Source organism: Pan paniscus, chromosome 20, assembly GCF_029289425.2.
Source record: "Pan paniscus chromosome 20, NHGRI_mPanPan1-v2.0_pri, whole genome shotgun sequence".
Lineage (NCBI taxonomy): Eukaryota > Metazoa > Chordata > Mammalia > Primates > Hominidae > Pan > Pan paniscus.
The window spans coordinates 4,420,516-4,708,873 of NC_073269.2; the positions used below are offsets into that span (position 1 = coordinate 4,420,516).

General features: G+C 46.9%; 5 protein-coding genes, 3 long non-coding RNA genes and 1 pseudogene across 22 annotated transcripts; 3 read left to right on the forward strand and 6 right to left on the reverse strand.

The window, feature by feature from the left end:
• Window positions 1-94,443: 94,443 nt before the first annotated feature.
• LOC129394755 (protein capicua homolog) lies at window positions 94,444-96,971 on the forward strand (annotated as a pseudogene).
• Window positions 96,972-98,921: 1,950 nt separating this feature from the next.
• LOC134729657 (uncharacterized) lies at window positions 98,922-100,745 on the reverse strand. The gene is made up of 2 exons (XM_063600728.1): window positions 100,420-100,745; window positions 98,922-100,139 (listed from the first exon to the last, which is right to left on the reverse strand). The coding sequence occupies exons 1-2, from the start codon at window positions 100,743-100,745 to the stop codon at window positions 99,671-99,673; spliced, it is 795 nt and encodes a 264-aa protein (XP_063456798.1). The 3' UTR covers window positions 98,922-99,670.
• Window positions 100,746-101,414: 669 nt separating this feature from the next.
• LOC117977638 (putative uncharacterized protein FLJ44672) lies at window positions 101,415-130,713 on the reverse strand. The gene is made up of 8 exons (XM_055102844.2): window positions 130,582-130,713; window positions 115,064-115,186; window positions 113,087-113,203; window positions 112,553-112,749; window positions 111,644-111,708; window positions 104,946-105,136; window positions 102,824-102,881; window positions 101,415-102,730 (listed from the first exon to the last, which is right to left on the reverse strand). Exons 7-8 carry the CDS (start codon window positions 102,824-102,826, stop codon window positions 101,945-101,947), a joined length of 789 nt encoding a protein of 262 aa, XP_054958819.2. The 5' UTR covers window positions 102,827-102,881; window positions 104,946-105,136; window positions 111,644-111,708; window positions 112,553-112,749; window positions 113,087-113,203; window positions 115,064-115,186; window positions 130,582-130,713; the 3' UTR covers window positions 101,415-101,944.
• A 760-nt stretch (window positions 130,714-131,473) lies between these two features.
• Window positions 131,474-143,165, forward strand: LOC129394646 (uncharacterized). 2 transcript variants are annotated; one of them, XR_010110954.1, is made up of 4 exons: window positions 131,474-131,647; window positions 132,871-132,974; window positions 133,468-133,569; window positions 134,335-143,165. It is a non-coding gene; the product is annotated as an uncharacterized LOC129394646 (long non-coding RNA). The 2 variants fall into 2 exon arrangements; XR_010110955.1 differs by having other exon boundaries at window positions 132,890-132,974.
• Window positions 132,757-151,021, reverse strand: LOC129394645 (uncharacterized). 2 transcript variants are annotated; one of them, XR_010110957.1, is made up of 3 exons: window positions 147,296-150,949; window positions 145,133-145,307; window positions 132,757-135,899 (listed from the first exon to the last, which is right to left on the reverse strand). It is a non-coding gene; the product is annotated as an uncharacterized LOC129394645 (long non-coding RNA). The 2 variants fall into 2 exon arrangements; XR_010110956.1 differs by having other exon boundaries at window positions 145,133-151,021.
• Window positions 151,022-159,088: 8,067 nt separating this feature from the next.
• PLPP2 (phospholipid phosphatase 2) lies at window positions 159,089-169,765 on the reverse strand. Of its 2 annotated transcripts, none has more exons than XM_055103180.2 (6): window positions 169,628-169,765; window positions 166,308-166,459; window positions 165,762-166,039; window positions 161,021-161,078; window positions 160,259-160,435; window positions 159,089-159,586 (listed from the first exon to the last, which is right to left on the reverse strand). In XM_055103180.2, exons 1-6 carry the CDS (start codon window positions 169,677-169,679, stop codon window positions 159,437-159,439), a joined length of 867 nt encoding a protein of 288 aa, XP_054959155.1. In that variant the 5' UTR covers window positions 169,680-169,765; the 3' UTR covers window positions 159,089-159,436. The 2 variants fall into 2 exon arrangements, with proteins under 2 accessions (XP_054959155.1, XP_054959156.1); XM_055103181.2 differs by having other exon boundaries at window positions 169,669-169,731.
• A 13,853-nt stretch (window positions 169,766-183,618) lies between these two features.
• On the reverse strand, window positions 183,619-224,283 carry MIER2 (MIER family member 2). 8 transcript variants are annotated; one of them, XM_055102924.2, is made up of 14 exons: window positions 224,209-224,283; window positions 215,497-215,587; window positions 213,811-213,953; window positions 207,821-207,946; window positions 207,087-207,210; window positions 206,465-206,556; window positions 205,521-205,590; window positions 192,788-192,939; window positions 192,247-192,328; window positions 191,759-191,853; window positions 187,103-187,227; window positions 186,879-186,967; window positions 185,168-185,585; window positions 183,619-184,759 (listed from the first exon to the last, which is right to left on the reverse strand). In XM_055102924.2, the coding sequence occupies exons 1-14, from the start codon at window positions 224,215-224,217 to the stop codon at window positions 184,738-184,740; spliced, it is 1,638 nt and encodes a 545-aa protein (XP_054958899.1). In that variant the 5' UTR covers window positions 224,218-224,283; the 3' UTR covers window positions 183,619-184,737. The 8 variants fall into 8 exon arrangements, with proteins under 8 accessions (XP_054958899.1, XP_054958900.1, XP_057156506.1 ...); XM_055102925.2 differs by having other exon boundaries at window positions 187,124-187,227; window positions 224,209-224,270; XM_057300523.2 differs by lacking the exon at window positions 224,209-224,283 and adding an exon at window positions 222,723-223,858.
• Window positions 224,284-242,291: 18,008 nt separating this feature from the next.
• SPMAP2 (sperm microtubule associated protein 2) lies at window positions 242,292-259,414 on the reverse strand. 5 transcript variants are annotated; one of them, XM_055103232.2, is made up of 9 exons: window positions 259,048-259,399; window positions 257,673-257,795; window positions 257,314-257,385; window positions 256,844-256,905; window positions 256,005-256,074; window positions 254,614-254,731; window positions 249,188-249,347; window positions 242,670-242,814; window positions 242,292-242,635 (listed from the first exon to the last, which is right to left on the reverse strand). In XM_055103232.2, the coding sequence occupies exons 1-9, from the start codon at window positions 259,353-259,355 to the stop codon at window positions 242,554-242,556; spliced, it is 1,140 nt and encodes a 379-aa protein (XP_054959207.1). In that variant the 5' UTR covers window positions 259,356-259,399; the 3' UTR covers window positions 242,292-242,553. The 5 variants fall into 5 exon arrangements, with proteins under 5 accessions (XP_054959207.1, XP_054959204.1, XP_054959209.1 ...); XM_055103229.2 differs by having other exon boundaries at window positions 242,292-242,814; window positions 259,048-259,405; XM_055103234.2 differs by lacking the exon at window positions 257,314-257,385.
• An 8,590-nt stretch (window positions 259,415-268,004) lies between these two features.
• On the forward strand, window positions 268,005-271,841 carry LOC129394698 (uncharacterized). Its single transcript, XR_008622042.2, has 3 exons — window positions 268,005-268,503; window positions 269,402-269,493; window positions 270,861-271,841. It is a non-coding gene; the product is annotated as an uncharacterized LOC129394698 (long non-coding RNA).
• Window positions 271,842-288,358: the final 16,517 nt, after the last annotated feature.

Sequence of the window (288,358 nt, forward strand, 5' to 3'; positions counted from 1 at the left end):
CCATCTGTATAAACATGGAAACATCTACACCGCCATCTGTGTGAATAAGGAAATATCTACAATGCCATCTGTATAAAGATATAAATATCTGCACCCCGAGCTGTATAACCATGGAAATATCTACATCGTTATCTGTATAAACGTGGAAATACCAACACCGCTATCGGTATAAACATGGAAATATCTACAACGCCATCTATATAAACATGGAAATATCTACACCGCTATGTCTATGAACATGGAAATACCTACACCGCTATCTCTATAAACATGGAAATATCTACACCGTGATCTGTATAAACATGGAAATATTTACACCGCTATCTGTATAAACATGGAAATTTCTACACCGTTATCTGTATAAATATGGAAATATCTACAACGCTATCTCTATAAACATGGAAATATCTACACCGCCATCTGTATAAACATGGAAATATCTACACCATCATCTGTATAAACATCAAAATATATACTCTGCTATCTGTTTAAACATGGAAATATCTGCACCGCTATCTCTATAAACATGGAAATATCTACACCGCCATCTGTATAAACATGGAAATACCTGCACAGTCATGTGTAGGAACATTTAAATATCTACACTGCCATCTGTATAAACATAGAAATATCTACACAGCCCTCTGTATAAATATGGAAATACCTGCATAGGCATCTGTGAAAACATGGAAATATCTGCACTGCTATCTGTATAAACATGGAAAAACCTACAACACTGTCTCTATAAACTTGGAAATATGTACACCGCTATGTTTATAAACATGGAAATATCTCCACTGCTCTCTGTATAAACATGGAAATATCTCCACCGTTATCTGTATAAACATGGAAATATCTACAGCGCCATCTCTATAAACATTTAAATATCTACACTGCCATCTGTAAAAACATGGAAGTATCTACACAGTCATCTGAATAAACATCGAAATACCTACAATACCATCTGTATACACATGGAAATATCTACACAGACATCTGTATAAATATGGAAATATCTACACGGCCATCTGTATAAACATGGAAATATCTACACTGCCATCTGTAGAAAGATGGAAATAAGTACACCGCTATCTCTATAAATATGGAAATATCTACACTGCCATCTCTATAAACATGAAAATATCTACACTGCCATCTCCATAAAGATGGAACTAACTACTCCGCCATCTGTATAAACATGGAAACATCTACACCGCCATCTTTGTGAATAAGGAAATATCTACAATGCCATCTGTATAAAGATATAAATATCTGCACCGCGAGCTGTATAACCGTGGAAATATCTACATCGCTATCACTATAAACGTGGAAATAGCAACACCGCTATCGGTATAAACATGGAAATATGTACAATGCCATCTACATAAACATGGAAATATCTACACCGCTATGTCTATAAACATGGAAATACCTACACCGCTATCTCTATAAACATGGAAATATCTACACCGCTATCTCTATAAACATGGAAAAATCAACATCGCTATCTCTATAAACATGGAAATATCTACACCGCGATCTGTATAAACATGGAAATATCTACACCGCGATCTGTATAAACATGGAAGTATCTACACCGCTATCTGTATAAACATGGAAATATCTACACAGCTATTTATAAACATGGAAATATCTACACCGCCATCTGTATAAACATGGAAATAACTACAAAGTCATCTGTATAAACATGGACACATCTACACAGCCATCTGTATAAACATGGAAATATCTACGCAGCCATCTGTATACAGATGGAAATATCTACACCGCCATTTGTACAAACATGGAAATGTCTGCACCGCTATCTGTATAATCATGGAAATATCTACACCGCGGTCTGTATAAACATGGAAATATCTACACCGCTATCTCTATAAACATGGAAATATCTACACCGTGATCTGTATAAACATGGAAATATTTACACTGCTATCTGTATAAACATGGAAATTTCTATACCGTTATCTGTATAAATATGGAAATATCTACAACGCTATCTCTATAAACATGGAAATATCTACACCGCCATCTGTATAAACATGGAAATATCTACACCATGATCTGTATAAACATGGAAATATATACACCGCTATCTGTATAAACATGGAAATATCTGCACCGCTATCTCTATAAACATGGAAATATCTACAAAGACATCTGTATAAACATGGAAATACCTACACAGTCATGTGTAGGAACATTTAAATATCTACACTGCCATCTGTATAAACATAGAAATATCTACACAGCCCTCTGTATAAATATGGAAATACCTGCATAGGCATCTGTGTAAACATGGAAATATCTGCACTGCTATCTGTATAAACATGGAAAAACCTACAACGCTGTCTCTATAAACATGGAAATATGCACACCGCTATGTGTATAAACATGGAAATATATCCACTGCTCTCTGTATAAACATGGAAATATCTCCACCGTTATCTGTATAAACATGGAAATATCTACAGCGCCATCTCTATAAACATTGAAATATCTACACTGCCATCTGTAAAAACATGGAAATACCTACACAGTCATCTGAATAAACATCGAAATACCTACAATACCATCTGTATACACATGGAAATATCTACACAGACATCTGTATGAATATGGAAATATCTACACGGCCATCAGTATAAACATGGAAATATCTACACTGCCATCTGTAGAAAGATGGAAATATGTACACCGCTATCTCTATAAATATGGAAATATCTACACCGCCATCTCTATAAACATGAAAATATCTACACTGCCATCTCCATAAAGATGGAACTAACTACTCCGCCATCTGTATAAACATGGAAACATCTACACTGCCATCTGTGTGAATAAGGAAATATCTACAATGCCATCTGTATAAAGATATAAATATCTGCACCCCGAGCTGTATAACCATGGAAATATCTACATCGTTATCTGTATAAACGTGGAAATACCAACACCGCTATCGGTATAAACATGGAAATATCTACAACGCCATCTATATAAACATGGAAATATCTACACCGCTATGTCTATAAACATGGAAATATCTACACCGCGTTCTGTATAAACATGGAAATATCTACATCGCTATCTCTATAAACATGGAAATATCTACACCGCGATCTGTATAAACATGGAAATCTCTACACCGTGATCTGTATAAACATGGAAATACCAACACCGTTATCTGTATAAACATGGAAATATCTACACCGCTATCACTATAAACATGAAAATATTTACACCACCATCTCTATAAACATGGATATATTTACACCGCTATCTCTATAAACATAGAAATAACTTCCCCGCCATCTCTATAAACATGGAAATATCTACACCGCCATCTGAATAAACATGGAAATATCTACACAGACATCTGTGTGAACATGGAAATATCTACACCACGATCTGTATAAACATGGTAATATCTACACCGCGATCTGTATAAACAAGGAAATATCTACACCGCTATCTGTATGAACATGGAAATATCTACACCGCGATCTGTATAAACATGGAAATATCTACACCGCTATCTGTATAAACATGGAAATATCTACACAGCTGTTTATAAACATGGAAATATCTACTCCGCCATCTGTATAAACATGGAAATACCTACAAAGTCATCTGTATAAACATGGAAACATCTACACAGCCATCTGTATAAACAAGGAAATATCTACACAGCCATCTGTCTATACATGGAAATATCTACACCGCCATTTGTACAAACATGGAAATGTCTGCACCGCTATCTGTATAAACATGGAATTATCTACACCGCGGTCTGTATAAACATGGAAATATCTACACTGCTATCTGTATAAACATGGAGATATCTACACCGCTATCTCTATAAACATGGAAATATCTACACCGTGATCTGTATAAACATGGAAATATTTACACCGCTATCTGTATAAACATGCAAATTTCTATACCGTTATCTGTATAAATATGGAAATATCTACAACGCTATCTCTATAAACATGGAAATATCTACACCGCCATCTGAATAAACATGGAAATATCTACACAGACATCTGTGTGAACATGGAAATATCTACACCACGATCTATATAAACATGGTAATATCTACACCGCGATCTGTATAAACATGAAAATATCTACACCGCTATCTGTATAAACATGGAAATATCTATATCGCTATCTCTATAAAGATGGAAATATCTACAAAGACATCTGTATAAACATGGAAATACCTACACAGTCATGTGTAGGAACATTTAAATATCTACACTGCCATCTGTATAAACATAGAAATATCTTCACAGCCCTCTGTATAAATATGGAATTACCTGCATAGGCATCTGTGTAAACATGGAAATATCTGCACTGCTATCTGTATAAACATGGAAAAACCTACAACGCTGTCTCTATAAACATGGAAATATGCACACCGCTATGTGTATAAACATGGAAATATCTCCACTGCTCTCTGTATAAACATGGAAATATCTCCACCGTTATCTGTATAAACATGGAAATATCTACAGCGCCATCTCTATAAACATTGAAATATCTACACTGCCATCTGTAAAAACATGGAAATATCTACACAGTCATCTGAATAAACATCGAAATACCTACAATACCATCTGTATACACATGGAAATATCTACACAGACATCTGTATAAATATGGAAATATCTACACGGCCATCTGTATAAACATGGAAATATCTACACTGCCATCTGTAGAAAGATGGAAATATGTACACCGCTATCTCTATAAATATGGAAATATCTACACCGCCATCTCTATAAACATGAAAATAACTACACTGCCATCTCCATAAAGATGGAACTAACTACTCCGCCATCTGTATAAACATGGAAACATCTACACCGCCATCTGTGTGAATAAGGAAATATCTACAATGCCATCTGTATAAAGATATAAATATCTGCACCCCGAGCTGTATAACCATGGAAATATCTACATCGCTATCTGTATAAACGTGGAAATACCAACACCGCAATCGGTATAAACATGGAAATATCTACAACGCCATCTATATAAACATGGAAATATCTACACCGCTATGTCTATAAACATGGAAATACCTACACCGCTATCTCTATAAACATGGAAATATCTACACCGCGATCTGTATAAACATGGAAATAACTACATCGCTATCTCTATAAACATGGAAATATCTACACCGCGATCTGTATAAACATGGAAATCTCTACACCGCGATCTGTATAAACATGGAAATACCAACACCGTTATCTGTATAAACATGGAAATATCTACACCGCTATCACTATAAACATGAAAATATTTACACCACCATCTCTATAAACATGGAGATATTTACACCGCTATCTCTATAAACATAGAAATAACTACCCCGCCATCTCTATAAACATGGAAATATCTACACCGCCATCTGAATAAACATGGAAATATCTACACAGACATCTGTGTGAACATGGAAATATCTACACCACGATCTGTATAAACATGGAAATATCTACACCGCGATCTGTGTAAACATGGAAATATCTACACCGCTATCTGTATAAACATGGAAATATCTACACAGCTATTTATAAACATGGAAATATCCACACCGCCATCTGTATAAACATGGAAATACCTACAAAGTCATCTGTATAAACATGGAAACATCTACAGAGCCATCTGTATAAACATGGAAATATCTACACAGCCATGTGTATATACATGGAAATATCTACACCGCCATTTGCACAATGATGGAAATGTCTGCACCGCTATCTGTATAAACATAGAAATATCTACACCGCGATCTGTATAAACATGGAAATATCTACATCGCTATCTCTATAAACATGGAAATATCTACACCGCTATCTGTATAAACATGGAAATATCTACATCGCTATCTCTATAAACATGGAAATATCTACACCGCGATCTGTATAAACATGGAAATATCTACACCGCGATCTGTATAAACATGGAAATACCAACACCGTTATCTGTATAAACATGGAAATATCTACACCGCTATCTCTATACACATAGAAATAACTACACCGCTATCTCTATAAACATGGAAATATCTACAACGCCATCTGAATAAACATGGAAATATCTACACAGACATCTGTGTGAACATGGAAATATCGACACCACGATCTGTATAAACATGGAATATCTACACCGTGATCTGTATCAGCATGGAAATATCTACACCGCTATCTGTATAAACATGGAAAAATCTACACCGCTATCTGTATAAACATGGAAATATCTACACCGCTGTCTGAATAAACATGGAAATATCTACACAGCTATTTATAAACATGGAAATATCTACACCGCTATCTCTATAAACATGGAAATATCTACACCGTGATCTGTATAAACATGGAAATATATACAGCACTATCTGTATAAACATGGAAATATCTGCACCGCTATCTCTATAAACATGGAAATATCTACAAAGACATCTGTATAAACATGGAAATACCTACACAGTCATGTGTAGGAACATTTAAATATCTACACTGCCATCTGTATAAACATAGAAATATCTACACAGCCCTCTGTATAAATATGGAAATACCTGCATAGGCATCTGTGTAAACATGGAAATATCTGCAATGCTATCTGTATAAACATGGAAAAACCTACAACGCTGTCTCTATAAACATGGAAATATGTACACCGCTATGTGTATAAACATGGAAATATCTCCACTGCTCTCTGAATAAACATGGAAATATCTCCAACGTTATCTGTATAAACTTGGAAATATCTACAGCGCCATCTCTATAAACATTGAAATAACTACACTGCCATCTGTAAAAACATGGAAATATCTACACAGTCATCTGAATAAACATCGAAATACCTACAATACCATCTGTATACACATGGAAATATCTACACAGACATCTGTATAAATATGGAAATATCTACACGGCCATCTGTATAAACATGGAAATATCTACACTGCTATCTGTAGAAAGATGGAAATATGTACAGCGCTATCTCTATAAATATGGAAATATCTACACCGCCATCTCTATAAACATGAAAATATCTACACTGCCATCTCCATAAAGATGGAACTAACTACTCCGCCATCTGTATAAACATGGAAACATCTACACCGCCATCTGTGTGAATAAGGAAATATCTACAATGCCATCTGTATAAAGATATAAATATCTGCACCGCGAGCTGTATAACCATGGAAATATCTACATCGCTATCTGTATAAACGTGGAAACACCAACACCGCTATCGGTATAAACATGGAAATATCTACAACGCCATCTATATAAACATGGAAATATCTACACCGCTATGTCTATAAACATGGAAATACCTACACTGCTATCTCTATAAACATGGAAATATCTACACCGCTATCTGTATAAACATGGAAATATCTACATCGCTATCTCTATAAACATGGAAATATCTACACCGCGATCTGTATAAACATGGAAATATCTACACCGCGATCTGTATAAACATGGAAATACCAACACCGTTATCTGTATAAACATGGAAATATCTACACCGCTATCTCTATAAACATGAAAATACTTACACCACCATCTCTATAAACATGGAGATATTTACACTGCTATCTCTATAAACATAGAAATAACTACCCCGCCATCTCTATAAACATGGAAATATCTACACCGCCATCTGAATAAACATGGAAATATCTACACAGACATCTGTGTGAACATGGAAATATCTACACCATGATCTCTATAAACATGGTAATATCTACACCGCGATCTGTATAAACATGGAAATATCTACACCGCTATCTGTATAAACATGGAAATATCTACACCACGATCTGTATAAACATGGAAATATCTACACCGCTATCTGTATAAACATGGAAATATCTACACAGCTATTTATAAACATGGAAATATATACACTGCCATCTGTTTAAACATGGAAATACCTACAAAGTCATCTGTAAAAACATGGAAACATCTACACAGCCATCTGTATAAACATGGAAATATCTACACAGCCATCTATATATACATGGAAATATCTACACCGCCATTTGTACAAAGATGGAAATGTCTGCACCGCTATCTGTATAAACATGGAAATATCTACACCGCGGTCTGTATAAACATGGAAATATCTACACCGCGGTCTGTATAAACATGGAAATATCTACACCGCTATCTCTATAAACATGGAAATAGCTACACCGCTATCTGTATAAACATGGAAATATCTACACCGTGATCTGTATAAACGTGGAAATATTTACACCGCTATCTGTATAAACATGGAAATTTCTATACCGTTATCTGTATAAAAATGGACATATCTACAACGCTATCTCTATAAACATGGAAATATCTACACCGCCATCTGTATAAACATGGAAATATCTACACCATGATCTGTATAAACATGGAAATATATACACCACTATCTGTATAAACATGGAAATATCTGCACCGCTATCTCTATAAACATGGAAATATCTACAAAGACATCTGTATAAACATGGAAATACCTACACAGTCATGTGTAGGAACATTTAAATATCTACACAGCCATCTGTATAAACATAGAAATATCTACACAGCCCTCTGTATAAATATGGATATACCTGCATAGGCATCTGTGTAAACATGGAAATATCTGCACTGCTATCTGTATAAACTTGGAAAAACCTACAGCGCTGTCTCTATAAACATGGAAATATGTACACCGCTATGTGTATAAACATGGAAATATATCCACTGCCCTCTGTATAAACATGGAAATATCTCCACCGTTATCTGTATAAACATGGAAATATCTACAGCGCCATCTATATAAACATTGAAATATCTACACTGCCATCTGTAAAAACATGGAAATATCTACACAGTCATCTGAATAAACATCGAAATACCTACAATACCATCTGTGTACACATGGAAATATCTACACAGACATCTGTATAAATATGGAAATATCTACACGGCCATCTGTATAAACATGGAAATATCTACACTGCCATCTGTAGAAAGATGGAAATATGTACACCGCTATCTCTATAAATATGGAAATATCTACACCGCCATCTCTATAAACATGAAAATATCTACACTGCCATCTCCATAAAGATGGAACTAACTACTCCGCCATCTGTATAAACATGGAAACATCTACACCGCCATCTGTGTGAATAAGGAAATATCTACAATGCCATCTGTATAAAGATACAAATATCTGCACCGCGAGCTGTATAACCATGGAAATATCTACATCGCTATCTGTATAAACGTGGAAATACCAACACCGCTATCGGTATAAACATGGAAATATCTACAACGCCATCTATATAAACATGGAAATATCTACACCGCTATGTCTATAAACATGGAAATACCTACACCGCTATCTCTACAAACAAAGAAATAACTACCCCGCCATCTCCATAAACATGGAAATACCTACACAGACATCTGTGTGAACATGGAAATATCTACACCACGATCTGTATAAACATGGAAATATCTACACCGCGATCTGTGTAAACATGGAAATATCTACACTGCTATCTGTATAAACATGGAAATATCTACACAGCTATTTATAAACATGGAAATATCTACACCGCCATCTGTATAAACATGGAAATACCTACAAAGTCATCTGTATAAACATAGAAACATCTACAGAGCCATCTGTATAAACATGGAAATATCTACACAGCCATCTGTATATACATGGAAATATCTACACCGCCATTTGTACAATGATGGAAATGTCTGCACCGCTATCTGTATAAACATGGAAATATCTACACCGCGGTCTGTATAAACATGGAAATATCTACACCGCTATCTCTATAAACATGGAAATATCTACACCGCTATCTGTATAAACATGGAAATATCTACATCGCTATCTCTATAAACATGGAAATATCTACACCGCGATCTGTATAAACATGGAAATATCTACACCGCGATCTGTATAAACATGGAAATACCAACACCGTTATCTGTATAAACAAGGAAATATCTACACCGCTATCTCTATACACATAGAAATAACTACACCGCTATCTCTATAAACATGGAAATATCTACAACGCCATCTGAATAAACATGGAAATATCTACACAGACATCTGTGTAAACATGGAAATATCTACACCACGATCTGTATAAACATGGAAATATCTACACCGCGATCTGTATCAGCATGGAAATATCTACACCGCTATCTGCATAAACATGGAAAAATCTACACCGCTATCTGTATAAACATGGAAATATCTACACCGCTGTCTGTATAAACATGGAAATATCTACACAGCTATTTATAAACATGGAAATATCTACACTGCCATCTGTATAAACATGGAAATACCTACAAAGTCATCTGTATAAACATGGAAACATCTACACAGCCATCTGTATAAACATGGAAATATCCACACAGCCATCTGTATATACATGGAAATATCTACACCGCAATTTGTACAAACATGGAAATGTCTGCACCGCTATCTGTATAAACATGGAAATATCTACACCGCGGTCTGTATAAACATGCAAATCTCTACACCGCTATCTGTATAAACATGGAAAAACCTACAACGCTGTCTCTATAAACATGGAAATATGCACACCGCTATGTGTATAAACATGGAAATATATCCACTGCTCTCTGTATAAACATGGAAATATCTCCACCGTTATCTGTATAAACATGGAAATATCTACAGCGCCATCTCTATAAACATTGAAATATCTACACTGCCATCTGTAAAAACATGGAAATACCTACACAGTCATCTGAATAAACATCGAAATACCTACAATACCATCTGTATACACATGGAAATATCTACACAGACATCTGTATGAATATGGAAATATCTACACGGCCATCAGTATAAACATGGAAATATCTACACTGCCATCTGTAGAAAGATGGAAATATGTACACCGCTATCTCTATAAATATGGAAATATCTACACCGCCATCTCTATAAACATGAAAATATCTACACTGCCATCTCCATAAAGATGGAACTAACTACTCCGCCATCTGTATAAACATGGAAACATCTACACCGCCATCTGTGTGAATAAGGAAATATCTACAATGCCATCTGTATAAAGATATAAATATCTGCACCCCGAGCGGTATAACCATGGAAATATCTACATCGTTATCTGTATAAACGTGGAAATACCAACACCGCTATCGGTATAAACATGGAAATATCTACAACGCCATCTATATAAACATGGAAATATCTACACCGCTATGTCTATGAACATGGAAATACCTACACCGCTATCTCTATAAACATGGAAATATCTACACCGCGATCTATATAAACATGGAAATATCTACATCGCTATCTCTATAAACATGGAAATATCTACACCGCGATCTGTATAAACATGGAAATCTCTACACCGCGATCTGTATAAACATGGAAATACCAACACCGTTATCTGTATAAACATGGAAATATCTACACCGCTATCACTATAAACATGAAAATATTTACACCACCATCTCTATAAACATGGAGATATTTACACCGCTATCTCTATAAACATAGAAATAACTTCCCCGCCATCTCTATAAACATGGAAATATCTACACCGCCATCTGAATAAACATGGAAATATCTACACAGACATCTGTGTGAACATGGAAATATCTACAGCACGATCTGTATAAACATGGTAATATCTACACCGCGATCTGTATAAACAAGGAAATATCTACACCGCTATCTGTATGAACATGGAAATATCTACACCGCGATCTGTATAAACATGGAAATATCTACACCGCTATCTGTATAAACATGGAAATATCTACACAGCTGTTTATAAACATGGAAATATCTACTCCGCCATCTGTATAAACATGGAAATACCTACAAAGTCATCTGTATAAACATGGAAACATCTACACAGCCATCTGTATAAACAAGGAAATATCTACACAGCCATCTGTATATACATGGAAATATCTACACCGCCATTTGTGCAAACATGGAAATGTCTGCACCGCTATCTGTATAAACATGGAAATATCTACACCGCGGTCTGTATAAACATGGAAATATCTACACTGCTATCTGTATAAACATGGAGATATCTACACCGCTATCTCTATAAACATGGAAATATCTACACCGTGATCTGTATAAACATGGAAATATTTACACCGCTATCTGTATAAACATGCAAATTTCTATACTGTTATCTGTATAAATATGGAAATATCTACAACGCTATCTCTGTAAACATGGAAATATCTACACCGCCATCTGTATAAACATGGAAATATCTACTCCATGATCTGTATAAACATGGAAATATATACACCGGTATCTGTATAAACATGGAAATATCTGCAACGCTATCTCTATAAACATGGAAATATCTACAAAGACATCTGTATAAACATGGAAATACCTACACAGTCATGTGTAGGAACATTTAAATATCTACACAGCCATCTGTATAAACATAGAAATATCTACACAGCCCTCTGTATAAATATGGAAATACCTCCATAGGCATCTGTGTAAACATGGAAATATCTGCACTGCTATCTGTATAAACATGGAAAAACCTACAACGCTGTCTCTATAAACATGGAAATATGTACACCGCTATGTGTATACACATGGAAATATCTCCACTGCTCTCTGTATAAACATGGAAATATCTCCACCGTTATCTGTATAAACATGGAAATATCTACAGCGCCATCTCTATAAACATTGAAATATCTACACTGCCATCTGTAAAAACATGGAAATATCTACACAGTCATCTGAATAAACATCGAAATAGCTACAATACCATCTGTATACACATGGAAATATCTACACAGACATCTGTATAAATATGGAAATATCTACACGGCCATCTGTATAAACATGGAAATATCTACACTGCCATCTGTAGAAAGATGGAAATATGTACACCGCTATCTCTATAAATATGGAAATATCTACACCGCCATCTCTATAAACATGAAAATAACTACACTGCCATCTCCATAAAGATGGAACTAACTACTCCGCCATCTGTATAAACATGGAAACATCTACACCGCCATCTGTGTGAATAAGGAAATATCTACAATGCCATCTGTATAAAGATATAAATATCTGCACCGCGAGCTGTATAACCATGGAAATATCTACATCGATATCTGTATAAACATGGAAATACCAACACCGCTATCGGTATAAACATGGAAATATCTACAACGCCATCTATATAAACATGGAAATATCTACACCGCTATGTCTATAAACATGGAAATACCTACACCGCTATCTCTATAAACATGGAAATATCTACACCGCTATCTGTACAAACATGGAAATATCTACATCGCTATCTCTATAAACATGGAAATATCTACACCGCGATCTGTATAAACATGGAAATATCTACACCGCGATCTGTATAAACATGGAAATACCAACACCGTTATGTGTATAAACATGGAAATATCTACACCGCTATCACTATAAACATGAAAATACTTACACCACCATCTCTATAAACATGGAGATATTTACACCGCTATCGCTATAAACATAGAAATAACTTCCCCGCCATCTCTATAAACATGGAAATATCTACACCGCCATCTGAATAAACATGGAAATATCTACACAGACATCTGTGTGAACATGGAAATATCTACACCACGATCTATATAAACATGGTAATATCTACACCGCGATCTGTATAAACATGAAAATATCTACACCGCTATCTGTATAAACATGGAAATATCTATATCGCTATCTCTATAAACATGGAAATATCTACAAAGACATCTGTATAAACATGGAAATACCTACACAGTCAAGTGTAGGAACATTTAAATATCTACACTGCCATCTGTATAAACATAGAAATATCTTCACAGCCCTCTGTATAAATATGGAAATACCTGCATAGGCATCTGTGTAAACATGGAAATATCTGCACTGCTATCTGTATAAACATGGAAAAACCTACAACGCTGTCTCTATAAACATGGAAATAAGTACACCGCCATCTGTATAAACATGGAAATACCTACAAAGTCATCTGTATAAACATGGAAACCTCTACAGAGCCATCTGTATAAACATGGAAATATCTACACAGCCATGTGTATATACGTGGAAATATCTACACCGCCATTTGTACAATGATGGAAATGTCTGCACCGCTATCTGTATAAACATAGAAATATCTACACCGCGATCTGTATAAACATGGAAATATCTACACCGCTATCTCTATAAACATGGAAATATCTACACCGCTATCTGTATAAACATGGAAATATCTACATCGCTATCTCTATAAACATGGAAATATCTACACCGCGATCTGTATAAACATGGAAATATCTACACCGCGATCTGTATAAACATGGAAATACCAACACCGTTATCTGTATAAACATGGAAATATCTACACCGCTATCTCTATACACATAGAAATAACTACACCGCTATCTCTATAAACATGGAAATATCTACAACGCCATCTGAATAAACATGGAAATATCTACACAGACATCTGTGTGAACATGGAAATATCGACACCACGATCTGTATAAACATGGAATATCTACACCGTGATCTGTATCAGCATGGAAATACCTACACCGCTATCTGTATAAACATGGAAAAATCTACACCGCTATCTGTATAAACATGGAAATATCTACACCGCTGTCTGAATAAACATGGAAATATCTACACAGCTATTTATAAACATGGAAATATCTACACCGCTATCTCTATAAACATGGAAATATCTACACCATGATCTGTATAAACATGGAAATATATACACCACTATCTGTATAAACATGGAAATATCTGCACCGCTATCTCTATAAACATGGAAATATCTACAAAGACATCTGTATAAACATGGAAATACCTACACAGTCATGTGTAGGAACATTTAAATATCTACACTGCCATCTGTATAAACATAGAAATATCTACACAGCCCTCTGTATAAATATGGAAATACCTGCATAGGCATCTGTGTAAACATGGAAATATCTGCAATGCTATCTGTATAAACATGGAAAAACCTACAACGCTGTCTCTATAAACATGGAAATATGTACACCGCTATGTGTATAAACCTGGAAATATCTCCACTGCTCTCTGAATAAACATGGAAATATCTCCAACGTTATCTGTATAAACTTGGAAATGTCTACAGCGCCATCTCTATAAACATTGAAATAACTACACTGCCATCTGTAAAAACATGGAAATATCTACACAGTCATCTGAATAAACATCGAAATACCTACAATACCATCTGTATACACATGGAAATATCTACACAGACATCTGTATAAATATGGAAATATCTACACGGCCATCTGTATAAACATGGAAATATCTACACTGCTATCTGTAGAAAGATGGAAATATGTACACCGCTATCTCTATAAATATGGAAATATCTACACCGCCATCTCTATAAACATGAAAATATCTACACTGCCATCTCCATAAAGATGGAACTAACTACTCCGCCATCTGTATAAACATGGAAACATCTACACCGCCATCTGTGTGAATAAGGAAATATCTACAATGTCATCTGTATAAAGATATAAATATCTGCACCGCGAGCTGTATAACCATGGAAATATCTACATCGCTATCTGTATAAACGTGGAAATATCTACACAGCTATCTCTATAAACATGGAAATAACTACACCGCCATCTGTATAAACATGGAAATACCTACACAGCCCTCTGTATTAATATGGAAATGCCTGCATAGGCATCTGTGTAAACATGGAAATATCTGCACTGCTATCTGTATAAACATGGAAAAACCTACAACGCTGTCTCTATAAACATGGAAATATGTACACGGCTATGTGTATAAAAATGGAAATATCTCCACTGCTCTCTGTATAAACATGGAAATATCTCCACCGTCATCTGTATAAACATTGAAATATCTACAGCGCCATCTCTATAAACATCGAAATATCTACACCGCCATCTGTATCAACATGGAAATACTTACAAAGTTATCTCTATAAACATGGAAATATCTTCACCGCCATCTGTATAAACATGGGTATATCTACACAGCCATGTGTACATACATGGAAATAGCTACACCGCTATCTATATAAACATGGAAATATCTACACCACTATCTCTATAAACATGGAAATATCTACACCGTGATCTGTATAAACATGGAAATATTTACACCGCTATCTGTATAAACATGGAAACTACTACATCGTTATCTGTATAAATATGGAAATATCTACACCGCTATCTCTATAAACTTGGAAATATCTACACCGCCATCTGTATAAACATGGAAATACCTATACAGTCATCTGTGTAAACATGGAAATATCTACACCACTATCTGTATAAACATGGAAATATCTACAATGCCATCTGTATACACATGGAAATATCGACACAGCCATCTGTATAAACATGTAAATATCTACACTGCTATCTCTATAAACATGGAAATATCTACACCACCATCTCTATAAACATGAAAATATCTACACTGCCATCTCCATAAACATGGAACTAACTACTTCGACATCTGTATAAACATGGGAACATCTACACCGCCATCTGTGTGAATCAGGAAATATCTACAATGCCGTCTGTATAAAGATATAAATATCTGCACCGCGTGCTGTATAAACATGGAAATATCTAAATCGCTATCTGTATAAACGTGGAAATAACAACACCGCTATCGGTATAAACATGGAAATATCTACAACGCCATCTACATAAACATGGAAATATCTACACCGCTATGTCTATAAACATGGAAATACCTCCACCGCTATCTCTATAAACATGGAAATACCTACACCGCTATCTGTATAAACATGGAAATATCTACAGCGCTATCTGTATAAACATAGAAATATCTACACCGCGATCTGTATAAACATGGAAATATCTACACCGCGATCTGTATAAACATGGAAATATCTTCACCGCTATCTGTATACACATGGTAATATCTACACCACCATCTATATAAACATGGAAATATCTACACCGCCATCTGTATAAACATGGAAATATCTACAATGCCATCTGTAGGAAGATGGAAATACCTACACCGCAATCTGTGTAAACATGGAAATATCTACACCGCTATCTGTATAAACATGGAAATATCCACAACGCCATCTGCATGTCCATGGAAATATCTACGCCGCCATCTGTATAAACATGGAAATATCTACACGGCCATCTGTGTATAGATGGAAATATCAACACCGCAATCTGTACAAACACGGAAATATCTACATCGCTATCTCTATAAACATGGAAATGTGTGCACTGCCATCTGTAAAAACATGGAAATACCTATACAGTCATCTGTATAAACATAGAAATATCTACAATGCCATCTGTATACACATGGAAATATCGACACAGCCATCTGTATAAACATGTAAATATCTACACTGCTATCTCTATAAACATGGAAACATCTACACCGCCATCTCTGTAAACATGAAAATATCTACACTGCCTTCTCCATAAACATGGAACTAACTACTCCACCATCTGTATAAACATGGAAACATCTACACCGCCATCTGTGTGAATAAGGAAATATCTACAATGCCATCTGTATAAAGATATAAATATCTGCACCGCGAGCTGTATAACCATGGAAATATCTACATCGCTATCTGTATAAACGTGGAAATACCAACACCGCTATCGGTATAAACATGGAAATACCTACAACGCCATCTTTATAAACATGGAAATATCTACACCGTTATGTCTATAAACATGGAAATACCTACACCGCTATCTCTATAAACATGGAAATATCCACACTGCTATCTATATAAACATGGAAATATCTACACCGCTATCTTTATAAACATGGAAATATCTACACCGCGGTCTCTATAAACATGGAAATATCTACACTGCGATCTTTATAAACATGGAATTATCTACACCATGATCTGTATAAACATGGAAATACCAACACCATTATCTGTATAAACATGGAAATATCTACACCGCTATCTCTATAAACATGAAAATACTTACACCACCATCTCTATAAACATGGAGATATTTACACCACTATCTCTATAAACATAGAAATAACTACCCCGCCATCTCTATAAACATGGAAATATATACACCGCCATCTGAATAAACATGGAAATATCTACACAGACATCTGTGTGAACATGGAAATATCTACACCACGATCTGTATAAACATGGAAATATCTACACCGTGATCTGTATAAACATGGAAATATCTACACCGCTATGTGTATAAACATGGAAATATCTACACCGCGATCTGCATAAACATGGAAATATCTACACAGCCATTTATAAACATGGAAATATCTACATCGCCATCTGTATAGACATGGAAATACCTACAAAGTCATCTGTATAAACATGGAAACATCTACACAGACATCTGTGTAAACATGGAAATATCTACACAGCCATATGTATATAGAGGGAAATATCTACACCGCCATCTGTACAAACATGGAAATTTCTGCACCGCTATCTGTATAAACATGGAAATATCTACACCGCGGTATGTATTAACATGAAAATATCTACACCGTTATCTGTATAAACATGGAAATATCTACAGCGCCATCTCTATAAACATTGAAATATCTACACTGCCATGTGTATAAACATGGAAATATCTACACAGCCATCTATATATACATGGAAATATCTACACCGCTGTCTGTATAAACATGGAAATAACTACACCACTATTTGTATAAACAAGGAAATATCTACACCGTGATGTGTATAAACATGGAAATATGTACACAGCCATCTCTATAAACATGGAAATATCTACACCCCTATCTGTATAATCATGGAAATATCCAAACCGCTATCTCTGTAAACATGGAAAAATCAACACCGCTATCTCTATGAACATGGAAATATCTACACCGCCATCTCTATAAACATGGAAATATCTACATCACGATCAGTATCAACATGGAAATATCTACACCGCTATCTGTATAAACATGGAAATATCTCCACTGCTATCTCTATAAACATCGAAATATCTATACCGCCATCTGTATAAACATGGAAATACTTACAAAGTTCTCTGTATAAACATGGAAATATCTACACCGCTATCTGTATAAACATGGAAATATCTACACCGCCATCTGCATGTCCATGGAATTATCTACGCTGCCATCTGTATAAACATGAAAATATCTACATGGCCATCTGTGTATAGATGCAAATATCAACACCGCCATCTGTACAAACATGGAAATATCTACATCGCTATCTCTATAAACATGGAAATGTGTGCACTGCCATCTGTAAAAACATGGAAATACCTATAGAGTCATCTGTATAAACATGGAAATATCTACAATGCCATCTGTATACACATGGAAATATCGACACCGCCATCTGTATAAACATGTAAATATCTACACTGCTATCTCTATAAACATGGAAATATCTACACCGCCATCTCTATAAACATGAAAATATCTACACTGCCATCTCCATAAACATGGAACTAACTACTCCACCATCTGTATAAACATGGAAACATCTACACCGCCATCTGTGTGAATAAGGAAATATCTACAATGCCATCTGTATAAAGATATAAATATCTGCACCGCAAGCTGTAAACCATGGAAATCTCTACATCGCAATCTGTATAAACGTGGAAATACCAACACCGCTATCGGTATAAACATGGAAATATCTACACCGCTATGTCTATAAACATGGAAATACCTACAACGCTATCTCTATAAACATGGAAATACCAACACCGTTATCTGTATAAACATGGAAATATCTACAACGCCATCTCTATAAACATGAAAATACTTACACCACCAAGTCTATAAACATGGAGATATTTACACCGCTATCTCTATAAACATAGAAATAACTACACTGCCATCTCTATAAACATGGAAATATCTACACCGCAATCTGAATAAACATGGAAATATCTACACAGACATCTGTATGAACATGGAAATATCTACACCGCAATCTGTATAAACATGGAAATATCCACACAGCGATCTGTATAAACATGCAAATATCTACACCGCTATCTGTATAAACATGAAAATATTTACACCGCGATCTGTATAAACATGGAAATATCTACACCGCTATCTGCATAAACATGGCAATATCTACACAGCTATCTCTATAAACATGGAAATATCTAAACCGCCATCTGTTTAAACATGGAAATACTTACAAAGTCATCTGTATAAAAATGGAAACATCTACACAGCTATCTGTATAAAGGTGGAAATATCTACACAGCCATCTGTATATACATGGAAATATCTACACCGCTATCTGTATATACATGGAAATAACTACACCGCTATTTGCATAAACAAGGAAATATCTACACCGTGATCTGTATAAACATGTAAATATCTACACCACTATTTGTATAAACCAGGAAATATCTACGCCGCCATCTGTACAAACATGGAAATATCTGCACCGCTATCTGTATAAACATGGAAATATCTATACCGCGGTCTGTATAAACATAGAAATTTCTACACCTCTATTTGTATAAAAAAGGAAATATCTACACCGCCATCTGAACAAACATGGAAATATCTGCACCGCTGTCTGTATAAACATGGAAATATCTACACCGCTATCTCTATAAACATGGAAATATCTACACCGTGATCTGTATAAACATGGAAATATTTACACCGCTATCTGTATAAGCATAGAAATTTCTACACCGTTATCTGTATAAATATGGAAATATCTACAACGCCATCTGTATAAACATGGAAATATCTACACCGCCATCTGTATAAACATGGAAATATCTACACCACCATCTGTATAAACATGGAAATATGTACACCGCTATCTGTATAAACATGGAAATATCTGCACCGCTATCTCTATAAACATGTAAATATCTACAAAGACATATGTATAAACATGGAAATACCTACACAGTCATGTGTAGGAACATTTAAATATCTACACTGCCATCTGTATAAACATAGAAATATCTACACAGACCTCTGTATAAATACGGAAATTTCTGCGTAGGCATCTGTGTAAACATGGAAATATCTGCACCGCTATCTGTATAGACATGGAAAAACCTACACAGCTGTTTCTATAAACATGGAAATATGTACACCGCTATGTGTATAAACATGGAAATATCTGCACTGCTCTCTGTATAAACATGGAAATATCTCCACCGTTATCTGTATAAACATGGAAATATCTACAGTGCCATCTCTATAAACATTGAAATATCTACACTGCCATCTGAATAAACATGGAAATATCTACACAGCCATCTGTATATACATGGAAATATCTACACTGCTATCTGTATCAACATGGAAATAACTACACCGCTATTTGTATAAACAAGGAAATATCTACGCCGTGATGTGTATAAACAGGGAAATATATACACCGCCATCTCTATAGACATGGAAATATCTACACCCCTATCTGTATAAACATGGAAATATCCACACCGCTATCTCTATAAACATGGAAAAATCAACACCGCTATCGCTATGAACATGGAAATATCTACAACGCCATCTCAATAAACATGGAAATATCTACACCACGATCTGTATAAACATGGAAATATCTACACCACTATCTGTATAAACATGGAAATATCTCCACTGCTATCTCTATAAACATCGAAATATCTACACTACCATCTGTATCAACATGGAAATAATTACAAAGTTATCTGTATAGACATGGAAATATCTTCACAGACATCTGTATAAATATGGAAATATCTACACTGCCAGCTGTATAAACATGGAAATAACTACACTACCATCTGTAGAAAGATGGAAATATCTACACCGCTATCTCTATAAATATGGAAATATCTACACCGCCATCTCTATAAACATGAAAATATCTACACTGCCATCTCTATAAAGATGGAAGTATCTACTCCGCCATGTGTATAAACACGGAAATATCTACACCACCATCTGTGAAAACATGGAAATATCTACACCGCTCTCTGTATAAACATGGAAATATCTACACCGCCATCTGCATGTCCATGGAAATATCTACGCCGCCATCTGTATAAACATGGAAATATCTACACGGCCATGTGTGTATAGATGGAAATATCAACACCGCCATCTGTATAAACATGGAAATATCTGCACCGCTATCTCTATAAACATGGAAATATCTACACCGCCATCTGTATAAACATGGAAATATCTACACCATGATCTGTATAAACATGGAAATATATACACCGCTATCTGTATAAACATGGAAATATCTGCACCGCTATCTCCATAAACATGGAAATAACTACAAATACATATGTATAAACATGGAAATACCTAAACAGTCATGTGTAGGAACATTTAAATATCTACACTGCCATCTGTATAAACATAGAAATATCTACACAGCCCTCTGTGTAAACATGCAAATACCTGCATAGGCATCTGTGTAAACATGGAAATATCTGCACTGCTATCTCTATAAACATGGAAAAACCTAAAACGCTGTCTCTATAAACATGGAAATATGTACACCGCTATGTGTATAAACATGGAAATATCTCCACTGCTCTCTGTATAAACATGGAAATATCTCCAGCGTTATCTGTATAAACATGGAAATATCTACAGCGCCATCTCTATAAACATTGAAATATCTACACTGCCATCTGTAAAAACATGGAAATATCTACACAGTCATCAGAATAAACATCGAAATACCTACAATACCATCTGTATACACATGGAAATATCTACACAGACATCTGTATAAATATGGAAATATCTACACTGCCGTCTGTAGAAAGATGGAAATATGTACACCGCTATCTCTATAAATATGGAAATGTCTACACCGCCATCTCTATAAACATGAAAATATCTACACTGCCATCTCCATAAAGATGGAAGTATCTACACCGCCATGTGTATAAACACGGAAATATCTAAACCACCATCTGTGTAAACATGGAAATATCTACACCGCTATCTGTATAAACATAGAAATATCTACACCGCCATTTGCATGTCCATGGAAATGTCTACACCGCCATCTGTATAAACATGGAAATATCTACACGGCCATCTGTGTATAGATGGAAATATCAACACCGCCATCTGTACAAACATGGAAATATCAACACCGCTATCTCTATAAACATGGAAATATCTGCACTGCCATCTGTAAAAACATGGAAATACCTATACAGTCATCTGTATAAACATGGAAATATCTACAATGCCTTCTGTATACACATGGAAATGTCTACACAGCCATCTGTATAAACATGTAAATATCTAAACTGCTATCTCTATAATCATGGAAATATCTACACCGCCATCTCTATAAACATGAAAATATCTACACTGCCATCTCCATAAACATGGAACTAACTACTCTGCCATCTGTATAAACTTGGAAACATCTACACCGCCATCTGTGTGAATAAGGAAATCTCTACAATGCCATCTGTATAAAGATATAAATATCTGCACCGCGAGCTGTATAAACATGGAAATATCTACATCGCTATGTGTATAAACGTGGAAATACCAACACCGCTATCAGTATAAACATGGAAATATCTAGAACGCCATCTATATAAACATGGAAATAACTACACCGCTATGTGTATAAACATGGAAATATCTACAATGCCATCTGTAGAAAGATGGAAATATCTACACCGCAATCTGTGTAAACATGGAGATATCTTCACCGATATCTGTAAAAACATGGAAATATCTACACCGCAATCTGTATAAACATGGAAATATCTACACCGCGATCTGTATAAACATGGAAATATCTTCACCGCGATCTGAATAAACATGGAAATAACTACACCGCTATCTGTATGAACATGGAAATATCTACACAGCTATCTCTATAAACATGGAAATATCTACACCGCCATCTGTATAAACATGGAAATACCTACAAAGTCATCTGAATAAACATGGAAACATCTACACAGCCATCTGTATAAACATGGAAATATCTACACAGCCATCTTTATATACATGGAAATATCTACACCGCTATCTGTATAAACATGGAAATAACTACACCGCTATTTGTATAAACAAGGAAATATCTACACCGTGATCTGTATAAACATGGAAATGTCTACACTGCTATTTGTATAAACAAGGAAATATCTTCACCGTGATCTCTATAAACATGGAAATAACTACACCGCTATTTGTATAAACAAGGAAATATCTTCACTGCCATCTGTTTAAACACGGAAATATATACACAGACATCTGTTTATACATGGTAATATCTACACCGCTATCTGTATAAACGTACTAATAACTACACCGCTACCTGTATAAATGTGGAAATATTTACACCGCTATCCCTACACACATGGTAATATCAACACCGCGATCTGTATAAACATGGAAATATCTACACCATGATCTGTATAAACATGGAAATATCTACACCGCGATCTGTATAAACATGGAAATATCTACAACGTGATCTGTATAAACATGGAAATATCTACACGGCCATCTCTATAAACATGGAAATATCTACACCCCTATCTGTATAAACATGGAAATATCTACAACTTGATTTGTATAAACATGGAAATATCTACACCGCCATCTCTATAAACATGGAAATATCTACACCCCTATCTGTATAAACATGGAAATATCCACACCGCTGTCTCTATAAACGTGGAAAAATCAACACCGCTATCTCTATGAACATGGAAATATCTACACTGCGATCAGTATAAAAGTGGAAATATCTACACTGCTATCTGTATAAACATGGAAATATCTCCACTGCTATTTCTATAAACATCGAAATATCTACACCGCCATCTGTATAAACATGGAAATACTTACAAAGTTTTCGGTATCAGCATGGAAATATCTAAACCGCCATCTGTATAAACCTGGAAATATTTACACAGCCATGTGTATATACATGGAAATATCTACACCGCTATCTATATAAACATGGAAATAACTACACCACTTTCAGTGTAAACATGGAAATATCTACAACGCCATCTACATATCTATGGAAATATCTCCGCCACTATCTGTATAAACATGGAAATATCTACACGGTCATCTGTGTATATATGGAAATATCAACACCGCCATCTGTACAAACATGGAAATATCTGCACCGCTATCTGTATAAACATGGAAATATCTACACCGCGGTCTGTATAAACATGGGAATATCTAAACCGCTATCTGTATAAACTTGGAAATATCTACACCGCAATCTCTATAAACATGGAAATATCTACACCGTGATCTGTATAAACATGGAAATATTTACACCGCTATCTGTAGAAACATGGAAATTTCTACACCGTTATCTGTATAAATATGAAAATATCTACACCGCTGTCTCTATAAATATGGAAATATCTACACCGCCATCTCTAACAACATGAAAATATCTAAACTGCCATCTCCATAAAGATGGAAGTATCTACACTGCCATGTGTATAAACACGGAAATATCTACACCGCCATCTGTGAAAACATGGAAATATCTTCACCGCTATCTGTATAAACATGGAAATCTCTACACCACCATCTGCATGTCCATGGAAATATCTACGCCGCCATCTGTACAAACATGGAAATATCTACACCGGTATCTCTATAAACAAGGAAATATCTGCACTGCCATCTGTAAAAACATGGAAATACCTATACAGTCATCTGTATAAACATGGAAATACCTACAATGCCATCTGTATACACATGGAAATATCTACACAGCCATCTGTATAAACATGTAAATATCTACACTGCTATCTCTATAAATATGGAAATATCTACACCGCCATCTCTATAAACATGAAAATATCTACACTGCCATCTCCATAAACATGAAAATATCTACACTGCCATCTCCATAAACATGGAACTAACTACTCCACCATCTGCATAAACATGGAAACATCTGCACCGCCATCTGTGTGAATAAGGAAATATCTACAATTCCATCTGTTTAAAGATATAAATATCTGCACCGCGAGCTGTACAACCATGGAAATATCTACATCGCTATCTGTATAAACGTGAAAATACCAACACCGCTATCGGTATCAACATGGAAATATCTACAATGCCATCTATATAAACATGGAAATATCTACACCGCTATGTCTATAAACATGGAAATACCTACACCGCTATCTCTATAAACATGGAAATATCTACACCGCTATCTGTATAAAGATGGAAATATCTACACCGCTATCTGTATAAACATGGAAATATCTACACCGCGATCTGTATAAACATGGAAATATCTACACCGCGATCTGTATAAACGTGGAAATATCTACACAGCTATCTGTATAAACATGGAAATATCTACACCGCGATCTGTATAAACATGGAAATATCTACACCGCTATCTGAAGAAAGATGGAAATATCTACACAGCCATCTGTTTAAACATGGAAATATCTACACTGCCATCTGTATAAACTTGGAAATATCTACACTGAGATCTGTAGAAAAATGGAAATGTCTACAAAGCGATCTGTATAAACATGGGAATTACTACACCGCTACCTGTAAAAACATGGAAATATCTACACCGATATCTGTATCAACATGGAAATAACTACACCGCCATCTGTATAAACACGGAAATATCTACAATGCTATCTCTGTAAACATGGAAATATCTACACAGCTATCTGTGTAAACTTGGAAATATCTACACCGGTATCTGTGTAAATTTGGCAAAACCTACAACGCAATCTGTGCAAAGATGGAAATACCGACACCGCTATCTCTGTAAACATGGAAATATCTACAACGATATCTGTATAAACATGGAAATATCTACACTGCCATCTGTATAAACATGGAAATAACTACAGCGCCATCTGTATAAACATGGAAATATCTACACCGACATCTGTACACACATAGAAATATCTACACAGCCATCTGTATAAACATGGAAATATCCACAATGCTATCTCTATCAACATGGAAATATCTACACCGCTATCTGTATAAACATGGAAATATCTACACCGCTATCTGTTCAAACATGGAAATACCTACACCGCTATCTGTATAAACATGGAAACATCTACAAGGCTATCTGTGTAAACATGGAAATATCTACACACCTATCTGTGTAAAAATGGAAATATCTACACAGCAATCTCTGCAAAGATGGAAATATCTACACTGCTATCTCTGTAAACATGGAAATATGTACACCGCTATCTATATAAACATGGAAATATCTATACCGCAGTCTCTATAAACTTGGAAATATCTTCACCGCTATCTGTTTAAACATGAAAATATCTACACCACTTTCTGTATAAACATGGAAATATCTACACCGCAATCTGTATAAACATGGAAATATCTACAACGCTATGTGTGTAAACATGGAAATATCTACACAGCTATCTGTGTAAACTTGGAAATATCTACACAGCTATCTGCGTAAACATGGAAATATCTACACGGCAATCTCTGCAAAGATGGAAATAACTACACCGCTATCTCTGTAAACATGGAAATGTCTACTCCGCTCCCTGTATAAACATGGAAATATCTACACCGCTGTCTGTATAAACAAGGAATTATCTACACCGCCATCTGTAGAAACATGGAAATATCTACACCGCAATCTGTATAAACATGGAAATAACTACACCGCTATCAGTATAAATATGGAAATATTTACACCGCTATCTATATAAACATGGAAATACCTACACCACTTTCTCTATACACATGGAAATATCTACACTGCAATCTCTATATACATGGAAATATCTACACCGCCATCTCTATAAACATGAAAATATCTACACCAGCATCTTCAGAAACATGGATGTATCTACACCGCCATCTGTATAAACTTGGAAATATCTTCACCACTATCTGTATAAACATGGAAATATCTACACTTCTATCTGTGTAAACATGGAAATATCTACACCGCCATCTGTGTAAAGATGGAAATATCTACACCGCAATCTGTATAAATATTGAAATGCCTACACCGCTATCTCTATAGACATGGAAATATCCACACCGCTATCTGTATAAACATGGAAATATCTCCACTCCCATTTGTATAAAGATGGAAATATCTACACCGCGAGCTGTATAAACATGGAAATATGTACACCGCTATCTGTATAAACATGGAAGTAGCAACACCGCTGTCTGTATAAACATGGAAATATCTACACCGCTGTCTCCATAAACATGAAAATACTTACACCACCATCTCTATAAACATGGAAATATTTACACCGCTATCTCTATAAACATAGAAATAACTACACCGCTATCTCTATAAACATGGAAATATCTACACCGCCATCTGCATAAACATGGAAATATATACACAGACAACTGTATAAACTTGGAAATATCTACACTGACATCTGTAGAAAGATGGAAATATCTACAAAGCGATCTCTTCAAACATGGGAATTTCTAAACCGCTACCTGTATAAACATGGAAATATCTAAACCGCTATCTGTATCAACATGGAAATAACTACACCGCCATCTGTATAAACATGGAAATATCTACACAGCAATCTGTGCAAAGATGGAAATATCTACACCGCAGTCTCTATAAACATGGAAATATCTACACCGCTATCTGTATAAACATGGAAATATCTACACCGCTATCTGTATAAACATGGAAATTTTTACACGGCTGTCTGTATAAACATGGAAATATCTGCACCGCTATCTTTATAAACACGGAAATACCTACACCGGTATCTTTAAAATCATGGAAATACCTACACCGCTATCTCTATACACAATGAAATATCTACAACGCTGTCTGCGTAAACATGGAAATATCTACACAGCTATCTGTGTAAACTTGGAAATATCAACACCGCAATCTGTTTAAGCATGGAAATATTTACAACGCTATCTGTGTAAACATGGAAATATTTACAATGCTATCTGTGTAAACAGGGAAATATCTACACAGCTATCTGTAAAACGTGGAACTATCTACACCACTATCTGTATAACCCTGAAAATATCTACACCGCTATCTGTATCAACATGTAAATAACTACAATGCTATCTGTATAAACATGGAAATATCTACAATGATATCTCTGTAAACATGGAAATATCGACACAGGTATCTGCGTAAACTTGGAAATATCTACACCGCTATCTGTGTAAATTTTGCAATGTCTACACCACAATATGTGCAAAGATGGAAATATCTTTACCGCTATATCTGTAAACATGGAAATATCTACACCGCTATATGTATAAACATGGAAATATCTACACTGCCGTCTGTATACACATGGAAATATTTACACAGCCATCTGTATAAACACGGAAATATCTATACCGCTATCTCTATAAACATGGAAATATCTACACCGCTATCTGTATAAACATGGAAATATCTACATCGCTATCTATATAAACAGGGAAATATCTCCACCGCTATCTGTGTAAACATGGAAATATCTACACCGCCATCTCTATAAACATGGAAATTCCCACACCGCCATCTGTATTAACATGGAAATATCTACATACTCATCGGTATAAACCTGGAAATACCTACAATGTCATCTATATTAACATGGAAATATCTACAGAGAACTCTGTATAAACATGGAAATATCGGCACATCCATCTGTATAAACATGGAAATATCTACACCGCTATCTGTATAAACATGAAAATATCTACACCGCTATCTCTATAAACAAGGAAATATCTAGACTGCCATCTGTACAAACATGGAAATATCTACACAGTCATCTGTAGAAACATGGAAATATCTACACCGCCATCTCTATAAACATGAAAATATCTACACAGCCATCTCCATAAAGATGGAAGTATCTACTCCGCCATGTGTATAAACACGGAAATAACTACACCTCCATCTGTGTAAACATGGAAATATCTACACCACTATCTACATAAACATGGAAATATCTACACCACCATCTGTGTAAACATGGAAATATCTACACCGCTATCTGTATAAACATGGAAATATCTACACGGCCATCTGCATGTCCATGGAATTATCTACTCCGCCATCTGTATAAACATGGAAATGTCTACATGGCCATCTGTGTATAGATGGAAATATCAACACCGCCATCTGTAGAGACATGGAAATATCTACATCGCTATCTCTATAAACATGGAAATATCTGCACTGCCATCTGTTAAAACACGGAATTACCTATACAGTAATCTGTATAAACATGGAAATATCTACAATGCCATCTGTATACACATGGAAATATCTACACAGCCATCTGTATAAACATGTAAATATCTACACTGCTATCTCTATAAACATGGAAATATCTACACTGCCATCTCCATAAACATGGAACTAACTACTCCGCCATCAGTATAAACATGGAAATATCTACACCGACATCTGTGTGAATAAGGAAATATCTACAATGCCATTTGTATAAAGATATAAATATCTGCACCGCGAGCTGTATAAACATGGAAATACCTACACTGCTGTCTCTATAAACATGGAAATATGTACACCGCTATGTGTATAAACATGGAATTATCACCACTGCTGTCTGTAGAAACATGGAAATATCTACACCGTGATCTGTATAAACATGGAAATATCTGCACCGCTATCTGTATAAACATGGAAATATCTACACATCTGTCTCTATAAACATGGAAATACCTACACCGCCATCTGTATAAACATGGAAATACCTACAAAGTCATCTCTATAAACATGGAAATATCTACACAGCCATCTGTATAAACATGGAAATATCTACACAGCCATCTGTATATACATGGAAATATCTACACCGCTATCTGTATAAACTTGGAAACAACTACACCGCTATTTGTATAAACAAGGAAATATCTACACCGCCATCTCTTTAAACATGGAAATATATACACCAAAGTCTGTTTATACATGGAAATATCTACACCGCTATCTGTATAAACATGCTAATAACTACACCGCTATCTGTATAAATATGGAAATATTTGCACCGCTATCCCTATAAACATGGTAATATCAATACCGCGATCTGTATAAACATGGAAATATCTACACCATGATCAGTATAAACATAGAAATATCTACACCGCGATCTGTATAAACATGGAAATATCTACACCGTGATCTATATAAACATGGAAATATCTACACCGCCATCTCTATAAACATGGAAATATCTACACCCCTATCTGTATAAACATGGAAATATCCACACAGTTATCTCTATAAACATGGAAAAATCAACACCGCTATCTCTATGAACATGGAAATATCTACACCGCCATATCTTTAAACATGGAAATATCTACACCGTGATCAGTATAAACGTGGAAATATCTACACCGCTATCTGTATAAACATGGAAATATCTCCACTGCAATCTCTATAAACATCGAAATAACTACACAGCCATCTGAATAAACATGGAAATACTTACAAAGTTATCTGTAAACATGGAAATATCTACACCGCCATCAGTAAAAACATGGAAATATCTACACAGCCAAGTGTATATACATGGAAATATCTACACCGCTATCTATATAAACATGGAAATAACTACACCGCTATCTGTATTAACATGGAAATTTCTCCACTGCTATCTCTATAAACATCGAAATATCTACACCGCCATCTGTATAAACATGGAAATACTTACAAAGTTATCTGTATAAACATGGATATATCTACACCGCCATCTGAATAAACAAGGAAATATCCACAGAGCCATGTGTACATACATGGAAATATCTACACCGCTCTCTATATAAACATGGAAATAACTACACCGCTATCTCTATATACATGGAAATATCTACACCGCCATCTACATATCCATAGAAATATCTGCACCGAAATGTGTATAAACATGGAAATATCTACACGGTCCTCTGTGTATAGATGGAAATATCAACACCGCCATCTGTACAAACATGGACATATCTGCAATGCTATCTGTATAAACATGGAAATATTTATACCGTGGTCTGTATAAACATGGAAATATCTTCACCGCTATCTGTATAAACATGGAAATATCTACACCGCTATCCTTATAAACATGGAAATATCTATACCGTGATCGGTATAAACATGGAAATATTTACACGGCTATCTGTATAAACATGGAAATATCTACACCGTTATATGTATAAATATGGAAATATCTACACCGCTATCCATATAAACATGGAAATATCTACACCGCCATCTTTATAAACATGGAAATACCTATACAGTCATCTGTGTAAACATGGAAATATCTACACACTCATCTGAACAAACATGGAAATATCTACACCACCATCTGTATAAACATGGAAATACCTACAATACCATCTGTATACAAATGGAAATATCTACACAGGTATCTGTATAAATATGGAAATATCTAAACCTCCATCTGTATAAACTTGGAAATATCTACACTGCCATCTGTAGAAAGATGGAAGTATCTACACCTCTATCTCTATAAATATGGAAATATCTACACCGCCATCTCTATAAACATGAAAATATCTACACTGCCATCTCCATGAAGTTGGAAGTATCTACTCCGACATGTGTATAAACATGGAAATATCTACACCACCATCTGTGAAAACATGGAAATATCTACAACGCTATCTGTATAAACGTGGAAAGACCAACACCGCTATCTGTATAAACATGGAAATATCTACACGGCTATCTCTATAAACATGGAATTATCTACACCGGCATCTTTATAAACATGGAAATATCTACACAGTCATCTGTATAAACATGGAAATATCTACACCACCATCTCTATAAACATGGAAATATCCACACTGCCATCCCTAAACACCTGGAAATATCTTCGCAGCCATGTGTATAAACATGGAAATATCTACACCACTATCTCTATAAATATGGAAATACCAACACCGCTATCTCTATAAACATGGAAATATCTACACCGCCATTTCTATAAACATGAAAATATCTACAACGCCATCTCTGTAAACATGGAAATATCTACACCGCCATCAGCATGAACATGGAAATATCTACACCACCGTCTTTATAAACATGGAAATATCTATACTGCCATCTGTGGAAAATGGAAATATCTACACCGTGATATATATAAACATGGAAATATCTACACAGTTACCTGTATAAACATGGAAATATGTACACCGCTATCTGTATAAACATGGCAATATCTACACCGCAATCTGTATAAACAAGGAAATATCTCCACCGCTATCTCTATAATTCTGAAAATATCTACACCGACATCTGTATAAACATGGAAATACCTACACAGTCATCTGTATAAACATGGAAATATCTACAACTCTATCTGTATAAACATGGAAATATCTACATTGCCATGGGTATAAACATGGGAATATCTACACAGCCATCTCTATAAACATGGAAATATCTACACCGCCATCTGCATGAACATGGAAATATCTACACCACTATCTGTATAAACATGGAAATATCAGCAATGCTATCTGTGTAAACATGGAAATATCTACACCGCTATCTGTATAAACATGGAAATATCTACACCGCTATCTGTATAAACAGGGAAATATCTACACCGCCATCTCTATAAACATGGAAATATCTCCACTGCCATTTGTATAAACATGGAAATATCTATACTGCCATCTGTGGAAAGATTGAAATATCTACACCGCAGTCTGTGCAAAGATGGAAATACCGACACCGCTATCTGTGCAAACATGGAAATATCTACACCTCTGTCTGTATAAACATGGAAATATCTACACCGCCATCTCTATAAACATGGAAATAACTACACTGCCATCTGTATTAACATGAAAATATCTACACAGCCATCTCCATAAACATTGATATATCTACACTGCCTTCTATATAAACATCGAAATATCTACACCGCTATCTGTATAAACATGGAAATATCTACACCTCTATCTGTATAAACATGGAAATACCAACACTGCTATCTGTATAAACATGGAAATCTCTACACCGCAATCTGTATAAACATGGAAATCCCAACACCGCTATCTGCATAAACATGGAAATCTCTACACCGTAATCTGTATAAAAATGGAAATATCCTCAACACTATCTCTATAAACATGGAAATAACTACACCGACATCGCTATACACATGGAAACATCTACACTGCAATCTCTATAAACATGGAAATACCTACACCGCCATCTCTATACACTTGGAAATATCTACACCGCTATCTCTATAATCAGAAATATCTACACTGCCTTCTCTATAAACATGGAAATATCTACACCGCCACCTGCATGAACATGGAAATATCTACACCGCTATCTGTATAAACATGGAAATATCTACACCGCCATCTGTATAAACATGGAAATATCTACACCGACATCTGTGGAAAGATGGAAATATCTACACCGCGATCTGTATAAACCTGTAAATATCTACACTGCTACCAGTATAAACATGGAAATATCTACACAGCTATCTGTATAAACATGGAAACATCTACCCCGTGATCTGTATAAGCAAGGAAATATCTCCACCGATATCTGTATACACATGGAAATATCTACACCGCTATGTGTATAAACCGGGAAATATCTACACAGCCATCAGTGTAAACTTGGAAATATCTACAACGCTCTCTGTGGAAAGATGGAATTATCTACACAGCAATCTCTGCAAAGATGGAAATATCTACACCGCTATCTCTGTAAACATGGAAATACCTACACCACTATCTGTATAAACGTGGAAATATCTACACCGCTACCTGTATAAACAAGGAAATATCTACACCGCCATCTGTGTAAACCTGGAAATATCTACACTGCCTTCTGTAAACATGGAAATATCAACACCGCTATCTGCATAAACATGGAAATATCTACTCCGCTATCTGTGTAAACATGGAAATAACCACAATGCTATCTGTGGAAACATGGGAATATCTTCTCCGCTATCTGTGTAAACATGGAAATAACCACAATGCTATCTGTGGAAACATGGAAATATCTACACCGCTATCTGTGTAAACTTCGAAATATCTACACCTCTATCTGTGTAAAGATGTATATATCTACACAGCAATCTGTGCAAATATGGATATATCTAAACCACTATCTCTGTAAACATGGAAATATCTACACCGCCATATGTATAAACATGGAAATATCTACGCAGGTATCTGTATAAACATGGAAATATCTACTCCACCATCTCTATAAACTTGGAAGTATCTACAGTGCCCTCTGTATACACATGGATATATCTACACAGTCATCTGTATAAACATGGAAATATCTACTCCACCATCTCTATAAACATGGAAATATCTACACTGCCCTCTGTATACACATGGCAATATCTACACAGTCATCTGTATAAACATGGAAATATCTACACTGCTATCTCTATAAACATGGACATATCTACACCACCATCTCTATAAACATGAAAATATCTACACCGCCATCTTCATAAACATGGAACTAACTTCACTGCCGTCTGTATAAACATGGAAATATCTACACCGCTATCTGCATAAACAGGGAAATATTTACACCGCCATCTGTATAAAGATGGAAATATCTACACCGTGAGCTGTATAAACATGGAGATATCTACAACGCTATCTGTATAAACAAGGAAATAACAACACCGCTATCTGTATAAACATGGAAATATCTACACCGCTATTAGTATAAACATGGAAATATCTACACGGGTATCTCTATAAACCTGGAAATACTTACACCGCGATCTCTATAAACATGCAAGTATCTACACCGCTATCTCTATGAACATACAAATATCTACACCGCCATGTCTATAAATATGGAAATATCTACACTGCTGTCTGTAGAAAGATGGAAATATCTACAATGCGATCTGTATCAACAAGGGAATTTCTTCACGGCTACCTTTATAAACATGGAAATATCTACACCGCTATCTGTATAAACATGCAAATATCTACACCACTATCTGTATAAACATGGAAATATATACACCGCTATCTGTATAAATATGGAAATATCTACACCGCCATCTGTATAGTCATTGAAATATCAACACTGTCATCTGTGGAAAATGGAAATATCTACACCGGGGTCTGTATACACATGGAAATATCTACACCACTACCTGTATAAATATGGAAATATCTACGCCACCATCTGTATAAACATGCAAATATCTACAATGCCATCTGAGGAAAATGGAAATATCTACACCACGGTCTGTATAAACATGGAAATATCTGCACCGCTATCTGTGTAAACATGGAAATATCTATACTGCTGTCTGTATATACATGGAAAAATCTACACCACGATCAGTATAAACATGGAAATATCTACACCGCCAACTCAATAAACATGGAGATAGCTACACTGCAATATGTATACACATGGAAATATCTACACAGCCATCTGTATTAACATGGAAATATCTACACCGCTATCTCTATAAACGTGGAAACACCTACACCTCCATCTCTATAAACATGGAAATATCTACACCACAGTCTCTGTAAACAAGGAAATATCTACACTGCCATCTCTATAAAAATGAAAATATCTACACCGCCATCTCCATAAACATGGAACTATCTACATTCCCATCTGTATAAACATGGAAATATCTACACCGCTATCTGTATAAACATGGAAATATCAACAGTGTCATCTCTATAAAGATGGAATATATACACCGCGAGCAGAATAAACATGGAAATATCTACACAGCTATCTCTATAAACATGGAAATACTAACACCGACATCTGTATAAACATGGAAATATCTACATCGCTGTCTGTATAAACATGGAAATACCTGCACCACTCTCTCTATAAACACGGAAATACCTACACTGCCATCTCTATACACATGGAAATATCTACACCCTTATTTCTATAAACCTAGAAATATCTACACCGCCATCTCTATATTCATGTAAATATCTACACAGCCATCTGCATGAACATGGAAATATCTACACCGCTATCTGTATAAACATAGAAATACCTATCCTGCCGTCTTTAAAAACATGGAAGAAACTATACTGCCATTTGTGGAAAATGGAAATATCTACACCGCGATCTGTATAAACATGGAAATACCTACACCGCTGCCTGTATAAACATGGAAATATCTACACCGCTATCTGTATGAACATGGCAATATCTACCCCGCGATCTCTGTAAACAAGGAAATATATCCACCGCGACCTTTATAAACATGGAAATATCTACACCGCTATATATAAACATGGAAATATCTACACGACTATCTGTATATATATGGAAATATCTACACCATTATATCTATAAACATGGAAATAACTACACCTCTATATGTATAAACATGGAAATATCAACACCGCTATCTCTATAAAGATGGAAATATGTACACCGCCATCTGTATAAACATGCAATTATGTACACCGCTATCTGTATAAACATGGAAATATCTACACCGCTTTCTGTGTAAACACGGAAATATCTACAATGCTATCTGTGTAAACATGGAAATATCTACACCGCTATGTGTGTAAAGATGGAAATATCTACACCGCAATCTGTGCACAGATGGAAATATCTACACCGCTATCTCTGTGAACATGGAAATATCTGCACCGCTATTTGTAAAATCGTGGAAATATCTACACCACCATCTCTATAAACATGGAAATATCTACACTGCCATCTGTATACACATGGAAATATCTACACAGCGGTCTGTATAAACATGGAAATACCTACACCGTTATCTCTACAAACTTGGAAATATCTACACAGCTATCTCTGTAAACATGAAAATATCTACACTGCCATCTTCATAAACATGGAGCTATCTACACTGCCATCTGTATAAACATGGAAATATCTACATCGCTATATGTATAAACATGGAAATATATGCAATGCCATCTGTAGAAAGATGGAAATATCTTCACCGCGTTCTGTATAAACGTAGAAATATCTACACCGCTATCTGTATAAACATGGAAATATCTACAATACTATCTGTATAAACATGGAAATATCTACACCGCTATCTGTATGAACATGGAAATATCTACACCTCTATCTCTATAAACATGTAAATATTTACACCAAAATCGGTATAAACATAGAAATAACTACACCGCCATCTGTATAAACATGGAAATATCTACACCACGAGCTGTATAAACATGGAAATATCTACAGCGCTATCTGCATATACAGGGAAATACTAACACCGTGATCTGTATAAACATGGAAATAGCTACACCGCTATGTGTATAAACATGGAAATATCTACACCGCTATGTTTATAAACATGGAAATATCTACACCGCTATCTGTATAAATATGGAAATATTTACACCGCTATCCCTATAAACATGGAAATATCTACACCGCTATCTGTATAAACATCGAAATATCTACACCGCTATCTGTATAAACAAGGAAATATCTACACCGCTATCTGTAGAAACATGGAAATATATGCAATGCCATCTGTAGAAAGATGGAAATATCTACACCGCGTTCTGTATAAACATAGAAATATCTACACCGCTATCTGTATAAACATGGAAATATCTACAACGCTGTCTGTAAAAACATGGAAATATCTACAATGCTATCTGTATAAACATGGAAATATGTTCACCGCCATCTGTATAAACATGGAATTATCTCCTCCGCTATCTGTATAATCATGGAAATATCTCCACAGCTATCTGTATAAACATGGAAATATCTCCACCGCTATCTGTATAAACATAGAAATGTCTACACCGCTACCTGTGTAAACATGGAAATATCTACACCGCTGTCTGTGTAAACATGGAAATATCTACACCGCTGTCTGTGTAAACATGGAAATACCAACATCGCTCTCTGTGTAAACATGGAAATATCTACACCGCTACCTGTATAAACATGGAAATATCTACACCGCTGTCTGTATAAACATTGAATTATTTACATCGCTCTCTGTATAAAGATGGAAATATCTCCACCGCCATCTCTATACACATAGAAATATCTACAATGCTATCTGTATAAATATAGAAATATCTACACTGCTATCTCTTTAAACATGGAAAAGCCTACACCGCTAAATCTATAAACAGGGAAATAACTACACCGCTATCTGTTCAAACATGGAAATATCTACACCGCTATCTGTATAAACATGGAAATATTTACAACGCTATCTGTTTAAACAAGGAAGTACATAAACCACAATCTGTATAAACATGGAAATATCTACACTGCTATCTGTATAAACATGGAAATATCTACTCTGCTATCTGTATAAACTTGGAAATATCTACAGCGCCATCTGTATAAACATGGAAATATCACCACCGCTATCTGTATAAACATGGAAATATCTCCACATCTATCTGTATAAACATGGAAATATATACACCTCTGTCTGTATAAACATGGAAATATCTACAATGCTACATGTATAAACATGGAAATATCTACACCGCTGTATGTATAAACATGGAAATATCTACATCGCTCTCCGTATAAACATGGAAATGTCTCCACCACTATCTCTATAAACATAGAATTATCTACAACACTATCTGTATAAATATAGAAATATTTACACCGCTATCTCTGTAAACATGGAAATGACTACACAGCTATCTCTATAAACATGGAAATAACTACACCGTTATCTGTACAAACATGGAAATATCTACACCGCTATCTGTATAAACATGGAAATATCTACACCGCTATCTGTATAAACATGGAAACATCTACACTGCTATCTGTATAAACTTGAAAATATCTACAACGCCATCTGTATAAACATGGAAAAATCACCACCGCTATCTGTATAAACATGGAAATATCTTCATCGCTATCTGTATAAACCTGAAAACATCTACACCGCTATCTCTATAAACATGGAAATATCTACACCACCATATGTATAAACATGGAAATATCTACACAGTCATCTCTGTAAACATGGAAATATCTACACCACCATCTCTATAAACATGGAAATATCTACACTGCCATATGTATACACATGGTAATATTTAAACAGCCATCTGTATAAATATGGAAACATCTGCACTGCTATCTCTAAACACATGGAAATACCTACACCTCTACCTGTATAAACATGGAAATATCTACACCGCTATATCCATAAATATGAAAATATCTACACCGCCATCTCCATAAACATGGAACTATCTACACCACCACCTGGGTAAACATGGAAATATCTACACTGCTATCTGTATAAACATGGAAATACCTACACCGCTCTCTGTATAAAGATGGAAATATCCACAAGGCTATTTGTGTAAAAATGGAAATATCTACAGAGCTATCTGTGTAAACATGGAAATATCTACACGGCTATATCAATAGACATGAAAGTATCTACACCGCCATCTCCATAAACATGGAACTATCTACAACACCATCTGTGTAAAAATGGAAATACCTACACCGCTATCTGTATAAACATGGAAATATCTACACCGATATCTGCATAAACATGGAAATATCTACACCACCATCTCAATAAACATGGAAATATCTACACCGCTATCTCTATAATCATGGAAATATCCACAACACTATCTGTATAAATATGGAAATAACTACACGGATATCTCTATTAACATGGATATATCTTCACCGCCATCTGTATACACATGGAAATATCTACACAACCATCTGTATTAACATGGAAATATCTACACCGGCATCTGTATAAACATATAAATATCTACACCGCTATCTGTATAAACATGCAAATACCTACACTGCTATCTCTATAAACATGGAAATATCTACACCGCCATCTCTATAAACTTCAAAATATCTACCCTGCCATCTCCATAAATATGGAATTATCTACACTGCCATCTCTATAAACATGGAAATACCTACACCCATATCTGTATAAACATGGAAATCTCTACACCGCTATCTCTATATACATGAAAATATATTCACCGCCATCTCTATAAACATAGAAATATCTACACAGCCATCTACATAAACAAGGAAATATCTACACCGCCATATGCATATACATGGAAATATCTACACCGCTATCTGTATAAACAAGGAAATATCTACAACAGTATCTGTATAAACATGGAAATATCAACACAATGATCTGTATATACACGGAAATATCTACACCGCTATCTGTATAACCATGGAAATATCTACACCGCTATCTGTGTAAACATGGAAATACCTACACCGCTATCTCTATAAATATGGAAATATCTACACCGCTATCTCCATAAACATGGAAACATCTACACTGCGAACTGTATAAACATATATCTACATCGCTATCTATATAAACTTGGAAATATCTACATCACTATCTGTATAAACATGGAAATGTCTACACTGCTATCTCTACAAACATGGAAATATCTATACCGCCATCTGTATAAACATGGAAATATCTACAATGCCATCTGTATACACATGGAAATATCTACACCGCCATCTGTATAAACATGAAAATATCTACACTGCCTTCTCCATAAACATGGAATTATCTACACCGCCATTTGTATAAACATGGAAATATCTAAACCGCCATCTGTATAAACATGGAAATATCTACACCGCCATCTGTATATCAATGGAAATACCAACACCTCTATCTGTATAAACATGGAAATATCTACACCACTGTCTGTATAAACATGGAAATATCTACACCGCGATCTGTATAAATATGGAAATATCTACACCAATATCTCTATAAACATGTAAATAACTACACGGATATATGCATAAACATGGAAATATCTACACTGCTATCTCTATAAACATGGAAATATTACACCGCCATCTGTAAAAACATGGAAATATCTACACAGTCATCTGTATAAAGATGGAAATATCTACACCACCATCTGCATAAATATGGAAATATCCAGAATGCCATCTGTATACACATGGAAATATCTACACCACCATCTGTATAAACACGAAAATATCTACACCGCTATCTCTATAAGCATGAAAATATCTACACCGAAATCTCCATATGCATTTAACTATCTACACCACCATCTCTGTAAAAATGGAAATAACTACTCTGCTATCTCTGTAAACATGGAAATTTCTACACTGTTATCTGCAAAAACAAGGAAATATCTACACCGCTATCTGTATAAACATGGAAATATCTACACTGTCTTCTGTAAAAACACGGAAATATCTACACACTCATCTGTATATACATGGAAATAACTACACCTCCATCTGTATCAACATGGAAATAACTACACTGCCATCTGTATACACATGGAAATATCTACACAGCTATCTGTATAAACATGAAAATATGTACATCGCTATCTGTATAAACATGGAAATATCTCCACCGCTATCTGTATAAACATGGAAATATCTACACCGTTATCTGTATAAATATGGAAATATCTACACAGCTATCTCTATAAACATGGAAATGTCTACACCGCTATCTCTATAAACACGGAAATACCTACACCACAGTCTCTATAAAAATGGAAATATCTACACCGCCATCTGTATAAACATAGAAATTCCTACACAGTCATCTGTATAAACATGGAAATATCTACACCACCATCTCAATAAAAATGGAAATACCTACACTGCCATTTGTATAAACAAGGAAATATCTACACAGCCATCTGTATAAACATGGAAATATCTACACCGATATTTCTATACACATGGAAGTACCTACACCGCCATCTCCATAAACATGGAAATATCTACACCGCCATTTCTATAAACATGGAAATATCTCCACCGCCATCTCTATAAGCATGAAAATACCTACACTGCCGTCTCCATAAACATGGAAATATCTAAACCACCATCAGTGTAAAAATGGAAATATCTACACCGCTATCTGTATTAACATGGAAATGTCTGCACAGATATCTGTATAAAGATGGAAATATGTACACCACGAGCTGTATAAACATGGAAATATCTACAACAATATCTGCATAAACATGGAAATACCAACACCGCCATCTGTATAAACATGGAAATATCTACACCACTATCTGTATAAACATGGAAATATCTACACCACTATCTCTATAAACTTGGAAATACCTACACTGCGATCTCTATAAACATGGAATTATATACACCGCTATCTCTATAACCATAGAAATATCTACACCGCCAGCTCTAAAAACATGAAAATATCTACACCGCCATCTGCATAAACATGGAAATATCTACACCGCTATCTGTATAAACATGGAAATATCCACACCGCTATCTGTATAAACATGGAAATATCTACACCGCCGACTGTAAAAACATGGAAATATCTACACAATCATCTGTATGAACATGGGAATATCTACACCTCCATCTGTTTAAACATGGAAATATCTACACTGCCATCTGTATACACATGGAAATATCTACACCGCTATCAGTTTAAACATGAAAATATCTACATTGCTATTTGTATAAACATTGAAATATCTCCACCGCTATCTGTATAAACATGGGAATATCTACACTGTTATCCCTATAAATATGGAAATATCTGCACCGCTATCTCTATAAACGTGAAATGGTCTACACCGCTATCTGTATAAAAATGGAAATACTTACACCGATATCTGTATAAACATGGTAATCTCTAAACCGCTATCTGTATAAACATGGAAACATCTGCACCGATATCTGTATAAACTTAGAAATATCTACACCGCTATCTTTATAAACATGGAAATATCTACACCGTCATCTGTATACACATGGAAATATCTCCACCACTAACTGTATAAACATGGAAATATCTCCAACGCTATCTGTATAAACATGGAAATATCTACACCGCTGTCTGTATAAACATGGAAATATCTACACCGCTGTCTGTATAAATATGGAAATATCTACACCGCTATCTGTATAAACATGCAAATATCTACACAGCCGTCTGTATAAACATGGAAATATCTACACAGCTATCTCTATACAGATGGAAATACATACACCGCCATCTCTATAAACATGGAAATGTCTACACCGCCATCTCTAGAAACATGGAAATATCTACACCGCCATCTGTATAAACACTGAAGTATCTACACTGCCATCTGTAGAAAGATGGAAATGTCTACACCGCGATCTGTATAAACATGGAAATATCTGCAACACTAACAGTACAAACATGGAAATATCTTCAACGCTATCTGTATAAACATGGAAATATCTACACCACGATCTGTATAAACAAGTAAATACCTACACGGCTATCTGTAAAAACATGGAAATATCTTCACAGTCATCTGTATAAACATGGAAATATCTACAGCTCTATCAGTATAAACATGGAAATATCTACACTGCCATCTGTATACAAATGGAAATAACTACACCTCCATCTGTAAAAACATGGAAATATTTACACTGCCATCTTTATAAAGATGGAAATATCTACAACGTTGTCTGAATAAATATGGAAAGATCCACACAGCAATCCCTATAAACATGGAAATGTCTACACAGCTATCTCTATAAACATGGAAATACCTACACCGCTATCTGTAAAAACGTGGAAATATCAACAACGCTATCTGTATAAACATGGAAATATCTACACCACAATCCCAATAAACATGAAAATTCTTACACCGCCATCCCTATAAACATGGAAATATCAACACCGCTATGTCTATAAACATGGAAATACCTACACCGTTATCTGTACAAACGTGGAATTATCTACAACGCTATCTGTATAAACATGGAAATATTTACACCACGATCTGTATAAACATGGAAATATCTACAACACAATCTGTATAAACATGGAGATATCTACACCGCCATCTATATAAACATGGAAATATATTCAACGCCATCTCCATAAACATGGCAATATCTACACCACCATCTTTATAAACATGGAAATATATACATCGCCATCTCTATAAACATGGAAATACCTACACCGCCATCTGTATAAACATGGAAATATCTACACTGCCATCTGTATAAAGAAGGAAATATCCACACCGCGAACTGTATCAACATGGAAATATCTACACCAATATCTGAATAAACATGGAAATACCAACACAGCAATCTGTATAAACTTGGAAATATCTACACAGTCGTCTGTACAAACATGGAAATATCTACACCGCTATCTGTATAAACTTGGAAATATCTACACCACTATCCCTACAAACATGGAAATACCAACACCGCTGTCTGTATAAACACGGCAATATCTACAACGCTGTCTGTATAAACATGGAAATATCTACACCGCTGTGACTATAAACTTGAAAATACCTACACCACCATCTCTATAAACATGGAAATATCTACACCGCTATCTCTATAAACAAGGAAATATCTACACCGCCATCTCCATAAACTTGGAAATATCTACACCAACATCTGCAAAAACATGGAAATATCTACACTGCCATCTGCATAAACATGGAAATATCTACACCGCCATCTGTATAAACATGGAAATATTTACACCGCCATTTGTATAAACATGGGAATATATACACTGCCATCTGTATAAACATGGATATATCTACACCACGAGCTGTATAAACTAGGAAATATCCGCACCGCTATCTGTATAAACATGGAAATAGCAACACCGCTATCAGTATACACTTGAAAATATCTACATCGCAATCAGTATAAACATGGAAATATCTACACCGCTATGTCTATAAACATGGATATATATACACCGCCGTATCTATAAACATGGAAATATCTACACCGCTATCTGTATAAACATGGAAATATCTACACCGCTATCTGTTTCAACATGGAAACAACTACACAGCTATCTGTATAAATATAGAAATATCTACACCGCTATCTCTATTACCATGAAAATATCTACACCGCTATCAGGATAACCATGGATATATCTACACCGCTATCTCTATAAACGTGGAAACATCTACACAGATAAATGTATAAACATGGACATACCAACACCGCTATCTGTATAAACACGGAAATATCTACACCGCAATCTGTATACACATGGAAATATCTTCACAGCCGTCTGTATAAACATGGAAATATCTACATCGATATCTCTACAAAGTTGCAGATTCCTACACTGATACTTCTACAAACATGGAAATATCTACACCGCTATATCTATAAACATGGAAATATCTACACCACCATCTGCATAAACATGGAAATATCTACCCCTCCATCACTATAAATTTGGAAATATCTACAACGACATCTGCATAAACATGGAAAAATCTATGCTGCCATCTGCATAAACATGGAAATATCTACACCGCCATCTGTATAAACATGGAAATATCTACACCGCCATCTTAATGAACATGGAAATATCTGCATGACCATCTGTATAAACGTTGAAAGATCAACACCGCCATCTATATAAACATCGAAATGTCTACACCGCAATCTGTATAAACATGGAAATGTCTACACCGCGATCTGTATAAACATGGAAATATCTAAACCGCTATCTGTATAAACATGGAAATATCTACACCGCTACCTATATACACATGTAAATACCAACACCGCGATCTGTGTAAACATGGAAATATCTACACTGATATCTGTATAAACATGGAAATATCTCAATGCCTATATCTATAAACATGGAAATATCTACACCGTCATCTGTAGAAAGATGGAAATATCTACACAGCCATCTGTACAAACATGGAAATATCTACACTGCTATCTGTATAAACATGGAAATATCCACACCACGATCCCTATAAACATGGAAATATCAACACTGCTATCCGTATAAACATGGAAATATCTGCACCGCTTTCTGTATAAACATGGAAATATCTACAGGGCTGTGACTATAAACATGGGAATACCTACACCGCCATCTCTATAAACATGGAAATATCTACACCGCTAACTCTATAAACATGGAAATCTCTACACCGCCATCTCTATAAACTTGGAGATATCTACACCGCCTTCTGCATAAACATGGAGATATCTACACCGACATCTGCATAAACATGGAAATATCTACACCTCCATCTCTATAAACATGGAAATATCTACACCGACATCTGTATAAACATGGAAATATCTACAACGCCATCTGTGTATGCATGGGAATATCTACACTGCCTTCTGTATAAGGATGGAAATATCTACAACGCGAGCTGTATAAACATGGAAATGTCTACAACGCTATCTGTATAAACATGGAAATACCAACACCGCTATCTGTATAAGCATGGAAATATCTACACCGCGATCTGTATAAACGTGGAAATATCTACACCGCTGTCTCTATAAACATGGAAATACCTACACCGCTGTCCCTACAAACATGGAAATATCTACACCGCTATCTCTATAAACATGAAAATATATACACCGCGATCTATATAAACATGCAAATATCTACACCGGCATCTACATAAACAAGGAAATATCTACAATGCCATCAGTAGAACCATGGAAACATCTACACCTCTATCTCTATAAACATGTAAATAACTACACCACTATCTCTATAAACATGGAAATATCTACACTGACATCTCCATAAACATGAAAATATCTACACTGACATCTCCATAAACATGAAACTATCTACACCGCCATCTGTATAAACCTGGAAATATCTACACCGCCATCTGTATAAACATGGAAATATCTACACTGCCATCTGTATAAAGATGTAAATATCTACACCGCGAGCAGTAGAAACATGGAAATATCTACATGGCTATCTGTATAAACATGAAAATACCAACACCGCTATCTGTATACACATGGAAATATCTACCTCGCAATCTGTATAAACATGGAAATATCTACACCTCTATCTCTATAAACATGGATATATACACCGCCATCTCTATAAACATGGAAATATCTACACCGCCATCTACATAAACAAGGAAACATCTACACTGTCATCTGTATAAAATGGAAATACCTATACCGCGAGCTGTATAAACATGGAAATATCTACACCGCTATCTGTATAAACATGGAAATACCAATACCGCTATCTGTATAAACATGGAAATATCTACACTGCTATCTGTATAAAGATGGAAATATCTACACTGCTGTCTCTGTAAACATGGAAATACCTACACCGCTATCCCTACAAACATGGAAATATCTACACTGCTATCTCTATAAAATGAAAATATATACACCGCGATCTATATAAACATGGAAATATCTACACAGGCATCTACATAAACTAGGAAATATCTACACAGCCATCTGTGGAAACATGGAAAAATCTACACAGCTATCTCTATAAACATGGAAATAACTACACCACTATCTCTATAAACATGGAAATATCTACACTGATATCTGCGTAAACATGAAAATATCTACACTGCCATCTCCATAAACATGAAACTATCTTCACCGAAATCTGTATAAACGTGGAAATATCTACACCGCCATCTGTATAAACATGGAAATATCTACACTGCCATCTGAATAAAATGTAAATATCTACACCGCGAGCTGTATAAAGATGGAAATAACTACACGGCTATCTGTATAAACATGGAAATACCAGCACCGCTACCTATATACACATGGAAATAACTACATCGCAATCTCTATAAACATGGAAATAGCTACACCGCTATCTCTATAAACATGGAAATATCTACACCGCTATCTGTATAAACATGGAAATATCTACAACGCTATCTGTATCAACATGGAAACATCTACACAATGATCTGTATAAATATGTAAATAACTGCACTACTATCTGTATAAACATGGAAATATCTACACCGCTATCAGTATAAACATGGAAATATCTACACCGATTTCTGTATAAATATGGAAATATTTACAACGCAATCTCTATAAACATGGAAATAACTACACCGCTATCTGTATAAACATGGAAATATCTACACCGCTATATCTATAAACATGGAAATATCTACACCGCTATCTCTCTGAACATGGAAATAATTACACTGACATCTGTAAAAACATGGAAATATCTTCACAGTTATCTGTAGAAACATGGAAATAACTACACCACCATGTGAATAAACATGGAAATATCTACACTGTCATCTGTATACCTATGAAAATATCTTCACAGATATCTCTATAAACATGGAAATATCTACACCGATATCTCTACAAACATGAAGATAGCTACACCGATATCTGTATAAATATAGAAATATCTACACCGCTATCTCTATAACCATGGAAATATCTAAACCTCTATCTCTATAAACATGGAAATATGTACACCGCTATCTGTATAAACATGGAAATAGGAACACCGATATCTGTATAAACATAGAAATATCTACACTGCTATCTGTATACACATGGAAATATCTTCACAGCCAACTGTATAAACATGGAAATATCTACAACGATATCTCTACAAACATGGAGATACCTACACTGTTACCTCTACAAACATGGAAATATCTACACCGCTATATCTATAAACATGGAAATATGTACAACGCCATCTCTGTAAACATCTAAATATCTACACCACCATCTGCATAAACATGGAAATATCTACACCGCCATCTGTTTAAACATGGAAATATCTACACCGCCATCTGTATAAACATGGAAATATCTACACTGCCATCAATATAAACATGGAAATATCTACACCGTGAGCTGTATAAACATGGAAATATCTATACCGCTATCTGTAAAAACATGGAAATATCTACACCGCTATCTGTATAAACATTGAATTATCTACACCGCTACCTGTATAAATATGGAAATATCTACACCGTTACCTCTATAACCATGGAAATATCTACACCGTGATCTCTATAAACATGGAAATATCTACAGAGCCATCTGTATAAACATGGAAATAACAACACCGCTATATCTATAAACATGGAAATAGCTACACCGCTATCTCTCTAAACATGGAAATATCTATACCGCTATCTCTACAAACATGGAAATATCTACACCGCTATCTGTATAAACATGGAAATATCTACACCGCTATCTCTATAAACATCGAAATACATACACCGCCATCTGTATAAACATGGAAATATCTAAACCGCCATCTGTATAAACATGGAAATATCTTCAACACCATCTGTATAAACATGGAAATATCTACACTGCCATCTCTATAAACATGGAAATATTTACGCAGCCATCTCTATAAACATGGAAATATCTACACAGCCACCTGAATAAACATGGAAATATCTACACCGCTATGTCTATAAACATGGAAATATCTACACCGCTATCTCTATAAACATTCAAATATCCACACCGCTATCTCTATGAACATGGAAATAATTACACCGCCATCTCTAAAAACATGGAAATATCTACACAGTCATCTGTATAAACATGGAAATACCTACACCACCATCTGTATAAACAGGGAAATAGCTACACTGCCATCTGTATACACATGGAAATATCTACACCGTGAGCTGTATAAACATGGAAATATCTACACTGCTATCTGTATAAACATGGAAATACCAACACCGTTATCTGCATAAACATGGAAATATCTACACAGCTATCTGTATAAACACGGAAATACCTACACCACGATCTCTATAAACATGGAAATATCTACAGCGCTATCTGTATAAACATGGAAATATCTACACCGCTATCTCTATAAACATGGAAATATCTACACCGCAATCTGAATAAACATGGAAATACCAACACCGCTACCTGTATAAACGTGGAAATATCTACACCGCTATCTGTATACACATGGAAATGTCTTCACAGCCATCTGCATATACATGGAAATATCTACACTGATATCTCTGCAAACAAGGAGATATCTACACCGCTATCCCTACAAACATGGAAATATCTACACCGCTATCTCTATAAACATGGAAATATCTACAATGCCATCTCTATAAACATGTAAACATCTACACCGCCATCAGCATAAACATTGAAATATCTACACTGCCATCTGCATAAACATTGAAATATCTACACCACCATCTGTATAAACATGGAAATATCTAAACCGCCATCAGTATAATCATGGAAATATCTTCAACACCATCTGTATAAACATGGAAGTATCAAAACCACCATCTCTATAAACATGGAGATACCTACACTGCCATGTGTATAAACATGGAATAATCTACAACGCGAGCTCTATAAACATGGAAATATCTACAGCGCTATCTCTATAAACACGGAAATAGCAAAACCGCTATCTGTACAAACATGGAAATAACTACTCCGCTATCTGTATAAAGACGGAAATATCTACACCACGATCTCTATAAACATTGAAATATCTACATCTCTATCTGTATAAACATGGAAATATCTACACCACTACTTGTATAAATATGGAAATATCTACACTGCTATCTCTATAACCATGGATATATCTACACCGTGATATCTATAAACATGGAAATATCTACACCGCTATCTCTATAAACACGGAAATATCTATACCACTATCTCTATAAACATGAAAATACATACACCGACATCTCTATAAACATGGAAATATCTACACCGCCATCTGTTAAAACATGGAAATATCTACACAGTCTTCTGTATAAACATTGAAATACCTACACTACCATCTGTATAAACATGGAAATATCTACACTGCCATCTGTATTCCCATGGAAATATCTACAGAGCCATCTGTATAAACATGGAATTAACAACACCGCTGTATCTATAAACATGGAAATAACTACAATGCTATCTGTATAAACATGGAAATATCAACACCGCTATCTCTATAAATATGGAAATATCTACACCGCCATCTCTATAAACATGAAAATATCTACACTGCCATCTCCAAAAACACGGTACTATCTGCACCGCCATCTGTATAAACATGGAAATATCTACACCACCATCTGTATAAACATGGAAATAACTACACTGCCATCTGTATAAAGATGTAAATATCTACAACGCGAGCTGTATAAACATGGAAATATCTACACTACCATCTGTAGAAACTTGGAAATAACTACACCGCTATCAGTATAAACATGGAAATAACTACACCGCTATATGTATAAACATGGAGTTATCTACAGTGCTATCTGTATATACATGGAAATATGTACACCATGATCTGTATAAACATGGAAATATCTACACTGCGATCTCTATAAACATGGAAATATCTACACTGCTATCTCTCTAAACATGGAAATATCTATACCGCTATCTCTACAAACATGGAAATATCTACACCGCTATCTGTATAAACATGGAAATATCTACACCGCTATCTCTATAAACATCGAAATACATACACAGCCATCTGTATAAACATGGAAATATCAACAGAGTCATCTGTATAAACATGGAAATATCTACACTGCCATCTCTATAAACATGGAAATATATACACAGTCATCTGAATAAACATGGAAATAACTACACCGCTATCTGTATAAACATGGAAATATCTACACCGCTATCTGTATAAACCTGGAAATATCCACAACGCTATCTGTGTAAATATGGAAATACCTACACCGCTATCTCTATAAACATGGAAATATCTACACTGCCATCTGTATAAACATGGAAATATCTACACAGCCATCTCTATAAACATGGAAATTTGTACACTGCCATCTGTATAAACATGGAAATATCTACACAGCCACCTCTATAAACATGGAAATACCTACTTCGCTATCTGTATAAACATGGAAATAGCCACACCAGTATCTGTATAAACATGGAAATATCTACATCGCCATCTGTAAAAACATAGAAATATCTACACAGACATCTGTATAAACATGGAAGTATCTAACCCTCCATCTGTATAAACATGGAAATACCTTCACTGCCATCTGTATACACATGGAAATATATACACAGCCATCTGCATAAACCTGGAAAACTCCACACCACTATCTCTATAAACATGGAAATATCTACACAGCCATCTCTATAAACCTAGAAATAACTACAACGCTATATGTATAAACATGGAAATAGCCACACTGCTATTGGTATAAACATGAAAATACCTACACCGTCATCTGTGAAAACATGGAAATATCTACAAAGTCATCTGTATAAACATGGAAATATCTACACCTCCATCTGTATAAACATGGAAACATCTACACTGCCATGTGTACACATGGAAATATCTACACAGCCATCTGTATAAACCTGGAAATATCTAAACCGCTATCTCTATATATATGTAAGTAACTACACCGCTATCTGTATAAACATGGAAATACCTACACCGCTATCTGTATAAACATGGAAATAACTACACCGCTATCTGCATAAACTTCGAAATATCTACACCGCCATCAGTATGAACTTGGAAATCTCTACACCGCCATTTGTATAAACATGGAAATATCTCCACCGCTATCTGTATAAACATGGAAATATCTCCACCGCTTTCTGTATAAACATGTAAATATCTACACCGCTATCTCTATAAACATGGAAATATCTACACCGCTATCTGTATAAACATGGAAATATCTACACCGCCATCTGAATAAACTTGGAAATATCTTCACGGCTATCGGTATAAATATGGAAATATCTACAATGCAATCTCTATATACATGGAAATACCTACACAGCCATCTGTATAAACATGGAAATATCTACACCGCTATATCTATAAACATGGAAATATCTACACCGCCATCTGTATAAACATGGAAATATATACACAGTCATCTGAATAAACATGGAAATAACTACACTGCTGTCTGTATGAACATGGAAATATCTACACCGCAATCTGTATAAACAAGGAAATATCTACACCGCTATCTGTGTAAATATGGAAATACCTACACCGCTATCTCTATAAACATGGAAATATCTACACTGCCATCTGTATAAACATGGAAATATCTACATGGCTATCTCTATAAACATGGAAATATCTAGACCGCCATCTTTATAAACATGGAAATACCTACACAGTCATCTGTATAAACATGGAATTATCTACACCACTATCTGTATAAACATGGAAATATCTACAATGCCATCTGTATAAACCTGGAAATATCTACACAGCCATCTCCATAAACATGGAAATATCTACATCGCTATCTCTACAAACGTGGAAATGTCTACACCGCTATCTGTATAAACATGGAAATAACTACATGGCTATCTCTATAAACATGGAAATAACTACACCGCCATCTGTATAAACATGGAAATACCTACACAGTCATCTGTATAAACATGGAAATATCTACACCATTATCTATATAAACATGGAAATATCTACACTGCCATATGTATAAACATGGAAATATCTACACAGCCAACTCTATAAACATGGAAATTTGTACACTGCCATCTGTATAAACATGGAAATATCTACACAGCCATCTCTATAGACATGGAAATATCTACATCGCTATCTGTATAAACATGGAAATAGCCACACCGCTATCTGTATAAACATGGAAATATCTACACCGCCATCTGTAAAAACATGGAAATATCTACACAGTCATCTGTATAAACATGGAATTATCCACCCCTTCATCTGTATAAACATGGAAATATCTGCACTGCCATCTGTATACACATGGAAGTATCTACACAGCCATCTGTATAAACCTGGAAATATCCACACCACTATCTCTATAAACATGGAAATATCTACACCGCCATCTCTATAAACCTAGAAATAACTACATCGCTATCTGTATAAACATGGAAATAGCCACACCGCTATTGGTATAAACATGGAAGTACCTACACCGTCATCTGTGAAAACATGGAAATATCTACATAGTCATCTGTATAAACATGGAAATATCTACAGCTCCATCTGTATAAACATGGAAACATCTACACTGCCATGGGTATAAACATGGAAATATCTACACAGCAATCTGTATAAACCTGGAAATATCTACACCGCTATCTCAATATATATGGAAATACCTACACCGCTATCTGTATAACCATGGAAATAACTACACCGCCATCTGTATAAACATAGAAATATCTACACCACCATCTGTATGATCTTGGAAATCCCTACACCGCCATCTGTATAAACATGGTAATATCTCCACCGCTATCTGTATAAACATGGAAATATCTCCACCGCTGTCTGTATAAACATGGTAATATCTACACCGCTATCTCTATAAACATGGAAATATCCACACCACTATCTGAATAAATATGGAACTACCTACACCGCTATCTGTATAAACATGGAAATATCTACATCGCTATCTGTGTAAATATGGAAATATCTACACTGCCATCTGTATAAACATGGAAATAGCCACACCGCTATCTGTATAAACATGGAAATATCTACACCGCCATCTGTAAAAACATGGAAATATCTACTCAATCATCTGTATAAACATGGAATTATCTACCCCTTCATCTGTAACAACACGGAAATATCTACACTGCCGTCTGTATACACATGGAAGTATCTACACAGCCATCTGTATAAACCTGGAAATATCCACACCACTATCTCTATAAACATGGAAATATCTACACCGCCATCTCTATAAACCTAGAAATAACTACATCGCTATCTGTATAAACATGGAAATAGCCACACCGCTATTGGTATAAACATGGAAATACCTACACCGTCATCTGTGAAAACTTGGAAATATCTACATAGTCATCTGTATAAACGTGGAAATATCTACACCTCCATCTGTATAAACATGGAAACATCTACACTGCCATGTGTATAAACATGGAAATATCTACACAGCAATCTGTAGAAACCTGGAAATATCTACACCGCTATCTCTATATATATGGAAATACCTACACCGCTATCTGTATAACCATGGAAATAACTACACCGACATCTGTATAAACATAGAAATATCTACACCGCCATCTGTATGATCTTGGAAATCCCTACACCGCCATCTATATAAACATGGAAATATCTCCACCGCTATCTGTATAAACATGGAAATATCTCCACCGCTGTCTGTATAAACATGGAAATATCTACACCGCTATCTCTATAAACATGGAAATATCCACACCACTATCGGAATAAATATGGAACTACCTACACCGCTATCTGTATAAACATGGAAATATCTACATCGCTATCTGTGTAAATATGGAAATATCTACACTGCCATCTGTATAAACATGGAAATAGCCACACCGTTATCTGTATAAACATGGAAATATCTACACTGCCATCTGAATAAACATGGAAATATCTACATGGCAATCTGTAAAAATATGGAAATATCTACACCGCTTTCTCTATAAACATGGAATTATCTACACCGCTATCTCTATAAACATGGAAATATCTACAACACTATCTGTATAAACATGGAAATATCTACACTGGCATCTGTATAAACATGGAAATATGAACACAGGCATCTCTATAAACCTGGAAATATCCACATCGCTATCTGTATAAACAAGGAAAGAGCCACACAGCTATCTGTATAAACATGGAAATATCTACACCGCCATATGTAAAAACATGGAAATATCTACATAGTCATCTGTATAAACATGGAAGTATCTACACATCCAACTGTATAAACATGGAAATATCTGCACTACCATCTGTATACACATGGAAATATCTACACAGACAACTGTATAAACTTAGAAATATCTACACCGCAGTCTCTATGATCATGGAAATACCTACACCGCTATCTGTATAAACATGGAAATATCTACTCCGCTATATTTATAAACATGGAAATATCTCCACAGCTATCTGTATAAACATGGAAATATCTAAACCGCTATCTGTATGAACTTGGAAATATCTACACTGCCATCTCTATAAACATGGAAATATATCCACCGATATCTGTATAAACATGAAAATATCTCCAGCGCTATATCTATGAACGCGGAAATCTCTCCACCGCTATCTGTAAACATGGAAATATCTTCACCGCTATCTGTATAAACTTGGAAATACCTACACCGCAATCTGTTTACATATGGAAATATGTTCACGGCCATCTCTATAAACATGGAAATATCTACACCGCTATCTGTATAAACATGGAAATATCTACATGGCTATCTCTATATACATGGTAATATCTACACCGCCATCTGTATAAACATGGAAATACCTACACAGTCATCTGTATAAACATGGAAACATCTACACCACTATCTGTATAAACATGGAAATATCTACAATGCCATCTATATAAACATGGAAATATCTACGCAGCCATCTCTATAAACCTGGAAATATCTACATCGCTGTCTGTATAAACATGGAAATAACCAAACCGCTATCTGTATAAACATGGAAATATCTACAATGCCATCTGAAAAAACATGGAAATATGTACACATTCATCTGTATAAACATGGAAATATCTACACCTCCATCTGTATAATCATGGAAATATCTACACCGCTATCTCTATATATTTGGAAATACCTACACCGCTATCTGTATAAGCATGGAAATATCTACACCGCTATCTCTATAAACATGGAAATATCTACACCGCCATCAGTATGAACTTGGAAATCTCTACACCACCATTTGTATAAGTATGGAAATATCTCCACCGCTATCTGTATAAACATGAAAATATCTCCACCGCTATCTGTATATACATGTAAATATCTACATTGCTATCTCTGTAAACATGGAAATATCTACACCGCCATCTGTATAAACATGGAAATATATACACAGTCATCTGAATAAACATTGAAATAACTACACCGCTATCTGTATAAACATGGAAATATCTACACCGCTATGTGTATAAACATGGAAATATCTACAACGCTATCTGTGTAAATATGGAAATACCTACACCGCTATCTCTATAAACATGGAAATATCTACACTGCCATCTGTATAATCATGGAAATATCTACATGGCTATCTCTATAAACATGGATATATCTAGACCGCCATCTTTATAAACATGGAAATACCTACACAGTCATCTGTATAAACATGGAATTATCTACACCACTATCTGTATAAACATGGAAATATCTACACTGCCATCTGTATAAACATGGAAATATCTCCACCGCTATCTGTATAAACATGTAAATATCTACACCGCTATCTCTATAAACATGGAAATATCTACACCGCTATCTGTATAAACATGGAAATATCTACACCGCCATCTGAATAAACTTGGAATTATCTACACGGCTATCTGTATAAATATGGAAATATCTACAACGCAATCTCTATATACATGGAAATACCTACACAGCCATCTTTATAAACATGGAAATATCTACACCGCTATCTGTATAAACATGGAAATATCTACAACACTATCTCTATAAACATGGAAATATCTACACCACTATCTGTATAAACACGGAAATATCTACACTGGCATCTGTATAAACATGGAAATATCTACACAGCCATCTCTATAACCCTGGAAATATCTACATAGCTATCTGTATAAACGAGGAAAGAGCCACACTGCTATCTGTATAAACATGGAAATATCTACACCGCCAGCTGTAAAAACATGGAAATATCTACATAGTCATCTGTATAAACATGGAAGTAACTTCACCTCCAAGTGTATAAACATGGAAATATCTGCACTACCATCTGTATACACATGGAAATATCTGCACAGACAACTGTATAAACCTGGAAATATCTACACCACTGTCTCTATGATCATAGAAATATCTACACCGCGGTCTCTATGATCATGGAAATACCGACACCGCTATCTGTATAAACATGGAAATATCTACACCGTTATCTTTATTATCATGGAAATATCTACACTGCTATCTGTATAAACATGGAAATATCTACACCACTATCTGTATAAACTTGGAAATAGGTACACCGCCATCTCTATAAACATGGAAATATATCCACCGCTATCTGTATAAACATGGAAATATCTCCACCGCTATCTGTATAAACATGGAAATATCTACACCACTATATGTATAAAAATGGAAATATCTACACTGCTATCTGTTTAAGCTCGTAAATATCTACACCGCTATCTGTATACATATGGAAATATCTACACCGCCATCTCTATAAACATGGAAATGTCTACACCGCTATCTGTATAAACATGGAAATATCTACATCGCTATCTGTAGAAACATGGAAATATCTACACTCTCATCTGAACAAACATGGAAATAACCACAACGCTATCTGTATAAACATGGAAATATCTACACCGCCATCTCAATAAACATGGAAATATCTACACGGCTATCTGTATAAATATGGAAATATCTACACCGCTATCTCTATAAACATGGAAATATCTACACAGCCATCTGTATAAATATGGAAACATCTACACCGCTATCTCTATAAACATGGAAATATCTACATCGCCAGCTGTAAAAACATGGAAATATATACACAGTCATCTGAATAAACATGGAAATAACTACACCGCTATCTGTATAAACATGGAAATATCTACACCGCTATCTGTATAAACATGGAAATCTCTACACCGCTATCTGTGTAAATATGGAAATACCTACACCGCTATCTCTATAAACATGGATATATCTACACTGCCATCTGTATAAACATGGAAATATCTACATGGCTATCTCTATAAACATGGAAATATCTAGACCACCATCTTTATAAATATGGAAATACCTACACAGTCATCTCTATAAACATGGATATATCTACACTGCCATCTGTATAAACCTGGAAATATCTACATCGCTATCTCTATAAACATGGAAATAGCCACTTCGCTATCTGTATAAACATGGAAATATCTACACCGCCATCTGTAAAATCTTGGAAATAGCCACACCGGTATCTGTACAAACATGGAAATATCTACACCGCCATCTGAATAAACATGGAATTATCTACACGGCTATCTGTATAAATATGGAAATATCTCCACCGCTCTCTCTATAAACATGCAAATACCTACGCAGCTGTCTGTATAAACATGGAAATATCTACACCACTATCTCTATAAACATGGAAATATCTATATCGCCATCTGTATAAACATGGAAATATATTCACAGTCATCTGTATAAACATGGAAATAACTGCACCGCTATCTGTATAAACATGGAAACATCTACACCGCTATCTGTATAAACTTGGAAATATCTACACCGCTATCTGTATACATATGGAAATATCTACACCGCCATCTCTATAAACATGGAAATATCTACACCGCTGTCTGTATAAACATGGAAATATCTACATGGCTATCTCTATATACATGGTAATATCTACACCGCCATCTGTGTAAACATGGAAATACCTACTCAGTCATCTGTATAAACTTGGAAACATCTACACCACTATCTCTATAAACATGGAAATATCTACACTGCCATCTGTATAAACATAGAAATATCTTCACCTCCATCTGTAAAAATATGGAGATATCTACACCGCTATCTCTATATATTTGGAAATACCTACACCGCTATCTGTATAAACATGGAAATATCTACACCGCTATCTGTATAAACATGGAAATATCTACACCGCCATCAGTTAGAGCTTAGAAATCTCTACACAGCCATTTGTATAAACATGGAAATATCTCCACCGCTATCTGTATAAACATGGAAATATCTCAACCGCTATCTGTATAAACATGTAAATATCTACACCGCTATCTCTATAAACATGGAAATATCTACACCGCTAGGTGTATAAACATGGAAATATCTACACCACCATCTGAATAAACATGGAAATATCTACACGGCTATCTGTATAAATATGGAAATATCTACACCGCTATCTGTATAAACATGGAAATATCTACTCAGCCATCTGCATAAACATGGAAATATCTACAACGCTATCTCTATAAACATGGAAATATCTACACCGCCATCTGTATAAACATGGAAATATATACAAAGTCATCTGAATAAACATGGAAATAACTTCACCGCTATCTGTATAATCATGGAAATATCTACACCGCTATCTGTATAAACATGGAAATATCTACACCGCTATCAGTGTAAATATGGAAATACCTACACTTCTATCTCTATAAACATGGAAATATCTACACTGCCATCGGGATAAACATGGAAATATCTACATGGCTATCTCTATAAACATGGAAATATCTAGACCGCCATCTTTATTAACATGGAAATACCTACAAAGTCATCTGCATAAACATGGAATTTTCTACACCAGTATCTGTATAAACATTGAAATATCTACAATGCCATCTGTATAAACCTGGAAATATCTACACAGCCATCTCTATAAACTTGGAAATATGTACATCGCTATCTCTATAAACGTGGAAATATCTACACCGCTATCTGTATAAATATGGAAATATCTACATGGCTATCTCTATAAACATGGAAATATTTACACGGCCATCTGTATAAACATGGATATAACTACACAGTCATCTGTATAAACATGGAAATATCTACACCACTATCTATATAAACATGGAAGTATCTACACTGCCATCTGTATAAACATGGAAATATCTACACAGAAATCTCTGTAAACATGGAAATTTGTACACTGCCATCTGTATAAACATGGAAATATCTACACAGCCATCTCTATATACATGGAAATATCTACATCACTATCTGTTTAAACATGGAAATAGCCACACCGGTATCTGTATAAACATGGAAATATCCACACCGCCATCAGTAAAAACATGGAAATATTTACACAGTCATCTGTATAAACATGGAAGTATCTACCCCTCCGTCTGTATAAACATGGAAATATCTACACTGCCATCTGTATACACATGGAAATATCTACACAGGAATCACTATAAACCTAGAAATAACTACATCGCTATCTGTATAAACATGGAAATAGCCACACAGCTATTGGTATAAACATGGAAATCCCTACACCGTCATCTGTGAAAACATGGAAATATCTACATAGTCATCTGTATAAACTTGGAAATATCTACACCTCCATCTGTATAAACATGGAAACATATACACTGCCATGTGTATACACATGGAAATATCTACACAGCCATCTGTATAAGCCTGGAAATATCTACATTGCCATCTGTATGAACTTGGAAATCCCTACACCGCCATCTGTATAAACATGGAAATATCTCCACCGTTATCTCTGTAAATATGGAAATCTCTACACCGCTATCTGCATAAACATGGAAATATCTACACAGCCATCACTATAAGCATGGAAATATCTACATCGCTATCCGTATAAACATGGAAATAGCCACACCGCTATCTGTATGAACATGGGAATATCTACACCGCCATCTGTATAAACATGAAAATATCTACACGGCTATCTCTATATACATGGAAGTATCTACACCGCCATCTGTATAAACGTGGAAATACCTGCACCGTCGTCTGTATCAACATGGAAATATCTACACCACTATCTGCATAAACATGGAAATATCTACACTGCCATCTGTATAAACATGGAAATATCTACACAGCCATCTCTATAAACCTGGAAATATCTACCACGCTATCCGTATAAACATGGAAATAGCCACACTGCTATCTGTATGAACATGGGAATATCTACACCGCCATCTGTATAAACATGAAAATATCTACACGGCTATCTCTATATACATGGAAATGTCTACACCGCCATCTGTATAAACGTGGAAATACCTGCACCGTCGTCTGTATCAACATGGAAATATCTACACCACTATCTGCATAAACATGGAAATATCTACACTGCCATCTGTATAAACATGGAAATATCTACACAGCCATCTCTATAAACCTGGAAATATCTACCACGCTATCTGTATAAACATGGAAATAGCCACACCGCTATCTGAATAAACATGGAAATATCTACACCGCCATCTGTAAAAACATGGAAATATCTACACAGTCATCTGTATAAAGATGGAAGTATCTACACCTACATCTGTATAGACATGAAAATATCTACAATGCCCTCTGTATACACATGGAAATGTCTACACAGCCATCTGTGTAAACGTGGAAATATCTACACCGCTATCTCTATAAACATGGAAATATCTACACCTCTATCTGTATAAACATGCAAATATCTACACCGTTGTCTGTATAAACATGGAAATATCTACAACGCTATCTGTATAAACTTGGAAATATCTACACTGCCATCTCTATAAACATAGAAATATATCCACCGCTATCTGTATAAACATGGAAATATCTCCACCGCTATCTGTATAAACATGGAAATATCTCCACCGCTATCTGTATAAACATGGAAATATCAACACCGCTATCTGTATAAACATGGAAATATCTACACTGCCATCTGTATAAACATGGAAATATCTACATGGCTATCTCTATAAACATGGAAATATCTAGACCGCCATCTTTATAAACATGGAAATACCTACACAGTCATCTGAATAAATGGAATTATCTACACCACTATCTGTATAAACATGGAAATGTCTACACTGCCATCTGTATAAACCTGGAAATATCTGCACAGCCATCTCTATAAACTTGCAAAAATCTACATCGCTATCTCTATAAACGTGGATATGTCTACACCGCTATCTGTATAAATATGGAAATATCTACATGGCTATCTCTATAAACATGGAAATATCTACACCGCCATCTGAATAAACATGGAAATACCTACACAGTCATCTGTATAAACATGGAAATATCTACACCACTATCTATATAAACATGGAAATATCTACACTGCCATCTGTATAAACATGGAAATATCTACACAGCCATCTCTATAAACCTGGAAATTTGTACACTGCCATCTGTATAAACATGGAAATATCTACAAAGCCATCTCTATAAACATGGAAATATCTACATCACTATCTATATAAACATGGAAATAGCCACACCGCTATCTGTATAAACATGGAAATATCCACACCGCTATCTCTATAAACGTGGAAATATCTACAACGCCATCTGTATAACGTGGAAATATCTACACCGCTATCTCTATAAATGTGGAAATATCTACACTGCTATCTGTACAAACGTGGAAATATCTACACCGCTATCTCTGTAAACGTGGAAATACCTACACCACTATCTGTATAAATGTGGAAATATCTACACCGCTATCTGTATAAACGTGGAAATATCTACACCGCTATCTCTGTAAACGTGTAAACATTTACACTGCTATCTCTATAAACATGGAAATATTTACACCGCTATCTCTGTAAACATGGAAATATCTACACCGCTATCTTTATAAACATGGAAATATCTACACCGCCATCTGTATACACATGGAAATATCTACACCGCTATCTCTATAAACATGTAAATATCTACATCGCTATCTCTATAAACATGTAAATATCTACATCGCTATCTCTATAAACATGGAAATATTTACACAGCTATCTCTATAAACATGGAAATATCTACACCGCTATGTCAATAAACATGGAGATATTTACACCGCTATCTGTGTAAACATGGAAATATTTACACAGCCATCTCTATAAACATGGAAATATCTACACTGCTATCTCTATAAACATGGAGATATCTACACCTCTATCTTTATAAACATGGAAATATCTACACCGCCATCTGTATACACATGGAAATATCTACACCGCTATCTCTATAAACATGGAAATATCTACACCACAATCTCTATAAACATGTAGATATCTACACCGCTATCTCTTTAAACATGGAAATATTTACACTGCTATCTGTATAAACTTGGAAATACTTACACAGCTATCTCTATAAACATGGAAATATCTACACCGCTATCTCTATAAACATGGAAATATCTACATCGCTATCTGTATAAACATGGAAATACGTACACAGCTATCTCTATAAACATGGAAATATCTACACCGCTATCTCTATAAACATGGAAATATCTACATCGCTATCTGTATAAACATGGAAATATCTACACCGCTGTCTCTATAAACACGGAAATATCTACACCGCTATCTGTATAAACATGGAAATACGTACACCGCTGTCTCTATAAACATGTAAATATCTACACCGCTATCTGTATAAACATGGAAATATCTACACCGCTGTCTCTTTAAACACGGAAATATCTGCACCGCTATCTGTATAAACATGGAAAGATTTACACCGCTGCCTCTATAAACATGGAAATATCTTCACCGCTATCTGTATAAAGATGGAAATATCTAGACCGCTATTTCTATAAACGTGGAAATATCTACACCGCTATCTCTATAAACATGGAAATATCTACACCGCTATCTCTATAAACATGGAAATATTTACATGGAAATATCTAACCCTAACCCTAACCCTAACCCAACCCTAACCCTAACCCTAACCCTGACCCCTAACCCCTAACCCCTAACCCTAACCCCTAACCCCTAACCCTAACCCTCACCCCTCACCCTCACCCTCAACCCTAACCCCTAACCCCAAACCCCTGACCCCTGACCCTGACCCTGACCCTGACCCTAACCCTAACCCCTAACCCTGACCCTGACCCTAACTCTAACCCTAACCCCTAACCCCTAACCCTGACCCCGACCCCGAACCCGGCCCCGACCCCGACCCTGACCCTGACCCTAACCCTAACAACCCTAAAGTCTATTCTCTGGAAGAGACCTTCTTAAGAGAACAAAAAGACAAGCCACATATTGAAGAAAATATTTGCAAAATATAGATCTGAGAAAGAATTTGTATTCAAAATATATTTAAAAACTCTTAAAACTAAACAATAAATTAAACAGCCAAAGTAAAAATGCAAACATATCTGAACAGACACCTCACCAAAGAAGATCTACAGATGGCAAGTAAACATACAAAAGGATGCTCAACATACTAGAGTACTGAAAACCACAATGAGATAGCACAGCTGGTCTATATCTCTTAGAACTGCTAAACTGCTTTAAAAATGACAAATTGCTGGAGGAAAAACAAGAACTCTTTTCATTGCCAGTGGAACACAGTGTACAAGACCAAAATATGCCACCCCAAAATATAATGGTAGGAAACCAGAATATGCCACCCCAAAATATGTCACTTTGGCTTAAGAATTATTCCAAGCTGATTATTTTGAAAAAATAAATGCTAACAAAGAAAGTTCTGAAAACAGAGTAAAAGTTACCCTTGTGTAAGGAAAATTTACATCTATAAAGGAAATCCCCATTTAAAAGCTACCTCTCTCGACACCAAAAAGAGAAGGATAACTAAATCACTAAAGAGTCTTTAATAGGGGGATATCTGCCACAATGCATTTATCAAAATACACAGAATTTTATGACCAAATGGGTAAATCAAACTCTATTCAAATTAAACAAAATTACTCAGGATGTGGAGTATCCCAGGACAGAATGCATCACGTGAAAAAGAATTTATGCTACAAATTACTATGGTTTGGATGTGGTTTGTCCCCGCAAAAACTCATGTTGAAATTTGACCCCCAATGTGGCAGTGTGAGGCGGTGGGGCATAGTGGATGGTGTTTGGGTCATGGGGATGGATCCCTCATGAATAGATTAATGTCCTGCACAGGGATGACTCAGTTCTGCTGTCATAGGAATGGATTAATTCCTGCAGGAGTGGGTAATTAAAAAGAGTCTGGCTTCCTTGGCTTCCCTTTTGCTTTCACTTTTGCTATGTGATCTCTGGTGCACCCCTTGCTCCCCTTCCGCTTTCCACCATGAGGTGAAAAAGACTGAGGCCCCACCAGATGCAACTGCCCAATCTCAGACATTCCAGCTACTAGTATTGTGAGCCAAATGAATCTTTTTTACTTATAAATTAGCCAGCATCAGGTATTCTGTTACAGAAGCACAAAATGGACTAGGTAAAAACTCACTGAAGGTGGAGGGAAAATGGTGTTGACCTAAGTCACTTTGAAAATGAATAGAATCTGTAGGCTGAAGGCACATGAACTATACCTCATCATTGGATTCCATTTTATAAAGTTATTTCCAACGGAAGCAATTGTGAACAATTGTAAAACCACAGTGTCTGTATCTGGAGTAAAACAATGACTTACATAAGTCGCAGATGGTGGGAACCAGCTTTCTCACTGTTGAAATGGGAGGTTACAAATTAGCAAGACGAGAAGGCTAGAATGATTCCTGTGATACTAGATCAGATGTGGAGACATCAACGTAAACTTATGTTTAGTTTAATATAGATACACACAGTTCTACATAGAAAACTTTATAATTAGGTGTGTATAGGTAGGTTAGACACACACATATACTTCCTAGCATTGCTAATGAGGGACAAGATACAATCTTCATTCAGCAGCCAGATGTAAGTTTTCCCACCATTCTGAAGGGAATCAGGCTCTTTGAAGAAATGTCTGATACTAGAACTGAGACAGTAAATATAGGAGCCAGGATAATCTGGAAGTATCAGAAAGTAAGTACTAAAAAAATTAAAATATATCAAAGAAAAATAAAAGCCAATAAAAACAGCTACCGACGGCCAACACAGGAAGGAATTGTGCAACATAATGCTATAGTGTCGAATAATAACTAAAGCTTAAAGTAATTATCTAGGTGTCTGTATTTGTATACATAGCTGAATAAGCAAATGGAGTTGCATAGAAATCTCCTTTGCAAAAGAATTCCAAATAATTAATGTAGACACTCAGCCATGAAGAAGGTGGAGCCAACTCCTCACTCCGTAAGTGTGGGCTCTGCATAGTGACTTGCTCCAAAAGAACACATGCAGTACGGACAAGCAGGTAAAATAACTTCACAGTGGAGAAACCTGACAAAGAGTAGCTCTGCCAAATGATCCAAGTGAACATCAAAGCTGACAGTTCACCTTGAGAACATGAAGTGACAATGGGGGGCATTCTACAAAATTCCTGACCAATCCTCCTCAGTACTATCAAGGTCACCTGAGATGGAAAGCCTGACACACTGTCACAGCCAGGAAGAGCCCACGTGATGACTACATGTCATGCGGGATCCTGGATGGGATCCTGGGTCAGAGTAAGATAGAACTAAGGGAATCCAAATGAAATATGAACTTTAGTTAATAACAGTCTATCAGTATTGGTTCATTAACTGTGACAAATTCTGTAAGATATTAATAAGCCATGTGAGACACACTGATAGAAGATGTTAATAAGAGAGGAAACTAGGTTGCGGCTACATGGGAAATCTCTGCTTTTTTTTTGGACGATTTCTGTGTAAGTAAAAAGAAGATGTAAAATAAAACTTTATTTAAAACACTGTTTTTTTAACACTTCCTTGTTTCATTATTTATACCATGAATTACTAGTAATTGACACTGTTAACTAGTCCGGTTTTTTAAAATAAGAGCATTTATGACACAAAAAATTAAACAGTGCAGACTGATATATAAATCAAAACAAATGTTCTTTACATGTTTTCTGTTACAGTAGTAACACATATGTGTAAATTTAAGTATCATATTTTTTTCTTGTGCTGTGGTGGTGTCCTGGGTTCATTCTCTAAAATGCTGTTCACCTTAGACCAGGAAAAATATTAACGTTACAGACTCTGTTTCAAGTCATAGCTAAATATTTTCAAAAGAGTGACTTTGTAAAAACATGTTCCAATGGCAAATTGATTCATTGTGATGGGATCAATTATTCCAAAGACTTCCTGTCTTTATTTTCTTGCCATGCCTACCTTTTAGCCGTAATACAACAGAATCAAATATTGGCCACTGGGAAAAAAAATATTCAAAGAAAGAAAGAATGTGAACAGAACTTATGACCATGATGATTCAATTTTTTACCACAATGCTTTCTAAAACAGAAGAGTGTAAAAGGATATTCAAAGTCAATTTCCTCAGCGAGGCTTTGCAGAAAATGAGGAAACTAGAAAAACAAAAATGGCAGGACATTCTACGGGTGATTTTAAATGTTGCTATGTTTTATGGGAAAAAATACTTTACCTTTTAAAGAATCACAAGGAATTATTGGAAACCCAAACTCTGGAATGTTTGCAAATTTAGTTCAGCTTCTATGTAATTATGTCTATATAGGTAGCCATGAAGTTGATGATTTTTTAAAAATCTGTGCCTTATTTGTGTAATAAAAGACACAATGAATAATTAATGCTCATAGGAACACTTACGAAGGGAAAATAAATCTTGGAGACTCAAAATCACTAAGCTAAAGGGAAAAGTCAAGCTGGGAACTGCTTAGGGCAAACCCGCCTCCCATTCTATCCAAAGACACCCGTCTGATCACCGAGATAAATGCATACCTGATTGCCTCACGTGGAGAGGGTAATCAGCAACGCAAAAGAATGAAACCATTTGTCTCTTACCTACCTGTGACCTGGAAGCCCCCTGTCTGGCCTTCTCACCTTTCTGGACTGAGCCAATGTACATCTTACACATATTGATTGATCTCTCGTGTCTTCCTAAAGTGTATAAAACCAAGCTGTGCCCCGACCACCTTGGGCCCATGTTGTCAGGACCTCTTGAGGAGGCATCACGGGCGCACATCCTCAAGACTGGCAAAATAAACTTTCTAAAAAATCTGAGAGCTGTCTCAGATTTTCAGGGTTCATACATGTAATGTAGGATGTCAATGTTTATAAAAGAGATATTATTCTATCTACTATTAGAAATATGCTGTCAATTAATCTTAGACTTTCTCAACAAAATAAAAAATGTTGATGAGGTACAAATAATATATCTAAGCTTAAATAGTGTTGCAAGTTTTAATATGCCTACTTTTCAATTTTTCAATACTATTTTTGCTAATTTAACATTGTAAGAAAAATGAGTAATTAAAACATGAATAAAAGTGTTTACAGGAGATGCACATGTTTCCTCCAGCCTCTGCCTATACCCAACTTTCATCCCAACTGTCCTGATGGTGGCTCTAAGCACTTCTCCTTTCTCTATACCAAGATCTCTCCCCAGAAACAAACCCAAATCTTACCATATGTTATGGCACGCTATGATGATGAGCAGCGATGAGCAGCCGAAGCCTCAAGGAAGGGACGCTTTTGTAAAACAAGACTTGTGGAATATAACGTGTGAAAGTAAAGCCCATGGCAGAGCTCCCTCCTCAGCACACGGGGACAACGAAACTCTAGTCTTCACTGTGGACACGCCACACTACCAGGTGCTCCAAAGCCATGGTGACCCACCCTCGGGTGGGTCCTGAGGAGAACAAAGCTCTGGTTCTAATTCTAACCCTAACCTTGTCCCAAGACTTTGACACTGAACCTAAATCCTGATCCCTACCCTGGTCCCTAATTCTGACCCTTACTTTGACCCTGACTTTGATCTTGACCCTGACCATGACCCCACCTCTAACCATACTTCTGGCCCTGACTCTGACCCAGATCCTAATCCTATCCCTAACCCTATTATTATCTTTACAATCTATGTCTGATCTCACCCTCTAGTGCTAAATAGCTGTACCCAAAAGCACTTTTAAATTATTTAACTTCTTTTCCTTGAATTCTCTAAGGACATCATAAAGGATGTGTCATTATGTATTTTGCATTCCCTCTGAGTGGTATGGCTTCAGATAAGAAGTTCTAATACTTTGCAAGACATAAAAACTTTGGAGGGTGACAGCACTGGGTTGTTAGGGATGCATGTTGGCATTCGTGGTAGTCATAGGTGCTGTTCTCCAGATATTTTCAGTTCATATTTTATGAATGCATTCTGACTGTTCCATCCCACCTACTTACATTTTCGCATGGCCACATGACTTTTTTTTTGCCAACGGAGGTGAGAAGACATAACATGTGACTTTTTCAGGAGAAATCTCCAAGAAACAGAGTTCAATTCTGCATGCTTTTTTCTCTTTTCTATAGCAATGGGGATCTTATTGATGGTCCCTCCTTCCGTCTGGATTCCTGTGTTAGGATGACACAGCACAGAGCTACCTCTCACCTGACCCGTGATGAGATGTAAATAAATAAGGAAGAAGATTTTTGAGCCACTGAAATTTGGAGGTTGTTTGTCACCACAGTTTAACCTAGCCTCCATTTACTGATGCACGGCTGAAGAATGAGTCCGAACTGCATCTGGACAAGACATGTGAAGAGCGCTCCAGGCTGAGTAAAATTCAAGTGTTTTCTTAAAGATAACAGTGAGCACGATATGTTATTGGGGTGGGTGTGGGATAAATAAGGTATATCAGATGAGAATAATAAGAAACTCAACTTTAAAAGACGGTGCTGATTTGGACTGTGGAGAGATTCAACTGCCCTGCTTAGCATTTGCGATTGTGATGGATGAACTAATTAAAAGCCCAAAATGAAAGCTTGGGATAAATATCGGAGGGTGTCTAATATCCCAATTTTTAATCCTAGAATGGGCAGAGTCCTTGACCCCATTCTAGGGAGACTTCCAAAAGAAAAAAGACCTGCATTTCTTCAACAACCCACAGAGAGACTTTCCTGCACTTTTGACCTGTGGCTAACACTCCTTACCTTTCATTCTGTCATCAGTGTTTTAGGGAAACACCTTTAACTCTCTATGATTTACAGGTTATTCAGTGGCGCTTACAATTCCCTCCAGAGGTGAAAAAGACATAATGATGGTGTCTGAGCTCACAGCAGCAAGCAGGCGTGTGTGCTCAGCAGCCACGTGGCTCATCTGCTAGGAGCTTGCTAAATACGATGTTCTACAACATTGCTTAACACAAGGGGAGACGCTCCTGACTTAGAGAGTTTAATTGCTCACCTACTTCTTTTTCTGCCCTCTTGGGCTTCTAAAATGAAAAGAACCCTGGGGTGATAAAATGAGTCAAAGGGGTACCAGGTGCATCACAGCAAAATAGATTCTTAAAAAATCCCTGGCCTAAGATGATACCCTTGGCTGGATACGTTTGAATGTGCTGATAGTGGACATGGTAGAGTGAAGGTGGTTGAAATGTTCATATTAAAGAACTTCCACCCAGATTGCAAGAAAAGAGAGAGGAATGGAGATGGCAGCACGAGTCCCTACAATAAAAGCAGATGTTTTGAGACCAGTTATATTTCTTCTGACAAAAATTAAAGACGGAAACCAAAGTTTAGCCTGAGGCTACAATTAATTGGGCAATAAGCCAGAGGCACATATGGCATAGACAGATTTAAACATTTCTCCCTTATATTAATACAAATACTAAAATTACAAATACTTTGATTCCAAATAAAACAAATATTTAAAAAATTTAATGAATAAACACTGGGGTCTACAGTAGTATTTGAAGGAGATCTCACAAACAGGTTTGGTTTTTGAAGGTTAGAACTGGTGGTCTAGAGAATTCATTTCATTCCAGAGAGAGAAAGAGAGGAATTTCTTGGGTTCCTTCAGGAATGTGTCTAGCTTTGCCTCATGTTTGTTTGAACTATGGATACGGCAGAAGAAAGCATGAGGATTTCACAGATTTAAGGTGCAAAAAGTCACAGGGTTCTCTAAGAAGTCTGGGATTCTTCTGCTGGAAAAATAAGTTTGTTGAGAAAAAATGAGTTGGAGGTGGCTGTTATTGAAGTGAGGCAGAATCGTTTTTACTAATCTGCTTATTACCCACTCTGCAGTGTGGAAACAAATTATTCATGCACAAGGTCCTCTTACTGTTCCTAGAATGCAGTGGAAAGAGAACAGATTAGTTTTTCTCACTCAGAACACAACCACTAGAAACATCCTACCTCAGATGAGATATTGCCTAATTATTTTCAAAAGACAGTGAAAAATCATGGATGTAAATGTTTGCTGCAAAATAAATACATGCTAGAAACAGAAGCATCTGGGTCACAGCTATATTAGAGCTACCTGTGTTCCCCTGTCACTGACATTAAAACAAAAATGCCCAATACAATCATTCACAGCATGGGAGAGGGGAAGTTGAAGGATGGAAAGGCCAGGCATAAAAGGATTTCAGAATTTCCGTCCATAAGGAAGTAGCTTTGTGCATTGTCTGTTACTGTGTGCAAGGTGAAGTTTGGAGAATGAAAACGTGCAGTAACAAGGGCTCCTTTGTCCATCTCACCTCTCCAGATACCAAGTTTCAGACATGTTGCATTTTAATTGAAAGGTTGATATAATTTTTTTTAAAGAACACTTGCGGTGTTTGAAGTGACAAAGGCTGTTGTGACAAAAAAGCAGGGAAAGGGATTTTTTTTAAAAGCAAACAACAACAACAAAAACCCCACAGAAAAGCAAACAACAAACAAACAAAAAACAGAGGAAGAAGTCGAACACCCCGGGCTGTGACTACTTCCAGGAAGGGGCTACAAGAGGCAGTTGGAAATTCTATTTGCTTTGCAACTGTGGGTCTTCCAGCCTGCTTCCTTTCTAAAGTATATTACTCTGCTTTTGGTTCATGAAATTATCCATTTCTGTTTTCTGGAACAGCTATGTATTTTCTTTATCTATCATCTATCTATCTACCTGCCTATCATCTATCTATCTATTTACTATCTATCTTTTCTACCTTTCGCTATCAAGAGCTTGGGTCAAGCAAGATAGAATTCCAGTGTATGTTCACTCTACCATTTAAAACAAGAGCTCTTGTAGGCATTCTCCATCACATCATAAACCTGAGCTTTCTAAAACAGGGTGTGGCAAACTACCATGCATGGACAATGTCTGACACAGTCTGCGTTTGTAAGTAAAGTTGTAATGGGACACAGCCAATACATGTGTTATATAACGCCTCTGGTTACTTTCATGGTATAATGGAAGACCTGAGTCATTAAGAGAGAGACCATATGGCTTGGAAAACTTAAAATATTTAACATTTAGCCCTTTGCAGAAAATATTTGCTGACTCTTGTTTTAAGAGATCTCTGTTTAGAATGCTACCTATTGCCTTCTGGATAGAATCACAACTCTTTACCACGATCAACACAGCTTCACCCCTGCTTCTATATCCAGCCTCATCTATTTCTGCTCCTCCTCCTTATTTTCCTTCTGGACATGCTGATGGATTGTCAGCTTCCCAGATGTGTGAGAATCTCTCCTCCCTTCCCAGCATTCTCATGCTCTCCCTCTGCCTCTCAAGAACTTCCTGCCCCATCTCTCATGACAAATCCCTTCTTCATTCTTTAAGATGCAGCCCCTTTGCTCCTTCCTTAAAGATGTCTATCTGGCTCTATTTTGGGTGACGTGCTCCTTCTGCATCTCCCAGAGCCACCCTGTGTGTGTCAGCTACAGCATTTCTTTGCATCTCTGTGGCATATATCACCAAATCTGCCTAAGCTTGAGTGAGTCACTGCATGACAACTTTAGACTCCACCAGCATTGTCCCCACCAATCAATTATTTTCAACCATTTAAAAATGTAAAAATCATTCTTGCTTCATGGGGCATACAGAAACAGATGGTGGGCAGACTTGGCCCAGGGGCAGACCACTGTTTGCTGACCACTGCCACACTGTCTTAATCAAGGCAGCTTTTATGGTGAGCCATGGTATCTAGTAATTTCTCCCATTTTTGCCCCTTTTAAGGGCCCTTACTTGGCCCTTTGCATTTCCATATAAATTTTATAATTAATTTGCAGATGTCCTCAAAAAAGCCTATTAGAATTTTAATGAGACAGCTAATGCTAGAAGGGTAATTTTAGGAGAAACAAGAGATGCTTATAAGTTGTGTGTGTGTGTGTGTGAGAGAGAGAGAGAGAGAGACACACACAGAGAGAGAAAGAGACAGAGAGAGAGACAGACAGACAGAGACAGAGAGAGACAGGGTTTCACTCTTGCCCAGGCTGGAATGCAACGGTGCAATCATGGCTCACTGTAGCCTCGACCTCCTAGGCTTAAGCAATCCTCCCACATCAGCCTTCCAAGGAGCCAAGACTACAGATGTATACCACCACACCTACCTAATTTTTTTGACTTTTAGTAGAGATGGGGTTTCACCATGTTGCCCAGGCTGGTCTCAAATTCCTGGGCTCAAGTGATCCACCCACCTTGGCCTCCCAAAGTACTGGGATTATGGGTATGAGCCACCATGCCTGGCCTTTTAAAAAAGTTTGAGACAGGGTCTCACTCTGTCACCCAGGCTGGAGTGCAGTGGTGTGATCATGGCTCACTGTAGCCTCAACCTCCTGGCTCAAGTGATCCTACCACCTCAGTCTTCCATGTAGCTGGGACTACAGCTGCGTGCCACCACATCTGGCTCTTTTTTTTTTCTTTTTTAAGTAGAGACGGGGACGTGCTATGTTGCCCAGGCTAGTCTCAAACTCCTAAGCACAAGCGATCCTCCCGCCTCGGCCCCTGAAAGTGCTGGGATTGCAGGCATGAGCCACCACACCCGGCCAAAAGTTGCTTTTGAGGAGTTATTGCTGTGTGGATCTGATATAACCCTTTCTGTCATCTCTTCACAAAACTTTCTGTAAAACATAAAAATCACCTGGACCTTCAGAGATGAGTTTGTTTATTTTTTTATTTTTTTAAAATTGCTAATTCACAGAACATGGAGATGAGTATGTTTTGAAGGCTTGGAAGCATGCAAGTGGGAGAAGAAAGGAGTCAGCTACATTCTGGCTGTGTGCAGAGGCAGGTCACTGTGGTGGGAGTGTTCCTGTCTCATGGACTCTGCAAATCGCAATGCTTGGCATGGCCTCCCGACCCTGATGGCAGAGAAGCAAACACCAGTCGGAGAGCTGGGGTCTTCCCAGCCCTCTTGGCCCTGTGGCCAATTTTTTCTTCAATAGCCTCATAAAATCACATTATTTGAGTGCCCATGGCTCCAAAACAAGCAGGGATGCCCATGGACCCTGATTATCCATTGTCACCCTTCCCTCCAAACAGCCACCTCTCCCCTGGAGACAGCCCCATACTCCACTCAGACCTGTGCACTTCCTGGTATCCTTGTCACCTGCTTTTTATGCCTCATTTTACAAACACGAAATTGGAAGACAGCAGGAGCTGCCCCATAATACCAGTAAAGTGAGAAGCAGAGATAAATTAGTCCTAGACAACCGACTCATGTTGGGGGCAGCCCACTCACAGTGGCCCTGACCCAACTCTGACTAGAGGCCACTTGCTCTCAACACCAGGGTGCTCCATGGCCCGTCCTGGTACTCTGCTCTTCTCTCTCCACCTTCGCTTTCCTGCAATCTATGCAGCCTGTGACTCCATCCATGGGCTAGAGACCCCCAGACCTTTTCCTGGGACCACAGGCCTGTGTCTCTATCTGCTGCTCAACACCTCCCCTTGAACATCCATGGCTAAAACTGAGCTCCTGACACTCTCTCCATACCCGCTTCTGTGGATTCCCCACCTCCACGAAGGACAGCTTCATCCTTTCAGCTACTCAGGCCAGAAGATTGAAGTCATCTCCTTCTCCAGGAAATCGTATTGGGGGAGCTACAAATATCCAAAAGCCGATCGCTTCTCCTCCACTACACCAGAGGCCCGCCACCCATTTTTGCCTGAATTGCTGCAGCAGCCTCCTAACCAATCTCTGCTTTCACGTGGGCACCTCAGTTTTTTCCAGAACAACAACCAGAGAGACCTGCTCACACCCAAGTCAGACCAGGTTACTCCTCTGCTCTCATAGCATTTGGAGGAAAACCCAGAGTGCTCTTGCCCTCAGCACCCAGAGTGCTCGTGACGGCCAGCAGAGCCGGCCCCCATCTCCTCTGACCTCCCACCTCTTGCCCTCTGCACCCAGAGTGCTCGTGTTGGCCAGCAAAGCCGGCCCCCATCTCCTCTGACCTCCCACCTCTCGCCCTCTGCACCCAGAGTGCTCGTGACGGCCAGCAAAGCCGCCCCCCATCTCCTCTGACCTCCCACCTCTCGCCCTCTGCACCCAGAGTGCTCGTGACGGCCAGCAAAGCTGGCCCCCGTCTCCTCTGACCTCCCACCTCTCTCCCTCAGCTAGTCCTCGAACATGTCTGATGTGGTCCCACCTTGGGACCCACATTGCTACTCCTCTGCCTGTAGGGGTACCCACAGTTATCCACACAGTTCACTCCTGTCTTTCAGGTCTTTGTGCAAATATCACCTTCTCAGTGGAGACTACACCTTCAGGACTTAGGCTGTGTCTGGCACATAGTAGGTGCTCAGTAGACACTGGTTGTAGGAAGGAATCTACAGGTTGAAATAAGGAGATCATTTCCCTGAGGTTCCGAAGCTCATATTTACTCACCATTTGTTGTTTACTGCTAATATTGTGCACTATCAGTAAAATACATAAAACCCTTTGCCAATCCAGGAAGTGAAAATGACACTTTACTGTTTTAGTTTGCATTTCTCTGCTTACAAATGGATTACACACATTTTCATGTGCTGTTTGCTACTTATTCATTCAGAAAACATACTAAGTGCTGGCTCTTTTTCATGTCCTTTATCAAGTTTGGATCATGTCATTTGCTGTTTTCTTTCTGATGTAAACTCTCAAAGTTTGAAGGGTATTGTCTTTTCCTGACACATACGTTGTAAATAATTTTCCGGCTTACATTTTGACTTTTAATTTCATTCACGATGTTTTTAATGAATAATTTTAATTTTTATGAATGCAAGTTAAAATAATTCTTTCATTGTGGTTTCTGACATGTCATGCCAATAAGGGTCTTCTCCTCCAAGAGCACAGAAATATTTGCCAATACTGTCCTTAAAATCGGTCACAGTTTCATTTTTTATATATGCATTTTACTTCAATTGGGGCTTCATTTTACTGAATGCCCTATTTTAAGCAAGTTTCTCAGTTAATTCTTTTCTCAAAGTGCTAAGTATGGTAGATTGCAAACATAAGTGGCCACATAATACTCCCACCTCCTTTGCCTCCTCTCCCAGGAGGAGATAGCCTCCATCTTTCCACTCCTTAATCTGGGCTTGGCCATGTGACTTACACTGGCCAATGGGATATTAACAAGTCTGATGTGCACAGAGGCTGTAGAATGTGCACTGGGGCTTGGTCTCTCTTGCTGCCCTGGAGACCAGCTGCCCCACGAAGGAAACAGAGCCAACCTGCTGCTTCCTGGAGGGAGACAGTCCCTCAGTCCTTCTGTCTCTGCCAACCAGTTAACCTGCTGCTTCCTGGAGGAAGACAGTCCCTCTGTCCCTCTGTCTCTGCCAACCAGTTAACCTGCTGCTTCCTGGAGGAGGACAGTCCCTCTGTCCCTCTGTCTCTGCCAACCAGTTAACCTGCTGCTTCCTGGAGGAGGACAGTCCCTCTGTCCCTCTGTCTCTGCCAACCAGTTAACCTGCTGCTTCCTGGAGGAGGACAGTCCCTCTGTCCCTCTGTCTCTGCCAACCAGTTAACCTGCTGCTTCCTGGAGGAAGACAGTCACTCTGTCTCTGCCAACCCAGTTGACCACAGACATGCAGGTCTGCTCAGGTAAGACCAGCACAGTCCCTGCCCTGTGAGCCAAACCAAATGGTCCAGCCCAGCCACAGAATCGTGAGCAAATAAGTGATGCTTAAGTCACTAAGATTTGGGCAAAAGCTGAGCATTTATCCCAATCCCAATACTGTTTGTCCTTCTGTTTATCTGTCTGTCCTTCTCTGCTCATTTAAAATGACCCCACTGCATCTAGTACATTTTTATAGGATCAAGGATCTGCTCTTGGATTTATGTCGTGTTCCCACCTCGAGGCAGCTTTGTAAGCTTCTGAGCACTTCCCAATTCCGGGTGACTTCAGGCGCTGGGAGGCCTGTGCATCAGCTGCTGCTGTCTGTAGCTGAGTTCCTTCAGCCCTCTGCTGTCCTCAGCTCCTTCACCCCTGGGCCTCAGGAAATCAATGTCATGCTGACATCACTCTAGATCTAAAACTTGGGTTCTTGGACCAGGTGCGGTGGCTCACACCTGTAATCCCAGCAATTTGGGAGGCCGAGGTGGGTGGATCACAAGGTCAGGAGATCAAGACGATCCTGGCTAACACGGTGAAACCCCGTCTCTACTAAAAATACAAAAAAATTAGCCGGGTGTGGTGGCAGGTGCCTGTAGCCCCAGCTACTCGGGAGGCTGAGGCAGGAGAATGGCGTGAACCTGGGAGGTGTAGCTTGCAGTGAGCCAAGATCATGCCACTGCACTCCAGACTGGGAGAGAGAGCGAGACTTTCTCAAAAAAAAAAAAAAAAAAAAAAAACTTAGGTTCTTGGATGTTCGGGAAAGGGGGTTCTTTATCTAGGATCCTTGAAGCGCCCCCAAGGGCATCTTCTCAAAGTTGGATGTGTGCATTTTCCTGAGAGGAAAGCTTTCCCACATTATTCAGCTTCTGAAAGGGTTACTTGACCCACAGATGTGAAGCTGAGGCTGAAGGAGACTGATGTGGTTTCTCCTCAGTTTCTCTGTGTGGCACCAGGTGGCAGCAGAGCTCAGCAAGGCAAACCCGAGCCCAGGGATGCGGGGTGGGGGCAGGTACGTCCTCTCTTGAGCTACAGCAGATTAACTCTGTTCTGTTTCATTGTTGTTGTTTAGTTTGCGTTTTGTTTCTCCAACTTTGTGCTTAAGTTAACACCAGCTCCTGCATCAGGCCCTGTGACCAATGATGTTTGTTTCAAAACAGCTTGCATAGACTTCTTTTTGTCTTTAAATATTTTCCTTACCTCAACCTCTTGGGATGCACCGATGATTGATCATAGCACAAATATCTCAGATTATAATCCTTGTTTATTTCCAAATAAATTTATGTCTTTGGAGATCCACTTTTTCTGTTATTATACACTGACATTGTTATCATGAAATTGGTTGGGTGATGTGTCTTATTTTCTTGTCTCCAGAAGAATTTCTGTAACAGTGCAATTAAACGTTCTTTGCATGTTTGCTAGAACTCACCTGTAAAATTGTCGGAGCAACCAAAGCCTGGTTTTTGTGTTTAGTTTTTCTTTTGTGATTGGGGAGGGGGGTTTATCGTACTGATTCAAGGTGTGAAGGTAACATCATTTTGATTTTATACATCTTCTTCAGTCCATTTAAGCATGTTACATAGCGTTGTTTGTTCTTTTCATGATATTCTTTACTGTAGTCTCCTAAATGTTCCCTCTGCTTCTGCCATGAGCCCCTACAATCTATTTCAACTCAGAAGCTATAGAGTTTGTTTAAAACATGTAACATATTATGCCACCTTTCTTACTGTAAAACATCCCATGGTTTCTCGTAGTATTTATAGTAAAAGTGAAATTTTTATGATGGCTTGAGAAACTTTTCCCATTAGATGCCCAAGTGCTGGTCTGGTCTGATCTTCTCATCTTCCCTTGGGTGATTCTGTGGCAGTCACACTAGCCTCCTTGCTGCTCCACAAAAACTCCAGCATGATCCTACTTCAGGATATTTGCCATTGTTACTGCATCTGCCTGGAAACTTTTCTCCCATATAAACATAGAGATTGCTCTTGCCTGTCCTTCAAGTCTATTCTTAAATGTCCCATTCTCTGTGAAGCTTTCCTGCCCACCCTATTTAAATTACAGACTTCACTCCCAATTCCCCATCTACTTTAAGAGTCTTCATTTATCATTCCTTGACAAACTGTAAATATACATGTTCACTTTTTTATCGTCTGTCTCCAAATACTGGAATGTTAAGTTCTGTAATGTCAGATATTTCTGTTTGGTTCACTGGTGTATTCTTAAAGCATGTTACATACTAGGTATACTCAATGAATATTTGTTGAATAAATATCACATTGGGCTTATTCCAGAAATTCAAGCTTGTTTCAATAGTTAGAGCAATCTACAAATGTAATTCATTACATTAACTAATTAAAGGAGCTAAATCACATCACCACCACAATAATGCAGAAAAACACATTTGATACAACTCAATATTCATGTCTGCCTAACAAACATCTCATGATACTAGGAAAAGAGGAAGGGATATATTATTTTCATGTATAAAACACTAACCATTGTAGCATGCCAATATACTCAAAATTCAATGAAATTCCTATCAAAATCTTAGCATTCCTCTTAGTCCTCAACAAAGCATTTCTAAAATGTGTATAGAATACCAAAGGGCCAAAAGAGTCAACTTCTGAAGAAGTGGAAAAAGAAAGTTGAGGAAATCTTAAAACATGTTATTGAGCTTAAAGTTGCAAAAATAAACTCATGTACCATAATCCATGAGTAGAAAAATAGACTAGTGGAATAACATAAAAATAAAAACAATGCTTACATAAAATGTTGTAACTGATTTGGATGTCATTCGAAATCAGTAAGTAAATAGTTGGACAATGTAATGAAAGATGCTAGGCAAATAATGTGGTAGGGAGAATAATGGCCCTCAAAGATGCCCATGCCTAACCCTGGAACCAGTGAATATGTTACACTGAATGCAATAAAGGCTTATCAGATGTGATTAAGGATGCAAACCGAGATGGAGAGATCTTCCTGGGTTATCCAGATGGGCCCAGTCTAATCACATGAGTTCTTAAAAATGGAGAACCTTTCTTAGCTGAGTCCAGAGAGAGATGTGACAATGAAAGAATGGTCAGAGAAATGTGACATTGCCAGCTTTAAAAAGAGAGAGGAGAGGCAATGAGAAAAGGAATGCTGATGTTCTCTAGAAGATAGAAAAGGCCAGGATATGGATTCTACCCTAGCCGCCATAAAGAAACATGCCTGTCGACAACTTGATTTTAGTTCACTAAAATTCATGCCTGATTTCTGACTTGTGTACACTGTAAGATGACAAGTTTGTGTTATTTTAGGTCACTTAGTTTGTAGAAATTTGTTACAGCAGTAATAGAACAAGTGGTTATCCATATGAGGCAAATTAGATTGGATACCTATCTCCAATAGAAATCAATTCAAGGTGAATTCCAGGAAAATACTTAAAACATTTAGATTAAAAATAAATGAGAATTTTTGTTACTTTTGGTAGGTCATAGAACCAAGAAAAACAAACATTAAGGAGGAAAAATGAACATATGACTACATCAAAATATAAAGCTTCTCTATTTGGATGATATCATAAGGTGACAAATCATAAACTGTAATATTTGCAACATATATATGAGTGAATAAATATACATTTAGAATATATATGAACTCCCAAAAATCAACAGGAAAAATAAGACATAGAACAAGCAAAATGCATAAACAAAAGAAGGCAAAACAAAAATAATGACTCATAATTATATGAAAAGAAGCTCATCTTCATAGATGAGCAGATAAATGCAAATTAAAACCACCCTGAGATGCTTTTTACATCCATGAGCCTGATAAAAGTTAGAGTCTAAAAGTAATAACTAACAAAGATGGGAAGTAACAGAAAATCTTGTCCATTACTGGTTAAAGTATAAACTGATACAGCTACTTTATAGAATATTACATTATAGAATACAGTTGTGAGTATGTATATGCAGTGACTCAGCATCTTCATTGCTAGTATGTACTCAAGAGAAACTTACAGGAGTGGACTAGGAAGTAAATACAAAATGATGACAACATTGTTTGTTATATCAAAAAATAAAAAAGACACCCAATTTTCCAGCAAAAAAAATAAGTAAAAATAAATCCTGGTGTATTCTAACAATGGAATAATATATAGCCATTAAAATAAATCAACTATTACTGTACATATGAATGTAAGTATCAGCAAAACATATTGTTTAGTGAAAAAGTAAGAAGCTGAAGAAGAATATATACAATATGGTTACATTTATATGAAGTCCAAAAACTTGCAAAATAAAGAAATGTATTTAGAAATAGATTCACATGTGAGAAAACTAGAAGAAAATTAATGAAAGGATAAAAGGGATAGCAGTAATTCTGAGTAGTTGAGGGGATTTCAATTGGAAAAAATAGTATCATATTCTTTAAGTCAGGTAGTGGGTATTAGCATTTGTTTTACCATCGTTCTTTATTCTTATAGCTACACTATATATTTTCAATGTATTTAATGTATTTTTTGCATAATTAAATATTATGCAATAAAAATGAGAAAACAAAAAAGTAGAAAATGATAAATTACAATAAAGAAATGGAGAAAAAATTATAATCTCGTTGTGTAATGGTATATTACATAGCTATTTTCTTAAGTAGATGTATGTACATGATGTATGCACGATTGTACATACATGTTCTTAATTATATATAAATATATGTACATATTTTTAATATAAAATACTAAACAAAGTACACCAAAATATTAGCTCCTATGTTAGTGAGATAATGTGTTTTTTTTTGTATTTTAAGTTTTACATAGTAGGTGTATTTGTCTGTTTTCATACTGCTATAAAGAACTGCCCAAGACTGGGTAATTTATAAAGGAAAGAAGTTTAATTGGCTCACAGTTCAGCACAGCTTGGGAGGCCTCAGGAAATCTACAATCATGGCGGAAGACAAAGAGGAAGCAAGCCAGCTTCTTCGCAAGGCAGCATGAAGAAGTGCCGAGCAAAGGGGAAAGAATCCCTTATAAAACCATCAAATCTCGTGAGAACTCACTATCACAAGAACAGCACAGGGGAAACTGCCCCCATGATTCAATTACCTCCACCTGGTCTCTCCCTTGACCTGTGGGGATTACGGGGGCTATGGGGATTACAATTCAAGATGAGATTCAGGTGGGGATACAAAGCCTAACCATATCAGTAGGCATGTGTTGAATTTTAAACTCAGAGAAAAATACTAGTGTTTTTATAGGATTCTTACTAAAGAAAAACCAGAAAGTAATAAACCATCTATGCTAAGACATAAAATTCAGTTGTTTAGTTACAAGATAGAATGTGGCCTTGTAAGAAAGCAAATTAACTTCTAACATATAAAGCCTTAGAGAAGATTCAAGTGACTGACGGATCTTAAACAGAGCTATTATTACAACTCAAACTGCAGTAAAATATCCTCAGCAACATAGATGTGTGTGTTTCACTAGTCAGAGCAATACAAATTTAATGAAACTCCATTGGTGGTGTTTTTAATCAGACAATTTCTGAAGATGTCCTGGCTTATTCATAGATGCAAGCCAAATCTCTAGAAGAGTACCATAATAAGAAAAAAAAGAATACAGGCAATTGAGAGCTGTTCCAAAGTTTAGGGAGTTTTTGTAAGGAATTAATAAATAAAAATGTTCTTGAAAGAGAGAAATTAATATGCAGTTCATACTGCCAGAATTGCAGGCAATTTATCAAACTCCCCTAATCCTCCAAAATCGCTATTTTTTTTTTGACACACACTTTACAGTACAGAAGAAAATGTCTCCGGCAATAAATCACAAAGTTAAAATTACCTAGTCTACAATTAACTAGACAGTGATGGTAAATCATTTTCTACCAAAAGAAAGAAATGTCTTGTCTATTCAGGTTCTGCTCTACTTAAAAGTTTTCCTTGTTGGCGAGCAAGTGGTTAGAAAATCATATTTTATACGTACATTCAGCTTAACTATCATTCAGCTCAGGAAGATGACTCAGGGCCTTATCCATACCTTCAAGTTTGCTCTTAGCAAGTAATTGTTTCAGTATCTATATCAAAAATGGCTTAAGTCTGCAACATGTTTCTGAATGATTAACAAGGTGATAGTCAGTTCTTCATTGAATCCTGGATGCTTTATTTTTCTTAATAAGAGGAATTCATACGGATCAGCTAGAAAAAAATTAAGAGGAAAATCACATGGAAAGTTATATATTATATATCTATTATATATAATATTATAGATCTATAATATTATATATCTATTATATATATCTATTATATATAATAGATATCTATAATATTATATATATCTATTATATATAATATATATCTATAATATTATATATATCTATTATATATAATATATATCTATAATATTATATATATCTATTATATATAATATATATCTATAATATTATATATATCTATTATATATAATATATATCTATAATATTATAGATATCTATTATATATAATATATATCTATTATATAATATTATATATCTATTATATATTATATATCTATTATATGTAATATTATATATTGTATATCTATTACATATATTATATAATATATCTATTATATATTATATATTATATATCAATTATATATATATATTATATATCATTTCCAAATTCCCCAGCGTTCATATTTGTCAGTGCAAGTAAAGAGCCTTAGTGCTGATGAGGTTTGAGGTATGACCATTTGGGAGAATTTATGAACTCTACATGTCGCTTGATGTGTGCTTCAGGGTACACTTTTTTTTTTTTTTGAGACGGAGTCTTGCTCTGTCGCCCAGGCTGGAGTGCAGCGGTGCGATCTCAGCTCACCGCAAGCTCCGTCTGCCGGGTTCACGCCATTCTCCTGCCTGAGCCTCCTGAGTAGCTGGGACTACAGGCGCCCGCCACTATGCCCTGCTAATTTTTTGTATTTTTAGTACAGATGCGGTTTCACCGTGTTAGCCAGGATGGTCTCGATCTCCTGACCTCGTGATCCACCCGCCTCGGCCTCCCAAAGTGCTGGAATTACAGGTGTGAGACACCACGCCCGGCCAGGGTACACTTTTAAGCAGAGACACTACTTTGAAGGTCATAAAAAATATAATAAGAGATAAGGCTAATTTCCTTTAATAATAATAAAATCCTTTAATAAAAATATAAAGGAATAATATAATAATTTTCTTTAATAAAATATAATAAGAGATAAGGCTAATTTCCTTTAATAAAATATAGTAACTACATACCAACAGAATTCCAAAAAAAGAAATGGAGAGGAAGGGAGCATGGGTCATTAATCTTGTCAAAAATATAAAATTATATACGAGGAATTCCTAGAAACTGTTTTCCTTGTCTGCGGCCATTGTGCTGCTGCCACACAACTACCGCAAGCAGCCCTTCACGCCCTCCTCCCAGTACAAAGCTAATTGACTTGTGAGAAATGTTAAGCTTGGAAGAGTCAGCATCGCTGCACTTATTTTTTATTCTACTCTGACATTAGAATAATCCTTGAGTGGGGGAAAGGTTAAAACCCCCCCTGGATAAGTGTTACTAATTAATGATGATTGTTTTAAACAATGTTTGGATAATTTTTCCTTGTCCCTTGACATAAACTTGATAAATAACTGAGAAGTGAGAAGGAGATTAGTGGGTTGATTAAATTCCATTCAGGTACTTAAAGTTAGCTCCAAAAATTTAGCTATTTATAAATTGTCATGCATTGTTAATGTATAAGAGATGTAGATTTCATTTATCTTTGGTGGAGCGAGATGAAGCAGTGAATCATTGAAGACTGAAAGAAAGAAAAAGGTCTTTTCCCTTTTCTTTAAGAAGCATCATTAGTTAAAAACATGTTAGTTGGTACCAGAGAACTATATTTAAAGGGACAGCAATAAGCAAATTGATTACTCTGGTGATTATTGGAGTGACATTGCCTTTTAGTTGTACTTTCACAAAAATTCACAATATTTGCCAAAGTCAAGTTATCCATTACACTATTAATTTGTCATTCTTTTGTTTATATAGTCAATATCTCTATCTCAATTGGATCTATCTCAGCTGCTTCTAAACAAGCCACCATAGTCTCTCCCATTTCAACAATCTCTTCCAAGTACCATTTCATTTCTTCTTTTCATATTTTTGAAAACTTTTGAAAAACTACCTATTTTCCTCCTCCATTTCTTGTTCGTTCCATTCTAGTGGACATGGAATCTGTTCCTCCTCCAAAACGGAATTTGGTAACCCTTAAATTACCAAACCCAAAACAATATGTTGTTTTTATCTTTACCTCTCTGTGGCATTTAATGATAAGACCACTACTTTCTTCACTTTTACCCTTCTTTCTTGAATTCAGTCAGACAACGTACTTACATTTTTCGTCTTATTCTCCATCTTAGAAACCACCTCAGCTTTCTCCATTCAGCCATAAAATTGTGCTTTTCCTCAAAGATTAATCTGCCTCTCCTCTCACTCTATACTATCTCTGTTAGCTAATTTTATTTGTGCACATTGCTTATACTGAGCATTACATACACATATGCATGTGTGTACATGTGCACACACACACTGTATGTGGACATGTATATATATATGTGTGTGTGTATATATATATAGTATATATATAAATTACAATAACATAAAGGTGGCATTTTAAATTAGTGGAAATTACCCTGATTTGATCACTACACATTCTATACATGTAAAGAAATATCACTCTGTATCCCAAGAATATGTACAATTATGGTTTGCCAAATGAAAAAGTTCATACTTTGAAAAATTTTAGATAAATATCAAACTTTCTCTGAAACTGTAACTGTAAAATGTAAAAAACAGTAATTGCTATATTGCTTATTTCTGAGTAGAATATGAGACATTTCCCTATTCATTATGTGTAATTACAATTACATATATATATGTTTATATATTACATACATATATATGTAATTGTAATTACACATAATGATTAGGGAAATGTCTCATATTCTATATATATAGACAGAAAGAGAGAAAATATATGAGGGAGAGAAAGAATCTTTCCATCTCCTTTGAGTTCCACGGTGTTGAGAGTCAGGACAACTACAATTGCTTCATCATGCCTGCTTGCAGTTATAGGGCTTTTGAACCATTTGTTCCCTCCTTAGATATCCTCATTTTTTTCAAATTCTTGCTTAGAAGTCACTCCTCTGTGGACCTCCTCTGACATATTAAATATTGCAGTCCATTATAAGCTGCAAGAGGACAGGGATTTTTGCCTGTTTTATTCCCTACTGTATCACCAGGGGCTACAGCAATATCTGACAAACAGTGGGCATGTAATGAATATGTGTTAAGTGAAGTAATAAATTCAATCAAATCACGTCACCTGTTTAAAGCACTTCATTGGCTTCACATTGCACTTAGAATAAAGAGAAATTCTTTTTATACAATATAAGTTCCTGCAGAATGCAGACACTTTCTACTTCTCCAGCCTCTTTTCAACTCCTCTCCTACTAGCTTCTGTATTTAAGCCACATTAGACCTTTCTTCAGTTTTTTATATAGACTTTGTTGCATCACACCTCAGAGATTCTGTACATGTTCTTCCTCCTGCCTAGAAAGGATCATCCCTCCACTTTCGCCAACTAATCCCTGCTCAACTTTTCATCTCAGCAGGAGGCCCATTCTCTTTGGCAATCCTCTGGCCTCCAGCCCATTTATTATATACTCACATGTCAACATGTACTTCGTACAGCACGTAACACAATTGCACTTTTATATTTTAACAAATTATATTTCCCATATTGAACTGTAAGTCTCCTGAAAGGAGGAATTTTGTTCTTGCTCATCATCAACTTTTTCAACATCCAGTGCACCATTTAGAACTTAGATGTAGTCAATACAGGTTTGTGGAATGAAAGAGGAAAAGAAAGAATTAATATTCCTTTAAATTAGGATGGCAAAGCTCGTGTATAGAAAATTGGCTAAGTTGTGGTCCATTCATATTTGCTCCCAATTAAGGTGCACAGCTATGAAAAGGAAGGCTTCAAATTAATAACGAATAGATTTTTTAAAAAAGAAAGCTGGCCAGGTACTGTGGCTTATGTCTGTAATATCAGCATGTTGGGAGGCCAAGGCAGGATTACTTGAGCCCAGAAATTCCAGACCAGCCTGAGAATTTGGCAAAACTCTGTCTCTACAAAAAATACAAAAATTAGCCAAGTTTGGTGGCATGTGCCTGTAGTACCAGCTACTTGGGAGGCTGAGGTGGAAGAATAGCTTGAGTCTGGGAGGTCAAGGCTGCAATGAGCTGTGATCGCACCACTGCACTCAAGCCTGGGTGGTAGAGTAAGACCCTGTCTCAAAAAGAAAAGAAAAAAGAAAAATCACTAAGCAAAATAAGACATGTGAAGGATCATGTCAAAGGTAAGAAAAATTAGGGGAACATTAAAAGCTTTCTTCCCAAGCCACTAAATCAACTTGACTAACAAAATTACCACTTGATTTAGCATTAGAAAATTACATTACATATCAAACATAAACCCATTAATCAAATACTAAAGAAATTTCTGAGTTAAATGGTATAATGTTAGCTTATGCCAGAGCTGACCTTGAAAGACTGTTCAAATATGGCTCAGTGTGATTGAAAGTTCTGTGTGAATATGTTTTTGGAAAGATCCAACAGCAACACCTTAGTGTATGTTTTTGAAATAAAATGTATCTGAGTAGCAGCAAAGTTATTCTCAAATTTCCATTTTATAGCTGGAGATGTTATACCGTGACATATATGATAGGACCCAATATGGATTAATCCCTTTTAGAAGTCAATCAGGAAGAGGGGAGCAGTTAAAACAGTTGCTTGGTTTACAAACATTAGAACAATTTTCTTATTCACACCATCTGATTATTGTATTTTATTTTTTCCCCAACGTTTAGACTACACAATGAGTTAAGAATGATAAAAATAAGCTCACCAATATACTATGTACATATTTACCAAAATCTGTGCATGCTTACACATATAAACACAGCTGATAATTTATTAGTTAGGCTCATTTGTAATTTTTGTCACTATAGACCAGTTTTTTATTTAAATTGAAGATTAGTATACATTTTAAATGATTAGTCAAAATAAAAAATCTAAAATGTGCTCTAAATACCTCTTAGGTCAGAAAAAAAAAAGTCAAAAGCTAGAATATAGAGAAATTAAGAAATGCCCTAAATTTCTAATCTGACAAAAATTCATACGAGATTGAAATATTTTAATGGAAAATAGAACAGAACTAATCATTGAAGAAATTATAGAAAGGAAACAAAATAAACAGATTATATGGAGTATTTTTAGAAGATAAGTAAATAAATTAATATACTAGGAAAAAACAAGGGAAATATAATTGATAAATAAATACAGGTAAGAGTTCTTTTGAAATAATGATAAAATAGAAAATCTCTGTCAAAACTAAAAGGAAAGATGCATAAATATATAAATAAATGATAAAACGATGTTGCATACATATACGACTTTTTCAGAATCAAAAAATTTAAATTTCTGTAATAAAATTTAAATGTTTATAAATTTAAAAAACTAGAAGAAAGAATGTTGACTGTTCACAATACAAATAAATGACAAATATTTGAGGTGATGGATATGCTAATTATCCTTATTTGATCATTGGGCATTGTATACATGTATCAAAATATCACTCTGTATCCCATGAATATGTACAATTATTTGTCTCAAAAACAAACAAACAAAAGATAATGGGAGAATGTTGAAAACTCAGAGAGAAGAGCAACTCTCACAGATAGGGATCCAGATAACATTAGCAGCTGATTTCTCAGCAGAAACCTTGAAGGCCAGTAGGCAGTGGATTACATATTTAAAATAATGAAGAAACCTGTCAATTGAGAAATCTATAGCTGGAAAACTTACCCTTCAAAAATGAGGGAGAAATTAAGACATTTCCGGATTTTTTTTAAAAACTGAAAAAAAATCCATTTATCCCTGAATTTGCCATTCAAGAAGTGTTAAGTCCTTCAGGTTGAAATAAATGAACTCTAGGCAATAACTATATAAGTAAATAAGCAAGCTGTATGAATATACAAAGCTCTCTGGTAAAGGTAAATACATAAACAAACATAAAAACAGTCCTGTTGTAATTTTGGTTTCTAACTCTGCTTTTTATTTTCTACATAATTTAAAAGGCAAATGCATAAAATGTAACTGTAAATCTGTTAGCTGGTATACAATGAATAAAGATATAATCTGTTACATCAATAACATAAAAAGAGTAGAGCTATATGTATAGCAGTAGAATTTTGGTATGTGATTGAACTTAAGTTGAAATAAATTCAAATTAAAATGTTATAACTCTAGGATGTTATATGTAATTCTCATAGTAACCAAAAAACGAAATATACATAGAATATAAACAAAAGGAAATGAGACTAGAAACAAAATGTGTCACTACAAAAAAATCAACTAAAGATAAAAAAGAAATAATTGAGAAAATGGCAAAAATCAGTAACTCTGACGTATTAAAACTTTCCATGCTACATAAATCTGAAAACTCTATTTCACATAAAACTGGAGCTGAAAGAGACAAACATTTACCTATAAAGTTAAAAGTTATATAGGGAACAAACACTAATTTTTTTAAGAAAAAATTATAAAAAGAGTAAAAATATGCCTTATACTACCCCAATTTCATGTTTTACAGCTCTGGGAAAATAGAAAATAAAATGTTCTGTTAGCATGAATCCCTCTGTGCCCCCAAAAAACCCTATGGATTGCATCATTATTACCTAAAAAGTCTATTGTCAAATGCAGCAGAGTGATATTTTTTACAAGGTAGATATTAATTTTAGATATGGAATAATATTGGTGATTTCAATTTTATAACACTGGGTTAAGATGAAAGAATGAGAAGATAAAGGTCCCTCAGCAATATAACTCACAAACATGTTCAGAAGCAGTAAGAAGTTACATTAATTATCTTTTGAAAGTCAATAATCTACATCTTTAATGTATGCATATAGCATAGCTAATGTACTATCGCTGGGTCCATTTATTCAATGAATAATTGCCGCTATGTGTCAGACAATTTTCTAGGCCTAGGAATGGATACATAAGTGAACAAAGCAAAGATTCTGGTTCTTGTAGAGTTTCCATTAAAAGACCATTTAGTAAAACTTTTCTTCCCCCAAATTATAAAATCTGTAAGATGATTTAACAACATGTGTAAAAGTCACTGTGGGCCAGGCACGGTGGCTCATACCAGGCGTGGTGACTCATAGCACTCTGTCACCCAGGCTGGAGTGCAGTGGCTCACTGCAACCTCTGCCTCCTGGGTACAAGCGATTCTCCTGCCTCAGCTTTCTGAGTAGCAAGGACTACAGGTGCACACCATCACGCCTGGCTAATTTTTGTACTATTAGTACAGACGGAGTTTCACCATGTTGGCCAGGCTGGTCTCGAACTCCTGACCTCAAATGATCCGTCTACCTCGGCCTCCCAAAGTGCTGGAATTACAGATGTGAGCCACAATGCCCGGCCTTATTTTCTACAACTTTGGTAACTTTAGCATATACCCCAAATCTGTAAGACATATTATTATAATTCAAATGCAACTCATGGCTTCTCATTGTACTCTTTCTCTAGCTTTTGAATTATTTATTCTAATACCAGTTTTAATTCTGACACAAAAGCATGGGAGTTCTAATCAAAATCCAACCTTTTATCATAAAAACTATGAAGAAATTATGAGTAGAACTTAAAAAGGAAAATAGGCCTATTGATTAGATTTGTCTTTGTAGCATTTAACTCTATAATAAATAACATAATATTTTATGCCTATGAGTACCCAACAAAGCCTCCAGCTTCTATTTAGATATAAAATGTAAAAGTCACTACTGGATCCACAAGCAAGACTATGGTAAAGAAATTTCTCCACCTAACCAGGTTCTTTTACATGATGTTACATGTTTCTTTTGTTTTTTCATTTTGGCAAATATTGATTGTCATCTTCGTGTTTGTCTATGTCCTAAGTGCTGGGATACAGAATCTGAAAAGATGGACACAGGACCTGCCTTCAAGTTCACCCTTTTTTTTTTTTTTTTTTTTTTTTTTGAGATGGAGTTTTGCTCTTGTCGCCCAGGCTGGAGTGTAATGGTGAGATCTCGGCTCACTGCAACCTCCACCTCCAGGGTTCAAGTGATTCTCCTGCCTCAGCCTCCCAAGTAGCTGGGATTACAGGTCCCAGCCACCACGCCTAGCTAATTTTTGTATTTTTAGTACAGATAGCGTTTCATCATGTTGGTCAGGCTGGTCTCGAACTCCTGACCTCAGGTAGTCGACCCACCTCGGCCTCCCACAGTGCTGAGATTACAGGCATGAGCCACCACGCCCTGCTAGGAGTTCACGCTTTAGTTGGGGAAAATATACAATAAGCAAGCCAATTTTTAAAAAGAGAACTGCAATTAGAGTTAAATGCTACAAAGACAATCTCACAGGAAGATGGGATGTAGAATGATAAGGCTCTCAGAATAGTAAGAGAAACTATTGCTTCTTACAATGTTTGTCTTTCTTTGTATCAGTGCTCAGCTGAGTCTGCAGTGCTTCAGAGGTAGCTTTCATTTTATAAAAATCTATGATTTCTCCTCCCAGTTGTTTTTTCTCTTCCTCGAGCTTCCTTATCTCCTCCTGTTGAATCGTTTTAAGATGCTCGAATTTGTCCTGCAGCTGTGAAACCAATGTGCAGTTGTGACACCAAAGCAGTGTGGCTGAACACCCAAAAGAATATGCTTTTTTCTGATTATCAAACAAACCCAAATCATCACAGTAGAGCACGATCTTAATAACAATCTCAAAAACTCAGGAGTAAACACTCAGATATGGAATTTTTCTTTTCTTTCTTTTTTCCTTTTATAAGATGGAGTCTCACTCTGTTGCCCAGGCTGGAGTGCACTGGTGCGATCTCAGCTCACTGCAACCTCCATCTCCCAGTTCAAGTGATTCTCCTGCCTCAGCCTCTTGAGTAGCTGGGACTACAGGCATGCACCACCACTACAGGCGTGTGCCACCACACCTGGCTAATTTTTGTATTTTTAGTAGAGATGGGGTTTTGCCATGTTGGCCAGGCTGGTCTCGAACTCCTGACCTCAGGTGATCCTCCCGCTTTGGCCTCCCAAAGACTTTTTCTTTTTTTAATATAGAGACAAGTTCTCAGTACGTTGCCCAGGCTGGTCTCAAACTCCTGAGCTCAAGTGATCCTCCCACCTCAGCTTCCCAAAGTGCTGGGGCTGACTGGATGCAGTGGCTCATGCTTGTAAACTCAGCACTTTGGGAGGCCAAGGTGGGAGGATCGCTTGAGCCCAGGAGTTCAAGACCAGACTGGGTGATATAACACAATAGTAAACTTCAACAGGAGAGAGAATCTGTAAACTTGAATATAGATCTTCTGAAATTATCCAGTCAGAGGACAAAGAAAAAAAGAATTAAAAAGAGAAAAGAAGGCTGGGTGTGGTGGCTCAAGCCTGTAATCCCAACACTTTGGGAGGCCGAGGCAGGCAGATTAAGAGGTCAGGAGTTCAAGACCAGCCTGTCCAACATGACAAAGCCCCATCTCTACTAAAAATACAAAAATTAGCCGGGTGTGGTGGCACACACCTGTAGTCCCAGCTACTTGGGAGGCTGAGGCAGGAGAATCGCTTGAACCCAGGAGGCGGAGGTTGGAGTGCAACGTGAGCCGAGACCACACATTACACTCCAGCCTGGGTGACAGAGCATGACTCTGTCTCAAAAAAAGAAAAAAAAAGAAAAGAAAAGAGACAGAGAAAAGAAAGCCAACAAGACACCATTAGGCAAACCATTGTCAGGTTATGGGAGTTTGAGAAGGAAAGTAGAGAAAGGAGAAGAAAGCTTATTTAAAGAATGGCTGAAAACTGCCTAAATCATGGGAAAGATTTAGACATCTAAATCCATGAAGCTTAAAGATTCCTAAAGAGGTTCAAACCAAATAGATACTCACCAAGTCACAATATAATCAAATAGTCAAAAGTTAAAGAAACTTTGCAGGTCAGGACAGAATCGAATAATACATTCAAAGTGCTGAAAGAAAGAAACTGCCAGCAACTAATACTATGTCTGACAAAGCTGTCCTTCAGAAAGAAAAAAGAAATAACGTGTTTCCTCGACAAACAAAGCTGAGGGCATTCAGGACCACTAGGTCTACCTTAAAAAAATGCTTAACGGAGTTTTTCAAGTAAAAATGAATGAAGTTGGGAGCGGTGGCTCATGCCTGTAATCCCATTTTGGGAGGCTGAGGTGGGTGGATCACCTGAGGTCGGGAGGTCAAGACCAGCCTGGCCAACATGGCAAAACCCCACCTCCAGTAAAAATACAAAAAATTAGCCAGGTATGAAGGCCACTGAGATCGTGCCACTGCACTCCAGCCTGGGTGACAAGAGTCAAACTACATTTCAAAAACAAAAAACAAAACAAAACAAAAAAACAAAACTTGAGGCCTGGCCTTCTGCTCCTCTCCAACCTCCCCTTCTCTGGGCCCAAGCCACCTTGGCTGAGGAGGGGGCGAGGAGGTGTGAGCCCCTGCCAGGAACCCCCTGCCCGGACCAAGTACTCGGCCCCCAGGCCTGCGTTCAGTGAGGCCTCCCGTGGCATCAGCATGTTCGTGTGGAGGAATGTGGAAGGTCACTCTGCGGCCGTGTTCCCCTGGTACTCCATCCCCTTCCTCACCCCTCCCTGCAGCCACACGAGACCCAGCAACCTGCCAGTCACTCAGTGGCCTCCAACCAGAGAAAACAACCTGCCAAGTTGGCAGCTGTTGCTCATGAGCGTCCACCAGGTGGGACAGGGAGTGTTGACCCTGGGCGGCCCCCTGGAGCCACCTGCCCTGAAAGCCCAGGGCCCGCAACCCCACACACTTTGGGGGTGGTGGAACCTGGTAAAAGCTCACCTCCCGCCATGGAGGAGGAGCCCTGGGCCCCTCAGGGGAGTCCCTGCTGGACAGTGAGACAGAGAATGACCATGATGATGCTTTCCTCTCCATCATGTCTCCTGACACCCAGTTGCCTCTACCACTCAGATGATGTCAGGCCCAGTCCCTCAGTGCCCTGCGCAAGGAACAGGACTCATCTTCTGAGAAGGATGGACGCAGCCCCAACAAATGGGACAAGGACCACATCCGGTGGCCCATGAGTGGCGGTCATGATCTTCAGCAAGCGGCACCAGGCCCTGGCAGGGCGCACCAGGATCACCCCAACCAGGATAACCAGACCATCAGCCAGATGCTGAGCGAGCGGTGGTACACCCTGGGGCCCAATGAGATGCAGAAATACGACCTGGCCTTCCAGGTGAAGGTGGCCCACTTGCAACAAGGACCGAAAGAAGTCCAGCTCAGAAGCCAAGCCCACAAGCCAGGGGCTAGCAGGAGTGTAACAAGGGCTCGTGGGAGCGGAGCATATCAGAGACGGGCACTGTCACTGCCACGGCCCCTGGGGTGTCCTCTGAACTCCTGTCAGTTGCAGCCCAAACACTCCAGAGCTTGGATACCAAGAAGCAGCTTCTGTGGGGCAGAACGGCTGCACACAGTCAGGGAACCTGGCCCAGCCTGGCCCAAGCCTTCTCCCACAGCGGCGTACACAGCCTGGACGGCAGGGAAATAGACCGTCAGGCACTACGGGAAATGACACAGGTGGTGTCTGGCACTGCATCATACTCTGGCCCAAAGCCTTCTACTCAGTATGGAGCTCCAGGCCACTTTGCAGCCCCTGGTGAGGGAGGTGACCAGTGGGCAGCCCTGCTGCTGCCCACCTGAGCTGCTCATTCCCAGCACATGGCCAGTGAGGACATAGTGAGTGACGAGGAGCACACGGTCATCCATGAGGAGGAAGGGGTGATGATGTCATTGCTGATGATGGCTTTAGCACCACTGACACCGATCTGAAGTTCAAGGAGTGGGTGACCGACTGAGAGTGGGGACAACTCTGGGGAGGAGCCAGAGGGCAACAAGGGTTTTGGTGGGAAGGTATTTGCACCTGTCATTCCTTCCTCCTTTACTCCTGCCGCCCCTTGCTGGATCCTGAGCCCCCAGGGTCCCCCGATCCACCTGCAGCTTTTGGCAAAGTCTATGGTCCCACCCTGTCCTCCTCCTACACATACTCAGATGCTTCCTCCTCAACCTTGGCACCCACCTCCTTCTTACTGGGCCCAGGAGCCTTCAAAGCCCAGGAGTCTGGTCAAGGCAGCAGAGCGGGCCCCCTACGGCCCCTACCCCGGGGGATGGGGGCCCAGGGATGCCTTCCAAGGTGACCTGTTTCCTCCCAATGGATCCTGCCACCTTCTGGTGCAAGAGACCTGAAAGTGTGGGCGACCTGGAGCTACCAGGCTCCTCAGTCATCAGGGTCCCTCCCAACACTAAGGCTTTCCTAGGCAGGAGCTGAGCTGAGCCACCCGGGGGGCAGAGCCTGAAGAGAAACTGACGGGGCTTTCGGGGTCGGGGCAGAGGGAACCCCACGGACATGGATCCCACACTGGAGGACCCCACCACGCCCAAATGCAAGATGAGAAGATGCTCCAGCTGCAGTCCAAAGCCCGACACCCCCAACTGTGCCATGTGTGATGGGGACAGCTTCCCCTTTGCCTGTACAGGTGGAGAAGCCGAGGACAGGCTCAGGGAACCGGAGACCGAGAAGGCGCTGTCCTCTTCACTGCACGTGCCCTCGACCAGTGCCGGCCCTGATCAAGCAGCTCCTCCAGGCCCACTGCTTCTTCCCGTCCACTAGGCCACAGCCGCCCTCCAGGCCCACTATGCACACATCTTCCCCTCCAAGGTTTGTTCTGCCCCTGCCCTGACTCCCAGCCCTGTGGGGGTCCTGACCGCACCTCACCTGGCTCAGACTCTTGACGCTGCCCTGGCTGCCCCACCACTGCCTCTGCCCGAGAGTCACGTGAGGCTGAGAGTAGGGGCAGGGGCAGCAGTGGTGCCAGTTGGGGGGCGGTCCAGTGGGAGAAGCCTCAGCCTCGCGGGCTGCTCCGTGGGACTGATGACTGCATGATCTTCTGGGCACCTCACGGATCTTCAGCTGCAGGTGAAACGGATGCTGGTGGTGGGTGCAGGGCCGCTGGGAGCTGCTGCATGGTTCCCAGAGGCTGGACTGGGGCAGGTGCCAACTGAAGCTGCTGGGGCAGCATGGGCAGGATGTTCTGCACACAAACCTTGGAGAAGATGATGTGTGCATAGCGGATCCACTGCTGCTGCCCCTGCCCTGACTCCCAGCCCTGCCTGACCCCACCTCAACCTGCTCAGGCTCTGGCGCAACCCTGGCTGCCCTGCCACTGCCTCTGCCCCAGAGTTGGGGCCTTGACAGCCTGGTTGGAAGGGGACACCCCAGCCCTGCCTCAACACCTGGGGGTCTCCATAACTACCACAGGCAGGTGGACAACCCCAAAGATCCCAGGACTCACAGTACCCCCTGAGAACATGGAAAGTATGTGGGGGTAGCAATGGAGGGCAGGATGGTTATCTTCTCCCAGGTAAAGCCATTTAATCCTTTCAGTTTGGGATGGAGTAAGGCCTGCCTTTTTTTTTTTTTTTTTTTTTTTGAGACCGAGTCTTGCTCTGTCACCCAGGCTGGAGTGCAGTGGTGCGATCTTGGCTCACTGCAACCTCTTCCCGCCGGGTTCACGCCATTCTCCTGCCTCAGCCTTCCGGGTAGCTAGGATTACAGGTGCACGCTACCACGTCCGGCTAATTTTTGTATTTTTAGTACAGACGGGGCTTCATCATCTTGGCCAGGCTGATTTCGATCTCCTGACATCGTGATCTCCCTGCCTCCCCCTCCCAAAGTGCTGGGATTACAGGCGTGAGCCACCACGCCTGGCCAAGGCCTGCTCCTCTTATCTATACCCTCTACCCCTGCAGCTGTGCCGGGGGGAAAGCTGGGCAGTTTCCCTCCTCCGAGCCCCTGTACATACCATGAATTGTGGGACCTTCAGAGCTTTTCACTTTTCGGAAAATAGCTCCTGCTGGGGCTACAAGATGGAGTGTGAAGAGGGCCTTGGGCCACAGGGAGGCGCCTGTGGACTAGGGGGAGTTCATGCACCCCTTCTTTCCCCAGAGGGGCTGGACTCAGGTGAGTATGGGGGTGGGGGCTCCTGCACTTCGACACAGGCAGCGGGAGGGTTTTCTCCCCATTCCCTCTGCACTCCCAACTTGAGCTATACTTTTTAAGAAAGTGATTCACCCTGCCTTTGCCCCCTTCCCCAGAACAGAACACGTTGATCATGGGCGATATTTTTCATTGTGCCAAAAAGTTGCCATGACCGTCATTAAACCTGTTTAACACCAAATAATAAGGAAAATCAAATAAAAAATTCGGGCATGGTGCAGAAACTCACTCCAAATAAATTACCTACCAAAATATATAATGGTGGAAATATTCCAAAATTCAATATTTTGGGATTTATACACAAAAGATAAACAAATTAGAGGCCAAGAGGCTGCCGGAAGGGAAAAACGGGGCCTGGAAAGGCCGTTGTGAGGAATGAGCTGGGCCTAAAGAGGCCATTGGCAGGCAGTAGCTGGACCTGCCAAAGTGGCCAAAAGGCAGGAGCTTTGGACTGGGGAGGCCGCAGTAAGGCGAGAGCTAGCTGGGCGTGGAGAGTCCGCTGTGAGGCCGAGGCCGAGGCCGGGCCCGTGCAGGCCTTCGAGAGGCAGGAGGCCGGGCCTGCAAAGGCGGACTGGAGATCAAGTTCTGCGCCTGAAGAGGCTGCCAAAAGTCAAAAGCGGGGCCTGGGAAGGCCGCCGAGAGCCATGAGCTGGGCTGGGCTGAAAGAGGCCACTGGGAGGCAGGAGGAGCTGGGCCTGGAGAGGCTGACTCGAGGAAGTTTTCCACCTGGAGAGGCCGCCGAGAGGACGGAGCTGGGCCCGGGGAGGCCGACTTGCTGCTCTTCCAGGCCCACTTCCAGGCCGACTTGAGGACGACTTGGGCCTGCAGAGGCCGCCGGGAGGCCCAAGCTGGGCCTAGAGGAGCCCACCGACCGGAGGCCGTTTGGGGCCTGCAGATGCCATCGGAGGGCAGGAGCTGAGCCTGGAGAGGCCACCGTGAGGCCTGAGCTGGGCCTAGGGAGCTTGGCTTAGGGAAGTTGTGGGCCTACCAGGGCCGCTGGGAGCTGGGCAGGAGCTGAGTCCAAAGACGTTGTTGGGACCTGGAGTCGGCCCAGAGTCCAGCCTGGAGATGCAGCCGGGAGGAAGAGCTGGGCCCGGAGAGGACGCCGGGAGGCTGCAAGTGGGTCTGAGAGGCCAACTTGAGGAGGCCTGGCCTCCGCCTCCCGCATGGCCCAGCTGTTCCTCCTGGCTGCATCTCCCGCCTCCCAGCAAACAAGCTCTTTTGGCTCAGCTCCCGCCTGCGTTTGTAGACCCCGAAGTTTCTGCAACCAAGCTCTTCAGACCCACATCCCTTCTCCCAGTGACTGAACAGTCCCAGCTCCGGCTGGAGACGGGCGTCTGCAGACCCCACTGTTGCCTCCCAGGGGAGTCTCCAGGCCCAGCTCTCGCCCCACCGTGACCTCCCGGGCCCAAGTCCCTGCCTACCTCCCAGCAGCCCGCATGCGACCCTGCTACTCCCTCACGGTGGCCTGTTGAGACAGGGGCTCAGGCTGACCTCTCTCAGCGTGGGAGGGGCCGGTGTGAGGCAAGGGGCTCACGCTGACCTCTCTCAGCGTGGGAGGGGCCGGTGTGAGGCAAGGGGCTCAGGCTGACCTCTCTCAGCGTGGGAGGGGCCGGTGTGAGGCAGGGGCTCACGCCTCTGGGCAGGGTGCCAGAGGCATGAGTTGGGCATCAACAGGCCACCGTGAGGGAGGAGCTGGGCCGCACGCGGGCTGCTGGGAGGCAGGCAGGGACTTGGCCCCAGGAGGCCGCCGTGGCGGCAAGAGCTGGGCCTGGAGAGGCCCCTGGGAGGCAAGGGCGGGGCCTGCAGAAGCTGTTCTCCAACCATTGCTGGGCCTGTACAGGCCACCAGGAGGCAGGAAGTGGGCCCTCAGAGCTTGGCTGGAGAAAGTTCGGGGCCTACAAAGGCAGTTGGGAGCTGGGCAGGAGTTGAGCCAAAAGAGCTTGCTTACTTGCTGGGAGGCAGGGCCGGGAGAGGCCGACTTCAGGACAACTTGGGCCTGCAGCGGTTGCCGGGAGGCCCGAGCTTGGCGTGGAGAAGCCCACCGACCGGAGACCATTTGGGGCCTGGAGATGCCATCGGAGGGCAGGAGCTCATCCTGGAGAGGCCACCGTGAGGCCTGACCTGGGCCTGGGGAGCTTGGCTTGAGGAAGCTGTGGGCCGACCAAGGCCGCCAGGAGATGGGTAGGCACTGAGTCCAAAGAGGTTGTTGAGAGGCAGGAGTCGGGCCTGGAGACGCAACCAGGAAGAAGAGCTGGGCCCGGAGAGGACGCCCGGAGGGTGCAAGTGGGTCTGGAGAGGCCGACTTGAGGAGGTTCTGGGCCCGGAGAGGCCGCCGGAAGGGAAAAACTGGGCCTGGAAAGGCCGTTGTGAGGAATAAGCCCCATGAGCCTGAAGAGGCCACTGGCAGGCGGGAGCTGGGCCTGCCGAAGTGGCCAAGAGGCAGGAGCTTTGGACTCGGGAGGCCGCAGTGAGGCGACAGCTAGCTGGGCGTGGAGAGTCCGCTGTGAGGCAGAGGCTGGGCCTGTGCAGGCCTTCGGGAGGCAGGAGGCTGGGCCTTGTCGAGGCCTGCAGAGGCCACCGAAAGTCAAAAGCAGGGCTTGGGAAGGCCGCCGGGAGGCATGAGATGGGCTGGGCCAGAAGAGGCCACTGGGAGGCAGGAGGAGCTGGGCCTGGAGAGGCTGCCGAAAGGCAGGAGCTTCGCCTGAGGATGCCACAGTGAGACATCATCTGGGTCTGGAGGGTCCACTGTGAGGCAGAGGCTGGCCTGTAGAGTCCGACAGTAGAGAGAAGTTGGGCAAAAGGCTGATTTGAGGAAGTTTTGGGCTTCAAGAGTCAGCCACGAGGCAGGCACTAGGCCTGGAAATGGCCCGACAGTCATGAGTTGGGCCTAAATGGGCCACTGTGAGGGAGTTGCTGTGCCTGTTGAGGCTGCTGGCAGGCGGGCAGAAATTTGGCCTGGGGCAGCTGCCATGAGGCAAGAGCTGGGCCTGGAAAAAGCCCCTGGGAGGCAAGAGCAGGGCCTGCAGAGGCTGTTCTCAAGTCAAAGCTGGGCCTGTTCATGCCACCAGGAAGCAGAAGGTGGGCCTGGAGAGTTTGACTTGAGGAAGTTTTGGGCCTACATTGGCCGCCATGAGCTGGACAGGAACTGGGCCAAAAAAGGCTGTTGTGAGGCAGCAGTTGTGCCTGTAGACCCAGCCAAGAGGAAGAGGTGGGCCTGGAGAAGCCCCCATGAGGCAGAGGTTGAGCCTGTAGACGCTAACAGGAGGCAGGAGCTGGGCCTGGAGAGGTCAACTTGAGGAGATTTTGGGCCTTCATAGGCCACCAGGAGGCAGCAGTTGGGACTAGAGAGTCTGACTTGAGTAAGTTTTGGGCCCAGAGATGACGTCCTGGGACAGGAGTTGGGCCTGGAGAGGCCACCATGAGGCATAAGCTGGATGTAGAGAGGCCAGTGTGATGCAAGACCTGGGCCTGTCTAGGCTGCTGGGAGACAGGCAGGAATCTGGCCAGGGAAGGTTGCCATGAGACAAAAGTTGGGCCTGGAAAGGCCCTTGTGAAGCATGAGCTTGGCCCAAAGAGGCCACTGGGTGGCAGGAGCTGGGTGTGTAGAAGCTGCTGAAAGGTTGGGAGCTTGGCTTGGGGGGTCCACAGTGAGGCAGATGCTGGGCGTGAAGAATCTGCTGTGAGGCAGATGTTGGGACTGTAGAGGCCGACGGGAGGCAGAGGCTGGGCCTGGAGGGGCCACCAAGATGCAGGAGCTGGGCCTAGAGAGGCTGCAAAGAAGCATGAGCTGGGCCTGGTGAGGTCGACTTGAGAAAGCTCAGGGCCTGGAGAGAAGGCTGGGAGGCAGGAGCTGGGTCTAAAGAGGCCATTGTAACGATGGAGCTGTGCCTGTGGAGGCTGTTGTGAGGCAGTAGCCTCATCTGTGGAGACTGCCATGACGTAGGGTATGGGCCTAAATAGGCCATTGTGAGTCATGAGCTTGGTCTGTAGAGGCTGACTGGAGAAAGTTCTGGGCCTGGAGAGGCTGCCGGGAGGTAGGAGCTGGGCCAAAAGATGTAAGCACATTTGCATTTATTAGGCACTTTATTTCCATTATTACACTGTAATATATTATAAAATAATTATAGAACTCACCATAATGTAGAATCAGTGGGTGTGTTAAGCTTGTTTTCCTGCAACTGGATGGTCCCACCTGAGCGTGATGGGAGAAAGTGACAGATCAATAGGTATTAGATTCTCATAAGGACAGCGCAACCTAGATCCCTCACATGCACGGTTCACAACAGGGTGCGTTCTCCTATGAGAATCTAATGCTGCTGCTCATCTGAGAAGGTGGAGCTCAGGCAGGAATGTGAGCAAAGGGGAGTGGCTGTAAATACAGACGAAGCTTCCCTCACTCCCTCACTCGACACCGCTCACCTCCTGCTGTGTGGCTCCTTGCGGCTCCATGGCTCAGGGGTTGGGGACCCCTGCTCAAGTGCATCCAAAGCGACCCTTCCCACACCAGTCTTCACAGTGGTCAAGGGCAGCAACCACTTAGCTCCCAAGGCAATGTGCCTCAGCTGGCATTTCGTCACAATCAACAGTAAGTGGTAGCTTGAGTCACTGTGAGGTCACCTACTGGAAATCACCAGCATCCCATTTCCCACTGGCAAAGAGCTCAGCACTGCCCCCTGGGAAACCAAACCTATGCCCAAATCCCATCTGTGTGGGTTTATCTCCTGGGACCCTTCCTAACATATTAGTCAGAGTCCAATCAGGAAGCATAAACCACTCAAAAGTTTTAAGTGGTAAAATTTAATACAGAGAATTATTCATTATAACAGGTGAACAGCATAATGAGAGATTGGCTAGCACAAAGTAAAGAGAACTCTAGAGAATACAGGACAAGCCCAGGCCAGGCATGGTGGCTCATGCCTGAAATTCCAGTAATTTGAGAAGCTAATGCAGGAGGATTGCTTAAGGCCAGGAGCTAGAGACCGGTCTGGACAACACAGTGAGACCCTGTCTCTATCCAGAAAAAGAAAAAAGTTAGCTGGGGCTGGTGGTGCACACTTGTAGTCCCAGCTACTCGGAATGCTGAAGTTTGAGCCTGGGAGGTCAAGGCTGCAGTGAGGCATGATTATGCCACTACAGTCCAGCCTGGTGACAGAGCAAGACCCTGTCTCAAAGACCAACACAGCAACAACCGTTTACAGACAGAAAAGAAATAGAGCCAATAAGCTGAGGAAAGATGTTGAAATGTGACAAGTAAAGTAACATGAGGTCTTTTGTCTATTTAAAATAATCAAACAAAAAATGACTTACTAAATTATAATACCCTGTGCTGGCAAAGGTGCAGTGAAATGGGCACTTTCTTATACTATGAGGGGTGTTTAAATTGTGTATAAGCCTTCCAGGGTAAAGCCTGTCAATTTTTTAAAATAATGGAGACAGGGTCTCACCATACTGCCATACTGCCTCCTCCAACTCTTGGCCTCAAGCAATCCTCCTCTCTTAGCCTCCCAAAGTGCTAAGATTATAGCTGGGAGGCACCCAAAACCCTGTCAATTTACATCAAGGGTAATGAGAATGTCCATTCACCATGACTCACAGTAATCTTACTTCTGGGGAGACAATTCAATCTAAACAAAAGGTCATCTGTACACACACAGTAAAAATCTGGGAGTAACTGAAGACAGAGTTGGTAAGTGAAATAAGAAACAGTTATAAGAAATTAAACTATGGTATCAATAGGCACCTGGTATAAAAGGTCAGTTGATGTTAGCTGCTACTTTTTTGTTGTTTTGAGACAGGGTCTCGCTCTGTCACCCAGGCTGGAGTGCAGAGGCCTGATCATGACTTACTGCAGTCTCAGCCTCCCTGGGCTCAAGTGATCCTCCCACCTCAGCCTCCCAAGTAGCTGGGACTACAGGAACATGCCACCACACTAGGCTAATTCATGTGTTTTTCTGTAGGGATGGTGACTCCCCCTTTGTTTCCAAGGCCTATCGCAAACTCTTGGCCTCAAGCCATCCTCCTGCCTCAGCCTCCCAAAGTGTTGCGATTACCAGTGTGAGCCACCACACCTGGCCAGCTGCTACTTTTATCAATATTATTATTATTCCACTCAATTAAAAATTATTATTTTCAAGGCTATGCAACAGTATGTATCCTACAGCGTAATTGTAAAAACATATACAGTCGTCGTCCCTCAGTATACAGAATTAGTTCCAGCCCCCCATCTCTGCATATACCAAAATCCACGCTTACTCACGTTTCGCTGTCACCCCTCTGGAATCCACGTATATGAAAATTCCAAATATTAGTTGGGCATAGTGGCAAGCACCTGTAGTCTCAGCCACGTGGGAGGCTGAGGTGGGAGGATCGCTTCAGCCTGGAAGGTTGAGGCTGCAGTCAGCTGCGATAGCGCTACTACAATCCAGCCTTGGACAACAGAGAGAGACCCTGTCTCAGAAAAAAAGACAAAATAAAACAGGTTAGAAACTGTAATGAGGTCTGTTGGGCAAAATTCCATATAAGCAAAGTATAAATTAATAAAGCAAATCGTGATAAATTAGTACGATTGACTTTCTGGAGTTTCTGACAATAAAAGTAAGGAAAATGCAGAACACAAAGACAGACAGTAAAAAGAGAAATTAGGAAAGCATTCTACATGTTGAATAGGAAGACACTGGCCATGTTCGTGCAGCGGCAGTATGTCGTGACATGACATACCTTGGAGAGAAGTTAACAGATGAGGAAGTTGATAAAAATCATCAGAGAAGCAAAATACTGGTAGCGACACTCAAGTAAACCATGAAATTTCCATAACTTATGTCAGCAAAGTGGGAATATTGTACAGTGTGTGTTGAAGTTCCTATACAACATTGTTTATCTGCCTTTTGTTTGTTTGTAAGGAATGTGTATACGAAAAGTTCTTCTTGCTGTCAAAAGAATATGTGTGAATAAGTCATTTTAACTTATTCTTCTGTTTTTATCTTCCTGCCATCATCCCACAGCCTTACTTTAGAAATTTTTTTTTTAGAAAATTGAACAAGTGCTCCTTGTGGTGGCACATACCTCGAGGATGGGAGGCAGGGGTGGAAGGGTCACTTGAGGCCATTAGTTTGACACCAGCCTGGCCAACAAAGTGAGACCCCATGTCTACAAAACAATTTAAAAATTAGCCAAGTATCGTCATGTATACCTACAGTCCTAGCTACTCAGGAGGCTCAGGTAGGAGGATCCTTAGCCCAGGAGTTCAAGGCTGCAGTGAGCTGTGATAGCACTACTGTACTCAAGCCTGGGTGACAGGGTGAGACCCCGTCTCCTAAAATAAAAAGCAAAGAAAAAAAATAATTCAAGTAGCAAGTTGTATGTGGCTTACTCTGAATATTTCTAAACTAGAAATTCTCAATCTTTTGGGGTCTAACATCCCTTTACATTTTTTAGCTTTGTTGAAGATCTCTAAGACTATTTCTTTCTGCAGATAATTATATTAAAACTAGAAAATAAGACACAATTTTTTAAATATTATTCATCACATATTAAAGCCATTACATGTTGATATAATACAAGATTTTAAAAATATTTAATATTCATTACATATTAATAATAAAACCATTACATGTTGATATAATACTTTTTTTTTTCTTTGAGACAAAGTCTTGTTCTTTTGCCGAGGCTGGAGTGAAGTGGCGCAATCTCAGCTCATTGCAACCTCCACCCCGCAGGTTCAAGCGATTCTCGTACCTCAGCCTCCCAAGTAGCTGGGATTACAGGCACCCACTACCATGTCCAGCTAATTATTGTATTTTCTTAGTAGAGAAGGAGTTTCGCCATGTTGGCAAGTCTGGTCTTGAACTCTTGACCTCAGGTGATCCACCCGCCTGGGTCTCCCTAATTGCTGGGATTACAGGTGTGAGCCACCGCGCCCACCCCAATTAATATATGTTTTAAAACACTCATTAATCAGGCAACAACACCGGGCAGGGGTCTCCTCATTCCCAGGGATGCAAACCCCACTGCACGGCTGAGGGGTTGCAAGGGCTGCAGAGCCAAAAGGCTCTGACTTGAGATATTATTTTACTTGTATTTTTATTTGTATTGTGAGACAGGTCCTGCTGTGTCACCCAGACTGGAGTGCAGCTGTGCACTTACAGCTCACTGCAGCCTCGACCTCCTGGGCTCAAGCCATCTTCCTGCCTCAGCTCCCCAGTAGCTGGTAGTACAGTTGAGTGTCACCATGCCTGGTTATTTGTTTAATTTTTTTGTAGAGTGAGGGGTCTTGCTATGTTGCCCAAGCTGGCCTCAAACTCCTGACCTCAAGAGATCTGCCCACTTCAGCCTCCTGAGTAGCTGAAACTACAAGTACACATCACCATGCCTAGCTACATTTATTTAATTTTGAAAAATATTTTTGTAAAGAGCAGATCTTGCTGTGTTGTCCAGGCTGGTCTTGAACACCTGCCCTTAAAAGATACTCGCACCTCTGCTTACCAAACAGCTGGGACTACAGGCATGAGCCACTGCAATGAGCCTGAAGAGATTTCTTTAATCTAGCATCCCATACTTGGTAGGATTGGGAAAGGCAGTAGTGTTTTTTAAAATTACTTAATAATTTCAGTAACAATCAAACTCAACCTTGACGCCTGCCTTCTCTCACACCCCATATCCAGTCTGTCAGGAAATCCTGTTGACTGTCTTCGACATGTACTAAAGATCCCCACCCAGCAACTCCCTGGCCTCCTCCCCTACTTCTCCCCTCTGACCATCTCTCAATACCACCATGACCCTGGTCAGGACCACCATCATCTCGCGCCTGGATGTTGCCAAAGCTTGGCCCCCATGCTTCTATCACATCTTCCCACAGTCTTTCTCAACTCAGCAGCCAGAGACTGCTTTTAAATCGGGAGACAGATCATGTCGCCTCTCTGCTCAGAACCCTCCCGCAGTTTACATCTGAGTCACAGTAAAAGCCAAAGCCCCAACAATAACCTACCAGGGCTTATGTGATCTGTACTGATCCCCACCCAGCAACTCCCTGGCTCCCTCCCCTAATTCTCTCCCTCTCTCCATCTGCTCCATGGGCCTCCTTCCAGAGCCTCAGACACACCTCAGACACTTTATTCTACTGTTTCTGCCTACAATCCTCTTCCCTCAGCACCTTGGCCACCTCCTTCCCCTCCTTCAAGTCTTTACTCAATTTTCACTTAGGAGGCCACCCCTGACCATTCTACTTAACATTGCCATCTGTCCCCATGCCCACCATGCTCATTTCTTCTTTCTTTACTTTCTTCTTTCTTTTTTTTCAAGATCTCACCATCACCAAGGCTGGAGTGCAGTGGCGAAATCACAGCTCACTGCAACCTCAAATTTCCAGGCTCAAGCGATCCTCCCACCTCAGCCTCCCAAGTAGCTGGGACTCCAGGTTCATGCCACCATGCCTGGCTAAATTTTTTAGTATTTTATTTTATTTTATTTTGAGACAGAGTTTCACTCTTCTTGCCCAGGCTGTAGTGTAACGGTGCGATCCCGGCTCACTGCAACCTCCACCTCCCAGATTCAAGTGATTCTCCTGCCTCAGCCTTCCAAGTAGCTGGGATTACAGGTGCGTGCCACCACGCCCAGCTAATTTTTGTATTTTTAGTAGAGCCGGGGTTTCACAATGTTGGCCAGGCTGGTCTCGAACTCCTGGCCTCAGGTAATCTGCCCGCTTCGGCCTCCCAAAGTGCTGGAATTACAGGTGTGAGCCACCACACCTGGCCAGTTTTTTCATTTTTTATAGACACAAGGTCTTACTATGTTGCCCAGATTGGTCTTGAACTCCTGGCCTCAAGTGATCCTCCTGCCTAAATTCCTAAAGTGCTGGGATTACCGGCATGAGCCATCATGCCTGGCTTCATGTTCATTTCTTCTTGCTGCTGCAACATAGTTTGCAGTTTCCTACATTTAGTAGCTTAAAACACCACAAATCTACCATCTTACAGTTCTAGGGGCCAGAAACCCAAACTAGGTCTATTAAGGCTAAAGTCAAGGTGTCAGCAGGGCTGCATTCCTTCTGGAGACTCTCATATGTTCCCCTGGCTTTTCCAGCTTCTAGAAGCCACCCTCATTCCTTGGATCATGGCCCCTGACTCCATCTTCAAAGCCAGAGGTGAAGCATCTTCAAATCTCCCTCTCTTACCTCTGCTTTCATCACCACATCTCCTGCTCCAATTCTGAATCTCCTACTCTCTTTCTTTTATAAAGACCCTTGTGATTGCTGGGCATGGTGGCTCCCACCCAGAATCCCAACACTTTGGGAGGTCAAGGCAGGAGGAACACTTGAGGCCCGAAGTTTGAAACTAGCATGAAAAACACAGTGAGACCGCCCCCCCCAGAAAAAAATAAAAATAAATATTAGCCCGACACGGTGGTATGCGCCTGTAGTCCCAGCTACTTGAGAGGCTGAGGTGAGACAATCGATTTAGCCCAGGAGTTTGAGATCAGCCTGGACGACATAACTAAATCTCATCTCTACAAGGACGAGGTGGGAGGATCACTTGAGCCCAGGAATTTGTGGCCAGCCTGGGCAACAAAAGAAGACCCCATCTGGCCAACATGGCCAACCTGGCCACCATGGTGAAACTCCGACTCTACAAAAATGAGCTGGGCATGGGTGACATGCATGTGTAGTCCTAGCTACTTGGGAGGTTGAGATGGGAGGATTGCTTGATCTCAGGAGGCCAAAGCTATAGTGAGCTATGATCACATCACTGCACTCCAGCCTGGATGACACAGGAGATTCTGTCTCAAAAAAAAGAAAAGAAATATATATTTAATCTCTGTCCCTGGTTCCTGGCACAGAGCTTCTAAAGCTCTTACAAAGACCTCAGTGATAGATGTGACAGGAACATCTTTTGTTTTCATATTTGGTCTTGGTCCCAGGTTTCTAACACAAGAGCCTCTAAGAACTTTGGGATCTCCAGCATGGTAAGAATGCATTTGGGGATGTTGTTGAGATGACTGGGTGACTGCAAGCTCCTAAATTTCTTCAAGAGGAGGGCTGATTACCATGCAACCACATGGTAAGAGGCTTGGAACTTTCAGCCTCATGCACTGAACTCCAGGGGGAAGAGGGGCTGGAGACTGACTTAATCACCAACAGCCAAAGATTTTATCAATCATGCTTGCATAATAAAGCCTCCATAAACACCCTGAAAGGGGTTTGCGGAGCTTTCAGGGTTGCTGGACACAGGAGATGCTGGGAGGGTCGCATGTTCAACAGAGGGCATGGGAGCTCTGTGCCCCTCCGAACTTAACTTGCCCTGGGTATCTTTCTTTTTTTTGAGACAGGATCAGGCTCTTTTGTCCAAGCTGGAGTGCAGTGGCACAATCTCAGCTTACTGTAACCTAAGCCTCCCCAGTCCCCAGCTCAAGGTATCCTCTCATCTCAGCTTCCCTAGTAGTTGGAACTCTAGGTGCACACCACCACACCGGTTATTATTATTATTTTTTAATTTTTTATAGAGACAGGTTTTCACCATGTTGCCCAGGCTGGTCTCAAACTCCTGAGTTTCAGCGATCCTCCCCCCTTGGCCTCCCAAAGTGCTGAGATTACAGGCATGAGCCACTGCATCCAGCATGCACGTCTCTTTCATTGACTGTTTCTGAGATGTATCCTTCACAATGAACCAGTAATAGGAAATGAACTGGCCAGATGTGGTGGCTCACATCTGTAATCCCAGCACTTTCAGAGGCTGAGGTGGGAGGATCACTTGAGACCAGGAATTTGTGGCCAGCCTGGCCAACACAACAAGACCCCATCTATACAAAAAATAAAAGAAACTAGCCAGATGTGGTGGTGCAGGCATGTAGTCTCAGCTACTAGGGAGGCTGAGGTGGGAGAACCACTGGAACCCAGACAATCAAGGCTGCAATGAGCTATGACTGCAACATTGCACACCAGCCTGGGCAACAAAATAAGACCCTCTCTCTCAGAAAAAAAGAAAATAAACTGTTTTTCTGAGTTCCATAAACTGTTCTAGCAAATTATTAAACCCAAGAAGACAGTTATGGGAACCCCCGATTGGTAACAGGTTGGTCAAAAGTATGGTGACAACTTAGGACTTGCCATTGGCATCTGAAGTGAGGATGGCCTCGTGGGACTGAGCCCCTAACTTGTGGGGTCTGTGCTAACTCCAGGTAGTGTCAGAATAAAGTCATGGGATACCCAGTTAATATCCAGAGCACTGAAGAATTTGGTGTAGAAACTCCATACATACATTCAGTCGGAAGTGTGTGAGTAGAGACAAACATGGGCTTTTCTGTCACCTACCTGCTTAACTGCAAAGGAGAGGCAATATGTGGTGCTCATGAACAAAGCAAACATTAAAGTCAGACTAGACCCAACATTTGACTCAGTCTTAATATCCAGGTGAGCCTGCGCAAATCATTCATTATTCCTAAGGTTTTCATCACTCCATTCATAAAATGGGGATAACTGTGGCACCTACATGTGATTCTGTGAGAATTAATGAAATATTATGCTTGGGGTTATTGTGATCATTATACCTGTTCCAAACTATTTGACAAGGACAGTGATGGATGAAGACATCAAAAAATCAGAAACTGCAATGAGGTCTCTCAGGTAAAATTCCATACAAGCAAATTACTGTGTCTACAAAGCATTCCTGCCACACTTAATTCACCATTCCCTGAACAAAATATGCCATCTTCGTTGTTCAGGTGTGTACAGTGCTGGTTTCCCTTCCCGGGCAGTTTGCGCTATCCCATCCCAGCCCATTCCCCATCCCTCCACCTCCCCCTTCCCTCCCCACTCTCATACAACTCTTCCTCATCTTTCAGGACTTGGCTTCAATGTCACCTTAACTGGAAGCTTCTCTCACTCTCCAGAAGAGCTTCCCATTGCACTTGATGCATGCACTATTATTTGATCATTTTTAAGTTACAGTCCAAATCTTTTTGTACCTGAATAACATGTTGCCCAGTCAGTCTCTCTTCCTGGATTTAGAAGCCCTTCATGGTAGATCCAGCTGGAAGTGACAAAAAGACATCTTTTGACATAAAGGGATGACACACACAGACATAAGTTCTTAAATGTCTTAAATGTTATGTGAAAATTAAACAGAATTCAAAGACTTGTGGGGAGCACTTAGGAAGTTACTGGGAATGTCATAAAGGGTTAATTTGTATTTTATTTTATTTTTTGAGACAGTCTCATTCTGTCACCTAGGCTGGAGTGCAGTGGTGTAATCAGGCTCACTGCAGCCTTGACCACCTGGGCTCAAGTAATCTCACTTAATTTTTATTTGGTTTAAGAAAGTCTTGGTTGAGGGTGGTGGCTTATGCCTGTAATCTCAGCACTTTGGGAGGCTGAGAGAGGTATATTACTTGAGGCCAGGAGTTTGAGATCAGCCTGGGCAATATATTAAGACCCTGCCTCTACCAAAAAACAGAGTGAATGTGTGGAAGACAATTTTTCCACAGACTGGGAGTGAGGGAATAATTTCAGGATGATTCAAGTGCATTACATATATTGTGCACTTTATTTCTATTATTACTACATAGTAATATATAATGAAATGATTCTACAACTCACTATAACGTAGACTCAGTGGGATCTCTCAGCTTGTTTTCCTGCAACTAGACTGTCCATCTGGGGTGATGGGAGACAGTAACAGAATATCAGGCATTAGATTCTCATAAGGAGTACACAACCTAGATCCCTCACATGCACACTTCACAACAGAGTTTGTGCTCCTATGAGAATCTAATGCTGCTGCTGATCTGACAGGACATGGAGCTCAGGTGGTCATGCAAGTGATGGGAGGGGCTAGAAATACAGATGAAGTTTCCCTTCACTCGCCTGCTGCTCACCTCCAGCTCTGTGGCCCTGTGGTTGGAGACCGCTGCTCAAGTGCATTGGAAAGGATCCATCCCACGCCATTCTTCAGAGTCATCTTTACTGCTGCAGTGGTCAATTTGTAGCACCCCTAGGCTCGCAGGACATATGCTTCAACTGGCATTTCACAATCAACAGTATGTGGCAGCTTGAGTCATTGTGAGCTCACTTCCTGGAAATCACCAGCATCCCATATCCCATTAGCAAGGAGCTCAGCACTGCTCCTTGGATAACCAAACCTATTCCCAAATCCCATCTGTGTGCGTCTATCTCCTGGTACCCTTCCTAGCATCAATTCTGTATTTGTAGGAGTCCAATCAGGAGACACAAACCACTCAAAAGTTTAAACGAGAATGAACAAGATGGCTCACACCTGTAATCCCAGCACTCTGGGAGGCCAAGGTGGGTGGACTGCTTTGAGCTCAGGAGTTTGAGAACAGTCTGGGAAACATGGCGAAACCTCGTCTCTACAAAAAACACAAAAATCAGCTGGGTGTGGTGGCACTTACCTGTAATCCCAGCTACTCGGGAGGCTGAGGCAGGAGAATTGCTTGAGCCTGGCAGGTGGAGGCTGCAGTGAGCAGAGGTTGTGCTACTGTACTCCAGCCTGGGTGACAGTGTGAGACCTGGTATCAAAAAGAAAAAACATATATATATATATATATATATATATATGTAAATTTAATATAAAAAGTATTAATTTTGGCCAGGCAAAATGGCTCATGCCTGTAATCCCAGCACTTTGGGAGGCCAAGGCAGACAGATCACCTGAGGTCAGGAGTTCGAGACCAGCCTGACCAGCACAGAGAAACCCCATCTCTACTAAAAATACAAAATTAGCTGGGCATGGTGGCACATGTCTGTAATCCCAACTACTCCGGAGGCTGAGGCAGGAGAATAGCTTGAACCCGGCAGGTGGAGGTTGCGCTGAGCTGAGATAGCGCCATTGCACTCCAGCCTGGGCAACAAGAGTGAAACTCCATCTCAAAAAAAAAAAAAAAAAGGTATTAATTTTTACAGAGGATCAGCACAATGAGGGACACACTAGCACAAAGTAAAGACAACTCTAGAGAATACGGAACTAGCAGAGGCCAGGCATTGTGGCTCATGCCTGTAATCCCAGCAATTTGGGAAGCCTAGGCAGGAGGATCGCTTGAGGCCAGGAGTTGAAGACCAATCAGTGCTAAATAGTGAGACTCTGTGTCTACCAAAAAAAAGAGACATTAGCCAGGTGTGGTGGTGGTGCACACCCATAGTTCCAGCTACTTGGGAGTCTGGGGTGGGAGAAATCCCTTGAGCCTGGGAAGTCTACACTACAGTGAGCCAAGATTGTGCCACTGCACTCCAGCCTGGGTGACAGCGTGAGACCCTGTCTTAGAAAGAAAAAAGAAAAGAAAGTGTTAATCCCCCTATGGGAATCTCCTCTTCTCCTGCCCTCTCTGGAACCTCACTTGTCAGTTCTTCCTCCCACTTTCCTGTATCTTTAACCTATCCCCCACTTTTAGCTCCTTCCCATCATCATTTAAATTACTCAAACTTCTTCTGTTTTAAAAACCTCTCCCTAAACTCAGGGAGAGGTCTCCTGCACACCCATTGAGCCATCTGCTCTCCCTGGTGCCTTCTCTATAGCAGCCTGAGCCATGTCTCTAATCCATTAATCTCATCATGTTACTCCCCCATTTACATCACTTCTCCTTGCCTCAGGGATTAAGTCCAAACTCCTTAACAGCCCCTGCTCTGCCCTGCCTTGCAAGGCAGCCTCACTGCTTGCCCCTCTCCATTTCATGTGCTATGGAGTCCAACTGAGCCTCATCTGCCCCTTGAACACACACTTTCTCCTCTGGGAGTCTCTGAAGTGGGTAATATCCTCTGCTTATAATATGCTTCCCCTTAAACCTCTACTCTCTTCCTAGCTAACTTCGACTCCTCTGTCACTTGTCCGCTTTGGCATCACCTCCTCATAGAAGACTTCTTTGACTCCCGAGATTCTCAGGAGCATGGCAGGTGAAGTGCTCCTCCCATGAATGGATGAAAATTAGGGAGTGTGTGTTATTCATGCTTAATTCACCAGTGCTTAGCTGAGTACCTGGCATAAAATAGTTACTGTGGTGGCCAAAGTAATAACCCCCACCACCACCAATTGCTCATGTCCTATGTTACACAGCACAATTACATAGGAAAGGGGAATTAAGAGTGCAGATAAAATTAATGTTGCTCATCAGCTGACCTTAAAACAAGATTATCCTGGAGTATCTAGGAGAGCCCATGTAATTACAAGCATTCTTTAAAACTGGAAGAGGGAGGCAGAAGGTTAAGAACCAGAGACGGTGGGCACAATGGCTCATGCCTGTAATACCAATACTTTGGGAGGCCAGGGCAGGAAAATCCCTTGAGTGCAGGAGTTCAAGGTCAGCCGTGGCAACATACTGAGGTCCCATCTCTACAACAAAATAAAAACAAAATTCACTGAGTGTCACGATGCTTACCTGTAGTCCCAGCTACGGGAAGGCTGACATGGCAGGATTGCTTGAGCCTGGGAGTTTGAGGCTATAATGAGCCATGATAGGACCACTGAACTCCATCCTGAGTGACAGGGCAAGGTCCTGTTTCTGAAGAAAAAAAGGACAATGGAATCAGGGTCCTCTCCATCCTGAGGTGCCTACAAGGCATCTCTCTCTGCAAACGAGTAAACATCACCCTCCAACTCCTTACAGAGTGGAGCAACAGGAAAACTCCTTCACCTCATTTCTGTGCTGCTTGGGAGGCCTGGACAGCCCAATAACCAGCTCCTTGCTGATGAAGCAATCAGAAAATGGCTCGAGTTGAGCTAAGGAGAATTTGGGTCCTTCTTTTGGTTCTCAGTAGGCAGGGTAGGGGCCAGGCATGGTGGCTCATACCTGTAATCCTTGCACTGTGGGGGGCCAAGGTGAGAGGATTGCTTGAGGCCAGGAGCTCAAGACCAGCCTGGACAACATAGCAAGACCTGGGTGGCATACACCTGTGGTCCCTACTACTTGGTAGGATGAGGTGGGAGGATTGATCACTTGATCCCAGGAGTTTCAGGCTGCAGTGAGCCATGATCACACCACTGCACTTCAGCCTGGGTGACAGAGCCAGACCATGTCACAAAAAGTTAGAAAGAAAAAAGAAAGAGAGAGAGGGAGAGAGACTATACACAGGCACCACCACATTTGGCTAATTTTTAAATATTCTGTAGAGACAAGGTCTTGCTATGTTGCCCAGGCTAGTCTAAAACTCCTGGCATCAGGCTGGGCATGGTGGCTCATGCTTGTAATCCCAGCACTTTGGGAAGCTAAGGCAGGCAAATCACCTGAAGTCTGGAGTTCGAGACCAGCCTGGCCAACATGGTGAAACTCTGACTCTATCAAAAATACAAAAATTAGCTGGGCAGTAGTGGCGTGTACCTGTAGTCTCACCTACTCGGGAGGCTGAGGCAGGAGAATCACTTGAACCTGGGAGGTGGAGGTTGCAGTGGACCCCATCACTGCACTCCACCCTAGGTGACAGAGCAAGACTCTGTCAAAAACGACAACAACAATAACAAAAACAAAACAACAACAACAAAAAAAAACTCCTGGCATCTAGACATCTTCCTGTCTTAGCCTCCCAATGCCCTGGGATTATACTGTTTCCTATAATTGAAGACACTTGTTCTTATACTGCTTTAAGGTATAAAGGAAGAAAAAAAAAAACAGATAATGGCAAATGGTGAAGGCCGGGCATGGTGGCAGCCTGTAATTCCAGAACTTAGGGAGGCTGAGGCGGGCAGATCACTTGAGGCCAGGAGTATGAGACCAGCCTGGGCAACATGGTAAAATCCCACCACTACAGAAAAATATAAAAATTAGCCAGGCATGGTGGCGTACACCTGTAATTTTCAGCTACTCAGGAGGCTGAGATGAGAGAATCACTTGTGCCTGGGAGGTCAAGGCTGCAGTGAACTGTGATGGCATCATTGCACTGCGGCCTGAGAGACAGAGCAAGCCCCTATCTAGAAAAAAAAAATGTCAGTGAAGATGTGGAGGAATTGGAACCCACATACATTACTGGTGGGAACATAAAATTGTGTAACCATTTTGTTTGGGTATTTCTTTTCTTGTCATTTTAATTGGATTTTTAAAAAATCAAGACAGGGTTTCACTATCTTGTCCAGGCTGGTCTTGAATTCATGGGCTCAAGCCATCCTCCTAGCTGAGCCTCCTGAGTAGCTGGGATTACAGGTGTGAGCCATTGCACCCAACTGGTGTAGCCACGTTAGAAAACAGTCTGGCAGTTTCTCAAAAGGCTAAATGTACAGTCATCCTATAATGCAACAATTTCACTCCTAGGCATATATCCCAGAAAAATAAAAATATATGTCCACACAAAAACTTGTACAACAATCTTCATAGCAGCATTATTCATAATGACCAATACATGGAATACATGGAAACAACCCAAATATCCACCAACTGATGAACAGATAAACAAAATGCAGTGTGTCTCTACCATGGAATACTGCCATAGAAGGGATGAAATATTGATACACACTATGACATAAAGGAACTTTGAAAGCTAAGAGGGAAAAAAAGCCACAAAAGATCACATATTGTACAATTCTATTTGTCCAGATTAGGCAAATCTATAGTGACAAAAAATTAATCAATGGTTGCCTAAGGCTGGGGGCGAAGGTAGGTGGGGAGAGTAGGAGGTAGTGGCTGAGGGGTATGGATTTCTCTATAGGGTAATGAAAGGTTCTAAAAGTGACTGTGGTGATCGATGCACAGCTCTGTGAATATTCTAAAACCTACTGAATTGCAGATTTCAATAAATAAAGTGAATGGTATGTGAATATTTTAATAAAGCTATTATTTAAAATAATAATAATAGGGGGCTGGGCACAGGTGGTCATGCCTGCCTGTAATCCCAGCACTTTGGGAGGCTGAGGCAGGAGGATCACTTGAGGTCAGGAGTTTTGAGCCCAGTTGGAGCAACGTGGCAAGATCCCGTCTCTATGATAAAAAATTAGCTGGACATGGTGGCACATGTCTGTAGTCCCAGCTACTTGGGAGACTGAAGTGAGAGAACCGCTTGAGCCCAGGAGTTTGAGGCTACAGTGAACCATGATCATGTCACTGTACTGTAGCCTGAGCAACAAAGCAAGACGCTGTCTCTGAAAAGGAAAGAAAACAAATGCAAGTTTTTATCACTTTGTGAGTGTAGCCAAGTTGGAGGAGGAATAGACAATAATAAAAGAGCACTGAATAATGATGGTGAGTGGCTGGTTAGGCTCAGTTGCTAGCTAAATGGCTTCTAAAAAATTCAATAAAGTTACAGCTCTGGGGACAGTCATATAGTCAAAGAATGAACGCTAAATTCATTACAAATGCCCATGGTCTTTATTTACATGCCTTCTAGTGAAAAATTCCTAAGTGCCTAAACAGCAAGTCTGCAATGATAGCAGCTGTTTATTACAGACTACAAAAAAGAAATGGAGGCCAGGCGTGGTTGCTCACATCTGTACTCCTTGAATTTTGGGAGGCTGAGGCAGGCAGATTGCCTGAGGTCAGGAGCTCCAGAGGAGCCTGGCCAACATGGTGAAACCCCATCTCTACTAAAAATACAAAAATTAGCTGGGTATGGTGGCGGGCGCCTGTAATCCCAGCTACTCGGGAGGCTGAGGCAGGAGAATTGCTTGAACCCAGAAGGTGAAGGTTGCAGTGAGCCAAAATCGCACCATTGCACTCCAGCCTGGGTGACAAGAGAAAGACTCTTGTCTTAAAAAAAAAAAAAAAGAAAAAAAGAAATGGCATCTTCTTCAAGAATTACATCTTGTTTCATGATAAAGAAGCTCTAATTTTGCATTTGTTCAAGTATTGATGAGATTTACCCAATATGACACCCATCTTGGATAAAATGCAAACAACACAATTTCATTTTCTCATTAACAAAACCGATTAAGTAGTCTAATATCAATTCTGATCTTATTAAAAACTGATCAGATTTTAAAAATTATGGAATTATGGAGCCAATAAGATGTTACAACCTGTTCCAAGGGGAATTCCAAAATCCACACATGTCTGAGACCATCAAGTATGATGAAATATATTTGATTACTATATTGAAAAATAAACTAATTACATAGCCAACAATTGGACAGGGGTCTCCTCATCCACAGCCACACAAACCCGATCATGCAGCTATGTGGTTACAAGGCCTACATAGCCTAGAAGGGACTGGTCTGACTTGAGATTTCATTTGTATTTGTATTTTGAGACAGGGTCCCACTCTGTCACCCAGGATGGAGTGCAGTGGTATAATCATAGCTCACTGCAACCTTGACCAACTGGGCTCAAGAGATGCTCCTGCCTCAGCTGCCCCCATACCTGGGAATACAGGCAAGTACCACCATGTCAGGCATTTTTTTCATTTTTGTAGAGAGAGAAGTCTTGCTATGTTGCCCAAGCTGGCCTCAAACTCCTCGAATCAAGAGATCTGCCCATCTCAGCCACATGAGTAACTGGGGCCATAGGTACATACCATCATGCCTGGCTATATTTATTTTATTTTATTAAATTTATTTTTTTTATTTTTGTAGAGAGGAGGTCTTGCTGTGTTGCCCAGGCTGCTCTCAAACTCATGGCCTTAAAACATACTCCCATCTCTGCCTCTCAAACTGTTGGAACTATAGGTGTGAGCCACTGTACCTGGCCTGACTTGAGATTTCTTTTATCTAGCATCCTTTACTTGGTAGGATTGGGAAAGGCAGTAGTGTTTTTTAAAATTACTTAATAATTCAATCAGAATCAAACTCAACCTTGACCACTGCCTTCTCTCACAGCTCACATCCAGTCTATCAGGAAATCCTACTGACTGACTTCAACATGTATCCAGGCTCTAACCATCTCTCACCACCACCGTGAACCCGGTCAGGATCACTATCATCTCCCACCGGGATGTTGCCACAGCTTGGCCCCCATGCTTCTACCCAAATCTTCCCATAGTCTTTCTCAACTTGGCAGCCAGGTCGTGCTTTTAAATCAGGAGACAGATCATGTCGCCTCTCTGCTCAGAAGCCCTCGGTGGTTCCCATTTTAGTCAGAGTAAAAGCCAAAGCCCCAGCAATAGCCTCCCAGGGCTTACACGATCTGTACCGATCCCAGCCCAGCAACTCCCTGGCCTCCTCGCTGACTTCGCTCCCTCTATCTCTTTGCTCCACTGGCCTCCTTCCAGAGCCTCAGACACACCAGAGAGTTTCCTCCTAATGCCTTTATCCTGTTGATTCAGCCTACAATGCTCTTCCCTCAGTACCTTGGCCAGCTCCATCACCTGCTTCAAACTTTTGCTCAATATTCACTTATGAGGCCAACCCTGACCACTCTACTTAACACTGCCATCTGTCCCCACTCCCACCATGCTCATTTCTTTCTTTCTTTTTGAAACAAGGTCTTGCTTTATTGCCCAGGCTGGAGTATACTGGTGCAATCACAGCTCACAGCAACTTCAACCTCCCAGGCTTAAACAATCCTCCCGCCTCAGCCACCCTAGGAACTGAGACTACAGCTGCATGCCACAACACATGGCTTTTTTTTTTTTTTTTTTTTTTTTGAGACGGAGTCTCGGTCGCCCAGGCTGAAGTGTAAGGGTGCGATCTTGGCTCACTGCAATGTCTGCCTTTTGGGTTCAAGTGATTCTCTGCCTCCCGAGTAGCTGGGATTACAGGCACCCACCACCACAACTGGCTAATGTTTGTATTTTTAGTAGAGATGGGGTTTCACCATCTTGGCTAGGCTGGTCTTGAACTTCTGACCTCGTGATCCACCCTCCTCGGCCTCCCAAAGTGCTGGGATTACAGGCGTGAGCCACTGCACCTGGCCTTTTAAAAATTTTTTTTTAGACATGAGGTCTCATTATGTTGCCCAGGCTGGTCTTAAGCTCCTGGGCTTAAGCGATCCTCCCACCTCAACCTCCTAAAGTTCTGGGATTACAGGCGTGAGCAACTGTAACATGAGGTCCCAGCTTCATGTTCATTTTTTGTTGTTGCTACAACAAAGTACCCTACATTTAGTGGCATCAAACACCACAAATCTACCATCTTACAGTTCTGGGGGCCAGAAGCCCAACTAGGTCTATTAAGGCTAAAGTCAAGGTGTCAGAGGGGCTGCATTCCTTCTGGGGGAGGCTCTAGACAGAATGTGCTCCTTTGCCTTTTCCAGCTTCTAGAAGACACCCCCATTCCTTGACTTACCTCGTGACTCCATATTCAAGGCCAGAAGTGCAGCATCTTCAAATCTCCCTCTCTGACCTCTTCTTCCATTACCACATCACTTTCTCTAATTCTGACTCTCCTACCTCCTTCTCTTATAAAGATCCTTGTGATTGGTGGGTATGGGGGCTCCCATCTGTAATCCCAACATTTTGGGAGGCCAAAGAGGAAGGATTGCTTGAGGCCAAGAGTTAGAGATCAGCCTGGGGAAAATAGGAAGACCCTGCCTTTACAAAATTAAAATTAAAATCAGCTGGACATGGTGATGCATGCCTGTAGTTCCAGCTACTGGAGAGGCTAAGGTGGGAGGATTGCTTTAGCCTAGGAGGTCAAGGCTGCAGTGAGCTATGATCACATCACTGCACTCCAGCCTCAGTGGCAGAGTGAGACTCTGTCTCCAATATAAGAAAAGAAATATACATTTGGTCTCTGCCCCTGGTTCCTGGCATAGAGCTTCCAACGCTCTTATAAAGCCCTTCGTGACAGAGGTAATAGGAGCATTTTCTGTTTTGATATTTAGTCTTAGTCCCAGGTTCCTGACACAAGGGCCTCTAAGGTCTTTCAGATCTGCAGCATGGTAAGAACGCACGTGGGATGCTGTTGAGCTAACAGGGTGGCTGCAAGCTCCTAGACTGCTTCAGGAGGAGGGCTAGCTGCCAGAGAAAGCAACCACATTTTTTTTTTAAAACGGAGTTTGGCTCTTGTAGCCCAGGCTGGAGTGCAATGGCACAATCTCAGCTCACTACAACCTCCACCTCCCGGGTTCAAGCAATTCTCCTGCCTCGGCCTCCCGAGTAGCTGGAATTATAGGGATGTGCCACAACGCCTAGCTAAGTGTTGTTATTTTTAGTAGAAATGGGGTTTCACCACGTTGGTCAGGCTGGTCTCAAACTTGACCTCAAGTGGCCCATGTGCCTCAGCCTTCCAAACTGCTAGGATTACAGGAGTGAGCCACCGCACCTGGCCCCAACCACATTTTTTGAGGCTTGGAACTTTCAGCCTCACCTGCTGAACTCCAGGAGGCAAAAGGAACTGGAGATTGACTTAACTACCAATGGCCAATGATTTTATCAATCATGCCTCCATAAACACCCAAACAGCAGGGTTTGGAGAGCTTCTGTGTTGCTAAACACAAGGAGGTCCTGGGAGGGTACTGTGCCCAACAGAGGGCATGGAAGCTCTGTGCCCCTCCCCACTTACCTTGTCCTGTGCATCTCTTTCATTGGCTGTTCCTGAGATGGAGCCATTACATTGAGCCAGTAATAGAAAATAAGGTGGCCAGATGTGCTGGCTCATGCCCGTAATCCCAGCACTTTGGGAGGCAGAGGTGGGCGGAATCACTTGAGCCTAGGAATTTGAGACCAACCTGGGCAACATAAAAAGACCCCATCTATACAAAAAATAAAAGAAATTAGCCAAATGTGGTGGTGGGAACCCTGTAATTCCAGCTGCTTGAGAGGCTGAAGCAGGAGAATCACTTGAGCCCTGGAGGTTGAGGCTTCAATGAGCTATGATTGCACCACTGCACACCAGCTTGGACAACAGAGCGAGGCCCTGTCTCTTAAAAAGAAAAGAAAAAAAACCTGTTTTTCTAAGTTCTGTGAGTTGTTCTAGTAAATAATTAAACTCAAGAAGAGGGTCATGGGAAACCCTGATTTCTAACTGGTTGGCCAAGATACAGGTGACAACCTAGGACTTGCAACTGGCATCTGAAGTGAGAGTAGTCTTGCGGGACTGAGCCCCTAACCTGTGGGTCCAGTGCTAACTCTAGGTAGTGTCAGAATGGAATCGTGGGATACGCAGTTGGTATCCAGAGAGTTGGAGAACTGGTGTAGAAACTCTGCACACACATTTGGTCAGAAGTGTGTGAGTAGAGAGAAACGTGTTGCGGGAAGTCACGGACCCCAAACGGAGGGACTGGCTGAAGCCACGGCAGAAGAACATAAATTGGGAAGATTTCATGGACATTTATTAGTTCCCCAAATTAATACTTCTATAATTTCTTAGGACTGTCATTACTGCAATCTCTGAACATAAATTGTAAAGATTTCATGGACACTTATCACTTCCCCAGTCAATACCCTTGTGATTTTCTATGCCTGTCTTTACTTTAATCTCTTAATCCGGTCATCTTCATAAGCTGAGGATGAATGTCCCCACAGGACCCTGTGATAATTGCGTTACCTGCACAAGTTGTTTAAAAAATATGAAACCTGGGCACCTTGAAAAAAGAACAGGATAACAGCAATTTCAGGGAACAAGGGAGATAACCTTAAACTCTGGCCAGCACATCCGCCCTGTCTACACTACCTGCCTGGTCAATAGATCCACGCTATCTACACTACCAGCCTTGCCAGCAGATCCACCCTGTCTACACTACCTGCTTGTACAGCAGCTCCACCCTGTCTACACTACCTGCCTGTCCAGCAGCTGCACCCTATCTACACTACCTGCCTGTCCAGCAGATCCACCCTGTCTATACTACCTGCCTGTTGAGCAGATCCACCCTGTCTATACTACCTGCCTATCCAGCAGGTCCACCCTGTCTACACTACCACCATGCCCAAAAGATCCACCCTGTCTACACAACCTGCCTGTCCACTAGATCCATGCTATCTACACAGATCCACCCTGACATCACTACCTGCTTGTGCAGCAGGTCCACCCTGTATACACTACCTGCCTTCCCAGCAGATCCACCATGACTATACTACCAACCTGGCCAGTAGTTCCACGCTATCTCCACTACCTACCTGAATAGCAGACACGCCCTGTCTATACTACTTGCCTGTCCAGCAGATCCACTCTGTCTACACTACCTGCCTGTCCAGCAGATCCGCCCTGTCTACACTACCTGCCTCTCCAGCACATCTACCCTGTCTATACTACCTGCTTGCCCAGCAGATACGCCCTGTCTACACTACCTGCCTGGCCAGTAGATCCACCCTATCTACACTACATGCCTGGGCAGCAGATCCGCCCTGTCTACACTACCTACCTGACCAGCAGATCCGCCCTGTCTACACTACCTGCCTGGCCAATAGATCCACGCTATCTACACTACCTGCTTGACCAGCAGATGCATCCTGCCTACACTACCTGCTTCTCCAGCAGGTCCACCCTGACTACACTAGCTGACTGTCCAGCAGGTCCACCCTATCTACACTACCTGACAGTCCAGCAGATGCACCCTGTCTACACTACCTGCCTGTCCAGCAGATCCACCCTGTCTATACTACCTGCCTATCCAGCAGATCTACCCTGTCTACACTACCTGCCTGCAAAGCAGATCCAACCTGTCTATACTACCTGCCTGGGCAGTAGATCCATGCTATCTACACTACGTGCCTGGCCAGCAGATCCGCCCTGTCTATACTACCTCCCTGGCCAGCAGATCCGCCCTGTTTATACTACCAGCCTGTCCAGCAGATCCACCCTTTCTACACTACCTGCCTGCCCAGTACATCCACGCTATCTACACTACCTGCCTGCCCAGCAGATCCACCATGTCTGCACTACCTGCCTGGCCATTAGCTCCACGCTATCTACACTACCTGCCTGCCCAGCAGATCCACTCTGTCTATACTACCTCCCTGGCCAGCTGATCCAACATGTCTATACTACCTGCCTGGCCAGCAGATCCACCGAGTCTATGCTACCTACCTGTCCAGCAGACCACCCTGTCTACACAACCTGCCTGCACAGCAGATCTGCCCTGTCTATACTACCTGCCTACACAGCAGATCCACCCTCTCTATACTACCTGCCTGGCCAGCAGATCCACACTGTCTACACTACTTCCTTGACCAGAAGGTCCACCCTGTCTACACTACCTGCCTGCCCAGCAGATCCACCCTCTACACTACCTGCCTGGCCAGTACATCCACGCTATCTCCACTACATGCCTGTCCAGCAGATCCACCCTGTCTACACTACCTGCTGGGCCAGTAGATCCTCGCTATCTACACTATCTGCCTTGCCAGCGGATCCACCCCGTCTACACTACCTGCTTCTCCAGCAGGTCCACCCTGTCTACACTACCTGCCTGTCCAGCAGGTGCACCCTATCTACACTACCTGCCTGTCCAGCAGATCCACCGTGTCTATACTACCTGCCTGTCGAGCAGATCCACCCTGTCTATACTACCTGCCTATCCAGCAGGTCCACCCAGTCTACACTACCACCCGGCTCAGCAGATCCACCCTGTCTACACAACCTGCCTGTCCAGCAGGTCCACCCTATCTACATTACCTGCCCATCCAGCAGATCCACTCTGTCTACACTACCTACCTGTCCAGGAGATCCACCCTGTCTATACTACCTGCCTATGCAGCAGATCTACACTGTCTACACTATCTGCCTGCCCAGCAGATACAATCTGTCTATACTACCTGCCTGGCCAGTAGATCAACACTATCTACACTATGTGCCTGGCCAGCAGATCTACCCTGTCTACACTACCTGCCTGCCCAGTAGATCCACCCTGTCTACACTACCTGCCTGCCCAGTAGATCCACCCTGTCTACACTACCTGCCTGCCCAGTAGATCCACCCTGTCTACACTACCTGCCTGCCCAGTAGATCCACGCTATCTACACTACCTGCCTGCCCAGTAGATCCACGCTATCTACACTACCTGCCTTCCCAGCAGATCCACCCTGTCTACACTACCTGCCTGCCCAGTAGATCCACCCTGTCTACACTACCTGCCTGCCCAGTAGATCCACGCTATCTACACTACCTGCCTGCCCAGCAGATCCACCCTGTCTACACTACCTGCCTGCCCAGTAGATCCACGCTATCTACACTACCTGCCTGCCCAGCAGATCCACCCTGTCTACACTACCTGCCTGCCCAGTAGATCCACGCTATCTACACTACCTGCCTGCGCAGTAGATCCACCCTGTCTACACTACCTGCCTGCCCAGTAGATCCACGCTATCTACACTACCTGCCTGCCCAGCAGATCCACCATGTCTACACCACCTGCCTGGCCGTTACCTCCACGCTATCTACACTACCTGCCTGTCCAGCAGATACACCCTGTCTATACTACCTGCCTGTCCAGCAGATCCACCCTGTCTATGCTACCTGCCTGGCCAGCAGACCGTCCTGTCTACGCTACTTACCTGCCCAGCAGATCCGCACTGTCTATACTACCTGCCTACACAGCAGATCCGCCCTGTCTGCACATCCTGCTTGTCCAGCAGATCCACCCTGTCTACACTACCTGCCTGCTCAGCACATCCAACCTGTCTATACTACCTGCCTGGCCAGTAGATCCACGCAATCTACACTACCTGGCTGGCCAGTAGATCCACACTGTCTACACTACTTGCTTCTCCAGCAGATCCTCCCTGTCTACACTACCTGCCTGTCCAGCAGATCTACCCTGTCTATACTACCTGCCTCTCCAGCACATCCATCCTGTCTACACTACCTGCCTGGCCAGCAGATCCACCCTGTCTACACTACCTGCCTACCCAGCAGATTCACCCTGTCTACACTACCTGGCTGGCCAGTAGATCCACCCTGTCTGCACTACCTGGCTGGCCAGTAGATCCATGCTATCTACACTACCTACCTGTCGAGGAGATCCACCCTGTCTATACTACCTGCCTGTCGAGCAGATCCACCCTTTCTACACTACCTGCCTATCCAGCAGGTCCACCCTGTCTACACTACCTCCCTGCCCAGCAGATCCACCCTGTCTACACTACCTGCCTGACCTGCAGATCCACGCTATCAACACTACCTGCCTGGCCAGCAGATCCACCCTGTCTACACTACCTGCCTGGCCAGTAGTTCCATGCTATCTCCACTACCTGCCTGTCCAACAGACCCGCCCTGTCTATACTACTTGCCTGTCCAGCAGATCCACTCTGTCTACACTACCTGCGGGTCCAGCAGATCCGCCCTGTCTATACTACCTGCCTCTCCAGCACATCCATCCTGTCTACACTACCTGCCTGTCCAGCAGATCCGCCCTGTCTACACTACCTGCCTGGCCAATAGATCCACCCTATCTACACTACATTCCTGGCCAGCAGATCCGCCCTGTCTACACTACCTTCCTCACCAGCAGATCCGCCCTGTCTACAGTACCTGCCTAGCCAATAGATCCACGCTATCTACCCTACCTGCCTGGCCAGCAGATCCACCCTGTCTACACTACCTGCTTCTCCAGCAGGTCCACCCTGTCTAAACTACCTGCCTGCCCAGCATATCCACCCTGTCTACACTACCTGCCTGGCCAGCAGATCCACCCTGTCTACACTACCTGCCTTGCCAGTAGATCCACGCTATCTACAACTACATGCCTTGCCAGCAGATCCACCCTGTCTACAGTACCTGCCTCCCCAGCAGATCCACCCTGTCTACACTACCTGCCTGGCCAGTACATCCACGCTATCTGCACTACCTTCCTGTCCAGCAGATCCACCCTGTCTCTAATACCTGCCTGTCCAGCAACATTAGTCCTTAAAAAAAGCAAACACACAAAATCAGTGTCTATTTACAACAGCCAAATATTATGACTACGATTTGAAATAAATTTGTAGACCCATGTAAATAAATTTTAAACCTTAATGAGGATATAAAAATGACATGAATAAAGCCTGAAAATCATATTATTAGAACGGAGGACATAGTGACATAAAACCTCAGTGACTGCAGACTCAGGGCAACCTAGACTTAAAAGTCCCATGTGGTGTTTTACATGTAAAAAATGAGAATTAGTCTAAAAGTCAATTTTCTCTAAATTTTGATTTTTGGTGAGTATACAGTCAAAATAGTTGTGAGAAGAAAAAAAGTTGTCAAATTTCATGTAACCTATGTTATTTGGAAATTTAAAATAAGTTATATAAATATTTATAACAATATTAAACAATTTCATAAGTGGACTGAATAAAACATAATATTTTATCATATACAATAGCTCCTGCCTTCCTGAGGAAAACATAAAATCAAAGGTCGTGAAGGAAGGATTTTGGTTTCACTGCAGAAACATAATAAGACACCGAAGTGTGTGTTTGTGTGTGCGTCCATATAATTAAACTACAGAATATAAAATAGCATCTAATATACATCAAAAATGAGTTTCATAGAAAAATTCATTTTACATATATGTCTATAAAATAATAAAATTTATTCAGCCTCACAATTACTTTGTGAACTGGAAATAACAATGAGTTGTCATTTTATCCAAATCTAAAAAAAAAAACATACATACAGTATCAAGTTCTGGTTAAAGTAGTAGATGAACTTTACGTGGTACATAAGAGTATCTATACAGTTTGTGGGCTGCATCTTGCTAGAATATATTACATTATAAAATGCACCATTTATTTACTCTGCGATCAAACCCCCAACTTGCCCCAAGTGGAGGAACCCTCAGACATTTGCAGAGGAGTCAGTGTGCTAGTAAGCGGCATTCTTTACAAATCTGTGAACATCAAGGTCTCCTTGGAACAGATGCTGTGTGAACAATTTATAAAACTCCCTCCTGTTAGACACTTAGGTTGATTCCATTTTTAAATCAATTACTGAATAAAACACACTCCATCGTGGGGATGAAATGCTACCTTAATTTGTCAAAGCTATCATTTTCTGAACTTTTCTTTTTAATTCAAATCACTAATATTTTGTGACCGGATCAATAGTGATTCATTGTTTTAAGCTTCAAATGCATTATACAGTTGGGCAGAACACATTTCCTCTCATCAATCTTCTTTTCCAGGATTTGTCAGGTATTCCTGACATTAATTCACTACTAATATGCACAGTTTCTCTAATCATGGTCAACAAAGATCTGACAGTGCATTGTCCCTAAACGATCCATACTTGCCTCACTGACACCATGTGGCCCATAGATCTATAATCTATGTCTGGGTGTGAAGCCCTTCCCATATGACCCTCCGAATGGAACTTCGCAAGTTCGAATTTACTGGGTCACAGTGTGATAGTGTGAAGACAGGAGGACGTTAAGGGAAGGCTATGGGTGAGTTGGGAAATGTGTTAGGCAGGGTCAGAGATGACCACATCCTAAAAACAACACTTAAGGAGGGAGATGACAAAACAATCAATGAATAACATGACTTTTTCCAGTGAAAGTGCCATATCTAATCCTTCTCCATTTTTGTTCTCTGAGCTTCTTTCTTAGGGAAGATCCTTCTTGAGAAGCCCCTGCTGAGTATTAGGAAAATGCATTTCAGGACCTCTCATCAACACACCCTCTTTCTTTACCACAACCACATATATGGGGGCATAACTCAACATGTGTAAAAGACAATCTTCTGCTTTTCACTGAACCTCCAGGAATTCAGGACAATAAACGTCTACATGGAGACCAACAGGTGAGTTTTTCTGCCCCTTCTTTCATAACACCGTTCTTCCCTAGTGAAGTCCACACACATCCTTACATGGCAGCTGTGGGTATATCAACTGGTCTGACCCCTTTTAGTCACAGAGCCTGAAGTCTCTGCTAGTACCTGCTGAGCACAGGGTCATGGGTGAGAATGGGCAAGTCTTTTTCTTTCTCTGGTTCCTGAACTTCCCAGGCTCTCTCACTTCTGGATCCTGAATACCCAAATCCCAAGCTTCCTTCCCAGAACCAACACCTCCTCCTCATTAGAAAGATACCTTTGTTCTGTGCTTACTTTATCAAGTCTTGCTCTTTCCCTATCCACTGCCTTGTGTCACTATGTGTGTGTCTTGGGGCCGGTGGAAAGGTGAACAGAAGCCAGTAGAGAGTAACCAGCACCAGCTTCACAGGAGTGGCATGACCTTGATACGATAGCGGCAGTTTTCCCTTAACATCCCTGCCGCCTAAAGATTTCAGATCATATGTCACACTCTTAAGTAACAGCGATTTGTCTTTCACGGTTTTAATCATATTGATTAAAAGCATTTGTCTTCTCCAGAACATCACATTAAGTCATCAAAAAATATAAACCTAAAAAGATGTAATTATTGGAACTGAAAAACATAAAAGGTGAGCTTTGGAAATATCTTTGAGCAATTTATTCATTATGAACACATGTAATCTGTTGGAACAAAGTTCTAGGACAATCCAGGTCATCCTTCAATATTTGCAGAAAACAGCACAAAGAAAACTTGATACTTAGTTGGAAACTTTATGCCACAGCCATTAAATACAGAGATCATATAAAGGAATAGAGGAAGCTGTTGAATACTAAACTAACTCAAATCATCAATATCCTTACGGAGTGCACGCTGAATTAATGTAAAAAGTATTTAGTAAACAAAAAGTATTTTCAGTATACAATTAAGACTGAAAAGTATTGAGGCCTCATAAGCTGAACCTGACACAATAAATTTAAAAGGGAAACTAATTTGGAAATCAGAAAACCATCTAAGGAATTTGGGAATTAGGCTTCTGTTGCCCTCTCTGCTACTGACGGTCAAGGCCTCCTCATTGTATTCTGTCCTCCATATCGCTGCTGATTCCCATTTTGTCTATTTCCATTTACCCCACTACTACTTGCTCAGGTCACTCTCCTTCATTGCCAGTGTTTGTTCAAATCCCTCAGACCCATCCACTTCCCATCTAAACTTCCCTCCCCTTTTCCCGCTCGTTGGCTCTACCTCCCTCCTCTCTGTTTTCTCCTCACTCTCCTGCCCCACCTCGACATCCACAGCGAGGCAATGAAGAAGCCCCCGCCAAGGAAGAGCCCGCTTCTCAGTGGGACACCGGGAAGGTAAACACCCAACACTCACCGCTAGTGGGAGGCGATTGCGCAGAAGCACGAGGGTTGTTACAGGATCGGGCAGGTCCCCTGCCCCAGTCTCGGACTCAGGGTCCTGTCTGAGGCGGCCACCCCGAAGCGTGGGGTTTGCGGAGACGTAGGGCCTGGCGGAGGGAAGGATGGGGAAGCATCTCAGGGAGGACTGGCGTCTGCCGAATCCCAGGGCTGCCCTGAGGGGCCAAGAGGGGCGAGGGTGGGGACGACGGAAGACAAGCCACATGCCGAATGGGGACCTGACGCGGCGCGCGACAGGATGGGCGGACGGTGAAGAGACCTAGGGAGGAAGGGCCGGACAGGGGCGACCTCAGTGACGGAACCGGACACAGACGCAGATCTGGCAGCTGAGCGACAGGCTCCGGAGCATTTCCGGGCGTCGCGGGACTCCCCGCCGACAGGAGGGCGGTTGCCGAGCCTGTGACATCCGCGGAGACCAGCAGGCCCCGGGTGTGGAGGATGCCGCAGGAAGGGGACTGCGTGGCTGGGTTTGGCCACAAAAAGCGGAGGGCACTCACCCGAGCGGACCTTGGCTCCGGAGAACCCGTTTCCCGGTCAACAAAACACGTCGCGCGAGGGGCGGGGCCCGTACGTGCAGGGAGGGGAGGCAGAGAAAAAGGCGGGGCCGGGGCGGGGTCTCGGGCAGGGGCGGGGCCGGGCAGGGGCGGGGCCTCGGGCAGGGGCGGGGTCCCGGGCAGGGGCAGGGCCGGGCCGGGGCGGGGTCTCGGGCAGGGGCGGGGTCTCGGGCAGGGGCGGGGCCGGGGCGGGGTCTCAGGCAGGGGCGGGGTCCCGGGCAGGGGCGGGGCCGTGCCGGGGCGGGGTCTCGGGCAGGGGCGGGGCCGGGGCGGGGCCGGGGCGGGGTCTCGGGCAGGGGCGGGGCCTCGGGCAGGGGCGGGGAGCTTACCGACCTCCCGCCCCCGCTGCGCGCGTTTCTGGCCCTGCCGGTGTCTCCGCCGGTTGAAAGCGCGTGTCTGCGTCGGGTTCCGTTGGAGTGCGTTCGGTGCGCCGTGGGTCCGCGCTGCTTCCACCCAACTTCCTGTTAGGTAAGAGGCGCGTGAGGCTCCTGTGCCGGGGGGCGGTGCTGCTCCCGAGTCGGCGCGCGGCGGGGACGCGAGTCGGCAGGTGCTGGCGGGAGCGAGAGTGGGGCGGGGACCCTCGCGAGCCCGCACTCCGCCTCTGGGTAGCAGCCTCTTCGGTTCCACACGGCGTGACGCGCGCTCGGGCTCCGCGTTCGCGTCGAGGCAGAGGCGTAGGAGGGGTCGGGCCCGGGGCTGGAGGGGCCGGGACCGGGCGGGGTGCTGCCCTGGACACCGCGCCGGCAGCTGTTCCGCGCGGGTTCGTGTCATTCCTATTTTCAACCTGTCCTGCTCCGCACCTGAGATGATTTATAAATTCGGTACCTTTGGGACAGGCGTGGATGACATCCCATAATTTACTTCGCTATTAATTTCTAAATGTAATACATACCACTCTCTAAAAGTATTTTTTAATTTGAAATATATTTGTATATATGTACATATATATTTATTTCTGAATTTTGTCTCCAGTACATATAATGAGGCTTGTAAAGTGCATAGTGTTTAGGACATGGGTGGATTTTGCTTTTAAGTAGTAAAGACTTAATTGGTGACTTACTGGGGCTATTTGATAAGGATTTTTTTTTTTTAATGAACATTAAAAACAGTGAAATTGTATTTCCAGATTTCATTAGCTTCATTTATATCTTAATTGGTGAAAACTGTAAGTTGATAACTCATTTTTATTTCCTTTGGAGATTCTTAAGTTTGTGCTACCAATGATTATTTCCAAAAAAGGCACACTTCTGGTTTTCCCAGAACTAATGCTAGCTTCTCAATCTTTTGAGTTTACTTGATATTAATGTTTGACCTCAAATCATGTCACATTTTTGAAGAAAACTTTCTCTTAGCCAGTGGAACATAAACCACCCTGGAGTTCATATAGAGGAGGGGTTCAAATGCCTCTGATAGTGTCGTGTTAAAACTCATGGCCAAACCCAAGGTCACATAGCTTTCTTTCCATGTTTTCCTCTAGAATTTGTATAGTTTTGTCATTATAAAATGGGTCTTGTCCTAGACCCCAAGAACAGGTTTTTGGATTTCACATGGGATAGACCTTTTGGCAAGTCACAGAGTATAGTGAAGTTAAGATAGTTTATTAGCGACTACTCAGCTACATAGCAGGGCGTCCTCAGAAAGCAAGAGGAGGAATGTACATGTTGTAAACATATAACTTTTTTTTGAGACAGAGTTTCTCTCCTGTCACAGTGGCATGATCTCGGCTCACTGCGACCTCTGCTTCCTGGGTTCAAGGATTCTCCTGCCTCAGCCTCCCAAGTAGCTGGGATTACAGGTGCGTGCCAATATACCCGGCTAATTTTTTGTATTTTTGGTAGAGACTGGGCTTCACCATGTTGGTCAGGCTGGTCTGGAACTCCTGGCCTCAAGTGATCTGCCTGCCTCGGCTTCCCAAAGTGCTGGGATAACAGGCATGAGCCACCCGGCGCCCGGGCTTAATGTTTGTTTATATAGGTTATTAAGAATCAGTTTGTGACAGGCTATTAGTATTGTTACTTCTCTTTGTTACTGTCGATTTTAACAACAATTTATGTGTGTACTATTACCTTTAAAGTAAAACTTATTTTTAAACTAAGAATGCTTTTTGTTCTTAAAGTCTGGGACATTTAAATAAGTTTCGTGTCTTTATTAACTTGTTCCCACAATCATAAATATTTTATAACCAAAAGTGCTCAACCCCCTAAATATATAATCCAACAAATTTAACGTGTGTGTGTGTGTGAGAGAGAGAGAGAGAGAGAGAGAGAGGGTCTCACTCTTTCGCCCAGGCTGGAGTGCAGTGGTGCGATCATGGCTGGCTCATTGCAGCCTCAAACTTCTGGACTCAAGCAATCCTCCCACTTCAGCCTCCTGGGTAGCTGGGACTACAGGTACGTGCAAGCATGCCATCTAATTTTTTTTTTTTTTTTTTTTTTTTTTTTTTTTTTTTTTTGTAGACATAAGGGTCTTGCTATTTGTCTCCTGAGAGCTCTCCATGCTCTCAATGTGAAGAATCTGCAAAAGCAAACACCTGGGGCTGAAAAATAAAATAGAAAAAATTTTATTTCTCAGCCTCCGTAAGATTGTATGTCCAAACAAAAGAAAATCTTAAAAATCTCCAAAAATATTGGTGAGAAAAAAGCTTTGGCCCTCATATGAAGAAGATAAAAACTTGTTCCATTTTCCAGATACACAGTTATAATACAAATATAAAATGGGGCAAAGACAAAAACCAAGTCTCCTATATAAACTAGTGAATTTTGTATTATTGTAATAACATTAGTCAGGGTTCTCCAGAAAGGCAGAATCAATAGGATATATGTAGATAGATAGATGAGAGAAGACTCATTAGGGGAATTGGTTCACATAATTATGGAGGCTGAGAAGTTACACAATAGCCTGTCTCCAAGTTGGAGAACCAGGAAAGTTGGCAGCATGGCTCACTCCAGATATAAAGGACTGAGAATCAGGGAAGCCAATGGTGTAACTCCGATTCTGAGGCCAAAGCTCTGAGACCCTGACGTTCTGATGTCAAGGGCAGGAGAAGAAGGATGTTTCCATTTCAGAAGGAGATAATTCACCTTTCCTCTTCCTTGTTGTTCTATCTGGGCTCTCAACCAATTGGATGGTGCCTGTATTCATCCATTTTTATACAGCGATGAAGAAATACCTGAGTCTGAGCAATTTATAAAGAACAAAGAGGTTTAATGGGCTGACAGTTCCACATGGCTGCAGGGGCCTCACGATCATGGCAGAAGCGGAAGCAAAGATGTCCTTCTTCACATGGCAGCAACAAGAAGAAGTGCTGAGCCAAAGGGGAAAAGCCCCTTATAAAACCATCGGATCATGAGAACTCACTCACTGCCATGAGAACAGAATGGCAGTAACCACCACCATGATTCAATCACCTCCCACCGGGTCCCTCCCATGACATGTAGGGATTATAGGAACTACAATTCAAGATGAGATCTGGGTGGGGACACAGGCAAACCCTATCAGTTCCCATCCACACTAGGTCGGGGTTATCTCAGTGTCTTCCAGAAACACCCTCACAGATATGCCCAGAAATTGTGTTTGACCAGCTGTGTGTGTCCCTTAATCCAGTCCAGTAGATGTCTAGAATTAACCATCGGAATATTTATGCCTGATTCATGGCTGAAATCGTGTTTGACCAGCTATGTGTGTCTCTTAATTCAGTCAAGTAGATGTCCAATATTAACCATCAGAATATTTATGCCTGATTCATGGCTGAAATTTCAGGATGAAAGCTATGAAATCTCTATTTGTGTTTGTATATCTATTAATGTATGTTATGTACATGTGATATTTTCTTAACTCTGGATACCACTGCAAAATTCATTTATAAAATCCTCTAAAAGTGCTCTATTCTAACTTGGCTTGGAAAAAAATAACCATTTATAAATAAATATTCACCAAACTCCTAGAAATATAGTAACTGATCAAATGTTTCTTAAGTTACCATGATTTGGATAAAACTTAGTTAAATGAGATTAATATAATATTTTTGGTGTAATAAAACAACTATGTCTTCAAAGTTATCACTATTGAATATAAAACAAACATAAATTCCTATTCTGCTTGAGTTCTAGTCAAATAAGCTAATATTATACTTACAGAAATGTAAAATCTTAAAGCTTATAGATTTGGTTCTAATTAAGTTGTCATTCTTATGAAAAACATTATTTTTTATGGTGAAAAGATACACATATATTTAGAGTTAGCCAGCTGGGGTCAGTTTAGATGATCCCAATTTTGTTGCAACATCCAAAGCTTCATAATCAGGAGCCAGTTGAACATATGCCTTCTTCTCTTTATCAGGACAAATCAGGGTGGTGACCTTGGCCACATCACTGTCATAGAGCTTCTTCACGGTCTGTTTGATATGGTGCTTGTTGGCTTTAACATCCACAAAGAACACAAGCATGTTGTTTTCTTGTATCTTCTTCCAGCCGACTCAGTGGTCAGTGGAAACTTGATAGCATAGTGGTCAAGCTTGTTTCTCTGGGGGTGCTCTTCCGAGGATATTTGGGCTGCCTCCGGAGTCGCAGTGTCTTGGGCCACCTGAAGGTGAGTGACATGCAGATCTTCTTTTTTGCGTGTGGCTGTGGACACCTTTCAACACTGCCTTCTTGGCCTTTAAAGCCTTCACTTTGGCTTCGGCTGTAGGAGGAGCAGGAGCTTCCTTCGCTTTCGGTGCCATCTTGTGAAAAGCGAAAAACATTATTTCAAAAATAATTTGTTTACAGTAAATCTGCCTAATAGTAGTTTCCAAAGTACTTTTGCTAATTTTTAACCTTAAACTTAAGCTAAGTAAAAGATTTGCATTAAATATCTAGACCATTTATAAATAAGATACAATACTAAAACATTAATTACTGAACATAAATAATTCAAGTTTATATACTTTTGGCTTCCTATTTTTACAGAAAGACTAAAGATATTTTGGCCTGTTAATAAACATGTTTTTTTCTGCCACATTGAGAAATTGTATTATGAGGAAATGCATCCCTCTAGATGTTGGGAGATGGTATATTCATACATTTTTTAACCTGCTATAGAATGCTAATATATGACAGTTTATAACTGACTACTTCCTAGTTTTCTCTGGAAAATAAAAGATTACTAAGTATTAAAATTATAATCAGTATATGTAAATAGAACTACTAGAAATAATGGAATAACTAGAAACAACCCCATGCAAAGCATGCAAGAAAAGTAGGGCATGTTTCGCAAGTAAAGTAGGATGTATTTTTTATAAGGAAAACCATACATAAGATACAAATAAAAAGAGATACCTAACCTTCCCTGTGTTATATTTGTATGGGTAAAATGTTATGTTTTCAGAAATGATATAAAAGTCCTGGAAATTTGTTAATGTCCTCCTTATCCATGCTATGTGCCAGTATAGAGTAATGAGTCATAATTATTATTATTTTAAATATTGTGCTGGGTGCAGTGGCTTACACCTGTAATCCCAGCACTTTGGGAGGCTGAGGAGGATGGATCACAAGGTCAGGAGATCCAGACCATCCTGGCTAACCCGGTGAATCTCCATCTCCACTAAAAATATAAAAAATTAGCCGGCTGTGGTGGCAGGCGCCTGTAGTCCCAGCGCTTTGGGAGGCCACAGAGAAAATCGAATACCCTTGTCAGTTGTGGTATAATGAACTCTCATCAGATCTTTCATCACAGCCATTTCATACTCTTTGTCATTTAGATATTATTTCCCCCTGATGCTTTCCTGAAAGCTCCTGCAATCAGCTACAGGTCAGAATGCTCATCTCCAACACAGGACTCCCTCTGAGACTCACAGAAAAGAGTATGACAGTTACTCTGGTTATAGGCTTCTGATGATATTGCTTAAATAACTTTAAGACCATACACTTGACTCAGTGAAGGTCTCCAGAAGTCTGGTTGAGAAACTGATGGGTTCATGACACTACTAACCCAAGATCCAGCAAGACTGGAATTGATTACATGGCACTGAATGAGCTGATGAAAATTGATTATAATTTTATAGCTTTTTGGAGCATTGCTGGTTCTTTAATGTTCTAGTTTCTGGATTTAAGAAATCTCTTTCTCTTAATCTAACTGTAACTTACAACAATTTAGTAGATTATACTTTTATAAACAGAAATTAGGCATTTATCTTTTTTCTCTGCCTGATTTCTCCAGAATTTTGAAATTTTTACTGAATACTCTTATTTTCATGATGATATAGTTGTTATCAAAAGTCCAATAAGAACCTTATAACAGGACATAATTGGAAATTTTGGTTATATTATCAAGGTTTTTACAGGAATATCATATATAGGAAATGTGCCTAAGATCAGTTATGACCAGCAATTTTAAGGAAGTAAGGTTGACTTTTATGGAGACAATGCTTACAAAGCACTGTGAGAAATGGGAAAGTTCTTCAAAGATTATAAAAAGTCACAATTTCTTACTATAAGATTGCTATCCACTATTTTTATATATACGTGTGTGTGTGTGTGTGTGTGTGTGTGTGTGTATTCCAAATCAGTTGTCCTAGCTTGCTCCAGCATGCCTGGGCAGAACTAGACAAGCCCCAGCCCATAGTGCATGCCATTCCTTATTTGGAGATGCTTCCTTAACTATCCCTGGGCAACTTCCTCTTCTTTCTTTGTTCTATTCCCCTTACCTAATTAAGAAAGTGTTAAACTAATAGCCAATCGGGTAAAGTGTAAAATGTGAGGTCCTATTTCAGCCAATGGAAACTGGACACAGCACTAGGGTAGACACATGAGGTTATAAGTAACTCTGTCTCCTTTGTTTGGTGTGCTCTTGTGGCTGGACAGCTATTGAGTAGCACCCTTTATGCAGAAAGTAAAGCTCACCTCGCTAAGAGATCATTTGTTCCCACGTTCTTTTTTTTTTTTTTTTTTTTTTTTTTTGGAACACCAAAAACTTCATTCCCAACAGCACTCTGAGAAAAGCCAGCCTGATACCTAGATTACAGGGTTCACAGCCTTACAGGTTAGTAAAGAAGGTCATTTCCTGGTAGGCCCAGGAATTTAGGGATATTTTGGGGACCTCAAGAAAAGAGGAATTCACACAAAGCTATAAGGACTGCAGCTGAAATTTGATAGTATGTTCTTGGCTTGGGTTTTAGCCTAAATAAGGCCTTTAAAAGTCAACTCTGAGATTCTGTATGAAAACTTCCAGCAAAGAAACTTGAAAGCACCTATGTGGTCATCTCCTGTTCTTGCTGCACTTATGTAAATAATCAAGCAAAATCTAACAAAACTAGACTTATTTTTAAAACAAGAATAGTCTTACTTTGATTATGATCAAAAATGATGGTTACTACAGAGAGGAATTTTATGTTTCAATGGAATACTATAACTTAGCCGGGCATGGTGGCACATGCCTATAATTCCAGCATTTGGGAGGCCAGGAGTTCAAGACCAGCCTGGTCAACATGGTGAAACCCCATCTCTACCAAAAATACAAAAATGAGATGGGCATGATGGCATGTGCCTGTAGTCCCAGCTAATCAGGAAGTTGAGGAGGGAGGATCACTTGCACACAGGAGGTAGAGGTTGCAGTGAGCTGAGATTGCACCTTTGCACCCCAGCCTGGGCAACAGAGCCAGACCCTGTCTCAAAAAAAATTTTTTTTAAAGGAAAACTATAGCTATTGTGGATTATCAGATTCTAGTCTTGTTTCTTGTTTTTGGGCTATTTTTACCTCTTTGTAAACTGGATCCTGCCATCTGATGAATTTTGTCCCACAATGATACTTGTGGAATAAGAAGCCAAATATTGTCTCTCCTACTAATATATCTATTGTCAGTTAATTTGAAGGTCTTCAACCCTGGAACAAAGTAACTTTAGTCCCAACCCTGTGCTCACAGAAACATGTGCTGTATTGAATCAAGGTTTAATGGATTTAGGGCCGGTGCAGGTCCTCACATGCTGAGTGTGCCAGTCCCCTGGGCCCACTGTTCTTTCTCTATACTTTGTCTGTGTGCCTTATTTCTTTTCTCAGTCTCTCGTCCCCACTGACGAGAAATACCCACAGGTGTGGAGGGGCAGGCCCCCTTCAAAGGACAAATGAATTGCTGGAGGAAAACCAGGAAGTCTCGTTCACTGCTAGTGGAATGCTTAATGGTACAGCCATTACGAAAGATGGTGTAGAAGACCAGAATATGCCACCCTAAAATATGACTCTAGAGACTATAAAAAATGGCTCTTTGGCATAAGGATTATTTTCAACTCATTTTCAGAAAATGCAGACACAGAAACAGAGTAGAAGTTAACCTTTTATAAGGGAAATTTACATCTACCAAGGAAATCCCCATTTTAACAGAGTCTCCCTCTCGGTACCAGGAACAGAAGGATGACTAAATCAACAGAGGTTCTTCTGAAGGGACTTCCAGAAACACCTTCACAAATGCACCCATAAAAACACACCCAGAAATAGTGCTTTACCAGCTATGTGAGTATCCCTTAATCCTGTCAAGGGGACAGCTAAAATTAACCATCCCAGTATTTATGCCTAATTTGTGGCTAACATTTTATTTTTACATTTTTCTTATTATTATTATTATTATTATTTTTTAGACAGAGTCTCACTCTGTCACCCAGGCTGGAGGACAGTGGCGCGATCTCAGCTCGCTGCAACCTCCACCTCCCAGGTTCAAGTGATTCTCCTGCCTCAGCCTCCTGGGTAGCTGGGACTACAGGCACACACCACCACACCCAGCTTTTTGTATTTTTAGTAATGATGGTGTTTCACCATTTTGGCCAGGCTGGTCTCGAACTCCTGACCTTGTTAGTATCATTATTTTTTTTGAGACGGAGTCTCGCTCTGTTGCCCAAGCTGGAGTGCAGTGGCGTAATCTCAGCTCACTGCAACCTCTGCCTCCCAGGTTCAAGCAATTCGGCTGCCTCAACCTCCTGAGTAGCTGTGATTACAGGCATGTGCCATAGTGCCCAGTTAATTTTTGTATGTTTAGTAGAAATGGGGTTCCGCTATGTTGGCCAGGCTGGTCTCAAACTTCTGACCTCAGGTAATCTGCCCACCTAGGCCTTCCAAAGTGCTGGAATTACAGGCGTGAGCCACCACGCCCAGCCAAGAGCAGGCTGTTAAAAAGAGTCTGGCTTCCTTGGTTTCTCTCTTGCTTTCTCCCTCGCCATGTGATCTCAGGTGCTGGGATTACAGGCGTGAGCCACCACGCCCAGCCAAGAGCAGGCTGTTAAAAAGAGTCTGGCTTCCTTGGTTTCTCTCTTGCTTTCTCCCTCGCCATGTGATCTCAGGTGCTGGGATTACAGGCGTGAGCCACCACGCCCAGCCAAGAGCAGGCTGTTAAAAAGAGTCTGGCTTCCTTGGTTTCTCTCTTGCTTTCTCCCTCGCCATGTGATCTCAGGTGCTGGGATTACAGGCGTGAGCCACCACGCCCAGCCAAGAGCAGGCTGTTAAAAAGAGTCTGGCTTCCTTGGTTTCTCTCTTGCTTTCTCCCTCGCCATGTGATCTCAGGTGCTGGGATTACAGGCGTGAGCCACCACGCCCAGCCAAGAGCAGGCTGTTAAAAAGAGTCTGGCTTCCTTGGTTTCTCTCTTGCTTTCTCCCTCGCCATGTGATCTCAGGTGCACACTGGCTCCCCTTCTGCTTTCCACCATGTGTTGAGGCACCATAAAGCCCCACCAGATGCAGCTGCCCAATCTTGGATGTTCCTGCCACCAGAATCATAAGCCAAATGGAATGAACTTTTTTTTTCTTTTCTTTTATTATTATTATTATTTTTTTTTGACAGGGTCTTGCTCTGTCACCCAGGCTGGAGTGCAGTGGTGCAATCATGGCTCACCGCAGCCTCGACCTCCTGGGCTCAAGCAATCCTCCCACTTCAGCCTCTCAAGGTTGGGACCATAGGCATGCACCACCATGCCTGGCTAATTTTTTAAATTGTTTGTAGACATGGGGTCTCCCTGTGGTGCCCAGGTTGGTCTCAAACTCCTAGACTCAAGGGATTCTCCCATCTTAGCCTCGCAAAGTGCCAAGAGCACAGGTGTGAGCTACCATACCCAGCCAGACATAACATTTTTTTTTTTTGAGACAGAGTTTCGGTCTTGTTGCCCAAGCTGGAGTGCAATGGTGTGATCTTGGCACACTGCAACCTATGCATCCCAGGTTCAAGTGATTCTCTTGACTCAGCCTCCCAAGTAGCTGGGATTACAAGGCGCCCGCCACCACACATGGCTAGTTTTTCTATTTTTACTAGAGACAGGGTTTGACCATGTTGGCCAGGCTTGTTTTGAACTCCTGACCTCAGGTAATGCACCTACCTTGGCCTCCCAAAGTGCTGGGATTACAGGTGGGAGCCGCCATGCCTGGCCAACATAAATTTTTAATAGCATTTTCTAATGAAAGCAATGAGGGCTCTCTGAAGAAATGGCCAATACAGGGACTGGGACAGTAAATATATGAGCCAGGATAATTAACATACCAGAACAAAAGAAAGTACTCAAAAAATATGAAATTATGTCAAAAGGAAAAAAAGAACCAATGGAGAGAGCTCCCAATGGCCAAAGCAGAAAGAAACTGAGCAACAAAATACTGCAGTATTGAATAACCAAAGCTTAAAGTAACTGTCTATGTGTCCACATTTATACAAATAAGTGCATAAGCAAATAAAGTTGAATAGAATTCTCCTTTACAAAAGAATTCCAAATAATTGATATAGACACTCAGCCATCAAAGAGGTGGAGCTAACATCCCACTCCTTAAACGGGGGCTGTGCATAGTGACTTCCTCCAGAAGAATACATACAATATGGACAAGTAACTTCACAGTAGAGAAACTGGACAAACACTAGTTCAGCCAGGGGATCACAGTTAATACCAATGGTGATAATTCACCTTGACACCATGAAGTGACAAGAATAGCACTTCACCTCTGTGATCTGCTTCCCCCCAAACCCATAACCCCAGTCCACTTCTCAGAAAAGCACCAGGTAAATAGCAATGGGAGACATTCTACAAAACGCCTGACCAGTCCTCCTTAACACCGTCAAGGTCATTGGAAGAAGGAAAGTCTGAGAAACCATGACAGCCAAGAAGAGCCTAAGGAGTCGTGACAACGAATGTTACATGGGATCCCGGGTGCGACCCTGGAGTAGGGAAAGATAGAACTAAGTGTAAACAGTAAAGTTGAGGTTCTTCTTCAAATGCTTTCCTCCCCATCTAATTAGGAATAAATAGTAACTTCTCTTAGATGTAAAAATTATTCAAAGATCTGTGCTAACATTCTTAAATATCTGCTGGCCGTAATAAAGAAATCAATGTACTGTATGTTCTTAGCGCCCACAATTTAGCCTAAATATTTGCCTGACATGCTTATACTGGTCCAAGCAAGCATTAGGTTATAGCCTCTTCCTCTTCCTTATTTGAAGGTGTTTTTACCTTTCTCAGCATTCCACAAGTTACTTCTTCCTTCCTTTGTTATCCTCTGCCTTTGCCTGTTTTAAAAATTTATATGTTGCTAGAAGATCAGAACAAATACAGAATGTGGGGTCCCGTTCCAGCCAATGGAAACCGGACACAGCAGTAGGGTGGACACGTCAGGTTATAAATGACCCTGTTTCCTTTGTTCTGGATACTCTCGTGGTAAAACTACTGGCCAGTGTACCCTTTATGCAAAAAGTAAAAAAACGGCCTTGCTGAAGAAATTAAATTTATGTTCAAGTGCTATTTCTTTACGGCACCGGGGAACAAGCATTTCTAACAGGAAATCCAAATAAAATATGGGCTTCAGTTAATAATAGCGTATCAACATTTGTTCATTCACTGTGACAAATGACGTGAGACATACTGATAGAAGATGTTAATAAGAGAGGAAACTGGGTTGAAGCTACATGGGAAATCTGTGTTTTCTTTGCTATTTCTGTATAAATCTAAAACAACTCTAAAATAAAACTTAATTTAAAAGTGTTGTATTTTTCAAACACCTGCTTAATTATTTGTACTAGTAATTACTAGTAATTTACCCTGTTAACTATTCCTGTCTTTTAATAAGAGCATTTATGACACAAAAATTAAAGCATACAGATTAATATCTAATTCCAAATAAATGCCTCTACATGTTTTATGTTAAAGTAATAACATACATGTATAAACTTACTTCACATAATTTTTTCTGGTACTGTGGCTGTGTCTTGGGTTCAGTCTCTAAAAAGGTGGTCGGTCGCCTTTTAGACAACCAGGAAAAAAATTCATTTTAGAGACTCTATTTCAATTCAATGTTGAACACTGTCAAAAGAATGTTTAAAAAAGTTCCTTAGTATCCAAGATTTAAAAAAAAAAATTTTTTTTTTTTTTTTTTTTTTTTTTTTTTTTTTTTTTTTTTGAGACGGAGTCTCGCTCTGTCGCCCAGGCTGGAGTGCAGTGGCGCGATCTCGGCTCACTGCAAGCTCCGCCTCCCGGGTTCACGCCATTCTCCTGCCTCAGCCTCCCGAGTAGCTGGGACTACAGGCGCCCGCCACCACGCCCGGCTAATTTTTTGTATTTTTAGTAGAGACGGGGTTTCACCGTGTTAGCCAGGATGGTCTCGATCTCCTGACCTCGTGATCCGCCCGCCTCGGCCTCCCAAAGTAAAAAAAAATGTTTTAATGGCAAATCGATTCATCGTGACTGGATCACTTTCTCGAAAATATCCCTGTCTTTGTTTTCCATGCATGCTTTTTAGCAATAATACAACAGAATGCAATATTGGCCACTGGGGGAAAAGTATTCAAAGATAGAAAGTGAATAGAATTTGTAACCATGATAATTTAATGTTTCATTGTGATATTTTCTAAAACAGAAGAGTTTAAGAATATTCAAAGTCAATTTCCTCAATGATACTTTGCAGAAAGTGATGAAACTAGAGAAACAAAAATGGCAGGATATTCTGAGTGATTTTAGATGTTGCTAGGATTCATGGGAAAAAATAATTTACCTGTTAGAGAATCACAAATAATTATTGGAAGCCCAAACTCTGAAATGTTTCCAAATTTAGTTGAACTTGTAAGTAATTATAATGTCAATATAGCTAGTCATGAAGTTAATGATAAAAGAGGACCCATGCCTTATTTATGTAATAAAATATACAATGAATGATTAATGCTCCTCGGAAAATACGCTGGACTTGAACTACAATTGAGAGTGTCAGAATCAAAATATATTCGATTGTATAACAGGAGTAGCCCATCATGAACAAATGTATCATCTCATAAAGTATGCTCACGTTAAATATACTGTCAGAACAATGGAAAAAAAGCTGTTTTGCCTTTGTTGAAAGGAAAGAATAATGGAGACGGTCCAGCTTAGGGAATTATTAGGTTGGAAACATACAATGCTGGCATAAGAACGTCCTGGACAGGGATGTAACAGTGAACAGCTCTGGCAGGTGTAGGAAAGGGTCGCAGCCATCATATCCCCTCCCCAAATGCTCAAACTAAATCTGCACATACGTCTGTATTAGGATTTGCTACGTGTTATTTCGTGTGGGGAGGTATAAACGATGCATTTAAACTTTACGTTTCTAGTTAGAATACGCCTATTGCTAAATATTTCCATACTGATTCAACTACTTCAGCGCCGTGAGACGAATGAGCTATTACAACACGAACGAAAGCGCTGGTGACTCCGCAGCGCCGGCCGGTCCCCAGCCACCACCCGCGCCGTCCCGATGGCGCCGCTCGCGTTGCTCCTTTCTCGGCGCCAGGATCTCTCCCCAGGAACGAGCGCAGATCCGGAGGCCGCGCCGCGCTGCGCCGCGCCGCGCTGTCAGGACGCGCAGTTCCCGCCCCGCTGAAGGGACACCGTTTTACAACACGCCGCGTAGACCGTGACAGGGAAGGAAGGCCCACGGCAGCGCTCCCTCCTCAGCACTCGCGGCCGCGGACACGACGCCTTTTCCTCCTCCTCTCACCTGGTGACCGGGTGTCCCGAACCGCGGCCGCTCCCGGGCGGGTCCTGAAGAGACCGTGGCTCCGTCTTCCCGGTCGACGCCCCGGGGCGACGAGTGCGGATCCGCCGGCGGTTCCCGCGCGTGCTCCAGGTTGGGCGGGAGCCGGGCGCCCCCTCGCGGCAGTCCTGGGGAATCTCTGAAAATCAGCGTTCGGATGACTGCAGGCCGTGATTTCGGAAATGTCAACTGAAATCGAGGCCACCATCCCGTGCCTTGATCGGAACGGATGGAGATTTTAAAAACTAAAAAAGATGGCCCGGGCGCGGTAGCTCACGCGTGTAAACCCAGCACTTTGGGAGGCCGAGGCGGGCGGATCACCTGAGGTCGAGAGTTTGAGACCAGCCTGACCAACGCGGAGAAACCCTGTCTCTACTAAAAATACAAAATTAGCTGGGCGTGGTGGCGCATGCCTGTAATCCCAGCTACTCGGGAGTCTGAGGCAGGAGAATCGCTTGAACCCAGGAGGCGGAGGTTTCAGTGAGCTGCACCATTGCACTCCAGCCTGGGCAACAAGAGTGAAACTCCATCTCAAAAAATAAAATAAATAAAATAAAAACTAAAAAAGATGTCCAGTAGGCAAAAGTCAGTTGAGTTTCTTCATATCACCAATAATGGATGGAAATAATTGGAACTAGAAATATTAAAATACCATTTACAATAGCACCCCTAAAGCTGAATCCATTAAGTATCAGCGTAACAAAAGGTGTGCAAACATGCATTCGGAAAACCATGAATCACAGTTGAGAGAAACCAAAAGAGGTATAAGTAAATGCAGAGATGTTCCTTATTTAGGAGAAGTACACTCATTATTGTGAAGGTGACAATTCTTTCCAAATTGATCTATAGATTCAGCCAAATCCCAGTTAAATTCCAGGCAAAGATATCGACAAACTGTTCCTAAACCCAGAATCGATGAAATAAGACTGAAGGAGAACAAAGTTAAAGACCTCACACATCTGGATCTGAACACTCACCCTAAAGCCACAGTAATGAAGAGAGCATGGCAGTGGTGAAGCGGTTAGACACATAGATAAGTGGGACAGAACAGAGAGCCCCCAAACAGACTCAAGCCAACTGACTTTGTCAAAGGGACAAAGGCAACTCAGTGGAGAAAGAGAAGTCCGTTCCACAAAAGACAACAGAACAATTGCAAACCATAGGGGAAAGAAATGAATGGAGACAAAAACCTTGTATTTTATCCAAAAATTCACTCAAAATAGTCCATAGACTTAAATTTTCAAGTGCAAAGTTGTGAAAGTTATAGAAGAAAGCCAAGAAAAATATCTACATGGCCTTGGTTTGGGCGATGAGTTTCTAGATGCAATACCAAAAGCCAACCCACGAAAGAAACCAAAGCAGTAACGGGGACTTTATTAAAATTTAAAATGGCTGCTCTGGTTAAGAGAACAAAAAAGCAATTCACAGACTGATTGATAGAAAATATTTGGGAAACAGCCGGGCAAGGTGGCTCATACCCATAATCGCAGCACGTTGGGAGGCCAAAGTGGGTGGATCATTTGAGGTCAGGAGTTCGAGACTAGCCTGGCCAACATGGTGAAACCCCGTCTCTACTAAAAATACAAAACAAAACAAAAAAAATTAGCTGGATGTGGTGGCACACGCCTGTTATCTCAGTTACTCGATTCTCCTGAGGCAGGAGAATCGCTTGAACCCAGGAGGCAGAGGTTGCAGTGAGCTGAGATCGCACCACTGCACTCCAGCCTGGGTGATGGAGTAAGACCCTGTCTCAAGAAAAAAAAAGAAAATATTTGGGAAACACGTCCGAAAAAGGACTTGTCTGCAAAATATTTTTTTAAAAACAAACCTCTAAAACTCAAAAAGAATTAGATGAACAACCCAATTGAAAATATGTGAAGATCTGAAAAGACACCTCAGCAAAGAAGATGCACAGATACCAAATAAGCATCCAAATTAATTAATTAATACTCAACAAACTTGTCATGAGGGAAAAGCAGATTAAATGAGATAGTACTGTACATCTATTAAAATGGCTAAAATCTAAAGAACAGTAGCAATTGCAATAGGAGGTCTCATTCATTGCTGGGGGAAGGCATAAGGGTACAGTCACTTCAGCAGTTTTTCCAAAAAATAAACAAGTCTCACCATCTGATCCAACAATCTCCTTCTTAGGTATTTAGACAACTGCCTTGAAAAATTATGTCCAAGTAAAAACCAGCACACACATGTATAGAAGCACTATTCATAACAGCCAAAAATTAAAGGAATCATGACATTCTTCAGTAGCTGAATGCATAACCAAACTGAAGTACGCAGTGCAGTGGAATGCTATTCAGCAAAAGAAAGGCATGACCTATCCACCCATGCCACCTGGATGGACCTCACAGGCACACTGCTTCATGAGAGAGAAAGAAAGGCATGACCTATCCACCCACGCTACCCGGATGGACCTCACAGGCACACTGCTTCATGAGAGAGAGAGAAAGGCATGACCTATCCACCCACGCTACCCGGATGGACCTCACAGGCACACTGCTTCATGAGAGAGAGAGAAAGGCATGACCTATCCACCCACGCTACCCGGATGGACCTCACAGGCACACTGCTTCATGAGAGAGAAAGAAAGGCATGACCTATCCACCCACGCTACCCGGATGGACCTCACAGGCACACTGCTTCATGAGAGAGAAAGAAAGGCATGACCTATCCACCCACGCTACCCGGATGGACCTCACAGGCACACTGCTTCATGAGAGGGAAAGAAAGGCATGACCTATCCACCCACGCCACCTGGATGGACCTCACAGGCACACTGCTTCATGAGAGGGAAAGAAAGGCATGACCTATCCACCCACGCTACCCGGATGGACCTCACAGGCACACTGCTTCATGAGAGGGAAAGAAAGGCATGACCTATCCACCCACGCCACCTGGATGGACCTCACAGGCACACTGCTTCATGAGAGAGAGAGAAAGGCATGACCTATCCACCCACGCTACCCGGATGGACCTCACAGGCACACTGCTTCATGAGAGAGAGAGAAAGGCATGACCTATCCACCCACGCTACCCGGATGGACCTCACAGGCACACTGCTTCATGAGAGAGAGAGAAAGGCATGACCTATCCACCCACGCTACCTGGATGGACCTCACAGGCACACTGCTTCATGAGAGAGAGAGAAAGGCATGACCTATCCACCCACGCTACCCGGATGGACCTCACAGGCACACTGCTTCATGAGAGAGAAAGAAAGGCATGACCTATCCACCCACGCTACCCGGATGGACCTCACAGGCACACTGCTTCATGAGAGAGAAAGAACGGCATGACCTATCCACCCACGCTACCTGGATGGACCTCACAGGCACACTGCTTCATGAGAGGGAAAGAAAGGCATGACCTATCCACCCACGCTACCCGGATGGACCTCACAGGCACACTGCTTCATGAGAGAGAAAGAAAGGCATGACCTATCCACCCACGCTACCTGGATGGACCTCACAGGCACACTGCTTCATGAGAGAGAAAGAAAGGCATGACCTATCCACCCACGCTACCCGGATGGACCTCACAGGCACACTGCTTCATGAGAGAGAAAGAAAGGCATGACCTATCCACCCACGCTACCCGGATGGACCTCACAGGCACACTGCTTCATGAGAGGGAAAGAACGGCATGACCTATCCACCCACGCTACCTGGATGGACCTCACAGGCACACTGCTTCATGAGAGAGAAAGAAAGGCATGACCTATCCACCCACGCTACCTGGATGGACCTCACAGGCACACTGCTTCATGAGAGAGAAAGAAAGGCATGACCTATCCACCCACGCTACCCGGATGGACCTCACAGGCACACTGCTTCATGAGAGAGAAAGAAAGGCATGACCTATCCACCCATGCCACCTGGATGGACCTCACAGGCACACTGCTTCATGAGAGAGCCAGGATGCAGAGGCTGTACATCCCCACTTATATGACATGCTGGAAAGGCAAAACAACAGAGATAGCAAACTGATCAGTGGTGACACGGGGTTCATGGCGGTGGGGATTTGAAGTACTCCATGTGATACTTTAACTGTGGATACCTGTCCCTGTCCACTTGTGAAAAGTGATAGAATTTTAAAGCCCAGAGTAAATCATAATGTATGCAAGTGGAATTACATTATTTAATATGTGGGAATATCCCTGGTTGGAACACAGAATGTGACCAAGAATCTAACTGTATCACAAAAGATTAAAACAAAATCCCTGCAGGGCAAAACGTACTGACCTGAAAGGTCTCTTTAGAATTTAGTGGAATCTGGAGGCCAGGCGCGGTGGCTCACGCCTATAATCCCAGCACTTTGGGAGGCCGAGGCGGGTGGATCACGAGGTCAAGAGATCGAGACAATCCTGACCAACATGGTGAAACCCTGTCTCTACTAAAAATACAAAAATTAGCTGAGCGTGGTGACGCGTTCCTGTAATCCCAGCTACTTGGGAGGCTGAGGCAGGAGAATCACTTGAACCCGGGAGGCGGAGGTTGCAGTGAGCCGAGATCGCGCCACTGCACTCAAGCCTGGTGACAGAGTGAGACTGCATCTCAAAACAAAAACAAAACAAAAACAATTATTGAACCATTGTATCTCCACCTGGAATGGAGCAGTGACTTATGTAAGTGGCAGATGGTGGGAAGCAGGTCTCTCACTGCTGAGGTGGGAGGTTACAGATTAGCAAAGGGAGGCTACAATGATCCATGTGATAATAAACCAGAGGGGCAACATCAGCATCAACTCATACTTAGCCTAATCCAGACACCGACAGCTCCACATAGAAATCTCGATAATCAGGCGGTCCACATAGGTTGGAAACACACAGGTGTTTCCTGGCACGTCAGCTGTAAGACGTAAAGGCATTGAGGCCGCAGGGGCAATTCAGCTCCTAAATATAGTTTTTCATGCGATTCTACAGTGAAAGGAACCAGGGCTCTTTGAAGAAATGGCTTCACTAAAACTAAGCCAGTAAAAACATGAGCCTGGATGATCCTGAAGTATCAAAAAGTAAAGAACTGCTCAGAACACAGACACACACACTCTCACCCCACACACACACACATACACACAAGCACACACACACACAGATTATGACAAAGAAAAACCAGAGCCAACAAGAGCTCCCAATGACACAAATGGGAATGAATAAAGCAACAAAATCCTGTAGTACTGAATTGTAACCAAAACTTGAAATAACTCTCCAGGTGTCCACACTGGCAGAGGTCAATGATTACACATGTAAACAAAAGTGGGTGAGAGAAATCTCCTATGCAGAAAAATCCCAAATAATTGTAGTGGACACTCAGCCATTAAGGAAGTGGCGTTAACTCCCTGCTCAAGCGTGACCCTGTGCCGGGTGTGCAGTGAGCCGAGATGGCGCCACTGCACTCCAGCCTGGGCGACAGAGTGAGACTCCGTCTCAAAAAAAAAAAAAAAAAAAAAGAGAGAAGCAGCAAGCGCTGATGTAGAAATTGCAGGCAAGTTATCCAGATCCAGCTAAGACAGTTGATGAAAGTGGCTACACTAAACAACATATTTTCTTTTCTTTTTTTTTTTTTCTTTGAGATGGAGTGTCTCTCTGTTGCCCAGGCTGGAATGCAGTGGCGCAATCTCGGCTCACTGCAACCTCCGCCTCCCTAGTTCAAGCAATTCTCCTGCCTCAGCCTCCTGAGTAGCTGGGATTACAGGCACGCACCACCACGCCCAGCTAATTTTTGTATTTTTAGTAGAGATGGGGTTTCACCATATTGGTCAGGCTGGTCTCCAACTCCTGACCTTGTGATCCACCCACCTCGCCCTCCCAAAGTGCTGAGAGTACAGGCATGAGCCACCGTGCCTGGCCTAAACAACATATTTTCAACATAGACAAAATAGCCTTCTTACTAGGACTTTCATAGCCGGGGAAGAGAAGTCACTGCCTGGCTTCGAAGCTTTAGAGAACAGGTTGACTCTGTTCTTAGGGGCTAATGTGACTTACAGCCAATGGTCATTTACCATTCTGACCCAGGGCCCTTAAGAATGATGCAAAATCTACTGTGTCTGTGCTCTATAAATAGAACAACAAGCCTAGGTGACAGCACATCTGTTTAATGTCTAGTTTATGGAATATTTTAATCTGATTGTTGAGACCTATTGCTCAGTCTGTTGTTGCCCAGGCTGGAGTGCAGTGGCATGATCTTGGCTCACTGCAACCTCCGCCTCCTAGGTTCAAGTGATTCTCTCCTGTTTCAGCCTCACGAGTAGCTGGGACTACAGGCACCCACCACCACGCCTGGCTAGTTTTTGTATTTTTAGTAGAGACAGGATTTCACCACGTCCAGACCATGGTGAGACCATGGCCAGACTGGTCGCAAACTCCTGACCTCAGATGATCCACCCGCTTCGGCCTCCCAAAGTGTTGAGATTCCAGGCATAAGCCACCACACCTGGCCAAGAAATACATATTGTAAGGCTACAGCTGCTACAGATAATGATTCCCCTGATGGATCTGGGCAAAGCAAATTGAAAACCTTCTGAAACGGATGCACCTTCTAGATGCCACTAAGAACATTTATGATTAATTCATGTGAGGAGGTCAAGAATCTCAACATTAACAGGAGTTTAAAAGGACTGGACTCCAACCCTCACGAATGACTTTGGGGGATTCAAGACTTCAGAGAAGGAAGGAGCCACAGTTGTAGTGAAAATAGCAAGAGAATTAGAAGTGGAAGCTGAAGATGTGAGTACATTGCTACAATCTCATGATAAAACTGAACAGAAATAGCAAGAGAATTAGAAGTGGAGGCTGAAGATGTGAGTACATTGCTACAATCTCATGATAAAACTGAACGGATGAGGATGTGCTTCCTATGGATTAGCAAAGTAGTTTCTTGAGACGAAATATTCTCCTGGTGAAGAAGCTGTGAACATTGTTGAAATAACAACAAAGGATTTAGATTATTACATAACCTGGCCGGGCGCAGTGGCTCACACCTGTAATCTTGGCACTTTGGGATGCCAAGGCAGGAGGATCGCTTGAGCCCAGGAGTTCAAAACCAACCTGGGCAACATAGGAAGACCCTGTCTCTACAGAAAATTTTTTTACAGATTAGCTGGGTGTGGTGGTTTGCACAGGTAGCCCCAGCTACTTGAGAGCCTGAGGCAGGAGGATAGCTTGAGCCAGGGAGGTCAAGGCTGCAGTGAGCTATGATCACGCCACTGCACTCCAGCAAGGGCAGCAGAGCAAGACCCTGTCTCAAAAAAAAAAAAGAAAATTACATAAACTTAGCTGATAAGCAGCAGCAGGATTTGACAGGATAGACTCCAATTTTGAAAGAAGTTCTACTGTGCGTAAAATGCTGTCAAACAGTATTTCGCGCTATAGAGAAATATTTTCTGGAAGTAAGAGTCAATCGATATGGCAAACTTCAAACTCCAGAGGGGACACTGCTGATTTCACATCCATTGGAAAGACTTCTTTTTTTTTGTTTATTTTTTTTGAGACAGAGTCTCACTGTGTCACCCAGGCTGGAGTGCAGCGGTACCCACTGTAGCTCATTGTAGCCCCAAACTCCTGGGCTCAAGCGATCCTCCTGCCTCAGCCTCCCAAAGCGCTGGGTTTACAGGCATGAGCCACCATACCTAGGAAGACTTCTTGCTTTTTTTTTTTTTTTTTTGAGATGGAGCCTCGCTCCAGGCTGGAGTGCAGTGGCGTGATCTCGGCTCACTGCAACCTCTGTCTCCCGGGTTCTAGCGATTCTCCTGCCTCAGCTTCCTGAGTAGCTGGAATTACGGGCACCCACCACCATGCCCTGCTAATTTTTGCATTTTTAGTAGAGACAGACTTTCACTATGTTGGCCAGGCTGGTCTTGAACTCCTGACCTCAGGTGATCCACCCGCCTCGGCCTTCCAAAATGTTCTGATTACTGGTGTAAGCCACCACGCCTGGCCAAGATCTCTTTCTGGACACTCTCCATGGGACATTTGCTTTTTCACTTCAGAGATGTGGAATTTCTTGTTCCAACAGTTTCTAGTCAGTAAACCCTGTGACTATCCCAGGCATGCCATGGCCAACCCCTTCCATGAAACGCTTCTCATGAGAATAGATTTGGGATCTGGGGGCCGCATCTCTTCCCACAGGTAACTCTTCTGGATGACCCCAGCTCCAATGCTGTCTCTTGTCCTCAGAATCTGTAATTTATTGGCCTTACTGATTGCAACTATATCATCCTTACAAGGCCCACAAGAGCCCGGGTGACAGGCACTGGTGTCCTTCTCTGGGGTTAAAGGTGCATCTGCATGTGTCTCCTTGTGGATCAAGGCCTCCATTTCAACTAGTAGATGTGAGACGTTTGCTCCAATGGAGGACAGGGCTCCAGGTCACCTCCTCCCTGCACATGGGCACTCGGGGCTAGCCCAGCCTCCTTTCCCAGTGGGCTACTTTCCAGTCTCACTCACAATCGCTCTGAGTGACTCTGGAAAGAAGACAGTTATGGAACCTCTCCCTGTCCAAGTCATTCTGCTGATAGATCTGCATAACTCATCTCAGTGAAGCCTGGACCGCCTTGGGAAGATTACCTCTGCCTCTGTAATTCAGACAAAGAATATGAGGCGCAGAGGCTGTGACCACGCAGGTGACCCAGCCCCGTCTGCAGTAGCTGGGATTGAAGCTAAGTTCTCACATTCACAGGGTGCCATGAGGGCCTCCTGATCTCAAGATCCAAAGTGTGGCTGGCATTTCCATTAACACTGACATACATATGTGAGCATTTTGATGTGTAAAATTTTGCCAAGTGTCTCACATATTATCTTTTATCATAGTCACAGAATTCTGTCTTCCTCGATATAAATACTTGTCTTTTTAGAGTTGATTTTCCATAGAGCCAGCAGCTAAAATATTCCAAATGTGTTTTTCACCATGGTTGTTTCATTGTTGGAATTCATGTTCCATTACGTGGCAATGCATCTCTCTCTGCTGCTCTCCCACCTGAGCGGCAGCCAGGCTAACAATACACCGGGGGCACGTCTCCTCCTGAGCGGCAGCCGGGCTAACTATACGCCGGGGGCACGTCTCCTCCAAGGGAAGAAAACACCTGGCAGGACGCGACATTCTGAACTGTGAGGACTTTTGGGGGGACCAAAGTTTCTGAAGGTGGCAGTTTGTGTCTCAGTCTCCATGGGGTCCAGAATTGACCACAGAGCAGAAGGCAACAGGGAGCCACTGGATTCACGGGGTGGCTTGAACGTTTAAGCTCCGACATAAGAAGTCACGCCCTCCCTGCGTTTCAATGTCCACAAATACCATAAACCACCTGCATAACTGTCTAGGAGTTTCAACTCATCGTCCAACGTCTAGAGGAAGGTGCTTTCAAATGTTTATAATAGATCAGGTCAGGATGTGGACTAGGATGTTTTATCAATTAATTAATTGATTGATTACAAAATGTAAGTCTTTTAATCTGAAATAGGGCTGGAGAATTTAGCAATGTAGTATCAATTCCACATGAGCCTTCGAAGATCAGTTGTGCCATCTGCCTCTCAGTAAGCATTGGCATGTGACGTTTCTTTCCTAACATGGGGTTTAATTTCATTTAGCTACTGTTCCATCCATTCATAATTTGAAAATCATTTTGTCTTTAGAAAAACCGTACGACTGGCCAGGTACAGTGGCTCACGCTTGTAATTCCAGCACTCTGGGAGGCTGGCAGGAGGATTGCTTGAGACCAGGAATTCGAGACCAGCCTGGGCAACATGGCAGAACCCCAGTCTCTATCAAAAAAAATATAAAAATTAGCCGGGCGTGGTGGCGTACATCTATACTTCCCGCTACTCGGGAGTCTGAGGCGGGGGGATCGCTTGAGCCTGGGAGGTCAAGGCTGCAGTGAGCAGTAACTGCACCACTGCAGTCCTGCCTGGGCGACAGAGCCAGACCCTGTCTCAAAAAAGAACACCCACATCCCTCCAAAAGCATACTATTACCTTTTCTATTAGATATCTCAACTGCTGTACCTATTGCTCAAAGTTATGACAAAAATCTCTCATGTTGTGTTGTGGATTCCCTGAGGTGCAGCCTGCGGTGTGGCCCTGGACTCAGGAAACCCCTGCAGGGAAGCTGTGTTGCTTGTCCACGTGTGGTGGGGGGAGGTTTCCAGCCAGACAGGTAAGCACCTGCAGCGACACCCTCCCGTCCACACCCACCCTGCCCTGACCCCAGGCGAGGGCCATGGAATCACAGGTAAGTCGTCTTTACTCAGTCATCATCTATTCATTCACTGGGCTAATTCATTCATAAATTCCATTGCTGGAACCTCATAATTCCAAATAACCTAAGCTTCCCTCTGCTGTGCATTGCCCTCACCACATGCCTTGCCTGGTCTGTTCATTCTTCCTGGAGATTCCCTGTCCTTGTAATGCCATTAAAATGTCTAAACTAGGCTGCTTGCTTATAAAACAGCAACTCAAAGTAAAAACAACAAACAAAACTAGGCTTAGATCCAACAAATCACAACTGTTCAAAACGAGGCTAACAAAATGCCGCAGCTCGTTACGTCTCAGAAATGGGAAGTCAACAGGCGAAGGGTGAGACCTGGGAGCTGTCCAGCTCCTGAAAACACGCGGCGGGAGACTGAAGAACAAAGATTCCCTACATTGCAGACAACGTGCCTCTTCCCGTCGTAGGAGGTGGTCAGCAGCTGAGAGCACGGGGGCAGACATTCAGGCTTGGGGCTCAACAAGCCTCTGGGGAAACACCCAGACCAACCCTGGGGGCTCACAGACCCCCAAATCCCCATCACCAACGTGGTCCAGAAGGCCGCAGGCCACACCACTGCCGTGTGAAGTCAAGGAAACACTGCCTTCTTGCATCAGGTCCTAATAACTAACGTTAAAAGTTTAAATAACGTGGCCGGGCACAGTGGCTCACGTCTACAGTCCCAGCACCTTGGGAGGCCGAGGCGGGTGGATCACCCGAGGTCAGGAGTTCGGGACCAGCCTGGCCAACACGGTGAAACTCCGTCTCTACTAAAAATACAAAAATTAGTCGGGCATAGTGGCAGGTGCCTGTAATCCCAGCTACTCAGGAGGCTGAGGCAGGAGAACGGCGCGAACCCGGGAGGCGGAGGTTGCAGTGAGCCAAGATCGTGCCACTGCACTCCAGCCTGGGCAATAGAGCGAGACTCCTTCTCAAAAATAAATAAATAAATAAATAAATAAATAAATAAATAAATAAATATTGTCCCACTAAAAGTAAAGGTAATGACATTTTGAACTTAGGACAATTTTCTCAGGCAGAGTTTTCCTTTTTTGACTTAAGATAAAATTTTTCAAAGAGTAGCTTAGTGATCCCCACATACACAGCACATAGACTTAACAGCCACTAATGTTTTGCCATGTTTGATTCATGTTTTTGTGTTATGAAATATTGTAAGTTGCAGACATCACAAAATTTCACTCCTAAATACTTCAGTATGCACCTATAAGAAAAGTAACCACGACAGTGGGTGCGGTGGTGGCGCCTGTAGTCCCAGCTACTCAGGAGGCTGAGGCGGGAGGATCACTTGAGCCTGGGAGGTCGAGCCTGCAGTGAGCAGTAACTGCACCACTGCCCTCCAGCCTGGGCAACAGAATGAGACCCTGTCTCTAAAAAACAAAGTACATGGCCGGGCGCAGTGGCTCATGCCTGTAATCCCAGCACTTTGGGAGGCCGAGGCGGGCGGATCACGAGGTCAGGAGATCGAGACCATCCTGGCTAACACAGTGAAACCCCATCTCTACTAAAAATACAAAAAAAATCAGCCAGGCGTGGTGGCGGGCGCCTGCAGTCCCAGCTACTCGGGAGGCTGAGCCGGAGAATGGCATGAACCCGGGAGGCGGAGCTTGCAGTGAGCCGAGATCGCACCATTGCACTCCAGCCTGGGCGACAGAGTGAGACTCCGTCTCAAAAAAAAAAAAAAAAAGTACGTATGATTTCCTACAAAACCACAATAACATATTGTAGCTAACAAGCTCAAAAAAATTTCTGCCTCTCATCAAATACTCAGGAGTTTTTCAAAAACCAATTAGCCTCAGAAGGTAGGAGAAATGCCGGGCCAGGAGGACATCGCCATGGGAAATGATATTTACATGGCTAAGAATCTGAGTTTCCTGTGAGAAACAACGGAAAAAATACCCTCCTTGTACAATGAGAGAAAATACTATTTTTTTCCATAAAACCATAAGGGTGTGGGCAGTGTAAACCTAAAATTATGCACGAGAGCTTCCCCATCGCTCCATGTGGGTAGAGAAACGCTCCAGCGTGTCTGCTCTCTTGGTGCTGGGAATCTGTGAGAATTCCTGAGCCCGACACACAGCGTCTCGGCTTTTCTCATCAGATGCAGACCAGTGCATGCGTGGTCCAGCTGGGCAGCACAGAAACAGCAAGAGGCCACTGGCTCCCAAACCAAAGCTGGGCCCTTCTGGCTTTGGAGGACCCTCTGGGGATGGCTGTGGTCAGCACAGCTCTTTCCTTCTCTGCTCTCACAGCTGTGGTGCCGGTGGTCTTTGTGAAGCACGGAGACTCCCCCAGTCAAGGCCAACGGCTGGACTCAGCTGCGTCATCTCCCTCACCCCGAGCTTCCTCTGCTCCTCACTCTTCACTGGCCGTCCCAACACGGCCACCTGCCCCCCAGCAAACCACACGAGTCGTGGGCACTGTAGCTGCGTCCACAGACTTGCCTTCATCCCTCACTGCGGTCCTGGCTTTCAAGGCCGTTGCACCTGGGAGGAGACTGAGGTGCTGGCTGGTGTCAGGGCCTCTGCATCTTTCCCATTTGCTCCTGATCCAAGTGACTCTGTCTGCGGGGTCTGGCTGGGAACCTCTCCCCCATCCACTGCCAGAGGCTCACATTCTGAGCCCAGATACATCCTGGTAGTCTCCGTCCTGGGATACCTGAGCTCCTTGGCCCTGGGAAGCTTCAGTGTGACTTTCTTGGCCAGGAACCTGTCTGACACCTGCGTGGAGCCAAGTCCCTGACGTTGAGCGAGAGTTCTGCAGTGTCTGGGTCACCTTCCTTCCCATCCGCCAAGGGCAGGTCTCCTCCATCTTGGCCCCTAGGGTGGGGATCCCAGGCTGCATCTTTGCCCCCCGCCCTCCCCGCCCAGTGCTACATTACCCTCACCGTAGGCTCAGGCCTGATAGGAACACCCTGCAAGGGCCGGGGAATAAGATACTTACGTTACCCACTTTAAAAAAACAAATTTACCCTTTTTACTCTCCATTGAAAAAGTAAGCTCTGTATGTTCCGTATTCATTTCAGGGCAACCAGCCCCTGAATTCCCTGTTTCAGAAGTGTGGCCCCCAGGTGCACAGGGGTTGACATGAACAGAGGGGAGGGGTTCGGGCCAAAGAGACCAGCTTTGGGCCTAAAGGACACAGGGACTGGACGAACCTGTGGAGGGGTTCAGAAGGGGGCTGAGGCGTCGGCTCCAGGCTAAAATCCTGTGTGTGGTCCTTCAGGCCTGACAACAGGCTCTCCTGGCGGACCTCCCAGGGATACTGCCCTCCCCACCCAGACTCAGGCCCTGGGGGCGTCCAGCCACGTGCTCACTCACACCACGCTCTCAGCTCAAGTGCCTCTGTTGAGAAGCCTCTACTAGGAACGTGGGGCAGGGGCCTCCCCGAGGGAGGCTGGGTCCTTCAACCTGCAGCAGCCTTTTGTTTAGGCCCCTCTCAGCAGTGAAATGACCCTCGTGTGTGCTGATCCACCTGACCCTTGACCCCAGCACTGTGCTGGGAGAAACGCAAGGGGCGGGTTGGCTTCTGGCTTCTACCATCACAGCAGGTGAGTTTGCTTGATAGCTGAGCTGCGCTGAGCCCAGCAGGGGAGCCCTCGGATGTGAGAAACACAGTCCCAGAACGGCCATAAGGAACAGAAGCACTGAGATCGTTTGTCAAACAGGTGCCCTATTTTACTAAAAACCACATATACATTACATTTTACAAAACAGCAACTATCTGATCTCTCGGTCCCTTCCTTAACCCCATAAAAAGAAGGGGATATTTGGGGACCGACGGGAACAGGTTCCCCTCCAAATGCTGAGGGCTATCCAGGCATCTCCAGACTCCTGGTCCAGTGCAGGGCAGGGGGCAGCGGAGCCCGCTCACTGCTCCCATCAGCCCAGGGTTCCTGGAGCCCGTCCAGAGCCCTCAGTGCCTAACCAGGGCTGGAGGGACCACCTGGGTGGGCCTCAGCTGGACTCACAGCAGCTCCCTGCCTGGGCGGGGTCCGGCCTCAGGAGGAGGAGTGCGGGTATCCATAGTGGTTGTGATCAGCCTCGCCCAGGGTCAACGTCAGTGACAGGCTGGGCTTCCGTTCCAGCTCCTCCTCCTTCAGACAGTGCTGTGGGGGTCGGGCTTTGAAGAAGTCTGAGATGTAGCGGACCTGGTAGAGCAGAGGGTGGTGAGAATGGGCAGGGGGCTGTCCAGGTACCAGGGACATGGGCATGAGCAGGAGGGGGAGGAACAGGGTCCCAGGTGGGAAATGAGAGGAGTAGTGCCTGGGGTGGGAAGAGAGCGCTCTTAGTGGAGGACCAGTGGGGAGCACTGAGGAGCTGACAGGCCCAGGGAAGAACTGCAGTAGGGCCAGGGGTCCAGAGAAGGACTGGGGTGCACGGAAAGGAGTCCTGTGCACTGGGGTGCAGGGGAGGAATGGGGGCATGGAGGGGGGTCCAGGGAAGGACTGGGATTGGGGGGAAGGGGTCCCGGGGAGGACTTTGGGGGTAATGAAGAGGGTCCAGGTAAGGACTGGGACTGGGGAGAAGGGGTCCAGGGGAGGACTGGGGGGAAGGATGGGGTAAAGGGAAGGACTGGGGTTGGGGGAAGGGGTCCAGGGGAGGACTGGGGGGAAGGATGGGGTAAAGGGAAGGACTAGGACTGGGGGGAAGGATGGGGTAAAGGGAAGGACTGGGGTTGGGGGAAGGGGTCCCAGGGAGGACTGACAGGGAGGAGGCCCAAGGAAGGACTCAGTGGGACAAGGTACCCAGGGCAACACTAGGGTTGGCTGGGGAGTGGTCTCTGGACAACACAGGGGATAGAGTTAGGGTTAGAAGCTCACAGTGAGGGCAGCCACCAGTGCCCCCTGCAGGAGGCCAACAAGGACATCGCTCCAGTGGTGTTTGTAATCAGACACGCGGGTGTAGCCCACGTAGAGGGCAAAGGCCACCAGGAAGAACTGGACTGTGGGTCGCAGCAGCCGTGCCCACTTCCAACAGAGCCGTGCCTGCACATACAGCTGGAGTGGGGAGAGAATGTGTTAGCCTGTGCACCTGCCAGGTGCTCCCCCTCCCCCTGCACAGACGTGTTAGCCTGTGCACCTGCCAGATGCTCCCCCTCCCCCTGCACAGACGTGTTAGCCTGTGCACCTGCCAGGCGCTCCCCCTCCCCCTGCACAGACGTGTTAGCCTGTGCACCTGCCAGATGCTCTCCCTCCCCCTGCACAGACATGTTAGCCTGTGCACCTGCCAGATGCTCCCCCTCCCCCTGCACAGACGTGTTAGCCTGTGCACCTGCCAGATGCTCTCCCTCCCCCTGCACAGATGTGTTAGCCTGTGCACCTGCCAGGCACTCCCCCTCCCCCTGCACAGACGTGTTAGCCTTGCACCTGCCAGGCGCTCCCACTCGCACTGCACAGATGGCAGCACTGAGGCCGGAGGCAAACACTGGTCAGCCCAGGGCTTCCCGTTTTTATAAACAAATCAGTTAGCCCCCCTCACCACCACTACCCACCCATTTTACAGCTGGAAAAACTGAGGTCCAGGGAAGGGAGTGACTTAGCCATGGTTCCCCCGAAAAGCAAGCCCGGGAGAAACAGACTCACCGCCAAGAACACCATGCAGTACATCCCAAAGGAAGAGTGTCCCGAGTAGAAAGACAACCTGAGGAAGGAGAAGGGGCAGGTGGCTCACTCAGCGCCTTCCAACCTCCCCCTTGTCCCCGCCCCGCCCACAGAAGGGAGGGCTCGACACGGAGGCTGCTGCTGTTAGATGCACTCAAATCCCAGTAGCAGAAACTGTTCCCCTTTTCTGTTCCAGTCATCTGATAATGGAATAAGAGTCTCTGACTGGGGCTGTGGCATGAGATGCCTCATCCGTGAAGACTCTGAGGCCTGAACCCAAAACCCAGGGCAGACAATCGTGTCTGGCAAGCAGGCAACACCACAGTTTCATTTTCACCATGTTTCTTTTCAGGATTTTCTCCTATCTGCAGAACTGAGGGAAGACTTATTTTTATATAAATTCAAGATTCGGTGAAGGACATCAAGAAAGACAGAAAATAGCAGAGCAAGAAACTTCAAAAGCAATTTTTAAAAATGGCAAAAAAGTCACAATCCACTTTTTTGGAACTACTCAAAAGCTTGCAGCCACCAGAAGACTTATCAAGATAAACCAGCTGAATCTCAGAACAAACAGCCTTGTCGCATTTTAACTCATCCTGGTCCCTCTCCCACTGCCTAGACTGGTGGTGGCCTGAGGATTCCAAGAACAGACTTTATTTGCAACTGTGGACGGGAGTATGGCTCAAGGGCTGGCCTTGATCTCACCTGACTGGACATTCTCCCAGTGCTGAGGTGCTACCTGGGGGACATTTGTAGGAAACATTCACAACAAATTTATTATTCTCTGCTGCCTGGGGCCACAGACAGCAGATGAGGCAAACAACAGACTAACCAAACAGGCCAGGGAATAAAATGCTCTGGGCGATGAGGGCCTGGAACGCAGACAGAGCTGTGCAGGAGCTCAGGAGAGGCCTGCGAGGGCCCGAAGCTAAGCTCTCACGTCTGGCCGCCTTCAGGCTCCGCACACACAGGAAGCAAAAGCTAAGGCAGAGTTGAAAATGTGTTTAACCGCGGAAGGGCTGACCCCACATGCACACAGACCCTTCTACAAACTCTGGGAGGGTTTTATGGGTTTTTTTGATTCCAGATGTTTAAGGAAATCTCTGTCCTATCACTTACCACTGGGCTAAAAGAATAGGAAGAAACGGCCCCACGTGACAAAAAATACAGACTTTACAACCAGAAAAGTCATTAAACAAATAACTACTGCAACAAACAGCAAGAACAAACCCGGGAGAGGGCGTAGGATCATATTTCCAGAGTTGCTACATTATAATATTCTAAACACCCAGTTTAAAACAAAGCAAAACAGGCCGGGGGTGCGGTGGCTCACTCCTGTAATCCCAGGACTTTGGGAGGCCGAGGCGGGCGGATCACGAGGTCAAGAGATCAAGACCATCCTGGCCCACACGGTGAAATGCCGTCTGTACCAAAAATACAAAAATTAGCTGGGTGTGGTAGCACATGCCTGTAGTTCCAGCTACTTGGGAGGCTGAGGCAGGAGATTTGCTTGAACTTGGGAGGTGGAGGTTGCAGTGAGCCGAGATGACGCCATTGCACTCCAACCTGGCAATAGGGTGAGACTCTGTCTCAAAAAAAAAAAAAAAATTACAAGGCATGTAGAAAAACACACGTGTGGCCAATACACAGGGAAAAAAATGTAATAATAGAAATTGTCCCTCAGGACACCCAGATGTTGGACTTACTAGACACTTTCTAAGACAGGGCCTGACTTGAACTTCTGGGCTCCAGCGATCCTCCTGCCTCACCCTCCCAAATAGCTGTGACAACAGTTGTGTGCCACCAAGCCTGGGTTCTAGACAAACACTTTTAGTTAGCCATTTAAAATATGTTCAAAGAAAAAAGTAAAAATAAATAAATAAATACTATGTTCAAAGAGCCAAAGGAATATGAGAACAATGTCTCACCAAACAGAGAATATCAATAAAGAGAAAGAAGTTATAAAAAGGAACCAAATAAAGATTTGGTTATCTGAAATGAAAAATCACTTGAGGGAGGCTCAGTAGCAGGTCTGAGGAAGCAGAAGAAAAAAGACAATGAACTTGAAAATAGGTCAATTGGCCGGGCGCGGCGGCTCACACCTGTCATCCCAGCACTTTGGGAGGCAGAGACGGGCAGATCACAAAGGTCAGGAGTTCGAGACCAGCCTGGCCAACATGGCGAAACCCCGTCTCTACTAAAAATACAAAAATTAGCTGGGCGCAGAGGCACACGCCTGTAATCCCAGCTACTCGTGAGGCTGAGGCAGGAGAATTGCTTGAACCCAGGAGGCAGAGGTTGCAGTGAGCTGAGATTATGCCACTGCACTCCAGCCTGGGCGACAGAGCAAGACTCCAACTCAAAAAAACAAAGAAAATAGGTCAATTAAGATTATTTGGCCGGGCGCGGTGGCTCAGCCTGTAATCCCAGCACTTTGGGAGGCCGAGGAGGGTGGATCACCTGAGGTCAGGAGTTCGAGACCAGCCTAGCCAACATGGTGAAACCCCGTCTCTACTTAATACAAAAAATTAGCTGGGCATAGTGGTACGCACTTGTAATCCCAGTTACTCGGCAGGCTGAGGCAGAGAATCTCTTGAACCCGGGAGGCAGAGGTTACAGTGAGCCGAGATCGTGCCACTGCTCTCCAGCCTGGGGGACAAGAGAGAGACTTCGTTTCAAAGAAAAAAAAAAAGATTATTCGGCTGGGGCCAGGTGTGGTGGCTCACGCCTGCTACTCAGGAGGCTGAGGCAGGAGAATTGCTTAATCCCAGGAGGCAGAGGCTATAGTGAGACGAGATCACGTCACCGCACTCCAGCCTGGGCGACACAGCGAGACTCTTTCTCAAAAAAAAAAAAGAAAAGAAAAAAAAAGATTATTCAGCCTGGCTGAAAAAAAGAAAAAAAAAAAAAGATTATTCAGCCTGGCCAGGCACAGTGTGGCTCACGCCTGCAATCCCAGCACTTTGGGAGGCCAGGGTGGGTGGATCACCTGAGATCAGGAGTTTGAGACCAGCCTGGCCAACGTGATGAAACCCCACCTCTACTAAAAATACAAAAAGTTAGTCGGGCGTGGTGGTGCACGCCTGTAGTCCTAGCTACTCAGGAATCTGAGGTAGGAGAATCGCTTGAACCCAGGAGGCAGAGGTTGCAGTGAGCCAAGATCACACCACTGCACACTGCACTCCAGCCTGGGTGACAGAACAACATTCTGTCTCAAAAAATAAAATTAATAAAAGTAAATGAAAATACAAAAATTAGCCGGGGGTGGTGGCGCACACCTGTAATCCCAGCTACTGGGGAGGCTGAGGCAGGGGAAGCACTTGAACCCAGGAGGTGGAGGTTGCAGTGAGCCAAGATTGCACCACTGCACTCCAGCCTGGGCCCAGACTCTGTCTCAAAAAAAAAAAAAAAAAGAAAAAAAAAAGATTATTTACCCTGAACAGGCTCGGTGGCTCACACCTCTAATCCCAGCACTTTGGGAGGCTGAGGCGAGAGGATTGCTTGAGCCCAGGCATTCGAGACCAGCCTGGGCAACATGGTGAGACCCTGTTTCTACAAAAAAATTTAAAAACCAGCCGGATTTGGTGGTGTATGCCCGTAGTACCAGCTACTTGGAAGGCAGAGGTGGGAGGATGGTTTGAGCCCAGGAGTTCAAGTCCTGGGCAAGATAGCAAGACCCCCATCTCTAAAAGGAAAAAAAAAAATTAAAAGCAAAACAAACAAACAAAAAAAGACAGTAATGAGGAATTGAAAAAAGAAGATACAACCTAAGCAAACCTCAACAAAATGACAGAGGTCCTTCCTTATCAGTAATTACATTGAATATAAATAAACACTCCAATTAAAAGTCAAAGTTTCATTAAATGCCTTAATTCAATAAAAAGATTAATATATAATTTTAAAAACATAAAAAAAAAAGTCAGAGATCTGGCTGGATGTGGTGGCATACACCTGTAATCCCAGCACTTTAGGAGGCCAAAGTGGGCGGATCACTTGAGCTCAGGAATTCAAGACCAGCCTGGGCAATATGGCAAAACCCTGTTTCTACCAAAAAAAAAATAAACAGTAGCTGGATGTGGTGGCACATGCCTGTAGTCCTAGCTACTCAGGAGGCTCAGGTGGGAAGACGGCTTGAGCCTGGGAGTCCGAGGCTGCAGTGAGCTCAGATCATTGCACTCCAGCCTGGGTGACAGAGTGAGCCTCTGTCTCAAAAAAAATCAGAGATTGGACAATACATTAAAAAACATGGCCCAATTTCATGCTAGGTATAAGACACTTACTTTACAGTCAGAGACATAAACAGGTTGAAAGTCCAAGAATGGAAAAAAAAAATATTCCGTGCAAACAATAACAAAAAGAGAACCAGAATAGCTATATTAATATCAGACAAAACAGACATCAAGACAAAAATTGTTGAGACAAAACTCATATATCTCATTCTATGATGATGAAATGGTCAATCTTTCAAAAATATATAACAATTACAAAGGTAAATGTACTAAACAACAGAACCGCAAAATACTTAAAGCAAAAACTGACAGAATGTTACAACATGGATGAACTTCAAAAACATACAAGAATGCACTAACTTATACAAAAATTAGCCAGGCGTGGTGGCGCACGCCTATAGTCTCAGCTGCCTGCTGGCTCTTCATGATTTGGCTTCAGGGCCTTCTTCAGCTCCCATTCCCCACAAGAGTGAAGGCTGCTGGTCCACACCCACCTGGCCTCGGTGACATCAGCAGGGTTTCCCCTGCACACTTTCTCCAGCTGCACGTAGACCGAGCAGTTGACCCGGCTCCAGTCAGGGTCGCAGACGGCTAGGAAGTTGGGCCTCAGACGCCCAATCATGTACTTGGCCAGGTCTGTCAGAGACTGGCTCACGGCAGCCCCAAACAGGAAGGTCCCCAGCACCTTGTATACAGCAGCCACGTAGTTGTTGAAGTCCGAGCGAGAATAGAGCCGGTCTGTGTACACCAGGTAGGCTTCCCCAGCCGAGACCTGCAAGAGCAGCCGCAGGAACCAGTGGGGATCTCGGTCAGCCCAGGGGCCCTCACTCCTCCGCACGGGCCTCCCCAAGGCTGCTGGAGAGCTGGGGACTCTGAAGGGGGCCCTATTACCCACAGGTACCACTCAGGGCAAGGCTGTGTCCCCCGGCCCCACACAGACCTCCAGGGCAGGGCTGTGCCACCCCCCATCAGGCCCCCAGGGTAAAGCTGTGCCCCACCCCATCCCCCTACCCAGTCCCTCTGAGCCCCTCCTGCCTTACAAGGACGACGGTGGCCGTGATGGTGACCCCAGCCATGAGCCCGTGGGTGATGGTATCTGGACGGTAGGGGTACCGGATGGAGTTATCCCCGCAGTAAAATCCTCGCTTGTACGGGGCGTTCACCAGCGTCAGGATAGCGAAGGGCAGGGAGGCTGGTGGGGAAGAAAAGCCTGGGAGCTGTGAGGTTCTCTCACCAGCTGGGCCTTGGGGCCCCACACACCTGCCTTGGGGCCCCACACACCTGCCTTGGCCTGGAGGCCTCCCACCTCTACTCTCACCAGACAGCAAGGAAGAGCTTTTTTCACAGCCCAAATAACACTCCCTTTCCCATCCCCCTCAGACAAACACAAACTCCCCAGGCGCTCTGCCCCTCATACCCTGGCAGCCTCCTTTCTGCTCCTTGAACTAACTCAGCAAACACCCACCTTTGCACAGCCACTTCTCTCTGCCCAAAATATCTTTTTTTTTTTTTTTTTTTTTTAATTTTTAAAAGTAGAGACAGGGGTCTCATGTTGACCAGGCTGGTCACAAACTCCTGGGCTGGAGCGATCCTCCAGCATCAGCCTCCCAAAGTGCTGAGATTACAGGTGTGAGCCAACGTGCCAGGCCCCAAAGTATCTCTAATTTATGTGCCGGGCCCCAAAGTAGCTCTGAGTAACCTCCACTCTCATCTCCCCTGCTGACTGTCCATGCCAGCGTCCCTCTCACAGAAGGAAAGGTCTGCTCTTTTTCCCTCTTCCTTATGCAAATCCCATGTGGAATTAGGCAGTCACGTGTGGGACACTGGAATTGATTTCCCCCCATCCACCCACCGGCGCCAGGAGGGGCCTACCGTATTCAGGGCAGAGTCCCTGGAGCCTGCTCAGGGCCTGGCCAGGGCAGATGTTTAATAAACATCGGTTAAAATAAGGCAGGACTTCTTTTAACCTAACAGCTGGCCAGAGAAGTCAGGAAAAAGCCAAGGAAGGGCACAGCTGAGACACCTTCGCTCACGCACTTGCCCCTTCATCGACCAGCCACGTGGTGACCAGGACAGACCCAGCCCTGGCCTCAGGGATCAAAGACACATTCAGGAGCCACTTATGGAAGGTGCTGCCATGGCACTGGGGCTCCTGGGGCCCTGCTGAGCTGAGGGTGGCCAGGGAAGCAGGAGTCATCTACGGAGAACGGGGCAGAGGGCAGGTGCACAACAAAAGCCCTGGTCGGCTAGCCCAGAGACAAACCAAGGCAGGGCATCCTTTGGCCCAGCAGGGCAAGTACAAAAGGGTGTGGCTTTTCTAAGTTCTGAATGTCAGCGGAGGGGCAGGGAGCCCCACACTCCTCCCGACATGCTAACTCCAAGGGCCCTAGGACACCGTACACCTTCCATGCTGGCTAAGTCTGGGGAAATAATCTGGTGAAGAAAACAGAGGTCTGCCTCACAGAGCAAGAAAGGTGAGGGAATGCAGAATAGAATGGGCAGGCCCGGCGTGGTGGCTCACGCCTGTAATCCCAGCACTTTGGGAGGCCGAGGCGGGCGGATCACGAGGTCAGGAGATCAAGACCATCCTGGCTAACACGGTGAAACCCCATCTCTACTAAAAATACAAAAATTATCTGGGTGTGGCGGTGTCCCAGCTCCTCGGGAGGCTGAGGCAGGAGAATCGTTTGAACTCAGGAGGCGGAGGTTGCAGTGAGCCGAGATTGCACCACTGCACACCAGCCTGGCGACAGGGCGAGATTCTGTCTCAAGAAAAAAAAAAAAAAAAAAAAAAGGGCAGCGCCAGGGCCTGGAGGCAGGGCAGGACCGCGGAGAGGGCGGGATGTAAGAACCTGCCTTCTGCTCCTACACAGGAGGGGCTGGAGCTGCTGTGAAGGGAGAGGCCTTGGAGGAGGCTCCTGCAGGAAAGTCAGGGTTACAAGATGCCGAGAAGGGAGTGCAGCCCCTGCCCACAGCTCTTGTCGGGCGGAGGCTCACACAGGTTAGCCTCCGTTTCCGACCTCCCTGCCCCAGCAACTCCAACTAGAGACTCAGGCACCCCCATAAGGACAGGCGCCGGGCTTCCCTCGGCCTGGAAAGCTCTCCCTGGGGTCCCCAAAACAGACACCTTCTCTTCATTTAGCCCCCGGGAGCCTTCCCGCCCTCACACTGCCCTCATGCCAGCACCTGGAACCTCAGTGTTGACTGAACTGTGGTGTGCTCAAGCTTCCAGCATGGAGGGGCACTCGGCCTGGCCACCACCCCTGGCACACGGCAGCAACAGCCAACCCCATCTCGGCTGTACCTCCCGCTGCTGTGTGACCTCCGGCAGGTGACTCAGCACCTCCCTCACAGGCTGTTGTAAGGGAAATGTTTGTTATTTGCATGTTGCTTAGTTCCTGGCATACAGAAAGTGCCACCTAAATGTTTAAATAAATAACACCACAGGTGCTCAGGAAATGGTACCCAGGGGTGGCAGACAGGGACTTCTTGCTGTCACCTGGCCCACCCTAAAAAAGGGTCTCCTTCGGGAGGTAAGAGGACTTGGCCTCTGCTGTGAGATGGCAGAGAAGCAGGAAACACGTTGGGGAGGAGGGCACCCCTCAGAGATAGAATTCCAGGGCCATTGTCTGTGCAGCCACAGAGCAAACACTCGGCCTTTGTTCCCGGGACCCTGCGGGAGGGGGGCCTCGGGATGCCCCTTCCGCCAGTGTGGCCCGCAAACCCGCCGGACAGGTTTGGTTCTTCTGGCCTCCCGGCCCCCCGCCACCCCGTTCACCCGAAGCCTGGGACCCAGCCTTTATCTCCAGTGTCTCCCCCGCCCGAGCCAGCAGGGCGGCTGGGCCTCCCCGCACGTGCACGGGTTCGAATCCCGCCGACGCACTGGGTGCCAGGACCGAGCGTCAGCCCTCTCCGCGCGCACCGGGAGCGCCCACCCCAGGGGCGGAGGCGCGGACGTCCTGCCGGGGTAACCCGCGGCCGCCCCCACCTCCCGGGCCCGCCCGGGCCGCCGCCCGCGTGAATCACCTCCCAGGCCAGGCGGGGCGGGAGGGGAGGCGCGCGCGCGGCCCCTCCGCACAGACTTCCTGCCGCCGGGGCGGGGGATGCTGGCCCCGGCTCCCCGGGCCTTTCGCGACCCCCATCCCCCTGGGCCTGGGACGCGGGGACCCCCGGGCCTGGGAGGGCGCGCGCAGTGCGGGGCGCGGAGGGAGGTCTGGTCCTCACGCGAGGTCCCCGCCTCCAGGGTCCTCGGAGGGACGAGGGCGTGCAGCCTCCGCCTTCCCCTGCAAACTTGCGCGCAGCCGGGGGCGTGTCCGTCCCGGGAGGGTCCCCCCCACACCCGGGTCCCCGCGGCTCTTACCGACCAGTAAGCACAGCACGTCGAGCAGCACGAAGACCCACCTCCGCTGCATGGTCCCCGCGACCCCCGACGCCGGTCCCAGCGCGTCCCGGCCCGGCCGCGGAGTCACGTGGCGCGGAGCCCGCCCCGCGCGGAGAGGAGGGGAGGGACGGGAAGGGGAGGGGTGGGGAGGAGGGGGAGAGGGGAGGAGGGGAGGGGAGGGGCGGGGAGGGGAGAGGGGGGAGGGGAGGGCAGGAGGGGGAGAGGGGAGGGGAGGGGAGGAGGGGAAGCGAGGGGCGGGGAGGGGAGGGGGGAGGGCAGGAGGGGAGAGGGGAGGAGGGGAGGGGCGGGGAGGAGGGGAGGGGCGAGGAGGGGCGGGGAGGGCACGAGGGGAGAGGGGAGGAGGGGAGGCGAGGCGAGGGGCAGGGAGGGGAGGGGGGAGGGGAGGCGAGGCGAGGGGCGGGGAGGGGAGAGGGGAGGGGGAAGGGGGGAGGGGAGGGCACGAGGGGAGAGGGGAGGAGGGGAGGGGCGGGGAGGGGAGGGGAGAGGGGGTAGGGGAGGGGGAGGGGAGGGCACGAGGGGAGAGGGGAGGAAGGGAGGCGAGGGGCAGGGAGGGGAGAAGGGGGAAGGGGAGGGCAGGAGGGGGAGAGGGGAGGGGGGGGAGGGGAGGCGAGGGGCGGGGAGGGGAGGGGGGAGGGCAGGAGGGGGGAGGAGGGGAGGGGCGGGGAGGGGGGAGGGGAGGCGAGGCGAGGGGCGGGGAGGGGGGAGGGCAGGAGGGGGGAGGAGGGGAGGGGCGGGGAGGGGAGAGGGGGTAGGGGAGGGGGAGGGGAGGGCACGAGGGGAGAGGGGAGGAAGGGAGGCGAGGGGCAGGGAGGGGAGAAGGGGGAAGGGGAGGGCAGGAGGGGGAGAGGGGAGGAGGGGAGGGGAGGGGGGGAGGGGAGGCGAGGGGCGGGGAGGGGAGGGCAGGAGGGGGGAGGAGGCGAGGGGCGGGGAGGGGGGAGGGGAGGGGGGACGGGGGGGACGGCAGCGGCGGGCAGGGGAGCGGCGGGCGGGGCGGGGCGGGGCGCGGCGGCCCCGGGACCGCGCGGACTCTGCCCCCGCCTGCCCGCGGCGCCCAAAGGAGCGGGTGGGGCGAGCGTGCGGGCGCCACGGGGACCTCGTCCGCTCGGAGTCCCGGCCCTGACCCGGGCTGTGCGGGTCTCCGAGCGGCGTGAGGTCCTCAGAGGCTGGAGGTTCCCCGCGGGTCGGGCCGGCGGAGCCCCGGGCGGGGACGTGGAGAAGGAAGACGAGCAGCGGCGGGGCCGGCCCCGCAGGACGGTTCCCGACTTTCCTCCTCAGGGAATGGCAGCCGCGCTGTGCACCTTGAAACTCCGAAAGCAGGAGGCACCTTAAAGTGGAAGGGGCGACGTGGCTTCATTTCAGAGGAGTTTCTTTTCTCCTAATACTCAAAAGCCTGGCGCGTCCTTCGATCCCTGGCACGTTAGAAGCTCAAGTTCCTCGGCACCCACCCTGCGACGGCGTAGGGTGTCCAGGCGCAGCCCTGTGCCCAGGCACCGTTCCTGTCGGCGCACTTGCTATCCCATTTCACAGAAGAGCACGGGGGCGCCAGGAGCTGGGAACCCCATGAAATGGCGCCGGGGTCTGTGCCCCCACCAGGTCGTGGGGAGCCCTGAGCTGAGGGTGCCTGGGGATTGAGGGCACCTGAGCCAGGGAAACCGAGGCCCAAGGGACCCACACTGGGTCCTTTCGGCTGGGACCATCCGGGAGGCCTCAGGAGTGTCAGACCCACGTTTCCGGAGTCCAGCCTTGACCTCTGCCACTCACGGTCACTTAAATGGGAAGTGGCAGGCCTGGGATCAGAAACAAGGCTGCTGGGCCCCAGATCCGCTGCCACCCTCAACCTCCTCTAAAACCTGTTCAGCACCACCATCAGCCCCCTGCCCCAGCAACACCAAAACAGGGTGCGTCTCAGCAACTGGACTTCAACTCGGAGCTCCTCGACCCTGCTTCCTGGATGCTCAGACACCTGCACGTGGGGCAGGGGGGGCATCATGAGGGAACTCCAAGGGCAAGGGGCTCTTGGGAGACAGCAAAGGCACCCAGAGTGGTGCTGGGTGGGAAGACGGTGCAAGCTGACCTGTGGCCCTCCAAGGGCAGGGTTGAGGTGCTCCCTTGCTGCACTCACAGTGGGGTGGGGGGGCTGTAGCTCCCGTCGGAATTAGGATTGTGAGGGTTCTGGTGCCTAGCATCAATGCTACATAAATGTAGGGTTCGGCGTCACTACTGCGCTTTCCCCCACACTTCAACCTGTCTGCAAATGAGTGACCACTGCTGTCAGTGTAGTCTTGCCAACGCACATTTTCTGCTAAGATGGAGAGGGTGCAACATCTACTGGAGTCAAGGAAAGGCAGGGTTCTTCATTGAGCACCTACTGTGTGCTGGGGAGCAAGGGAGAGGTCACTTGGAGGGGCCTGCCAAAGTGGGAGCGGGGGGAAGACAGTGGGGGCTGTGGGATTGGGCCAAGCCAAGAGGGAGAGACCCAAGAGAGGGGTGGAGGTAGACCTGGGAGGATAGAGGCTGGAGGTGAGGCTGCAGGCTGTTCCCCCTTCCATCCTTCCCCTTGGGTCAGGATTTGGGTCAGCCCTTAAAATCCCTGGGCAGGAGAAGGATTAAAATCTGGTGGGGAAAGCAAGAATTAGGATTAGGGTCAGGATTGGGGTCGTCTCCTACATATGCTGACTGCAGTCCACCACACTTCAAGGAACTTGTCACGGCTTTCATAGCTGGATCTGCTGCTGCCCCCAGCTGCCTGGTCCTCCCTTACAGGAAGAACCTGAGGCCAGGGCAGCTCCCAGCAGGGACAGAGCCCAGCCTGGAGGCCAGGCCTCAGTGGCTTTCTCCTTCACCTGCAAATAGCAGAGCTGGAAGCCGGTGGTGGTACATGTCCCCAGGCTGGGTCCCCTAAAGACAAGCAACCCCTGGGGGCCAGGTCGCCACTCCCAGGCAAGCAAGCTCACGGGGTCAGCAGCTGCAGCTCCCGCCTCTTGCCCAGCACTGGCTCTGCCACCTTGGTGCCTCATCGCAACCTGGATGGCTCCGGGCCTGTTTCCATATGGACTCTGTGGAGACTAAGACACCTGTGAAGTGGGCAGAAGGGGGCCTGGCACACAGTAGGTGCCACCTAAGTGCAGCCAGCCACTATACCTGCCCTTGCCTTCTGTGCTTCTCTGGGACTTGAGAGGTGAAGTACCTTGGCCAAAGTCAAAACGGGAGTTGTCTCCCAGGTTTCTGACACGGGGCTCTTGGAGTCGAACAGGTGCCCGTCAGTGGGTTTGACGTGCAGGCAGTGGGCAGGGAAGGCTGAGGGGGTGGATGGTTTGGAAAGACATCTAAGGTATCCCTCAGTCTCTGTCTGCATAAAGGCAGCAGGACAGTAGCTACTACCTGGGATTGTAGAGAAGATTAAATAGTTTGCGAAATGCTTGACCCAGGGCCAAACATTAGGAAACATCATTTGAGGGTTAATTGAACAAAATACAGTGTGGGTAGGTATCATGTGTTTGCTGGGTCAAGATGTAGAAGGTACTTCTTCCTGGGGTCAAGATTTAAAAGGGTTGGAAACTGCTGCCTTCAAATTCATAATCCAGGACCCATGAATTCAAAATTCCCCTTGGACTCTGCAATCCTTGGAGTGCCTCTTAATTTAGTGTAACCTTACAGTCAGTCAGGGACAGGGTAACCCTCCGGGTTTCCGCACCGCGAGTCTGCTGTGCTCTGTCTGTGAGGAAGTCTTCACTGGGTCACAGCAAAGAAAAACACACAGCAGTAGTGCTGGATGCGGTCGCCAGAGCCCCTCGTGCAGACAACCCGGACGCGGCCCCCCTGCCAGAGCCCCTCGTGCAGACCACCCGGAACGCACAGCCCCTCCCACCATCTCAGTCTGTGCGTTCGTTCACTGTCCCCGTCTCCTCCCACAAGCTCCAGGAAAGTGGGAGCTGGCACACAGTGGGTGCGCAAGCCGTGCTTACTGGGATGCCCGGAGCCTGAGGTCACCAGGGAGCTGACAGCTGCAGGGAGCTCTCCCTGGGTCACAGCAAGGCAAGACACACAAGCAACAGTGGAGGGCAACAGTGCGTTCTCAAAGGGAGAGCTGGTTTCCGCCTGCTTCTCATACAAAACGAGGGGCAGAGATGGCAGGGGCCACCCTGCGAAACACTCGATTAAATCCCCATTCACAAACCTTCCTGATGCATGGAAGCTCTATCCCTGCCCCCCAAACCAGCATCTGGTGAAGGCAAGGAAGTCACCTGGAAGACCTCAAATCTTTGCAGGTCTGCAAAGCTGCTGAGCTCCCACAGACCCCAAGGACCTGGTTCCGACTCAAGGAAGAACAAGGACGGTGGTGGCGGAGGGGCTCCAGAGAACTCGTAATGCCTCTGGTGAGGCCACCGCCGTCCTGTATGTCTTGATGTGACTGGTGACAGCCCACCAGGGCGGGGAACCAGTTCACTTCCCAAGTGCTCACCAGGGGCCGCGCTTTCGACTCTCCCTGCACAGGCCGTGGGTCGTGGCTCCGGGTGAGTGGAAACATTTGCCCCGCAGCGACCACCACCCCTCCCTCCCCGACCTCAAGCCACAGGACCAGGGGACGGGGCTGGGCTGCGCTCTGGGCTCCGCGACGCCTTCGGGAGGCACGGGCGCCCTCTGCTGGACACGCCGAGGAGGCGCTCCACGCCAGGGTCTCAACATCCTGCTGAGAACAGCCCAGCAATGGGGCCGACAGATGGAGCAAATAAACATCAAGGACCCCCTAGCTGAGTCCTGATACCTGTGAAACAAACAGGACACCCCGTTACATCTGAATCCCAGAAGAGCAACAAACCAGTTTTCAGTATGTGTCCCAAATACTGCATGGGACATACTTACACATTCGTTTATCTGTAATCCGAACCTAACTGGGCATCCTGTATTTTATCTGGCCATCCTACCCAGGAACTACAAACCCAGGAAACAAGGACCATCAGGGAGAGAGAAACAGCTGGGTCAGGTCAGTGGCGGCCCAGACAGTGCCAGTCCAGGGCCCGGACATCTTCAACAAAGCCTGGGCCTGGGAGGCTGAGGCTCTGGGGACAGTGGCCAGTCCAGGACCATCAGTTCTGAGCAACTTTCTCCCTCCCCCACTTCCACCCCCACAGAAATTGTCTCAGGAGGGCTGATCTCCAGGCAGGCCCCTGGCTAAGGCCTGCTTCCTGGCATGGCCATGGACTCTGTCCAGAACAGATTTCCATATTTGGTTAGCAGGTAGGAAGGAGGTCATCAAAGACCTTCACTTCACTGTAAAAGGAAAGCATTAAATAAACTAACACAAATGACTTTTATTTATGGCTGCCGAAAAGCTGAGGACAGTAAGTTTGTTCTAGAGAGGTATGAGCTCCCCTGAGGTTAGTCAAGACCAAGTCTGGTGGAGGCCTCATTAGTCCTAGGAGCCTGGTGTCAGACAAATCCGGAAGAGCCCCAAGGCACAGCGGGCCCTCCAGGTCCTCCTGCCTGGGTCTGGGCTGCAGGAAGGGCAGGATTCCACCACCCCACAGCTAACCCAGAGGCAAAGCTATGCTACACGAGCGGTGAGCAGGCCAGCCCAGCTCCTCGAGACCAGCACATCAACCCAGCTGCTGACAGGAGAGGGGCAAGCCCTTCCTGAGGCAAAACAGTATCCCCTCTGCTCCTTAACTGTCTTACCCACATCTAGTGCACCCTCAGAAACACAAGACACCATGGACAAGAACAGAATATTAGTCAACAATGGCATCCCAGGGTCTCTCCCAGCTCCAACCTATCTTAGATATTCCAATCAAATCCAATCTCCCTAAAGCGTGACTCTACTTCAGCTAAAAAACACACTAAGGCTCCCCACTGCCTTCCCAGTTTCAGATTTCTTGGCCTAAGAGGGAAGTTGTTCCTGCACTGCCCTCCTGACCTTTGTGCTCACCCCACACAAATGGGACGCTCATGCCTCTGGGTGGCTGCGCCCGGCCTGCCCATGTGCTCCTCCCTCTTTCTATTCCTTCTCCATGGGGCCTGCCCTGCTACCGAAGGGGAACAAGGGACCCTGGCCTGGCCAACCAGGAAACCCCTTCTGCTCGGCAGTTCCTGATTCAGTTAAGGGCACGAGACCCAAGAACAAATTTTACCCAGGAGTTTTGTTAGAACAGTTGGGCAAGATACAGGCTTCCCACAGAAATCACAGATGTAAGGTTGTGTGCCTGGAGCTTCTGGTGCCATCTCAGTCACCACGAAGGGCGCTGCCCCTGAGAAGAAGGTCAGTTCGGGCAGCAGAGAAATAGAAGCACCGAAACATCATAATGTGGATGGTGACTCCTGATTCCTGTTTCTGGAGGCCCTGGCATCCCCGGACTGGGTCTTAAGAGTATAAATTTCGGGCTGGGCGCAGCGGCTCACGCCTGTCATCCCAGCACTTTGGGAGGCCGAGGCGGGCGGCTCACGAGGTCAGGAATTCAAGACCAGCCTGGCCAATATGGTGAAACCCCATGTCTACTAAAAATAAAACAAAAATTAGCCGGGTGTGGTGGCGCACACCTATAATCCCAGCTACTGGGAAGGCTGAGGCAGGAGAATCGCTTGAACCCAGGAGATGGAGGTTGCAGTGAGCCAACATCATCGACGTCATGCCACTGCACTCCAGCCTGGGTGACAGAGCAAGACTCCGTCTCCCAAAAAAAAAAAAAAAGAAAAGAAATTATTCAAACAGAAGCACAGAGAGAGAGAAAAATAAAAGAGAGAGAGCTGTGAGGCAACACCGAGGGTTGTAACATTAGTGACTGCAGAGACTGTGGGACACCCAGGGCCGTGACACCAGTGACTGGAGAGACTGTGGGTCACCCATGGCCGTGACACCAGTGACTGGAGAGACTGTGGGACACGCATGGCCGTGACACCAGTGACTGGAGAGACTGTGGGACACGCATGGCCGTGACACCAGTGACTGGAGAGACTGTGGGACACCCAAGGCCGTGACACCAGTGACTGGAGAGACTGTGGGACACGCATGGCCGTGACACCAGTGACTGGAGAGACTGTGGGACACCCAGGGCCGTGACACCAGTGACTGGAGAGACTGTGGGACACCCATGGCCGTGACACCAGTGACTGGAGAGACTGTGGGTCACCCATGGCCGTGACACCAGTGACTGGAGAGACTGTGGGACACCCAGGGCCGTGACACCAGTGACTGGAGAGACTGGGACACCCAGGGCCGTGACACCAGTGACTGGAGAGACTGTGGGACACGCATGGCCATGACACCAGTGACTGGAGAGACTGTGGGACACCCAAGGCCGTGACACCAGTGACTGGAGAGACTGTGGGACACCCATGGCCGTGACACCAGTGACTGGAGAGACTGTGGGTCACCCATGGCCGTGACACCAGTGACTGGAGGGACTGTGGGACACCCAGGGCCGTGACACCAGTGACTGGAGAGACTGTGGGTCACCCATGGCCGTGACACCAGTGACTGGAGAGACTGTGGGACACCCATGGCCGTGACACCAGTGACTGGAGAGACTGTGGGACACCCAGGGCCGTGACACCAGTGACTGGAGAGACTGTGGGACACCCATGGCCGTGACACCAGTGACTGGAGAGACTGTGGGTCACCCATGGCCGTGACACCAGTGACTGGAGAGACTGTGGGACACGCATGGCCGTGACACCAGTGACTGGAGAGACTGTGGGACACCCATGGCCGTGACACCAGTGACTGGAGAGACTGTGGGTCACCCATGGCCGTGACACCAGTGACTGGAGAGACTGTGGGACACGCATGGCCGTGACACCAGTGACTGGAGAGACTGTGGGTCACCCATGGCCGTGACACCAGTGACTGGAGAGACTGTGGGACACGCATGGCCGTGACACCAGTGACTGGAGAGACTGTGGGACATCCATGGCCGTGACACCAGTGACTGGAGAGACTGTGGGACACCCATGGCCGTGACACCAGTGACTGGAGAGACTGTGGGTCACCCATGGCCGTGACACCAGTGACTGGAGGGACTGTGGGACACCCAGGGCCGTGACACCAGTGACTGGAGAGACTGTGGGTCACCCATGGCCGTGACACCAGTGACTGGAGAGACTGTGGGACACCCATGGCCGTGACACCAGTGACTGGAGAGACTGTGGGACACCCAGGGCCGTGACACCAGTGACTGGAGAGACTGTGGGACACCCATGGCCGTGACACCAGTGACTGGAGAGACTGTGGGACACCCATGGCCGTGACACCAGTGACTGCAGAGACTGTGGGACACCCAGGGCCGTGACACCAGTGACTGGAGACTGTGGGACACCCAGGGCCGTGACACCAGTGACTGGAGGGACTGTGGGACAGCACCCAGGACAGGGCACATGTACCAAAGACCCAAAAGACAGAGTGGGACATCAGAAAAATTTGAGAAATACTCCTTCAGAAATGGAACTCTAAGAAAGCAAAAGAAAACAGAAATATCTGCAGAAATAACAGTCAAGACTTCAAAATCTGTTAAAATGCACCCACCCTCAGGTCGAAGTAGCTCAGTTTAGAAAACTAGACCCAGGTGCATCACAAACGGCCAAAGTCCAAAAATAAAAGAAAATCATGTATATAGTCAGAAGTAAGATATTTCACAGCAAGGAAAACAGAAGAATGAGAAAATTCCTCATCAGAACAGTAGAAAGCAGCACGAATAGAACCACCTTAACACGCCCAGGGAAAAACACAGTCCACTTAGAACCGTATATCCTGTTAAAATGCACTTCAAAAGAGGAGGAGGAATTAGGGCCTTTTGATCCACGTAAGAGCTAAGCCTAGGCAGAATGTCACTGCAGAAGATCTACAAGACAATATATATTAAATACGGCACTTCAGACTCAAAGAAAATTATCCCTCTTGGCAACACGGAGTCTGAATGAAGAACTTAAGAGCGCCAGAAAGGTACAAAAATGTACACATCTTCGAAGGCTATGGAAAACAAGATCCCACTACACACCTATTCGAATGGCCAAACACAAAATACTGACACCACCAAACACTGGGCAGGACATGGGCCTCAGGAGCTCTTACTCATTGCTGGTGGGAGTGAAATGGCAGCTTCTCATTAAACACAGTCTCATCACACGGTCCGGCAATCAGGTTTCTTTGTTTATCCAAATGGGCTGAAAAGTTGTGTCAAAACAAAAACCTGCACATGGGCGTTTACAGCAGCTTTATGAGTAACTGCTGAAGCTTGGAAGCTGCTAAGATGTCTTTATGTGTAACTGCCAAAGCTTGGAAGCTGCTAAGTGTCTTTACGCGTAACTGCCGAAGCTTGGAAGCTACTAAGATGTCCTTCAATAGGTACGTAGATAAACAAGCTGCAGCACACGCCCAGGATGGAGTATCATCCAGCGCTAAAAAGAAATGAGCCATCAAGCCACAAAAAGACATGGCAAAGCCTTCAGTGAACATGAAAGAAGCCAATCTCAAAGGCTACATACTGTACATGTACACCAAAGCACATCCTCATCAGACACCTCAATACACCAAAGCACATTCTCATCAGACACCTCAATACACCAAAGCACATCCTCATCAGACTCAATACACCAAAGCACATCCTCATCAGACTCAATACACCAAAGCACATCCTCATCAGACACCTCAATACACCAAAGCACATCCTCATCAGACTCAATACACCAAAGCACATCCTCATCAGACACCTCAATACACCAAAGCACATCCTCATCAGACTCAATATACCAAAGCACATCCTCATCAGACACCTCAATACACCAAAGCACATCCTCATCAGACACCTCAATAAACCAAAGCACATCCTCATCAGACTCCTCAATACACCAAAGCACATTCTCATCAGACACCTCAATACACCAAAGCACATCCTCATCAGACTCAATACACAAAAGCACATCCTCATCAGACTCCTCAATACACCAAAGCACATCCTCATGAGACTCAATACACCAAAGCACATCCTCATCAGACACCTCAATACAGCAAAGCACATCCTCATCAGACTCAATACACCAAAGCACATCCTCATCAGACTCCTCAATACACCAAAGCACATTCTCATCAGACACCTCAATACACCAAAGCACATCCTCATCAGACACCTCAATACAGCAAAGCACATCCTCATCAGACTCAATACACCAAAGCACATCCTCATCAGACTCCTCAATACACCAAAGCACATTCTCATCAGACACCTCAATACACCAAAGCACATCCTCATCAGACTCAATACACCAAAGCACATCCTCATCAGACACCTCAATACACCAAAGCACATCCTCATCAGACACCTCAATACACCAAAGCACATCCTCATCAGACTCCTCAATACACCAAAGCACATTCTCATCAGACACCTCAATACACCAAAGCACATCCTCATCAGACTCAATACACCAAAGCACATCCTCATCAGACTCCTCAATACACCAAAGCACATCCTCATCAGACTCAATACACCAAAGCACATCCTCATCAGACACCTCAATACACCAAAGCACATCCTCATCAGACTCAATATACCAAAGCACATCCTCATCAGACACCTCAATACACCAAAGCACATCCTCATCAGACACCTCAATAAACCAAAGCACATCCTCATCAGACTCCTCAATACACCAAAGCACATTCTCATCAGACACCTCAATACACCAAAGCACATCCTCATCAGACTCAATACACAAAAGCACATCCTCATCAGACTCCTCAATACACCAAAGCACATCCTCATGAGACTCAATACACCAAAGCACATCCTCATCAGACACCTCAATACAGCAAAGCACATCCTCATCAGACTCAATACACCAAAGCACATCCTCATCAGACTCCTCAATACACCAAAGCACATTCTCATCAGACACCTCAATACACCAAAGCACATCCTCATCAGACACCTCAATACAGCAAAGCACATCCTCATCAGACTCAATACACCAAAGCACATCCTCATCAGACTCCTCAATACACCAAAGCACATTCTCATCAGACACCTCAATACACCAAAGCACATCCTCATCAGACTCAATACACCAAAGCACATCCTCATCAGACACCTCAATACACCAAAGCACATCCTCATCAGACACCTCAATACACCAAAGCACATCCTCATCAGACTCCTCAATACACCAAAGCACATTCTCATCAGACACCTCAATACACCAAAGCACATCCTCATCAGACTCAATACACCAAAGCACATCCTCATCAGACTCCTCAATACACCAAAGCACATCCTCATCAGACTCAATACACCAAAGCACATCCTCATCAGACTCCTCAATACACCAAAGCACACCCTCATCAGACACCTCAATACACCAAAGCACATTCTCATCAGACACCTCAATACACCAAAGCACATCCTCATCAGACTCAATACACCAAAGCACATCCTCATCAGACACCTCAATACACCAAAGCACATCCTCATCAGACTCAATACACCAAAGCACATCCTCATCAGACTCAATACACCAAAGCACATCCTCATCAGACACCTCAATACACCAAAGCACATCATCAGACTCAATACACCAAAGCACATCCTCATCAGACACCTCAATACACCAAAGCACATCCTCATCAGACACCTCAATACACCAAAGCACATCCTCATCAGACTCCTCAATACACCAAAGCACATCCTCATCAGACTCCTCAATACACCAAAGCACATCCTCATCAGACTCCTCAATACACCAAAGCACATCCTCATCAGACTCCTCAATACACCAAAGCACATCCTCATCAGACTCCTCAATACACCAAAGCACATCCTCATCAGACTCCTCAATACACCAAAGCATATCCTCATCAGACTCAATACCCTAAAGCACATCCTCATCAGACACCTCAATACACCAAAGCACATCCTCATCAGACTCCTCAATACACCAAAGCACATTCTCATCAGACACCTCAATACACCAAAGCACATCCTCATCAGACTCAATACACCAAAGCACATCCTCATCAGACTCCTCAATACACCAAAGCACATCCTCATCAGACACCTCAATACACCAAAGCACATCCTCATCAGACTCAATACACCAAAGCACATCCTCATCAGACACCTCAATACACCAAAGCACATCCTCATCAGACACCTCAATACACCAAAGCACATCCTCATCAGACTCCTCAATACACCAAAGCACATTCTCATCAGACACCTCAATACACCAAAGCACATCCTCATCAGACTCAATACACCAAAGCACATCCTCATCAGACTCCTCAATACACCAAAGCACATCCTCATCAGACTCAATACACCAAAGCACATCCTCATCAGACTCCTCAATACACCAAAGCACACCCTCATCAGACACCTCAATACACCAAAGCACATCCTCATCAGACTCAATACACCAAAGCACATCCTCATCAGACTCAATACACCAAAGCACATCCTCATCAGACACCTCAATACACCAAAGCACATCCTCATCAGACTCAATACACCAAAGCACATCCTCATCAGACTCAATACACCAAAGCACACCCTCATCAGACACCTCAATACACCAAAGCACATCCTCATCAGACTCAATACACCAAAGCACATCCTCATCAGACTCAATACACCAAAGCACATCCTCATCAGACACCTCAATACACCAAAGCACATCCTCATCAGACTCAATACACCAAAGCACATCCTCATCAGACACCTCAATACACCAAAGCACATCCTCATCAGACTGCTCAAAACCAGTGGTACTGAAAAATCTTCAAAGCAGTTGGAGGAAAAAAACCAAGAGAGGACTGAAGATTTCCTGCCGGAGGCAGGGCAAGCTGGAAGACAGAAGACCTTGTACATCTGAAGAAAACGTCAGCAGGCTGCGGCGCTCCAATGAAAACTCCTCTACGCCCATCCCCAAACACCCAGGTTGCCCAGTGGCTGGCCCTGGTTCTCACAGCTCCTGGCACAGGCTCACCAGCAAGACCCCTGACTCTCCCACACCCATCATGCAAGTGGTCCTGGTCCTTCACCAATAGTCCCTGAGGCCAAGCCACAGTCACCTCCCAGCTGGGGGCCGGCCCTCCCCATATCCCATCACCATGCATGCCCACATTTCCCTCACTGATGTGGACAATATGCAACCCAACCAGGCTGCACCGTCCCACAGGGCGCTATTAACAATGCAGACCTCAGCCAGGCACGATGTCTCACGCCTGTAATCCCAGCACTTTGGGAGGCCGAGGCGGGAGAACACAAGGTCAAGAGATAGAGACCATCCTGGCCAATAAGGAGAAACCCCATCTCTACAAAAAATACAAAAAGTAGCTGGGCATGGTGGCGGGTGCCTGTAATCCCAGCTACTCGGGAGGCTGAGGCAGGAGAATCGCGTGAACTCAGGAGGCGGAGGTTGCAGTGAGCCGAGATCGCACCACTGCACTCCAGCCTGGCGACAGTGTGAGACCCTGTCTAAAAAAAAAAAGCAAAACAAAACAAAAAAACAATGCAGACCTAAAGTGGCTTCCACACCAAGAACAAAACTTGGCCTCATGACCTACTGTCCCCACCCCGCCCAACCTCTGCCCTCTGTGCCCTCAGCTTCTCCTGGAGACCCAGGCCTCTGTCCTCTGCATCTGCTGTCACGCCTGCCAGGCCTCTCGGCAAACTTTCAGCAAAGGAGGCCCATTCTCCTTCATGTTTCAGCTTAAATATCACTTCTAGGAGGCTGCCCCGACCACCTCTACCCAGACGTGGGCCCTCCTCACATCCCGTCATCGTGGCCACAATTCCCTTACTGACGTGAACAATACGTAGCCCACCACGTCATGCCCCCGGTGCACCCCCTCGCCCGTGTTGCTCACGACTTATCCTGGACCCTCCAAGAGACATGCAGGCCCCCAAGTGAGATGACAAGGACACCTGCCGCCCCAGCCCCCACCCGATCCACCACAAGGCACCCCGGGCTTCAAATCAAGTTTAATAAATAAAACAGCAAAGGGGGGTTCAAGGCAGTTATCACTTCACAGTGTGGTCCTTGGTGGGGTGAGGGATGGTCGAGTCCAACTCGGAAAGGGGCTCGAGCACAAGAGGCTGGACGACACCCGGGGCAGGGTGCGCCGCCGCCCACGGAGGACCCCACTCCAACGTGTAAACAGAAACAGAAACAAACGAGGGGGCCAGGGAGGAGGGGGACCAGGACTCCAAGCCATCTTGCTAGGAAGCTTCCCACAGAAGGAAGACCTGCAGGGCTGGGGAAACAGGCTGGAGTCTGGCCCCTGCGTGGCCAGCAGGGCTGGCTCCTCCGGAGGCTCCCTGCCTTGGTACCGGGGGAGGACAGCAAAGGGGGATGTAAATCACCTGTCTCCTCAAACCCACGCCTGGGGTTGCTGAGGGACCCCACCCCAACCGCTCAGGATCGGGGAGCAGGGATGGAGAGGGAAGAGGCAGGTGGGGGTGTAAAGTGCGGCTTTTCCTGAAGTGGAGACAATGGGGTGGGAAGGCGAGGCTGGGGTGGGGGCCGGACAGCGAGGTATATGGCTCTGTGCCCCACGGGGTTGGCACTGAGTAGCAGCTGCCCACGACCCCCAGGGCTGGGGCAGCCCGCGGCCCTGCCGGGTGTGGAGAGACAGAGCCAAGCAGGGAGCTGAGGGCGCCCCGGCGGAGGCTGCTGGTGCGGGGCAGGGCGTCCTGCCCGTCTCCCCGCTGGGGCAGTGACGCCTTCCCTCGCCTCTGCTGGCTGGAAGGGACTAGGTGGCCGGCTCTGCCCTGCGTCCCAACGGCGGGGTCTTTTCTGTCCCCGGCTGCCCGACGGATCCCACGTGCAGGCAGCGGCCTGGACCCGGGTGGCAGTGCCGGGCGCTGACGGCGCTGGGTGGGGCCATGGGTCCATTCTGTGTGGACAGGGGCGAGGGCTCACGGCCCAGCCACCTCACCCCAGTCCTGACGTGTTCTGAAGCAGAAGGAGGTGCTACCCCAAAGGCCCAGGGGGTGGGGAAGGGGTCAGGAAGACTGACAGAGGCGGGCCCAGCGGCAGCGCTAAGTCCAGTCTGGGCCGCATACGCCGCCCGCGGCCAGGAGTCAGCAGGTCATCACGTTACAGCTGCAGGGGAGAGACCAAGAGAGACGCAGAGAGTGTCAGTGCGGCCCCACGTGCCTGCACAGCCCAGTGCTGAGCGCTGGACTCGAGACTCCCAGCCTTGCCTCCCCCACAGCCTATGGCAGCCGGGCCCGGGGTGCCCTGAGGGGAGCTGGTGGCTGGAGCAGGGGTGGGACAGCCTGGCACCTGCCCCCATTTGTGGAGAATGTGGACCACATGAATGTATTCTCCAGTCAAAAAATACATACAAGTAAAGAATAAACCTAAAGACACACTGAGAGCCTGCTCGTGGAGCCACACTGTCCTCGGGTCCTTGGGGCAAATGCCTCCCACCCTCCTCTGCTCAGCCTGAGGGCTGGGGGGACCTCGGTTGGAGTGTTGCGGAGGCCCCGGGCATGGGGTGGCACTCACTGTGACAGGGGCTCCGAGTGTAGCCCGGGGGCCGGGCACGTGGGGTGGGCGGCCAGGAAGGGGTTCACGTCCCCAATGCCGATGAGTCCAAACTCGGTGACCGACAAAGCCACCTGTGCAGGGGCCACATTCTCCTCCGGATCCCCGCTCAGGTCCACATGGCTGGAGATGAGGGGCAGCTCCTTGGGCAGGGCGAAGTCCACGGCCAGCCTTGGGCTGGCGTCTGGCTCCGGAGCAGTGACAGCTGGCTGGTATGAGGCTGGGTCGGCCAGGGCTGGGGGCCGATGGGACAGGGGTACAACGGGGGACTCATCCAGCTGCTGGAAGGAACAGGGCCCTGGCTCCGAGGACGGGAGTCCATCAGAGGCCACTCCGGGCTCATCGAGACCACCGGCCGTGCCATCCACGCTCAGTGGATCTGTGAAAGAGAATGCAACAGAGGGTGGGGCCTGCCCACAGCCGCGGATCCTGTGCAGGCTCCTGCCTAACTTTGCTGGGTCCAGCAAAGCCTGTGGATCCCTCCCCAGAAAAGCCTCCACACAAATACAAAAGACACCAGTTACACTGAAATCCGGAGCCCCAGGTTAAGGGTCTCAGCTTTAGAAGTAGATTTTAGTTCATCAGACCCACAGTGGGTCACAACCCACATCTTTAAAAAGAGCCGAATACAATAGACTTAGGTGTAAACAATGCCGGGGGCACTGCAGAGGGTAAATACAGGGTCTGTGGAATACACAGACTTAGGTGTAAACAATGCCGGGGGCACTGCGAGGGTTAATACAGGGTCTGTGGAATACACAGACTTAGGTGTAAACAATGCCGGGGGCACTGCAGAGGGTAAATACAGGGTCTGTGGAATACACAGACTTAGGTGTAAACAATGCCGGGGGCACTGCGAGGGTTAATACAGGGTCTGTGGAATACACAGACTTAGGTGTAAACAATGCCGGGGGCACTGCAGAGGGTAAATACAGGGTCTGTGGAATACACAGACTTAGGTGTAAACAACGCCGGGGGCACTGCGAGGGTTAATACAGGGTCTGTGGAAGTTTTGTTCCCACAGGCAGCGCAAGGGGCCTCACCACAATTCTAGGAAGTAGCCGAGGTGGACACCCTTTGGCAAACAAACCATGGAAACAACCAGACTCTGGAAATGGGGGACGCTCCCAGACTCAACCATCTAAACACAGAGCCAGAAGGCAAAGGATCCTCGTTTGCACCCTCCCCGTGTGGGTCTCCACCTTCGGACGCCACATCAGACACCACCACCGGACATGGTCCCTACCCGAGGCCCTGCTGTGCTCCGTCATGGCCTCAGGTGCAAGATCCTGGCGACGGCTCCGGACACCCTGTCCTTCCTGAGTGTCCTGGTGACGGGCTAAGTCCCCACCCTGGGGCAGGAAGGCCCTCCCCGGAGACTGAGGCCTGGTAAATACCCCAACCTCACCATATGGGGATCCCCAGCAGTGGGGCCACATGCACCCCTCCAGCAAGCCCAGAGGGTAAGCGTAATCCCTGCCCTCCCCTCTCCCAGCCAGGTGTACAGAGCGGCATCCACATCACGTGGCTGCCCTCCGCCACCCAGACGCCCACTCCTCCTGGCGAGGCTGGCCCAGCACAGGGCGCCAGGCAGGAGAGGCTCCACCGGGCCTCAGTCACGGCTCCAGACCCGTGGCCGCCCCCAGGGCAGGAGATACTCCCCAAGCCTCACCTGTGCGCATCCCAGTCAGGGTGTCCTGCTCCGGGCGCGGACGGCCGGGGCCATCGGGGTCGCTGCCATCCAGGTCCTGGTCTGCGTCCCTGTGGGGAGAGGGCGCCATGAGGGGCAGCAGACAGGACGGACGCCCCCACCCAAGAGGTGCCGCCCAGGCGCCCACGTGCCCACCCCCGGCGGGGTGGCCGCGTGTCGTTACTGCTGGGGAGTGCTGCACGCACGTGGTTCCGGACGGGACGTACTTCCTCCGGCCCAGCCGCGTCTGCTGGGCGAAGTAGTCGTAGCGCTCCGACTTCTTCCACAGGTAGTAGTACTCGACACACTCGCCCACTGACCGTGTGCGCACCTGCGGGGAGGGGTCAGGAGCCATCTGTGTCCCCGGCTGCCCAGCCCCGGCACCTGCACCACCATCCCAGGACATCCTGGGACCCTGGGACAGCACAGAAGGAGCACAGCACCCACCACTCTCAGATAACGCAAGACCCCCCGACCCATGACCCCAACAGGCCCACAGGCTATGCCCACCACACGGAACAGGGGCTCGGAGCACTGTGGCACTGCCTCCTGTTTCAAGCCCCCTCAGAGCCCTCCAGCTCCTGGCTTGAGACCCCTCTTTCCCTTCTGTAGCATCAGCCAGACAAACGTACCCTCCAGGCCTCTGTCTACTGCTCACCCACCCCATCCCAGACCATGAGCCACCGGCCAGTTGCGTCCACCTCATCTGCCTGCTTCTCACAGGCCCGGGGTGGGAGTGGGAGTGACAACCCCCGGGTCCACAGACTCCTGGACTGAGCCCCTTCCCCGGGAGGAAGAGGCACAAGCCCGCGGCGCCTGCTTTCCCACCGAACACATCCCCCCAGGGCCCAGCGAATGCTTCCCAAGTGCACAGAAGACACCACGGAAGGACACATGGGTTCTGTGAACCCCACAAAATTCACGACGTGGCACATAAAGGCCAAACACACACGCACACAAGGCTTCAGGGAGACGAGAAGGGACAAACACACATGCACACAAGGCTTCAGGGAGACGAGAAGGGACAAACACACACGCACACAAGGCTTCAGGGAGACGAGAAGGGACACACGCACACAAGGCTTCAGGGAGACGAGAAGGGACAAACACACGCACACAAGGCTTCAGGGAGACGAGAAGGGACAAACACACACACAAGGCTTCAGGGAGACGAGAAGGGACACACACACACACAAGGCTTCAGGGAGACGAGAAGGGCCAAACACACACGCACACAAGGCTTCAGGGAGATGAGAAGGGACACACACACACGCACACAAGGCTTCAGGGAGACGAGAAGGGACACACGCACACAAGGCTTCAGGGAGACGAGAAGGGACAAACACACGCACACAAGGCTTCAGGGAGACGAGAAGGGACAAACACGCACACAAGGCTTCAGGGAGACGAGAAGGGACACACACACACACAAGGCTTCAGGGAGACGAGAAGGGCCAAACACACACGCACACAAGGCTTCGGGGAGATGAGAAGGGACACACACACACGCACACAAGGCTTCAGGGAGACGAGAAGGGACACACACACGCACACAAGGCTTCAGGGAGACGAGAAGGGACAAACACACATGCACACAAGGCTTCGGGGAGACGAGAAGGGACACACACACACGCACACAAGGCTTCAGGGAGACGAGAAGGGACAAACACACACGCACACAAGGCTTCGGGGAGACGAGAAGGGACACACACACACGCACACAAGGCTTCAGGGAGACGAGAAGGGACACACACACACACACAAGGCTTCGGGGAGACGAGAAGGGACAAACACACATGCACACAAGGCTTCAGGGAGACGAGAAGGGACACACACACACACAAGGCTTCAGGGAGACGAGAAGGGACACACACACACAAGGCTTCAGGGAGACGAGAAGGGACACACACACGCACACAAGGCTTCAGGGAGACGAGAAGGGACACACGCACACAAGGCTTCAGGGAGACGAGAAGGGACACACACACGCACACAAGGCTTCAAGGAGACGAGAAGGGACACACACACACGCACACAAGGCTTCAGGGAGACGAGAAGGGACACACACACACAAGGCTTCAGGGAGACGAGAAGGGACAAACACACATGCACACAAGGCTTCAGGGAGACGAGAAGGGACACGCACACAAGGCTTCAGGGAGACGAGAAGGGACACACGCACACAGGGCTTCAGGGAGACGAGAAGGGACACACACACACAAGGCTTCAGGGAGACGAGAAGGGACACACACACACAAGGCTTCAGGGAGACGAGAAGGGCCAAACACACACGCACACAAGGCTTCAGGGAGACGAGAAGGGACACACACACGCACACAAGGCTTCAAGGAGACGAGAAGGGACACACACACACGCACACAAGGCTTCAGGGAGACGAGAAGGGACACGCACACAAGGCTTCAGGGAGACGAGAAGGGACACACGCACACAGGGCTTCAGGGAGACGAGAAAGGACAAACACACACGCACACAAGGCTTCAGGGAGACGAGAAGGGACACACAGCAAGTGCGTTCCATGTGGCACCTGGCACAGAGCTGGGCGCACACCTGGCAACACCTCCAACATCTCCACCCGGGAGGCTCATCCCACAGAGAGCTTGAGGCTGTGGCCACTGCTGGTGATGGCGGAAAAGACCCCCTCACCTGGACATGCTCTGGGCCAACTAACCCACCGCCACCCAGAACGAGGATGCCCAGTGCTCACCGCTGCGAGAACAACGTGGGGTCCTGCCTGGGGGTGAGACCGAGACAACCTCTCTGCAGGGCAAACCTCAAACGCACGTCACGAGAGAGCTCTTCTGTGAAGGGCCAGGGTGAAATAGGCACTGGCTCAGGCTGACCAACGCGTGCTGGCTACACACAGCCCCTCGCGGCTGGGCCAGGACCTGCCCGGAGCTCCAGAAACACGGCCGGGAGCTATAGAAACACGGCCCGGAGCTATAGAAACACAGCCCAGAGTCCAGAAACACAGCCCGAAGCTCCAGAAACACGGCCCAGAGCTATAGAAACACGGCCGGGAGCTATAGGAACATGGCCCAGAGCTATAGAAATACGGCCGGAGGTGTAGAAACACGGCCCGGAGCTGCAGAAACACAGCCCGGAGCTATAGAAACGGTCCTGAGTCCAGAAACACGGCCCGGAGCTGCAGAAACACAGCCCGGAGCTATAGAAACGGCCCAGAGTCCAGAAACACGGCCTGGAGCTGCAGAAACACAGCCTGGAGCTGTACAAACACGGCCTGGAGCTACAGAAACACAGCCCGGAGCTATAGAAACGGCCCAGAGTCCAGAAACACAGCCTGGAGCTGCAGAAACACAGCCTGGAGCTGTACAAACACAGCCTGGAGCTGTACAAACACGGCCTGGAGCTACAGAAACACAGCCCGGAGCTATAGAAACGGTCCTGAGTCCAGAAACACGGCCTGGAGCTATAGAAACGGTCCTGAGTCCAGAAACACGGCCCGGAGCTATAGAAACGGTCCTGAGTCCAGAAACATGGCCTGGAGCTACAGAAACACGGCCCGGAGCTATAGAAACGGTCCTGAGTCCAGAAACATGGCCTGGAGCTGCAGAAACACGGCCCGGAGCTATAGAAACGGTCCTGAGTCCGGAAACACGGCCTGGAGCTATAGAAACGGTCCTGAGTCCAGAAACACGGCCCGGAGCTATAGAAACGGTCCTGAGTCCAGAAACATGGCCTGGAGCTACAGAAACACAGCCCGGAGCTATAGAAACGGTCCTGAGTCCAGAAACATGGCCTGGAGCTACAGAAACACGGCCCGGAGCTATAGAAACGGTCCTGAGTCCAGAAACATGGCCTGGAGCTGCAGAAACACGGCCCGGAGCTACAGAAACACGGCCCGGAGCTCCAGAAACTTGACAGGGGCTCCAAGTGCAGCCCGGGAGCACCACACTCCAGCCACACCTCGCCCCGCTGTCTCCAATCAAAACACCACGTGGTGCTGGAGTCTGACAAGGACAGTCCATCGCTGCTGCGCACGGCACCGCACAGTCACCTGAGCAATGTCCTGGGCCGTACAACCAGCCCCGGGCAGGTGCCTCCTCACCCAAGCCCTTCAGTGGAAGACATCGGGCCCCAAATGGAGCACGGTCCCAGGACACGAGGCAGAAGCAAGGCTCGGCAACAAGGCCACAGCCCACTGGTCCTGAAGGGACTCAGTGCCCAACCGGGGCGTGGACAGAGGCGGAGAAGCCACTGGTCAGAGCCACGGGAAGGTTTTCAGCCAGAGATGTCTGACTGCCAAGAGGCTGGCTTGGAAGTTACCACTCAAGAAGCCACAGGGCAGAGGGCACTGCTACAGACATGCAGAGACCCACAGAGGACGTGGGGAAGGTCTAAGGAAGGGCAGAAGGCCCCGGCACTTGGCAGCACCTGCCTGTCATGAGGGTTTGTCCCGGGTGGCAGAAGGACCTGGGTCCCTGGAGGAGGGAACCAGGAGACCCCTGGTCTCCAGGTGTCAGGGGTTCTGCTGTGGGGCCAATGCTGGACACTGAGCCAGCAGGCTCTGCTCAGAGGACACAGACTTGAAGATGAGGTGCCCAGGGCCCTGAGGTGGAATGTGAGGCAGAAACAACTACTAGAATTCAGCTTTTGCCACGTTCTTTCCCAAAGCCAGAGCCTTGTTCTTGTGGGGACAGCAAAGGGGCCCACAGCAGTCAGTAGCAGAAAATGCAGAAGACAGCAATGGGCACACGGTGAGGAGGCGGACACGGGACACGGGGCTCCAGGCCTCCAGTCGGCCGTGTGCTGTGCGCCTGCGGACCCTGAACCCCTCCCCAGATCGAGAAGCCCCCGGTGGAGCCTGGCAGTGGAGTCCGCACCTTGTTGGCCTGGATCAGGTGAAAGTTCTTTCCATGCACACGGAAGCCGTGCTCGAAGTTCCTGCACTCCTCTTCACTCCAAGCACAGAGCCCATCTGCAAACACGGCCGGGGAGAAGGGTCAGCGGCGCCCAGGGCAGGGCCGCAGCGGAAGGAAGGCCCAGGCCGGGGAGAAGGGTCAGCGGCGCCCAGGCCGGGGAGAATGGTCAGCGGTGCCCAGGGCGGGGCCGCAGCAGAAGGAAGGCCCAGGCCGGGGAGAACGGTCAGCGGTGCCCAGGGCGGGGCCGCAGCAGAAGGAAGGCCCAGGCCGGGGAGAACGGTCAGCGGTGCCCAGGGCGGGGCCGCAGCAGAAGGAAGGCCCAGGCCGGTGAGAACAGTCAGCGGTGCCCAGGGCGGGGCTGCAGCGGAAGGAAGGCCCAGGCCGGGGAGAAGGGTCAGCGGTGCCCAGGGCGGGGCCGCAGTGGAAGGAAGGCCCAGGCCGCTGCTCACCTCGGATCACCTTCACGTTGAACCGCAGCCTTCGCAGGGCCTCCTCCACATTGAAGTTGCATTTCACCAACTCGTACAGCGCCTGGGGAGAGGACATGTTGGCTCTTCCATGGGCTCAGCCCAGGAGCCGACAGCAAGAACTGTCTATACCATCCAGGGAGTGGCATCAGGGGCCGTCCTCACCACCCTCCTGGGCGATGTCAGGGCCACCTACACCTCTATCCAGCGAGTGGCTTCAGGGGCCGTCCACACCACCCTCCTGGGCGATTTCAGGGCCACCTACACCTCTATCCAGGGAGTGGCATCAGGGGTGTCTACATCCCCTTGCAGGATACCCGGAGGCGTCTACACCTCCTCCCTGATACGTGGTTTTAATTGGCCCCCTTCTGACCTGAGTAGCTGTTCCAGTGCCCTGGCCCCCGCACACCTGACCCCTGCCCTCCCCTCTGCCCTGCCTGGCCCCTGGAGGCACTGGGGTGTGAGCTCTGGCCCACGCCATGGCAGCCCTCAGCCCCTCTGTCCCCGGCATGGCAGCCCCCACCTGCTCACTGTCTTTCACGGCTTCTCCCTCTGGGAGCTGAGGCCCGGCCATCTCGTGCCAACGCCGCTTCACCGCCCTGTACAGGAACTCCTCCACCTCCCTCTCAGGGAGGACGCTGGGGTCCCAGAGCAGCTGGTCTTCGTTCTCGTAGACTGCACAAGCAGAGGGCAAAGGTCAGGTTGCAGGAACCCAATCTGCACCCACACACGCCAGGACAAGCAAAGCAGCCAACTCAGCCCCTGACAGGGAGGAGGCACTGTCCGCCTTCCCTTTCCCAAGCCCTGGGCCGCCATCGCTGCGCTCCTCCTGGGCTTGGTGCTGCTGTGCTCAATTCAACTACCGAGTGGGTCCAGAGCAGGCTCTGGGCACCAGACACAGGCCTGTATCCCAACGACCAAGTGCAGGGAGCCACGAGCAGTCAGCAGGGGCGCCTGATCCAGCCAAGGGGTCAGGGGAAGCTGTGGACAGCCTAGATCTGGGGCAGGGGAATTCTGAGCAAGGACTCTGCAGAGGGGGTTCTAAGTAGTGAGACCAGTGAGGTGAGGCTGGCTTCAGGCTGCACAGCTACAAGGGCACCTGAAATGCAGAGGCCTGAGGGAGCAGCAAGGAGGCCCCCGATTCTGGATAAAGGCAGCTGAGACTCGGGCCCGTGGACAAGCGGGAGCCCCCACAGTTAGGCACTGTCGCGCTCTAACCCTGGGAGCTGAAGAGCCACGGCCAGAAGGTGCATCACCGCTGGGGAGACATCCTGCCCCCGGTAGCTGGTGTGGATGGCAGATGTGCTCACAGAGGGGAGGAAAAGTCCACGACCTCAGATGCAATTGGCTTTCGGCAAAGGGAGGGACGCAGCCTCCAGCTGTGGCGAGGGACGTGACTGGGGACAAGGCAGGGGAGAGCTCAGGGCCAGGTCTGGCAAGGCTCAAGTGCCAGCACCTCTCGATTATCCAGGAAAGAGGCACAGGATCCCAAACAAAGCAAACCAACAAATAAAAAACAAAATCAGTGCACGGGAAGAAATGTGAAAAACGCACTGGGGAAAACAGCTCCACACGGGAGTCTCCACTGCCGGGGGCTGACGCGGTAACTAGCTCCCAGGTTGGTGCTGTGCCCCACCAAGCAGGGGCCTCTCCCGGTCCTCATGGCCATGAGGAAAACAGGCAGACACCACAGCCACCTTTCTCCATCTCCACAGGCGACACCTGAGCCCTGCTTGGACAGAGGTGGTCTCCAAGAAAACAGCAGACCATCTCTGGAGAAAAAGAACACCACATACAGCCTAGCATGTGAAGGGTGGGAAAACAGGAGGGAAAAACATTAACTGGATGTGAGGGCTCACGCCTGTAATCCCAGCACTCTGGGAGGCTGAGGTGGGAGGATCGGTTGAGGCCAGAGTTTGAGACTCGCACACTCCATCTCTACAAAAAATTTCAAATGTAGTACAGGCACGTCTGTAGTCCCAGCTACGGTGGGATTGAGGCTAAGGTGGGACTGAGCCCAGGAGGTCGAGGCTGCAATGAGCCATGATTGCACCACTGCACTCCAGCCTGGGAAATAGAGCAAGACCCTGTCTCAGAATAAAACAAGAAAACAAGGCCAGGCGTGGTGGCTCATGCCTGTCATCCCAGCACTTTGGGAGGCTGAGGCGGGCGGGTCACCTGAGGTCAGGAGTTCGAGACCAGCCTGGCAAACGTGGCGAAACCCCAGCTCTACTAAAAATACAAAAATTAGCCAGGCGTGGTGGTGGGCGCCTGTAATCTCCGCTCCTCGGGAGGCTGAGGGAGGAGAATCACTTGAACCCGGGAGGCAGAGGTTGCAGTGAGGCAAGATCGCACCACTGCACCCCAGCCTGGGCGACAAGAGCGAGACTCCGTCTCAAACAAACAAAACAAGAACACATCAGACAACAAAGCAGGTCTACACAAAGCCGATGTTAAGAGTCAGCACACGAAGACTTCAATCTAACTAGGATTAATACGTTAAGGAAATGGACAAAAAGCCGGAGAGTCTCAGCAGAGACTTGAAATTTATAGAAAAGAATCTCAAGGACCTTCCAGGATTGGATAATACAATACCCGAATGGACCCACTGAACAGCTTTTTTACCAGCAGCCTGAACACAGCACAAAACACAATTAGTGGAATCAAAAGGAAACCAATGTTTACAAGACCAAAACTAAAGTGTAAAAGGAAAGAACACCGTTTAGGGTAGTACAAGACAGTGAGGCAACCTCTAAGATACGTGTAAATGAGTCACAGAAAAAGCAAAGAAGGAGGCAGCACAAAATCTGAAGAGATAACAGCCAAGAATTCTTCAAAACTGATGACTGATACCAACCCACAGAGCCAGGAAACTCAGGACGAACACAAGGACACACGAAGACGTGTGCACAGGCACAGGAGAGTCAAACTGGCTAAAAACAAACAAATAAAGGAAAGGAAACAACTCTTAGGAGAGAAAAGGGCACAATGACTTCAGAAGGAAGAATAAGACCATCCTCTGACTTCTCAACAGAAACGACGACAGCCAAAACGCAATGGAGTGAAACTTTTCAAGTGTTGAAAGAAAACACCCTGCAAACCTGGAAAAACATGCCATGAAAATATGCTTTAAAGAATGAAAGCAAAAATCCAGGCTTTTCAGACAAAAAAATGCTGAAAGAAAGCACAAGGCCTATTACAAAGGAAGTTCTTTGGGCTGAAGGAAATGATTCCAAATGGAAGCAGGAGGAAATATGTGGATAGGATAAATACAAAGAAAGTTCACTGTTTAAAACAACGTTATCATCTTGTGATATGTAGATTTTTTTTTTTTGGAGATGGAGTCTTGCTCTGTCCCCCAGGCTGGAGTGCAGTGGTGCGATCTTGGCTCACTGCAACCTCCATCTCCGGGGTTCAAGCGATTCTCCTGCCTCAGCCTTCCGAGTAGCTGGGACTACAGGCGCCCACCACGCCTGGCTAATTTTTGTATTTTTAGTAGACACAGGGTTTCACCATGTTGGCCAGGCTGGTCTCAAATTCCTGACCTCAGGCAATCTGCCTGCCTCGGCCTCCCAAAGTGCTGGGATTATAGGCGTGAGCCACCGCAGCCCGGCCGATATGTAAAATTAACGATAGCACAAAAGGCAGGGGACAGGTAAATTGAGTTAAACTGTTTCTTGCTTTGTAGGGGAACTAGAATGTACTTATTTCAAGCTGTGAGGCCCGGTGTGGTGGCTCACTCCTGTAATGTCAGCACTTTGGGAGGCTGAGGTCACTGGAGGTCAGGAGTTCAAGACCAGCATAGCCAACACAGTAAAACCTCATCCCTACTAAAAATACAAAAATTAGCTGGGGATGGTGGCGTATGCCTGTAGTCCCAGCTACTTGGGAGGCTGAGGCAGGAGAATCGCTTGAGCCCAGGAGGCCGAGGTTGCAGTGAGCCGAGATCACACCACTGTACTCCAGCCTGGGCGACAGAACAAGACTCTGTCTCAAAAAAAATGTAGACTGTGATAAGTCAATAATTCATGTTGTAACCTCTAAAGCGCTAAAACTAAAACTTATAAGCTGAAACAGAAGGACAAAATAAACCTATTAATCCAAAAGAAGATATTTAAAAATTAAAAAACAAACAACAGTCCAGGTCCAGTGGCTCATGCCTGTAATCCCAGCACTTTGGGAGGCCGAGGTGGGCGGATCACGAGGTCAGGAGATCAAGACCATCCTGACCAACATGGAGACAACCCATCTCTACTAAAAATACAAAATTAGGCCGGGCGCGGTGGCGGGCACCTGTAATCCCAGCACTTTGGGAGGCTAAGGCGGGCGGATCACGAGGTCAGGAGATCAAGACCATCCTGACCAACATGGAGACAACCCATCTCTACTAAAAATACAAAATTAGGCCGGGCGCGGTGGCGGGCACCTGTAATCCCAGCACTTTGGGAGGCTAAGGCGGGCAGATCACGAGGTCAGGAGATCGAGACCATCCGGGCTAACACGGTGAAACCCCATCTCTACTAAAAATACAAAACATTAGCCGGGCGTCATGGCGGGCGCCTGTAGCTACTCAGGAGGCTGAAGCAGGAGAATGGCGTGAACCTGGGAGGCGGAGCTTGCAGTGAGCTGAGATCGCGCCACTGCACTCCAACCTGGGTGACAAAGCGAGACACTGGCTCAGAAAAAAAATAAATAAATAAATAAATAAATAAATAAATAAAATAAAAATACAAAATTAGCCAGGCATGGTGGCGGATGCGTGTAATCCCAGCTACTTGGGAGGCTAAGGTAGGAGAATCACTTGAACCCGGGAGGTGGAGGTTGCAGTGAAGTAAGATCGCATCACTGCACTCCAGCCTGGGCAACGAGAGTGAGACTCTGTCTCAAAAAAAAATAAAAACAAACAAACAAAAAACAAAGAACAGATGGAACACACAGAAAGCAAAGAGCAAGACGGTGGCATTACACAATTGTTTTATAATTACATGACATACAAGTGATTTTAAAAATGTACATGGACTAAAAAGTCTATTAAAAGACAATGGTTTTCTCAGACAATTAAAAATAAGATCTAGGTCGGACACAGTGGCTCACACCTATAATCCCAGCACATTGGGAGGCCGAAGTGGGCAGGTCACTTGAGGTCTAGAGATTGAGCCCAGCCTGGCCAACATGGTGAAACCCCATCTCTACTAAAAACACAAAACTTAGCTGGGCATGGTGGCGGACGCCTGTAATTGCAGCTACTTGGGAGGCAGAGGGGGAAGAATTGCTTGAACCCGGGAGGCGGAGGCTGCAGTGAGTGGATATTATGCCATTGCACTCCAGAGACTCCGTCTCAAAAAACAAGATCTAAACATGTGCCATTTACAGAAAATACACTTCAAATATAGGAATCTAGAATGGAAAAAAGAATGGGAAAAAAACCATGCAAACACTAAACAAATCAACAAAAAGCTGCCGTGGTCACACTGATGGCAGATTAAGTACTTATGTACGGTAAGAAGTATTACTACAGAGAGACATGTCACAATGGTAAAAGAAACAATTCAACACAAAGACAAAGCAATCTTAACGTGTATGCACTTAATAATAAAGCCGCAATGTGAAGTAAAAATGGACAGCATTAAAAAGGGGAAATAGACAATCCACAATCAGAGGAGGTCATTAACAATCTTTCAGTAAATAGAACAAGCAGCCAAAAAAATTAAGTGAGAATACAGATGATGTGAACAACAATTATCCAGCGGATCCAAGGGAATACACGGAAAATGCCACCCAACAACGGCACAGCACACTCTTTCCAAACACGTACAACATTTACCAAAACAGATCAAATAATGGACATAAAGCGAGGTGCAACTAATTACAAAGAACTGAAATCACAGAGTATGTTTTCTGACCACAGTGTAATTCAATTAAAAATCAGTAAAAGGATGCCGGGCGCGGTGGCTCACGCCTGTAGTCCCAACACTTTGGGAGGCCGAGGCAGGCAGAGCATGAGGTCAGGAGATCAAGACCATCCTGGCTACCACAGTGAAACCCCGTCTCTACTAAAAAATACAAAAAACTAGCTGGGCGTGGTCGTGGGCGCCTGTAGTCCCAGCTACTTGGGAGGCTGAGGCAGGAGAATGGCGTGAACCCAGGAGGCGGAGCTTGCAGTGAGCGGAGATCGCACCACTGCACTCCAGCCTGGGCCACAGGTGAGACTCTGTCTCAAAAAAAAAAAAAAAAAAAAAATCAGTAAAAAGGCTGGGCGCTGGTTCATGCCTGTAATCCCAGCTCTTTGGGAGGCCAAGGTGGGTGGATCACCTGAGGTCAGGAGTTCGAGACCAGCCTGGCCAACATGGTGAAACCCCATCTCTACTAACAATACAAAAATTAGCTAGGCATGGTGGCGGGCGCCTGTAGTCCCAGCTACTCAGGAGTCTGTGGCAGGAGAATCGTTTGAACCTTGGAGGCGAAGTTTCCAGTGAGTCAATATTGCACCACTGAACTCCAGCCTGGGCAATAGAGCAAGACCCTGTCACACACACACACACACAAAAAGTAAAAAACAGAAATCCAGCAACAGAGAGACATGAACAAGGCTAAAGTTAGTCCTTTGTAAAGAGTAATACAATTGATAAAACTTTTTGTTTTTGTTTTTGAGATGGAGTCTCGCTCTGTCACCCAGGCTGGAGGGCAATGGCGAAATCTTGGCTCACTGCAACCTCTGCCTCCCGGGTTCAAGTGATTCTCCTGCCTCAGCCTCTCTAGTAGCTGGGACTACAGTTGCGTGCCACCACGCTCAGCTAATTTTTGTATTTTTAGTAGAGACAGGGTTTCACCATGTTGGTCAGGCTGTTCTCCAACTCCTGACCTCGTGATCTGCCCACCCCAGCCTCCCAAAGTGCTGGGATTAAAGGCATGAGCCCCCACTCCTGGCCTCTTACATCTTAAAGAATAATTCCTCCAGAGGTTAGGAAAAAGGCACACTTCCAAACACATTCACGAAAGCAGCATAACTCTGGTACCAAAACCAGACACACACAAATAAAAATAAAAGGACAGGCCAGTACCTCCATGAACATACATGCAAAAATCATAAATGTGAGCACATCAAACTGAGGAGGGAAGGGATTAAATACATATGTGTTGATTTTCATTAATCCAGGTGCTCACAGCGAGCATGTAATCACTGCACCAGGGGATATACAGCATTTTCATCAAGCAATCAATACATAAACTTGTTTCAGGTGTCCACTTAAAGACGCCTTACTGCAGGCCGGGTGCAGTGGCTCATGAGTGTAATCCCGGCACTCTGGGGGGCTGAGGCGGACAAATCACTTGAGGCCAGGAGTTTGAGACCAGTCTGGGCAACAAGATGAAGCCTGGTCTCTACAAAATATACAAAAAAAAAAATTAGCCGGCATGCAGTGGCGCACATCTGTAGTCCCAGCTACTCGGGAGACCGCAGCACGAGAATCACTTGAGCCCGGGAGCAGAGGTTGCAGTGAGCCAAGATTGCGCCACGGCACTCCAGCCTGAGTGACAGAGCAAGACTTTGTCCAAAAAACTAAATAGATAGATAGATAAATAAATAAAATTTAAATTTAAAAAATAGATACGTAAATAAAATTTAAATTAAAAATAAATAAAATTTAAATTTTAAAAAATGTGTTATTGCAGGGCTTCCCAACCCCCAGGCCACGGCTGGCCGCACAGCAGGAGGTGAGCGGCAGGAGAGCCAGCATCACTGCCTGACTCCGCCTCCTGTCAGATCAGTGGTGGCATTAAGATCCTCATAGGAGCGCAAATCCCACTGTGAACTGCACACACCAGGGAGGCAGGCGGCACACTCCTTATGAGAATCTAATGCCTGATGATCTGAGGTGGAACGGTTTCCTCCTGAAACCACGCCCCCTACTCCAACATCCGTGGAAAAATTGTCTTCCACGAAACCAGTCCCTGGTGCCAAAAAAGGTTGGGAGCCACTGTCTCACTGGATCTGCCTTGTGGATTCACTAACACTGAACTCACGGCCAGCAGCCCCAGAGCTTGCGCCTGAGTGGAGCTTCTCAAATTTTCTCTGAAAGGGACATCATAGCCTTCTTCCACCTAAGAACACCAGACGGAACCTCGGCACTACATTTAGGGGCCACTTTAAACCGTCAAGTAGCCGACACAACGCACAAGGATGTGAAAAACGGCATTCGGTACACGGCAGGAAAGGCGCGTGCTCACAGTAAAAGATCTGAGAGCCAAGACAGAGCAGCAGCTTGTCCCACCTCGGCTGGAACTGCACGTCAGGTAACTCGCCTTCACTGACACTCTACACACATCTGCTGGCACCTGACCGTAAAGGTGTTGCGAGTTTTGATTTGCGGTTTCAAATAAATTTTACCAAGTAGGCAATTCACCAGCACAGAACCCACAAATAATGAGGACTGAGTGCATGAGATACACACACACAAGAGAGAACACTTCATGGCCAGGAAGCGCGTTTATTCCACCGTGCACAGTTAAGTTAACGTTTGAAAATCAATTTATGGGCCGGGCGCAGGGGCTCACACCTGTAATCCTGGCACTTTGGGAGGCCGAGGCAGGCGGATCACCTGAGGTCGGGAGTTCGAGATCAGCTTGGCCAACATGGTGAAACCCCATCTGCGCTAAAAATACAAAAATGAGCCAGGCGTGGTGGCGGGTGCCTGTAATCCCAGTTACTTGGGAGGCTGAGTGGGAGAACTGCTTGAACCCAGGAGGCAGAGGTTGCGGTGAGCTGAGATTATGCCACTGCACTCCAGCCTGGGCAACAGAGCAAGACTCCATCTCAAAAAAAAAAGATTAAAACTTGTCAGTTGCTGAAAAAAATAAGTTTTAATCTTAAAACTTACATAGATATGCAATGAAAACTTACAAAGTTAGAAGACTTGCACCACCTCAGACTTCCTTGTAACCTGTAATAACTGAGACAGTGGCGATGACTCCGGGTGAGACAAGACACACCTTACAGGCGCCTGATTTACCACAAAGGCATCACTGCAGCTCAGTGGGGGAGACAACGGACTTTTGTTGTTTTTATTTTTATTTTTATTTTTTATTTTTGAGACAGAGTCTCGCTCTGTCACCCAGGCTGGAGTGCAGTGGCGCGATCTCGGCTCACTGCAAGCTCCGCCTCCCGGGTTCACGCCATTCTCCTGCCTCAGCCTCCCAAGTAGCTGGGATTACAGGTGCCCGCCACCACACCTGGCTAATTTTTGTATTTTTAGTAGAGACGGGGTTTCACCATGTTCGCCAGGGTGGTCTCAATCTCCCGACCTCAAGTAATCCTCCCACCTCGGCCTCCCAAAGTGCTGGGATTACAGGTGTGAGCCACCACGCCCAGCCACCATACACCAAAATGTAAACTAAGTTGGATCACAGCCTTAAATGTGAAAGGAAAAACAATAAATCTTCTAGAAAGAAACGTGGAAGAATATCTCCAAGAGCCTGAGGTAAGCAAACACTCCTTAAGTAGAACACACACACACATTATTATTCAAATAATGATTGATAAGTTGGACTTTATTAAAATTAAAGACATCACTAAGAGAGTCAATGGGCAAACCACAAACTGGAGAAAACAGCAGCAGTGCACAAAGCCCAGAAAGACTTGTTTCCACAAAATGTGAATGACTACAAATCAGAAAGGGAAAGACAACAAAATGGGAGAAAGCTTGGAGCATGCAAAGAGAGAATATCCAAATGGCCAGTACACCTGCGAAAGGTGCTCACCAGGGAAATGCCAATTAAAACCACAATGGGACAGGAGTCCATATCCACCAGGAGGGCTAAAATTCAGGCAAATTCACCCTCAGTGGCAAACACCGAGAATGTGGAGCAACTCCCACAAACCATTAGTGAGAAACTCAAGCAGTATGCGTCACCCTAAGCACACACCTCCCACACGACTCCCCACTGTCCATCAAGTGCCGAGTGCCTATGTCCACTAACGAGGCACACGAGGGCATTCACAGCCCACAGCTGAACCAACCATGACCGCAGCCCATGGCAGAAAGGGTGGGTAAATGTGGCATCCAAACCAAGGACCACGATGCAACACACAAGACACACACAACCACGGCATCCAAACCAAGGACCACAATGGAACACACAAGAGACTCAAAAACCATGGCATCCAAACCAAGGACCACAATGCAATACACAAGACACACACAACCACACAGACAACTCAAATGACAGACGTCATCACAATGCAATACACACGACACACAACCACGCAGACGACTCGAATGACACAGGCGTCATCACAATGCAATACACAGGACACAACCACACAGACGACTCAAATGACACAGACGTCATCACAATGCAATATACAAGACACACACAACCACGTAGACAACTCGAATGATACAGTCGTCATCACAATGCAATACACAAGACACACACAACCGCGACATCCAAACCAAGGACCACAATGCAATACACAAGACACATACAACCACGCAGACGACTCGAATGACACAAACATCATCACAATGCAATACACAAGACACACACAACCACGGCATCCAAACCAAGGACCACAATGCAATACACAAGACACATACAACCACGCAGAAGACTCGAATGACACAGACATCATCACAATGCAGTAAAGACACACACAACCACACAGATGACTCAAAGAACAGACATCATCACAATGCAATACACAGGACACACACAACCATGCAGAGGACTCGAATGACACAGGCGTCATCACAATGCAATACACAGGACACAACCACACAGACGACTCAAATGACACAGACGTCATCACAATGCAATACACAAGACTCAAAAACCACAGCATCCAAACCAAGGACCACAATGCAATACACAAGACACACGCAACCACACAGACAACTCAAATGACACAGACATCATCACAATGCAATACACAGGACAGACACAACCATGCAGACGACTCGAAGGACACAGACGTCATCACAATGCAATACACAAGACACACAAAACCACACAGACAACTCGAATGACACAGACGTCATCACAATGCAATACACAAGACACACAAAACCACACAGACAACTCGAATGACACAGGCGTCATCACAATGCAATACACAAGACACACACAACCACGCAGACAACTCGAAGGACATAGGCGTCATCACAATGCAATAAAGACACACACAACCACACAGACAACTCGAATGACACAGGTGTCATCACAATGCAATACACAAGACACACACAACCACGCAGACAACTCGAATGATACAGTCGTCATCACAATGCAATACACAGGACACACACAACCACACAGACAACTCGAATGACACAGACGTCATCACAATGCAATACAAAGGACACACACAACCACACAGACGACTCGAATGACACAGACGTCATCACAATGCAATACACAGGACACACACAACCACACAGACGACTCGAATGACACAGGCGTCATCACAATGCAATACACAGGACACACACAACCACACAGACGACTCGAATGACACAGACGTCATCACAATGCAATACAAAGGACACACACAACCACACAGACGACTCGAATGACACAGACGTCATCACAATGCAATACACAGGACACACACAACCACACAGACGACTCGAATGACACAGGCGTCATCACAATGCAATACACAGGACACACACAACCACACAGACAACTCAAATGACACAGACGTCATCACAATGCAATACAAAGGACACACACAACCACACAGACGACTCGAATGACACAGACGTCATCACAATGCAATACACAGGACACACACAACCACACAGACAACTCGAATGCCACAGGCGTCATCACAATGCAATAAAGACACACACAACCACACAGACGACTCAAATGACACAGGTGTCATCACAATGCAATACACAAAACACACACAACCACACAGACAACTCGAATGACACAGACGTCATCACAATGCAATACACAGGACACACACAACCACACAGACAACTCGAATGACACAGGCGTCATCACAATGCAATAAAGACACACACAACCACGCAGACGACTCGAATGACACAGACGTCATCACAATGCAATACACAAGACACACACAACCACGCAGACGACTTGAAGGACACAGACGTCATCACAATGCAATAAAGACACACACAACCACACAGACGACTCGAATGACACAGACGTCATCACAATGCAATACACACGACACACACAACCACACAGACAACTCGAATGACACAGACGTCATCACAATGCAATACACAGGACACACACAACCACGCAGACGACTCGAATGACACAGGTGTCATACCGCGTGGGAGGGGCCAGCTGGCATCCCATGGGCCGAAGAAGTCCTGGCTGCTCCAGACAGGGCACCCTCATGGGGGGTGAGTCAGGGTGGGGAAAGGGCCCTGATGACAGACTCCAAAGCCAGGGTTTCTGGGTGAGGATCCCATGTGTCCCCTCTGACCCTGCCTTCTGGATGTCCCAGCAGCTTGGCTGCACCTTCCTGGCTCCGTCCTCTTCTCACACAGGGCACCTCCGACCAGCCCCAGGAGGACAACTTCTCTTCACGGAGGGTCCCTGTCTCCCTGGACTCAGTACTTCTGCTGCACCTGTCCCTTCCCACCACCCATCTCAGCCACTGAATCACCTTGGAGAAGGCTCCTGAGCTAGGAGCACTGGCCCAGGGCCTGCGAGGGCTCCAGGGCAAGACAAATGAGACCCAAGTCAATGGGCACGTGACTCCACGCCTCGAAGGGGCAAGAGAGGGTCGATTTTGAACTCTAGTGGGAAGGAGACGAAGGTCAAGCCCAGGAAAGGGAGCACCCTGAAGAGGAGCGGAGCAAGGCCGGGGGTGCAGCGCAGCACCCGGCAGGTCTCTGGAGAACCATCTAACCCGGCACAGAGCCATCGAATGCAACGGCCCAGGCTGTGGGGAGGCAGCTGGAGTCAAGAGCAGGGCAGGGCTGGGTCAGGGGCAGGGCAGGGCTGGGTCAGGGGCAGGATGGGCTGCTGAGGGTCTGGCTGCACAGGCTGACCGGAGCAGACCCCAAGGGAGGGACAGAGCTGGGCAGGGGCAGGCAGCAATAGGCCCTCTGCAGCCACGAGAGCCTCCCACCTCCTCCAGCCACAGGCTCGGCTGCCCCAGTGAGCAATGCGGGGCAGGGACCTGACCAGACTGTCCAAGGATCTGACGTCCAGCCAGGCCACTCCCCTGCAGAAGTGGGTTTCGCCTCCTCTCCCCAGGCCCTACTTACTCTTCTCACAGTGCCGGTTCAAGTGCAGGTTGCTGAGGTCAGCTTGGAACTGAGGTCCCACCATGATCTCCTGCAAAGCAAGGACCTGGGAATCAGGACACTGAGGAGCATCTAGGCCGGGCGGGAGGCTGGCTGCAGCGTGCTGTGGCAGGCTTACGGGGAGGGGCCACTGTCCAGACCCCAGACCCATCTGTGCCGTCTACCTGCTGATGCCCAGTTCTGGGGTCTGAGGGTGGGAGGCAGAGGCCTGGGTGTGTGAGGGGTGAGGCTGTGTCCTGACGCCTGGCCTGGCAGAGGCCCAGACAGGATGTCGGAGGACAAACACTCTGGGTCAGCAGCAGGGGCCCAGGCTCCGGTCCAAAGCACCTGTGGCCAGTCCCAGCCCACCCTGGGGTCGAGCAGCACGTCCCTCCTCTGAGAAGGGGCACAAACCCAGGGAGAGGGCTCAGCAGGACCCAGCTGCGGTTACTGAGGCCGAGATACCAGGTTGGGGAGAGGGCAGAGCCATGGGCGGGATGCCAGGTTGGGGACACGGCAGAACCACGGCTGGGATGCCAGGTTGGGGACACAGCAGAGCCACGGTCGGGATGCCAGGTTGGGGACACAGCAGAGCCACAGTCGGGATGCCAGTTTGGGGAGACGGCAGAACCACAGTCCGGATGCCAGGTTGGGGACATGGCAGAGCCACGGCTGGGATGCCAGGTTGGGGAGATGGTAGAGCCACAGCCGGGATGCCAGGTTGGGGACACGGCAGAGCCACGGCTGGGATGCCAGGTTGGGGACACGGCAGAGCCATGGCTGGGATGCCAGGTTGGGGAGATGGTAGAGCCACGGCTGGGATGCCAGGTTGGGGACACGGCAGAGCCATGGCTGGGATGCCAGGTTGGGGAGACGGCAGAACCACGGCCGGGATGCCAGGTTGGGGAGACGGCAGAACCACGTACCTTCTTACATTTGTTGGCAGGAAGAGAGTCCTCCTCGGTGTCGGAGGAGGCAGAAGAGCCAGGCTCTCTGTCTTCATCAGCCAGGAAACGAGCTTTGGGAAAACAGAGGCAGGTCCCCCAGGGTCTCCACTGCCTGCAGCCTATACAACCCCTTCTCTCCACTCCCATTCTCCATCCACCTGATCCCCAGGCCATAACCCTCTCCCTGGCCAGACACTGGGTACACAGATGGGCACAGGACCCAGGACCAGGGATGCACCTTTGAAGAGGCCTTCCCTTCTATGCAGCTGCTGCACCTCTGGGCCCCGAGCCCTCAGTTCCCAGGAAAGCCAGCACAGAGGCTTGTGAAGGAGGCCGGTTCTGGGAATGCTGTCCCTGGATCTGCTAGGGGAACCAACATGTTCCCTACTTGTTTACACCAAATCGCTCTGAGAGTCCAGGCTCACTGGCCAGCGTGGAGGAGAACAAAGCACCCCCAGGGCTACTGACGCTTCCCGCCAGGCAGACGCCCTCATCTGTGATGAGTTCTTGGCCTGCATCAGCCCAAGGACCCTTCATCAAGCATCATGACTGCCTGGCAGGGGGCCTGGCTGCGGTGGAGTATGGGGACAGAGTCACCTACATCCACTCCGGTTAGGGAAGAGGTCGGAGGCCTCGTGGGAGGTCACGGACGGGGTGAGGTCGTCAGCAGATGACTGCGTCTCTTCCTCTTCTTCCCCTGAAAGCAAATCCTTCGCTATTTGTTCCTTTAAAAAAAAAAGAAAAGAAAAGTAAAGTAAAGAACATTTTACAGTTTAACAATCTCGCAATACCACTAATGATAACAACAGTAAAGACACTGGGAGTGCCCTGAGGCTCACATGGGGCTGCTATTCCCATTCCGCAAAGGGTGCACAGCGTGGGGGGAGCGGGGATGGGAAGGAGACACATGGGAGCCCACACCCAGCCACCAGAGCTGGAGACAGTTAGAGCTGCCACTGGGCACACGCCCGGAGTGCATGGCTCTTTCTCTGACTGTGCATTTGGTTTTAACCTTCTACAATGCAGCCCGCCCCTGCTCCCAACACCCAAGCCTTGACCTGTGACCTCTGGGTACGGAATGGCAGAGAGTCCTGGGGAGGCCCCGATGTGCCCCTCCACCCACCAAAGCCAGAATGACATGTGGCCTGGGGTTAAGGCCAGGGTCCAGCCCCATGCCCATGGCCATTCCAACCCCAGGGTAGTGGTCACAGGTACATTCTACTTATTCTGGGGGCCTTTGTGCCTCCTCTCACTGAACACTCCCCTCTGCAGAGAGGCAGCGCCAGGCCCCCCACCTTCAGCTGTGAGCCAGTTCCAGGAAGGGCCCTCACTTACTTTGTCCAGGGTCATGTCTGGGAGGTTCGGGGCCACGTCACCACCCTCACTCTCCCGGTCTGAAATGGGGTCTGACGCCTCGTAGCCATAGAGCGCAAGCAGCTCATCAAAGGGCATGTCGTTGCTCTGAGTTGGGGAAGGGAACAAGGCCCCATCAGGAGGGACGGCTCTGGGGGTTCCTGTCCCTGTCCTCTTGCCTGAGCCTCACTGGCCACAACCAGGGCCACTCTGTCACACCCATAGCAACTCCCCACATGGCAGCACTCCCCAGCCAGACCTCAGGCCCAGTCCTTCATCCAAGAGCTCCTTCACAATCCCTCAGAGGCACCAGAGCCTAGGGGTCACCGGCCAGGGAAGAGGGCACCACCCTGCCCACAATGCCTCCTTGCACAGGGTGAATTACAGGAATACAAGGATGGTGTGACACAGGGTGAATTACAGGAATACAAGGATGGTGCGACACCTGGCAATTTACTATTGTAACTCAACATCAATATATTAAAGGGGAAAAAAGTTATCTGAAAAAGGCATTTGGTAAAATCCGACATCTATTCCTGATTTGAAAAAAAAAAAAAAAGGAACCCTCAGAAAACTACATAAACAGGCCAGACACAGTAGTTCACACCTGTAATCCCAGCATTTTGGAAGGCTACAGCAGGCAGATCACTTGAGGCCAGGAGTTCGAGACCAGCCTGGGCAACATGGCGAAATCCCGTCTCCACTAAAAATACAAAAATTAGCTGTGCTTGGTGGCATCCGCCTGTAGTCTCAGCTACTCAAGAGGCTGAAGCACGAGAATCACTTGTACTCAGGAGATGGAGGTTGCAGTGAGCCAAGATCACACCACTGCACTCCAGCCTGGGTGGCAGAGTGAGAATCTGTCTCAAAATAAAAAAAAAGAAGAAAACTATGTAAACGGATGCTTCATCAATATAATGGAGAAGCTGTCAATTCACACTCAGTCAAAAATGAGTAACCAGAGCAGCCCCCATCACGATCTGGAACAAGAGCACTGTGATTAACGAACACTGTTTTGATGCTCTGAGCCAATGTAATATGACAAGAAGTATAAATAAGGCACATAATTCCTGGGAAGGAAGAGATGCGAACTATCAACGTCATGCTCTCCAGTGCTGCTTTCAAATCCTTCTGTCCTCCCTTGTGTGAGCCTCTATTCCACAGAGGCTAGTCCTGTCTGCTCAGACTCCACCCTGATCCCTGTGGGTCACTTTCAGCTTCCAACTTCCGGAACACTCCCTCTCATTCTCTCAAGATGTTAGCACTGGCCTCCCCTCCACCCCAGCTCCTGCCCAGACTCATCCTGGGGGCTTCAAGTCCACATAGAAACCTCCCGGCCTAGTCCCAGCCCTTCTCCAGGTGGAATATCTACACTGAGTCCCCCTTTTGTTCTCTCACAGGACCCCGTGGAAAGAACAGATTCTGTATGTCCATTACCTTCAGGATTATGAAGGTGGGAAGGTTGACACAGTGGTCCAGAGGCCCTTGGGTTGCCTGAACCTCTCCATAGTAGCCCAAGGTGAAGACCCTTTCCTAAGAGCACTCAGCCGTGATTTCCATTTTTGGCTTCATTGAGGCTTGCACTGATGGTGCAGCATTGGCAGCAGGCAAGAGCCCAGTGCCCGTGGAAGCTGCAGCCAGTGCATCCCTGCCCACAAGTCACTGCTGTCACATCCCTCACAGACCAAAAGCAAACACCCCAGCTTCACTTCAGAAGATGCTGGACAGCCGGGCAGGATGGCTCACGCCTGTAATCCCAGCACTTTGGGAGGTTGAGGCAGGCGGATCACGAGATCAGGAGTTTGAGACCAGCCTAACTAACATGGAGAAACCCTGTCTCTACTAAAATACAAAAATTAGCTGGGGATGGTGGTGGGTTCCTGTAATCCCAGGGAGAATCGCTTGAACCTAGGAGGCAGAGGTTGCAGTGAGCCGAGATCGTGCTACTGCACTCCAGCCTGGGTGACGAGAGCAGTACTCCGTCTCAAAAAAAAAAAGATGCTGGACAAAGTGAGCATTTTGTTAAGTCTCACCGTGAGCAGATGTTTCCATGTGCTGTGAGGGCGTGGGAAGCATGCAGAATGCACCTGCTGCATACCAAAGTGAGGTGGTTCCTTCAAGGAACCACATGCATGGAACGAGTGGTGAGACGAAGAGGCTGTTCCTGGTCGTTTCACCTGAAAGAATGCTGGCCAACTACAGCCACTCAGACAGGCACCTGGCAGACGCTGCCTTGTATGCAAGCCAGGGGGGCTGTTACTTCAAAGGAAACAGCTGACCATAACTGCTGCAATGGTAAAACTCAAGATTTTGAAAAACTTGGGTTTGATAACATGAACTTGCCGAATTTCTAATATTTAAAAAACTTATAGGCCAGGCACGGTGGCTCACGCCTGTAATCCCAGCACTTTGGAAGGCCGAGGCGGGCGGATCACGAGGTCAGGAGATCGAGACCATCCTGGCGAACATGATGAAACCCCGTCTCTACTAAAAAAATACAAAAAATTAGCCAGGCAAGGTGGCAGGTGCCTGTAGTCCCAGTTACTTGGGAGGCTGAGGGAGGAGAATGGCATGAACCCGGGAGGCGGAGCTTGCAGTAAGCCAAGATCGCGCCACTGCACTCCAGCCTGGGCGACAGCGAGACCCTGTCTCAAAAAAAAGAAAAAAAAGAAAAAAAACTTATGATAAGGCTGGTGGTGATATCAACTGTTACAGTCAACCCTAACCCCCAACATGACTATATTTGGAGACGGGGCATTTACAGAGGTAATTAAGGTTCAAGGAGGCCGTGAGGGTGGGGCCCTGATCCAACAGGATTAGTGTCCTTTCAAGAAAAACACCAGAAGGCTCCCTCTTGTTCTCTATCCACCATGTGAGGACACAGCAAGCCAAGAAGAGAGCCGGCACCAGAACCCACTCTGCTGGACCTTGATCATGGACCTTTCCGCCTCTTGACCTGTGAGGTTCACTGATACGGTCTCAGATTCCACTCCACAACTATTCTCTACAAAACTATCACTTGATGGGTTTTGCTGTAGCATCAAAGAAGAATACCCACAATTATCTGAAAAGCTGTGAAATACTCCTACCTTTTTCAACCACAGATCTGGCTGAGGCTGTATTTTTACTTCAACCATAAGAGCCTATCACAACAGATCAATGTCTCCCTTAAAAGACAGAAACTGACCAGGCGTGGCTCATGCCTGTAATCCAAGTATTTTGGGAGGCCGAGGTGGCAGGATCAACTTGAGGTCAGGAGTTCGAGACAAGCCTGGCCAACATGGTAAAACCTCGTCTCTACTAAAAATACAAGTTAGCCAGGCATGGTGGTGGGCACCTGTAGTCCCAGCTACTCAGGAGGCTAAGGCACGAGAATCACTTGAACCCAAGAGGTAGAGGTTCCAGTGAGCCCAGATTGCACCACTGAACTCCAGTCTGGGCAACAGAGCGAGACTCTGTCCCCAGAAAAAAAAAAAAGACAGAAACTGGGTCAGGTACAGTGGCTCACACCTATACTCCCAACACTTTGGGAGACCTAGGTAGAAAAATCGCTTGAGGCCAACAGTTTGAGACCAACCCTAGCAACATAGCAACAACTCTACAAAGAAATAAAATAAAAACGCTGGTGAGGTATGGTGGCGTGCGACTATAGTCCCAGTTACTCAGGAGGCTGAGGCAGGAGCATCCCTTGAGCCCAGGAGTTCGAGGCTGCAGTAAACTATGATTGCACCACTGCACTCCAGCCTAGGCAAAAGTGAGATCCAGTCTCAAAAAAATAAATAAATGTTTTAAAGACAGAAGCCTGGCCAGGCGTGGTGGCTCACGCCTGTAATCCAGCACTTTGGGAGGCCGAGGTGGGCAGATCACAAGGTCAAGAGTTTGAGACCAGCCTGTCCAACATGATGAAACCCCGTCTCTGCTAAAAATACAAAAATTTGCCGGGCGTGGTGGCACGCACCTGTGGTCCCAGCTACTCGGGAGGCTGAGGTAGGAGAATCGCTTGAGCCCAGGAGGCGGAGGATGCAGTGAGCCAAGATCACACCACTGCACTCCAGCCTGGGAAACAGAGCAAGACTCCATCTCAAAAAAATAAAAAGACAGAAGCTGGATTTTCATATTTGCTTCTACATTCAAAGAGATATGGAAAACTAAAAATTCAGTCTTCTAATTTTTTTTCTTTTGGGACAGTTTTTTTTCATTTTCATAAAAATATTTATATTAACATGTAACTGACTTATTCAGCCTCCTGAGTAGCTGGGACTACAGACGTGCACCACCACGCCTGGCAATTTTCGTATTCTTTTTTTTTTTGAGATGGAGTTTCACTGTGTCACTCAGGCTGGACTGCAGTGGCACATCTCAGCTCATTTTAAAATGAGTAAGCGAATAAGTATTTTTACATGTCAATTTTTTTTGTTTTTTTGAGACACAGTCTTGCTCTGTCCCCCAGGCTAGAGTGCAATGGCCTGATCTCAGCTCACTGCAACCTCCGCCTCCTGGGTTCAAGCGATTCTCCTGCCTCAGCCCTTTGAGTGCTGGGATTACAGGCGCCTGCCACCACGCCCGGCTAATTTTTGTATTTTTAGTAGAGACGGGGTTTCACCATGTTGGCCAGCCTGATCTAGAACTCCTGACCTCAGGTGATCCACCTGCCTCAGCCTCCCAAAGTGCTAGGATTACAAGCATGAGCCACCGCGCCCAACAATTTTTGTATTTTTAGGACAGACAGGGTTTCACTACGTTGGCCAGGCTAGGCTCAAACTCCTGACCTCATGATCCGCCTACCTCGGCCTCCCAAAGTGCTGGGATTACAGGCATGAGCCACTGCATCCGGCCAATTTACATGTCAGTTTTAACTTTTCATGTAATAAAAAAGCAATAGATAAAGCACATTAAGAAAGCTCCTTGAAACTCTAATTTTTTTTTATTTTTTTTTTGAGACAGGGTCTCACTGTGTCGCCCAGGCTGGAGTGCAATGGCGTGATCTCGGCTCACCGCAACCTCCGCCTCCCAGGTTCAAGGGATTCTCCTGCCTCAGCCTCCCGAGTAGCTGGGACTATAGACGTGCACCACCACGCCTGGCTAATTTTGTATTCTTTTTTTTCTTTTTTGGAGACGGAGTCTCGCTGTGTCCCCCAGGCTGGAGTGCAGTGGCACGATCTCAGCTCACTGCAAGCTCCGTCTCCCGGGTTCACATCATTCTCCTGCCTCAGCCTCCCGAGTAGCTGGGACTATAGACGTGCACCACCACGCCTGGCTAATTTTGTATTCTTTTTTTTCTTTTTTGGAGACGGAGTCTCGCTGTGTCCCCCAGGCTGGAGTGCAGTGGCACGATCTCAGCTCACTGCAAGCTCCGCCTCCTGGGTTCACGTCATTCTCCCGCCTCAGCCTCCTGAGTAGCTGGGACTACAGTCACCCGCCACTATGCCCGGCTAATTTTGTTTTTGTATTTTTAGCAGAGACAGGGTTTCACCGTGTTAGCCAGGATGGTCTCGATCTCCTGACCTTGTGATCCGCCCACCTCGGCCTCCCAAAGTGCTGGGATTACAGGCGCACGCCCGACAATTTTATATTCTTAGTAGAGATGGGGTTTCACCATGTTGGCCAAGCTGGTCTCGAACTCCTGATCTCAAGTGATCCGCCCACCTCAGCCTCCCAAAGTGCTGGGATTACAAGCGTGAGCCACTGCACCCAGCCCGAAACTCTCAATAATTTTTAAGAGTACAAAGCAGGTCCTGAGACCAGAAGATATGAGAGCAGCTGGCTTAATCCTTGACCACTGTGCTGCTCAGAGAGCCCCATGAAAGACCTGGTCTCCACTGAATTTCAGCTACTAGGACAGCATCTGGCACTTTGCAAAAAGATGTACAATTTAGCACTTACCAATGTGGAATCTGAGCTGCACAAAACTCATGAGGCTTACCCCGGAGGGCTCCACCCAACACAGGGGCAGGATCGCCTCGGCCAAGTACCTGGGAGATGAAGTCCTTCTCCAGCTCCTCCTTGGGCTTGTCTGGGCACCTCGAGGCCTCCTCGCACTCCCCCCGAACACTGTAGTTCTGTGACAGGATCTCTGCGAGGTTGAACTGATGGTCTCCAGAGCCCATGGACACCACTGGGGAGAAGACAGCAGCCCAGGTGAGCACCTTGCCTCGCCTGTCCCAACCATCCTGCCGAGACTACTGACGCCTGGAGAAGCCCTAAGGATGAGGCCCTCTGCATGCTGCCAGGATCAGCCTCATGAGGGAACCCAACAGGACACCCCACGACTAATGCACACAGGAACACGGCTGGTGAGCTGCACATACAAATTCCAAGGATTTTTTTGGGGGGTGGGTGTGTCTCTTTCTGAGAGACTGCTTGTCTTCCTGAACACAGAGAAGCCTGCGAGGATTTGGGGAGCAAGTGGACTAGAAAGAGACCAACACCCATCTCGTTAGGGTAGAAGGAGCAGCAGGACTCAGTGGAGGTGGGTTCACGCCGGACTCCATGACTCCTGAAACAGGGGTGACGCTGAACCCTCACCTGCACAGGGCAGTACAGCATCAAGGAGCATGCAGGGACAAACCAATGGGGGCTCGACAACGCCAGTCCCTTAAGCTCCGTCTGCAGGGCCACATAAAGAAGCCATGCGATGTACATGGCCCAACAGTTGGTGGCTGTCATCAGATCCAGGGTTTCCCCAAAAGAACTGGGATGTGTCACCATTCCTCTGCATGTTTACTCTCCAATTGGTCAAATTTTTAAACAAACAAAGGAAATAGCTAGGGCTCAATCAATCCAGACAGAGAGCAGTGTAGGCCAAGGCTGGGGGCCTGAGGGCCTGGGAGTCCAGGGCAGGAGGCCTCTAGGGCAGCCACACAGCCTGTAGGGCTGGGCACACAGGTGTGCACCACACACAGCCCATGCACAGAACATGCAGCTGCAGGGCACAGAGGACCCCCAGCGGCAGGCACCTCGTTAGAGTGAGGGAATGACCTGGAGCTGAATGGGTGCGCCCGGACCCTCAGTGACCACCGCACCCTTGGAGGAGCCACGTGAGGGAAAACAGGGATGGCACCGCCTTCTCTGGGGACTCGGGTGGTGACTAGTTTGATACGGAAAGAGACGCAGCCCTACACCTGGCAGAAGGAGCCCGGCCAGGGGAAGAAAGAACAGTCATAGAGACCCTTGCCCTACAGCGTCAGCTCCTCCCCGTGGGCCCAACGCAGGTGGCTGGCAGGCGGGCATGGGACCTTGATGCCCACTGGGCAAGCAGCAGCGCAGGGAGATGCAGGGAACCCGGGGTGCTGCCTGTCTCGCCGCCCTCCACCTTCTCAGCCCCGGCTCCCTCAGCAAGCCACCCCTTCCCAACACCCTGGCAAGATGAGGCAGCCCTCAGCTCGGTGCAGGCGTGTGCCCGGGTCCTCTGCTGGGGGTGCTGGGCTCTGAGGATGGTCTTGGGTCGCCTGGGCTCCCTGCCCCTGCTAAAGAACAGGAAGACGGAGTCCTGACCACTCTGCCCCACAGCTCCATCTGAACGGGTAAGAGCTGGGACACCCTGGACTCTGGAAGCCAGTGTGCCGGTCCACAGCTCAGCCAGGCCCAGCAGGCATTCTGTCTCTCACAGCCACAAAGGCCTTGGCGGACCTGAGCAGGGGAAGGAGGGAGGAAGGTACCTGCTGTTGTCTGCAAGCCCGGCTCCCCTGGGCACAGGCTGTGCTCGAGGCAGGAGACCACACGAGGACTCTGCCTCCCCAGCGAGGAGGCCTGCGAAGGAAGAGAGGCAGGGTTAGCTCGGCCGGCCCAAAACCTGCTGCTGGACATCACAGTGTGGCAGCCAAGAGCAAGCGCTGGTCAGAGCCCAGTCCCCAGTGACCAGGGAAGGGGCTTTGTCTCCGCCTCTGAGGGCTGGGGGACACTAGGAGCAGCACACGCGTGTGGCCGCCACTCGCCCCGCCTCCCACCAAGGACCGCTCACAGGGTGGAGGCGTTCTCGCCCAGGGCAGGACATGCATCATGTGACACTGAAAACTGCCCACACACAGGCCTACAGTCCTGACCCATGCTGCAACCTGGATGAAGCTCAACAACAGCATGCGCTGGGAGGGAAGCCAGACACCAACGGCCACAGCGTAGGGTCCATTGATACCAAACATCCAGAACAGGCCAGTCCACAGACAGAATGGGGGCTCGTCCAGAACAGGCCAATCCACAGACAGAATGGGGGCTCGTGGGGGCCAGGAGCCAGGGAGAGAGACAGTGGGAGAGTGACTGCTAACAGGGACAGGGCTTCTTTTGGGGATGACAGAATGTTTTAGAATCAGATAGAGGTGACGGTTGCATGGTCGTGAATACACTAAAAATCAATGAATTATAAACTTTAAAATGGGCATATTTTATGGTTTGTCAATTACCTCAATTTTTTTTATAAAAAGGCAAACAAAACCATTATAAGTTACCATTATCACAATGTTCAATCTCTCTCTCTTTTTTTGAGACAGAGCCTTGCTCTGTCGCCCAGGCTGGAGTGCAGTGGCGCAATCTCGGCTCACTGCAACCTCTGCCGCCCAGGTTCAAGTGATTCTCCTGCCTTAGCCTCCCGAGTAGCTAGGACTACAGGTGCGCACCACCACGCCCAGCTAATTTCTGTATTTTTACTAGAGATGAGGGTTTCACCATGTTGCCCAGGCTGGTCTCAAACTCTTGACCTCAAGTGATCCGCCCGCCTCGGCCTCCCAAAGTGCTGGGATTATGGGTGTGAGCTACCGCAAGCCACGATCTCTCTCATGTACATAAACACAAAACCCTCAACAAAATACTAGCAAACTGAATCCAGCAACACATAAAGATGATTATAAGCCACGACCAAGTAAGATTTACTACAGGGATGCAAGGTCGATTTAATATCCAAAAGTCAATTAATATAATACATCACATCAATAAAATAAAAAAACAAAACACAGGATCATCTCAACATACCCAATCCAACAAAATCCAACATACTTTCATAATGAAAAATACCCAACAAACTCAGAACAGAAGGGAGCTTCCTTCTTGGAAAAACCCATACTTATCATTGCCCTCAATGGGGAAAGGCTGCTTTCTCCTTCACACCACGAGCACCACAACGTGTACTCTCACCTCTCATGCTAAATGGAGTGCTGGATGGTGTAGTCGGCGTAAAAGCATCAAATAAAAAGAATCAAGATCGGTAAGGAAGCCGGGCACGGTGGCTCACGCCTGTAATCCCAGCACTTTGGGAGGCTCAGGCAGGCGGATCCCTTGAGGTCAGGAGTTCAAGACTAGCCTGGCCAACATGGTGAAACCCTGTCTCTACCAAAAATACAAAAAAATTAGCCAGGCATTGTGGCATGTGCCTGTAATCCCAGCTACTCAGGAGGCTGAGGCAGGAGAATTGCTTGAACCAGGGAGGCGGAGGTTGCAGTGAGCCGAGATCGTGCCACTGCACTCCAGCCTGGGCAACAGAGCAAGACTCCATCTCACCAAAAAAAAAAAAAAAAAAAAGGCTGGGCGCAGTGGCTCACGCCTGTAATCCCAGCACTTTGGGAGGCCAAGGTGGGCAGATCACGAGGTCAACAGATGGAGATCATCCTGGCCAACAAGGTGAAACCCTGTCTCTACTAAAAATGTAAAAATTAGCTGGGTGTGGTGGCGGGCACCTGTAGTCCCAGTTACTCGGGAGGCTGAGGCAGGAAGATCGCTTGAACCCAGGAGGCAGAGGTTGCAGTGAGCCGAGATCGTGCCACTGCACTCCAGCCTGGCAATACAGCAAGACTCCATCTCAAAAAAAAAAAAAAAAAAAAAGATTGGTAAGGAAGAAGTAAAACTATCTCTGTGCTGGTGCTGGTGACATGATCTAAAAAACTACTCAAACTACAGTGAGTTCAGCAAGGTTGCAGTACACAAAATCAATACATAAAAATCAATTTTATTTCTATATAAAAGCAACAAATACAAAAAGAACAATTCCATTTACAATAGCATCAAGGGAAGTGTGAAATGTGTACAGTACTCTGAGTGAACAAAGCAGTGTTGAAAGGAAGATTCAAGGGAATGAAAAGGCATCCCACGTTCATGGCTGAGAAGACAACATTAAGACGGCAACACCCCCCACTGATTAACAAATTCAACACCATCTCTATCAGAACCCCAGCTGGCTTCTTTGTAGAAACCCACGAGCCGATTTCAAAAAGCATATGGAAGCTCAAGGTACCCCAAACAATCTTGAAACAATACTTCCTGATTTCAAAATTCACCACAGAGCCACAGCAATCAAAACAGTGTGGTACTGCCATAAGGACAGCACAAAGATCAACGAACTAGAACTGAGAATCCAGAAATACACTCACACATTCATAGTCAATTGGATTTCAACAAAGGTATCAAAACAGTTCCATGAAGGAGTGAACAGTCTTTAACAAATGGTACTGGGACAGTTGAATATCCATGTGCAAAAGAATGAAGTTGGACCCCTATCTCATACCATATGCAAAAATTACCTCAAAATGGATCAAAGGCCTTAAATATAAGAGCCAAAACCATACAACTTTTCGGAGAAAATATATGGATAAATATTTGTAACCTTTTGATTGAATCTAAAAATGTGGTGGGAAAAAAAGTTTGTGACCTTGGATTTGGTAATGGTTTCTTAGATAAGACACCAAAATCACAAGTGACAAAAAAAAAAAAAAAAAACCAAATGGATAAACAACTTCACCAAAATTAAAAACTTTTGTGCTTCAAAGGACGCCACCAAGAAAGTGAAAGGACAACTGAGAGAATAGGAGAAAATATCTGAAAAATAATCTATCTGATAAGGAACTTGTTCTCAGTATAAAGAACTTTTAAAACTCAATAAGGAAGAGAGAATCCCATTGAAAAATGGGCAAAGGATCTGAACAGACATTTCTCCAAAGAGGACAGACAAATGGCCAATAAGCACAGGAAAAGATGCTCAATGTAATATCAGGGAAAAGCAAGCAAAGTCCACACTACGATACCACTTCCTAATCAGAGAATAAAAACTGTGCTCAAAAAGACAGTAACAAGTGTTGGCAAGAACGTGGACAAAGTGGAACTCTCCTGTGTCCTGCCGGTGGGAATGTTAAAATAGTGCAGCCACTTTGGAAAATAGTCCAGCAATTCCTCCAAAAGTTAAATAGTATCTAACCATGTGACCCAGGTCAGGGTCCTAATATCCATCAGCTGACAAAAACAGAACAAAGGACTAGCAATGGGGCAAAGAAGGATGCACTGACACACTACCACATGGATGTACCTCAAAAGACTCATGCTCCTGAAACAGCCAGACACAAAAGGCCACGCATCGTATGACTCATTTAATCTCAAATGTCTAGAGCAGGCAAATTCATAGAGACAGAAAATGGATTCCTGGTGGAAAGGGGCTGGGGGTTGATCTGGGGTTTGGGGAGTGACCACTAAGGGGTGTGGGGTTCCTTTTGGGGTGATGAAAATGTTTTAAAATTGACTGTGACGGTGGCTGCACAACTGGGTGAATACACTAACAACCACTGAACTGGACACATTAAAACGGTGAACTGCATGGTAAATGAATTATACCTCGGGAAAGCTGCTGCCAAAAAGAGTAGATTAAAATATTTAATGAAGTTTAAAAACTCGTGTAGTAAGAATTTCAATACTTCTTCACGGGTCCTCAAGAAAAAACCTCACAGGTGGTATAATCATTCCCCTCAAAAAAAACAAGGAAACAAGCTCAAAGAGATAGAGTCAGTTACCCAAGCTCACACAGCAGGTTGAGTGGTGCAGTTACAAAGTGGAGCTCAGGCCAGCGGCTTGCAAACCCTTTCCAGCCCATCACACTACTGGGGAGCACAGCGGCTAGTACAGTTGGCCCTTGAACAACGCAGGGGTTACGGGTGCCAACCCTCCACACAGGTGAAAACCCACGCATGACTTCTGACTCCCCGAAACTTGATTAATAGCCTCCTGCTGGTCGGGAGCACTGCCGGTAACATCAACAGTTGATAAACGCATATTTTATATATTGTATTATGTACTGTATTCTCACAAAAAAAGTAAACTACAGAAAAAGTTATTAAGAAAATTGTAAGAAAGAGAAAGCGTATTTACTATTCATTAAGTGGAAGTGGATCATCCTAAAGGTCTTCGTCCTCATCATCTTCACGTTGAGTAGGCTGAGGAGGAAGAGGAGGGGTTGGTCTTCCTGTCTCGGGGTGGCAGAGATGGAAGGAAATCCATGTATAAGTGACCCATGCAGTTCAAACCCGTGAGGTTCAAGGGCCAACTGTACAGCAACGTACAGCAAAGCCATGGAAGGGAGCTGGGGCAGCCACTGGCCCTGGAGTGACTCTGGCAACAAGGCTGCCAAGGACCAAGGAGCACCTCAAGCTCTAAGTGGAGAGTGACAGGACCCATCCAGCTTTAGAAAGTTTAGCTCCGTGGTGGCAGAGGGCAAACAGAAGACAGAGGGAAGGAAGAGCCAGCAGGGCCCCCAGTGGGAAGGGGCCATGGGGACTGGAAGCAAGCAGCACAGAGTGCATGGCAGCTGCACGGGCATCTCATGCCTCCTGCCCTGGGGTTGGCCTGGGACTGACAGAGATGGCCTCACCTCTTTCCAGGACACAGCAGGTGGCCACCAGCCCACAACCACTCTGCACAGCCACACGCGGTGTGAAGCCACAGGGAAAGCATCTTAAGTGACCTCTGAAATCACCCTCAGCCCCCTCTAGGACCCTCTGGGTAGGGGTCGAGGACAGGCTCTCTGGGCAACGCTTCCTGCCTCAGTCAGGGGCTGGCTTTCTACTCCCGCAACCAGGAGCCTGACTAACAAGGGGATGGCAGGCGACCACATCAAATGAGGCCCCAGTCTGGACAGCAAGTTGACAACAGTCCCGCAGGCTTGAGATCCACACCAAGTAACAGGGAGTAACATGTGGCCCCAGGAGAGGTGGTCTGCAGGGTCTGAGGAGGATCCGGCCCTTATTTGACTTGCCATTTAACAGGAGAGCTAAGGCAGAGGGGGGCAAAGAGGGAAGCGGCTGGGAACGGCAGAAAGGGCCACCAACAGGGAGGCCCTGAGCAGCCTGGGATCCCCAAGTTCATTTCCAGGCGACTCTGAGTTCCTGGAACTTACCACGGAATACAGACTTCATGGATCTTCTTCCTCCCGCTGCCCCTGCCTGGTGTCCAGGTGCAAGTCTACTCTCAAAGCAGGTTCCCAGGGACTCTACTTCACTCACTGAGAACACTCTGCATGTTTCCCTCTGAGTTCACTCCCAGGAAAGACAAAGTCCTCTGTTTTGTCAAAGTGGAAGCAGCAAAAAGAGGGGGAGCAGGCCAACGGTATTCCAGGCAACAAAAAAAGCAAAGGAAGCGTAAACAGCATTCTAGAAACAAGGTCCAGAGGACAACAGGCCACAGACCCAGGCGTCCGCCAGGGTCTTCAGGCAGTAGAAGCGGCAGCCAGCTACTCAACATAAAGACTGCACCAGAGGCCCGGGTGCAGAGCACAGACCAGCCCTTCCCCCAGGGCAGCCCCCACAGGTATAGAGTGCACCAGAAACACAAGGGGCCACCCTTCAAAGCTTAACCCAAAATGACAGGGTGGCAGGTTCCATTGGCCAAGATGGCTGCACCTACCTCTCCCATGCCCCAAGCCCTCTCCCCAGTGTGACTGAAACAACCTCCTCCTAAGAGCCATGCTTGACCCTCCTCCCACCCACACCAACTCAAGTGCCAGGCGCTTGTTGGACTACCCAGCACCCCACTCCTCCGTCTGACCAATGTTCCCTGGGCGCCCACTCTGGGCTCAGCAAGGCAGTGGCGTGGTGGTTAACCTGAGAAACAAGTTCCACCTGCCTCCACCCACATGGAGTTGCTAGTTTTGGACACAGACAACAAACAAGTGGACATGTATGGTACCGAGAGGAGAAAACAGGGCGCACGGGCTCTGCAACTGCGGGTCAGGGAAGGCCTGGGGGGCCTGAGTCGAGGTGGAACCATCGTTGGCAGCCCCCAAATGGGTAGCGTGCACCAGCAAACAGGAGCCCAGGGCCCTAGAGTAGGGGCAGATCCGTGGGGACCACCTCACAGGGCTGCGGGACTCAGCAAGGAGGAGCATTTTATCCCAGGGACCATGAAAAGCCATGGAGGGTTTTAGGCAGGAGCAAAAGGTGGTGCTCTTAGGTTTTTAAAAGATCAATCTAGTATGCTTGAGGAAAGTATGAAGCATTCCCGTCTGCCACTGTGGTGCTTATGATTATTCTGGGATACTGATACAGAATAAAGTAGCTAGTACTGATCACGTGCTATAAAGTTACAAATTGCCACTTTTACGGGTTAAAAACAGTGGAATATCGTCAACTTCACAAGATTCAACTTCTACGTACAAGCCGTTGTGGCAGGACCTCATCAGACCTCCTAGCTCTGAAGGGTGGCCATTAAACTTCCCATTTCAGAGATGAGGAAAAGGAAGTTCTGAGTCACTGAGCAACCTGCCCAAGGCCACACAGAACAAGTCCGGTGGTCAGACAGCTTGCCATGGCTCCTCACGCTCAGCACCTCATACTTGTTGGTCCTAACCCACCCACGTCTCTCTCTGACCAGACTCTGCATCCCTGTAGGAGAGGCCCTGTCTGCTCCATTCACTCCCAGATCCTCAGGCCGAGGACAGAGCGGGACCTCCTTAGAAAATCAAATCAAATTCACTCAACAGGGCACCACCCCAAAGTGTAAAACAGAGTTACCAGGAGCAGCCGGACCACAAGCTGCTGTGCACATTTACGGAGCTCAGCCTAGGGCAGGGCAGAACAGCCACATGGCAGCTCTGGGGGAGGCTGGCTTGGGAGTCTGACTTGTGCCATCCCAGACACAGAGCTACCTGTCAGGCCACGTGTGTTGCCCAGATTCCAGGAGCACAACTCATTCGACCACCACATCGCTGCAGGGCCACTGGGAGACGCGGCTTCTGCCTCCGACCCTGGAGGACAGCCACCATCTGCATGGGGACTCAGTCTCCCTAAACGTCTCAAGAAGAACTAATTCTCGATGAAGGAACTGGCCGGTGGTCTGGCCTAGTATCGAGACACCTACACCGTCTTTGGCATAAACACAGGGTCTGTTACTGCCCCTGAGGTCGTCACCGGGGGAGAGAATGGCCAGTCCTGCCTTCCACAACGCCCAAGACATAAACACGCAACGTGGCACCACGGCCAGGCCGCAGTTCCAATCCCGGCTTCCCACGAGGCGGCTGTGCCTGGCTGGGTGGGCACCTTTTCCTTTGGGCTCTACCCCAGAGATAGGATCAGCTCTTGAGTCTGCCCGCCTGTCGTAACTTCTGCGCACAGAAGTCATGCACTGAGTCCCATTGACTGAGCACCTCGCAGCCGCCGCACCTTCACCTACATTATCTCTTTCCATCTTCACCAGGGCCCTCTAAGGTGAAAGCAAGTCCACACAGGCTCATCCACCACTCCAAAATCAAAAAAAGCTTCAAAAGCGAAAGTTTCTTCCCTCCTGGTTTGACCTGACACGAAGCTATCTGTTGTCTTATCCTAGACAGTCCTAGGTGGGTTTGATCAAACATCACAGTCCAAAATCCCACAGATCCTCAAATTGGAAAAAATTCTGGATTCCAAAATATAGCTGGCCCCAAACATTTCAGATAAAGGGTCCCGGGCTTGTTTCCTGGACGAGGGAGGAGGCTCCAAAAGTAACTTCGTGCCCGGGAGAGGCTGGTCCAACTCTGCTGAGATCCGCCCCGACACTCTCTAGGCCCCGGCAGACCCGCCCACCCTGCGCCCAGTTTGCGCCAGGCGGGTCCGCGTCGGGAGTTCAAATCCCGCCCGGGGTCTGACCCAGCCCCGCCGGGGGGCTCGCGGGCGGCGGAGGCGCGGTGGGTCCACCGGGATCCCGATGGGGAGCGCGGGGCGCCTGGCGGCCCCAGCACTCGGCAAAGTTGGCAAAGGCGCGGGAGGGGAGGCCTGCGCGCCGCGGGGCCCGGACCGGGGCCGGGAACCGGAGCCGGACCCTGGAACGGAGCCGCGCGCCCACCGGACCCCCGACACCAGCCCCGCCCCGCGTCCCTCCCCTCCCCCACCCCGGCCCCCGCCCGCCCCGGGCCGCCGCGCATGCGCACTGCAGCCCGCGATGTGGCAGCCGGGGGAGTGGGGGGGGGCCGGGCCGGGGGCGGCCGCCGACGGAGCCCCGCGCCCCTCCGGCCCCGGACGGGCCAGGCGCCCCGGCCGGCCTCAGAGCTCCAGAGCGGGGCTCTCCGTCCCTGGGGCCCACGACGAGGCCGAGCCACGGCGGCGGGGGGCGCGGACGCGCGGGGGCGGGGGGCCGGCTCCCCCGGCCCGCTCACTCACCTCCGCCATGGCCGTGTGTGCGCGGGAGGCGGTGGCCGCGCCGGGATCCCCGGATGAGGGGCCGCGCACTCATTGGCTGTGGAGCCTGGAGGGCGGGGCAGGGGCGGAGCCTGGAGGGGGCGGAGAGCGGGCCGGGCGCGTAGTAGGTGCGCGGGCGCGGGCGCGGGCGCGCAGCCGAGCGTGGCCGGCGGCTTCTGGCGAGCTTGCGGTGTCTTCCCGGCCGTCTCTGCTGGACCCTGGCCTTGGCCTTGGCCTTGGCGGAGGAGACTGCATTCCATAAAAATACGAATTCCTGATAATCACACCTGCGTGGGGACCACGTGGTCCTGTGTGACCTCTCCAATCCCTCGGCTGCTCGCTGTTAATACCCCGCGTGGCAGACTAGGAAACTGAGGCCCAGGGCGACGGGCCACCCAGAGTGTCAGTGATAGAGCCAGAATTGGTGTCCGGGCTGCGTGGTTCTGGAACTTTCTGCACTTTCGCCCCCGTGATGAGCAAACTAGCGCGCGGAGGAACCAATCGGGGAGCTTGCGAACGCGCACCAGTCGGAGAGGTTTTAGAAACGGTGGCCCCGCGCCGGAGAGCCCAAGGCGGGAGGCAGGGAGGTGGGCTTGACCCCAGGGCCATTTGGTTCTGCAGTCCGTCGTTTCGCAGATTGAACATTTCTGGAACACGTGCACGTTCTGAACCTGAGGGTTTGAAGGAGACAGCCCTAACGCCTGTCTTCAGGGCGTTTAGAGTGGAGGATGGGAAGGCAAGGACTCGCCACACCTTAAATTTGAGACGGATAAGTGCCGTGAATCTTCGGGGCGCACGATGCAGAGAGAGGATAGGAAGCAGGGGTGGGGCGTGAAGAGGCAGGGGCCAGGTGGGAGCTGTGGGGCCTGGACCAGAGTGCAGAGAGACTTGAGAAGGTGGACACCACAAGACTCGCTGATGGAGGGAAGCTGGAGAGAGTGAAGGATGGCCTCCAGATGTGTGGCTTGCGCAAATGAGTGGAGGGCGGTTCCTACTGAGACCAGGAAGAAGAGAATTGGAGACCAGGAAGAAGGGAATTGGGGACCAGGAGGAAGGGAATTGGGGACCAGGAAGAAGAGAATGAGTCTCATTCCTGTTTCCCAGTGATCAGCCAATGAATAGTGAGAACTTGACATGCATCAGCCTTGATTCCTGATGCAAAATCATTACTCAGTCCTCTGAGAATTCCCCAACCAAGAGATAGAAGAACCACTCTGGAGGGGTCTACCCTCACTCCTTTTTTGGTTTACATCATTGAGATTGAGGGTTCTGGCCCTCGTGTTGAAGAGTCCTCACTGATTTGTGCAACAGTTGGTTCCTTCCTTTATTATTCATTTGTTATTATTCATTCAGTCATTCAGTGAACTGAACACATATCTTATGCAGTCCTCAACTGGGTGCTGGGTAGCCAGAGGTCCTGTGAAGCAGGGAGAAGCATGAACAGATAAGAGAGTGAGGTGCTGTGCTGTAACAGGTGAAGGAGCCCGAAGACAAGGGCTTGAGTCCACCTGGCACAACCAGGGAAGACTCTTAGGAGAGGGCTTGGCAAGAATCATCACATAGATGTCAAATGAGGACTTGGGTGAAGAGAAGGGTATTGTGGCCTGGAACGGTGACTCACACCTGTAATCCTAACACTTGGGGGGGCAGAGGCAGGAGGATCACTTGAGGTCAGGAGTTTGAGACCAGCCTGGGCAACACGGTGAAACCCTGTCTCTACTAAAAATACAAAAATTATCCGGGCGTGGTGGCGAGTGCCCATAATCCCAGCTATTCTGTGGAGGCTAAGGCAAGAGAATCACTTGAACCTGGGAAGGCAGAGGTTGCAGTGAGCTAAGATCACTGCACTCCAGCCTGGGAAACAGAGTGAGACACTGTTTCAAAAAAAAAAAAAAAAACTTTAAATATTAGAGGGCATGACGATAATGTGCCTGTAGTCCCAGCTACTCTGGAGGCTGAAGTGGGAGGATCTCTTGAGCCCAGTGATTGTGCCACTGCAACCCAGCCTGGGCAACAGAGTGAGACCTGTCTCAAAAAAAAAAAAAAAAAAAAAAAAGAGTGAAGGATATTTTAAGGTCTGAAAGTCTGTCTCCGTAGACTGTTAGTCGCAGTGGAGAAATGAAGCCACTTGTTGGGTGGGTGATAAAACTCAGCATCCCTGGTAAAGGGCAGGTGCACACCATGTGCACCTGGATGTGGTGTCCAAAGCAGGACACGGCATCACTGAATCCAGCCAGCAGTGCACAACCCATATCTACATATGAGGAAAATTCAGACAAACCCAAATAAGGAATATTCTGTTAAACAAAAGAGGGACTGTATTCTTCAGAAATGTTAATGCCACAGTGGGGCGTGGTAGCGGGTGCCTGTAATCCCAGCTGCTCAGGAGGCTGAGGCAGGAGAATCACTTGAACCCGGGAGGTGGAGGTTGCAGTGAGCTGAGATTGCGCCACTACACTCCAGCCTGGGCGACAAGAGCAAAACTCCATCTCAAAACAAAACAGGCCGGGCGCTGTGGCTCACACCTATAATCCCAGCACTTTGGGAGGCCGAAGCAGGAAGATCACGAGGTCAGGAGTTCAAGACCAGCCTGGCTAGCATGGTGAAACCTGATCTCTACTAAAATAATACAAAAAATTAGCCAGGCGTGGTGGTGCACACCTGTAGTCCCAACTACTCGGGAGGCTGAGGCAAGAGAATCGCTTGAAACCGGGAGGTGGAGGCTGCAGTGAGCCGAGATGGCACCATTGCATTCCAGCCTGGGCGACAGAGCAAGACTCCGTCTCAAAAAAAAAAAAAAAAAAAACCACAGCGACAACAACAAAAAAAAGTTAATGCCAGAAAAGATAAACCTGTGTAAATCTTTTTTTTTTTTTTTTTTTTTGAGATGGAGTCTCGCTCTGTTGCCCAGGCTGGAGTGCAGTGGCACAATCTTGGCTCACTGCAAGCTCCACCTCCCGGGTTCACGCCATTCTCCTGGCTCAGCCTCCGGAGTAGCTGGGACTGCAGGCATGTGCCGCACCTGGCTAATTTTTGTATTTTTAGTAGAGATGGGGTTTCCACCATGTTGGCCAGGATGGTCTCGATCTGTTGACCTCGTGATCCACCCACCTCACCCTCCCAAAGTGCTGGGATTACAGGCGTGAGCCATAGCACCCGGCCAGTACGGAGGGTTTCTACTATACTCATTCTTGCAATTATTCCATGAGCATAAAATGAAGTAAAACTCAGAAAATAAAGAGCAGCGAATCTTGAGCAGGGAGCTTAAGGGGAGAGGCTGGAGAGGGTGCCCCTGGCCGTGGCACAGTGGTTTGAGTGGACACCTCACGTTGGAGGAGATACGCCTGCATGTGCCTCCACTCCAGGCTCCCTGTTTCTTCTCTGCCTGGTTTTCATGGTCACCAGGCAGCTCCCAAGTTTGACAGAGGCATGGTGTCCCGGGATGAGGGTCCAGGTCACCGCATGGCTACACCTCTTGGAGCAGATGGAGACTGCGTGGTGGAGCTGGGGGTGATGAATCCATTGCAGCCCCGAGGCGGGGAGGCAGGGGGCGCTGTAGTTCACCCAAGCAGTGTCGTTCTTGCAAATTTTCCCTAGAAAAAGAGGCCTCCCAAGATACTGGAGGAGCTGTGAGTAGTGCATGGGGTGGCCTGTGGTGGATGCTGGGTGCATCATCAAACCCTCCCCTACACAAGCACTAACCTCCCCCTCTGCTCAGGGTCAAGTATCCCTCTGAGGGGCAGCCCACATCAGCGACTGGTTGGTACAGATCCATAAAGACCAGGCACCTGTGACCAACTGGGGTCAACCGTGAGGCTGCAGAGCTCCTGTAGGACTGGAGGAGGCTTGGTCATCTCAGCTGGCTCCTCCCTCCCTCCAGCCCTGCTTCCTTCACTCTCTGACAGGTGTTGACCCCAAGGGTAACCCCGACAATATTCCTGCACATAATCTTTGTCTCGAAGTCTATTTCCTGGAGACCTAACCCGTGCCACAAAACATGAGTCACATTTTGAAAGATTTAAAAAAACAAACAAGGCCCGGCGTGGTGGCTCACGCCTGTAATCCCAGCACTTTGGGAGGCCGAGGCGGGCGGATCACAAGGTCAAGAGATCAAGACCAGCCTGGCCAACCCGGTGAAACCCCATCTCTACTAAAAATACAAAAATTAGCCGGGCGTGGTAGCGGACGCCTGTAGTTCCAGCTACTCGGGAGGCTGAGGCCAGAGAATGGCGTGAACCTGGGAGGCAGAGCTTGCAGTGAGCCGAGATCGCGCCACTGCACTCCAGCCTGGGCGACAAAGCAAGACTCCGTCTCAAAAAAAAAAAAAAAAAAACTTAGTCTATTTGTGCTGCTATAATAAAGCACCACGGATGAGGTAGTTTATATATATATATTTTAAGAACACATTTATTTATCACAGTTCTGGAGGCTGGAAAGCCTTGATCAAGGCGCCGGCAGTTTTGGTGTCTGGTGAGAGCCTGGTCTCTGCTCCCAAGATGGTGCCTTGGTACAGCATCCTCCAAAGGGAGGAACACTGAACCCTCACATGGCAGAGGGGATGGGCAGAGAGTGCTCCCTTTGACCTCGAGCCCGTTTTTATTTTTTTTGAGACGGAGTTTTGCCTTTGTCACCCAGGCTGTGCAATGGCGTCATCTCGGCTCACTGCAACCTCCACCTCCCAGGTTCAAGCAATTCTCCTGCCTAAGCCTCCCAAGTAGTTGGGTTTACAGACATGCACCACGACACCAAGCTAGTTTTTATATTTTTAGTAGAGATGGGGTTTCACCACGTTAACCAGGCTGATCTCGAACTCCTGACCTCAGGTGATCCACCCCCACCTCCCTCAGCCTCCCAAAGTGCTGGGATTACAGGCGTGAGCCACCGCGCCCGGCCGACCTTAAGCCCTTTTGTAAGGGTGCTAATCTACTCCTGAGGGCAGAGCCCTGATGTCTTAATCACCTGCCAAAGGTCCCGCCTTTTAATACAATTGCACTGGGGATTAAGTTTCAACATGAATTTTGGAGGGACACCGTCATTCAAACCATAGCAAGAAGCAATACAAATTGAAAGTATAACATAATGAGAGAGAAGAGGCCATAAAAGAGAATGAATAGAAAAAAAAATAGGCCCGGGTGTGGTGGCTCACACATGTAATCCCAGCACTTTGGGAGACTGAGGCGGGAGGATTGCTTGAGCCTAGGAGATCAAGACCAGCGTGGGCAACATAATGAGACCCCATCTCTACCGAAAAACAACAACAACAAGAATAACAAATATACACACACACACAGACACATATATATACACACACACACATTTATATACACACACAAATATATATACAAACACCAATATATAAACACATACACACAAATATATACACACACAAATATATATACACACACACAAATTTATATACACACACAAATATATAAACATACACACAAATATATATACACGCACATATATACACACAAATATATACACACACACAAATATATACACACATATATACATACACAAATATAGACATACACACACAAATACATACACACACAAATATATATACACACAAATATATATACACACATATACACATACACAAATATATATACATACACAAATATAGACATACACACAAACACATACACACAGAGATATATATACACACACAGATATACACACACAAATATATACACACACATACACAAATATATATACACACAAATATATATACACACAAATATATATACACACAAATATATAAATACATACACACAAATATATACACACACAAATATATATACACACATATATACACACACACAAATATATATACACACAAATATATAAACATACACACAAATATATATACACACATATACACACACAAATATATATACACACACAATTATATAAACACATACACACAAATATATACACACAAAAAATATATACATACACAAATATAGACATACATACAAATACACACACATACATACACACAAATATATATACACACACATATATACACACAAATATATATACATACACAAATATAGACATACACACAAACACATACACAAATATATATACACACAAATATATATACACATATATACACACACACAAATATATATACACACACATATATACACACACAAATATATATACACACACAAATATATATACACACAAATATATATACACACACAAACATGTATATACACACACATATATAATACTAAAAAAGAAAAAGAAATATAAAACAAAAGAAAGCAAAACAAAATAGAAAGTGTAACAAATATGATGAAAAACAAAGATGAAGCATTTATCCTATCGAGAGACTTAAATAGGCTAAACTCAGAAAGGATCAGAGGACAAATCTCAACCTTATGAGCGAACGTAGGAGTAAACCTAAGACACAGTGAATCACACGGCGTTCCCGTCCACGAGGCACGGGTGCCTCACCACCAGCATGCTGGTGGGTGATCTAGCTCCCAAATCCAACTTTAGAATCTACTTTCTCAAACTCCTTTTGCAGGTCAGATTCTCCAGGAAGTGAATGCTGAGGTAGAGATTTGTATGCAGGAAATTCTGACGCGAGGGCCCACGGGATCGGCACCTGTGGGGAAGTGAAGGCAGCAGGGCAGAGAGAGAAGGATCTGCAGCACAGTTACCATGGAGGCTTCGGCTGTGGAGCTGGGCTGGCCCCTCAGAGCTGTATCCTACGGGGGCACGGGACAAAGGCTTTGTACCCATGCATTGACCAGTCATTGGGGAGGGAGAGAAGGTGACCACGGGGACCAGTTGTCTTCAGGCAAGGACAGTTCCCAGAGGTATTGTCTTCCAGAGGCTGGAGGACAAGTGCTGAGTTCTGGGGGGGATCTTCTGGCTGGTGTGCCACAGCTCCACTACATCTTGTTCTGAGAATTTAAATGGCTTGTATTTTTCTTCTAGTGATCACCTTTATAATTACAATTTCATATAATCTACTTAATTCCATTCCTTCAGACCAACACTGTCTAACACGAATGTGATAGAATTTAACATTTTCTAGTAACCACATTAAAAAGGTAAAAAGACACAAGTAAAATTAATTGTAATATGTTATTTAATACAAATATCTGTAAAGTATTATCTTTCCCATGTGTAATCAATATAAAATTATTGAGGTATTTACACTCTGTTTTCCATACTGCTTTCAATCTCAGGTGTGTATTTCACACTTATAGGACATCACAATTCAAATTCGCCACATTTTACTTGCCTGAGAACCACATGTGGCTACAAGACTGCACAGCACAGCTTTAGATGCTGACACTGTTTCTATCTATTGACTCTAGTGTTTAAAAAAATGACATTAGGATACTTCTGCTTTGCCCTATTCCCCCTCTCCTACATAACAGAATCCTAGTTAATTACATTGATTTTTCTTCCTGTTTAACATTATGCTCTTAAATATACTTTCATTTCTATTATTGGAATAATCCATTTAAAATAATTTTTTTGATGGGGAATGTGTATAACTGTACCACTTCCTATTATCTCTGCTCCCCTCACTTTTTGTTAACCATACCCTTTCTAGTTTCAAGATTTATAACATCTACATTTGTAGCCACTCTTCTTAGATTTGATTTAATGCCAGTCCTCAAGGTGAATGGACTCAGCTCTCAGCATCAGTTCTCTTGCTGTGGCTTCTCCATTTTCTCTCAGTTGGCTGGAAGTCATTCTTAAATAGTTTCTTCAGGAAGTTCCTTCAATTCTTGCATGCTCTAAGACATTTGTCTGATGTCTTTATTTTATTTATTTATTTTTTGAGACGGAGTCTCACTCTGTCACCCAGGCTGGAGTGCAGTGGCGCAATCTTGGCTCACTGCAACCTCCGCCTCCTGGGTTCAAGCAATTCTCCTGCCTCAGCCTCCCGAGTAGCTGGGATTACAGGTGCCTGCCACCATGCCCGGCTAATTTTTGTATTTTTAGTAGAAACGGGGTTTCACCATGTTGGCCTGGCTGGTCTCAAACTCCTGACCTCAGGTAATCCACCTGCCTCGGCCTCCCAAAGTGCTGGGATTACAGGCATGAGCCGCCACACCTGGCCAATGTCTTTATTTTTTAATGACAGTTTGGCTGGGTATAAAATTATTTCTCCAGACCATCTTACTTCAACATTAAGTCCTCCAGAACTTTGTAGACATTTTTCTATTGACTTCTAGCAATGAATGTTGCTGAAATAAAGTCTGGAGAGAGGCTTTTCCCTTTTAAGTCTCTTGGTCTTATTATCTTGATGCACTCAGGTATAAGCCATTTAGTATCATTTTTCTTGGGACATGGTGAGTTATTCCAATGTATAGATGAAAATCTTCTTGTAATTCTGGGAAGTTTTCTTAAATTATAAATTTAAATATTTGCTGCGTTCCATTATTTTGTATCTCTTCTTCGTGAATATCATTTTTATATATGTAGTATGGCCTTTTTCTAGCTTCCAAATCTATTATCTTCTCTCTGACCCTTCATGATGATCTGTTATTTTCATGTATTGTGTTAGCTTTCGTCAATCCTGTTTTCCATGTCCTTTTACTATTATGTCTTCTGCAATGTCAGTTCTCCTTAAGGCAATTTAGACTTCATTTTAACTAATTTAGACTTTCATTTTTTCTTCCATTTCTTTCCTAAATTCTGCAACCTCATGTTAATCTCCTTCTGTTTCCTTTCTGTATCTTCTATGAACTGTATTCCTGCTTTGTGATAATTTATTTAAATATTTGGTGATTTTTTTTTTTTTGAGAGAGGGTTTCACTGTAGCCCAGGCTGGAGTGCAATGGCACAATCTTGGCTCACTGCAACCTCTACCTCTCGGGTTCAAGCGATTCTCCTGCTTCAGCCTCCCAAGTAGCTGGGATTACAGGCACCCGCCAACTCGCCAGGCTAATTTCTGTATTTTTAGTAGAGATGGGGTTTCACCATGTTGGCCAGGCTGGTCTTGAATTCCTAACTTCAAGTGATCTGCCCACCTCGGCCTCCCAAATTGCTGGGATTGCAGGCATGAGCCACTGTGCCTGGCCTGTATTTGGTGATTTTTAAACAATACTTATTTTCTCTGTGACATCTTTATTTCAATCCTATCCTTTTCTTTTTTTTTTCTTCTTTTTTTGAGAGATGGAGTTTCACTCTTGTTGCCCAGGTTGGAGTGCAATGATGTGATCTCGGCTCACCACAACCTCTGCCTCCCAGGTTCAAGCAATTCTCCTGCCTTAGCCTCCCAAGTAGCTGGGATTACAGGCATGCGCCACCACGCCTGGCTATGTTTTGTATTTTTGTAGAGACAGGGGTTTCTCCATGTTGGTCAGGCTGATCTCGAACTCCCGACCTCAGGTGATCTGCCCACCTCGGCCTTCCAAAGTGCTCAGATTACAAGCATGAGCCACCGTGCCTGGCCTTAATCCCATCCTTTACTTTCTCATCTTTGAATAAGGGTGATCTCCCTAAACCAGCCTTTATTAGGAGGTTATATGATGATCAACCCAGGACTCTGCTCCTGTTAGTAGGAATCCTTCTGTGACACAGTCTGTGTGACAGTGAGTTATTTTAGCCTTCGTTGTTCTCTGACTCAGCAAGGCTGGCACAGCAGGGTTGTTCAGAAGGCAACCCCACGCCAGCACCCAGTTTACGGGAAGATTCCTTCTTCCTGCAAATATGATTTCACATGGCAGTTACTCATTCAGCCTGCATTCCCTTCTTCCTGAAGTTTCATGCCAAACCGAATCTATAGCAACTCCTACTGCCAGCCTATTCCTAATATTATTATTATTATTTTGAGACGGAGTTTCACTCTTATTGGGCAATAAGATCTCGGCTCACCACAACCTCTGCCTCCCAGGTTCAAGCGATTCTCCTGCCTCAGCCTCCCGAGTAGCTGGGATCACAGGCATGCGCCACCATGCCCGGCTAATTTTGTATTTTTAGTAGAGATGGGGTTTCTCCATGTTGGTCAGGCTGGTCTCGAACTCCGACGTCAGGTGATCCGCCCGCCTCGGCTTCCCAAAGTCCTGGGATTACATGCGTGAGACACTGCGCCCGGCCACCTGCTCCTGATATTCTGAGAAAGAATTATTGGTGTTGCCCCCAGACTATGGATGTATTTTGGAAAACTGCCCTACCAGCTTTGTCTGAGATCTGAGCCCATAGACACCCTTTCCCAGCACTTCTGACACCCTTAGTAACCTTCCCTTTATCATTAATTTGTTTTCGTATCAGTTCAAGGTCACAGATGTCATCACGTTTCTTCAAAGGTAGGTGTGGGCACCTACGTTTCTCATTCCCGTAACTTCTTTTGGATCATGATACCCCTGCAGGACTACATCGCTGTGTTTACTTGCTCCCCTATTGGTGGACATTCCGGCTGCCTCATTTTTCATAGCAGCTGTCACTGTCTCTGTATATCTCTGTCTATCTCTGTCTATCTATCTGTCCATTGAGAGAGAGCACACATTTAATTCTTAGGTTAATTTATTTGTTTTTTTCCTAAACAAGAGCAAAGCAATGTTTTCCAGTACAAAGCTGACTAATTTGTTGCCAAAAGTCAAGAAGAGGCCAAAAGTATAGAAGCATCGTTTGAAGCTGCAGTGCCCATAGTGAAAAAACAGGAGCAAGTTGGTCTATTGAAAAACAGCCATGAAATTCAACACAAAGTTCTTTCTTTCTTTCTTTCTTTTTTTGAAACAGAGTCTCTCTCTGTCACCCAGGCTGGAGTGCAATGGCTCAATCTTGGCTCACTGCAACCTCTGCCTCCTGGGCTCAAGCGATTCTCCTGCCTCAGCCTCCCGAGTAGCTGGGATTACAGGCACCCGCCACCACGCCCGGCTAATTCTTGTATTTTTAATAGAGACGGGGTTTTATCATGTTGCCCAGGCTGGTCTTGAACTCCCGGCCTCAGGTGATCCATCCACCTCAGCCTCCCAAAAGTGCTGGGATTACAGGCGTGAGCTACTATGCCTAGCCCTTTAATTTAATTTGATTTATTTTTAATTTTTATTTTTATTTATTTATTTTTGAGACAGAATCTCACTCCATCACCCAGGTTGGAGTGCAGGGGTGCTATCTCGGCTCACTGCAACCTCTGCCTCCCGGGATCAAGCGATTCTTGTGCCTCAGCCTCCCGAGTAGTTGGGGTTATAGGCGCCCACCACCACGCTCAGCTAATTTGTTTTGTATTTTTAGTAGAGATGGGGTTTCACCATGTTGCCCAGGCTGTTCTTGAAATCCTAACCTCAAGTAATCTGCCCACCTCAGCCTCCCAAAGTGCTGGGATTACAGGTATGGGCCACCACGCCCAGCCCAGCAATGATGAGTTTTAAAGAATATACAGGTTATTTTGTTTTTATTTTATTTTTTATTATTTTTTTTGAGACGGAGTCTCGCTCTGTCGCCAGGCTGGAGTGCAGTGGCGCAATCTCTGCTCGCCACAAGCTCGGCCTCCCGGGTTCAAGTGATTCTCCTGCCTCAGCCTCCCGAGTAGCTGGGACTACAGGCATCTGCCACCATGCCTGGTGAATTTTTTGTATTTTTAGCAGAGACGGGTTTTCACCTTGTTGGCCAAGCTGGTCTTGAACTCCTGACCTCATGATCCACCCATCTCGGCCTCCCATCATGCTGGGATTACAGTCATGAGTCACCGCACCATGCTGGTTTTGGTGGGCATCACTTGTCCTTGGCTCTAATAGAGAATGTTACAGAAATCGTGTAGGCACAGGTTTAGGTGTAGGCAGAGGTGTAGGTGTAGGCACAGGTGTAGGCATAGCACAGTGTAGGTGTAGGCACAGTGTAGGTGTAGGTACAGGTGTAGGTGTAGGCACAGGTGTAGGTGTAGGCACAGTGTAGGTGTAGGTACAGGTGTAGGTGTAGGCACAGGTGTAGGTGTAGCACAGTGTAGGTGTAGGTACAGGTGTAGGTGTAGCACAGTGTAGGTGTAGCACAGGTGTAGGGGTAGCACAGTGTAGGTGTAGGCACAGGTGTAGGCATAGCACAGTGTAGGTGTAGGCACAGGTGTAGGTGTAGCACAGTGTAGGTGTAGGTACAGGTGTAGGTGTAGGCACAGGTGTAGGTGTAGCACAGTGTATGTGTAGGCACAGGTGTAGGCATAGCACAGTGTAGGTGTAGCACAGGTGTAGGGGTAGCACAGTGTAGGTGTAGCACAGGTGTAGGTGTAGCACAGTGTACGTGTAGGCACAGGTGTAGGGGTAGCACAGTGTAGGTGTAGCACAGGTGTAGGGGTAGCACAGTGTAGGTGTAGGCACAGGTGTAGGGGTAGGCACAGGTGTAGGTGTAGGCACAGGTGTAGGCGTAGCACAGGTGTAGGTGCAGGCACAGGTGTAGGTGTAGCACAGTGTAGGTGTAGGCACAGATGTAGGGGTAGCACAGTGTAGGTGTAGGCACAGGTGTAGGCGTAGCACAGTGTAGGTGTAGGCACAGGTGTAGGTGTAGCACAGTGTACGTGTAGGCACAGGTGTAGGCATAGCACAGTGTAGGTGTAGCACAGGTGTAGGGGTAGCACAGTGTAGGTGCAGGCACAGGTATAGGTGTAGCACAGTGTAGGTGTAGGCACAGGTGTAGGGGTAGCACAGTGTAGGTGCAGGCACAGGTTTAGGTGTAGCACAGTTGTAGGTGTAGGCAGAGATGTAGGTATAGCACAGGTTTAGATGTAGGCAAAGGTGTAGGTGCATTGTAGGATTAGGTGCAGGTGTCAGCACAGGGGTAAGTATAGGCAAAGGTGTAGGTGCAGGCACAGATGTAGTTGCAGGTACAGATGTAGGTGTATATTTTCTCTTGGAAATAGCAAAGCACCGGCCAGACATGGTGGCTCACGCCTGTAATCCTAGCACTTTGAGAGGCCGAGGTGGCCAGATCACCTGAGGTCAGGAGTTCAAGACCAGCCTTGCCAACATGGTGAAACCCCGTCTCTACTAAAAATACAAAAATTAGCCAGACATGGTGGTGCATGCCTCCAATCCCAGCTACCCTGGTGGCTGAAGCAGGAGAATCACTGGAACCTGGAAGTCGGAGGCTGCAGTGAGCTGAGACCACACCACTGCACTCTAGCCTGGGTAACAAAGAGAGACCCTGTCTCAAAAAAAAAAAAAAAAATCGAAGCACCTTGAAACTCTACAGTTTCAATCCCAGAATTCATTACCCACTCTCATGTTTAAAAGAAAGCTCCTCTTCCAATGTTCCCTATCTTGGTAAATGGTGATGCCACCCCATGAGAAACAGGGTACTCTCTGCTTCTTTCAGAAATGCCACAGTCTATTTATTTATTTATTTATTTATTTTGAGACAAAGTCTCGGTCTGTCACCCAGGCTGGAGTGCAGTGGTGTGATCTTGGCTCACTGCAACCTCCGCCTCCCAGGTTCAAGTGATTATCCTGCCTCAGCCTCCCAAGTAGCTGGGACTACAGGTGTCCACCACCCTGCCTGGCTAATTTTTATATTTTTAGTAGAAATGGGGTTTCGCCATGTTGGCCAGGCTGGTCTGGTACTGCTGACCTCCGGTGATCCCCCGACCTTGGCCTCCCAAAATGCTGAGATTACAGGCGTGAGCCACCGCGGCCGGCCCTGATCATTTTATTTCACCCAGTTCTGACACTGTACTTCCTGAAGATCTCTCCTATCCAGCCATGTCACCCACTTCCAGGCTACAGAGAAATTGAGAGTGCCAAGGAAGCCGCCACTGTCTGTGGTTGGCAGAATAGCACCTCAGGAATGTTCCCCGCCCCGTCCCCAGTCCTGTGAATGGGTCACCTTAAATGATCAAGGACGTTCCCAGGCCTGTGAATGGGTCACCTTAAATAACAAGAGATTTGCGGATGGGATTAAGGATGCTGAGATGAGAGATTATCCTGATGACCCAGTGTCCTCAAGAGAGGAGGCAGGAGGATGAGAGTCAGAGAGAAGAGGCTGTGCTGCTGGATTTGAAGATGAAAGACCTCAGCCCGCAACCCCACACCAGGGATGCAAGCGCCTCCAGATGCCAGAAAAGGCGGGAAAGGGACTCTCCCCTGGGGCCTCTGGAAGAGGCAGCCCTGCTGATACTTGGACTTTAGCCCAAGTGAGATCTGCTCTGGACTCCATCCTCCAGAAGGATAAGAGAATAAATGTGCTTTTTGTTGTTGTTGTTGTTTTTGAGACAGAGTCTTACAGTCTCTCTCTGTCGCCCAGGCTAGAGTGTAGTGGCGTGATCTCGGCTCACTGCAGCCTCAACCTCCCGGGTTCAGGAGCGTCTCCTGTCTCAGCCTCCTGAGTAGCTGGGATTACATGCATGCGCCACCACACCCAATTAATTTTTGCATTTTTAGTAGAGATGGGGTTTTGCCATGTTGGCCAGGTCTCGAACTCCTGACCTCCAGTGATCCGCCCGCCTCAGCCTCCCAAAGTGCTGGGATTACAGGCGTGAGCCACCGCGCCCGGCCCGAATGTGTAGTGTTTTAAGTCACCCCATTTGTGGGCATTTGTTACAGCAGTGGCCAGATGCTAACATGGGAACTGTCTTTGTCCATTTGCCCTGCTGTAACAAAGTACCATAGACTGGTGTGTTAGAAACAATAGAAGGTTATTTCCCACAGTCCTGGAGGCTGCAAGTCTGAGATCAGGGTGCCAGCATGATCAGGTGCTGGTGACGGGGATCCTCCTGGTTGCACACCACCTGCTTCTCAGTGTCCTCATATGGCAGACAGGGGCCACTGGTATCTCTTGATCCTCTTTTATAAGGACACCAATCCCATGCATGACAGCTCTGCTCCATAACCTCATTGCCTCCCCAAAGTCTCACTTCCTAATACCATCACCTTGAGGGTGGGAATTACAACATATGAATTTGGGGGAGACACAGGCGTTCAGGCCATAGCAGGGACTGGGGGTCTTTTCCTAACCTATTTGAGCCTCAATCTCCACGTCTGTGGAATGGGGACAATGATAATCCCTCTATCATTAGGTCACTCTAAAGATCCATAAGTTGTGCAACAGGTGTCAGCTGCTTTGACTGTGGCTGTTGTTCCGACTCCGACGGTCCTGTGGGCCCTCAGGAGGAGCGTCGGCTGGTTTGACTGTGGCTGTCATTCCGACTCCGACGGTCCCGTGAGCCCTCAGGAGGAGCGTCGGCTGGTTTGACTGTGGCTGTCATTCCGACTCCGACGGTCCCGTGAGCCCTCAGGAGGAGCGTCGGCTGGTTTGACTGTGGCTGTCATTCTGACTCTGACGGTCCTGTGGGCCCTCAGGAGGAGCGTCGGCTGGTTTGACTGTGGCTGTCATTCTGACTCTGACGGTCCCGTGAGCCCTCAGGAGGAGCGTCGGCTGGTTTGACTGTGGCTGTCATTCTGACTCTGACGGTCCCGTGAGCCCTCAGGAGGAGCGTCGGCTTGTTTGACTGTGGCTGTCATTCTGACTCTGACGGTCCTGTGGGCCCTCAGGAGGAGCGTCGGCTGCTTTGACTGTGGCTGTCATTCCTACTCTGACGGTCCCGTGGGCCCTCAGGAGGAGCGTTGGCTGGTTTGACTGTGGCTGTCATTCTGACTCTGACGGTCCTGTGGGCCCTCAGGAGGAGCGTCGGCTGCTTTGACTGTGGCTGTCATCCCTAGTCTGACGGTCCCGTGGGCCCTCAGGAGGAGCGTCAGCTGGTTTGACTGTGGCTGTCATTCCTACTCTGACGGTCCCGTGGGCCCTCAGGAGGAGCGTCGGCTGGTTTGACTGTGGCTGTCATCCCTAGTCTGACGGTCCCGTGGGCCCTCAGGAGGAGCGTCAGCTGCTTTGACTGTGGCTGTCATTCCTACTCTGACGGTCCTGTGGGCCCTCAGGAGGAGCATCAGCTGCTTTGACTGTGGCTGTCATCCCTAGTCTGACGGTCCCGTGGGCCCTCAGGAGGAGCGTTGGCTGGTTTGACTGTGGCTGTCATTCCTACTCTGACGGTCCCATGGGCCCTCAGGAGGAGCGTCAGCTGCTTTGACTGTGGCTGTCATTCCGACTCTGACGGTCCCGTGGGCCCTCAGGAGGAGCGTCAGCTGCTTTGACTGTGGCTGTCATTCCTACTCTGACGGTCCCGTGGGCCCTCAGGAGGAGCGTTGGCTGGTTTGACTGTGGCTGTCATTCTGACTCTGACGGTCCTGTGGGCCCTCAGGAGGAGCGTCGGCTGCTTTGACTGTGGCTGTCATCCCTAGTCTGACGGTCCCGTGGGCCCTCAGGAGGAGCGTCGGCTGCTTTGACTGTGGCTGTCATCCCTAGTCTGACGGTCCCGTGGGCCCTCAGGAGGAGCGTCAGCTGGTTTGACTGTGGCTGTCATTCCTACTCTGACGGTCCCGTGGGCCCTCAGGAGGAGCGTCGGCTGGTTTGACTGTGGCTGTCATCCCTAGTCTGACGGTCCCGTGGGCCCTCAGGAGGAGCGTCGGCTGGTTTGACTGTGGCTGTCATTCCGACTCTGACGGTCCCGTGGGCCCTCAGGAGGAGCATCAGCTGCTTTGACTGTGGCTGTCATTCTGACTCTGACTGTCCTGTGGGCCCTCAGGAGGAGCGTCGGCTGCTTTGACTGTGGCTGTCATCCCTAGTCTGACGGTCCCGTGGGCCCTCAGGAGGAGCGTTGGCTGGTTTGACTGTGGCTGTCATTCCTACTCTGACGGTCCTGTGGGCCCTCAGGAGGAGCGTTGGCTGGTTTGACTGTGGCTGTCATTCCGACTCTGACGGTCCCGTGGGCCCTCAGGAGGAGCATCAGCTGCTTTGACTGTGGCTGTCATTCTGACTCTGACTGTCCTGTGGGCCCTCAGGAGGAGCGTCGGCTGCTTTGACTGTGGCTGTCATCCCTAGTCTGACGGTCCCGTGGGCCCTCAGGAGGAGCGTTGGCTGGTTTGACTGTGGCTGTCATTCCTACTCTGACGGTCCTGTGGGCCCTCAGGAGGAGCGTCAGCTGCTTTGACTGTGGCTGTCATCCCTAGTCTGACGGTCCCGTGGGCCCTCAGGAGGAGCGTTGGCTGCTTTGACTGTGGCTGTCATTCCTACTCTGACGGTCCTGTGGGCCCTCAGGAGGAGCGTCAGCTGCTTTGACTGTGGCTGTCATTCTGACTCTGACGGTCCCGTGGGCCCTCAGGAGGAGCGTCGGCTGGTTTGACTGTGGCTGTCATTCCGACTCCGACGGTCCTGTGGGCCCTCAGGAGGAGCATCAGCTGCTTTGACTGTGGCTGTCATTCCTACTCTGACGGTCCCATGGGCCCTCAGGAGGAGCGTCAGCTGCTTTGACTGTGGCTGTCATTCCGACTCTGACGGTCCCGTGGGCCCTCAGGAGGAGCGTCAGCTGCTTTGACTGTGGCTGTCATTCTGACTCTGACGGTCCTGTGGGCCCTCAGGAGGAGCGTCGGCTGCTTTGACTGTGGCTGTCATCCCTAGTCTGACGGTCCCGTGGGCCCTCAGGAGGAGCGTTGGCTGGTTTGACTGTGGCTGTCATTCCGACTCTGACGGTCCCGTGGGCCCTCAGGAGGAGCATCAGCTGCTTTGACTGTGGCTGTCATTCTGACTCTGACTGTCCTGTGGGCCCTCAGGAGGAGCGTCGGCTGCTTTGACTGTGGCTGTCATCCCTAGTCTGACGGTCCCGTGGGCCCTCAGGAGGAGCGTTGGCTGGTTTGACTGTGGCTGTCATTCCTACTCTGACGGTCCTGTGGGCCCTCAGGAGGAGCGTCAGCTGCTTTGACTGTGGCTGTCATTCTGACTCTGACGGTCCTGTGGGCCCTCAGGAGGAGCGTCGGCTGCTTTCACTGTGGCTGTCATTCCTACTCTGACGGTCCTGTGGGCCCTCAGGAGGAGCGTCAGCTGCTTTGACTGTGGCTGTCATTCCTACTCTGACGGTCCTGTGGGCCCTCAGGAGGAGCGTCAGCTGCTTTGACTGTGGCTGTCATTCTGACTCTGACGGTCCCGTGGGCCCTCAGGAGGAGCGTCGGCTGGTTTGACTGTGGCTGTCATTCCGACTCCGACGGTCCCATGGGCCCTCAGGAGGAGCATCAGCTGCTTTGACTGTGGCTGTCATTCCTACTCTGACGGTCCCATGGGCCCTCAGGAGGAGTGGACGAACAAGTCTGGACTGAAGAGATTCAGAAGGCGCTCGAGATGGTCAATGAAAGTGACTCGGAAAATAAACAGCTGGACAAGTCGCAGGTTGGATGCAAAAATAAATATTATTGTCCTCCTCATCCTTCTTTTGGCCTTCCAGCCCGCCCTCCCTTCTCCAGGCCAAAAAGCTCAGAATAATCACATACACAGGGTTAGGGTGCCTGAGGGTGTTTACTGGGAGCGGAGGTCTTAGAGGCCAGGCCTGGGTTGATCACACTTTTCTGGTGATGCTTTTGGGGGTGGCAAGCTCATAGAGGCGAGGGGACGCCTGGGCCACCAGGGAGGCCGGGGAGATGTAATAGGGGTTGTATCCCTCGTTGAGGTCCTTGCGCACTTTAGGCTTGGCCAGGGAGATGATCCGGGGGCTGGCCACCACCTTCTTGGTGACATCCAGCACCTCCCAGCGAGGATCTCGGTCAGGAACGCACTTGTCCGACTGAGCTTTGGGCCCTAGTGTGGGCAGAAGAGAAGGACAGCACTGAAGCTCAAACCTCAAAGCTCTGCATTCAGGCTGGGCATGGGAGCTCACACCTGGAATCCCAGCACTGTGGAAGGCTGAGGCAGGCGGATCACCTGAGGTCAGGAGTTAGAGATCAGCCTGGCCAACATGATGAAACCTCGTCTCTACTAAAAATACAAGAATTAGCTGAGCGTGGTGGTGCGTCTCTAGTCCCAGCTACTCGGGAGGTTGAGGCGTGAGGATGGCTTGAACTTGGGAGGCAGAAGTTGCAGTGAGCACAGATCGCGTCACTGCACTCCAGCCTGGGCAACAGAGCAAGACTCCACCGTAAAAAAAAAAAAAAAAAAAAAGCTCCCCCATTCAAATGGCCTGCTCATCCGCAGAGAAATGGAGGATGAAAATGTAGTCCACTCAGAGAGTGGAATATGACTCAGCCAAGAAAAGGAACGAGGCTCTAGCACCGGCTACAGCATGGCTGAGCCTTGAGGACAGCATGTGCTGCGAGAGACCAGAGACACGAAAGGACACACAGTGTGTGATTCCATTTATACAAATGTCCAGGACAGGCCAATCCAGAGTCCGGAAGTGAACGTGTAGGTGCCAGGGGCTGGGAGACGGGAATGGGGAGTGACAGCTGATGGGGACGGGGCTGCCTTCTGAAGGCATAAAAAGGTTCTGAAATTGACTGTGGTGGTGGTTGCATAACCCTGTGACTGTACTAAAAGCCACTGAAACATATTTTTTATTTTTATTTGTTTATTTATTTAGTTTGAGACAGAGTCTTGCTCTGTCGCCTAGGCTGGAGTGCAGTGGCGTGATCTCGGCTCACTGCAACCTCCGCCTCCCAGGTTCAAGCAATTCTCCTGCCTCAGCCTCCTGAGTAGCTGGGACTACAGACGTGCACCACCACAGCCAGCTAATCTTTCTATTTTCAGCAGAGACGGGGTTTCACCATGTTGGCCAGGCTGGTCTTGAACTCCTGACCTCAGGCGATCCGCCCGCCTCAGCCTCCCAAAGGGCTGGCATTACAGGCGTGAGCCACTGTGCCTGGCCTATTTTTTATTTTATTTCATTTTATCATTTTATTTTACTTTATTATTTTATTTCATTTTGAGACAGAGTCTTGCTCTGTTGCCCAGGCTGGAGTGCAGTGGCATGACCTTGACTCGCTGTAACCTCCGCTCCCCAGGATCAAGTGATTCTCCTGCCTCAGCCTCCCGAGTAGCTGGGGCTACAGGCGCCCGCCACCATGCCCGACTAATTTTTTGTATTTTTAGTAGAGACAGGGTTTCACCATGTTGGCCAGGCTGGTCTCGAACTCCTGACTTCAGGCAACCTGCCCGCCTCGGCCTCCCAAAGTACTGGGATTACAGGTGTGGGCCACCGTGCCCGGCCCCATTTTATTTTATTTTGAGGCAGGGTCTTGCTGTGTCTCCCAGGCTGGAGCACGATCTTTAGCTCACTGCAGCCTCCACCTGACTTGAACTGCTGGGTTCCAGCAATCCTCCCACCTCAGCCTCCCAAGTAGCTGGGGCTACAGTCATATGCACTGCCACATCGAGCTACAAAACCTACACTTAAAACAGGGTGAATTACAAATAAAAAATATTTCGGTCGGGCGCGGTGGCTCACGCCTGTAATCCCAGCACTTTGGGAGGCCGAGGCGGGCAGATCACAAGGTCAGGAGATGGAGACCATCCTGGCTAACAGGGTGAAATCCCGTCTCTACTAAAAATACAAAAAAAAAATTAGCCGGGCGTGGTGGCGGCTGCCTGTAGTCCCAGCTACTCAGGAGGCTGAGGCAGGAGAATGGCGTGAACCCGGGAGGCGGAGCTTGCAGTGAGCTGAGATCGTGCCACTGCACTCCAGCCTGGGCAACAGAGCGAGACTCTGTCTCAAAAAAAAAAAAAGAAAAGAAAAAAAAGAAAAAATATTTTAAATGGCCACTGGCAGCCAGGCTCAATGGCACATGCCTGTCATTCCAGCACTTTTGGAGGCAGAGGCAGGAGGATCATCTGAGCCCTAGAGTTTTGAGGCCAGACCAAGCAACACAGCAAGACCCTATCTCTAAAAAAAAAAAAAAAAAATGGCCACAGATACCTGAAAGGGGGACTCAGGGGGCCACAGCCAAGAGAGCTCAAGTCTCCTCACTCTGCTGCCAACCCAGGTGACCCTGGTTCACCCCCCTCTCCACCTGCTCATGTCATGGTGGTAAGTGGGTCGGGGCAGGAGGCATCTCCTCCCCCTGGCTGGTGTCATGTCTTGCTCCCTGGTGGCTGTCCCTCAGGCACTCGTGGCCCCCTCCTCCTGGTACCCCCTTCTCACCATCTCTCCCCCACCCCTTCCTTTATAGCAGGGAGCTGCAGCAGACTGCTTGGAGACTAGGAAGAAAGGTGGCCACCAAGTCTGGCATAGCAGCCGGGGCTGTCCTCTACCTTGTCTCTGAGGGCTTCAGGGCCTTTGATTTCTGGGAAAGCTCCCACCTTCTTTCCAGATCCCTCTTTGCGTGGAACTTCTGCGCAAATAAATAAGGACTACCCACTTCTTGGCAGACCAGCCCTGGCTCTGTGAAGAGGCTCCTGGGAAAAGAGCGTGGAGTCTCTTCCACTAGGCAGGCAGAACCCCACGTGGCACGTGGCTGGGCAAGGCCATCTGAATGGAAACTGCAGATACAGCACTGCCTCAGACCATCCTGCACGCACCTGCGCTCACCACACACACACACATCATGAATCCTGCATGCACCCGCGCTCACCACACACACACACACGTCGTGAATCCTGCACGCACCTGCGCTCACCACGCACACACACGTCGTGAATCCTGCATGCACCCGCGCTCACCACACACACACGTCGTGAATCCTGCACGCACCCGCGCTCACCACACACACCCACGTCATGCATCCTGCATGCACCCGCGCTCACCACACACACACACGTCATGAATCCTGCACGCACCCGCGCTCACCACGCACACACGTCGTGAATCCTGCATGCACCCGCGCTCACCACACACACAGTCGTGAATCCTGCACGCACCCGCGCTCACCACGCACACACACACGTCGTGAATCCTGCACGCACCCGCGCTCACCACGCACACAGTCGTGAATCCTGCACGCACCCGTGCTCACCACACACACACACGTCGTGAATCCTGCATGCACCCGCGCTCACCACACACACACACACGTCATGAATCCTGCATGCACCCGCGCTCACCACGCACACACGTCGTGAATCCTGCACGCACCTGCGCTCACCACGCACACACGTCGTGAATCCTGCACGCACCTGCGCTCACCACACACACGTTGTGAATATAAACATCCATACACTGGTACAGGTGTGAGTGCTTCTCTGGCCCCTGCTCTGCACACTAATTTTCTCTTCTGCACCTTCTGGGTGGATGCGAGCTCTGCCTGACAGATGCCCTTGTGCAGGGTAAGGGGGCCAAGCAGTGGGGCCCTGGTGACCCTAAGGGGGCTGGAAGAACCGTGCCCAGAACCTAGCCTTCTTTGAACTCTTCTGTGAGAATTTAGTAGGCATCTGGGCTTTGAAACTCTGTTGAGTTTCCAGCACTCCCGAGCAGCAGCAACTGAGCCCACATGGCAAGCGTGAGCACACGCAGAGAAACAGCACAGCCACACACTTGCTCTACCCCCACCACACAGCAAGTGTGAGCACACACACAGACAGCCACACACTCGCTCTACCCCCACCACACAGCAAGTGTGAGCACACACAGCCACACACTCTTACCCCCACATAGCAAGTGTGAGCACACACAGAGAAACAGCACAGCCACACACTCGCTCTTACCCCTACCACATAGCAAGTGTGAGCACGTGCAGAGAAACAGCACAGCCACACACTCGCTCTACCCCCACCACATAGCAAGTGTGAGCACACACAGCCACACACTCTTACCCCCACACAGCAAGTGTGAGCACACACACAGAAACAGCACAGCCACACACTCGCTCTTACCCCCACCACACAGCAAGCGTGAGCACACGCAGAGAAACAGCACAGCCACACACTCGCTCTACCCCACCACACAGCAAGTGTGAGCACAGAGAAACAGCACAGCCACACACTCGCTCTACCCCCACCACACAGCAAGTGTGAGCACACACAGCCACACACTCACTCTACCCCCACCACACAGCAAGTGTGAGCACAGCCACACACTCGCTCTACCCCCACCACACAGCAAGTGTGAGCACACAGCCACACACTCACTCTTACCCCCACCACACAGCAAGTGTGAGCACACACAGAAACAGCACAGCCACACACTCGCTCTACCCCCACCACACAGCAAGTGTGAGCACACACAACCACACACTCTTACCCCCACATAGCAAGTGTGAGCACATGCCAACAGCCACACACTCGCTCTACCCCCACCACATAGCAAGTGTGAGCACACACCAACAGCCACACACTCGCTCTTACCCCCACCACACAGCAAGTGTGAGCACACACAGAGAAACAGCACAGCCACACACTCGCTGTTACCCCCACCACACAGCAAGTGTGAGCACACAGCCACACTCTACCCCCACCACACAGCAAGTGTGAGCACACACCAACAGCCACACACTCACTCTACCCCCACCACACAGCAAGTGTGAGCACACAGCCACACACTCGCTCTTACCCCCACCACAGAGCAAGTGTGAGCACACACAGAGAAACAGCACAGCCACACACTCACTCTACCCCCACCACACAGCAAGCGTGAGCATACAGCCACACACTCGCTCTACCCCCACCACATAGCAAGTGTGAGCACACACCAACAGCCACACACTCGCTCTACCCCCACCACACAGCAAGTGTGAGCACACACAGCCATACAGTCGCTCTTACCCCCACCACAGAGCAAGTGTGAGCACACACAGAGAAACAGCACAGCCACACACTCGCTCTACCCCCACCACACAGCAAGCGTGAGCACATACAGCCACACACTCGCTCTACCCCCACCACATAGCAAGTGTGAGCACACACCAACAGCCACACACTTGCTCTTACCCCCACCACACAGCAAGTGTGAGCACACACAGAGAAACAGCCACACTCTCGCTCTAACCCCACATAGTTCAGTGTACTTCATTTGCTCTCTGCTTCACATTTTAAAAATGCTGCTTCCTGGCCAGGAGCGGTGGCTCATGCCTGTAATCCCAGCACTTTGGGAGGCCGAGGTGGGCGGATCATGAGGTCAGGAGTTCAAGACCAGCCTGGCCAACATGGTGAAACCCTGTCTCTACTAAAAATACAAAAAATTAGCCAGGCTTGGTGGCGGGCGCCTGTCCCAGCTACTCTGGAGGCCGAGGCAGGAGAATGTGTGAACCCAGGAGGCAGAGCTTGCAGTGAGCTGAGATCGCACCACTGCACTCCAGCCTGGGCGACAGAGCAAGACTCTGTCTCAAAAAAAAAAAGGTGGTCCCAACTATGAGTGGGTGGAAGCCTCAACCCTCCGTCATTCTCTCACACACACATGCACACGCACAAACACATGCACGTGCACACACAGATATATTTCTATGTACATTTGAAACATGGATGGATGTATACATGCATGCGTGTACCAGTGTATGGATGTTTATACTCACCATGTGCGTGTGTGGTGAGCGTGAGTGTGTGCGTGTAGCAGTGTATCGATGTTTATACTCACCGTGTGTGTGGCGAGCACGAGTGTGTGCAGGACGGTGTAAGGCAGTGCTGCATCAGCACTCATCTGTTTCCATTCATTTCACTCATCATTTCACAAATATCAAGGGAATGGATGAAAGAATGAATAAATAAACAAAGAAAAGGCCCCATAAGCGAAGTTAAAAGACAAGACACAGACTTGGTAGAAGTTATCGTGCAATGTGTTCAATAGGGGATTAATAACCGTCTTACATAAAGAGCTGCTCCCAATCTACAACTCCAAAACACCAGGCAGCAGGAAATTGGGAAAACGATATAGAAGAGTAAACCTAAATGGCCAAGCAACTTCTCTGGCAATTCGCACACATTACCCTTGTCATTGAGGAAAATGGTTATTCAACTTGTTTTAAAAGACAGGAATGGAGTCAGGCCAACACCCATTTTAAAGCTGCATTTGTTCCTTAGCGTGGCTCTCTGGCTCCTGCTCTGCACCCTGATTTTCTCCTCTACACCTTTTTTTCCTGCTAGAAAACCCTCTCAGACAACACCCTCTGCTTCCGGAGCACACGTCCCTGTGATTTCTGCTTCTCTTTCATGGGGGAGAGCTTCCCTCTGCCCGCTCTAGGCAGAGGTATAAGGTGTCCCCTGGGATTTGAACAGGACATCAGAAAATGCCTAGCCTGAGGCACCTACTTACTGGCCAAGTGAAGGAGGCGGTTATAGTCTGACACATGTGGCTTGGGTTTTGGCACGGGGTCCCACTCTTCCAAGAGGGTGGCTGGGGCCTTCGGCTTTGACAACTGGAGGATCCGCGAGCTGGGGACTGCCATTTGGGCTGCCCTGGATACCCGGGACACCTGGAAAGAGAAATAGAGAGAAGGATTATGTGAAACAGTCCATGATGCCTCGTGGGCCCTGGAGCTAAAGGACCCCAGGAGCAACACTAAAAGACACGAGGCAGACTGGAAAGAAGTTGGTTTGTAACGTATTCATGAAAGGATTAGTAACTATCACGTATAAAGAGCTCCTCCAAACCAATAACCAAAAAAACCCCAAAAGGGCTGAGCAAATGATACAGGAGACAAACCCTAAATGGTCAATAACCCTGTCTTTTGACCAATGTAATATCAACAATTGTTGGCAAATGTAAATTAAAACAACAAAATATCACTCCACGCTCACAAATTTGGCAACAACGAAAAAGTCTGACATTATCAAGCCCTGGTGAGAGACTCTCATGCATGACTGGAAGGAGAGTAAATTAGTACAGGCAGCTCAGGGAGCAATTCTTCCACTAGGTTCAGCTGAACAATGCGCAGGCTTGGTGACTGCCACATACGGGGACTCCTGCACCTGACCCGAGGAAGTGGGTGCAGGGATGTTCCCTGCAGCTTAGTTACCACGCACACACCCCGGAAGGAGCCGGGCGCCCGGCCGCTGGGGGCTGCACAAGCTGACTGCAGCACATTCTCAAGAGAGGGCAACCCAGCAATTAGACCATTTTTTTCTCCATAAATCGGCACAAATTGCTCTAGAAAACAGTAATGAGGGAAAGCAAGACAGAAGTCATTTATGTTCACGAACACCACGAAACACGACCTAGGGGACAGGGTATGAAAACGATGGCAGTGGGGCAGTGCTGGCCGAGGTGGGAGACCTTGCAGACGTTTCACCCAGAAACTTGGCACCCTTGCTCCCCAAATCAATTCTCAGCAGTGGCCGGCACAGTGGCAGCCCTTTGGGGGGTCGAGGTGGCAGGATCATGTGAGCTCAAGACCAGCCTGGGCAACACAGCAAGACCCCATCTACACACACATTCTTGGCATTTTCCAGAAAACCCATAGTGCACTGAAAGTGTGTTCTTTGATACTTTGCACCAGCCTACGCAGAGACTGAGTACTGCGCGGCGCTCAGACACCCTTAAACTGGAGCTGGCTTCCCTCCTCTCGCCTCATACGCATTCTGTTCCCCTTCACCAGGCTTGCTCCCGTACACGTGTGTAGGAGTCCGCCTGCAAAATAACTAAGGAGTAGGCAAAGGACCGCTTCACACGTCTCCCACTTATGCTTTGCTGGAAGAGGAACTGGCCATTCCTGATGCCTCTGGGGAGGGAGGGAGGGAGGGAAGGAGGGCAGCTGCTGAAATTTTTCTTCCTTAAAAGGGAAGTGGAGGTGGCGACCCACGCCTAACTGGATGCTCCTGTCCATCCATTCTTGGAGCGTTACCTGACAGTCTGTGATTGTTGGCTGGTCCTAACTCTAGAGCCTGCGTGGAGGCAGAGGATGAAACGAAACCATCCCCAAAGGTCACCGTGAAATTTCAGTCCCTTTCTTCTTGAAATTGCTCCCCCATAAAAATCACAGACACATCTCTCAGCAAAGATATTGTGGTGTTTACAATGTAAGCTCCCACTCAGTGATCCGTCTTCTCCCTCCCTGGCTCCCTCCGGCCTCCTCTCTTCCCACCAGCTCTGAGGCCTCCATGCACACAGCTCAGGCCGGGCTGCTGAGGTGGAGAGACTCCATTTCAGTCCTGCTTTCAAGGAGCTCCAGTCCTGGAGGGGGCAGGCCCTGATTCATCCAAACCAACCGCAGAAAGCCGTTCTTCAGACAAGTGGGAAAGGGAACATGGACCGCGCATGTGGGTATCACGGAACCATTGTTCCCTTTTTAGTGTGATCAGTGTCACTGGGTTCGTGTTTTAAAATGTCCTTGTCTGTTAGAAATTCCTACTGAAGTTTTATGGGAGAGATAGTGTCACTTTAAACAAGTTTAACTTTAAACCCCACTTTAAACAAGTGGGGTCTGAGAAACCACCATAGGAGAAGACGCGACCACACACAGTGAGGGAAATAGAAGTTAATGCCACGCGAGAAACGGCCAAAACGTTTAGGAATAATCAGGTGAACAAACCAACAAGCAAGCAAGCAGGCACTACCACCGAGTGCTAGCCACAATGGGGAGAGCCTGAGCTCACTCCCCGCCTGGAGAATGTAAGATGGTGGCCAGGACGGGGCGCGCCTGCGCTTCCACTCCCCGCTCGGAGAATGCAAGGTGGCGGCCAAGATAGGGCGCGCCTGAGCTTCCACTTCCCGCTCGGAGAATGCAAGATGGTGGCCAGGACGGGGCGCGCCTGCGCTTCCACTCCCCGCTCGCAGAATGCAAGGTGGCGGCCAGGACGGGGCGCGCCTGAGCTCACTCCCCGCTCGCAGAATGCAAGGTGGCGGCCAGGACGGGGCGCGCCTGAGCTCACTCCCCGCTCGCAGAATGCAAGGTGGCGGCCAGGACGGGGCGCGCCTGCGCTTCCACTCCCCGCTCGCAGAATGCAAGGTGGCGGCCAGGACGGGGCGCGCCTGAGCTCACTCCCCGCTCGCAGAATGCAAGGTGGCGGCCAGGACGGGGCACGCCTGAGCTCACTCCCCGCTCGCAGAATGCAAGGTGGCGGCCAGGACGGGGCGCGCCTGAGCTCACTCCCCGCTCGGAGAATGCAAGGTGGCGGCCAAGATAGGGCGCGCCTGAGCTTCCAGTCCCGCTCAGAAAATGCAAGATGGCAGCCAGGATGGGGCACACCTGAGCTCCCTCTGCCCGCCCGGAGAATGCAAGATGGAGGCCACGACGGGGCACACCAGAGCTCACTCCCCTCCCAGAGAATGCAAGATGGCAACCAGGAAGGGGATCGCCTCAGTTCATTCCCTGCTTGGAGAATGCAAGATGGTGGCCAAGATGGAGAAGAGCCTGACTTCCCACTCCCCACCCGGAGAATGCAAGATGGCGGCCAGGATGCGGAGCTCAGAGAATGCAAGATGGCGGCCAGGATGCGGAGCTCAGAGAATGCAAGATGGCGGCCAGGATGGGTTTCAGGAACGTCCGTGTGAAGAAGCCTAAACAGGCTTTGTGTGAGCAATAAAAGCATTTAATCGCCTGGTGCAGGCGGGCTGAGTCCGAAAAGAGAGTCAGCAAAGGGTGGTGGATTATCAATTGTTCTTATAGGTTTGGGGATAGGTGGTGAAGTGAAGAGCAATGTTTTGCGGGCAGGGGTGGATCTCACAAAGAACCTTCTTAAGGGTGGGGGAGATTACAAAGTACCTTGATCAGTTAGGGTGGGGCAAGAACAAATCACAATAGTGGAATATCATCAGTTAAGGCTATTTTTACTTCTTTTGTGGATCTTCAGTTACTTCAGGCCATCTGGATGTATACGTGCAAGTCACAGGGGATGCGACGGCTTGACTTGGGCTCAGAGGCCTGACAACAGGGACAGCCTGAGCTCCCACTTCCCACCCAAAGAATGCAAGATGGCCGGGATAGGGCGCACCTGGGCTCCCACTCCCGGCCCAGACAATGCAAGATGGTGGCCAGGATGGGGAGCACCTGAGGGCAATCCCTGTCTGGAGAATGCAAGATGGCGGCCAGAACAGGGAGAGCCTGAGCTCAATTCCCACACAGAGTATGCAAGATGGTGGCCAGGATGGGGCGCGCCTGAGCTCACTCCCCGCCCGGAGAATGCAAGATGGCGGCCAAGATAGGGCGCGCCTGAGCTTCCACTTCCCGCTCAGAGAATGCAAGATGGCGGCCAGGATGGGGCGCGCCTGAGCTCACTCCCTGCCCGGAGAATGCAAGATGGCGGCCAAGATAGGGCGCGCCTGAGCTTACTCCCCGCCCGGAGAATGCAAGATGGCGGCCAAGATAGGGCGCGCCTGAGCTTCCACTTCCCGCTCAGAGAATGCAAGATGGCGGCCAGGATGGGGCGCGCCTGAGCTCACTCCCTGCCCGGAGAATGCAAGATGGCGGCCAAGATAGGGCGCGCCTGAGCTTCCACTTCCCGCTCAGAGAATGCAAGATGGCGGCCAGGATGGGGCGCGCCTGAGCTCACTCCCCGCCCGGAGAATGCAAGATGGCGGCCAAGATAGGGCGCGCCTGAGCTTCCACTTCCCGCTCGGAGAATGCAAGATGGCGGCCAGGATGGGGCGCGCCTGAGCTCACTCCCCGCCCGGAGAATGCAAGATGGCGGCCAAGATAGGGCGCGCCTGAGCTTCCACTTCCCGCTCAGAGAATGCAAGATGGCGGCCAGGACGGGGCGCGCCTGAGCTCACTCCCTGCCCGGAGAATGCAAGATGGCGCCGTCACTTTGGACAACCGTTGGTCAGTTTTTAAAAGTTAGATATACCCAGTAACTGAGAAATTCCAATTCTGGGTATTACCCTGGAGATATGGAAACTTACGCCTCCACAGAAAGCTGTATACAGATATTCACAGTTTTTTTGTTTTTTTTTTGAGACGGAGTCTCGCTCTGTCGCCCAGGCTGGAGTGCAGTGGCGCGATCTCGGCTCACTGCAAGCTCCGCCTCCCGGGTTCCAGCGATTCTCCTGCCTCAGCCTCCCGAGTAGTTGGGACTACAGGCGCCCGCCACCACCCCCGGCTAATTTTTTTTTTTTTTTTTTTTTGTATTTTTAGTAGAGACAGGGTTTCACCATGTTAGCCAGGATGGTCTCGATCTCCTGACCTCATGATCCGCCCGCCTCGGCCTCCCAAAGTGCTGGGATTACAGGCGTGAGCCACCGCGCCCGGCGTATTCACAGCAGTTTTCTCGTAACAGTCCTAAACTGGAAGCCACCCAAATACCCTTCAGTGGGTGCCTGGATCGGCCAATTGTGGAAGTGAACCGGCGACGACAAGGAATAAACTACCGACGCACGCGAGAGTCTCAGATGCAGGGCGGGGGGCGGCAGAAGCCGGGTCAAGTCCGCAGGCTGCGGGGTTCAGACTTTCGGAAAAGCAAAAGGTACAGGCGTAGAGCGAGGTCAGTGGTTGCGGGTGGCCAGGAGTCCGGCCTGAGCTGGGGCGAGAGATGAGCGCTTTCTGAACACCTGAGATAAGACTGTTCTAATTCCTGAGTGTGAGCTGGAAGCTTTGGGATCCACCCGGACTGAAGCGCACGGAAGGATGACCCCTGGGCGGCTCTGAAGACACTGAGAGATCAAAAGAAAGCTGCTCCCAGACAAAGGCAGCCGCCCTGTGCAGCTTCTCCTCCTCCCCTGACTCCCAGACGCAAAGCCTCCTTCACTCTCCGCCGGGTCCCAGCCCGCCTGGCGGGAGTGAGTCGCGGGGGGCACGGGGGACCCACCTCAGACATGGGCATGCTCCAGAAGTTATCACGAATCTTCGGGGCGGCCAGTTCCTTCAGGCGACTCGACGCTCTGTATTCCAGGGAGGACCGAGGAATGGGCCAGACAGGAGTCGTCCTGGGGGAGGCCCCCATTTTAGTCCAGCAGCTCGGGGGGGTGTCGTGTGTGTGTGTGTGTGTGTGTGTGTATGTGTCTGTCTGTCTTTCCCAGCTCCTCCGTATGTGTCTGTCTGTCTTTCCCAGCTCCTCCTCTGTTTCTGTGGTTAAGAGAGCCTGGGAGGGTGGTGAGTTTTGAAAGCGTCTCCAAACAGGGATTCATAAAGAATTTCTAAGAGTTCTCAAGTACAGAGCTACCATCTCCCAGGGTTGTCTCTGCTCAATGTTCAACGTCCACCCTCAGGTCCAGGCCTTCTCTATTCCCTTCTGGGATGGCAGCTCCTCCCAGGCCTTCCCTACACACCCCCATCATCAAGAGCCTGGGGTGAGCACTTGGACCCAAGGGATGAAAGTGTTTGTCCTGAGGTTGCCATGCAAAGCTGGGGAAAGCGAAGGACAGCTGAGCTCCCGGGGCTGTGCCTTCTGAAATCAGGTCTCAGCTATGCCTCTGCCCGGAAATAAAGCCGCATTTCATTGATTCTAAGGCAAGGTCTCCACATTGAACAGGTCTGAGGTTAGGATGCAGCTTACGAGTGCTGCCAGCCAGATGGCGGAAGTGTCATGGCTACATCTGGCTGCATGTGTGTGTGCTGTTCACGTGATCTGCACTGCTGCTTCTACAGGAGTTAAGTTTAATTACAGTTTAAATTGTCTTCAGGTTACAATATGATTTGGCGTTAAAAAGTGCACACAGGCGTGAGAACAGTGTGTGCGACACCCACATCAACGTCTGTGTCAGAAGTGGTTCAAAACAGTTGGACACACTTCCGCTGTGTACTTCAGCTGTGCTTTCCTTCATACGCTGCATAAAAGATGGGTAATTATATGTTGTGTCTAAATAACTAAAGATCACTTTTTAACAAGCACAGGGGCTGTAAGTGGTAAGAAAAAATTTTGTACATAAAATACTAATGCGTCTTAGAATTTCCACCTTTTTTGACTAAACAAAATACAGTCACAATGGTGATAACATCTGAGCACGCACTGTGTCAGGCACTGTGCAAATCCCCGTTCACGGGTGCCCTCCACCACCATTCCACAGCTGGCATTGCAGTTGCACGGGGCCAAGCAGCCTGCTGGGGATGTGGGCTGGGAAGCAGGCCAGCCCCGTCTGAACACCAGCTGTCTAGGGCTGGGACCTGGACCCTTTCCCACACAGCATCCTGTCAGGGGAGAATAAGGCATTTCCGCCAAACTCTGCCTTCTGAGTAGCCACCCAGCCCTCCTTCCCCCACCTGTTGTTGTTGTAATATTCCAGGTAGAATCTCTTGGGCCGAGACAGTTCCTCCACGCGGCGGGACACCGCTGTGCAAAATGGGAAACGGAGTCAGTGAACCCCAGTGTCAACACCCTGCAGTTCCCAGGGGCTTCTGCATGCGGAATTCAGCTTTTCATGAGCTTGGGCAGGAGGGTGAATTGGAAGAACTCTGGGCAGAGACAACTGGGGGCCAGACACCCTGCAGAGAAAAGACTTGCTGTCCCTGATTTAGGGACAATGGGCTCAGAGGCTTGAAGGTCCTTTCTCGGACACCGGATGGGAGTGGCAGGGCTGGAACAGCAGCCCAGCACCGTGGCTCCCCAACGGGGCTCAATACAGATCCAGGGACCCACAGGCTGGGAAAATGGGTTTTGTTCTGAAGTTAGTACAAGCCTGGGGTTTCCAGGGGCCTAGTGATGACTGTAGGTCTAAAGTCAGGAACAGCACAGGAGAGAACTGGACTGTTATTCTCCTCTATGGGGAACTCTCGAAGTGTCTCATTTGAAGGTATCTATGATACCTCAATACCAAATTCCTCTCAAGAAAAGCATGGAAATCATTGTGGAAGGGAAAGCAAAGGGTCTTTTTGTAAATTCTTACCCTGATTTGGCCCTATCCTAGAGAGTGTTCCCCATGCCCCTCACCCCCAGGACCAGTCTCAGCTCTAGCTCCTCAGGGGACAGACTCCAGTGGGGAGGACAGAGGCTCCGAGGAGATGGGGCAAGGGAGGCCAGAAGTATCTAGATGGGGCGGGGCAGGTTCCCTGGAGGCCGGCAGCCGGGGGCAGGGGTCTCAGCAGGCACGGGCTCCACCTACCGGGCACTGTGATGGTGAGGGTGGTGTCCTCAAGGAACCGCTCGGTCCAGTACACAGAGGGCCTGGAATAAGCAGACGGCTCAGGGCAAGGGAGGCAGAGAGCCCTGGCCCTGCCCGGAAACAAGCCTGGGTCTCTGCCAGGAGGGTGGCCGAGGTGAGGTGTGCAGTTGCTGGGAGAGGGGGTAGGCCAGAGAAGGACAGTGAGGGGGCCAGCGGGACGCGTGGATTATCGTGAGCAAGGCTGATGTCCAGAGAAGGAGGTAGCTGGGGGAGAAGCATAGCTAAGAAGAGGGCCCAGGGCCACCTCCTGGGAGCAGACCCAGGTCACAAGGGTGGAGAGCCCGACATCTGAGGAGCCCTCCCTGATCCTCCTCCCTGGAGAGAGGAGGGTGGCTGGAGTGAAGGGGTCCCCTGGAACCTGACACGTGTCCCCCAGCATAGGCACACGGCGGAGACGGCCCTGGACTTACCAGCAGAGACAGAAGTGCAAGCTCATCTTACATGGGGAGATCCAGGCATACCCCTTACCACAGCGTCCCTTCCTGAGAGGAGACAGGGTCCGAGCCCCACTGCCTTTTGCCCTGGGTCTCCCGTTTGCTCCCAAACTCCTCACTCTCCTTTGGCCACCGCCCAGAGGGCCACCGTTCCCTAGCCATTCCCAGTGTCTGGCCACCTCCTTAACTGGCCAACCCCACCTACCCTAAGTTTGCTGGATGTGGTGGCAGCTGGGGGAGGGGAGCCGAGCAGTGGGGACAGGAGGAGCCCGGGAAGGGTGCAGAGAAAGCCCCCTGCGCTGCCCCTACGAGGCCGTGGTCCGGCGTGTCCTCACCTGTCTTTCAGGACTTGCCAGTTTATCTTGGGCTCTGCCAGCTCCATGAGCCTCCTCCGCCTCCTCCTCTTCCTTGCTTTGGTCATGGTGGTGCCGGGGAGCTTCTGGCTGATGGACAGCCGGCTTTGGGAGAATTCCACGTTGAAGTTGGAGCTGCTTTCCTGCCCCGATGCATTTGGGAGCCCAGAGAAGCGTGAGTCTTGCTCAAGCGCCTTTTGTCTGCACTCACCCTGCCCACCCGCCTCTCCTTTCCCACGAGGGGTCTCTGAGGGAGGACTTTGGCACCACGAAGGCCTGGACCAACCGCAGCTCCACTGCTCGCTGGATGGAAGACTCGTCCAGGTCACCTGTCTCCCCTGGTCCTCAGCTTCCTCCTCCGTGAATTGGAGGTGAGACCAGCTCCCACCTGGTGGGGCTGTTTTGGTGAGTGCTAAGGTAGTGTTTACTCATCTCACAGACATTTATCAAGTGCCTACTGTATGCCAGGCCCCAGAGGGGCAACCACCCTCTAAAGAGAGCGGCTCCTGCCTCCCAGAAAGCTCACAGACTGTGGGAGGGAAACAGGCAGCAGGTGAAGATGCCAAATGCCAGGATATCTGCCCTGTCCTTGCTTGATGCAGCTGCTGGCTCCCACGTTCTCCCCAGAATCCCCTCACACTCCTGCTGTTTTCTCTGCAGGTTGGCACACCCCCATGAGGGCAGGGCCGCCACTTTGTTCTTGGGCGGCAAACCTCCCTGGGCGGCACGGAAACCACGGTGAGAAGGGGGCAGGTTGGGCACGTGCAGGGCCCACGCTGCAGGGAGGACAAGAGCCGAGTCCCAGAGGTATGTAGAGTGCACGCCTTGCTGGGGACACTCCAGCAACTTGCCCAAAATCACCGCCCCCCAGTGCTGATTCGCTGAAGCGTTAGCTCACCCAGAACGTGTTCCTCCCGACCATTTAAAACCTTTTAGCCACGTGTGCTGCTTAGAACGGTTTCAACTTTTGAGTCGGGAGGCTTTTTTTTTTCCCATTTCTTATTCTCTCTGTCTGACTTGAGGCCATCACTCACTAAACTCTGACCTCTGGGCGCCTGAACTCAGTCTGCCTAACTCCAAACTCAGCACTGTTTACTCCTCCTCCTGCCACCGGAGAGGGGAGTGTCTGCTGGTGTCTGCCTCAGGGCCCAGTGAGGGGTGCTGGCCGCCAACCGACCAGGCCCACAGCTAGGCTGACTCGGCAGGGCCGGGCCCCTCGGGAGCAGCGAGCCAGGCCGGTGGCCGGTTATGACCCTTTCGCCCGCCCAGGGGCCTGCGCCCAGGGGACTGCTGCCCTCCCCCCACTGCCAGGGGCTGAGCCCACCGCGCCCAGGCAGGCCCGTTTCCCGGTGCCCACCTGATTTCAGGAATGTCTTCTTCCAAGTCCTTGTCCAGGACTCTCTCCAACTCAGAAAGTGCCTCTTTGGGATCCAGGGTCTCCGGGAACTCCTCCCCGGCCACGTCCTCGGGGGGAAGCTCCTCTTCTGGATCTTCTGGTCCCAGCTCTGCATTGTCCAGGTCCTGGCGTTCGGGGTCTGTGACCCGCCGGCTCTCGTACACAGAGCTCTGGAGGCCACGGGGGTCGCCATCCTGCTCCCTTTCCGACCTGCCCGCAGCCTCAGAGCTGGGCTGGTTCCCGAGTGACCTTCGCCTGCTGTCCCCCATACACCGGTCCCTTCCCAGCCCCCGCGGCCTCACTCCCTCGGCACCCAAATGTGTCTGTGGTGGCCACGGCAACAGGAGAGCGTCCGTGACATTCCCCACAGTCCACATTCTAACCCGTGCGCTGTCTCCAATGCTGGTCACCTGGGCTCGCGCTGGGATCAGGACTCAGTCCTGGTGGTCACGGCTCACTCAGGACCTCCCAGGATTGGTTTAGGAAGGAGACCTGAGGGGAACCTGCAGGGGCATCTAGCTATGGATTCCCTCTCTCAAAAGGAGACACAAGGAAGAGACCGCGTCTCCTGTTCCTGTCCCTGTGGGGCCCGTCGGTAATGTCCAGAGCCCAGGCAGCCTTCTTGTGACCATGAGGCCTGCCATCTGAGGGCAGATGAACTGAGAGGTGGGCCTTTGATGCGGCTGTCGAGCCTCTGAACTTAGCAGCCTTGGAATCCACTCTGTGTCCAGGCTTCTTGTTACTTGAAACAGTAAGTTTCCTTAGTACTAAGTCGTTTTGGCTTGGTTTCCAATTCCTAGCAGCTAAAACTGCACCCTGAGTGATACAGACCCTTCCAGCCCCAACCTCTCATGAGAAATAACTTCAAAATAGGCTGTTCCGATCCTCACAACAAAATAATGGTTATAACTGGAGTATTCCCCAGGCTGCAGCCTTCAGGAATTCCTCGTAGGTCGCCAAAGGAGCTGAATTTCCCGCCTCTCCCCCTCTGTGCCCCCACCCAGCCTCTCCTCCTCTGTGCTGTGCCCCCACCCAGCCTCTCCCCCTCTGTGCCCAACCCAGCCTCTCCCCCTCTGTGCCCCACCCAGCCTCTCCCCCTCTGTGCTGTGCCCCCACCCAGCCCTTCCCCCTCTGTGCCCCCACCCAGCCCTTCCCCCTCTGTGCTGTGCCCCCACCCAGCCCTTCCCCCTCTGTGCCCCCACCCAGCCTCTCCCCCTCTGTGCCCCCACCCAGCCTCTCCCCCTCTGTGCCCCCACCCAGCCTCTTCCCCTCTGTGCCCCCACCCAGCCTCTCCCCCTCTGTGCTGTGCCCCCACCCAGCCCTTCCCCCTCTGTGCCCCCACCCAGCCCTTCCCCCTCTGTGCTGTGCCCCCACCCAGCCCTTCCCCCTCTGTGCCCCCACCCAGCCTCTCCCCCTCTGTGCCCCCACCCAGCCTCTCCCCCTCTGTGCCCCCACCCAGCCTCTTCCCCTCTGTGCCCCCACCCAGCCTCTCCCCCTCTGTGCTGTGCCCCCACCCAGCCTTTCCTCCTCTGTGCCCCAACCCAGCCTTTCACGCTTCTGTGCTTGGTGGTTTTCTACTCATCATTGAAGACTCAAGCCTGTCGGTCCCCCATGCAGGGAGAGTCCCTGACCATCCCTCCCCTTTCTGGGCTCCCAGGCCTAGGACCCCCACCCCTACTCCCACCCAGTGCTAGCCCACCCCGAGGACTGCTCTGTCCCTCACCCCTGCCACCAGCGTGGGGCCGGCCCTCCGGGCATGGTGACCACTCGGCACGCAAGAGACCCAGTTCATCGACACACACAAAGCCCTCTCCAGCTCCCATCCCATCCGCAAAGCCCTCTCCAGCTCCCATCCCATCTCCCTGATGCTCTGCTCCCAGACGCAGCCTAACCATCACCTCTGTCAGGAAAGGGGTCTCTCGGAGGACTCCAGGCAGAAGGGCCCCGGGGAGGATCCGGTCCCATCCAGGAGGCCATGGGAAAATCCCCTTTCTTGGCCGGAAGTCTCGTAAATCCTTACCTTGTACTCAATGATTTACTTTTCTCTCTTAAGTTAAACCGGATCAAGATCTGCGGGTGCCTTTCACAAAGAGAGGAGTTAGGCATTGTTGCCGCTGGAGGGCCCGTGGCCACTGCAGTGTTTCCAGGAGACCTCGTTCAGAGCAGGGCGCCGCACCCCGAGGCTGCTCCCTAAACCTACTCTAGGGAGGCGAGATTGGGGGTCTGGCAGCCTCCAGCTCTCAGCACCCAGGCAGCACCCAGGCCGCTCCCTAAACCCACTCCAGGGAGGCGCGGTTGGGGATCTGGCAGCCTCCAGCTCTCAGCACCCAGGCAGCACCCAGGCTGCTCCCTAACCCTACTCCAGGGAGGTGAGGTTGGGGATCTGGCAGCCTCCAGCTCTCAGCACCCAGGCAGCACCCAGGCCGCTCCCTAAACCCACTCCAGGGAGGCGCGGTTGGGCGTCTGGCAGCCTCCAGCTCTCAGCACCCAGGCAGCACCCAGGCTGCAGCGCGTTTAGCCCTCATGGCAGCCCGTTGTGGAGAGGAGAGGCAGATGAGCGCTCCAGGGTCATGGGGAAGCTCCCAGGGCCACGCGGCTGGAGGAGCTGCACCCGGCACCTTCTCGGGGGAGTCAGGGCTGGAGGAGCTCAGGAGCGCGCGGGGACAGCAGAACTCTGCCCGCACTCGGGGGAGAGTTGGAGGGTCCACGTCTGCTTCAACATCCTGTGGAAAAGCAAGACGTTCACAGCCAAGGAAGTGCATGATTTCTGAATGTTGTGTGATGTTGCTTTAAGCAGAAAATAGAGGGGGACGGGAACCGGGCTGTGGGATGTGTGGGGTTCTGACTGCCCGGACCTGGGGCGTCCGCCTGGCAGAAAATAAACCAGGTCCCTACTGTGTTCCTCTCTGCTGTGGCCGCCTTAACACATATCACAAGCAGAGGCTCCAGCAACACTGAGCGATTACCTGGCCGTCCTGGGCTCAGAAGCCCAACATGGATCTCACTGGACTCAAGCCACGGTGTGGGCAGGGCTGGTTCCTGCAGCCTTCAGAGGAAGGCCCGTCTCCTGCTCATTTGGTGGCCACAGAATTCAGTGCCTTGTGGTCGTAGGACTGAGATCTGTGTTCTTGCTGTGTGTGTCAGCCGGGGGCCCCCCAGCACCCAGAGGCCACCGCTCTTCTCAGTCCTGGCCCCTCGCTCCATTTTCAAAGCCAGCAACGGCCAGTCAAGCCCCCTCACATGGATGCTCCACTGGCACTCATCTCTGAGCAGGGCTGGGAAACCCGTTTGGTTATTACGGAAACAGGTGATTGCAGGTCAGCCTGGATAAGCCGGGTGCTCTGACCCTCCACGTCTGCAACCCCAGTCCCACCTGCGAAGTCCATTTTGCCACATAAAATAACATGCTCCCAGTGTCAAACTCAAAGGAGCACACAGAGAGGCATTTTTACGTAAGACGTTTTGTTTGGGAAAATACATAAAAACAGAATTGAGGCCTGGCACGGTGGCTCACGCCTGTAATCCCAGCACTTTGGGAGGCTGAGGCGGGCGGATCATGAGGTCAGGAGATCGAGACCATCCTGGCTAACACGGTGAAACCCCGTCTCTACTAAAAATACAAAAATTAGCCGGGCGTGGTGGCGGGCGCCTGTAGTCCCAGCTACTCGGGAGGCTGAGGCAGGAGAATGGCGTGAACCTGGGAGGCGGAGCTTGCAGTGAACCGAGATCGCGCCACTGCACTCCAGCCTGGGCGACAGAGCGAGACTCCATCTCAAAACAAAAAAACAAAAAAAAACAGAATTGCAATTTGGGGCCTGTACACAGACCGGGAGGTCTTCGGTATATCTGCAGCAGGTTGGGGCTTTTACTAGAAGGAACAATGTTGCGAATCATTTCGAAAGAAAGCTCGCAAGAACTGGAAGCTTTGGGAGCTGGTGAGCTGTGACTGGGAGGGAGGTGGGGGCAGAAGGCGCCTGGTGAGCTGTGACTGGGAGGGAGGTGGGGGCAGAAGGGGCCTGGTGAGCTGTGACTGGGAGGGAGGTGGGGGCAGAAGGTGTCTTCATTTAGCTGAGCTCACCTCCACAGCTCCCAGGTCAAATTGGCTTTAGGGTCACGGCAGGCGGTTTCGGGCGCTGGCCTGTGACGCCGTCCTGGGCAGGCGCGTGCATCTGAATGCTTTTTCCCTGGTCTCTCGACTGTTGCGTTGGGTAACTCCCATCCATATCATCAGTTTCACACCAGGTTCCAGGGACGAGGATGTGGACACCGTTGGGGATCACTATTCCTTCTGTCACACCTACCTCATACCACACACAACAGCCCTCAGTGGATATGTGAAAGCTGAAACACAACTTCAAAACTTACAGAAAAAAATGAATGTGACCATGCTTTTGCGCTCCATGTAGGGAGTGATTTTTTTAACAAGACATGTACAGTGCTAATCATACATGACCAATAAGTCGGCCATATTAAACTGAAGCCTGATGTTCAGGACTCCTCAAAAAAGTGGAAACAGAAGCCACGAATGGGAATGCAGCATCTGTCACATCTATAATTGATTAATACCCACCATGAATAAATAGCTCCTATAAATCAATAAGAAAATAGATGAGTGCTGGCCGGGTGTGGTGACTCACGCCTGTCATCCCAGCACTTCGGGAGGCCAAGGCAGGCGGATCACAACGCCAAGAGATCCAGACCATCCCGGCCATCATGGTGAACCCCGTGGGGTGACTCCCAGCACTTTGGGAGGCCAAGGCAGGCGGATCACAACGCCAAGAGATCGAGACCATCCCGGCCATCATGGTGAACCCCGTCTCTACTAAAAATACAAAAACTTAGCTGGGCGTGGTGGCGGGCGTCTGTAATCTCAGCTACTTAGGAGGCTGAGGCGGGAGAATCACTTGAACCCAGGAGGCGGAGTTTGCAGTGAGCCAATATCCTGCCACTGCACTGCAGCCTGGGTGACAGACTGAGACTCCTCTCAAAAAAAAAAAAAAGAGCAGAACCGTGGTGATGAGCAGATGTAGGAGGGGGAGCAGAACCGTGGTGATGAGCAGATGTAGGAGGTGGGGCAGAACCGTGGTGATGAGCAGATGTAGGAGGTGGGGCAGAACCATGGTGATGAGCAGATGTAGGAGGTGGGGCAGAACCGTGGTGATTGATAAGCAGATGTAGGAGGTGGGGCAGAATCGTGGTGATTGATAAGCAGATGTAGGAGGTGTTGCTGTTGCTGGGGCTGTGGCAGGAAGTGGTTGATCACATTCTTTTTCTCCGGTTGGGTAATGAGCTCATGGTTGAATTGTGAATGGGTAAATGAACGGGTGGATGGAAATAGTTATGGTTCACCTAATTTTATGCCCCTAAGGTCCTTGCAAAAGAAAACGGAGGGAGGAGAGAGAGGAGACAGGGGAAGAAGTCGCATTCAAATTCACTCTCGCCAGTCTCTAAAATGGCAGATTCGTTTTGAAACAACTCCAGATTAAGCCTACAGAGGGAAGGCATGGCTGATTCTGCTGAGCACCTATTACAGCTTCAGCAGCATACCACGTTTCGGTCCACAACAGCTGTGTAAGATTGTGACGGAGCTGGAAAGCTCCTGTTGCCTAGTGAGGTCATGTCCTAGCGCAGAACGCAGAATCACGAAGAGTGACGAATGCCCGCCGTCAGCTGCTCACCGGGTTGCCTGTCATGCAGCAACGCACAACGGAAGCACACCCTTCTCCTGTTCCCAGTGGTCAGAGCCACCCAAGTCGGGCTGTGGGCCCCCAGCACTTCTACTTCAGGATGGAGACCCCCTGCTGCCTGGCTCCCTCCCCAGGCCTGCCAGGCTAGTCCCGTCCCCTGTCCCTCTCTCAGGCCTGCTCTCATAGCCACGCGGGCCTTTCTGCTGCACACGCCAGCTCAGTTCGGGGCTCAGTAACCCCCTCCCAATTCAGGGGCGTGACTCCTTCCAGATTCTCCTTAAATATCACCTCCTACAAAAAGCCTTCCCCAATCACCTCATCTAAATAGGGCCTCCTCATTTTTCTACCTAAATCTATGGGGAGTTTGTTTGCTTAGTTGCATGTAGCATGATATTGCTTTGTGTTGCCTTTTTACATATTTATTGTCTTTATCTCATTAGCATATGTGGTCCAATAGGGTGGAGACTGTGATTTATCTTGTTCATGCCTGGACTTCCAGCAGCATTCAGAACAGAACTTCTTTCTTTCTTTCTTTCTTTTGAGATGGACTTTCGCTCTTGTTGCCCAGGCTGGAGTGCAGTGGTGCGACCTCGGCTCGCCGCAACCTCCGCCTCTTGGGTTCAAGCATTTCTCCTACTTCAGCCTCCGGAGTAGCTGGGATTACAGGCGCGCGCCACCATGCCTGGCTAATTGTATTTTTAGTAGAGATGGGGTTTCTCCATGTTGGTCAGGCTGGTCTCGAACTCCCGTCCTCAAGTGATCCGCCCGCCTCGGCCTCCCAAAGTGCAGAAGAGAATTCCAGGAAGCCTCGAGAGTGAGTGACGGCCCGCGGCCCCCGGCGAGGAGGCAGCAATACCACAGGCGACCACCAGATGCCGCCGCAGTCAAGGGCAGTTGGTCTCCCCTCGCCGGGATTAACCCTGGACCGAGGGCTCCCGAACCGCATCGTCCCCACAGTCTGTCCTGCGAGGCGGCTTTCCCCATTACCACCCTCGTTTCACCAAGGAGAAAACGAGCTCAGAGAGGCAGTGCGTTGGCCCGGGATTGCGCCGGGCGCGAACCCAAGGAGAAAACGAGCTCAGAGAGGCAGTGCGTTGGCCCGGGATTGCGCCGGGCGCGAACCCAAGGAGAAAACGAGCTCAGAGAGGCAGTGCGTTGGCCCGGGATTGCGCCGGGCACGAACCCAAGGAGAAAACGAGCTCAGAGAGGCAGTGCGTTGGCCCGGGATTGCGCCGGGCGCGAACCCAAGGAGAAAACGAGCTCAGAGAGGCAGTGCGTTGGCCCGGGATTGCGCCGGGCGCGAACCCAAGGAGAAAACGAGCTCAGAGAGGCAGTGCGTTGGCCCGGGATTGCGCCGGGCGCGAACCCAAGGAGAAAACGAGCTCAGAGAGGCAGTGCGTTGGCCCGGGATTGCGCCGGGCGCGAACCCAAGGAGAAAACGAGCTCAGAGAGGCAGTGCGTTGGCCCGGGATTGCGCCGGGCGCGAACCCAAGGAGAAAACGAGCTCAGAGAGGCAGTGCGTTGGCCCGGGATTGCGCCGGGCGCGAACCCAAGGAGAAAACGAGCTCAGAGAGGCAGTGCGTTGGCCCGGGATTGCGCCGGGCGCGAACCCAAGGAGAAAACGAGCTCAGAGAGGCAGTGCGTTGGCCCGGGATTGCGCCGGGCGCGAACCCAAGGAGAAAACGAGCTCAGAGAGGCAGTGCGTTGGCCCGGGATTGCGCCGGGCGCGAACCCAAGGAGAAAACGAGCTCAGAGAGGCAGTGCGTTGGCCCGGGATTGCGCCGGGCGCGAACCCAAGGAGAAAACGAGCTCAGAGAGGCAGTGCGTTGGCCCGGGATTGCGCCGGGCGCGAACCCAAGGAGAAAACGAGCTCAGAGAGGCAGTGCGTTGGCCCGGGATTGCGCCGGGCGCGAACCCAAGGAGAAAACGAGCTCAGAGAGGCAGTGCGTTGGCCCGGGATTGCGCCGGGCGCGAACCCAAGGAGAAAACGAGCTCAGAGAGGCAGTGCGTTGGCCCGGGATTGCGCCGGGCGCGAACCCAAGGAGAAAACGAGCTCAGAGAGGCAGTGCGTTGGCCCGGGATTGCGCCGGGCGCGAACCCAAGGAGAAAACGAGCTCAGAGAGGCAGTGCGTTGGCCCGGGATTGCGCCGGGCGCGAACCCAAGGAGAAAACGAGCTGAGAGAGGCAGTGCGTTGGCCCGGGATTGCGCCGGGCGCGAACCCAAGGAGAAAACGAGCTCAGAGAGGCAGTGCGTTGGCCCGGGATTGCGCCGGGCGCGAACCCAAGGAGAAAACGAGCTCAGAGAGGCAGTGCGTTGGCCCGGGATTGCGCCGGGCGCGAACCCAAGGAGAAAACGAGCTGAGAGAGGCAGTGCGTTGGCCCGGGATTGCGCCGGGCGCGAACCCAAGGAGAAAACGAGCTGAGAGAGGCAGTGCGTTGGCCCGGGATTGCGCCGGGCGCGAACCCAAGGAGAAAACGAGCTGAGAGAGGCAGTGCGTTGGCCCGGGATTGCGCCGGGCGCGAACCCAAGGAGAAAACGAGCTCAGAGAGGCAGTGCGTTGGCCCGGGATTGCGCCGGGCGCGAACCCAAGGAGAAAACGAGCTCAGAGAGGCAGTGCGTTGGCCCGGGATTGCGCCGGGCGCGAACCCAAGGAGAAAACGAGCTCAGAGAGGCAGTGCGTTGGCCCGGGATTGCGCCGGGCGCGAACCCAAGGAGAAAACGAGCTCAGAGAGGCAGTGCGTTGGCCCGGGATTGCGCCGGGCGCGAACCCAAGGAGAAAACGAGCTCAGAGAGGCAGTGCGTTGGCCCGGGATTGCGCCGGGCGCGAACCCAAGGAGAAAACGAGCTCAGAGAGGCAGTGCGTTGGCCCGGGATTGCGCCGGGCGCGAACCCAAGGAGAAAACGAGCTCAGAGAGGCAGTGCGTTGGCCCGGGATTGCGCCGGGCGCGAACCCAAGGAGAAAACGAGCTCAGAGAGGCAGTGCGTTGGCCCGGGATTGCGCCGGGCGCGAACCCAAGGAGAAAACGAGCTCAGAGAGGCAGTGCGTTGGCCCGGGATTGCGCCGGGCGCGAACCCAAGGAGAAAACGAGCTCAGAGAGGCAGTGCGTTGGCCCGGGATTGCGCCGGGCGCGAACCCAAGGAGAAAACGAGCTCAGAGAGGCAGTGCGTTGGCCCGGGATTGCGCCGGGCGCGAACCCAAGGAGAAAACGAGCTCAGAGAGGCAGTGCGTTGGCCCGGGATTGCACCGGGCGCGAACCCACGTCAGCTCCCGCAGAACCTAAATCATTCGCTGCCACCTCCCTCCGGGCCTGCTCTCGCAGCGTTGGGTGGGGAGGAACAGAACAGCCTTGGGCGTGGCTGAGGAGAAATCCCACAGATGTCACTGGACGAGGGTGACGGGTGGGGCCGGGCTTTCCCCTGGGTACAGGCACAGCCGTGCTCTTCCCTCACACAGTGACCCGCGGTGTCATCCACAATTCACAGCCTGTTTCCCAGAGGAGGGGCTCGGAGCGGTGTCCTCCAGGTGCCGCCAGCAACACAAGGCCCAGACTACAGAACACCAAATACTGTGATGAGAAATTACTTCCCTTTTCCTTCAGGGCCAGTCCTGGCTACCCCAAGGGGAAAGTCGCAGCTTGGTGCTAATGAAAGCTCAACTGTCCCCAGCATTGTCAATGGTTTTTAACAAAGAGACAGCAGGCCCAAGCCTGGGGCAGAGCATAGAAGCAGGTTAGTAACCTTGTTTTGTTCTCACTGCTGTTTGTTTGCATGCCTTTCTGACTTTGTTTGTGTTGTTGTTTTGAAGTAATTGCGAACTTTCAAGAAAAGTAGTATCATTTTGAAAGAAAGCTCCCTGGAACTGATGAAGTGGGAGGGAGGTGGGGGCAGAAGGCGCCTGGTGAGCTGTGACTGGGAGGGAGGTGGGGGCAGAAGGCACCTGGTGAGCTGTGACTGGGAGGGAGGTGGGGGCAGAAGGCGCCTGGTGAGCTGTGACTGGGAGGGAGGTGGGGGCAGAAGGCCCCTGGTGAGCTGTGACTGGGAGGGAGGTGGGGGCAGAAGGGGCCTGGTGAGCTGTGACTGGGAGGGAGGTGGGGGCAGAAGGCCCCTGGTGAGCTGTGACTGGGAGGGAGGTGGGGGCAGAAGGCCCCTGGTGAGCTGTGACTGGGAGGGAGGTGGGGGCAGAAGGCGCCTGGTGAGCTGTGACTGGGAGGGAGGTGGGGGCAGAAGGGGCCTGGTGAGCTGTGACTGGGAGGGAGGTGGGGGCAGAAGGGGCCTGGTGAGCTGTGACTGGGAGGGAGGTGGGGGCAGAAGGCCCCTGGTGAGCTGTGACTGGGAGGGAGGTGGGGGCAGAAGGGGCCTGGTGAGCTGTGACTGGGAGGGAGGTGGGGGCAGAAGGCCCCTGGTGAGCTGTGACTGGGAGGGAGGTGGGGGCAGAAGGGGCCTGGTGAGCTGTGACTGGGAGGGAGGTGGGGGCAGAAGGTGCCTGGTGAGCTGTGACTGGGAGGGAGGTGGGGGCAGAAGGGGCCTGGTGAGCTGTGACTGGGAGGGAGGTGGGGGCAGAAGGTTTCTTTGTGTCACCGAGGTCACGTCAGCAAATATAGTTATCATTATCCTCCTATTTGCCTAGGGAAAGCACCAGGATGTTTAATGCCCGCAGTCCAAAATTGGTTGGTAGAAGTACCTACTGTCAGTCCTAACAGTAGATTCACTTCTTACATGGTAAGTGGGATGTCACTCAGGCCACGGGTAGATTATTTACAAGACTTTTCTTATCAAAGATCATTAAAATTTAGACCTAAAGGGAAACCTTGCCCCAAGGAAATTCCCAAAGGATCAAAAAATACAGAAGTTTTAGTTTGGGAAAAATGTGTGGCCAATAGTGCAGTGATATTACAAAACAATGAATTCGGAACTATTATAGATTGGGCACCTCGAGTCAATTCTACCACAATTGCTCAGGACAAACTCGGTCGTGTCCAAGTGCACAAGTGAGTCCAGCTGTTGATAGCGACTTCACAGAAACTCTAGACAAACATAAGCATAAAAAATTACAGTCTTTCTACCCTTGGGAATGGGGAGAAAAAGGAATCTCTACCCCAAAACCAAAAATAATAAGTCCTGTTTCTGGTCCTAAACATCCAGAATTATGGAGGCTTACTGTGGCCTCACACCACATTAGAATTTGGTCTGGAAATCAAACTTTAGAAACAAGAGATCGTAAGCCATTTTATACTATCCACCTAAATTCCAGTCCAACGGTTCCTTTACAAAGTTGTGTAAAGCCCCCTTATATGCTAGTTGTAGGAAATATAGTTATTAAACCAGACTCCCAAACTATAACCTGTGAAAACTGCAGATTGTTTACTTGCATTGATTCAACTTTTATTTGGCAACACCGTATTCTGCTGGTGAGGGCAAGAGAGGGCGTGTGGGTCCCTGTGTCCATGGACTGACCACAGGAGGCCTTGCCATCCATCCGTATTTTGACTGAAGTATTAAAAGGCGTTTTAAACAGATCCAAAAGATTCATTTTTACTTTAATGGCAGTGATTATGGGATTGCAGTCACAGCCACGGCGGCTGTGGCAGGAGTTGCATTGCACTCTTCTGTTCAGTCGGTAAACTTTGTTAATGATTGGCAAAAAAATTCTACAAGATTATGGAATTCACAATCTAGTATTGATCAAAAATTGGCAAATGAAATTAATGATCTTAGACAAACTGTCATTTGGATGGGAGACAGGCTCATGAGCTTAGAACATTATTTCCAGTTACAGTGTGACTGGAATACGTCAGACTTTTGTATTACACCCCAAATTTATAATGAGTCTGAGCATCACTGGGACATGGTTAGATGCCATCTACAGGGAAGAGAAGATAATCTCACTTTAGACATTTCCAAATTAAAAGAACAAATTTTCGAAGCATCGAAAGCCCATTTAAATTTGGTGCCAGGAACTGAGGCAATCGCAGGAGTGGCTGATGGCCTCGCAAATCTTAACCCTGTCGCTTGGGTTACGACCATCAGAAGTTCTATGATTGTAAATCTCATATTAATCCTTGTGTGCCTGTTTTGTCTGTTGTTAGTCTGCAGGTGTACCCAACAGCTCCAAAGAGACAGCGACCATCGAGAACAGGCCATGATGACGATGGCGGTTTTGTCGAAAAGAAAAGGGGGAAATGTGGGGAAAAGCAAGAGAGATCAGATTGTTACTGTGTCTGTGTAGAAAGAAGTAGACATAGGAGACTCCATTTTGTTCTGTACTAAGAAAAATTCTTCTGCCTTGGGATGCTGTTAATCTATGACCTTACCCCCAAGCCAGTGCTCTCTGAAACAGGTGCTGTGTCCACTAAGGGGTAAATGGATTAAGGGCAGTGCAAGATGTGCTTTGTTAAACAGATGCTTAAAGGCAGCACGCTCCTTAATGGTCATCACCACTCCCTAATCTCAAGTACCCAGGGACACAAACACCGCAGAAGGCCGGAAGGCCGCAGGGTCCTCTGCCTAGGAAAGCCAGGTATTGTCCAGGGTTTCTCCCCATGTGATAGTCTGAAATATGGCCTCGTGGGAAGGGAAAGACCTGACCGTCCCCCAGCCCAACACCCGTAAAGGGTCTGTGCTGAGGAGGATTAGTAAAAGAGGAAGGCATGCCTCTTGCAGTTGAGACACGAGGAAGGCATCTGTCTCCTGCCTGTCCCTGGGCAATGGACTGTCTCGGTATAAAACCCGATTGTACGTTCCATCTACTGAGATAGGGAAAAACCACCTTAGGGCTGGAGGTGGCACATGCGGGCAGCAATACTGCTTCGTAAAGCATTGAGATGTTTATGTGTATGCATATCTAAAAGCACAGCACTTAATCCTCTACATTGTCTATGATGCAAAGACCTTTGTTGACGTGTTTGTCTGCTGACCCTCTCCCCACTATTGTCTTGTGACCCTGACACATCCCCCTCTCGGAGAAACACCCACAAATGATCAATAAATACTAAGGGAACTCAGAGGCTGGCGGGACCCTCCATATGCTGAACGCTGGTTCCCCGGGTCCCCTTATTTCTTCCTCTATACTTTGTCTCTGTGTCTTTTTCTTTTCCAAGTCTCTTGTTCCACCTAACGAGAAACACCCACAGGTGTGGAGGGGCAACGCACCCCTTCACAGGTCAAACTGGCTTTAAGGTCCCACTAAGAACTCTGTGTGTCCTTCACCTGGTCACCCGCTGTGAACAACCTGCCGCCCTGTGTTATCGTCCTGTCGGTTTTTTCCTGAACATCTGAAGCTAAGTTGTAGATGTCATGCCCCTCCACCCCTAAAAATTTCAGTATTTATGTATTTATTTATTTTTGAGGCAGTGCCTTGCTCTGTCACCCAGGCTGGAGTGCAATAGTGAATCTCCACACACTGCTGCCTCAACTTCCTGAGGTCAAGCTATCCCCCCAACACAGACTCCCGAGTGGCTGGGACCACAGGGGCTCTGAGTCTCAGCCTCGGCCGTGTGTGTCCGCGAGTGCACGGCAGGGTCTCAGCCTCGGCCGTGCGTGTCCGTGAGTGCATGGCAGGGTCTCAGCCTCGGCCGTGCGTGTCCGTGAGTGCACGGCAGGGTCTCAGCCTCGGCCGTGCGTGTCCGTGAGTGCACGGCAGGGTCTCAGCCTCGGCCGTGCGTGTCCGTGAGTGCACGGCAGGGTCTCAGCCTCGGCCGTGCGTGTCCGTGAGTGCACGGCAGGGTCTCAGCCGCGGCCGTGAGTGTCCGTGAGTGCACGGCAGGGTCTCAGCCTCGGCCGTGCGTGTCCGTGAGTGCACGGCAGGGTCTCAGCCTCGGCCGTGCGTGTCCGTGAGTGCACGGCAGGGCCTCAGCCTCGGCCGTGCGTGTCCGTGAGTGCACGGCAGGGTCTCAGCCTCGGCCGTGCGTGTCTGTGAGTGCACGGCAGGGTCTCAGCCTCGGCCGTGTCTGTGAGTGCACGGCAGGGTCTCTGCCTCGGCCGTGTGTGTCCGTGAGTGCACGGCAGGGTCTCAGCCTCGGCCGTGCGTGTCTGTGAGTGCACGGCAGGGTCTCAGCCACGGCCGTGCGTGTCTGTGAGTGCACGGCAGGGTCTCAGCCGCGGCCGTGCGTGTCTGTGAGTGCACGGCAGGGTCTCAGCCTCGGCCTTGATCATGAATCCTTGTTATACAATAACCTCACATAAATTAGTAACAGGTCAAAACCCCGGCAGGAGGATGAGTGAGAACTTGGATGAGCAAGTTACAAATGGAAGAAATACGGAGGCCAAGATCTTAGGAACACATATCCAGCCTTAAGAAATTCAAGTTAAGGGCGGGGCGCGGTGGCTCAGGCTTGTCATCCCAGCACTTTGGGAGGCCAAGGCGGACGGATCACCTGAGGTCAGGAGTTCGAGACCAGCCTGGCCAACATGGTGAAACCCCGTCTCTACTAAAAATACAAAAATCAGCTGGGCGTGGTGGTGCATGCCTGTAATCTCAGCTACTCGAGAGGCTGAGGGAGAAGAATCACTTGAACCCCGGAGTTGGAGGTTGCATTGAGCCGAGAGAGAGAGAGAGACGTGCAGGGTTGACAAGGATGGGCTGGCGTGGGGGCAGGCCCCACACCCTCAGCCCTGCACGGGCGCAGCCCTCAGAAGGGAACTGGGCGGCAGGTACCTGCATCACAGATGCTCCGTCCTTGGGGCCAGGATCTTCACCCCCGGTCATCTGTCTTGTGGAGTGTGTCGCTATGAAGAGGTCCCTGAGGCTGGGTCGTTCATAACGAAGAGGGTTCATTTGCTCACGGTTCTGCGGGCCGTACAGGAAGTGTGACACCGGCGTCTGGGCTGCTTCTGGGGAGGCCAGGGAGGTTTACTCATCAAGGAAGGTGAAGAGGGAGCTGGTGTGTCACGGGTGAGAGGGAGCAAGGGGGAAGGTGCCGCACTCCTAACTCCTAAACGGCTCTCAGGTGAGCGAAAGGCAGCAAGGGGGAAGGTGCCGCAATCCTAAACAGCTCTCAGGTGAGCAAGAACTCAACTCACGTGTCACCAAGGGCATGGGCTAAGCCCTGCAGGCGGGATCTACCCCGTGAGCCAGCACCACCCACCAGGCCTCACACCAACTCTGGGCGTCACATTTCAGCATGAGATTTGGAGGGACACATGTCCAAACATGTCACAGAGCACGTAGTCAGTGACGTTCACACATGAATATTCATCCCAGATTTACTCATGGTAATGAAACCCTCAACACAACAGCAGAGTTTGGGTGTGTTCCTAAGAGCGGGTGGTTTGCAAATGTTCATCTCATCCAAAAACATCCTCACAGACCTGCCCAGAATGATGTTTGACCAAACTTCTGGGGATCCTGCGGCCCAGTCGAGTTCACACAAAAAATTCACCAACACACTCGGCATTCCAGGGAAGCTGGGGACACGTGAGGGGCCACCAGGGTGGCTGCAGAGACAATGTCTGAGCTGTGAGGTCTATTTTCAGTCCAAAGAGCCGGCTTCTGGGGAACAGCCCAAGATGCCCTTGGAGGAGAGGCTGGGACGAGTCCCCCAATCCCTCTGCAGCCCCAACCCCCAACCCAGCCCTTGACAAGCCCCTCCCCTCCAGACACAGGGCAATGCCCCTCTCCGTCTCTCTGTCTCTCTCTCCCTCTCCCCTCCCTCTTTCTCTGTCCTCCGTGTGTCTGCCTGTCCTCTGAGTCCACCACTGGCCTCTTGCACGTGCCCTGCCCGTGGCTCCTGCCCTCGCGTCTCTGCTCGCTCCCGTGTCCCCCATGAGCTGGTTCTGGGAGGCCGCGGTCTGGCTTGTGGGGACCCATCCATTTCTCTCCTGGGGCCTGAGCTGGGGTTGGGGTTCTAGAGCAGCGCAGGCCAAGACCCCACGGTAACGGGAGACAGAGGTGGGTAGAGCTTGGCCTCTAAGACATGATTCTGAACAATGCAGACCCATGGCTGTAACAGATGCAGCCCATGTAGCCTGAGAGTAGGGTCACTGTACAACCACAGATGCCATCAACAAAACTGCGTGTAGCAACATCCTCCCACTCAGTCCTCGAGCAGCCCTGAAGGCACAGCCACCATTGCTCCCTGTCACAGATGGGAACGCGGAGGTGAGTCCTCAAGCAGCCCTGAAGGTGCAGCCACCATTGCTCCCTGTCACAGATGGGAACGCGGAGGTGCAGGGACATCGGTGGCTCCCCAGGGCCCGGCTGTGAGCAGCTCTGATGTGGCAGCCCCTTGTCCCCAGCATTTGGGTGCGGTCAAGCCCATGGACTGGGCAACCTGGCTCTGCTTCCTCCGCGCTTGCCAAGAGACTCAGAAGGAGGCCGTTCCTCATCTGTGCACACGAGGGCTGGACACAAACACACAGCACACTGCGCCCACGCCGTGGCCAGCCTGAGGCAGACATCAGCAGCCAAATGCTGAGGGCCACACTGTTTCCCTCTGAGCCCTGGCAAGGCCTCAGAACCCTTCTCAACCCTTAGCCAAGGCCAAGTGGTCTGAGAGGCCCAGGAGCTTCACTCTGTGGTCCTCAGGGTGCCATTAACCCGACCCCAGGGCCAGCAGCACCTCCAGGCCTGGCCCCCCGGCCCCCGCCCCGGCCCCCGCCCCGGCTGGCTCCCAGCCCACGCTGCTCCACTGCAGGCCCGGCCAGCAGCATCTGTTGCCATGGTACCTGCTGGGGTAGCAAGGCCCCCCCACCCACAGTGGGACATCACCACAGCAGCCGGTGAGATTTAAATGCAGGCAGCGGATTAGATCTGAGCGTTGTGTGGATGTGGAATTTCCCGACGTTGACAACAGCCCCAGGGTTATAAAAGAGAATCCTGGTTTTTAGAAAAGATACGCTGATACGTTTAGGAGGAAGTGGGCATTGCACCTCCAGCATAGTCTTCAATGGTTCTGAAAATGTGTATAAATATGAATATTGTACCATACGTAGATAACAGATGGCTGTAGATACAGATAGAGGTACAGACACCGAAGATGACACAGCAAATGGGGAAAATCCAGCCCACTGGTGACTCTGGGTAGAGTCAGGGGGAGTTCCTGCTGTATGACAAGTAATCTTGCCACTTTCCTGTAAGGTCAAAATGATATCAAAACTAAAAGATGTGAAAACAATATCCAAAGCATAGAGTCTTGGGCCAGCCCCCCACCTTACCTCCTACAGAGACCCCAACTCTGCAGGTCTAGATGGGCTCAGACTTTGATTTAATCAGCATCAAGGAGAGTATGATGGGTTGAGTTGTGTCTCCCCCCAAAACACGGCCCATCCCTGGAACCCATGAGTAGGACCTTATTTGGAAATAAGGTCTTTGCAGATGTGATGAGTTCAGATGAGGTCACCCTGGAGTCCGGAGGACCCTCAATCTGATGACCGGCGTCTCTCTAAGATGAGGAGTGGGCTCACAACACACTCAGGGGCAACGGCCGTGCAAGGACACAGGCAGAGACTGGACTGAGGCATCTACAGGCCGAGGGCCACCGGCCACCACCACCAGCTGGAGAACGACACAGACGCAGTCTCCCTCTGAGCCTCTGGAAGGAACCAGCCCTGCCGACACCTGGATGGCAAAGCTCTGGCCTCCAGAACCGGGAGGACACATCTCTGCTGTGGGAACACCCAGGCCGTGTGCCTTTGCTACGGCAGCCCCAGGTGGCGGCTGCTCAGTCCGCGAGGAGGGGCAGCACTGGCCACGTCCAAAAGCTTCCAGAAGAGCTGCCAGAGTCCTGCACAGCTGTTCATTCACTCGCGAGTACGTCAAGCATACATTGGGCACCGACTGTGTGCCACGCCCGTCCTGGCAGAGGCCCTGGGGACCCAGCTATGAACAAAATCGGCAAAATCCCTGCCCTCCTGGAGGTGGCGTCTTAGTGGGGAAGACAGGCAAGAAACACGATTGGTGAATTGCCGGGAGAACGCGGCAGGGAGGAGATGGCAGAGTCATGGGGAAGGCAGGAAGGTAGGGAGGTCGGGGAGGCCTTCCCAGGAAGGGGACTTTGGACAAAGACAGAAGTGAAGGAGGTGAGGAAGGGACTGGGAGGTGATCAGGGGAGAGTGCACCAGGAGGAAAGGCCTGGAGGTGGGATGGGGCCAGAGCCTGCAGGGACAGCGGGGAGATACCAATACACAATGGGGTGAGTGGGGCTGGGGAGGAGGGCATCGGCGTGGTCCCCATTCCGTGGGGCCTGTGGATCTACAGGACCAGCCGTCCCTGAGTTTGGACAGACGTCTATGCAGCCCTGTGCCAGGCAGGCACCTCCCTCTCTGCAGCAGCTCTCTCTGGGCCTGCAGGCTCCTCAGAACACGCATGCCTCGAAGGTCTTCCCTGGCCTTAGGGGTGGAGTGTGTGAGGGTCTCCACGTGAGGGACCACGTGGGCAGGCAGTGCCGGCAGCCCTGCCCCATGTGCTGGTGTAATCTGAGGTTTGCTCTCCCGTCGCCCACCCTCATTATTGTGCAATTAAACACTTGAGGCGGAGGATGACGTGGTTAAAAATAGCCCTTCCTTTCAGCCAGAGAGAGCCCGTCAGTCTAAGTGGGTGTGAGGAGGGCCTGGGGGCCGTGGAGGTGGTGTCTGCAGCTGCCTGTGAAGGTGGGAAGAGGCCCCAGGCCCCCATCCTGTTGATTTCTCAGAAAAACATCTGAGCACCTTGGCCATCACACACATTTATTCCGCTAAAACTTGAACACTTGCTGTGTGTCAAGCATGGTTCTGGGCCTGGGAAGAGGCTGGGAGGTGGTCCTGGCCCCCACAGAGTGCTGAGAAGAAAGCAAAGGAGAGTTGGGGGAGGGTGGAGGCAGGGAAGGCCACTGAGGTGAAGGCCGTGAGGGTGTCTAGGAAGAGCACAGCATGAGCAAAGACTCTGAGACCAACATGCCTGCTGTGCAGATGGAACCAAAAGCAGGCCCATGTGGCTGCAGCAGACTGAGCAAGGGAGAGAAAGGGAGGAGGTGAGAGCAAGGAGGTGGCCAGGCAGGTCATGCAGGGCCTGGTGGGAATGGGAAGGAGTTGGGTTTTTACCGTGACAGAGATGGGAGAGACGGAGGGCGGTGTACAGAGTCAGCAGGTGGCAAGCCTGGTGCTCACAGTCCAGAGACCAGGGAGGAGGCAACAGAGCTGGTCTAGGGACAGACAATGGAACAGATGATAAGGAAGGATGGTGGGGGTGTGTGATGATGGGGAAGGATGACAGTGAAGGATGATAGGAAAGGATGGTGGGAAAGGATGATGGAGAAGGATGGTGGGGATAGGTGGTGATGGGGAAGGATGATGGGAAGGATGATGGGAAGGATGATGGGAAGGATGGTGGGGAAGGATGATGGGAAGGATGATGGAGAAGGATGATGGGAAGGATGATGGGGAAGGATGATGGGAAGGATGATGGGGAAGGATGGTGGGGAAGGATGATGGGAAGGATGATGGGAAGGATGATGGAGAAGGATGATGGGGAAGGATGATGGGAAGGAAGATGGAGAAGGATGATGGGAAGGATGATGGAGAAGGATGATGGGAAGGATGATGGGGAAGGATGATGAAGAAGGATGATGGGAAGGATGATGGAGAAGGATGATGGGAAGGATGATGGGAAGGATGATGGAGAAGGATGATGGGAAGGATGATGGGGAAGGATGATGGGAAGGATGATGGGGAAGCATGATGGGAAGGATGATGGGGAAGGATGATGGGAAGGATGATGGGAAGGATGATGGAGGATGATGGGAAGGATGATGGGAAGGATGATGGGGAAGGATGATGGGAAGGATGATGGGGAAGGATGATGGGAAGGATGATGGAGAAGGATGATGAGAAGGATGATGGGAAGGATGATGGAGAAGGATGATGGGAAGGATGATGGGAAGGATGATGGAGAAGGATGATGGGAAGGATGATGGGGAAGGATGATGGGAAGGATGATGGGGAAGCATGATGGGAAGGATGATGGGGAAGGATGATGGGAAGGATGATGGGAAGGATGATGGAGGATGATGGGAAGGATGATGGGAAGGATGATGGGGAAGGATGATGGGAAGGATGATGGGGAAGGATGATGGGGAAGGATGATGGGAAGGATGATGGGAAGGATGATGGGGAAGGATGATGGGAAGGATGATGGGGAAGGATGATGGGAAGGATGATGGGGAAGGATGATGGGAAGGATGATGGGGAAGGATGATGGGAAGGATGATGGAGAAGGATGATGGGGAAGGATGATGGGAAGGAAGATGGAGAAGGATGATGGGAAGGATGATGGGAAGGATGATGGAGAAGGATGATGAAGGAGGATGATGGAGAAGGATGATGGAGAAGGATGATGGGAAGGATGATGGGAAGGATGATGGGGAAGGATGATGGGAAGGATGATGGGGAAGGATGATGGGAAGGATGATGGGGAAGGATGATGGGAAGGATGATGGGAAGGATGATGGGAAGGATGATGGAGGAGGAGGATGGAGAAGGATGATGGGAAGGATGATGGGGAAGGATGATGGGAAGGATGATGGGGAAGGATGATGGGAAGGATGATGGGGAAGGATGATGGGAAGGATGATGGGAAGGATGATGGAGAGGGATGATGGAGGAGGATGATGGGTAGGATGATGGAGAAGGATGATGGGGAAGGATGATGGGAAGGATGATGGGAAGGGTGATGGAGAAGGATGATGGGAAGGATGATGGAGAAGGATGATGGGAAGGATGATGGGAAGGATGATGGGGAAGGATGATGGGAAGGATGATGGGGAAGGATGATGGGAAGGATGATGGGGAAGGATGATGGGAAGGATGATGGGGAAGGATGATGGGAAGGATGATGGGAAGGATGATGGGAAGGATGATGGAGGAGGATGATGGGGAAGGATGATGGGGAAGGATGATGGAGAAGGATGATGGAGAAGGATGATGGGAAGGATGATGGGAAGGATGATGGAGAAGGATGATGGGAAGGATGATGGGAAGGATGATGGAGGGATGATGGGAAGGATGATGGGGAAGGATGATGGGAAGGATGATGGAGAAGGATGATGGGAAGGATGATGGGAAGGATGATGGAGAAGGATGATGGGAAGGATGATGGGAAGGATGATGGAGAAGGATGATGGGAAGGATGATGGAGAAGGATGATGGGAAGGATGATGGAGAAGGATGATGGGGAAGGATGATGGAGAAGGATGATGGAGAAGGATGATAGGAAGGATGATGGGAAGGATGATGGGAAGGATGATGGAGAAGGATGATGGGGAAGGATGATGGGAAGGATGATGGAGAAGGATGATGGGAAGGATGATGGGAAGGATGATGGAGAAGGATGATGGGAAGGATGATGGGAAGGATGATGGGGAAGGATGATGGGAAGGATGATGGGAAGGATGATGGAGAAGGATGATGGAGAAGGATGATGGGAAGGATGATGGGGAAGGATGATGGGAAGGATGATGGGAAGGATGATGGGGAAGGATGATGGGGAAGGATGATGGGAAGGATGATGGGAAGGATGATGGGGAAGGATGATGGGAAGGATGATGGGGAAGGATGATGGGAAGGATGATGGGGAAGGATGATGGGAAGGATGATGGGAAGGATGATGGGAAGGATGATGGAGAAGGATGGTGGGGATTGGTGGTGATGGGGAAGCATGATGGGGAAGGATGAATGGAGAAGGACGATGGGAAGGACGACGGGAAGGACGACGGGAAGGATGAATGGAGAAGGATGACTGGAAGGATCAATGGAGAAGGACGACGGGAAGGATGAATGGAGGAGGACGACGGGAAGGATGAATGGAGAAGGACGACGGGAAGGATGAATGGAAGGATGAATGGAGAAGGACGACGGGAGGGATGAATGGAGAAGGACAACGGGAGGGATGAATGGAGAAGGACGACGGGAAGGATGAATGGAGAAGGACGACGGGAAGGATGAATGGAAGGATGAATGGAGAAGGACGACGGGAGGGATGAATGGAAAAGGACGACAGGAAGGATGAATGGAGAAGGACGACGGGAAGGATGAATGGAGAAGGATGATGGGAAGGATGAATGGAAAAGGACGACGGGAAGGATGAATGGAAGGATGAATGGAGAAGGATGACGGGAGGGATGAATGGAGAAGGACAACGGGAGGGATGAATGGAGAAGGACGACGGGAGGGATGAATGGAGAAGGACGACGGGAAGGATGAATGGAGAAGGACGACGGGAAGGATGAATGGAGAAGGACGACGGGAAGGACGATGGGAAGGACGACGGGAAGGATGAATGGAGAAGGACGACGGGAGGGATGAATGGAGAAGGATGACGGGAAGGATGAATGGAGAAGGACGACGGGAGGGATGAATGGAGAAGGACGACGGGAAGGATGATGGGAAGGATGAATGGAATGGGTGATGAAAGGGATCATAGGATGGGTGATTGGGCACCAAGTGAGAGCATTCGGTGACACCTTTTTTTTTTTTGAGACTCCCTTTTTTTTTTTTTTTTGAGACGGAGTCTCGCTCTGTCACCCAGTCTGGAGGGCAGTGGTGCGATCTCGGCTCACTGCAAGCTCTGCCTCCCAGGTTCATGCCATTCTCCTGCCTCAGCTTCCCGTGTAGCTGGGATTACAGGCGCCCACCACCACGCCTGGCAAATTTTTTGTATTTTTTAGTAGAGAGGGGGTTTCACCGTGTTAGTCAGGATGGTCTCGATCTCCTGATCTCGTGATCTGCCTGTCTCGGCCCCCACAGTGCTGGGATTCCAGGCGTGAGCCACCGCGCCTTAAGTAATATTAACCGCTTTAACACGACCAATTCAGGGTCTTTTAGTGCCTTCGCAATGTTGTGCAACTATGACTTCTATTAAGCTCCAAAACATTTTTTTAAAATAAATTGTCGGGCCGGGCATGGTGGCTCACGCCTGTAATCCCAGCACTTTGGGAGGCCGAGGCGGGCGGATCACGAGGTCAGGAGATCGAGACCATACTGGCTAACATAGTGAAACCCATCTCTACTAAAAATACAAAAAAAAATTAGCCGGGCGTGGTGGCGGGCGCCTGCAGTACCAGCTACTCGGGAGGCTGAGGCAGGAGAATGGTGTGAACCCGGGAGCAGAGCTTGCAGTGAGCCAAGACCGCGCCACTGCACTCCAGCCTGGGGAACAGAGTGAGACTCCGTCTCAATAAATAAATAAATAAATAAATAAATTCTCAGTGTCTTGCTTTTTGGCCCAGGCTGGAGTACAGTGGCATATTCACAGCTCACTGCAGCCTCCAATTCCTGGGCTCAAGGGATTCTCCTGCCTCAGCCTCTCACGTTGCTAGGATTGTAGGTACAAGCCACCATGTCCAGCTCCCCAAACCATTCTTCTTATCTCAGAAAGAAATCCTCTGGATTTAGCTATATTTGACATTTCATGTAAATATAAGCAGACAATATGCGTCCTTTTGGCCTTTTCACTGAGTGTCATGTTTCAAGGCCGTGCTCCATTTTTTTTGTGATTGAGTACTATTCCAGCGTACAAATATGCCGCACAGTGGTTCATCTCTCTCTGCCGATGGACATTTGGGCTGTTTCTACGTTTCGAATGATGTAAACGAGCTGTGTGTCTTCTTCAATAAATGCCCATTGAAGTCTTTTGCCCATTTTTTAATGGGGTTGTTGGTCATTTTGTTGCTGAGTTGTATGCATAGTTTATGTGTTCTGGATACTTGATCCTGATGAGCTCAGTGAACATTTATAAACAAACTGACCATAGCAGCCCCCACTCCAATGAAAACGCCACCTGTGACGGCCCCCAGAGGCCCCTCGTCCCTCCTGGTCCCTGCCCCGGGGGCCCCATCCTGACTTCCGTTGCTGGCAGCAGGTAGGTTCATGTCGGCCGCTCTTGAATTCCTCCTGCCTGGGCTGCCCCGCGTGATCCACCGAGTGTGGCAGAGACGTGTCGTGCTGCTGCCTTCAGCGGCTCCACCTGCTTGCTGAGAAGGTTCCCGGTGCGTTTGGAAGGCAGAGGCTCCTGGGCTTGCAGGTAGGTGAACGCGCTGACAGAGAGGACTCGGCCGGCGCACCCCCTCACCCCCATCCACCATCCTGAACACCTAGTCCTCGCACATCCTGGAAGCTTTGCAGCCTCAGTCTCTTCCAAATGTGTCTTGCTCCTCTCTGCTCACCCTGGTGCCAGGCATCCGCCTTTGCCCATCCAGACCCAGCACCAGTGCCCTGCCCTCCCCTTGGCTTCTGTGCTGCCCGGCCGTGCCCCTTCCTTCCAGACAGTTCAGGTCATCCTAAAACGTTCATCCAAGCCCTTTGCCCACAGGATAAAGTCCACAATCCTCTTACAGTCCTGTGACCCACAGGCCTCCTTGGAGTTTTGGGGCTGAGTCCTTTCTGCTCTGGGGCTTCACAACCCTTTTGTCCTCTGGCCTCCTCTTCCAGGGAGTCCTCCAAGGGCAAGCCTTGCAGGACTCAGACTAGGCACCCACCCCAATGCTTGTCGATGAGAAAGCCTCAGTCAGGAAGGAACTCGGGCAGACCAGGGACAGTGCCCCTTCTCCATGACAGCTGGGAGTCTGCTCTAAGACCAGGAGGCTGGGGCCCGCCTGGGCTGCCAGCTGCACCTGCCTCCCTGGGCCACCTCCTTTTCATGGCCTGGGTTTGGAAGCTACCCACTGCCACTTTGTATTGCGCGGAGCAGTCTGGAGGGGACAGGCCCAGTGGCCACGGCTCCATGGGGAGAGACTCAGCTCTGGAGAGCGCAGGGCCGGGAACATCATGTCAGGGACACCCTGGAGCTGTGGTATCCCCGACACGAGCATAAGGCATAGCAGCACTCAGTCCACATTTGCCAAAGGAAAGGGGAACAGCCAACACGTATGACCCCTCACCGTGTGCAGACGAGACGTGTGACCCCTCACCGCGCGCAGACGACGCGTGTGACCCCTCACCGCGCGCAGACGACGCGTGTGACCCCTCACCGCGCGCAGACGACGCGTGTGACCCCTCACCGCGCGCAGACGACGCGTGACCCCTCACCGCGCGCAGACGACGCGTGTGACCCCTCACCGCGCGCAGACGACGCGTGTGACCCCTCACCGCGCGCAGACGACGCGTGACCCCTCACCGCGCGCAGACGACACGCGTGACCCCTCACCGCGCGCAGACGACGCGCGTGACCCCTCACCGCGTGCAGACGACGCATGACCCTCACCGCGTGCAGACGACGCGTGACCCTCACCGTGTGCAGACGACGCGTGACTCTCACCGTGTGCAGTCACCTTGCTAGGCAGCTTATGTGCCTTCTCTCGTTTCATCCTCAGGTTTGGGAAAATTATCCAGAACTTGGAAAGGGGTAAAAACATCACTGCCTGCTCTTTGGATCCTGGACCCTCGGCACGGTGGGCCCCAGAGCTGATCATTCTCTGGGGTGGGGCCGTCCTGGGCACTGCTGGGTGCTGAGCAGTGTCCCTGGCCTCCTCCCACTCCACACCAGGAGCTCCCCTAGTCGTGACAACCACAGAAGCCCCAGACGTTGCCCCATGTCCCCGAGGGGCCGAATCACCCAGAGGATCAGTTCTATTCCAGAGCCTCGACCAGCCCGGCCACCCAGAGGGTCACTTTGTGGACGCTTCCCTCCACTCTTGCCAGTGTCCCGGCTCTGGGGTTGGACGCTGCTTGGGATTGACAAATGCGGATGAGTTTTGTCCCTGAGCGGCAGGTGCCTCCTTCCTCCTGCTGCGTATAAAACTCAGTCCAGTCCTGCCGTTCCTCAGTACGCACTGGGATGCACCTTTGACCTACGGTGGCCCGTGGTCTGAATGAGGTTTATGCGATGAGAGCTTTGAAAGCTCAATGTTGCCATCACCTGAAGCCTAGAGGGCAGTGTGCACTGGGCACCTCACTTACACAGGAGGAAACTGAGGCTCAGAGAGGGGGAGGGGCTGGCAGTGTGGGAGCTGCAGTCCCTGATCTGAGCTGTCCCCGTGACTTTGGGAGTTGAGGAAGGAACATTCTGTGGCTTGGCTGGGGGAGCCCAGGTGGGAGGGGAGGGTGGGGACACAGTGGCTGGTGGGCGGGGGGGTGCCTCTGAGCCACCTGGGCCACAGGCAAAGGGGTTAGGGAGGTGAGAGGGGAGCTTGGGGGCAAGGGTCATGTGTCTCCACGGCCGGGCAGGTGCACACTCCCAGGGAGGCCACGAGGACTCTGTGGCCCGGGGATTGGAGTGAACCACGCTGAAAGATCAGAGGGCAGTGGCCCAACAACAGTGCCCCCGTTCCAGCCCCAACGGCAGCCCAGGGGTTCCCCGGCCCACCCTCACTCTTCCAGGGTCCCCAGGCCCACCCTCACTCTTCCAGGGTTCCCAGGCCCACCCTCACTCTTCCAGGGTTCCCAGGCCCACCCTCACTCTTCCAGGGTCCCCAGGCCCACCCTCACTCTTCCAGGGTTCCCCGGCCCACCCTCACTCTTCCAGGGGTTCCCAGGCCCACCCTCACTCTTCCAGGGTTCCCAGGCCCACCCTCACTCTTCCAGGGTCCCCAGGCCCACCCTCACTCTTGCAGGGTTCCCCAGGCCCACCCTCACTCTTCCAGGGGTTCCCAGGCCCACCCTCACTCTTCCAGGGCTCCCAGGCCCACCCTCACTCTTCCGGGGTTCCCAGGCCCACCCTCACTCTTCCGGGGTTCCCAGGCCCACCCTCACTCTTCCGGGGTCCCCAGGCCCACCCTCACTCTTGCAGGGGTCCCCAGGCCCACCCTCACTCTTCCAGGGTTCCCAGGCCCACCCTCACTCTTCCAGAGTTCCCAGGCCCACCCTCACTCTTCCAGGGGTCCCCAGGCCCACCCTCACTCTTGCAGGGGTTCCCAGGCCCACCCTCACTCTTCCAGGGTTCCCAGGCCCACCCTCACTCTTCCGGGGTTCCCAGGCCCACCCTCACTCTTCCGGGGTCCCCAGGCCCACCCTCACTCTTCCAGGGGTCCCCAGGCCCACCCTCACTCTTCCAGGGTCCCCAGGCCCACCCTCACTCTTGCAGGGGTCCCCAGGCCCACCCTCACTCTTGCAGGGGTCCCCAGGCCCACCCTCACTCTTCCAGGGTTCCCAGGCCCACCCTCACTCTTCCAGGGTTCCCAGGCCCACCCTCACTCTTCCAGGGTCCCCAGGCCCACCCTCACTCTTCCGGGGTTCCCAGGCCCACCCTCACTCTTCCAGGGGTTCCCAGGCCCACCCTCACTCTTGCAGGGGTCCCCAGGCCCACCCTCACTCTTGCAGGGGTTCCCAGGCCCACCCTCACTCTTCCAGGGTCCCCAGGCCCACCCTCACTCTTCCAGGGTTCCCAGGCCCACCCTCACTCTTCCAGGGGTCCCCAGGCCCACCCTCACTCTTCCAGGGGTTCCCAGGCCCACCCTCACTCTTACAGGGTCCCCAGGCCCACCCTCACTCTTCCAGGGGTCCCCAGGCCCACCCTCACTCTTGCAGGGTCCCCAGGCCCACCCTCACTCTTCCAGGGGTCCCAGGCCCACCCTCACTCTTGCAGGGGTTTCCAGGCCCACCCTCACTCTTCCAGGGTCCCCAGGCCCACCCTCACTCTTCCAGGGGTCCCCAGGCCCACCCTCACTCTTGCGGGGTCCCCAGGCCCACCCTCACTCTTGCAGGGGTCCCCAGGCCCACCCTCACTCTTCCAGGGTCCCCAGGCCCACCCTCACTCTTCCAGGGTCCCCAGACCCACCCTCACTCTTCCAGGGTCCCCAGGCCCACCCTCACTCTTCCAGGGGTCCCCAGGCCTACCCTCACTCTTGCAGGGGTTCCCAGGCTCACCCTCACTCTTGCTGATTTGCGAGGATGCACGGAACTCCCAGCAAGCTGTCCTCGTCACAGGTAGGGTTTGTCACAGTGCTGGGGTGCAGGTGCCGTGGGCTGGTGAAGAGCACATGAGGCAGCGTCCCGGAGAAGCCCCGTGGTCCTGTCCAGGGAAGCTGGGAACTGCTCATTCACAGGGCGCACGGACCACCAGGAAAGGGCACGGCAGCCTAGGCGCCCAGAGCTCTACGAGGGCTCCCTCGTGGGGGCTTGATTGACTGATTGCTTGCCACGGGGTTGCCCTCGAACTCCAAGGGTGTCTGACGCTGTGGGACCCAAGGCGCTCCCAAGTCCCACGGTTGGTCTTGCTGGTGTGACCCTCCCCACCCTAGACCAAGACGCTCCCCTCAGGCAGGGCAGAAATCACCTCCCAAAGCCAAGGCAAAGCCCAGACCTCACCCCGCACAAGAGGATTCCTCACCCCACGGGGGAAGGTGAGGGTCTCATCCGTGGCGCTGCAGCAGGGCTCAGCCGGTGACCAGGACTGGGTGCCACGGGTGCTGGGTCCGTGCCCACTCCAGCCCCACCAGCAGGCAGGGAGGGTACAGGGTGCTGCAGAGGAAACCGAGTCACAGAGAACGGAGGGACTTGTCAGGATTCTGACCCATGGCTGGCAGAGCACAGCTCCCTGGGGCCCTCTCAGCCGGATGGCAGGGGCCGGCCATGCAAGCAGGTGTCCAGTCCCACCCGGGAAGGGCAGCGTGGGTCCAGCCCTGGTCCGAATTCCTGTCCTGTCCGCTGGGAGGTGTGCACAGGCCCCTTTGCCTTCTGTGCCTCGGTGTTTCCATCTGTGGATGGCAGTCGGCAGCGTCTTGCTGAGGATTCAGCGGGTCCTCCCGCCCACCCACCCACGATGCGCTTAATCAACAGGCCCTGCCCTGCGTGTGACCCTGGAGGGAGGCTCTGGGACCACGTCACTCTACAGTAGGGTAAACTGAGGCTCGGGCGCCGGCCCGCGGGAATGGCCCGCCCTCGTGGGAGGAGCATGTGTGCGGGTCGGCGTCCGCCTCCTCCTTTTTATTGAAGTCATTTTTCTCCTCCTGTCAGCGGAACTGGCCGTGGGCAGCCCCTCCCTCCCACCCCCAGGAGCTGAGAAGAAAACAAAAGCTTAATCGAATCCGGCACTGGGGCGGTGGGTGTCGCAGAGAGAGGCCGAGGGAGCCCCCGCCTGGGTGGGTCTGAGGCCGCCTGTATTTATGGCCCTGATGTGATTATATTAATTATCGTCGCTATTTTGTGCCGGCTTCCGCCCGGCGAGCCTGTGGATTGAGCTCTACTGCACACAAGCCGCCAGGGCTCATCACAGACACAGCCTTCGGCCTCGGGAGCCTGAGACCCAGAGAAGCCACGCGCTGGCCCGGGCCACACCCCACGTGGAAGATGGGGCTTGAAACTCGCCCTGCAGCTTCCCACACACGTCAGGGTTAAAGGTTCAAGGCCCCAGAGAGGAGAGGCCGCAAGGCAGGGGCCCTGGGAAGGTGTTACTCCTCCTCCTCGGATGGGAGAGACCCACTGGATCAGTGTTCTGTCAGCTTAAAAAATGAATCAGCCGGACGTGGTGGCTGACGCCTATAATCCCAGCACTTTGGGAGGCCGAAGCAGGCGTATCACCTGAGGTCAGGAGTTCGAGACGAGCCTGGCCAACTTGGTGAAACCCCGTCTCTACTAAAAATACAAAAAACTAGCTGGGTGTGGTGGCGGGCGCCTGTAATCTCAGCTATTTGGGAGGCTGGGGCAGGAGAATCGCTTGAACCCTGGAAGAAGAGGCTACAGT

Coding starts and splice junctions, on each gene's coding strand:
- LOC134729657 (XM_063600728.1), bottom strand. CDS start 100,745: ATGGTCTCCGGTCGGTGGGCTTCTCCACGCCAAGCTCGGGCCTCCCGG. Junction 100,140..100,419: donor CGGCGGCCTCCTGGGGCCAA/GTCCCTGCCTGC, acceptor ACCGTGAGGGAG/TAGCAGGGTCGCATGCGGGC.
- PLPP2 (XM_055103180.2), bottom strand. CDS start 169,679: ATGCAGCGGAGGTGGGTCTTCGTGCTGCTCGACGTGCTGTGCTTACTG. Junction 166,040..166,307: donor TCACGGCCACCGTCGTCCTT/GTAAGGCAGGAG, acceptor CTGCTCTTGCAG/GTCTCGGCTGGGGAAGCCTA. Junction 159,587..160,258: donor CACTGGTGGCTGCCCTCACT/GTGAGCTTCTAA, acceptor CTGCTCTACCAG/GTCCGCTACATCTCAGACTT.
- MIER2 (XM_055102924.2), bottom strand. Junction 205,591..206,464: donor CTGCCAACAAATGTAAGAAG/GTACGTGGTTCT, acceptor CTTGCTTTGCAG/GAGATCATGGTGGGACCTCA. Junction 186,968..187,102: donor TACGTCCCGTCCGGAACCAC/GTGCGTGCAGCA, acceptor CTCTCCCCACAG/GGACGCAGACCAGGACCTGG.
- SPMAP2 (XM_055103229.2), bottom strand. CDS start 259,355: ATGGGGGACAGCAGGCGAAGGTCACTCGGGAACCAGCCCAGCTCTGAG. Junction 257,386..257,672: donor TGGCAAGTCCTGAAAGACAG/GTGAGGACACGC, acceptor GTCTCCTCTCAG/GAAGGGACGCTGTGGTAAGG. Junction 256,906..257,313: donor TTGCACTTCTGTCTCTGCTG/GTAAGTCCAGGG, acceptor TGCTTATTCCAG/GCCCTCTGTGTACTGGACCG.